Source organism: Neodiprion virginianus, chromosome 5 (genome assembly GCF_021901495.1).
Source record: "Neodiprion virginianus isolate iyNeoVirg1 chromosome 5, iyNeoVirg1.1, whole genome shotgun sequence".
Lineage (NCBI taxonomy): Eukaryota > Metazoa > Arthropoda > Insecta > Hymenoptera > Diprionidae > Neodiprion > Neodiprion virginianus.
In genome coordinates this window covers 6,635,849-6,901,490 of record NC_060881.1, presented here as the reverse complement: position 1 = coordinate 6,901,490, position 265,642 = coordinate 6,635,849, and the positions used below count along the sequence as shown (strand labels likewise).

Sequence of the window (265,642 nt, the reverse complement as noted above, 5' to 3'; positions counted from 1 at the left end):
GGTTTCTTCCTTTTTCCTCTCTGTGTCCCTTTTTATCCCCTTGAACTTACGTTACACGTTCCGAACACGCGCTCGCACACACAGGCAGACACACACAGAACGCTTCTCTTTTGGTTTATTTATTCAATGTTTTTTTTTTCTTTTTCTTTCTCTCTTCTACCATTCGTTTTCGTTGTTTCGTACCTCCCTTTACTTCGCGTCTTCTGACGTATCTGAATCGTATTTTAGATTCGTGATTTCAATGGGCCCCATTGTCCTATGTGTAATGGCTACCGATTTCATAGTAATCTAATGTACAGATGTTATTTGCCCAAACAATGAAAATGGGACAGCAGAGCGTACACATAATGGCTTTGGGTACTTTATAGACATTATAATAACAACAGATTTTACTCCGAATTTGATATGGCCCCTGCTTTATTTCTATGTACCTACTTACACATAGACGTCATGCCATTTTGTTTTCTTTTTTGCCTCCTCTATTTTTTTTTTTTTCTTTTTTCCCTTTTAACCTCGTCATTCGTTATGCTGTATTGCTAATCCCACGATTTATTCGTCAATTCACTTATCCCTTTGTCTTTTTAACCAACGTTGCCGCAGCCCTTATTTAACGTTTCTTTCTTCTGTTTCGCTGCAGGATGGACTCCCAACGTAACGAGTCGATCGCGACTGCAAAGGATGATCCCTTCGAAATTTCATCCGAAAATCGAGTGAGTACCTTGAAACTTTATGTCAATGTTTGAAGCTATTTTTTCAGGTAATGCAACAGTCTTGTTTAAGCAACGTTTGGGTTTTACGCATTTTACTTTAGACCTGATAAGCTTGCGATTGATCCACGTGTTTAATTATTATTGCTGTAGTATTTATTTATTTATAACAATGATTCGATCAGACTAACGCGAAAAAAGACCAAGAAACGGAGGTGCATTTATGGTTTAGGGCGGGGGAATTTACCTGCAGGTATACCGATGAGTAGAAATCTTACATCTCGAACGATCGGTGACTGCGTGCTTGTAGGTATTATATAAAGACAGAAAGCATATAATAGATGATATCAAATTACGGTGTTTACTGCAACAACGGATTACGCCACTCGATGTGTAAGGTATAACAAATGGAAAGGTAAAGCCAAGCTCGGATTCATCGGAACCGTGCATTTTTTTTTTTTTCCATTCTTCTCCTTCTTTTTAACCTCGGTATGAAAAGTGGGGGATGAAAAGGAAAAAGGGAGAAAACGCGGGGGAGGATAACGGCAAAAAAATGAAAAATGAAAAATATAAAAAAACCGGGGAATTACGGGGCTCCATTGAAGTTGCAACAATCTATCTTTCCATACAATCTAGCCAGATCTCGACGAGTCTGAAATTCTGCCTGCATCCCGTACCCCCCGAACATGTACAGAATATATATCTCGAGCACTCGAGTGTCGAATATCTGGGAATCTCGGATCTCGACCGAAGAGCCGCCGGCCGATTCCTATCGCTGAAAAGTTTTCAAATCGCAACAAAGCGCGAACTGGCACATGACGGTGAACCCATGACTGCCTGACGGGCAGAGCCACTTGAAATAAAAAACCTACGATTTCTGATCCGCGATGACGATCTGCGGGCTACAGGTGACGTCACTTGCAGACGCGATGTACACGGCCACTTGTTTCGCTCGAATTCATGCCCTTCTTTGCACCGACACGGGGTGCTTTCCACATCCCACCCCCACACCCCAAACCCTGCACTGAGAGATATTTTCATTTCCTAGTAACTATTTTCATTTTTTACCACAATCGACAAAATACAGTTCTGGGTAGAAAATGAAAATCAGTGTTTTAGCCGTTACCGGAAAGTCTGGTATCCGTTACTATACTTTCTTGTTACGATCACTCGTGCTATATTTTCTTGTAAGTGTTGCGAAAATTTAACTGCTCGTGCAACGATAAATTGACGTTAAAGCCTCGTTTAACTAAAAAAGTAGAGTGAACCTCAGAAACTGATTTCGCGTTGCGATTACCAAAAAAGAATCGACGGTAACGCAAAATGGTTAAGCGTACCTCGTTTTTCGTAACTCCAACGATATTCAAACAGTTTTTTTTAACAAAACCTGTTTTGCCGAATTTTTCTAGTTATTACAAGGAATGAAATTTTTCTCAGTGTGTGTTTTCTAAAACTACACCCTCGCAGGCTATTCGAATCTAAAATCTTCGATTGTTTGACTCCGAATGATCTTTGCCCCCGATCTTGATCGAAACTTTTTCCCATGGTATATTTAACTCGCCCGCAGGATCTGTTTCTTTATCTTTCTCCCGGCCGTTTTCATCGCCCAGTGGCAAACAGCCCTTCACTTTGGCCTATGTATTACGTTGTATACGTGTCACGTACAATGAACACGGTTTATTTTGACAGGGTACCGCCGGTAACTCTTGATCGTTTCGTAAAAAGAACGACGTTTAGTCTTCGCCTCTGGACATTTTTTTCTTTTTTTTTTTATTAAGAATTCTAAAGTATACCCTACTTAAGACAGATAGACTTTTCTGTTACTAAAAATTTTTACTCCCACGATGTTATATTTTATAGTCGATACGTTACAGTAGGTTTGAAAAATTCACCGCAGACTTATGTGGGTGATAAATTTCGAGCGGCTGGTGAACCAGTTTATATACGGTCATGTTCGACTAAACGATATATGGAAGTAGTTGTATCATTTTATGCGTATTAAAATTACCGCAACAATTGAAATCAATCCTTCGAACAACTAGAAGCTATAACTTATCTTTGTAAAAAAAAAAAAAAATCAAATACTCGACGATTCATCGGTGCGCAATTATTCGCATTGCAAATTTGAGTTTCGTTGATTTTTCCGTTGGACTATCTTGAGATATGAGATTTAATTACCCGCTATCTATATGTATATATATATATATATATATATATATATAAAATTTAAAAAATATGGATACAAATTTTTGTCTGTTACCTCGAACAACAGATAATTATTTTCACGCAGTTTTACAAATCTTGCAAACCTTTTTTGGGATTAAATAAAAACTTGCAATACTTAACTTTTAGGTTGAATATATACTGCAAAAGAATTCAGCTTCATAAATTTTAATACTGGCTTTGGTGGACGATAGTTTTTTTCTTCTTCGCTGTACAATCGTTTGAAAAAAAAGATTTTTTTTCTTCTATATCGATATATTTTGCGGGAGGAGCTTATTATATATATATATGTATATGCGATGCTCGCTGAGGTCGCGCAGCGTCGAGTGAAATATATCGTGCGACTTTTTGACGTGCTTTTAACAAATTGAACTGAAAATGGCCGCCCTGAAAACGACGTCCGGTCATATCTACACCGTATCATCCCTCTCCTTCCCGGCTCTGTCTCTAATACCATCACGTTATACATGTATTCATACATGCCTGCGTATAGCTATGATAAAAAAAAATAAAAAAATATACCTACACACGTCCGAAAGCCGTCCGCGGCAAAGGGATGCGGACGGACATTGGGAAATATATGTATAATATATATTTTTACACTCCTCTTGTTCCTTTTTTCGTTTAGTTTTTTTCTTTTTTTTTTTTCCTTCTCTTATCTTTATTTATTTTTGTGGGTTTTTTTTTACTCGCAATTTTTTTACCTCTCATTTCAATATTCGCTGACGGAGCACATTTCTGCAGACCGTTCGTTCACGCGTTCTTTCCCACCCTGATGCCGCTTCTGCCCGCCCGCCGAGTGTCCTGGTCAGCTGAAATCGTTGAAAAGGGCCGCAAAAATAATGTTGAAATTCGTTTTTTACACCTCTCAACCTCTCTCTCTCTCTCTCTCTTTCGCTTTTTCCCCAAATCCCGTTATTCCTCCTCACTCACTCGAGTCGCGGAGCGTGAGCGAAACCGATTTGTTTCGGGGGTGGTGAGCGGAAAAGGGGCGCGGAAAATCGGACGAACGTTTACGACGCAATTGGTGTGCGTGAGTCGCGGGGCGTTATAGGGTTAGACGGGATTGCGGGGGAAAAAAAAATGTGATAGATATATAGAAACGACTGCCGTGCCTTACGTGTGTGCATCGTGCGTGTACGTAGACGTAGACGTACACATTCGGACACCGTTTATACGCCTGTATGCGTTTGTTTGTGTGTGTGGGTGTGGGCGAGTATAAACGAGTGTGGAATATTCGTGGACGTCGACGTGCCAGGGACAAAGCCTGGGACTCTACTACAGTGTGTGCAGCATGGTGGAGGCTGCAGGACGAAACGGTCAAAGCTAAAACCACTCGACGGCTATATATCTGCAACCCTTCAAACCCAGCACTGCACGTCGTCAGCATTGGCCCGGGGTCGGTGGTCATTTCTCTATCCATCCTTTCGCCTCTATCTCTCTCTTATACGGATTATAATAATCGCTGTGTCCACCCCCGTGGATATAGATCAGATATAGATATCGATGTATGCTCTGCATATTCTACGCTTATATTCTGCAGTTTGACGGGTATATCGGAATCCCGGTGATGCACTGAGAGATTATTCATTTGTTGCAGTAACTGGAAAAATTCGTTAAAACGGGTATCGTTAGAAAAAGTGTTTGAATATTTTTGAAATTGGGAAAAACGAGGTACGCGTAAACATTTTGCGCTATCGTCGATCCTTTTTTGGTTATTGCAACGCAAAATCAGTTTGCGAGGTTTACTCTACTTTTTTATTTAAACAAGGCTTTAACGTCAATTTATCGTTGCACGAGCGTTAAATTTTCGCAACGGTTGCGAGAAAATATAGCAAGAGTGATCGTAATGAGAAAGAATAGCAAGGGATACTAGACTTTCCGGTAACGGTTAGAAAACTAATTTTCATTTTCTACCCAGAACTCTATTTTTCGATTGTGGTAAAAATTGAAAATAGTCAAGGACTGAGCGGTAACCGGAAATAAAAATTTCTCTCAGCGTGCGGATTTTCACGGTTGACCCGATTTTTATACATCTTTTCGAAATTTTTGGGCATCTTCCAAAGGTTTCCAAAGCCAATGGGTATTGTAGCGTCGAGTTGAAATTTTTTTGACTTACAGGTATAATGCAAAATTATAATATTATATTGGTTAGGTATACATATAATATACTAATTATTTAGATTTTTTACAATAGCCGAAATATGTCCACGTTTCGAGTAAGAAATGATAATTAGTTTTATGCGTTTTCATTTTTTTTGACTATGCGGATCGCTCGTACTGTATTTTTTATTTGTTTCTCAACCATTGCGATCATTTGATGTTGGAGCAACAATAAATAACTTTATACCAGAATGAAACGACTCGTACTAAATAGGTTTATTAAACTAACGAAATTTAGTCAGCAATCATCGAATTTCTAAAGCAATCGAATATCAGTCGTGCATAGATTCACTGTAAAAATCGTTAATAATTGTTTTTTATTTAAATGCAGCCAATAATATCCATTCGAAAACACTTAAAAATATTGTATGGTATTGTGTGGAAAAGGGGCCCGTTTGAATTTGATTCAACGTAAATCGCAGCTACTCGAACGACATCGAATTTCCATAGTAACCTCGTACCAATAAAAATGTTACAAGTCAACTTTGGAAACTGGTTTTCAATCATCAGTATCGTTAACTTAAGCTCGCAGATTTAAAAAACCAAGACTACGAGTTAAATGCTCATGCGAAAATGGATTATCAAATGGACATAGCATGTATGGATTAGAATGCTCTGATTGTGAGTTTGCTTCTGGTTATACTTAAATCTCTGGTCCGATTTGGACCGATTCTCCTGGAATTAGGATTAACGACGCGATCAATTACACCGCTCAACAAGAATTTTGAGTCTGGGTTCTAGATGTAGAATTTGAAATTCCACCACGTAACTAACAAAAGTAAAAACAGTTTTATTGGATAAAGTTTGCTTTTGTAGAAACCAGAAAGATATATCGTATTATATAAGAAAAATTACTTATTTTCTCAGACATTTATTGTAAGTACAAATTAAACAAACTACAGTTTCACATTTAAATCACTTTTATTCAAAAATAATATTGTTTCGATTTTTTACTAACCGATCAATTGAAACCATAGATTTTTCTTCAATTTTCAAAATAGCACACTCCTGGCTGAAAAATCAAACTTTTTCAAAAAATAGTAATTCTCATCTCTTTAATATCACCAAACACATATAATAAACACGTATACAAATCCTGGGCACAAAATCTCTGTACAAGATTTATGCCAGCGAAATAATTAAATCGTTATTGTTTCTCCCAGGACTACAGAAGAAAACTTCAAAGGAGAGTGTATATATTTTTCCATTGTTTTTATACACGGAAAATAAATAAATAATTAAATCAATCCAGGTACAAGAACAAACGTTTTTCATAATTTTTTTTTTTCATTTTCTTTATCGCTGAGCGGTGTATTCGTCCAAATCACCATATAACCATGGTGTCGAGTTTCACGCCGTTGGATAAAACCTTTTCCGAGTTTAAAAAAATTGTTACAATCACAACTATAATCTACCTAATTGTAAGCTAATTTCTCGAGAGTGACTTTAACGCGTCGATTTCTCAGCGCAGTTTCAGCCACACGTTGAATCGGCTCGTTTTTCTCTTCGTCGTTCTATTCGCCAGGAATGGGCGTGGTTTCAGCCAGATATCAACCCCTGGCTCGTCGTACCCGTTAGCCAATAGGGGTCTCTGTCAAACTGGCAACAGTTGCAAACGCAAGCGCGTAGAAAGCGCCTCTGTTGCCCTCCCCGATCGTCCAATCAAAAAGCTTCTTTCTACTCCGAGCCTAACGTGCATTATCAAGGGGTGCGACCTGCCCCGCTTATTTAAATGCAATTAATTCCCGGTTTCATCGGCGCCCCCCCGGGCTACCCAATCAATCAAAACGACTCGACGTTTACCCCGATCATTATCCGGTAATTAACACCTCGTGCGACACACGGGAAAAGGCGGTGATCGTTTAATTATCACACCTGGGATATTTACAGGGCGCGTCGTAATTCGACACAATTTTTTAATAAGATTCCAGTAAGTCTGACGGACGACAAATTATCAGACATGTCAGCTTGTGGAAAGGTGAATGCTTAGACACGGTTTGTTGAACATTTGCGTGATAATTTTTATACGCTTATTAATTAGCAGAGAACGTATTTTTCATTCTACCGAACGATGAAAAATTTTTGGGTAACACAGCATGGTGAAAATTACGACGATATCACGTTATTTATACTAATTAAGGTATAATATTTTTGAAAAATCAGTGGCATTGAATGGATTGTAACATCCGCATTTATATTTTTTCACGATAAAGAAGACATACGAAGACCTAATTTTTACTACGCGAAAAAAATGTTTGTGTATAAAAAACAAACACGATCGCTAGGGATATAAGCCACGCATATTGTTCAAAATTTGATATGCAAACTCTTCCAATTTGGGTTTAACCAATTTCAGATTATTATTATATGCATAGCATATGTACGTTTGAATTCATTACATTAATAAATTACTGTAAGAGTTTAGAAATTTTGAGAATAAGTATGAAGAATTTGAAAATGTGCAATGTTTACACGGACCGAACAAAATTACAAAATTGAGTTCACTGAAATTTTTTGGAAGAAATGCTTAGTAATTTACTTTACTTATACCAAATTTAAAACAGTATTGAGATTTTATGTGGCAAAAGTATAACTATATTTCATAAAATTTTTCAGTCGTTACATGTGTATACCGAAGTGAAATCGTAATGTTATTAATAAACTGCATAATCGAATCCGGTGCAAGGTGATCGTCATTTTGAATTTCGTTGATTTTTATAAAAATATTTGAAAATTATAGATTTCTTTGCCTTTGATCAGGCTTTTCAGTATTCATCCGATGTTTCAGATCTCGATGGATTGATAAATAAATATGTATCAATTATCACGATTACTTGATTCTATAATTAAATTTTCGCAACAGTTGTAAGAAAATATAGCCACAGTGATCGTACTGTGAAAGAATAGTAACGGATACTAGATTTTCCGGTGACGGCTACGAAACTAATTTTCATTTTCTACCTAGAAGTATATTTTTCGATCGTGGTAAAAAATGAAAATAGTTAGGGACCGAGCGGTAACCGGAACTAAAAATTTCTCTCAGCGCACAAATAATTTCGAACGTTTCATCCGTATAACCCGCGCGCAGGTGGGAAATGTTTGAAATTTTCAATATAATACCTACAGCGGAACTTCCAATGACACGATTTACAAAAATTTCCGTCAAGTGTAATCGGTCGTGCATTACCGGCTTCGGGGGTAATAAGTGCAGGCAGCTGATTCAAGGTATTTTCAAGTTTCTCCTTTTCAAAATCCGTCAAATTTTCGTGACGGAATTATAACAGTCGCCTCTTTCATACCCCCCTTACAATTTTGTACTCGTATACATTATTCCTCGTCTCGTCCGTCGTACGGTTGGACATGAGAATGGATATGTAATAAATACACTCGCACACACGCGCGTATACAATCGTTGGCATGTCACAGCGAGGAATTGATATATCGAGTATCTACTGGCTGCCGAATGACTGCAGACTGCACGAAGGGAGTGGAGGAAGTAAGGTAGCAGGATATTCAATTTTTTGCTCAATTAGACGTATTAGGGATACCTGGGTAGATATACGGAGGTAGAAGGGAGAGAGAGAGAGAGAGAGTGAGAGCCGCTCGAGGACTGTTGACAGTCGCTCCTGTGACGCTGCAGGGGTGACAGGGAGCACGGACACCGATTTTCGCCCTTCGTCTTTTGCCCCTGATCGTGCATTTCGAACTCGATCCTTCGTATGTACGGATACTACCGATGGATGGATGTACCTGCGTTTCTATGTGTTTGTGCGCGACCGCCGACCCCTGTTTTCTAATTTGTCGTGAACAAGGACATCCCCTACTATCTTGTCCCCTAATTTTTACATTTCACGGGGTCGTCCCTGCCTAACCGCCCGACTGCCTGCCTGCCTGCTTCCATGCCTCTATCTGCTCAGCTAGTTTCTCTAGTTCGTCTATGCATGTGTGTATCGCGTTTTAAAATCTGGCAGGTCAAAATACCCATTGGCGTATGCATCCTGAGGTATGACAATTTTTACCCATTTTCTTTTTTTTTTTTTTTCTCTCATCTGTAATTCTAATTATTGAAACCCAATTTTTGTTTTCCTTCGTTGAATAAAAAAAAAAAAAAAAGATAAACAACGGGAAAGCTGATCTGGACCAGATTTAATCGAACCGTTATTAATATCCTTCCGTTTCCCAAAATCGAACAGTAATTATTCGTCACCATAACTTGTATTATTAGGTTTGAATATACCCGATTCTTGTGTTTTTAGTGCTGATTGTGTACACCGAAATCGGTGCATCGATATTGCGGAAACATTTGATAGCTCGGTTTCGGTAGTAATAATATATGAATATTTGTCCAATTTGAAGAAACATTCGTAACTTTGTCACAGTGAAGTTCAAGCGTTTCTTTTTTCTGTTGGTTTTATTTTTGTAATCACGTAGAAACGAATTCAGTGTGATTTGAACTTGGATTCAAACGTTACGATCTGTGAAAATACATTTGACAATTCGTGTAGTTTAATTGATCTAGAATAAAACATTTGCTACTGTTAATTTTTTACTTTCTGTCATCCGTTGAATTCACAAGTCACAATCGATACGCAACAGTGTTATAAATTCAAATAAATTTTAGTATCGTTGAAACTAATGCTACTTACTATTTCTGTAATTTTTTTTTTACTTCTCACGTTTTCGATTACATCCAATTTCACAAATATATGGAATCATCTCGAAAAAAGGACTCGATACCGTCGAAAAATGATTTATTTTCACAGAAGTCTCAGTATAGTATTACAGAAGTTCCTCACCTTCTTTGAAGATGATACCAAAATTCTCAAGTTTCATGTATTTCAAGGATTTCGTTTTCGAGTAAATCTAATCTAAATCTCATTGTGCCGCAGTCGAAGAAATTTCTCTCCCATAAGACGATACGTAGAATTTAAAAGTTTCATAACTTTGACGCATGTTCTCTGAATATTTGAAATTTTCCCAGTGTCTTTGTGATGCCTGTTTCAGTTTGCTGTCATTTTTTTGCAAGAATTTCAACCCTATTTTTAAGTAATTCATTTCTTTTTTCACAAGCTCAATTAATTGATTTTCTCTGTTAACAATAATAGACGTTGACACCTTGATTGAAGTTATCTTTACGCAGGCTCCGATTGAATTTTTCTTTTAAACCAACTTAATCGTAAGAGATAACGTATTTCACAGGCGATGAACTTCGTTAATAACAATAAATGAGTTTTAGCGATACCGGGCTGAAAAGCGAACCGTGGAAATGCACGTAACAAAAACGATATTCTTTTTGTACAATTTATACCATCATTTGGTAATGTACCTGCAAGATACGGCACTCATTTTTATCGACCGAGGCCTTATTTCACGATGGTAAGCTGACTTTTTACGGTTGTTGATCAGCGACTCTTTGACAAGCAGCCAAAGCTACAGGCTCATTTCTCCATCTTCATAGATTTTTTCCCCAGTTGTTTTTCACTCTTTTGTTTCTATTCGGATTTCTCCTTTCTTTTTTTTTTTTTTTAACTACCAATTTGATTTGGGGTTTAAGAGATCTGTAACTCTGATGGTAGGAAAGAAAAAAGCGGTCTCTGCCTTAACTTACGATATGGAAATGTTTTCGAGTTTGAATTTAATTTTATTCCAGATTACGGTGAATTTGAAAAATTCTGGTGGTTTTGCCGCATCGAAATTGCTTTCATCGCTTCATTCTCGAAGTGAAAAAATTCATTCGTGAACAGGGAGATATTGCTAGAAGGTTTCCCTTTCTTATCATAAGTTGTTGAGGCGATTCCTTTCGAAGATCCCTACTCTCTTTGGTCTTTTGTTTAATCCTTCTACGATAATTTACTCACTGTGGGTTTTTTTCACATTACCATACAAAGTAAAAATATATTTTACATTAGACGTATGAATGATAATTATCAATTTGTTTTCCGTAATTGTTTTTCGGTATTCGTTAGTCAACTCGTTATTACCGTACATTTATCGCGACTGAGACGATCAATCGTAAAATCTCCTCTACGTCTTTGGAAACTTTTCAATTTCAATATACGCAATCAAAAGATTAACGCTAGTTACTTTTGTTATTCTGTCAATGAATACAAATACATCAATTCGAAGAAAACTCAGCCTCAAGTGGAAAATTGTGTCATTAAAAAACGTACAAATTACATTACATCAATATATATATTTGATTATTCGTATAAATATTTTAGGAAAGACACAGTAATTGTTCGAATGCTGCGGTACAAACGGCATTCATTCGTGCATAATTTCTTTCCGCACGGCTCGAATCGAAGCAACGATCGTTACTCAATTACAGTGAAGCCACCGCTGCATTTACATTATTTTTATTGTTTATTCGTTGCTCGATTTAGACATCAAGCACAATTGTGAGATTCTTGAAAATTCGTACACACTAGGCATTAATTATTAGGCATGTAACAGATATTTATAATTATAGTATACGCGCGTATATCTATAGAGACTTTTATCATCAATAACAATTAAAGACAATTATAATATAATTATTTTTCACGTACGCCTATTAAAATCTAAAATCCTCACTATATGTATACATACCGATTTTTTAACAATAATATTCGAATTTCTACATTTTTGCAATACACCTGCTGAACGACGAAAACTATACTATAGCTTACATTTCTACGGTACAAAATATTTCATATCATACGCTACTTCATCACGATTTAAGCCTAGATTAATATATGGTTTTGGTAGTTTGTTAGACACATATTACACGTAAAATATTTTCTGGCTATGACAAAACGTTCGGTTACTCCTTGTTGGTATTATTGTTATTATTATTGTTGTTGTTGTTGTTATTGTTGTTGTTGTTGTTGTTGTTCTTTTTGGTATTATTACGATTATTATTATTCTTACGATTATTCTTATTCTCGTTCGAAAGTTCTTCTTTCGATCAAACAAGCGTGTCTGCCTTGCGATTAATTTTCTTTCTTTTCCGCTTTTTTCTTTATACCGCGATAAGTAGGTGAGAGCCGGTAGTTGCTCGTTTATTATGAAAGAAAAATGAATGAAATATGAGAAAGAAGCAAGATAAATACAGACGTTGATAATGTTAGTTGAAAATGTGGTCTTTCATATCAGTTACGACAGATTAACCCGATTGCAATGAATGTTGCAAACATTATTGGTTAGTTATTTTTATATTCAAGTTAGTACACGAGTGTCGCATGCAAGCTGATGTAAAGTTATGTTAATTATTCTATATTCGATTAAAATTATCATGTGACATTAGTCGAGATCCCTCGCGAATATTATATTTGTAACTCGTTAATATAATATTATGATAATATCACTGTTATCGAGAACGTCATGAATTTCCGTCAATTTTGAACAATTTGGCGGAGCACAACGCGAATGTTGATAAAATTACAAATACGGTAAATGGCTAAATCGAGAATTGTTATACATATATTACAAATGTATTTTATATGGCATCAAGTATTATTTCGTGTGAACAATCAACGGCTCCTTTTTTTTTTTTTTTGTTTACGATGTTCTATTTTATTTTTTATCGTACCTAGTTGGAAGGTTTAACGAATAATTCGTATTAAACAGCTAAGAGTGGACGGGATTTATTAATTTCTCAAACGATTGCAAATGCATTTGATTTTCTCCCGAGCTCCACTTTCCATCGCACTTTTTGTTTTTTAAATGCCTGCGTCGTAGTATCGCTACGTGTATCCTTCGAAATATGTCACACTCGTTGTCTCGTTCTCCAACTGGATTCGATCGGTTTTTCAAAATATATATCATTCTATGAAGTATAAATATAGAATACGTAAATATTGTGACATTGACAAAACTTTTATAGCGAGTACTAAATGTTGGTAAATTTTTGCACTAAGTTTGTTTTTTATATACACGCTAATAATGTTGTATAGTAATAACAGCGCAGCGTGACGTTTAGCAATACAGTGCAAACAATTTTTGCCCAATTTTTTTACTTTACATTTGTTCGTTGAGCGTTGATTGATCGTTTATCGTAAATTCGTTACTAAGGTCCACTGCAGTTGTTGGGAAAATTTAATAACACGCATAAGAACGAATAAATAACAATTAAACGATAGTTACGCAAATCACGTTGATAATAATGATAATAATATAAATGCAAAGCGTGGAAAAATTCTATTTCAACTTTCGACCCACTGATTGATTTATATCTCTTGCGTTTAAAGATCGATGCTACGTTTTCATTATATTATCGTTTCGTACTTGGATCGCATAGAAAATTTACGAAGAATAAAAGTTATTGTAGGGAAAAACGAAAGATAATGCGATAATACTAAAATGAGTACAATTGGTATGTACGTACATACATAAATGGCATGCGCGGGTAGTCCGATCGTTATTAAAATATTAATCATGCCTATATGCTCACATACATACGTTAAACATATACATATAGTTATATAGACATGTGTAGTGGACACAATTTTATCGAGACATTGATATATGTGTATGTGTATATAATTTAGGGTGGTCCTTAAAAAGGTAATATTTGAATTTCGACCGGCTCCAGATACTTCAAAAATAGTTCCCTGATTTTTTCAGATTTTTATATCAAAGAGGGTGGATTTCATTTCATTCAACGCTTTCAGGGACACGTTAAATCTACCCTACGGATTTAGATAAAATTTTGAATAGGAGTGTTTCTTGGGTCGCTGATTACGAACGTGAACTCAGAATTAGAAAATTTAAAATGGCAGATCCAATATGGTGGATTGAAATCCAAAAATTCATTTGACTTCGATAATATTCGGTAGTCGGGGGTTTTCGACGGCATTAATTACGAATCTGAACTTGAAATTACAATATAATTCAAAATCCTGGATCGAATATGACAATATCAAGTTAATTTTGGGGTTTTGGTCCATCGCATTGGATCCGACACTTTGAATTTTGAAATTTTGAGTTTAGGTTCGCAATCAGCGATCCAAAAAACCCCCACGTACCAGATTTCATGAAAATCCGTTCGGTAGAATCGATATGCCCCTGAATGGCTTGAATGGGGAAATCCACCCATTTTCTGATACCGATTAGAGTTGAGATAAAAATCTGAAAAAATTAAGGATTTATTCTTAAATTATGCGGAGCCAATTTTTAACCTTTTTAAGAACCACCCTATTATATATATGTAAAACAATATCATTTCATATGCATATAAAATATTTTCCTAACGTACGTAATATCTATATTGTATAGAATATAGATACTATACAACAAATCTTAACAACCTAATGATTTATATAGTATATTAATATGCTGAGATACACTGGGATGTAGATGTGACGCCGCGAGCCCGCTCAATCGGCCAAAATACTGCGTTGGTGCTCTGCGAAGTAAAAAAATATCGGTTTTTCCGTTCTGGTTTAATTAAGAACAAATAATGGTTATGATTAAGAAATATCCCGATTCCTCGATACGATAATGTCGTTAGAAATGACTGTATATACATGGATTCAGACATTTCAATCTATAATCGAAAGAGAATAATATTTCGAAGCTTGATATTTTAACTTTTAACACGTTTATTGATATCTGGTCTAACTCGAGATTTTTCAGTGTTCGTGAATAGTTCTTAAATGGTCGGTAATTCTTACAGACGATAATTGACGCGTACCGGGTACAATTACAAAGTGGATATGAAGAGTCTCGAAACCACTTCGAAACAATTTAACGAAGAATGAAATTTATTTCGCACGGTTTCGAGGTCGACGAATGACGATATAATCATTCAGATCGTAAGGAACATGTTCGAATAACACCTTAAATAAATAATTACAACATCGTTAAAATCGCTCACCATTTACGCGTATTGACATGAAGCAGTGACTAGTAAATTGTCTGGCGAAGCACTATGCCCTCTGTGCTTCAAATTCGAACATACAATGAACGCAGCTTCAGTGAAGCATCGTCAGCGACTGCCGGCGCGAATGGTGAAGATTTCGCGGGGCGATTTCCCTCCCTCTGGCATTAAGTCCGGCCGTTGTCCAAGCGTTTGGACACTTCATAGGGCCCCGCCAGTGGGGCAACTGGACCCCCAACCTCTGACACTCGTGGGCATAGGCTGTGAACGACTCGCAGTAGCATCGCCCCGTCGGGCACTCGCACATGTCCGTCAAACACGACTTGTAGTACATCGTCGGGTTCACCTTCTTATGGCACTGGTAAAACACCTCCGATCGCAACCGGTTGCAGAATCTGGCCCGAAAAGGAGGATTCAAAGTTACGGCACCGGAAGCACGATTCGTCAAATTAATCTCACTCAGGAAAGTATCCCAGGTACACCTCATCGATTTTTATCATTCTATAAAATGTTGTCGCGAGCCGAGAAAGCCGACGAATGTCTATTCTTAAAGTAAAGGAGTAAAAGTCACCGCTGAAGTTCAATTCAATTTACAGTTTTATCAAAAATCTATATAGATATCCTGGTAAAAAAAAAAATTTTATATCGATCATTAGGGGTGAACTGCAGGGGTGGTTTTTATCACTTAACCGACCGAATTGGCAGATGAAACAAATGAAGAAAATCGGTGAGGTACACTTCGGACACTTTCCTTATCAGTCGGATATCAAGATGGACAGAATCCCCATGAACATATTCAGAAACGGTTAGAAACGATGCATTCTCCGGGGTTCATGTGAATTCGGTACAATTGGAAGACGGCATCGGTTTCGCTTTTCTGTATTTCAATATGAGAAAATGGCAGCGGCTGTTACCTGTGGTCTTTTCTTCCCCGGCACCTTCTCTCGGTGAACGGATAATTCTGTCGTGTCCGGGCGCAGAGTTTCTTGGATCCGACCATCCACGACTTACCGAATTGGTTCGCATCTTGGAGAAGTTTACCGCGTCTAGTGGTAAGGTCATCTTTTGGTACATGGTTGAAGTTACCGCATAGACCGCAGAGACGGCCTCTGTATGTGGTCGGTGCCGATACCTCGATGAAGCTGATACCATCCCACAACACTTTTATACCGATATGAGTCGTCACCAGTACGCTGTCAGATGTCCTGTTTATGTCCAGCCTGTTATCCAGCCGGTATGGCACTTCGATCCTTTTACCGTTCACCTTTACTCGCATCTTTTGACCCAGATTCACCTTCAGATCGGCAACCTGTTGGATCGGAGAACAATGAGTCAATAGTTTTGAAAGACGGGATGTTTCCGCGGTATAACGCTAATAACGAATCGTCTGGTTCGAACATGGCTTGGTTTGTCAGGATGAAGTTGACGAGTCGTTGATTAACTATCTTCTTGGCAATCGAAAATTTTACTCAAGACGTTGATCGCGTCACTCCTCTAGTCGGGATATTTGGAAAAATACGATAAAAAGTGTCCCAATTCAGTCCAGCAGCCCTGCAGTTGAATCATGGAATAGTGGTAGCATTTTTTTCATTTCTTTATCTTTCGTCCCATTCCTTTCGAATTTTCTGTTTCTCTTCCATTCTCGGTTCTTCTTTATATTTTTTATTTTCCCAAAGGAATGTCTTGACAAAAGAATGTAGAAGAGAGACACGTTGTTGCTACACCATCCGTTACCCTCCAAATATAGATCCCGATCTAAAGATCGTATCTTGAGATGAAAAACTCCAAACAAAGGTTTGGAATAAAATACTACCACTACGTGCCGGTAGCGGTGTGTAGAGACGGATACGAAGTGCGGTGTTTGGAAGGACTACAGACTGCGGCGGGATCGGGAGAAAAGGATGAGGAGCAGGAGGTGAAAAGATTGATAGGCAAGACCGTGACGGTAAGGTGACACTCGTTTGTTTTATGCGACTGGTAGTAGGTTAAGGCAAATTAAGTTACCAGTCCCGGTCTCCGTTATAATATGTAGGTAGCCGGGCATACCTTGATCGCTATCGCCTTCGTCCAGGCAGAAGATCTCGTCGATCTACCGTCGTTTGTTACTCGAATGCTGAAGGTGTGGTTGGTGCAATCAGCGGTCAGCTGATACTTGCACGTACCTTGGAAGCTGAAAAACCTTCCGTCGAAAGTTCGGTAGTGCGGGTCGCCGAACACCGTGCAAACACCGTCACCTGGGTTCAAAGTTAGGAATTGTCAATGAAGGTCGTCGTGCCGTTTACGCGGTACTTGCGAACCATCCGACACTTCATACTCACTTTCCACACACCGCGGACAGCACTGGTCCTTGGGGTGTTCCAATTTCGAATTTGGTGGACAAGGTATCGTCAGCGAGGGACACATGTGCATCGCGCAGCGTACCTTCCCTTGCATGCATACGCACGACTTGCAGACATCCAATTTCCAAGTCTCGCCATCCTGCCTAGGAGAAATCAGACAGGTTAAACCAGCGTCTGAATCGAAAGGATGGATACCTACGGCTGGCAAGCCTCGTAAACGAGTAGGTATAAAACAATGACGAGAAACCGAAACAGGGTAGCTCATCATCTCTTTGTACTCGCCTCGTAAGTTCGACCACCGTAACTGCAAGAGCTGTGGAAGTCCTCGAATATCGGACACTGCGGACAGCAACGTCCTTGCTGAGTTTTTTGTTGCTCCGGCGCGCAATCCAGAACGGGACACGTTTCTTTGGTGCACATCACCGTGCCGTTCATGCATGAACATCTCGTGCAATGGTCAGGGCTGATTGGAGTTCCCGATGGATAGACACGGGTACCCAACATGCAGGCACCTCGAGGTGGTTCCAGAAACCCTCTTTTACCTGGAAGCATGATCGGTCGATGATAAAGAAAGAAATGAAAAGGAAAAAGAAAAAAATAAAAACCTTCGAATCATTTTCATTGATATGATAACAACAGTGAAACTTGTGTGCAAAAATCTGAGCCGATCGTAAAGTATTGAAATAAAACCCTTTTTGGTCAGTTCTCATCATCAGCGCATCGTAATATGCAGCGAAGTGTTGTACGCGAGTGTAAGATAAATAAGAAGAGGAGAGAAATACGGGTAAGAAAGAAAGAGAGAGAGAGAGAGAGAGAGAGAGAGAGAGTAAAAAATCGAAAAGAAAATTACACAAAAAGAAAAAAAAAAACGTTTCAGAGACCCGTTGTTAACGCTCAAATGTTTACGGGGGTTCGTTTGAACAGGAATTGTTTGGTAGCTGAGTGGTTTGAGAAATGTTTTTATTAAACTTAGCGTGTGGTTGGCAGTGAGCCAGTTAACACCTCGGGCCGCAACACTTTGTTGGATATACTGGCGTATACTGGGGCTATAGAGAGACCATTCGTACATACAAGTTATCTTTGGTGCTAACTCGCCCACAACCATCTTCTAGCCTCCTCCTCTTCCTCCTCCTCGGAGAAGCCTGACCACCGTTTACCATTGAGGTGTGCGTTAAAGGTTATCGATCTGCCCGGCGATAAATAGCTCTTTTCCTCGTGGAGGATTGGATTACCCCAACTGTTTGTTTTTTTTTTTTTTTTGTTTTTTTCTTTCATTTTCTTTACGCCGATCCTACGGTTGTGCGAAGAGTACGAAGAAGAATAATCAAAGGAACGACGAACCTTTCCCGCCAAAGATGAGGAAAAGAAATTTAGAAAAAAAAAAGAAAAAAAAAACCAACATCACACACGCGTGCGAAGATTCGTACGATTGATCGGGAGCCAGCGAATACGTAGTAGATATATACGTGTGTAATATAGTATAACGTATGTATAAATGTAACGGAGATTGGTTATTTTTGGCTGGTGGTAAATATACGCAAATACCTGGTTATTTTTTGTCATTCAGGAAACGGTGATATCAATTGTGAAACGCTTTCTGAACGATGACAAATCGCGGTGGCGGGGCGCGCGGCTGTCTCTCTGACAACTGTAACTGATCGAACCGCGAAGGACAGAGGTATCGGAATTTCGAAGTGAAGTATTAATTGCCTCCATATCTAGAAGTGGTTCCGACGTATTTTACAATTCTCGATATCTCCATTTGTCGCGAGGCTTACTTAGTTGGTAACGTAACTTTATCGAAACGTTTAAAGAAAAATCACTATTTTGCACCTTGCGAGTTTGTTCCAAGGTTCTTTTAACAGTTTCCGAAATTTCAGATCATCCTCAAAATTGCAAAATAACGAGTTTTTCTTAACACGCATTATTACAATAACGTTGCAAGCTTACAAGCAACGATCGTTTATTGTTTGAATATTGTTTCTTTCGTTGAATTCTTTTCGACCCCTCTTGAATTTTTCCCCGAGGTATACGGTATCACGTTGTGTAACTAACAAATGAGAAATAAATACAGGCGCTTAACCCCGACGCACGAAAGCCTCGAAACCTCCATCGTAGTTAACGCGTGCTTAAGCAAATAGGTTATCACCGACGTACATTAACAATGGAACAAGCGTTCTCTGTATTCCGGTTGGAATAATATAGTTAACTCGTTAATTAGACCGACGGTACAGTGCGGTTGTCAAATCTTGACACTTGTGGCGTGAAATACTCGGATCAGTTTAAGGAGATAAATCACTTAATTAAAACGCGACCGGTCAGCCGTAATGTCTGCCTTAATTGTACGTACCTACACATATAACTGGTTTATTCATATATATACATTATACATTATGCATTATACATTCGGTATCGCGAATTCACGCACTGAGCTCTTACAATGTCTGAATTCGAATTACATTATACGTAATGCAATTTATATCTTTGCCAATATGTATAATATGTAATAATTGAACTGCAGTTTCTCGACATTGTATCGCACACATATGCATCGATTGTTTGAACTCTGCCCTCGACCCTGTAACGGTATGTTTAAGGTATAAATATATAACGCGAGAGTCCGGACGAGACTCTAAATATTCGAGCAAATATTTCTAATTTTTGTTAATAATTTTACCGATTACGAGACGCATTAACACGTTCATAAAATTACTACGTAGGTACACACTTGTTACCTACCGGGAGGATCTCAGCAGCGCCCAGAATTCGGTTGACTTTGACTATAGTGGATAGAAATCAAGGTACAGACGCTCAGTCACGTTTTATAATTATAATGTATTTTCTGAGAAGCAGCGTTTTTTAGACCAAGGGAAGACCTCGTCGGTAACAAACCCAGAGCCTGGTTCAAAAAATTCTACGAGGAAACTCGTCGTTCTTCATTGATCCTTGCGGGGATAACGATATTTAGGTGGAAATTAGCAAATTATCATATGGTTTTTTTTTTTTTTTTTTTAATTTATTTTGCGAATCGAACTAGGTAACACGTTGAGAAACAGTTGGTCAGATTCTAATTACTAGGAATTCTAGCTTTTGACGAGAGAAGCCCGAGTTCTGAATTCATTATAGATCGAAGTTTAAATAGAGGAATGGAAGAATTTATTACACGCGGAGTTTCCGATCGGTCTGACATTTTGACGTTGAGTATACATTTTATTGCAATCTCGACGAGAAACCGTGAGAAACGTGAATTTCTGAAAATCTTTCGTATTCACGCGTCGAAAATTTTAGTCTCACGCACATATATGTGTACATATATATATATATATATATATGCGTGTAAGTATTTATGGGAGTGTAAAAGTTTAAAATAAATTGGTAGTGTTTAACTTGTGCATGATCGTTACAGCGGTGAAGATAATAAACATGTGCGAAGTGAAAAAAGAACGAAACGAAGACATTAGAAAGAGAGAGAAAAAAAATAGACACGAAGAGAGAGAGAGAGAGAGAGAGAGAGAGAGAGACGAGAAAAAAAGTAAAAAAAAATTGCGCACCAACTTGATTTATGACCGTGTATACCGTAAAAATATTTTCGTATAGACCGAGTTATTTCTACCCGTCAAAATTAGACCTGGTTTTATTATTTATCAGCGATCACAGCTGGAATGTAAAGCGCGAAGAGAGAGAGAGAGATGAAGAAAAAAAAGACGAAACGGAGAAGGAGAAGATTAAGAAGTGGATGAGAAGCAAAGATTACGCTCTTCGGGCACGTTAAACTTGCATTTTCACGTACAAAGACGCAACGTGCGCGTGTATATAATACATGTACGTACTATACATACATATACACACATATATATATGTAATATTTGACGATAATATCGTCGGTTATGTTGGATGGGATACTAATTTGTTATAGCCGATAGTCAAATCGTCAACTTCTATACGCGCAACGGCAGTTCGACTCGCACGTGCCGCTACGTGATCCGGGAACAAATTCGCTCCTGTTCTGCCATTAATTTTTGCGCACGCTTCAAATTCGGTACACAACCAATACCTGCGATATAGCTATAAAAATATGCGTTTCACAAGTGCCGTGTCGTGTGTACAATATGTACGATAGATAGAGATGGAATTTCATCAGAGCTCTCGATTCCCCCCCACCTCGCCCATCCCTCTCTTTCTCTCCTTCTCTCTTTCGGTTATTGCACGAACGGTCATTTGACACAACAGTTTGATATCTCGTAGCGTACGTATGTACCCATAGATAATATCGTGCAGAAATGAAAAATTTCCATTGTGCACGCAGTCGGCGAGGCACACGCGTCGAATTTATCTCCTGTTCGGCGACGGCCTTCTTTGAACGAGAAACTCTCGGTCCTTGCCACTGTAATAATAGTGCAATAAACAATAATCTTCGCCTCTACGTGTTAGTCGATTGACGTGAAAAAATACTCGCATAGGATATTTGCAAATATATACGAGGCGTTATTCAGACGCGGAGATTTGTTTTACTGACGTTAAAATCAGATCAGCGTATAATGGTTATAACCTGTACAGATTGTATAATAATGTTACATATTTACACACACGCGCACATATATATATATATATACCCACGCGATGCATAGCGTATAACCGTATAATTACTTATATCGTTTGACATTTTACTACCCGATGGCAAATAATTGTTCGATTAACAATCGAAACGGCGCGATGTCGTCAGTTTGAAACAACGAGCGTATAGCTACATTATAAGACGCTCCTTCACATACCCGGCTTACCAGTTTAGAATTCAAATGAGAACACCTACATTGTATACCTACTCGCCTTCCGCATGCATAGACGCAACTCAACTTGCACACATGTGTAAATATATACACATACGTATATCTGTCAAGATATAACACTTGTTGGCAGGTGTACACATATACATATATATGTATGTACCCATCAGACCAGAGAGACCACAATGCGGAAGTGATTCGATTCGCTCTAGGTATATAATGTTTGTCATATTACAAAAACGAACCTCGAAACCCGTTAAATTTCATCTCTTTTCTCGTCTCCTGTTAGTTTCCACATCGTTAGAGATTTCGTGTAAACGCAGCACGTCAATTTTGCCACAATAATTATTTTATGGTAAACTTGAAATCCGTTGATATTTACGTTTACTTATCACGACGCGGCGAGTCGTAGATCCGTTATCGTTGCAGTTTAGTTACAGCTTTGTACAAACTTTCAAACGCGAACGTTGGGACCTTGTGGGAAGAGGAAAAAAAATTTCACCGTCGAGCTTACCTCGGCACTGGGGACAACAATTTCCTGGTTCGGTGTACATTCGCGACGGAGGACAATGCAGCACCGGACAAGCTTGCTTAGCGCAATTAAGCCGGCCCTTTTCGCATCGGCAAGTCAGGCACGGATCTTCGGTCGTTGTCACGGCTCTTCCTGGCGGTACTTTTTGACCGTTTACCAAACACCCTGCGGACATTATTACAGAATTACTCGTGGAGCGATGGTATTCGAAAAACGAGGTAAGGGTACATTGACGAATTAATTTTAAGTAGTTCCGATAGTTCCGAGACGACTCGCATCGAGAAGTAAAGGTTCGAAGTAGTACTGACCCGTACATATCGGGCAACATTGCCCTGGTGCAGGAGGCATCGGATTAGGACACTGCGTGTGGCATCGCAGCTTCGATTCCGTAACGACTCCGGCTCGGCAAGTTAAAATTTTACACGGATCGTTTGGATCCTTCCATTCGGTACCTGACGAGTGATGAATCCCGTTGTGGACGCATCCTGAAAGCAGATTGTAAAATCCGGTAGGCCCAAGTATTTTTCCATATGTTGAAAGATTTATTGTTTATTTCGCATTCGCCAAGGTTATTACTTGGTGTTTTATGATGATTGGACGCGGGAATTGTTAGTTCTAGATTATCCGGAAAATTAAGCTCCCGGCAATTGTATGTACTAACTAGTTATAATTTTTATCGTGTTAAATGTTTTGACTAAAAGGGCGAAACCTCTGTTTCATTTAAATATTTCTTTTTTCGTACGAAGGTTTCACCGTCACACTAGCCTAAGTGGTGCTTGTACGATCTAGCCGGTCAAGACAGTTGATTTGGCTAATTAGCTGAAAGCTAACTGGTTAAAGTAATTAGCCGGCCAAAATATTCAATCGATTAACCGGCTAGGCCGGCCAAAAATGGCTAATCAGCTAATTTTAACCGGCCAAACCTAAAGATACAGAAAATCAACACGGAAATGAATTTTTCACATTTCGGATTCGAACTTCTAACTAAAATACCACATAAGCCTCGTAAAATCGGAACTCGGTAGCAAAATTCTAAAAGGTGGCACATTGGGGTTTGAAATTTTCAAACCCTCTAACCGAAATATCTCGAAAAATGTACAAGTTGGGAAGCTGTTTTTGGTTTCATTTTGAGGATAATAAAATGTCGTATAAAAAAGGTTGAGACTACTATACGCCTAAATGTTCATCTTGTATTCGATACGAACGTTTAAAGTTGAGTGCATTGAATAAACGAACGAACATGCTTATCACCTTATAAATTTTTATCTCACTCGTGTTCTAGGCTGATAAAAATAACGTCACGTAGTAATCGCCGCTTTTGTTTTAAACAAAATATGATCATCTACAAAATGAAACCAAAAACAGCTTCCCAACTTGTACAGTTTTCGAGATATTTCGGTCAGAGTGTTTAAAAAATTCAAACCGGACGAGGCACCTTTAAGAATCATACTACCGAGTTCCAGTTTCACGAGGCTACGTTTGAGGCTAAAAACTAAATTTTCGAAGGGTACGTAAGAAGAATAATTAAAAAAAAAGTTAAAAAAACACCCTATGTAACCGAGATGAAGGACAATAATTATTATAATCGCGAAGTACCATTCTTGCGAAATCTTTGCAATTTGGCTCGGCGAAGTGTCGTGTTTACGTTGTACGCTTGCGTATGTGCAACATGTCCGTGCATAATCTTGTATAATTATAACGCACACCGGCGAGTAAATAGATTGTAGGCACAGGAGTCTCGAGATACGATTGGCGAGCATAGAAGCGTTTATCGGTTGGACGTACGAGGCTTGTGCCATGCTTGTTTTTCTCATGCCGAAGTCATGAGAAGTGAAAACCTCAAAGATGATCGTGTTTAACAGTATAGGTATAAGGTAGGCACACACAGGCTGCGCCTAGAGTTACGAAAGTGACGAGTTTAAGTGCGCCGAATGTTTCGGGATGAGACCTAAGTATACACGGACTTTTACCGTCAACGAGTTTGATATTTGCACTGGGTACGTCCCTCGGGCTCGATGATGACCACGAGATCGGACGATCAAACGAAAGGCAAGTTTGTTTCCTAATTTTTTATTTTTTTATTTCATTTTTTATTTTTTTTTTTCGAGGCATCATCGTCTCGTCAAGGGATTTTTCACCGTAGGATAAATTGAAACCCATTTAATCACGCGTTTCGCGATTACTTGCATTTTACAAAGCGGCTGCGAGATATTAGTTTGCAAATACATTTTAATTTGATTAAGTGATTTCTCATTATTTCTAAAATTTCGAAAGTGATCTGTTCAGATTAGAAAGAGATTCATGTACCAGACGATAAATGAATACTCACGATTACCAATGATCACCTTGGTGATTGCTAATGCAGAATTTTATTTAAAACTTGCAGTGGCAATATAATCCCAATTGTGGATACAGATACCTGCACCGACATCTTACCGACATTGGGGAGTGTCGGTAAAAGGTCGGTGCAGGAATCTGTATCCACAATTGGGATTATATTGCTACTAATATTACCGAGTTCAGTGCGATCGCCGATATTACGAAACGATTTCGAACGATATTGAAACCTAAATTTCTTCGGTGAAACACAGCTCGCGTTTCGGAGCGTCTTCCACCGTAAGCGGAGCTCTCGCATAGGCAACTAATCACGATACCAGATCGAGGCATGCGACTACGATAATAAATCAGTTAATTGCGAAGCAGTGACGAAAATAAATTTGCGAGAGAAGTAAAAAGTCCTAGTTCCGATCGTCGAGGTGGGCGACTCGAGTGAAGTAAATCGAAGGAGCGTAGTAAAGTCCTGTGACATGTGAGATAAGCGGAGGGGAAACAATGGTTAATTTATCTCGCGATTCAGCGGGGTCCGGGTCGTTGTACACCTGGTTGAGGTGCACGCCGAGATGAAAGCAGGTGTGCTGCTGGTGATGGTGATGTTGCTGCTCTCTGCTGCTGGTCCTGCACCAGCAGCAGCAGTCCCAAGAATGTCGAACGAGCCTGCGGTGTATGTGCCGAGGTACGAGGAATATTTACCTTTACAACGGCGACAGCAGTCGTCATCTCGTGCCTCCAGTAGCATGTAACAGCCCTCAACGATCGGGCATTCTGGCTGGGGGCATTCCACGAACCCATTCTACAAAAACACACGAGAGAACGGAGAAAAAGATTAATATGACTAATGGGGGCTCATCGCTTACGTTTATCTGTATATACACACATCTATCCTGTACATACGGATGGATGGATGGATGGATGGACGGACGGACGGACGGACGGACGGATGGACGGATGGATGGATGTGGACTGCATCTATGCTCGTCTATGTGTGTAGGTATATATGTAAATGCGTTATGTAATATTATGTGCTCAGCGATCCATCGTCGTTCGTGCTTGTGCTTCGTGAGTGTCGGCAACTTTTTGCCGGCTTTACGGTGCGCGCAAGTCGACCTTCCGAGCTTCGAAGACGCGTACGCGGTTTCACTTCGCGTTTATCATTTTCGCCCGAATTTATGACGCCGAGGGTTTTTTTTTTCTTATTCTCGAATCGATCATTCTGCGGCAATTCAAGCACATTAAGCAATGGTGTTTATTGTTAGGCGAAGAATTGAACGGAACGTTTTCGAACCTCGGAGCGCGGTTGGGCCCGATATTATAATTTCCGATTTGGCGGTGGTCGTGATACGACGTATTTTCAAACGGTACTAAATATCGTCAAATATTATGGTAAAATATCGTCCTACGAATTAAACTGAATATGCGGTGAGTCACTCGACGTCACTTCAATGACTCAACGGGACGAGTACTTCTTGTGCAGCTGCAGCGAACGGTAAAAAAAAAGTTACTTGAAAAGGCATTAATTATCGTTCAAGTGAAGGAATCAACATTCACAATTCCAAGTTGTCAGGGAAACAAAAAAAAAAAGAAGAATCACATACCGTAAAGAATTTAAAAAGTATTTCCGTCCAGTGATTTTTCTTTTTTTTTTTTAACGAGATTCATCGAAGGCAAACTTGACATCATGTGCCAATTCTAATCTTTCAACTTCCTCGAAGCAAAGCGATAGGAATCAAGTGCGAGGAAACGGAAGATCGAATAATTACTCTCTGTGGAGGTGATAGAATACGAATTAAAATGTATAAAAATTTTAAGCACATGTCGATAACCGGCAAACGTGACGGAGACATTTTTTAACCTCGTCAAGTCCATGAGGTGTTTTTTTTTTTTTTTTTTTTTTTCACACGCAGTCTTTTTCAATAAACAGTCATCAGAGACAAGTTTGGTAAGATGACAAATTTAACGGTTTCTATTGAACTAGCGGCGGATTCGACAGTTGTAATAAATTGAACGAGCCATTTTGCAACAACGTGACTAATTCGTCGGAGTGGACGAATTTGAAGAGAACTAAAGCGAGACGTTTTGTCCGTTATGATTCGCTCTCTCAAATCAACCGCGTAATTTCCGTGTACGACAAATGTGACTCTGCAAGGAACCCCTGACGATGATACGATGGTCGAAACTCGAAGCTCAGCGTGACTATCGAGTCATTCGTTGCGTTTCAAACGCGTATAACGGACAGAAGCGCGAAGAAGTCTATTTCGTCTAATGCCAGCACAAGAGAATCGCGTTCGATGATATCTGAAATGGGTTTTCAGTTTCATTTAACGCAGCGCGCCGACGAGAAAAAGAAGGAAAAATAAAATGGAATACAAGACAAGGGAACAAGAGGATCGGCCGTTGGGTGACACATTTCTTCCGGGATATTTCACGCCCCGTGTTGTACCTACAACACCACTCGTCATACAGTCCAATTTTATGCGCTATATACCACAGAGTCACGCTATAATTAAGTCAGTTTTATCTGGGTCAAAGTATCTAATATATATTGTCGAGTGTATAGCAACGCTCTGCAACAAAGCCAACGAACGCATCGCTGCTACTGCTGATACTTATTTATATATACATACATACATATTTATTTATATATAGTTATATACGCATGTATGTATGCGTGTATATGTATATATATATATATGTGCAAAGAATGTCAACGACTCGATTTTCGATTAATCTTCCTGCATGGATTCTCCAACGCTTCCCTTCCTCTTCTCATTCTTATTCTCGTTCTTGTTCTCATCAAAGTTTCGTTAAGGTCGACCTGACAATCAGCCATACGCGCACAGCTCGATCACCACATCGCATTGTGTCTCCTCTACTTTGTCCCGCCAGACGTCATGGCTAGGCTGCGGCTTTAACTCGGCATCGATATCTCTCTTTGATAATATAGGTAATGGAAGTCTTATTTATTATACATGTGACACACGTATACACGTGTGCATACGCTTGGGATGCAAAGCACGGAAAATCGTGCGCACGTGTATACTATTTTATATATATATAAAACTACACCACATCCTCCGCCATATTATACATATATATATATATATATATATATATATGCTATATGCTATATATATATGGCGGAGGATGTGGTGCAGCTTTATCTATGGAACCGTGTATTGTCACCGCATGTTTGTGTATTCCGTATACAATATGCATAATTCACACACATATATGTATATAGATCGTTTAAGTTCTCTCTTGCCGCAGCATCAATATTGCGTGTCCGCCGACTCGTTAAGATAAGCAGAAGTCTGCACTTGATCGTCGTCCCGAACAATGAGAAAAATTTCATTCGTTACAGTAACTAGAAAAATTCGGTAACACAGGTATCTTTAGAAAAACTGTGTTGTTGGAATTGTGAAAAACGAGATACGCCTAACGATTTTACGCTGTCGTCGATCCTTTTTTGGTAATCGTAAGGCAAAATTAGTTTGTGAGGTTTACTCTACTTTTTTAGTTAAACAAGGCTTTAACGTCAATTTATCGTTGCACGAGCGTTAAATTTTCGCAACAGTGATCGTAATGAGAAAGAATAGTAACGGATAATAGACTTTCCGGTAACGGCTAGATAACTAATTTTCATTTTCTACCCAGAACTATATTTTTCGATTGTGGTAAAAAATAAAAGTAAGGGCCGAGCGGTAATCGGATCTAAAAACTTCTCACAGTGCAGGGTGCAATTGCACACCGTACCGGGTTCCCCGTGGGACCAAGTCGTTTGGTACTACTTACGGGGAAGAAAATTCCTACTAAAATACAGCTGTATTACGGGGGTAGGGGGAGCTCTTTATACACCGTTTAGAACGCAAAATCTTCTCTTTCTCTCCGTCTTTATACGCATATTGGAATAACGGGTATAATAAATCGATTTACACAACTTTGTTTTACCCAATTGGGTATACATATAAATTGTCCTATTAATTGTGGTTCAACGATATCCTTTTTAATCAATAAGCATTGAAGATTAAGACAATTCCATTCCGGATATATTATATATTCTCTTATTCATCGCTAGTCTATACATTTGCAAAGGATGTTGTCTGATGGTGTTTTTTTTTTTTTTTTTTTTTTTTTTTTTTTATTCTGCTTCTTTCCAACACTACTTTTCACTACGAATACGTGTATGTGTGTACGACTAAATTTATTTGACCGCAATTTATTCGGTATAGCTTTTAGCGGGTCGATGATTTTTACAAGAATTATGAATGTAACTTACCAATCTTGATTAGCATGTAATTAGCGACTCATCGTTTTCACGTTTTAGAATGTGCAGTGTGTTTGATAGTTTTTTTTTTTCTTCTTTACTCGTACACATACGCTAATATTTATATATATATATATATAAATATTATACGTATATGTAGCTTTGGGTGAATAATATTATACAATTTAAGATGATAATATCGAGTTTCATTCTCGGTTTCATTAGATACACGACGCGAATCTCTTTCAAGCCTTTCATTCCTGTTTTATTAGTAATTTTTTCTTTTCTTTCTTTTCAACTCCGTTATAGGCTAATTTCGTACTTGTACCACTCGATACCATCGTCATCCGCATCATCTTTCCGCGATAAACCGTGTAACAACAAATTGACGACGATAGCTTGGTAATTTTAATGAATGAAACTCGGTCGCGGATTTCCTTAGGAAAATATTGTAAGTTAAATATTAAATAAATCGTCAGCGTCAAGAGCGAATAATATTTAGAAACGTAATTATCGCGCACGTCGCTGGCGGAGTGAGTTTGAATGTAATCGTTGGTTCGTTAGAGTTTGGTACATAAGTTAGACGTTTAAAGTTGTACACTTTAATGTGGAGAGGTTGTGCAAATTCTGTTGGAGAGAACGTTAGGCAAATATTATAATAACTTGCAGCGCTACCGTAGAATCCCGAGAAACCAACTTGCGAGTGGAATGTAAATTACTCTATTTAGTTACCTCTCAACTCCGAGAACCCGGCTAACATCGTCGTATACTTATTATCGCTCCATTGTTACCCGGTATTTTAATGAAACATTACCACCGACTCTTTTCAACCTAATCGCTTCTCGAAATTACACGTTAGCGCTATTGTGGTATTTTATACACGTTCGGCGGTTCGCAGTCATTGGCAACAATCCGCGGGGTACCGTTGATGCAATTTAGATCGTAATTGTAGACAAGTGTCGGAAATTCGCAAGTACACCTACCTGCCTACACACGAATTTATCCATACCTACAACTATATTTTTCGATTCTGGTAAAAAATGAAAATAGTTAAGGACCGAGCGTTAAACGGAAATAAAAATTTCTCTCGGCGTACGTGTGTTTCACCTGCGCATTAATTTCCAAAGAAATGGCGATAAAATCAGTTGAAATAAAAAAAAAAAAAAAAAACACGAAACATTCTAGGGACTTTTTTTTTCTATCGTCCGATACCCGATAATACATCGATTGCTCGCCCACCGCGATCGATTGTCCTCGTCACGATTCTCGGCGGTAAAAAAATCACACCGATAATTACAATCTTATACGTATATAGTATGGGAAAAAATTCTTTCACGTAATTACGCAATGATTCCTCAGGTAACGTTAATCATGCGCGCGTCGAGAGTTATAATAATATTGTTTATACGACCCTCGTTCGACCCGGCGATTATTCCCCCTCCCCATAAATATATATGAATGTATATATATATATATATATATATATATGTATATGAGCTTACAGGCGTCTGTTATAAAGCACGCGTTGAAATAAATTTTTGACTGCCTTTTATGCTGCTGCGATGATCGCCGCTCGCACGCTGAATCAATGCTTTGCAATGCGCGTTGGGGGGATATGACAATACAGCTGTAATGCTTGTGTGCGTCTGTGTGAGTATAAACTTACGCTTGTATATACGAAACAGGCATGTGTGCACGTGTATATATATATTTTCGCGTGGGCGGATGACATTTTTGTCACGTTCCTATAATGTAACCTTTGAGGTCAGTTTTAAGGTCAGCGAATAATACCGTTTGCAAATTTATACGCGAAATTAATAACCGGTGGTAGTGTAGTGTAGGTAATGTACGAGGATTAGAAATTATCCGAAATGATTGGAGGAGGAGAGAGAGAGAGAGAGAAAAAATCGGGGCACGTCGATGATGACGATGATGATCGTTAAACGAAAGCGAATCATGGTTTTTCGGTCGAATTGAATTACCCAGAAGACAACGCGATCAGCGTCACTTTCTAAATTTGAACGGCTCTCGCGCGAGTTCACACATGTTTATAATACACACGTATCACGCATACGTACACGTACAATACCAATTCTCCCTACGTTCTCTCTTGTTGATACGTATTTTCGAATCCTGTTCGACGTCCAAGCGCCGCTTTGCCTGCACTACCGACAACGGCTCGTTTAACGTGGTCAAATTTTTTACGGCATGTACTCGGTGTGTGTGTGTGTGTGTATGTGTACACAGACTCGTGTGTAATTATACATATGTATATGTATCGATTTACATACATCGCTAAGTTTTAACGGAGGAAACTCACGACGAGGACGAAGAAACGAATGCGCCTTAAATCGTCATTAGTTCCAGGAACATCTCTCTGCTGTATGTTACATACGTATACCGTGAGAAGATATGTGTTTATATATATGTATGTATGCATATATGTACGATTTCTCTCGCAATTTACAGCTCCAGCGGAATGAAATATTGAATAGCTTATGGGTGAGACGGGGTTGAAGTTCCGAATTTTAAGAGTTCCGAATGCGCTTAATTCCGAATTATTTGCTGGCAAAACTTGATGTAAAGAAGTCAAACTTTGAAGAAACAACGAAGGTTCGGATGGTCGGAAATCGGACGGATCAAAATTCCGAAATATAAGAAAACGAAAATTCAAGTTGCGATACAGCAAAGCTACGAAAAATAAAGTTTCGGTAGAGTAAAATATCGGAAATTAAAATATACTCGCATAGCGTGGTTTACTCGACGAGTGGGTGGAAAAAATGAGATAAAACCGGTAATCAGAAAATTACTAGGATTCCGAACGTACAGAAATATGGAGAATCTAAAGCGAAGAAAGATCAACGTGGTGAAATTTCACCAAGCCAGAAATTCACGGAACTGTAAATCTTGGATCAGATTTTAAAATTTTCTAATTCTTGCACGTTCAGATTTTTGACTTGTCAGAGTTACGCCTTTTCGGCATTTTGTGCTTTGGAAAATTTGAGCGTCCGATTTTGGACCATTCGAAATTATGATGTTTCGTCAAAGTTTGATTTTTTTACTTCAAGTTTCGTCACCAAAAAATTCTGAATTTGGTGCTTTCAGACCTTTCCGATCTGGAGTTTCAACCCCGCTTCCGCTGGCCTTGTCAGGAAGTTTTGCAAATTCGAGAAATTCACTTGTGCGGCAGCATCTACTGGCTGGCAGGCACCTGAGCGTTCTTTTTTGTAATGCTTATTAACTTCAAAAACAAAAGAAAAATTGAAAAACGTCGAATATCTCACTGTATTTTACCATTAAAGTTTCAGTCGTCTGCTGGCACGTGTTAATATTACCTGAAAATTGTTATACTTACAGGGAATTGTATTTTCTACAATATCAACATATTTTTGGGAGATAATTGATAAAGTTCCAAAATTATCGTAATAACGTACGACTTAGTATACGGGGCATTCCGCGTCAACTCGACCGATGATTTTCTTTCACCATTTTTGATTTGTTCCAGGATTTTTCACACGATTCTCCGATCGCAAAAAAACACTCCTGAATTTGTTCAAATTCTTTCTCACAACCGTTAATTTTTTACGATTATTCAAACGTGTCTAAGAATCGGCATTTTTTCAAAATCGTAAAAAAATTTTGGAAAAATCTTTTTTTATTTCATTCGTCATCGGTCCACGATGGGTCGATATTTTCTCGACTTTTTTTCAACACTTAAAACACCTTGAAGAAACAAAACAGAATGTTTCAACGTTCGGGAAATGCACAAAAAAATTACCAAAAAATCTGTGTTCAACTCTGAATCTTTTGACGCAAGAACGTCAAATGATAAATGGTAATATATGCGTGCATTTGTGTGGAAACGTAAAAATGAACTGAATGGTCGAAAAAAGAAGAAGAAGAAGGATAAGAAGTACTTTTTATATATATTTATCTTGATGAATGAATATATTCCGTGGCAAGATTCGCGTCGGTTAAGTTGCGTGTGTATATCGTTTCATATTTTCTTACCTTGCAGATGCACGCAAAACATTTTGAATTTGGTATCTTGTCGACCGTGAATTCTTCGCCCTCGACGTCGCACGTTTGTCGAGTTCCTGTAACCGTACGGAAAAAGTAACAGGAATTAAACAAATTAGAGATGGTAATTATAAGAGAAGTGTCTAAAAAAAAAAAAAAATGAAAATTCCACGTACAGAAGAGAAAAAAAAAATGAAAATAAATAAAAACCGAATAAAATCGCAAGAGAGGAAGGAGAGAAAAAATTGCCACGAATTTAAATTTTGCAAAATTCTAACATGCGTATAATATGCGTTATATGTACGGTGAGAAAAATTTCATTTATTACAGTAATTAGAAAAATTGAGTAAAACAGATATCCTTAATAAAACTGTTTAAATATTGTTGGAATTAGGAAAAACGAGGTACGCCTAACCATTTTCCGCTATCGTCGATCCTTTTTTGGTAATCGCAACGCAAAATCACTTTGTGAGGCTTACTATACTTTTTTAGTTAAACGAGGCTTTAACGTCAATTTATCGTTGCACGAGCGTTAAATTTTCGCAACAGTTGCGAGAAAATATAGCAACAGTGATCGTAATGAGAAAGACTAGTAACGGATACTAGACTTTCCGCTAACGGCTAGAAAACTAATTTTCATTTTCTACCTAGAACTATATTTTTCGATTGTGATAAAAAATGAAAATACTCAAGAACCGAGAGGTAACTGGAAATAAAAATTTCCCTCAGTATATAAACCATAAAAGAGTGAATGAAAACGTGGTAAACATCCATGATTATCCATGTAAACGCGGCTCGGACATTTCGTCAGTTTCTCTCTCTCTCTCTCTCTCTCTCTCTCTCGCACACACTCCCTCTCTATATTCCCATCCTTGCTCAATTAAGTTACAGTGAAACAAGAGCTATTAGTAGGTATTACAAGGATGCACCCCGGTGATAACCTTTAATTTCATCTAACATCAAACGCGCCAGCGTTTTATTACACACACACGTGTATGTCGCGTACGTTCGTATACAGAAAAGATTCTCGCGTAAAAAAAAAAAGTTGGAAAAAAACACCGATAAAATCTACAACGGTAAAAAAAAAAAAAAAAAAAGCAAAAGAAAAAACAAAACTTACGCTTAACGAGATTATAGCTATCTAATGGCCCATTGACCAATAAAACATGATGAGAAAATCTCCGAATGACAAACTCTGAACTTTACTCGTGACGAACGTCTTTGGAATGAAAACACGTTTGCGAATAATTACGTGTACGAAGAATACCGGATCCAAAAAAGAAAAAAACCAAATAATTGGGGAAAAAGAAGAAGAAAAAAAAAAAAAACATTCACACTTTTACGTAAGTAAAAAAAATGAATAAAAAAAATCCGAAGGAAGAGACACGCGAAGCCTTTATATATATATATTTTTATATGTATATATACCTTTTATACTCTCGGAAACGGCAACCGAGAGTTGGACAGTGGTCAAAACGGCCAACGCCAGAGGTAGCAGCTCCATGCCGCCGATGCAAGGTGGGCCCTTTTTCCTTTTAATCCTGGTCCTTCACCCTGGAACAAATTTTACAACTCATTAGCAGTTTTACGACAACCTCCACTATTCGAGTTACACCGTGTCGGGTTTGAAACTCGGCCGTTTCTTTGCCGCGCGTCGCGTTTCAACATCGCTTCTGTAATAAGTGTAATATATGCAATCGTCGGAATGGGAGAAAATGGCCTCATAACGCAATTGGAAATTCGATACTTGTATTACGAATCGGTAATGTTTTTAAAGAACAATTTAACCGAAATTTTCTATTCTTTTGTAATAGTCTTTTCAAAAGATGTGGGAAAAAAATTGCAAAAATGACAAAAAATAACTGTGATTTTAGCATAATACTCGTTTCATTATCTTGGTGATGTGTAGATATATTGATATATATATATATATATATATATATATATATATATATATATATATTATGTATTGGAATTCTTGTTGTGTGGGTGAAATGGAATCTGTACCTGCAGACATTATTCTATCGGTTTGAGAATATGTATATAAATATACATATATATGTAAGTATATGAATACATGCCCAGCGGTTGTAATAATTATTTTGACAAACAATTCGCACGGCGATTTAATAACAAGCTGTATATTATATAGGTATTGAAGTATAAATTCGATGTTCGTTTATAATATACATGTATGTAATATTGTATATTATGCATCTACGTATAGTATAATAAAAAATACTCTCGCGGTAGCGCCGACCATAATTTATCTCCGCAAATAGTAAATGGTGATATTAATTATGAAACCGGATGCGTATCTCTCTCTCTCTCTCTCTCTCTCTCTCTCTTTCTCTCTCTCTCTGCATTCTCCGTCTCCCTCGTTTTGTCGTTGAATATTCAATCCTGTCTTCGTCATCTCGCGTATAAAACGAGCCTCTCTACGATATATCTCGAATGGCAAAACTTTGTTACAATAAACTGTCAATATGTATGTGCATAAATATCTATACATGTATCTGCATTATGCACATATGCATTAAAATTATTATTTACAATGTAATTTAAACATCCGTACCGCAGAGCAAGATCATATTGAACCAGAGAATGAAAAAATATAAATCCAGCGAGCCATCGGAAGAGCTGAAAATCGTTAATTGAGAGGGATGAAAATTTGGCGAAGTCCACTTTTGGCCAATTTTCAAAATAAATTTAACCATTCTTTACTCTCCTGATCTCAGAATGATATTCAAGCTGAATAAATATGTGCCAATGATTGTTTGATTATGTAATTTATTAGTAAGGATGTCGCCTTACAGAGCTTACAAGTTTTTAATCATAAATAACCATTTTCTAAATATCTGAGCTATACACGAGCAATAAATCAATTAATTTTTACCACTAGATATAATGAAATGAATTTATTCTGCACATATTTACACATTTTATTGATACTGACTCACAAGCATTTGGGAAAGAGTGCAAATAGACGTACAAAGTGAATTTGTTTCTATTAACGCGTATTCAGAATAATCGAACCAAATTGACGAAAAATTAATCAACCGACTCGGTTGTTCATTTTCCCGAATTTATTACAGGGGATTGATAAATTATTTCGAAGACTCGCTTTTTCGAACAAAGATACGTTGAAAAAAAGAAAAAAACATCAATTTGCAACTTCACAATAACTTTGAAGGTGTTATGTTTAATTTTTTTTTTTTCAACTCAAACGTCAGAAAATAAGAACGATTAGAAACGAAAATAAAAAATAGTAAAAATTGATATCTGCACCCAGGATCAAGGGACTAGGTCTTTTTTCAAGCAAAAAATCGCGGAGGGGATAATCAGCCTTATTTTAATCTATTCAAGGCCATGTTTTTAATACATTATTAAGTGCCGACCTCGGAGGTCGTTATACCGTCTACACGTATGTGTGTTCGCCCGACTGGCTGCCACGGTTGAAATTGGCAGCTCCCAGATGTTGCAGATAATATATGTAGGATGTATAGGATACAAGGGATTTGTATTTATTTCGAATCAACTATCGGCGATTGGTAACCGAGCGTCGCGGGGAAAGGAATAAAAATAAAAAAATAATAAACAAAGGTTCGCGTTTTTACGGTAGCCCTGCACGTTGCAGACGCCGATTAATTATCATCGATGTCAAAACCAGCTCGAACCGCACGACGAGTATTATACAGATCCGGCGTTTTCATTCCCAAGCTAGCAAACCTCTCGCCCCGATTTATATCTTACAACGGTTAAGTAATTGAGCCGATTTTGCTGCATCTGCAGACGACGAGCGGAGGGGATGAAAAAAAGAGAATTATATACGTGTCGTCATGCGGATGTATGCGGAAGACAACGACGTGTTGCGAACAACCCTTTGAATCGAAATTGAAACGTTTTCATCTGACCCAGAATTCGCAATAGTAAATTTATAAAATACACGCCATTTCGTTACTTTTGCGTCGAATGAAAATCTGGCCGAGTGTTTTTGTTCCGAATTGTACACGGAATCGCGCTGTTCAGCCCTTTTTTGCGTTTGCGATACGTGGAGTTGCATATTTAGAAATATATATACGTCGACGTCGAAATCGATCGTTGCATTCCCCCAATCCTATGGGTCAGGTACACGTTATCGACCATGGTCAACTTTTACAACAAGATGGTATTCTATGGTTTTCGGGCTCGTTTATTACGAATCTGAAATCAAATTTTGTAAATTCAAGGTGCCGCATCCATTACGGTGGATAAAAATTTCAAACTCGATCGAATACGGTGGAAAAACTCTGTGCAAGAGTTTTTGGGGTCACTGATTTGATTCGCCGTGCTGGATTTGCTACTGATTTCAGATACGTAATCACCGACTCCAAAAACCCATGGGCAGAGTTTTTTTCTCCGGATTCGATGGTATGTGAAATTTTCCGCCACCTTGAATTTTTCAAATCCGATGTCAAATTCTTAATCGGCAACCCTGAAGAAACTTATATCGAACTGAATATTCGATTTGTATCGTTAAAAATTAAGAAAAATAAGAAAAAAAAAATAAACACCTCTCCCCGTCAAGTTCACACGCGTATTTCTACCCACGCGAATACATCTATCCCTCGGATATTTAACATTGAATTCGTGGAAAATGTTGGATTTATTCGTTGTCGCGAGGCGTTGTCGTCATTTTACTGCCTGACCGCGATCGGAGGCGCGACCGATTTACTGAACCAGTGGGCGAAGCTGTAAAAATGTCTGTAAACATCGCGCCGCTTAAAGGTCACGATCCGTACAATGTGTATTTCTGTATACGTATACACGTATAATGATAATTATACACGTGTGTGGGTGTGTATGTATGTATGTATATATAGATGCATACGGACGTACGTAAACACGTACAAACTGTTCAGAAATTTTTCGGTGACAATAAAACGCACATTCCGTGCCGATTTAATTACGACCAGTTAGGTTTGCCGAATAAGATTCGTTGAATTCGGACAGAAATGAAAAGAACAAAATCTTGATCGTGTGAAAATAATCGTTAGATAGACACAGAATCTTTTTATACCATTGCGTAAAAATGTTACGAGAGAATTATTGTACGTATTTCGAAAGCTCGTAAGAACAAATCTCTTGTTGCAGTTAACGAGCAAACTTGAAAATCTTGAAAATCTTCACTATCCAAGCTTTTAAAAAAGCCCTTGGAAATTTCCAATCGTGCAGAGAAATCTAATCGTAAAACTTAAAGACGCGCCAACTGGTCGTTACTTGGACTAATTATAACGCAAGTGTCACATTTTTATGATAGATTTGACGTTATCTGTAATAGACTTGTAATGCCTCCAAAGTTATTAGCGCCTGATTCGCATCGTTAACTATAAAATAAGTTCAATTACATAATCCTAAGTTTCAGAGATAAAATTCTTTCTGTTATTTATTTTTTTCTCATACATTTTTGTCGACGTATCGCGTATTTTTTTCTCATCCCTTTACTCCGAATCATTTTTGTACGCGATCGGCACGAATCTTCACCATTTTTGCATACAAAATTGACCGTGGCCGATTCTCTGATTCTTTTCGACTTCGAATCTAATAATTATACATTTGATATTTCAGACATGTATACGTGAAGGTAAATTGTGAATACGGTATTTTCCTACAATACATATGTATATATATATATATATATACATATATATTTGTTGTTCACTCAAATCTCGAATAAATGGAATTTCGCACGCTAACGCGAAACATTTTTTGTCATGCGAATGAGGCTGTTTTTTTTCTTTTCTTTTTTTTTTTTTTCTCTTTTTGACCAGTATATTTTTCTAACAAACTGATGTATTTGTTGGGTATAAAAAATGGAAAGAAAAAAAAGAACCACTCGTCTCGCCATATACGGCGTAGCCGAGTAAATATAATATATTGAACGTCTCGAAGGAATCTCTTGGGATTTCTCACGACGGACGTATCAATGAAGATGCTGCTATATTTACATACTTAAATTATACATTACACACTATATTATACCAATACTTTCGCTTGCTGAAAATTTGATACATTATATACTTTACACGTAGGTTGTATACCTATATTTTCTATACGATAGTCAGGATGAGACTCGTGAATTAATTCGCGGGATGGAGTCAGGTTCGGATCATCAGCCTTTTCGTTAAGTTGAAGTGAGCAACAATCGAGGAGAAAATAAGAAAAAAAAAATAAAAATTAAAGTAGAGAAGACAGACAGATAGATAGATAGATAGAGAAATACAGAAAAAAATAAAAAGAAAAATAAAAAAAAAACTCAAATGAAATGGAGTAAAAAATGTGCCTACGTGTCCGGTTCAGAATTGCTACTTCGCGTGTGCGAATCGGTAAACGATGAAGGTCTCTAAAAGATTAAACGGAGAGAATATTACTGGTAAATCAATGAGACCCAGTTCACTAAATCTACATATTAGGTACTGCGGGAATAAGCTAATGTTAGGTTTATTTTTATGAAAATTTAGAAAATAATCAGATATCTTACTTCAAAGATACTGAATCGATTTTTTTTTTTTTTTTTTTTACTTCGCGCACCGCCTGATTTAATACAATATCGAAACAGATAACGCAATAAAAATTTATGGCGTTACAATTCACGCGTCGTCCCGAAATCGACTTATGGTAAAATTATTACCGTTCATGCGTGCCGATAAACATACGCTGTACATACTTGTGCGTATAATACCGGATTACACGTGTGTATATACACATACGTAGACACAAACACACACATACACACGCGTATGTATGTACATAGGTATACGGCAAGCAGCGATGCACCGTAATTATAATATTCCGCTCAATGAAGAGGTCAAATTTCTTAATTAATCCATGCGTCGACACACTGGTTGGGTTACGGTTAATATACGGTGGCTGGCTAATTTACCGGGTAGAAAATTTCACCACGACTCTCGTAGGTATTACGTGCGTACATGTAAATTATATATATGTAGATAAATATGCGTTATAAATAAGCGTGCATCGATGATCCTCGAATCTGTGCAAAGTTGTTATTATCTGGACATCGAAAGCATCATTAGTGAAAATTTCCCATTTGAATTCGTCTGGATCGTTTCAATTTTCGATGCGGGATATCCTGTATACAGGGATCCGACAAATCCATGGAAATTTCAAGCGAATTTGAATGGATGTTATAGAAGTTTTTAATAGGAATGCTGAGGCACGTGCTGAATAACGAGATATATCCACGTACGTATAAGTTGGTGAAATTTTTTCTTCGGCACTTGTACAGATCGTTTCAATACTTGACGATAAGGAGAAACCGACGCGGAGTAAATCTGATGCATGTTACCTTGTACCGCGGTGATTCATAGCATATAATTGTAGGTGTATATATATATGCTCGATAAAACAGAAATGGTGCAGATAGCGAATAAATAAAGAAATTAAGAAGAGGATGCAGACAAAAAAAAATCAGGAAATAAAACGAGATAAAAGCAAACGTTGCGGTGTTTAAGGATGCATGCAGGCGTGTAAGTAGAAGCCGTGCCAGATCGATGAAAATTACACGAATTCTTTTCACTTTTATTCCGAACACGTGTGTAAAGTTTCGAACCTTACGGGAAATATTTTGCTTCTGATTTTTAGATTTATTCTTATGGTAAACTGTGAAAAATCAAGAAAAATTAAAAGTAACATAATTCCGGTACGATCCGAACAATCGTTTTGAAATTTTACAGAGGTGTTCGGAATGAATTTGAAAAAAAAAAAAAAAAACAAAATGTATAATTTTTATCGACCCGGCACGATTTTTATCACTATCCTTAAGACGTCAAGGTCTGAGGAAAAAAACTCTGCAAGGATGTGTTTCTTTTTTATACATACCTGCAGCGTTTGAAGGAAATTACGAGTAAAGTGCGGTTTGCGAGATAGAATGTACTTGTATGTGTGTGTGTGTGTGCGTGTGCGTGTGTGTAAGCATCGCATGCACACATACATAATATCGCACGAAAGGCAGCGCGGGGAGGGAAAGAAACGACGATTATTATCCTCTTCTACCCGAAGCTACGGCAATTACGAATGTTACACGAGGAGCACATCCTTGCTGCGGATTGAATTTCATCTCGGGTCACAGTTGCGGCCGACATGCCGAGCCGTGGAATTATTATACCGTAATATATATGTGTATATATACGTGTATAATGACAATGTAGGTGGACCGAGTTCGAGGATATTAACCGTACCCCGAACGATTATCCCGGTAGAAGGAGGAAGCGAGGGAAGAGAGGAGAGCGGAAAGGCGAGGAGAGAGCTTGTTTCGGTTGAATCTCAACGTTCCGAGAGAGCTTCGCGAGATCGGCATTCTGGCAAGAAGCCGATTCTCTATCCTGATATCCTCTTCGTACGTTGTATCGCAATAATTGTTTGCCGCGACAACTGGGAATAATTTATACTATTTATTTACATTTGGCGAGTGTTGCTGCATCTTGAATTTTTCATTTTGCCTCTTGAACCGTGCAATACTTTTTTCTTTTGCATAGCTGCGACGTATCGCGTGTCTGATGGCATGAACGCGTAATCGCCAAAAATGAGATTTTAGTGACAGAAGAGCGAGTAATTATTTATTTTTTATTTCACCACTCGCTCTGAAAATTATGAAAACGTATGATTCGATTTTGATCGAGCGTTTGAAAATGTAAAGGTAGAAGGTCGTATGTTAGACAGATATAACCTTTTTCTATTAATAAGTATACATGAGAAAAAAAAGATCGAAGCGGAAGGTCGAAACTGCCGTTTTTTTTCTTTTTTTTTATTCTGCAAATGCTCTGCAAACTATTTACACGCGTAGATATTCCGAAATCTTAAAACATTCTCTTAGACAAAAACAAAAGATCATAACCGTAAATTTTTTTTTTTATTGCAAACGCTTCAAGGACTACTAAAATGCGTAAAAAAATGAAACGACTGATATTTAATTTCAACGTCGTAAGATGGCGCTTTGAAAGAATTTTACGTTGAAATCAAATTTTCTTTTCACATTCCCTGATTTTTTCTGTGCATCGAATTCTTTTCCATGTTTTATACTAACGAAGCTTCTTCTGGTCTGATGTGATTAATTATACTTAAACATTTCTGGAACTTTTTCATTGTTAAACACGGCAAAATTCGATGAATAACATTTTAGATGATGGTACGTTTTCTGTCCGGATTGACACGACCCTTTGATCAGTAATTCATGGTTTCACTGACTCCAGAGACTTGTCACCATCCCTTATAGATTTTATTTGTCTCAAGCTATGCTTGAACAAAATTTTAATGAATTTTGAGATTCAGATTTACTACCAAAAATAATTTTAATCGGGAATCCTACGTGATATAAGATCTTTCACGCTTCGAGTAAAAACCATTAGAAAATCCATCTCTTATTAATTGCAGATACGTGAACTGCACATCAAAGTTGACTCTGAGCGCATTCGAAATATCGTCGATTTAATTTCTTGGGTAATTTTTGTTTACACTCACTGAGGCTTAAATAAATCTTAGGATTCAAGCCGATGATAAGAGAAAAACGAAGAAAAAGTAGAAGAGAGTCGGTACGGGGGGCCGTCTTTGGTTTCGATCTTCGACTTCCAGATGTTGACGTGGAAAAAACCTCAACAAGAAGTAAAACTATTCGTCATACGTGTACCGAACCCCAGAACATTGTCGAGAGAAAAAGTTACGAAGATGCCGAAGCAGCCAGAGTTTTTTTTTTTTTTTTTTATTTTTCGCCTATACCGTGATATTTCGAAAGATTTGAAAAAAAATTTCCATACCGTGTTCTATGAGAAATTTTCCCCAGGAATAATCGTGAATAGAAATTGAATCGGACGAATATCTTCAAACCCGGAAGAAGAATTCCTGTTTCTTGGAACCTGTGAAACTTGTAACCTATTCCGAAAGTTCAACGTCGATAATATCTTTCGTTTTTCAAAATAATTCAACGATTTCACTTCGTTAAGATTCTCGGTTCTTTATTCAACGTCAGTCTACGTAAAGTAAGTGTACCAGTCATCGACCCTTTTATTTTCAAAAATTATAAGTCGATGACACAAATTGTGTGAAGGCTAGAAATTTCCTTTTTGGTAGTTTTAGAACTAAGGACACTCACCTTAGGTGCATACATTGAGAGAGATTTTTATTTCCGGTTACCGCTCAGTCCTTGACTATTTTCAGTTTTTACCACAATCGAAAAATATAGTTCTGGGTAGAAAATGAAAATTAGTTTTCTAGCTGTTACCGGAAAGTCTAGTATCTGTTACTATTCTTTCTCATTACGATCACTGTTGCTATATTTTCTTGCAAGAATAAATTGACGTTGAAGCCTTGTCCAACTAAAAAAGTAGAGTAAACCTCACGAACTAATTTTGCGTTGCAATTAGAAAAAAAGCCGATACCTGTTTTACTCAATTTTTCTAGTTACTATATGAAATGAAACTTTTCTCAGTGTATGTCGTCTAGTTGAAAGATCCTTACGAGCGAAACGAGAGATAGAATAATTATTCGAGTCATTTGAAAGAAGAAGAGGGGAAAAGAGAAAAATCAGCTTTGCAAAGCACTTACATGTACGCGTACATCCATCCATTCGTCCACTATCGCAGATGTAAACGGCGCGTGACGCGCGCACGGACTTTCAAGTCTTCGACTCCCATGTATTTGACATACTAATTAATGATATTCATTGCGGGATTTTTTCGCCGCCTTAGGAGTAATAATATTATTATACTGATATACGAATCTACACACGTACGTATGTATAATATTAATATACCTAAATCCGTAGAGGGCGAACAAATTAGTCGGATAAACCGCGCGATCATTGAAATTCAAACCGTTCCGCGCGTTTCTCTCTGATTCTCTTCTCATCGCAGCTATCGGACGATGCTTTAAATTCAAGTAATTAAGTAATTAGTCGGTTCCTCGACGACGTCGCGGGCTTCCGAATTTATATTACCGTTGTTATATACATCAGCGGTAATTAGCTGAATTTTTTTTACCTCCACTTTTCACAAATTCTCTACCTTCTTCTTTTTATTCTTCCTCTTCGTTATTTTATTATTATTTTTTTATTTATTTTTTTCTCATCTTCTTCCTTTCAGCTCTATATACCGGTTGATCCACTCGATGATAAAATTTGTTTCAATGATTTTCAAGAATCGTTTTACCATCGTATTCGTATCCTTTACCTTTTGGCTCTTGCACTCTGCAAGAGACGCAAATTTTTTCTTCTCGCTCATTATTTTACGTACGGAGATATTGATTAGAATATCCACAATTCTCGGAAGCACGTGTTTGCCGATTTCTTCCACGTATTCTTCTCTGTGTGTACAACATCGTATTCGTAGAGAATATAAACGTCGTTATAGGTACCCAGAAATAACGATTTGCGCACGGTTGGTTCTTGAAACCCTTTGCAAAGCCGCTACCCGCGCACTACTTCCGGTCTGATTTATTGTCCGTCATCCATGCATGTTTATACATGTATGGCGTAGGTATATGTATACATACGCATCAGAATTGGGCTATAATTACACCCGGTGTGTATATATATACATATACATGGTACATTAATCGCGTCTTCATCACCACCGGGATTTCTCATTGTCAAGATTTAGAATCGTTCGAAGGATGAAAGAATGGAATGGCCAACGAAGAATTGGGATAGTTTTAAAACAGTATTGCAATGACTATTCTTCCCGTTTGTAACTCGGCGAGAAAAAGGAGAACGAAATGATGCAGAATATAATTGTTTCGTTTTAATTTTTAATTTTTTTTATTTTACATTAACACAAACAAACCGTCATCGTGTGTCGAACAGAGAAAGAGACGAGAGACGGAAGTGACGCGACCCTGAGGTGATATCAGGACAGAGTCGCTGCATAAAAGCAACACCAGCGGCAACTGATGTCTGGAGATATTTTTTAAACAGGTTTATCTGACGATAAACTTTATCAAAACGCGAAATATACGTTTGCGCTTGGGATTTGGTCAGTTGGAAAGAAAAATTCGATACGAGATGTCGACAATCGAGTAGTCGGCATTTTTTTTTTTTTTAAGTAGAGTTAAATCAATTCAATCAATGGACTGATGAAAAAGAGAAAAATACAATTACTGAACAAAATGATCACGAAGTTTTTGATAGCATTTGTGAAATTTTCGAAATACCCCGTGTATTGTTATTTTTGTTATGGGAGTGGAGCTTCTTTGCTGCACAATGAGTTTTGGATTGGATTTTTGGAAACTTTAACATCCCTGTGTTCTTGTTGAATGAACCAAGAAACGGGAAATGGTTTTTTGAGAATTTTGGTATCATCTTCACCAAAGATTTGGAAACTTGTTAAATGCTTGATTTCAAGAGATACACTAACCAGCCTTTTTGGAGCACGGGTTTCATTATTGCTGGCCCCAAAAACGCGAATAACCAATTTTCCAATGAGTAGCCCCAATCGATCGGTTTCTAATTTCTTCTCATGAACTCTTCGTTAATAAAAGAAAATACTTAGACTAAGACGGAAGTGGGCTAGATTTCGGTTTAGAAGCTACAGACGAAACAAGTAATTGAAGAGTGAGAAAGTTCGAATTCAATATAAATTCAAGAAAAAAAAGCTTATGATTAATTCGATTTTTATTAATTTTGCATTTTTAATTTAAAAGCTTTCAAAACGAGTGATTGAAAAGTGAGGAAAAACGAATAAAATACAAATTTGTATTTTCTTGATTTGCATTTAATTCGATTTTTGTCACTTTTTAATCACTTGTTTCGCCTGCAGCTTCTAAACGAAACTCATGCCCACTTCCGTCTGGGTCTCAAAATTTTTCTTCTTCAACAAAGAATTCACGAGAAAAATTTGAAGCTAATCGATCGAAGCTGTTCACCCGAAAACTGGGTTTTCCTGTCTTTCAGAGTAATAAAAATCAAACCCGTATTCCAAAAAATCTGAAACTCGGTGAAAGATGTATTTCTTTATACAATTTTCACCATAGTTCAAAAAAAAAAAAAAGATTTAACACCTCGTGAAAATTCATATTACATTTAATTATTGCTACAAAGTGACGCGTGTAACGTCGTTTCAAAGTTTAAATTATACGCGTGCGTTCGCGTCGTGATTCTAGACGACAATTTCGGTCAGAATTGAGAGAAAGTGGAATGGTTGAAACGGAGAAGACATAAATTATAAAAAAACAAATAAAAAATTTCGAAGAAACCGACCGTCGACGACACGTGAGTCATTTTCGGCACCTTCTACTCATCGCGTAATATGCGTACCGGAAATGCCTCGGTGCGTAATTCGGTTTTTATTTAGAATCTTGTAATATTGAGAGCTGTACGTGATCCATTCACGTGTTACAAATACTCGGCACGCCTGCGCGCGCGTGTCAAATAAAGACATTTTATACCGGTGCGATGAGCCAATTTATTTTTCTTACTTTTCGTTTTTTTCACTTTTTCATTTTTCGCCGTGACTGGCACGCAGCTGTCTTTTACTAATATGGGGAAGTACAGAATTCCGCGATAATCTTCAAATTACAGTTAAACGCGAGTCGAATGTCGTATTACATTAATGAAAAAAAATCTCTTTCTGTTCATCAATCGATTGTCGATTGTTGAGCAGTTTTTTTTTTTTCTCTCTCTTTAAATAATTTTTTGCCGATTACATTTTTTTTGGGCAACTACAGAGAGATGGAGTTTGATCGATCGGCCGAAATTAAGAAACGGATCGCTGATTCGTTCAATTCTGTATAACCAGTCGGTATAATATCAATCGCTGATCTCCGATACACCGAAACGAGTTTAGCAAGGCTGCAACGGAAGCTTCGTTCACCTCACTCTGACAATTTATTCTCAAATCCCACATAAATTGACTGAGCAGTATAATTAATTATTAAATAAATAAATGAATAGAAAAATAAACTACAACTCGAACGTATCAGCGTTAATCCAATTTTTTTTTTTTTTCTTTCTTTACTCAAGAGTTTATTTTAAAGAAACATTGCTCGGGTGAATTTGTTGTTCAGTATAACGAGAATCAACTTGTTATAATATGTATTCGAAATTTTTTTTTATTATCATTTATAAGAGCAGCTTAAAAAATTGAAACAGAAATCTGATAATTATCTTAACGTATATGAAAAATGTTGACTTGAAGTAATAGCTGTTACATAAAATTTCATAAACATTCATCCAATTATTCACTCACATTGAAATGTCATTCATCTGTTCAAAAAAAAATGTATGTAAAATTAAAATTGTATATGTAAATCATTTTTCGTTAGTTATTGTTTTATAAATAAATAGTCTTTCCTTAGTTTAATTTATCTATATAAATTTCCTTTCTTTAATTTAAATTTTATCTCTACAATTTTTCACTCATTTGCAAAAATTCTCTCGTTAATTTTATATTCAACGTTCGTTGAAATTTGTTCCGATTATGGTAACTCAACTTACGCTCAATTTTGCGATGCTCTTTTATCGAAAATCTTCAACGGCGACACGTTCGTTGAAAATTTTATCACGTTTTTACCTTTCCGAAGGAATATAATAATTTTTAAGTTATCACTTCACCTTTTATTTTACGATCTTGAAGATACGTCGTAAAGAAATTTTATATTAGAAAAATTGTTATACTTATCATTAGAATTATAATTTATTAAGACATTGAGAAATGATTCGGCATGTCATGCTTCAAAGAGAGTTTAGGAGACATCGATGATCACTGATAGTCAATTCCAACTGAGTTCTGGTTTTGATTTGAGGCGGGCTTGTTTAAATTGTTACAATATACACACACATATATATATACATACATGTATAGTAGGGTGGGTCAAAAAAATCAAGTATTTTTTTTTTTGGATTCGACACACGAAAACTAGTTCCTAGCTACCTCTAGAAAGTACTTACCAAATCTAAGCTCTTAATATTAACGGGAAGATTATGCTCATCATAGTTTTCCATTTTCAATTTAGTCTTATATAAAAATGGCCATATCTTATCACCAATAGATTGTTAAATTAGTTGCATCGTCAATATTTATAGGAAATTGAACGCTCTACAAAAATGGTCTCTTATACTTTTTTCATTAATCTAACCATTTAAAAGATATTCAAGGTGAAAGGCTGAAGTATTTTAAGGAAAATAACTTTTTGTTTTGAATTTTGTAACTTACTAAAAAATAATTATTGTCAAATGAGTTTCAGATATTTTCATAGGAAATTGAACGCTCTACAAAAAAGGTTTCTTGTGGTTAATCGATTACTGTAACCATTTAGAAGATATTCGCAGTAGAATCCCAATGCCTGTTGATTTTAATAGTTTTTAAATAATTATTTCCAATTTATCCATTTATTTGATGGATTTTGAGATAATTTATGATCTATTCCAGAAAGAGAAGGTTTTTATTTAAGAAATATCATCAAATATATCAGCAGAAAAAAAAAATTCTATTTTACCATATGAAATTTTATAAATTTAATAATTTAATAAATATATTTTTGTATCAATACTGTATTGAATTATAAAATTTCATATGGTAAAATAGAATTTTTTTTTTCTGCTGATATATTTGATGATATTTCTTAAATAAAAACCTTCTCTTTCTGGAATAGATCATAAATTATCTCAAAATCCATCAAATAAATGGATAAATTGGAAATAATTATTTAAAAACTATTAAAATCAACAGGCATTGGGATTCTACTGCGAATATCTTCTAAATGGTTACAGTAATCGATTAACCACAAGAAACCTTTTTTGTAGAGCGTTCAATTTCCTATGAAAATATCTGAAACTCATTTGACAATAATTATTTTTTAGTAAGTTACAAAATTCAAAACAAAAAGTTATTTTCCTTAAAATACTTCAGCCTTTCACCTTGAATATCTTTTAAATGGTTAGATTAATGAAAAAAGTATAAGAGACCATTTTTGTAGAGCGTTCAATTTCCTATAAATATTGACGATGCAACTAATTTAACAATCTATTGGTGATAAGATATGGCCATTTTTATATAAGACTAAATTGAAAATGGAAAACTATGATGAGCATAATCTTCCCGTTAATATTAAGAGCTTAGATTTGGTAAGTACTTTCTAGAGGTAGCTAGGAACTAGTTTTCGTGTGTCGAATCCAAAAAAAAAAATACTTGATTTTTTTGACCCACCCTAATGTATAGCCATGGAATAGTTTCAACAATAAGCTACAAAATTATTAACTGCATAGAAATTTGATTATAATAAACTTGCAGAGCTGCTTCACAATTTGCAGCAAAAGTTGAGTGAAATCGTTCAATTTGAATTGCGATTTCTCGCAACGAATATCAAGTCAATCTTATTTGTCAATTTTCACCGAAGGTTTAGTTATTTCGAGGCGCTTATAGCCCGCGTGAAAACGGAACGCGGCTACGTTTCGTTCTCGGTGGATTTATTGCATAGGTATAACGCGTGTATGCGTATAATACAGGGAGGTGAACGAATCGGGCATAAAGACGAAAAAAGCATCGGAAGAAATAGAGAAGGAGAAAAAAATAGCTGATTAACGATCTCGATTCTTGATCTAGGTGTATACAAGTCGGGAATTATTTCAGGTTCACGTGGGTGGCTTGACAGGCGTATCTGCGCAACGTTCGCGTTTTGTATAGGCCATTCCACGCCAAATCGGCAAGGGTCCGACCCTCGACCTCTTGGATTTTCATCCGAGATTTGTTTTTTACTGTTTTTCCAGCTAGGAAAAGCAGCCAAATTTTTTTAAACATTGTTTCGTGTAAATTTCCTTTACTTACGACTTTCGCAACACCATGGTGTTTTGCTCCTAATTTTTTTCAATCTTCTTTTTCTCTCAAAAGCTCAAAAAAGATTAGAAGCAAAATGCCGGTCCGTTCTAGGTGTGGGATTGAAACTTGTGATATCTGACGCAAGATTTTCAAGAATTTTTTCCCGCATACAAATTACTCCCAAAGACACGTTGGTGTTTCAAAATCCATAAGTAAAACGTGTTCAATCGAAGGAATGTGAAATAATTCAGGGTACTCTTTTGGATTTGGGTCAATTGCGTAATAAATTTTGTACGAAATGAAAAACTGCGACGTTGAGTTGGCGCGGTATGCCCCATGTATATTAACATCGACATTCTGCAGCTAGATCTTGCGTCGATCGGTGATAATTACACATCTCATATTATGTTACGTATACCTACGCGTGCGATTTAATGCAGCAGCAGCAGCAGCAGCAGCCGTCTTTGCAAATTCAATCCGAATCTTCGATCGATTACACTTGACGTAGTAGAAATATGTGCGGCATTTACATCACACGGAGGTACATAAAATAATACAGGTACCTATACCCGATCCGTGGACGTATAATAGACGCGTCACAAACCGGATCCCTGCGATATTTCACACTCCTCCAGAGTCGTAATCTGTACACCGCCAAGTTGTAAAAAAAGGGGGGAGGTAAAAATTTACCGAGCGACGATCAGGCGTTGTTCGAAGAAATCGTTATTCAGTGAAAGGATAAAAAAAAAAAAATTCCTCAAGTAAATAAATAAAGATACGTACCGCGATCGATGGTTTGACGGGATTTGGAAGGAAATTTAACCGCGTGATACAAAAATTACGTCAATACTCAAGACAAATAATTCAAGTGTCGATTTGATTCAATGACAAAATAATACGTTATTGTTAAAATTGTATCACTCAGTTTTAGGAAGTTTCGTAACTTAGAATAATCAAGCTTGATAATTTTTTTTTTCTTCTCACCGCAGTATCAATTCAAGTTTTTTTTTTCTTCCTTTGTACAATCAACTAATTATTATCGATCAATTCGCTGAGTTGATTTTTTCGAGTACAAAGAGTGAATTCACTTTTTGTACTTTACTCATCCACAATTTCTGTCTGAGATCGGATTTGAGGTTTCTTAACGTAATTCGTTAGGCAGATGTAATTAAAGGTCGAAGAGAAATTTAAACTTTTAGCCAGGCATATATTTATGACATGGACAAAAAAATCAGGAATATAAAATATAAATTAATATTTACACAACGAATACCGCTGCCGTGTGCAGGAAACAAATTTACTTTATCGTGACTCTGTTGAGATTTTGAATAGTTGTTATTGTTATACATAATTCGTAGGTCAATTTCATTAAATACCTACACGCATGATTATCGTTTCTGTAAAGTTCTTTCTTCATTTTTGCAACGCACGTATAAAATAAATAACGATTCAAAATAAAAATCGTTGACACACGTAACGATGTACAAAAATGTACCTTTTTTATTGTACGTTGAATTTTTGTTCATTTCAATTAAAAACGATATCTTCAAAAAGTCATTGCAACACTTTATTAATGTGTAAAAATATGTTGAAATTTTTTTTCCTGATTTTCACGTTATCGACATTACTAAAACAAAATACAATTCAAATCTATGAGAGTGCATCAAGACGGGCATTGTACGAAAAGAAAATTTTCAATCATAATTCCAAAAGATTTGATAAATTTGAAAAAGGGATTTCGTATGCATAAAAAGTGCTTCTTCGTCGAAACAAAATTTTCGAGACTCGTTCCCTGAATTCTTCCAGTCGCTGATTTTAAAGCGAGGGAAATTTTCAAGAGTCGTAAGAGTTTCCTTCTCTACGGTCGAATTAAAACATCGCCCACCGGAAACACAAGCAGATTACACGCAGTTCGGATGAGTCAAAAGAGAGAATTAAGCCAACAGCAAGACGATGAAAAAAAGGTGGGCGGAAAGGGGGGGGGGGGGGGAGGTCAATTCTTGGCACGGTGATCTCTCGCTCTCTCGGACTCGTGGAACAAACGGTTTCAATCGGAAGGAAGTAGGTACTAACTGACTTTGTCAGAGGCAAGATCCGTGACTCACCGAGCCGCAGAAGTGGAAGATCTTAAAACCTTTGTCTCGGAATAGTCCGTGGGAGTATAAATATTCGCGTCTACACCTAATCCTAAGTGTTGCTTGTCTGTAATCCGTGAAATTTACGTTTGCTCTCGTGATTCGTTCGATAAAACAATCGTAAAAAAACTAAAAAAAAAAAAAAGGAAAGAAAAAGAAAATCAATCCAAAAACGTAAACGGACAATTTTTTAATCGAGGAAAATTAATTCGTTTTATCGGATATATAAAAAAAGAACATTGAAAACAAAAAAAAAAAAATTTGAATAAAACTTGTGTCGATGTTGCGAAAACTTGAGAAATTACAGGGCGTGATAGTATCTTGTCATTGTCACAAATTGGAATATGACTTTTGGAATCGAATTTACTCGTAAGGGGATGAAAACTTGAGACTACGAACACGTTTTTGTTAAAACTGCTGAATGCGAGTTGTTTCTTGTTTTTTTTTTTTTTTTTTTCTTCCTCACGGTTTTCTAATCTTGTAATCGTCGTCGGCGAAGGTGCGGTGGACCTCTTTTTAAGATTCGTCGTGGTGTCACACGTCGTGAAAATTATCGCATTCAATACGATATATTCGTCCGCCGCCGCGTTATTCATCGGTAAAAATTAATGATATACACGTGCATAAATTGCGCGTAATAATCACTTGCGGATATATTTCTCATACACCTGTAATATTATAATGTAAAACGGTCCTCCTTCACAGAGTTCTTTTCTTCTTCTTCTTCTTCTTCTTCTTCTTATATTTTTTTTTTTTTTTCACAATATCGCGAGACGTCAAAGCCTATATAATAATATATCCGTTTATCCGTTTGTTCCAATCAACGTTTCGCGTTTAAACCTCGTAATGAGCATATTCATGTATCCCCGCGTGTATACGGCACGAGATATCTGTACTTATGCCCCATTATGGGATGTCGGTCGATGTTGGCGATACGCGAACCGAACGCTTCTCATCTCTGCTTTATAATATACGCGTGTAACGTGGATAGATAACGATGACTTTTGTAACACCAGGCGGGACGGGACTCATTCAAGTATCTTCCATTGATATCCCCCGTCTTTGACTGTATATTCACGTATATAAATATATACGCGTGTGCTTGGGCGCGTGCGTATGTCCATACGTCTGTATCTCTGTCTCTGTATCCACGTTACTATCGCTATGCAGGGCTGGATGTGTACATGCGTAACATTGTCAATATGAGATGAAATAATTTAATAACTATTAATAATCTCCTATCAGCTTTAATGTTATTTTTAATCGTTGTTGATATGTTATGAATTTTTATACCCGCATAAACGTTTCAATTTAATATTCTCACGATTCGATTACAATTTATACCAAAATCTTTGGACGAATAGACATCTTTTTAATCAAACTCGAAGATCTTAGGATATATCGAATGCCTAGACTCTGTCTCTTCCTTTTTCTAGCAAGAAAAAAAAAAAATAAGCAAATAAATAAATGAATAAATAATGTATTTCTGTATTAACGACATTTCGCGAAAGGAATTGGAAAGACCGGATGTGTTCATAATTTCACGTTTTAGATTTCTGTAAGTTATTGGTCGTAAATGTTCGTTGACTATTGAAAAAAACAAAAAGAAAAAAAAAACGTCACAAAAATTCAAGTCATTTTATTTACGCCAAACTTTTATCACGTCGAAACGTTAATGTAATATATATATATATATATATATATATATATTATATATATTATATTAACACACTCACACACATCCGTTCCAGCCCTGCACTATTCACACGTCACGTCGAGCCGCGTATTTGGAGGGGAATCGAAGGTTTTGCGTAACTACGAAAGGCTCTGGCTGTAAAAAAGGTAAAAGAAAACGAACGAAAAAAAAATATATATATATATATATATATATATATAATAAATAATAATAATAATAATAATGAAAATAAAAATAACGGAATAAGGAAAAAACATTCGTCGCCGACGTCGAGAGTTGATACATCGTACTAATCGCGGTTGAAATTTCATTGTGGGAAGGGGAAATGATACATCCATACAGACACGATCTCGGTAATAAGTGACATCACAAACATCTCGCAAGATGTGGCGGTTGTGTGTGGTATTATATAATCTGTAATACAAGCATTAAATATACCGTGCAGAGTACGTACAACGTCTCAGTAATATATATATATATATATATAATTTACAATATTCCTAGATTGATCATTCGCTGTGAAATTGACAGTGTTGAAATATTCTTTTCCACTCCGTTACTACGTACAGTATTATATACTACGTAGGATTATAGAGGTTCGTGATTCCTCGCTTTATCAGGATATACAACGAGTTTTCCAGATAACTACGTCACGATGTGAGGCAGGATGGTAGTGTCGAATCAACGTCAACTCCAGACTTTCGTTTTAACGACAATTTCAATTATAACAATAATTTATGATTTTCGAAGGATATATAAATCGTCATGTTATCATTATTAACGTCACTTTCGAAAAAGATCGAAGACTTATGCATTATTTTAACAATTTTTCTGCGTTTTTTTTTTTCAACATTCGCTACGCTTATAGTAAAATCGACGAAAGAACGAGAGTTGAAAAATGAAATAGAAATTTTTCTTTTCTTACAAGTAGATAGGTTGTATAGCGATAGTTCAACAGTGTAGTCAGAGTACGTTTAATAAGAGTAAGAGAAGAGAAAACAAAGAATAGAAATTGGAACAATCCAAACACATGTTTTGATTACAAAAAAAAAAAAAAAAAAAAAATCACACATCTTCTTCGCTCTATCGAGGATTACTTCTGCCTAAATTTGGTAAAGAAATTCAATAATAGCACGATCCTGCAGCTGTAAAAATCTACATAAATATAGAAGTAATATTTCTCAAGCTTGGCGTGCATTTTTGACTTCTCAATCTCCACGTCCATGCATGCATATATACGTATATACGTTTATCAAATAAGTATAAGAGAATATTTAATCGTTTCAACGGACCGGCGCGAGTGTCGTCCGTCGTCTGTACAGGCGAATATAATTTTTTTTTTTCCACCAAGACTTCATTTATATCCACACACCGAGTCCCTTGATGGTGAAGACGAAGAAAGGGGGGGAGGACAACGACGCCCTGGGCGTCAAAAACTGCCCAGAATTTTGCCCCAAGGGATTTCTAATTCTATGCTGTTTTCTCTCCGAGTCTGTGCAGCGGCTCTAACAGCTTCTACTCGGGAATAAATTAACTCTGGGCGATGTGTGTGCGAGGTGCGATCATTGCGCGAGGAAAATATCTAACACGCTTCTTGTGTAAAAGTGGTGGTAAATTTGCCTAGGCAAATTAAGCATGTATATTTAGAATACGAGGAATAAAATTTGAAAAATATATATATAAGCGAATCATTTACCAATGGCATATATATCTATTTTAAACTAACGAATTCTAACATCGATCATTTTTATCGAAAAATTATCTAATAACGATGAAAATACTTTTCATGCCCATCACGGAATGAAAAATAATGTAGATTTTACGTACCCTGTGGCGAATATACAGGGTGTCCCGATTTAAAGGACGCATTACGTTTTCAGCCGATCTAATGGTTCAATTGGAAAATCTGTCCTACAATGGACCAGTTTTTTTTTTTTTTTTAAATGGAATCGTACATTTTTGTTTCGATTCAAATATTCTTTATTCAAAAATGGACAACTTTGTCAGGAAATTTTTTTTTTTTACAAAGTTGGAATAGTTCGCGAGATGCAAGAAAAAATCGAATTATGGACAGCGTTTCCTCTTTTTTTTTTTGGAGTTAAATCTACAGCAATTGTGGCAAGATATACAAAAACAATAGTAAGAGTTGCAATATGCTTGGGTATGTCTACCAAGATTGATGTGGATTTGGGTCCAAAAAAGTGCTGTCCATATATTCACCACAAAAGATGTAAAAATCTACATTACATGTTTTTTTTTTTTTTCGTGCATACTTTTTTCCACCCCTAATTGATTTTACACGAATTTTTAAGAATTTTGAAGCATTTCATCTTCGAGTATAGGTTCAAGTCCGTTTGTAAGAAGAAAATTTTCCAAACGCTCCACGAAGCGATATCGATTTCGTATTAATGCAACCCTTGAATTGAAAGACGAAAAAAATCGTGTTCCAATCAACATTTATTCCGTCGACAATAATCAATTTTCTATTTAACTCAGGTTCGTTATGCGAGTATGGAAGGTTACTTACAATTCCGGAGAACTATAATCTAGACCTGTTTCATTGAACTCAAACAAGTATACAAGGGGGGAAATAATGCGCACTGGAACGACCAGCGTGCGGTTTATAATCGGCCCTGGGATGCAGTGCGTGCTGTTCTGGGCGTAATAAGTATCGAGAATTTTCTTTACGCGTAGGAACAAGAACTCCGAGTTCCTGGTACATATCTTTTAACCTGAGGAAAAATACGCTTTTCCACAATTACGTTCAAACCGATTACGTTGCTTCAATCAAACGATCAACCACGCGTTATTCAATCTTACACGTGGAATCCAATTTCGATATAATACATGGATTCGGTCGCGTTGCGATAAAAAAAAAAAAGAGACACCAATAAAAAATATTTAAACAATAATAAACTTGGAAAAAATCAATTTTATCAAAATGCTGTCGTTTTTTTTTTATTTCTTAGTTTTCTTTTTTTTACTCACAATTGGAAACAAGCATTACGAATCGCTGTCGATCGATGAACTGAAACAAGTTTTTTTGTAATCCGAACCATAATCGATGTTGATGCTGATTTTATTTTATTTATTTATTTGGTTATTTTTTTTTTTTTTTATCAGAAAGTTCCGTAAACTTTTTGACGAAAGAATAACGCGATTTTTTCTACTCCTCTTTGATATCGGAAAGAAAAAAAAAAAAAATTAAAAAAAAAAAAAAAAATCATACGCGAAGTATTCTACAAATTCATTGCGAGTTTCTTTCCTAACGGAAAAAAAAGCACAAATAACAAATACTTGGGACTGTAAGAAAGTTTCTTATTTGGAGGAAAAAAAAAAAAAAAAAACAAACAAAACCAACAAATTGTTGCTCTCGTTTAAAAGCTGATGAATTTGTACTCTCGACAATTATTCTTGAAACCCTCGAAATCCGACTCTCGTAAAATAGACGCCCGTTGTTAACAGGTGCATATAAGACGAGGAGCATGCTTCGAGGGTGATCGTAATACGCAAGGCATGTGTAGTAATGGCTTAGAGAGTCGGGACGAGTTCTTTCTTACGCTTGGTTCTTTTACTCGATGACCGCGAGAGAGGCTTCGTTACGATTGTGAGATACGTTGTACGTGCCCCGGTGCGTTGTATCTTGTGCCTAGAGAACAAGTGGGTATATCGCATGTACACAAACACACACGCACACGCGCGCACGCAAACCTGGCACAGGTATACCATAACGTAATATATTTTGTTAGAGAGCATACGGATGATTGTGAGCTGGCTTCGAAGTTCTCCGGGTAGCTCAAGGCCATTCGCGCGGTGTCTGCTTTACAATTGAAAAACCCGAAGAGTCGGGATATCTACTCGGGAATTGAGCAATGTCAGCCTTAACAAGGCGCCCGTTGCGTGATAAAAGACAAGAAAAAAAAAAAAGAGAAGAATTTAAAAAAAAAAAAACGACCCACAACCAATCGGAAAAAAGGTGTAACGCTAATTATAACTCTTCGAATGCAGCGTCACTCCTCGATTACGTGTATAATATAAATATATATATATATATATATGTGTGTGTGTCGTCTATCGTCTATCGATTGTTGAAAATATAACCTCCGTAACAATTCAACCGAACAAACATCGCGGTAATATAATTTCTCCAGTTGTACCTACATTATGTTGCTGGACTTGTATCTCCGGAAGAAAAAATCTGATTAGACGCCGTTTTTTAAAATTCTGTAACGTAATTCACGGTCCATCGTTTAATTACACCGTTGGAAAAATTTAACTAAACTAACAATTAATGTCCCGGCAGGTCCACCATATATTTGTGTTATTTGTTACATTTCGGTTGGTGAATATGACAACGAATTTTTTGTAATTTTGAAATTTAATTATCACATCAACATTTAATATGTAAGTTTTCTTTTTTTTCAGTTAGTAATACGTTAAAAAATTGTTAAATCAAGCCAAAAATTTTAGTGAACCCGTTGGGACATTTTTTTTCTAACCGTGCACATTACGACGATGACAAAGAAGAAAATTCACTCAAAACTTATCTTGCAGTCACAATTATTTGTAATTATCTCCTGTCAGTGGTATTATTTTCTCGGTAAGAGACTCCGATTTGATTCACGGATATCATTCGTGTACATGGTACTTTTTCATCTGTCGCGTATGAATAATTATGGTGAAATTTTTACCCATGAAATCGTTTATAGCTGTAACAATTAAGCTTGCACGCGTTAATTTATACATTTATTTACAGCTATCGCAATAATTATAATAACGTTATTAATGATAATGGATATTCGTTAGAAACATGATTTTAATTAGTCAAGCTTCCATGTAATTGTCCACTAATTACATTCCTTCTTACACGTGTTACATATTTTTCTCTCGGACATTTTAGTCTCATCTTTTGTTTCTTTTTTTCTTTTATCTTGCAACGCACTACCTGCCGAGATTTAACTTCATCATTATACCCCTCGGGGCATTTAGCTGACAATGAAAGACTTTTAATCGCTCGTGACAATTGGAAATACTGCAATTCAATTAATTGCGGTGTATAAAAATATCGAACGTAGGTATTTAACGATATCGCGGCGCCACGTCGATTATTACACGATATCTTCAGACAAGACTCAGGACCGATAATTTTGTCTTACAGAGATTCATCATTGTCAATTAATCCGATCATTGTATATTCATGTTCTTTTGTTTTTCAAGTTACCGCAATTTTTCTAATCCAATTTAACGATCATCGATGCAATCCTATTCTCTTACACGTGCCAAATTAGATATGTATTTTCTCAAAAGTGATTAACCACCTTAAATCAAAAGTGAACAGAAAAAGAAAAATATCAGAAAAAATAAAAAAAAAGAAAAATAACCGAAAGAGAGAGAATATCAACGGACCGCGTTGGTGAAATATTTAACAAATATTTACATTATGTTGCAACGATTATAGTTTCAAATGGCAAACTTTTGGCAAGCCAACCAGCCAGCCAGTGCAGTCTTAGCCTGCAGCCTGCAGCCGCGCTAAAATCTGGTTTAGATGTAAGGCGTGTGTACATATATATATATATATATACACACACACACACACGCACACACACACACACGGTTAAAAATATTTGAATCTCGTTTCAGATCTGCGTACACAAGTATACCTAATAACAACGCGTGCGTGAAGATAATATCTCTTAGACGAGAAAACCAATTCTCTCTGTATGCCCACTCAAGTAAGAGATATTATACATACATGTATACACATATATATATATATATATATATATATATATACCTATACGACATCCGGACGAATAACACAAGTGTGTAAATTTATATAGATGTAAAAGGTGTACCGGACAAGTACGTATGCAAGTGGATGTGCACATATCGCGATAAATTGTTCAACAAGTTAAACCAGGTGTGCGTTGTATGTATAAAGGAGAGGGCTTGACGTTGCAATTTCTCTCTCTCCCTCTCTCTCTCTCTCTCTCTCAACCCTCAGCTTAAGAGGCACTTACTGAATCGTACATGTTTTCTTTTTTTAATGTTTTTATTTTCTTTTATTTCACTTTAGTTTTTTTTACTCCTTTTAAAAATCTCCTCTCACGTGAGTATCCTTTGTCTCTTTTTCACATACGCGCGTACATGTCGCGTATACGCCACTGTGTATGCTGTATATTTATCTGTTACACCGGGAGGATTGCCTCCCAAGTCACTACCGCGTGGCAGGTCGTTAACTAAACGACTGTGGTATCCATGTTACACTTACCGAAGGGAGTGAGAGACTTTGAGCCGTTTTAATGACAGTTTGCACTTCGGCTTGCCACCGGTCAACCTTTTTCCAAGTGTAATAAGCAATAACGCGTACAGCATCGTAATTAGAGTAGGTACACCTATATCACTCTTGATGCCCACGCGCGCTAAGGTGTTTCAATCACACTGAGAGATATTTTTATTTCCGGTTACCGCTCGGTCATTAACTATTTTCATCTTTTACCGCGATCGAAAAATATAGTCCTAGGTAGAAAATGAAAATTACTTATCTAGCTGTTACCGGAAAGTCTGGTATCCGTTGCTATTCTTTCTCATTACGATCACTGTTGCGAAAATTTAACGCTCGTGCAACGATAAATTGACGTTAAAGCCTTGATTAACTAAAAAAGTAGAGTAAACCTCGCGAACTGATTTTGCGTTGCAATTAGCAAAAAAGGATCGACGATAGAGCAAAATGGTTAGGCGCACCTCATTTTTCCAAATTCCAACAATGTTCAAAGAGTTTTTTTAACGATACTTGTATTACTGAATTTTTCTAGTTACCGTAACAAATGACATTTTTCTCACTGCAATGTTTCGGGGCGAGGGACATTTTTGCACGTCTATTAGATCCGACGACTGACTAACATTCTTTTTTTTTTGTCTTTCCATCTTAGGTGTGTATCAGGTGCAATCTTAAGATGGAGCTTATCTTAATTAGCCTGTGAGACTTTTCCTCGAAATGGGGGAACGCCGTTCTCGCAAACATCCGACATCTATCCAGAGCCAAAATAGGTATGTAAAGATATCTATATATATATATATTATATATACGTCTTCGGATACCTGACTGTGAGTCAGTGATTTTATTTTCTGCTGCACCCTCGCCGCGGAGAACTATCAACGATATATCGACGTGAGAATAACAATAACAACAATAATAATTGTATATCGCGTAGAGCAAAAGTAAATGAAAAAAAACTCGGCTCTGAATAATAACAGTTTTTTTATCACCTGCATACCGAGGTGATTCAATTTTTATTGACGATCAAACATACACGCATAATAAACATTTGATTGTTAGTACATGTATATATATGCAAAGTAATTGGCGTGGCGTGCAGAAATAAGAGATTATACAGGGCGATGCTGATACCGCTGATGTTGCGCACGTGTAGTCGAACAAGGATGTTAACTCTTTATCAATATTTATAATGCGAATTAGAGGATATGCGAAAAGAAGAAGAAGAAGGAGGGAGAAGGATACAGATTATACGGGGAGTTTAATATAAATAATCCTCGTCGAAAGCGCGGCTGCGGTTTTATCCGTGCACGACTTGCCGAGCGCAATATCAATTCAGCTGAGCTTCGCTGCACTTGGTTGTACGTGTAATCGTTATTGTTATCGTTAATTTTATTATTGCAATAACGCGTCGTCTATCGCCCTCCGATGTCGCGCAAAATTCCATCACAGCCTCGACTATACATAGGTATACATAATGAATTCGATGATTCGTCACGCGGCGTGTGGATGCTGCGCTCCGAAGCTCGATCGGAGGATTTTTCAACGCCGCGATATCAGAGTATACGGATGGATTGCTAAGGAGGAGCGTTGGCCGTCAGGAACGAAGATTGGACCCTCTTCGCGTGTGGGTATGGAGAAATGGTCGTATCGACGTTGTACCGAATGTATGGTAATAATGAAAGAATGTAAATTCGAAAATTTGGCCATTTCGAAAAAGACGGCTTTGCCAGTCTTGTGTGGCTTCTCTCGTCGGAAGCAACCATTCAAAAGGGTAAACACAAAAGGTGAAAACACGGAAGGAGATATCCTGTTCCGGTCCAGGAGATCCCGAGTACCTTTCAGAAACACCTTTTTTACTCATGAGAATAACATACGTGCACTGAGAGAAATTTTCATTTCCTGTTACCGTAACAAATGACGTTTTTCTCAGTGTGGAAATGTTCAAATATTAACCCTTACGCTCTAGATCTCCACGGTTTTCTTTTTAAATACATGTGTCTGTCCGCCAGAACTTGACCATTGTACAGGTTAAGGGTTAAGGGAGGAATAGTCGTAGAATGACGTTGCTGAAATATTGTCTTTCGAACATTACCGTCCCCAACTTTCGTCAGTCACTGATTACGACAGTGATAGGCAAGTGAAAACGAGCTTTGATAAGCCTGAGGGTAAATCGCATTACGGTGTTTCGTTTTCGTTGCAATTCCACGGAACAATTATTCCGTTTAACGAGGTTGAAGTTGTTAACGTCACTGTAACGATGTAATACGTTTAGAAGAAATCGTTGCTTCGCTACTTTGGGATTGTCGGTAATTGTTCGACAACGCCTTGAAAGTCATTCTAAAATTGGAGAACAATCAATTTTTCCATCGCATTTTCAGCCTCGTAATTCCGAAAAGTCAAACTAATCGTAAGAGTCCCCCATCAACCCTGACCAACAGTAAGTAGTGAGTCCTGTGACTATTCGAGTAACGGTTTCCAATGAAGTGTGCGATACGATAATGCTTAAATATGTTTTCAGGAAGGAAATTTATTTTCGAACCGATTAGACGATTGCTAAATTACACGCCATACGCGACTATCACGATTACGAGCTTCACGAGCTCCGTCGCTAAGTATTAATCTCCATTCTATTTGCCCAACTCGAGTCAAGCTTCGTAGTTTACAACTAGGTGGGCAAGTACCATATGCCTCTCTGCACATACGTATACTATACACGCTTTTCCCTGAATCATTATGCTGTACGCGTTGTTTACTCTTTGATAACTGTATCAGAAATGAAAGTAAATTGCGGTATGTCTGAGTGTGCCTGTTCCACTGGAACGCTTTCGCGAGTTAGTGTTGGGCATGGATTTCGCACTCCGCACATTATCACATTATCAGAGACGTACAAAAATTCATGTATCCAACGGAGGAGTTTAACGTTATACAACGTTATACGCAAAGTTATACGATATCGTATCGTCATCATCCCCCACTCAAATACGATTATTCAAATTTATCGTCCAGCTCTATTATACGTATATACTTGATAATGTAAAAAATTGTGTAATATATTTCACGTCGTGTCTAGTCGATGAGTATCATCGGGACGATCCGACGTCCTTCGTCTTGGGTAAAATCACTGTCCCGCACAAGTACGTACATGTGTACCTTTAACAGCTGTCACAGGTCTGTATCCTATAAATAAGTGTCGCTGTATCTTCTCTCTCTCTCCCTTTCTCTTTCTCCTTCTCTTTCCTTCTTTCTTCCTCGGTGGCAGCCCGAGGTTGACAGTTTATACGCGTATGTAATAAGAGGCCTCGGCAACGACTGACCAACATTAAACAACAATGAGTAACAAATAGCGACTCCATGCCGTCTGACCGTCTCTCGGTCTCTGTGTCAGCGACCTGCGACGTTGTCCGCTTGTAAAGCTCTTCGTTATGTCTATATTATAATCGACGCGAAGTTTAATTGCTAACGTTGCGAGGTATATAAATTATACGACTTGTTATGAAAATACCGTTTTCTTTTCGTTTTTTTTTCTTTCCTCGTTATCCTATCTCTTTCAAAAATTATATCGTCCGCGCTAATTTTGAATCGACATTTTTATTTTTGTTTCTCTCGGCTCACATTTGACAAATTACCGAGGTCTCTGATCCGATGCATTTTGCCCGGTTGATACCGAGTTTGAAAAAATTTTTACTCGAAACTGTAAGAACTTGTGGAACCAAAGACTTTTTTCTTGTCTGCAAAACCATCGACTTTTCTGTTGAGACCAAATCTTTGTGCTGATTCGATACTTAATTGTTTTATATAAAATTTTTTCATCGATTATCAGGACTGATCAAATTGAATGCCAAATGTCTCTTCGTCACGCTTCGTCGTAACACGGTACTTTACGATACGCGACTATTAACGAAAGAAAATTAATCTTCCTCGAGTGTCAACGTGTTTAAAAATTTCCACACGCAACGAGTAAATTCTCACTCATCGTATAACGAAAATGTATTTTTATTGTGAAAAAATGTTGTTCGATCGAATGTCAACTTATATACTACGTAATTCGTGTAACGACAAAGAAAAATTTACTCATCACAGTAGGTACAGTTTTCTCGATGTGTTACGTAAAAAATGCAGATTCATACTCGGCTGTAAATCACTTTTTCATATTTTCAAACCGAATCATGCGTGTAACACGAACTTGAATTTCAAAGGATTCAGCTTTCCGACACGAAGTGAAAAACGCGCGATTAACCGCGAGTTGAATTAGTTGACACAATTGAAATCAAAAAAAAAAAAAAAGAACAACTTCCCAACAATCAATGCTTGATAACAACAGCAATAGAGGTTCGCAAAGTATCACGAGAGTTTGTTACACCCTCTGTAAACTCGCCAGAAATTAAAAGCAATCCCGAACTTCGACCCTTCCAAATTTCCACCGTCCCTCACCGACGACTGTTCGTCAATTTGATTTCAAACACTTTTTTTTTCCCGCTCTTTTTTTTGCACGCCTGCCGGCAGTGATACAACTCGGTTCAACCTGTCAGTTAGTTACGTACCCGTGCGCACGTCCAGATGTATAAGCGCGACTGGCGGCTGCAGCAGCAACATCAGCATCAACAGCAGCAGCAGCAGCACCGCGTTCTCTCACCTGTTGTTCCACGAGGACGAGGGCAGATCGTTCGCTCAGTTTCTCGCTCATCCGAGGTTCCCGCAGCGCAGATACTCGGTCGCGTCAGTTTCCTCCTCGAGTCCACGGCGCACTTTCGTTATTGTCAAAACAACAATTTTCACGTATAATCTTTCATTCCCTTTTCTTTCGTCGTTACATATCCTCTTTTTCAATTTCTTCGACGACGACGACGACGGCGACTACGACGATTACTCGGATCGTCTATCTTTCTGCGGGTTATATTTTATACGTCAGTTTTTTTACTTTACAGTTATATATACAACAGGTATTATTATTACTCGATTCGCAGGGGAAATATTATATTCTAGTATACATCTATATATATATATATGTATGTATATATATGTATATACATACATATGTATGTATGTATATACATATATATATATGTACGTATATAGCGATGCAGGACGAGGAAAGAGAAAAAGGAACAGCTGCGGAGGAAGATTATTGCAGAAAACAAGGAATTTAGACAGAGGTTTCTTTCGTTTTACGTCGTCGTTCGAATTGTTTCTTTCTTTCTATCACACGGAAATCTGCTCCGAACAAACTGTTTAGGGTATATTGGTAACAATCTCTCTGGCGGTGCACGAAACGTCAAATGAGATCTCGATTGGCGCGTGCTGATATTATTATTACTATTATTATTATTATTATTATTGTTATTATGTACCGGTACTACCACACACGTCACTGTATATTAATACGTTATTTCTTTTTTCTTCTTTATTAGATAATTGCAAATCATTGCAAAGAAGTTTCCTTTCGTTGTTTTATTTTTCTTCTTTCTTTTTTTTTTTTTTTTCTTTTATTCTTCTCTCTTTGGGTTCTTTCGTATTTCAACCGGTCCTACCGTATATCTGTCAATGGACACAGTGTATTTATTAACGATCGTCCCTTTAAGTCCACCATTAAAACACCCGAACTGTAGTGAAACTAGTGTCAACGTGATAAGGTGCCGTCGTCCGTTCGGCGGTCGCACATCGAAGATGTAATTTTCAACTGTAGGGGCAGAGTGACATTTGCGATAAGAATGTAATATTATGTAGATGTGCGTGTATTTTTAATTTAATTATTTTTTTTTCTTTTTTTTTTTTTTTTTTTTACATTTATTATTTTCTCGGTCTCGTTGTTAATCGAACATATCGTCTGTTGGCCGGTGAAAACAAACGGATATTATTTACACACACGGTGGTAGTGATTGGAAATGAAACGAGATGAAGAATAAAAAAAAATAAAAATAAAAAAATCAAATATTATAAAATAACAAATGAGTAAAAAACAAGAATTTAAAACCGCGGGGTTATCCCGAACGCGCCATCATGGGTATATAAAACAATTATACAATATCGTCTCTGAGGTGATAAAATTTATTATATTATCGAGAGGATCGATCGGGCCATAGAGAGAGCGGGAAACCGTGAAAGCCAGAAAGGGAATAGCTGGAGGAACGCGGACGAGAGAGACGGAGATAGGTGGACAGATAGATAGATAGAGAGAGAGAGAGAGAGAGAGAGAAACGGAGAGACAGATATATATATAGAGAGAGAGAGAGAGAGAGATATGACTCCCTCACCGCGTTTGCCGCTTGCTCCGGCTGTACTGAGTTCCGTTGCCGCGACTACTAGCCTCAAGGAGTATAGAGAGTAGGAGAGGAAGAGACGAAGCAGGAGTTGCCGGAGTAGGAGAACGCTCTCTGCTCTCCGGCTCTCTGACCGTGCCTGCGGAGTCAGCGCGCTACTCGCTACTCGCTCTACTCGCTCTACTCGCTGCTCGCCGCGCAAAGTCGGGCGAGTCTCCGTGACGGTGGTGGGGGGAGAGAGAGACGCCGAAGACGCGAACTCGCCGAAGAGAGCGAAAGAGATCGAGAGGAGGGGAGGGCGGGAGGGGGAAACGCGTCGCGTCGCGTTGCGTTGCGTTGCGTTACGTAGCAGCTACGCTGTACATTCACATGTACGCGTACGTACGTACGTACGACGCTACGCGTTACGCGCGCGCAACTATCTGCATGTAATGAAGTAAAATACCGGTGATGAGGAGACGCGCGGAGCTTGCGAGCTGATTGCGAGCTCACTGAGCTCCGGGGAAATCAACGATGCCGATGCTGAAGCTGTCGCCTCGTGCCTCTCTCGGGATAAGTACGCGAGGTGTAGGTATAAGGTACTCTACGGGAATCCAAGAACGCTGCCGAGACGTATTATACACCATTACCCAGAGTTCCTTGCGTTCTTCGTAGAGATCCCGCAGGTACGTACGCACGGAACGATCTCGCGCAAAGCAACAACTCTGTCTGTTTTGCGAGCTCGACGAACCGCGTTCGGAATCTTGAATGACATACTTGATTTCTACGTTTCTCGGGGTGCCGGACGGACGGGATCGGGAACCGGGAACTCTGCTGCTTTTTGTTCTCACGGATTTTACTAATACGCATCTTCGGCTCGGGGCGTACAAGTCCGCTATCTTTCTCAGCGTCTGTATTCGGGTTTTCTCGTTCCGTCGGATCAATCCTTCGACGATATTCATTCACCCTCGATTCTGGACTTGGGACGTCTCGAAACGCATGTTAGTACACTGAGAAACATTTCATTTGTTGCGGTAACTAGAGAAGATCGGTAAAACAGGTATCGTTGAAAAAACTGTTTGAATATTCTTGGAATTAGGAAAAACGAGGGACGCGCAACCATTCTGCGCTATCGTCGATCCTTTTTTGCTAATTGCAACGCGAAATCAGTTTCCGAGGTTTACTCCACTTTTTTAGTTACACAAGGCTTTAACGTCGATTTATCGTTGCACGAGCGTTAAATTTTTGCAACAGTTGCAAGAAAATATAGAAACAGTGATCGTAATGAGAAGGAAAAACTAATTTTCATTTTGTACCTAGAACTATATTTTTCGACTGTGGTAAAAAATGAAAATAGTTGAGGACTGAGCGGTAAACGGAACTAAAAATTTCGCTCAGTGCGACTGAAAATCTGACTGGCTCACAGAAACAGGATGTTAACGATAAGTTATATAGCCTCGCGTTATGAGGCCGATCAAAGGGCTGCGGGGGAAATAGCTTAACTTTAATCGATCTCTTCACTCGTAAGCTTTCAAACTCAGGCTGAGAAAATTCAAGTGTATAACGAGGAGTGTATACATACCGAGAACAAACTTAACATGTAACATACTTGTGAAAAGTTAAAAGTCAGAGACTTGTGCAAAGCTGAAACGAAGCTTATACGATTAATCTTTCTTTCCAAGAATCAGTCGACTGGTCCTTACAGTACATATAATTTGGATTGATGGATGTAATTACGTATATTAGATTTAATTCGCAAGCGTAGATTCGAATTTTCCTCGTCCAAGGTGGCACTGATAACTTTTTGGAAACCCCCGACAGCTAAGTAGATATTTTCGGAATAAAACGATTCGCGTTACCAAATATGGCGTAATATTACAGTATTCAATTAAGTAAAATGCGGAAATCAGAACAGTTCTATTGGAGAAAATTAACGATTTTTAAATCACCTGTCATTCCGAACCGGGCGCGTAATCTTCTATACTCCAGGTATTCTGTGAAACCAACTAGACGTACTACCGTGAATAATCGAAAAACAAACAAATAAAAAACAATTTGAAGACTGCGGAAATGTGTGAGCAAACAAAAAAGAAAAAAAAAAACAAAAAAAAAAGAACAACAAATATTTGTACCTAATACTCTTTAGAATTTTTCCACCTCGGATCAATACCCGAACCTCGAACAAATTGTCACCCTCTGCATTCGTGCTTGTCTGATTTTTCGGCTTCGACTCAAGCGCGTAATGTACACAGCCTTGTGTCATCTACGTACAGCAAGACGTAAAATTAATAGAGATTGAATAAATTGTTGGAAAATTAAAATGTACGAATCGAGGCTTGGGTTCATCTCAAGTCGTAATTGTAAATAAAGACACGGGTATCTGAGGCGTGGAAGGAGAAGGAATTGTTCTGTAAGAGAAAATGTAGGATGCTCGGTATCTCCTGAACCGGAAGTTGAGGGTAATTTTTGATAACGGGTTAAATTCTATTCTACCGTGACGCATTCGTCTTAGATAACAGGCTTCACGACGCAGCTATCAGCTACGACACAATAAACAAACGTGTTCTTCAAAACACTTTGTACACATATATGTGTAACGCCCACGATCGGTATAATCGGTGCTAAAGAAGCTAGAATTTTTCGTATCTTTTCACGTACACGCATAGACATTTACATAGATTGATACACACACACACACACACACACATATATATATATATATATTCATATTTTGCCTAAATTAAAAATTAATTAAACGACATGATTTTACAACGGTTGAAATGATTAACGCAAAAAATAAAACCCACAATATTTTCTGATAAGTCTAGTATTTTTGGTTATTAATTTCGAAAAAAAGTGAATTTTTACATGATTTAACTTTAGTTATCGAATAATTTTAAGTGACTTTTCTTCTAGCTCACTAAATTCCCGACAAAAATATATGTCGGAAATATATAGACATCGCCTTGTTGCCGAGCTACAACATTCAGAAATAACCAAAGTTATTTTCTCGTGTTAATTAAATGGAAAATTAAATACTAATATTAAGGGCTCAAATTATAAAAAGCGTTTTTTCCCCGCTTCCTACTAAACTGTTAAACGTGTGCCTTTTGAAGAAAAGAAAAATTCGATTTTTTTGGATATTGTACATAGGTACGTATGAATATGTATATGTTACATACTCTTATCGTCAGTTCTCGCGGAGACGTTCTTATAACAGAGAGCGTCATACATTATTATTTTGCCTTTTTGTAAACCTCGTATCTTGCGTTTTCTATATATAACCGAGCGCCAGTGCTTGAGCGACATAAAAATGATTAAAAATAGAAATGGACGGAGCTTATTTTCGATCGAAAACGAATTAACGATTAGTCTACTTCAATGTTGCGGGTTCGACTTAAAAATCAGTACAGAATGAAATAGATATCGCTCGATTGTGCAATAAAATTGACTACATACCGAGGTGGTTAGTACGTTGAGAAATGAAGAAATATAAAAATACGAATGAAATCGACGAGAAACAATTGTTTCGATTTACCTAATGGAAAATCTCTGCAGACGATCAAAGTGTAATCGGATTCGTTTTAGCGTATATTGCAGATACAACAGACGTTGAGCTCGATTATTATAACATTGGCAAAAGATCGTTTCTTTTCTTCTCTTATCTTGCGCAAATGTGTTTGCATGTATATAAATATACATATATATATATAACATATATACATACGGAGGCCGATTGCCTCCGGACAAGATATTGAAAAATGCGGCGATGCTTTCTTTTTGTTCAGTTTTTTTCCTATTACATTTATTTTGTAATTTGTGACGCATTTTTGTTTCTATTCTTTCTTTCTTCGTTTTGTTTCTTTTTGGAGTTTTTCGTATGCAGATATACATATATATTATATATTCTAGCTTATTTTATCTATATTTCTCTATCTCTCTCTCTCTCTCTCTCTCTCTCTCTCTCTCTCCCTCGTCTCGCCGCTGCCAGCTAATTGAGTTTGCGCGATGTAACGCGAGCGAAAACAAAATTATAATAATTCACGTAGGCTTAATACGTTTCTTTGCGTGTGTAAGAGTGCGACACATCCGTGCATTTTCCAACGCGATTGTGTCGGTGCGCACATTGGAATGTTGCCCTCTTGTCCGGAGCCGTCTTCTGTATCTTTGCAGGCTCGTCTGTTCAAACAGTTAAAAAGGCACCGCTCTCGAACGAATTTCGCCTCTAATTCGCCATCCGTTTGTTAGCTTATTTCTCCGTCATTTATACGTGATACGTTACATCGCCTATCTATCGTACCTACTCTACCTAGATGAGTATACGTGTAATATGACGTGGAATTTCCGGTCGCTGTTTACTCCTTCGCTGATGCGGCAGCATCTGCTCACGATCGGCTCGACATACTTAAAATGCGACCGCCTGTACGCTCCTGCCGCGGATTTTCATTCCGGTGAATTTACACATCCGCATAATGTGTAATATCGCAGAGTCTGAGTATCGTGTCGCCTGAGATACGACGAAACTCATTGACGTCTTTTCTGTGAAAATTTTAATTTTGCTCATATTTTCCTGTATACGATTTGTTAATTAGAAATTGCGCCAAGTTGTCTGAATTTTAGATTTTATCATTCTGAAATATTTCACTCGTACGGGTTTCTCGAACCATTCGACAAGTCCGGGGAATTTTTTGAATAATGATTTTACCATCATTCCAGTTTAATGCGACAAATTTATTACTCAAAATTTGATACTCAATCCGTTGATTGAGTCAGGACAATTATGGCGGAATTCGGAACCGTATAAAATTTATCTCGACCGTACCGTAATAAAATTTTAATCCATTAAAATTCGTTTACAATTATCCACGTGATTGGAAGATGCATGAGTCGATTCGAAGAAATTGCAAATTGTCAAAGAAACAAATTCCCTGAACCTAGGTGATCCGGAGATGAACTTGTTCGATTCAACTTCACCTCGATAAATCTCGCATAGACACGGAGTGTATAGGAAAGTAAAAAAAAAAAAAAAAAAACTGCAAACGAAAAAGTGGAACGAGCCGAATCGATTCCCGTATCGGTGTATGTGTAAAATAGTATAAGCATACCTGTAATATGCCGGCACATGCTTGTAGCGGCGTTAATATCTTAAAAGTATGTATAATACAGGCACAAACACAACGACGCTTATAATGAGAATCAGTTAGTATGGTTTATCTGGCCCCTGAATGTCGTGTGGAAGAGCCAGGCATGACCCAATTCCGATTTCCTTTTCGTCCTTCAGACGGCCCCGGTAGTTTATAAAACGTTGAGAGTACCGGTCGCCTAGACTTCTCCGTCATAGATTAACGCGTATACGCAATACCCGTGTATTTGTACATTTATATATACATGTATGTAATCAGCGGTTTATATTATCACGCCTGTATACACGGTATCCGTACGACTTGTTGGCGGCAATCAAAGCAACCGCAACGATACGTACGACCGGGAGCTATAAATCGATTATGTAATGATATACAAGGCTCTCTTTTCTGTCGCGACGTATGCTTTGAAAAAGATAAAAAAAAAAAAAGAAGAAGAAGAAGAAGAAGAACGAGAAGAAGAAGGGTAAAAAGGAGTCAAAAACCCAGCTGATCGACTCCGTCTACTTATATCATACAGAGTGATCGTCTAACGAGCGAATAACCCGTCGTCTGTTAAAATCTAATGCGCATGCGCCACTGTTCGAGAAAAGTTCTTTGCCAGGGCTACCAACGGTCACGAACGTAACGTCGAAAATTTTTTAAACTTGTTCCTGGCAGTCAATGTTTCTGAGGTTACCAACACGGCGGTGAACTGTAATCTAAACTTATGACGGGCTGGTCACCCTGACAAATAACTGCTCTAGAATTTTAGCGCATGCGCGTTACACCGTAACCAACGACGGACTATTCGACTGTTGGACAATCGCTCCGTATATGTATAATCCATGCACGGTGCAACGTTAACACATATTCACTGATCCCTGAACTAATTTCACTTGCTTACAACGACGACGACGTCTACGAGCTGCAGGGATTTAGTAGAAGGATGAGTAAAGGGAAAGAAAATGAAGTTGTTAACGACGAGGGTGGAAGGGGAGAGGGGGGGGGGGGGGAGGGGAGCAGAGAAAACTTGAAGAATTTCTTTTATGAAAAAACAACGTGACCGTCCGACGAACCGCTGCAAGTATGTATGTGAAACGTATATTTATACGTCCGGGAATATGTGTGAAATAAGAAATGGAAGAGAAAAAAAAAGAAAAAAAAAAAATTAAAACAAAAGAAAATAAAACATCGCGACGGAGGGATCAGCCCCGGCTATACGAGTGATCGTAAAAGCTTAATAACTATCATCGAACTTCTGTCAAACATCGACAAGGGTCCGCGCGCCTTTTTCTTCAGCCTCAAACATCGTGGATCCTCGGCGTTCATCCCTGGAGAGATTTTTCGGAGTTTAAAATGCGTCGCGAGCTGCGATCTGAAAACGCGTAAAAAAATTTTTGGGATTTTGTTTTCATTTTGGATTTCTTTCTTTTTTTTTTTTTGGAATTTTTTCTATCTTATTGTAACTGTTTTCCACGGATCTTATTTCTTCGTTCTTATTTTCCCGATGTTTGAATTTCGATTGTGAAGAACCGTCGTTTGTTTCTAAATAAAGATAACAAAGATTTACAGTTCAATATGAATGTTCAATCTTGATTTTTACTACTCGCTGTAACGACGAGAAGTTTTCCCTTTTCAAGTACACGTCATTTTTTTACCTTCCGTTATTGTTTTACCGAAACATCTAATCTTTGACGAAAAACGTTAGTTTTGTATGGAATTAATGAGTATCCGTAGTACTTTCAAGAGGCAAAAAAAAAAAAAAAGAAAACGTATTGGCCGTACTGAGACATTTTTATCCTGCTTATTTAAATATTTTTCTTTGTTTGATTTGAATATGTCAGGAAAGAAGCAAGATATCAATCGTATCCGGCATTTATTACGTATTCAGGTTATCTAGAAATATATAATATGAAGAATTATAGGTTCTAACGAAGTCATCAAAGAGGTATTTAGGTAACAATCGTCCGCTTTTAATTTAAAATAAAGAAAAATATTCAAACAAGCAGAATAAAAATGCCTTTACTTGTGTTTCCCCTTTAAAAGTACTATCGATACCCGTCAGTCCGTATAAATTTCTTCTTTTTTTTTTCTTATTTAAAAATAAATGAAGGGGCGGAACATTTCAAATTCGAACGTCGTTCGAATAAGAATCACCCTAATAATATGTATACCTACACGCATATATAATATATCGTATACCTATAACGACGTACGTAAGATCGGTTTCTTTTTTCTTTTACCCAGAGACTGTTGAAATTGCACAATATTGGGTAAATCACGGGCCGCATCAGTTATGAAATTAACGCTGATTTAGGCCGACATCGACAGTCTGATTAGAGGGAAAAATTATCACGCGACATGCGAAGCGCGTCGTTTGATTCGGCATGAAGGAATTTTGTTTTTTCACCGTTTCTCATACGCGAGGGAATCCCGAGTCGTAACAATGTTTACGAGGCCCACACGCGAATTATCCGCGTTGCTATAGATACGGCTTATAGACTTGAAATTGCTCGACGAGAAATAAGAAATCACCGCTCAATTGCCGCTCATTATAATTCACGGGCTTGGAATGCACGGTATAGATATACCATGGTAGTATATACGTACAAGTACGTATATCGCTACGATGATAGCTTATATATTCGCGAATAAATTAAGTTTCGCGAACTCGTCCGAAATTTATTACACGTATCTGCCTTGGCTGCTGCATCGATAAATGTGGTTTATTGAACGTGATCAAATTGAATAAAAATAATTTAATTAATTATTTTCGAGCGATTCAATATGGGGTGGTAGGGGGGGGGGAGATAAATAAATAAACAAACAAATAAATAAATAAATAAATAAAAAAGAAATCACGTCAGATTGAATTATTTCGCAGAAATCTTTGGGATCTCGACTCGCAGTCGCGGTAATCGATTTCTTCCGTCTCCTCTCGTCTCTTTTCAATGCCCGTATATTTGTTGAAATTTTTAATTTCGTACAGAGCCGCAACTCGGCGGACGGAACGAGCTTTATAAATAACTATACTGCACGGGGTCTTGATTACGCCACGCGTCACTGCCAAAGGAGCATTATAGGTCAACGTCCGGGTATGGAAAGGCAATTACAACCATGGATAGTTTTTGTATGGAACCAAACTCGCCGCTGCTGCGTCCTCCCGGACATCTTCCGTTATCGGCAAGGTCGTCTTGGCTCTAGGCGAGGAATGTTGAACGATATCTAGATGTATACACCGTGGTACGAACGATTCGATTACGCTGACTGCGTCTATCGACGGTAACTTGTATATTCCCAGCTTCGACTTGTTGCCTTATTTGCTTTTTTATTATTATACATATTGGATGTATCGGAGAACGAAACAGGCAAGCGTAAAAATATATGAGCAAACGGCGAAGGAGCGGGATTCGAAAATCAACTGATCGAACTTCTCGCGCATTCGTGAAGGAATAATCCAAGCCGGGATGAAAAAACTCGTCTTCGTTTCTTTCCAATATTTACAAGTCCGCGAATTTGTATTACCTATACGTATAGACGATTTTTTTTTTTTTTTTGTTTACACGTAAATTATACGTACATATATATATATATATATATATATATATGCATATGTAGATGTTCGTAACAAGGTGCATAAGTAAACGAGGGTATTACATCGTATATCTGTATGAGGAGAATTTGCGACTGCGATGAAATTCAAGCAAATACCATCAATTTGTCGTGTTTTATTCCGCGTATTAAACGTTCCAGACCGGTATGAGTCAACTTTGACAAATTGTGACAACATACGGATTCGGTCGCGTCGTAATTATTTTAGCTGACGGACTTATGGTTTTCAGGCTATGCAAACGGAGAAATCTTTCCTGTTTATTAACTGTCAGGTCTTCCGATTAAAACACTTGTTTTAGTTTATTTATCGACGGTTGGTAATTACGATTTCAATGAAATAAACGAGTGCAATTTTTAACCTTATTCGTAAGCTTCCAGCTTGAAAGAAAGTTCTCACGCTTCGGTTAAAACAAAGCCTATGTCGTATCAGCGCGAAAAAAACTTTCATGAGAACTTTGGCGGGTAAGGTATTTTTAATTTGGTGGAAAAAAAATCGAAGGCTTTTGTTCCGTTAGCAATTTCTCAGGCATTGATCCATTGGAATAACACTGTCGATATTTCTCCGTTTATTCGCTTCTGAGAAATTATAAACTTTGAAACAATGCAATAGATTTATATTAATTAATTGATAATAGATTCAAGAAAATCGACCAACCAGTAATTAGTAAGTTTTATTAATTTTATTACGATGCAGCCACACATTGAGTATTTATCAAATTATTGTATCTGTACGCTAAGATTTCTGCTGCGAGAATACAGGAATGAAATATACTGGAATTATTAAATGGAATTGAACTGTTGATTAATTTGATGAAACATTTATTAAATTCATTCGATTTCATCCTGCGATAGTTCATTTTATTGAGATCATCATATAGTCCACAATTGGATGGAAATACTTTTTTTTTATAACGACAAATTTATAAAAAATAGTCTTCTCAAGAAAATAAAAAGACTCTTGGCTGAAAAATCTAACGAATTCCGTAACCGGCAACATTTTTCCCATCGCTTTGATGCGAATTATAATAAAACGTCCGATATCTCAGCTTTTCTTCGTAATTTTAGTATTTTTTTTTTTCTATTTTTGAAACAAGTTATCGTAGCTTAAGAATACAATAGCGTGATAAATACCGAATGTTCGACAATCTAGGAGAAAAATTATTAAAAAGCATGAATTTTTGGTTGAACAACCTCATAAAACTTAAGAATTTACTGTCAGTATGTAAATACAAATTGAGAAATTTCTCCGCGGCAGGAAAAATTCGGCAAATGAAATCGTACCGTTAGGTTAGTTAAACGATAATCGGAAAAGAAATCGGTTTTTACATTCCGAGTGAAAAAAAAAAATTCCAAATTCTTCGAAAAAACCTGCGTCAATCGTACGAAATTAAGAATGACCAAAAATAAGCGATTTTCGTTTATATCGTTTTTTTTTTTTTTTTTTCTTCACAATATCAATTTCTGTGATTAAAGTATCAATTATCATCGTTGTCACACTTACTAATACTGCAACGAGTGAAATATAAATTAATATTTTCACCTGCTGATTCTAAAACATTTGAAATAAAACTGTAAATTATGAAAAAAACTTTTTCGCCATCAAGACTGCAAACTAAAATTAATGATGAAATTTTATTTCAATTGTACCGTTAAAAAAAAAAAAAAAAAAAAAAACAACTACGAAACAATCAATTGATCGATCAATCTCGACCGATTCTTATCTCAGCAGCATAATCGCTAGTACCTACCACGAAAAGTTTGCTGCATCAGCAGCCAGCGGTTGAGACGAAGGAGCCGCAAATTGAGAATCGTCGTTTCGGGTTCTCCGAGACATCCGGGGAAAGACCGGGACGCCGGGGTTCCTCCGGGTCGCCACCTGGGGACCACCGACCAGAGCTCCTCGGACTCCTCGAGAGCGGTTAACATGCACAAAGTGGACCCCACGCGGAGATCGGAGGATTCTCCCCCTTCCCCCTTCCCCCTTCCCATCCTCCTCCTCCTCCTTCTTCTTTTTCTTGTTCTTCTTCTTCTTCTTCTTCTTCTTCTTCCGAGACCCGAAGAGCATCCGCCGAGCCAATTGGACCACGCAGCCCGATCTCTGCACCTGTCCGACGGTCGGCCGGCTCGCGAAGAATCTTTTCGGGAGGTTTCAATTGACTTATCTTCTTTTCCCTCACAGAGGCGTATCCAGTCGTCGTCGTCGTCGTCGTGCAACCGCTGACCTCATCTTCCCTTCCTCCCCCTCCCCCCATCCCGTGCCATCTTCGCCGCGCTATTCTTCTTCGGTGTATGTTTTTTCTTTTTTTTTTTTTCATATTTTTTCTCTTCTTCTTCTTCTTCTTTTCCCGTTCTTGTTTCTTTTCTTTTCATTGTTTGTAATTTTTTGTAATTTTTTTTTTTTTCTTTCTTCTTCTTCTTCTTCTTCTTCTTCTCCTTCTTCCAGGTCTTCCTTTTTGCCTCTTCCCTCATCCCACTAGAGCCAGCCGGGAGGTCCGAGGAATTGGGACGTTGAAACGCACGAATACCGCCGGCTTCATCCCTGTGTGTTCGCCTCCCGCCGACCTGCGGTCCATGTTTTAATCTGTATCGAGAAGAACCCCCCCTCCCCCCCCCCCAACGGCTCATTAGCTCTCGGGGCGACGTGAAACGCGCGAGACTCTTCGACGTCGTCACCCTTATTCTCGGAATAATGAATTTTTCGCTTTCTATATAATACCTTTATATATATATATATCCTGCATGTATTTCGCTCCTTTTTCCATTTTTTTTCCCTACTTTACTCTCCTCCTCCTCCTCCTCCTCCTCCTCCTCCTCCTTCTTCTTGTCACGTTTTTCTCTTTCGATATTATTCACTTTAGGTGGATCGCTTTTTTTTTTTCTGTTCCTTTTAATCACACATATTTAGACCTATACCGTAATACATCGTTTTACGGAACACCGCGATGATAAGGACAGCTTTATAACAGACCGTTCGACGATTTGCGGGAGGTGAAAAAAAAAAAAGAAACAAGACAAAATTTATCGAGTCATTTTCTATCTTACTTCTTTTTTCACCCCCGATTACTTCTTTTATCTCTTCCCGTGCATATTATTTCGATGCGCGTAAGGAAGTTCGCGCAAAAATATTTAACAAACTTGCGACTGTACTTGATTTGCGGTATGAAAATTTTATCACTACACCGATGTATAATGTTTGCGTTATATATTTTTTTCCGTTTTTTTTTTCGGCCTCACTTACACACCAAACTCGATGGACGGTTGGACGGATAATTGTTTTTCTTTATCGAACGATAGACATTCAGCCGGTTGTTTCCAATGCTCGATCTGAAAACGGGGCAAAGACATTTTATCTTGTTATACTTACCGATCGACAAACTTTCCTTGCGTGATTTACAACTGAGTTGTCGGAACGTTAAAACGCGGCACTTTTTCTGACGATTCTACGAACCTTTTCGAGCCTGCAACCGTGTATAAGTTATTTATTGAAAAGACGACTGACGCGAGTGGTGCAATTAGTACTTGGGATAGGGAAGAGATAGTCGTGAGATACGTGTGTGCGTGTGTGTGTGTATATATATATCTAACATACCGAAAATAAATTCGGTAAGTAGTTTGGAAGTGGTAAGGTACACAATAAATTTTACCTAAACGAAACACCGAGGGTCTTCTTGCCTTGATCCTTTACAGTTCACACGGTCTAATCACCCTGTGTGCCAATTAGTTATCTCCTGGTAACAAGCAGCCGTGGGTATCGCCTTCCACCTTAACGACAATCGTTGACGCGAAAATTGGAATTGCGATTGTTACGGAAAGCGGCTTTAATAGCTGATGGTTTGCACGATTACGGTATAACAGCTCGCGCGGTACGGGGAAGTAATTTTAGAAATCTATGTATACAGGGTGGAGGTATATCGGTAGAAGGTACCAACGTCATACGATAAACGGAACACGCCGGAGGCTTTAGTTGGAATATTTTTTCCCATAATCGCGCTCCTTTTTTCCCAATGCGGATATAATCGTACGGATCCGATGTTTCGTATCTCTAATTAAAGGCGTTTCGCTATACGGTCGAAGTATACTGCGATTGGATGATAATGTGCAATGGAAATACAGCGGAAAAATTAATCTCGAAAAGTGGCTTCGTTTGCTCTTGAAACGCGCGAATCTTCTTTCCGAGCATAGTAATTTTGCGAGAGGCGCAATTTTTTTTTTTTTGGGGGGGATTTTGAAATTAAGAAGAGAAAAAAAATAATTATGATTGTGCACATTAGAAATCATTGAGAATTAATCGAAATCTGGATATGATAGAGTTGGTTAAATCGCGTGACAAGCGTTGCGAATCATGTAAATCGTTATTCAAGTCTTGCTTTCGTTCACTTCCAGTTCAGTGATTTACGGATTGATTTTTCCGGCGTTCTTGATGATTTTTAGCGATTTGATGTAATTTTCGGCAATTCCATCCAATCCGTAGATCACTGAAAGTTGCCTGGAAGGCTCGAAAGTGATTGGAAATCACTGGAAGTTACTCGGTGTGCGATGGAAATCAATGAAAACCACAAGTCAGGGTATGGATCAATAGAAATAACTCGGAATCAACGTGAATGAATAGGAATCATTCACTTGATTTCCAAATGAATGAGCCCGCGTTCTTTCATCTCCATTCTACGCAGAGAGGAGGCAGTTTCGGTCGATTTACCCTGAGAGACGAACCGAATTGACATACAGTGGTTCTCTTGGCGGATTGGAAAACGCCCTGCGGAACTCACAGATTCCTGACATCAAGTGCCGTAATGGCTTCCGGCGATATCTTACCGGGGAATTTAACGATTACCGATCCGTTTCGGACTGGAAACGCGTCGCAACGGTTTAGAAAATCAGCACATTTAGATACAATCATCGCTAATCGCTGCGTACCAAGAGCTCCGGTAACTGTAACTCCGTAACCTTCGATAAATCGAAGCCTCCTCATCCTCCACCATCTTCGAGGAATTGCTCCACGGACACTGCACAAAGAGACCGAACTGCATTGGAAAAATTGACAAAACTTCGCACATTGGGTTCACTTTTCGCTGGTGTTCCTTTTTCACCGAAGTGTCATTGGTTGCAGGGATGCCAAGGATCGAACGATCGATGATCTTCCAATGAGATCGGCGGAAAGTGTTCGATTCAAACTGCCGCCTTGTACTCCTTCCACTGTCTTCGGTGCACAAGGAACGCTGTAAGTGGCGTCTTACGTTAGGCAGATATTTGTTTACGTGGAGTTTGGTCTCCTTGCGTAGTATCCATGAATTGCTCTTGGCAGGACCGGATATGGCGTAAATCGAGAAATTCGAGGATCGGTGAGACACGGAGCGGCGGTTGGAAGAATGTTTATACCTGTGACAACAGTGCGCTTCTTGAGATGCTACCCACTTACCGTTTGTCATGGAGGAGGAAGAAGAGCCGGACCTTAGGGGGAAAAATCGTGTCTTCGTTCTCTTTGTTCTTTTGATTACGTTTAAGTATCGGTCACGATGGGACTCGGCAGACCTGCGAGAAACCCACTTCTCAAAACCTCGCTTGTTTTCGGCCCCTTCCTTCTTCATCTCTTCACCCGCCCCCTGCACGCCCTTCTTCCTTCCAACGGCAAAGAACTTACCGCAAAATACTTCCCGCGGCACTTAAAACCTGGAAGGATAGGATAGGATGGGATACCCGCCGAGGTATTTTCACGTGTTGTATACATGTGTGCGTCGGTCTCTTCGTTTTTTATTTTCAAAAAGATCGAGGAACTTTGGATACAAACAAAGTCAATCTTTTCAATCTCTTTATCGTTCCGATCGTGTAATCTGAAATTTATTTGAGTCTTTAAAATCTCCGTAGGCGCTGTATTGAATTTATTAAAATTGAAGTAGTATAGTACACTGGTATTGTTACACGTTTCCGTCTGTTTTTAATTTCAATAACGGTATTGTAATTTCATCGCACTACATGGAATGCGTACTAAAATGTTTATACACTTGTCCGTGCGTTGGTTCCATTTACTTCGTTTGCGAATGGAAATTAAAAATTAACTTACATCTAACTTGTCTTATACCTAACTTATAATCTATATTATGCGATAAATTTTTTTGATAATTTGATTCGTCGTTTCAATCCGATGGAAAGCCACGAACTGTCAGTTCTGCGCAATTCGAAGATTAGACTAGTTCGGGTCTTTACGAATCACGCAGTCCTGAACGCCTTTCACATTCTGCTTCGTCTGCGACTGGTTCCCGCGGGTAAATCCGGGAAGGGCTCGCATCAAGGGTGCCCATCTTTCGAGCACTCGATTAGCTTATCGTGGGTGCGGTTTGTGGATAACGAAATAGCTGAGCCTCGTCCGAATGCTCAGGGAAAGCGTCAAACGCCCGGGGGGTGAGGTCTGAACCTCCGGGAACGAGGCATATCTCTTATATATATATATATATATACATATATACATATATATATACCTGTTCCCTAATATATATCCTCGCGCAAGAAACAAAAGGAAGAAATAAGCCGGAGAATGAGGATAAAAAGGAATGAGACTAAAAGAAAAGGGAAAAAAATCCGACGGTGCAGGTCAGGATGATGCCCGACTACCTCCTTAGGAACCGATTGTCTTCTTCTTCTGCTTTAACTAATACTCGCTGCGAAGAGTGGTAATACAGACGCCGATGCCGATGCTTCATGGTGTTTCAGCCTCAACCTCATCGCCGGCTGCCGGGGCAGCAGTTTATACACTCGGTGGAGTTTTGCCTTCGCGTTTGTTCCTCGAGGCTTAAAGTTAGGCGTGCGGTGGGCCTGGAATGCTCTTAAACTCCTTGTGATCCTTCCAGTTCGGGATAACCTCTCCCTTGTGTCTCTATCCGTTTGTCATTTCCTGAAGATCATTCATCAAGCCACCTCCTCCACGTCTTCCAGTCTCCCTGAAATAATGGTTCGATTTTCCTTGGTGCAGTCATGGAAATTCCGTCAAGCGGATAAGGAACTTTGACCAAGAATCGACAGTTTTAGCCAATTTGGTTGCGAGATTTTTTCTTTCCAGCAGTCGATGCGATATCGTAATTCGTTGATTATTATCGATATAGGGGCACAGATGGAAAATTAAATATTTAACGGTATTAACTTGGTAGAGGAAAAAGTGTTTCAATAAATTTGTATACCTAAAATAGTCTTCTATTTGAATAAAATGAGGCAACGTAGAGTGAAGTAGAACAAGTCTATTAGGCTTCGAACAAAGCATCGGTATCTAAAGCTTCTTGTCATAATAACTTGTTTAATACTCAATGCAGTACGTTGATCTCGTAATAAAGTTAATCAGAAGTATGAATTTTTGGCCAACCAACCTCCCTAATCTTTGAGCAAACATTGCGAGACGAAAAAGAAAACGAATCAGCGTAGCAAACAATTAATCCTTAAAAATTGTGTTTAAACAAAAAAGAACCAGATTGAAATATGCTTTCTCTTTCCATACTTATATTTCTTTGCAATAGCTATCGAGAATGTTTCATTTTTCTTGAATGTATCTTGTCTTTTTCGGTAACGTTAAAACCAGTTTAACCATATAGTGCACGATGCAGCGACGTGGAGAAATAGTACATTGTCTAACAAGGAGGCAAACTCGGTCTTTTCGGGCTGAGCGTAAGTTTGCAATATCAGTCGTAGGTGAAGTCGAAGACGAATATTGAAAATACGCGAAGCGAAAATACCGTTGCCTTCTTGTTACGCACGATTCCTAATACAACAAGAGTATGTTGCGCGTTTTTTCACGAAACACGAAATTGAGGTTAGGGTCGCGTAACGCCAGATCTGTCCGCGACAGCGCATGCGCGCAGTGCAGAAAGGACCACTTTTACCTCTGAGTACTTGAAAGCGGTCTTTTCCGCATGCGCATTTGCAGACTCACTCTACCATCATAAAAACGAGTTCTTTGTGTACGGAAAAAACGTGTAAGTGGTATCAAGAATTTTACTCCAAGTCAAATTGGTAGAAAAAGAGGAGAGTGGAAAAAAAAAAAAAAGATGGAAATAAAATTTGTGCCGGATAATTCGAACTCTGCAACATTCTTGGAAAGTTTTTTAGTTTTTTTTTTCTTTTTCCTTTTTTTCCGTTTCTTTTTCTATGTATCCCTGGGAATTGGTAAAAATACTGGAAATAAAAATCCATCGTTAAGTACCGTGAAAACAGAACCGCTGTTAAATTTCCATTCAAATTGTATTAAGATAACCGAATTTCACAAATCTTGTCTCTACTTTAAATAATCTAACAGTTATACAATCATACACATTATTTTCACACACATGTAGATGGTGCGCGTAAGATGTAAGCAAGTTCGCTCGACTAGCGGAATCGTATTACTCGCGATACTCAAACTTGAGCTACGGGCTCAACATCTGTGCAACATTACGTGCGGATAGGTATAATATTATTGATATAAGAAATAAGATGGAGAATATTGAAAGAGAAAAAACAAAAAAAAGAAAGAAACGAAATCGCGTTGCCTCTCTTGTTGTACAATGGTAATAAAATACGTATAATCGTAACGGGATTCGGTAAGAATTTGTAATAACACGTAATGTAAAGAAGCATATCGAACGACCGTTGGAAGTCTTTGAAACTGTTTGAAACGATCGCGGTTATAATAAATATTCGCCCCGCTTATGTGCTTTAGGCAGGCATTCACCATCAAACCGATATACGTAATACATATATATATATATATATATATATATATATATATATATATATATATATATATATACCGTGTGTTGTACAGGTACGATATTATAGGTATAATATATACGCGTGTTGCGCGCGTGTCTGATCGTTACGAGTGTTTATAGATGGTTTTTTTTTTTTCTTCTTCTTCTTATTTCTTCAACTCCTACTTCTTTTAATATCAAAAGCTCCCGACTCTGTTTCCGATTCACTTAATAAATTCTCGACAATTAATGTAATACTATCACACAGACTAAACCGCTCCCAATTATACGTATGTCGCGTGTCGTATATTATACGGCGAAGGGCTGCGGCGGAAATAAATTGAGCGAAAAGTGCGTCGTCAAAACATTTTGTGTTTTTAACACAATTTAAAGTACTAAAATACTGCCTCCTTAATTATCATCATCTGCATCGTTTATAGGAGGGAGAAAAAAATTATCCCCTTTCTTTTTTGCTCCGTAATTATGATCTGCAATTGTACGGATTGATCGTTTGATGTTCGCGCAAAAAAGAAAAATGACAGACAAAGAGAGAGAGAGAGAGAGAGTGCAGAAAGAAAAGTGAAAATTTCAATATATGAGCGAAGTTTTCAAACCGTACAATTTTCACATATTCAAAATTACCTGATGCACTCGAGCCGACGGAGTCGTCGGTATCTTTCGTTAATCTTTCGACGAGGTGAGCGATGCGTTTTTTCAGTTTCGTCACGTCCTTTATCGGCTCCAATTCACCGACCGTTCGCAACATTTCGTTGTCAGATTTTCTCATTTTTGAACGCAAGGCGCTGGAAACCGCTGCGTCGGCGATTTCTTCCCAATCCTGCGAAATTTTTCGGCCTCGTTATATAAATTTTTTATTCCTTCTCCCCGGCTTGAGCGGACGATTTTTCTTCAAACTTCGTTGGCAATTAGTTATCCACGTTATAGATCGTTGGTCGTAAAAGATGAAACGAAGAATGAAGGACTGCAGAGTTTGAGTACATACATACATACATATATATATACATATATCTGATTATAAACGTATATAAACGACTCCGTGGATGCGTGGATTCGCAATTTGGCGGGATAGTTTGTTTAATGGTATTTCGAAAGTATACACTTCTTACAAGTTCCAGTTTACGACGAAACGTTAGGCATGTGTGTATAACTTTTTGAACGCTTTAGCATAAAGGTGCGTGTAAACGAAAAATGATTTCGTAGAGCCGATCTTTGTATAACAGTGTTTGGTCTATTAAATGGGTAGTTTACGACTTCTTAGAGAATATCGTTGGCTTTTTTTCAAGTGGGCAAAAAATTACGATACTACAATAATCAAAACGCCCGTTTAGATAAATAAATTTATCCAGCCGCTTAACGTAGCCCAGATATACCTACGTAAGTATGTTAAGTATATACCTGCCGATGATGAAGAGATAAAAAAAAAAAAAATAAAAAAACAGATAGAGCGAGAAAAATTGAGGAAGGTACGAAACACCTGGCGAACTATTTTCCAAAGATTTGGATAACTCCGGGCGCTTCGAACTTCATCGCGTAGGTACATTCGGATTCTATAATTGCAATATCGTTGTTATTACACGAGGCCAGCTGCGCAGCATGGAATTATCTTTATCATGTCTGTTTGCAAGAAGGATGACGGAAAGAAAAATAATCACGAAACTTGCTTCCCGTGGTTATATCTTTAAACCAACTTTCTTCGGTGAGATAAATAATCAATAAATACTCGGTACCTACTCGCCAGTTGTACGCTGTACAGACTCACACATTATACATTGCAGGATATACGTAATGAATTACACTGGCTCTAAGATCTGCGATTTGCAATTCTTTCTCATTTTCTCTTTTTTTATTCCAGCGAACACTGGGTTTGATTCTACGTTCAGATTTTTGTTTGAATTTACACTGAGAAAAATTTCATTTGTTACAGTAACTGGAAAAATTGAGTAAAACAGGTATCGTTATAAAAACTGTTTGAATATTGTTGGAATTAGTAAAAACGAGGTACGCGAAACCATTTTGCGCTATCGTCGATCCTTTTTTGGTTATTGCAACGCAAAATCAGTTTCTGAGGTTTACTTTACTTTTTTAGTTAAGCGAGGCTTTAACGTCAATTTATCGTTGCACGAGCGTTAAATTTTCGCAACGGTTGCAAGAAAATATAGCAACAGTGATCGTAATGAGAAGGAAAAACTAATTTTCATTTTGTACCTAGAAGTATATTTTTCGATTGTTGTAAAAAATGAAAATAGTTAAGGACCGAGCGCTAACCGGAACTAAAAATTTCTCTGAGTGTACGGAATCTTTCGTGATTCATTTCTCGCGCTAACCTATCGTCTGATTTTCTTTCTCCTCTTGAATAAACAATATTTGTACGAATATTGAAGGATCGCGAGGGTCTCAAGGAGAGGATGCGAGGTACCTTAAGGCGAAGAAAATGTATCGGAAGGAGGGAAGAGCAGGGTAAAGCTAGAGGGAAAGAGAGAGAGAGAGAGAGAGAGGGAAAAGGCGGCTGCACTAGAATTAGATCCTACGAGATTAAATCGGAGGAGCAATTTGCATCGAACGGTGTCGGCTTCTTCAAACGAATCTACAACTTGAATGATTCCAAAGATAAGAATTACGCCTCCGTACTTATTCTACGCTGTGCCGATGATAACGCCTTTATCGCTCACCGGCTTGAAACAATTTTTAATAACACCGCGGTTCACGTACAGTCATTCAAAGATCACTGATTTTTATAACCAATTATTAAATCGCGTGTACGAGCTATTCGTGTTTGAAAATTTTATTTCAAATGGCAAGGGATGAAGTTCTGGCGAATTATTAATAAATGTTCGCTCGTAAATAACAGATGTAGCGAAGCAAACGAAAAGGCTTCTATTCAAATATTTTTAAAAAAGCTTGCATTATTAAAAATTATCCCAACTTCAATCACCCTGCATATTAAATATTTTCCAAAGTATGTCGGAATAATTTCCAAAATCCTGTTATTTCCCAAACATTATTTTCATTTCAATTGTTTCTACTTCGTATAATATGAAATCGAAAAGCCTGTAAAACAAGTGAATTTATTTTCTCGTCAATAGTAAGTAACACGCGATCCAAGAGTATGAAAAGTGATTTGACGTTTAAAAATTAGAAACAATCCCGCGCCGAGACTTTTGCCTGTTACCGTGTTTCTGTTACAAGTAAAACGCGTCTAATCGTAATGCGAATAGACGACGATCCGCAGAAGCGTGCAACAGCAGCTGCCGCGGCATTAAACGCGTATTTATCGTTAGTCAAAGAGTGCATCGCAGTCGACTGGCTTGGTGATAAATTCAAGAGTACAACTGCGATCTTTGAGAATGTTTAGGTGTATGCAATAGGTGTGTACGTGTATGCAACAACAGTCGGGATTCGCCAGCGCCTGCCTTGACAAAGGACACGCGAGTTTAATGCACGTAATCTCCAAGTTTATACACGTGTATTTGCCTCTGCGTGTACGATAAAAATAAAGAAAATTTAATGATAAAGCGGTAATTAGACTGTAAATTTTACGTACGCATACATACGTACAATATCGCTGTGCAGCTGCGGCGTGAATCCGATCGCTGACTCAACTAACGCGTATTTATCATCGCTTACATTTGTTTGCAATAATAACAGCAAGGAGGAAATCGCTCGCTCCAGATTTTTCTCACTTCGAAATTGTTTCTGAAATGAGAATAAAATTGGGAACGGTATTTCGGTAGATGTCAGCTGTGAATGAAACATATAATAAAAACAACAAAGTTTATCAACGTGTAAAAATCTTCACCATATATAAATATGTATGTATCAGGTTGTTTCGGATAAAGATTATTTGCGACTTTTCATTTATAATTTCACATTTTTTTCTATCGCTTGGATCAATCGTAATATCAATATATGTCGGGAAAAAAAGCCACGCTTGTAATATCAAGTCTCCGGTTGATGTTTGAGAAGTGTAATCGACAACTTTTTCGTTATTAATTCAATCTCATAAAATAGTTATTATTCAATATGAACTTTTAACTTATTGTTAGGGGAATAAGATTCACGGTTGATATATTCTTGTGTTACGGATCGTGATCTTTGGGATGAATACAAATGTCGGGAAAAAAATAATTATTGAAATGCTACAACGTTTTTCTTCACAAATTGGAAGAAAATTTTTAAAAAAGTGAAAAATCAAATGAGCGCGGTTTCGCACGTAACTTAGAACGCTCATCTTTTCACAGAATTCTTCTTTGAACCCAAACAAACTTTTTAGGGGGTACCACGGTGTAAAATCGTAAATCATTTTTTTTCTGAAACACCCTAATACACATACAATCACTGAAAACATTCCACAAGAAGAGTCACGACGTACGCGTTACATTTGTGTTCAAATTTGACTCGGGTGATCGTTTTTTATTAAACTATACTTATCTCGCTGGAATAACACTGATTAAACTTTGAGTACACACGATAAATTGCTTACGTAAAATCCTGTGTATATTCTTGTACACACGCTTTAATAGTTACAATACCCGATTCTACCTTTGAAAAACCCGTGCGTGTCTCGAGAGAATCTTTTGACATTGAATTTTTGAACTATTCACATTTTTCCGTCATTTCGAAACGCAATCCGATTACAATGGGGTTGCGAAAGAAACTTTTAAGCACGTACCTACAGTGCCACAGTGAAACGGCGATTTCAATTTATCGCAATCGTTAATGTTATACGATAGAAATAAATTTTATTATACAGTGAAGTAAGGTCTGTGGTTCACGAATGTTACGCGGACACCTGGATAAGATTTTTTTACCTTGTTCATGCATATTTTTTTCTTTTTCTCCATATTTTCTCTTACTTCTCTTTGCATACTCACCAGCTGGGCATCCTTAAGATCATCCAGAAGCGTAAACATCATATCGAACGTGTCGTCCAATAAAAACGTCAACGATTTTAACGATCTGGTCGATCTTTCCTTAAAGTTGTAAACCATTTTTTTCTCGATATTTCTCAGCTGCGTTGCCAGCAGATCGAGGGCCTCCTGTGTACTTATTAATAATTCATCAGGTGCATATTACCGCGAAGCAAAAAATCCTTATGCTCTGATCAAAACTGTTATTGATTTCACCGTAACCGGTATTGGGTGGAATTTTGATTCTCCGCCATGCAATCAAAATGAACAGGATTCGTGTATAACGTGGAACGGGAAGAAGATTAAAAAAAAAAAAAAATTAAAATAAAAATAAAAATCACAGCGCTAAATTGCGAATGAGAATTATTAATGCATGCGCATCGCGTATTACAGACAGATAAGATTCGATCGAGGAGGAGGGGGAGGAGACTAGGCTATGCGGTTGGAATTGTCTACGAAACGATGACGAAGAGACGGGGGAGAGAAAATGAAATATTTTCGTTCAACGATAAGATAAACAAATGATCCGTGGAAATAGGCTTCTTCGGAGTTGATTGAACTGAACGAAAAAATCTCGGTAATTATAATCGCAAGTAACACGTGTCTCTTGGTGTCAGTCAGTAAGTCACTGACTTAGCCGTCGATCTCACAATATGCCACCAAAGAAGATGTCACTCGGTTCATAACATATCCCCGAGTAATTTACTGCCGTTCTCATCCGTACGTATAACATATACGATGAGTGCATCGTAAACAGCATCGATTATTACCGACGAGACGTAGATCCGCTCTCTCTCTCTCTCTCTCTCTCTCTCTCTCTCTGTCTTCCTCCCCCTTTTCCACGTTCTAATTGCATTATGCGTTCCCAGATGCGTGCTCGTGTGGGTGTTTCGTACGAATGCATATATATGTTTATACATATATGTGTGCGTGTCAAAAGGTTCGATAACACCGGACTGGCTTCGATGTTAATAACACGATTGTTGTATAATATAACACGAAACCTGCAAAGAGTTGTAACAAATTACACGCGGATGACGCGTTCGATCTAAAAAGTAAAAGACGCGAATTCTCATTAACGACTTCTCGTTGGCGTGTATTGTGAATTTTAATTTTGAAAATTCGAAAGTAATGGTTGAGATAAAAAAAAAAAAAAAAAAAAAAAAAATAGAAAAAAATAGAAAATGAAAAAATATCCGGGAGATACAATAACGAGAAAAAGAATCATTCAGGCGTGCAACAATCAACAACGTCTCGTTTATCGGGACACAATGAAGTTCGCCGTTTAAAGAAAACTTCTCGAAGACTCGAACCGACCGAATCGCTTACATCCAATCTATAAATCAGATTCCTTTTGTACTCTCGACTACGCGTTGTTGTACAGCTGAGGCTAGTTAGACCGGCAATGAAAGCAGGGACTTATCGCGTGAGTCTCATGTAATTACGCGATTTGTATAGATCTATATTTAAATTGCAGCATTGCCGGCAGAGCCAAGACGACGCTCACTATATTACGCACCTTGATTCTTCTCACTTCCTGCCGGGACGCAAAGTGAACGTCTATGTGAGCATTCAGAATTTGCAGCTGCACTTGGCTCGTTACACAGTTACATTGTTTCCTCGAATAATAACCATTCAAACGGGCTATTAACTGCCTGCCAACCGGTCCCACAGCCAGACTGTCCTCCGATTGAAGACGGTATCTGTTCGACGACGTTCCCGACGCTATAGACACCACGGTTCCCGTGTACAAGTATTGCAATCCTATTGCGTTGTTGTTACGACCGAGAGTCGCCTCCTCGCCGATGAACTCTGTCGGGCAATCATTAACGTCAATGAGAAGAGCTTGCGAGTCGTTGCGGGACGAGTCCGGTGGAAATTCTTCGACGAGATACCGCGAAGCCGGATAGCGGATGAATTTAAATTTGGAAATAACGAAGATATACGCGCACACTGAGAAAACAATTTCATTTCTTACGGTGAATAGAAAAATTGAGTAAAACAGGTGTCGTTAACAAAAACTGTTTGCGCTATCGTCGATCCTTTTTTGCTAATCGCAACGCAAAATCAGTATCTGAGGTTTAGGTACTCTACTTTTTTAGTTAAACAAGGCTTTAACCTCAATTTATCGTTGCACGAGCATTGAATTTTATTTTAAATAATCGTAATGAGGAAGAATAGCAACGGATACTAGACTTTCCGGTAACGGCTAGAAAACTAATTTTCATTTTCTATCCGGAACTACATTTTTCGATTGTGGTAAAAAATGAAAATAGTTAAGGACCGAGCGGTAACCGGAAATGAAAATTTCTCTCAGTGTATATCGGTGAAACTTACCGGGAAACAGTTGACTCAGACTGACGATCGGCTCGTCCGATTTCACGGTTATCGAGAACGAGGAACCGCTCTCAGGAGGACAGAGTTTCGCCACCAGTCTTACGGGCACCTGAGCTTTTCTCTGCAGTACTCTTATCGCCCCAAAACTATTCTCGTACGTTACCGTAACCACGGTTTCCAACGACGCCGGAACGGCTTTGTCGCCCATGTGAATTACCGACTGTGCCAGATGTCGATCACCTTGGAACCGGAGTTTAAAAGCATTCGTTACTCAAGCGTTCGGTCGGGTTTTTGCCTTCCTATATCGTTCGTAACGCAACGTGAAACTCTCGCTCACACAGATTAGCGATCTCGTGATAATCCGCCCTGACGATCAGAGGATCGTGAACTTCGAAGCTGACTTGAACTTGCCGCAACGGTGCGTAAGGTATCAATTCCACCGACACTCGGCACATCGAGTGTTTCTCCGTTTCGACGGCGAGTTCCTCGTTGAACGGACAAGGCTCCAGATGAGGTGATATCCATACGGATATGCCTATCTCCGATTCGGCAGTGGCGTTGGTCAGGGAACTGTCTGCGACAAGCAGGTGTCGTAGGTATGAGAAATGAGAAGGGTAGCCGATTGGAAATGTCTGTTGGTGACGATGAATTCGATGCTGTCTCGACTTGGTGAATTTTTCCAAATAACCATTCACCGTTTAGTGGTAACCTTGCGTATCGCAGATCGAAACGGTTCCACAGATCAGAAAGTTACTTTCACTTTAAAGATTTCTATCAGTTACCTGAAGCCGCTGATTTCTGGAGCATTTTTCTGTACTTTGCAACGTCACTCTCAGCCGTTTCGTAGTTGAAATCTTTTGTGCAGGATACCGGGGGAGCTACGAACAGGGAAGGTTCGGTACCCAGGAAACATCCTTCCAGCGAACCTTCGTCGGAAAGTAAGACTATCACGCCTTCCAGATGCTGCAGGGAGTATCAAAAGTTTCCATTTAATATGTCTTTACGCGTCAAGGTTTTTTTTTTTTTTTTCTTTTTTTTTCGTCGCGTACGCGAATAATTACGCAAATGAATTAATTGCGACACATTGTGGCTGCTGGCATGGCAGATGGCCGCATCAATTAGAATAGCAACAGGCTGATACCGACTCGTGTCAGTATATATACATATAACCCGACTCGACGTCTGTGCACTTTGTTGTCCTAGTCCGTTTGTCGTTCGTTATCTGTTCTAGGTATAGTTTATCTCGCTTTTCCGTTGTCGTTAATTATGTACGTTTATCGTTGCGGTACTTTTCTACTCATTTTTTTTTTTCATCGCTAGCGTTTTTATTCACCAGCCACTATCACTTTTTATCCGGTATAATTGTCGTCGGTATACCCCGTGAGCTTCTCGTGTTTTGTAATTGTAAAAATTATTCGTCGAACAAAATGAAATCACCTGAAAATTTCCCCTGTTCACTGCTACAGGAGCGAAGGGCAATTGCGCTGTCCATCTCAGCGTCGTGCCTTCGTACACCATCAAAGTGTTAGTTTCGGTGACTGTCATTACCATCAGAACGCCGTCGGGTTCTGGAAAATCAAAGTTTCCGTTTACAAGATTGGGAATTTAGCAGCGCTTTAAGGATCTCTTTCCTCACCTACGACGTAGACGTGGAAACACAAAGCCGCGTAATCGAACCGCTTCGTGTACTTCAGCGAACAATCGTCTTTCAAACAATAAAGACTTCTTTCGCCCAGCACTACTATCGCTAATTCAACGCTGCTCAGAGTTGCGATTTTAACGTCCATCACGGCCTCGCCAAGGTTGTATTTCCAATCGGGGTAAAGACTTTTACCGAGCTCGGATGGCTGCTTCTCTTTGTTCTTGTCGAACTCTGCTATGTGCTGGTACCTGTAGAGGCGTGAAAAAAAAACCCGGGTTTGTGCTTTTAGTAATTAAGGCTTCGACGATCTTTGTTTGCCGAAATGCCGACGGCTCCAAGCCGAAAATCGCGTGGGCCGATCGGTTTAAGTTTGCGGATAACATACTCGAGGGACAAACCTGTAGCATTCAAAGACCCAGCCAGAGTTGAGGGTTACGAACGCGTCGTTTTTGGCAACGTATATCAAAGGAGTTGGCAACAAATAGTTTGTCAAATTATAACTGAACGTAAACGTTTCCTGCTCGTAGAACAGCAGCGTTCCGTCAAGGCATTGTACACAGAGGAAATCCCTCCCCTGGACACCGCCGAATGGTCCGACCGTCAAAGTAGCTCCAAGACGTTTCAGATTGTGTTCATAGGCAATGTTTAAAACGCACCGATCTTCTGCAACGGTTAAAAATTATGCAACCGACGAATGAGAAACGCGGAGAAATATATATATATAGAGAGAGAGAGAGGGAGAGAGAGAGAGAAAGAGAGAGAGACAGAGAGAGGTGGACCGAACGAAGGTGCCGGTTCAATATCAGTGGCGAATAGACGCGGTTATTACCCTCAAAATTTTAACGGATTCTATTCTTTGTTGGCTCAAGGTAAAACACGATGATTTACGAGTGACTCTATGGATTATTCAACAAATGTCAAGTCATGCCATAATAAATATCGTATACGTAGGTATATGTATAAATGTATATGTATATCTACGGCTTTTAAAAGCCCTCGGCTGCGCAGCCGCGCTCAGCTCACGATCAGCTCAGCTCAGCTCAGCTCAGCTCGGAGTGCTTAAATATTGTTGACCCTAAAAGATGTCACGGACGGTGAAAGCGCTGTGTAAACTGCAAGTGAGGCCAAATCCTTTGCCACATTAAACAATCTCCGATGGCTGATTGTTCAGGCTGACTTCTGTACGCGTTCTTCTTCATACATCCTAAATTCTTTTTCTTTCGTTTTCTTTTTTCCAACTTGACGTGAAGTTATTCCCTCAAACTCTACATTTGTCACAGAGTTTTCAATGCCTCTCCCTTGTACGTTTCTACTTTACTTTAAATTTTTCTAATTTCAATTTCAACAAACCCTCATCGGCCGCGTTGCCAATCATCGATACATTGTAGACGATCAAATTTGACGGAGACAGTACCGCCAAGTGTAGATTTTGCGATCCGCTGAAATTATCGAATAATATGAATTTCCAAATGCATGAACCTTTCTTTTCGTAACTAATGTGTATTTTTTCTTTTTTTTTTCTTTGCTCAGAAAATAATTACATCGTGCAATATTTCGAATTAATGCTTTTGTTTTCACTCACGATACAAATTTACCGACGTTTAGATCAATGATTGGTTTTTCTAGCGACGATTCGAGAATTAGATCCGTCGGTTTGTATCCAGTCAAAGTTTTTCCCTCTTCAATCCACTTTGACGACGGTTTATAAATTCTGAGGTATCCGTTGTGGCTGCCGACGATAATCACGTTGTGAATGTCAGGTCCGAACAACGGGGTTACCAACAAACTGTGATTGTCGAACGCCTCGTTTTCGCCGCAATGCGTTCTCCACCACTCCCTTGTTTTAAATAGCGACATTTTTTGCAGTTGAACACTCGGTGATCCACGTCACGTTACCGGCTTCTGCACTCTTTTTGTCGGAATAATCCTATCGATATGTCTGCCACAACTTGTACCTGGACACCTCTTACCTGTACACCACAATGCCCTCGTTGTCATAGTTACAGGCGGCAAAACATCCAGTAAGGGATTCCTTTTTGCACGCCACTCGATATTGAGACCGGAGTAGATTTGTCGCTTGTATTTTGTAAAAATGGAAAAAATTCAGCTCTCAACCAATTTTATTTTCGAACTATAAGCCGCATCTGAATTATGGTACAAAGCTTCTTTTTGTTGAAACCACGACGTGTATGAATTGGTCTATTTAGATGATAAACTGCGAAAGCTAGTGCCAAATATTAATTTGGCTCAGGCTTTTCTCGGTAATTTGATTATGATTGAATCGATTCTCTGTAATGTTGCACAAAAGTTGAAACAAGTCCAAAAATTCTTGTGTTATCCCTCTCTGTTTAATCAACGCGACTTTGACGGAGTTGCTATTGGTGGAATTCATTATTTCAGTGTTATATAATTTATTGCATAAGTAAGATAAGTAGATTGTTTTCATCTTTTTACTGTAAACCTGAGTCTACTTTTAACCCTAATTTCTACTTTCGAAAAGTTCCATAGATCATCCAGTGGTGAAGGGAGGAAAATCGGAGTAAGCCTAAATAGATAAAAAAGAAATATACTCGAATTTTGTAAGAATACAAAATGTATTTGTCTTCGTAGCTAAATCTATCGGAATGCTACAGAAGACCAAGAAATTTCGTATATTGATACTACATTGACAAAAAATACGATCTGCTATAAGTTCCGATTGAGACATAAATAAACTAAGTAATATCATTTGTTCTTTGGATATCCTTGCGTAATACCGACTTCGATGATTGATAATAACGCCTTACATATCGCGCTTAGCGTTACTTCCGTGTACAACGTATTACGCATTTTCAGGCGCTGTAATGTCGTGTGTATTCGTATGGATTCGTCGATGGCAGCGACGTCTGGCGTTCTTTAATCGAACTATCGCGCGTCAGAATTGTCAGAAAATCACGCCTAGCTCCTGACGTTTCCGGGTGTTTCCAGGCCAGGAACTTGTGTCATCGTTAGAATTCGGTAACGGGGTTGTTGTAATTGTGAATAGTTGATACTCGGCCAAAACAACAGCTGAAAGAAAAACCATCGATATGGAGCCTCAAGATATTTATTACAACAAGGCGGAATACGTCGAGACGGTTCGTATATTTGACAGCTGAAGCCTTGAGACATAACCTAACATAACCTAACTTTTAACCTCAATCTGAAATTCCGAATGTTGATGAATTCTCTAAACAGGCTTCGGGTAACAAAGTGAGCAGGCAAACAGTGCTCTGTGGATCACAGAACATAGTTCTTCATGGTAAAGTTATCGTTCAATCTGACGCTATTATCAGAGGTGACCTGGCGAATGTTAGAACCGGCCGTTACTGCATCATCAGCAAGAACGTCGTTATTCGTCCTCCGTTCAAAAAATTCAGCAAGGGGTAAGCGGTACCATTTTCAAAACTGATCTCTAACAATTGCGACACGTTTGTCGAGCAGCGATTCTTTAGTATCAAATTTTAGGCCTACAGGTTACTGTGTACATTTTAAATTAAGGCATCTGTTCATGAACTGAAAATTGTTATTAGAATTTCCGCATTTTTATAGTATAATAGTTGCTTTAGAGGGAAGGTGGAATCAGTTGCGTTGTTACCACGTCTCGCAGCTAGATGCAGTTGAAATATGAGCCGTCGACCAAAAATATAAATTATATTGTCGATCATGGATCTTTTAAACGTTGTCATAGAATTTAATCAACTCTGTTTGTTTTGGAAGTGATAAGTTGTGGTTATATTCATGAAGTTAAAGCTAACAGTAACAGTTAACACCCAAAATTCCTGTTTTCATTAAAATAAGTCAAGCAAACGACATTTTATCAAACCTTATGGAAAGCTAGTAATATTTTCAGAGTATCCTGCGTATTACCTTACTGAATTATCATATTCATAACAAGTTTACTGCACGTGACCGTCAACTTTGATCGCTAGCATCAACTTCATATTGTATTTCCAATTAGAATGACTTCCAAACGGTATATACTTTAGCAAATTTCTTATGATTTACTAATATATTTTTAAGTAAATTGACATTGCTTAATTTGAATCATTCGTTGACAATCTTTTCAAATTAACAGAAGTTTATAGAATATAAGAATCATCGTTGCAAAGACGGATATTCGATTTTATGTCATACCAACTTTGCATTAGTACTTCAACGCAATGCATTTCACTATCGATATCTGTAACCAGATGTGGAGAGCAAATTATTGGAAAATGGTAGGCTGTTGACCTCTGACAAAATCTAGTAAATTACTCATTTGAATAGCGACCGCTACTTCTGATGAACACCACTCCTCCTGCTTTGGTTTAATTTTCAATTCAATTGGTTTAATGTTTAATAATTCATCTAAAGCGATGCAATACTTTTGAATACAAACAGCTCATGGCTGCAAGTTCCCCAGTTTAATTTCTCTTCCTCATGATTGCGTACGAACAAAGTTTAATTTTTCGTACACGATATCCACAGCGTAGCCTTCTTCCCTCTTCAAATGGGAGATCACGTGTTCGTTGGTGAGCGAGCAGTTGTTAATGCAGCAGTCGTTGGTTCTTACGTTCACATAGGAAAGGATGCTCTGATTGTACGTATATTTTTATAATGCAACGAGAAGAGGAAAGGCGTGCTTAGACAATTACATTTATAATTCGCGATTTCAAATCACTCGATGTATTCATTTCGACGCGATCTACATTCATGTTTCTTTAAGCTAAAACCGTGAATAAATTCCAGGGAAGGAGATGCATTTTGAAAGACTGCTGCTTCATCGAGGATGGCGCTGTGGTGCCTCCGGAAACTGTCGTGCCTTCGTTCACACGATTTGCTGGCAATCCCGCTACCTGCGTAGAGGATTTGCCTGAGTGTACCTTAGATTTGATGCTCGATTACACTAAGAATTATTATCAGCATTTTCTACCAGCCAGAGTTTAAAATCAAATCTTACATCACTTGACAGCTGGTTTGAAACTTGATTGTATCGGTAATCTAACGAGTGTTTTGCTCTCGATCCATCGATCTCTGCGATCTGCTCGTTCACACTTACGTGAGTGGACACAGTTGTAACTCATTCCCGTACCCTTTGTGTTGCGAGACACTTGATATGCTTTTTGAATTGAGCTGGGGCAAAATCTTTCAATAAAATCGCATCAGCGCATCGCGCGAAGCTAATTTTACGTGTTTAGCACAATCCGACAAAGGTGACTAATCCAGTGACTAATTGAAATGGGCTAGGCAGAATTGTTTCCTTATGCGTTAAAATAACGTGTGTCAATGCGATATTAACTACTGTACGTGTATAGTTTCCACTAATTTATTATTTATAACGAAAGAATATATTATTCGAATGGTATTGTGATATGAAATACATGCGACTGCAGTTTCGTTCGTAATTGAAACCAACCAACAATGTTACTTCTGGTTTTTAAATGTGCACCCAAAACATATATTTTTACTTCCTACATAGACAAGAGAGAGCGTACTGCATTCAATCGTTATCTTTCTTTATCAAGATTTTATTAAGCAGATACTTGAGCATACTTTGTGACCTTTCTCAATTGTGTCAATTTATGTTCGAATAACTGGGCAATGACTAGCGACAACTGGAGTAAATTCTACAACTTATATTAGTCGTTTCATGGACCCGGTATTTCTAAGTCCATTAAAACGTGCTTACTAAAATCTACTTTCAGAAACGTGAAAAAACGATTCAAAAAAACGTACAATATACTTCTGACAACGTGCGCGAGGCTCAGTATACGGGTGCTAGTAGGCTTCTAGAAACGTTCCGTCAACGTCAATTTGTCCGCACATAGTTGCAATTCTTAATCTTGGGCAAATATGGTGACACGCTATCGCCCGCTAAGAACTTTTACCAGTAAAATTAAAAGTCTTATGTATATTGGTACACTTGTGCAAGTCAATTTGTGCACAAATCTTGTTTCATTTTTCTTCAATAATCCATCTCCCCGTGAATTTCAATGCCAGTTATATTACGTTAATAAATTCGATTTTGATTCGAGTTCATCGTTCAAATTTGGACCCATTTTAAGTAGCTTTCTCAAAATATCTCGACCGATGACATTTGAAGAAGACAGTTTTGCTGAAAATGTAGAATACTGTCACAAAAATGTAGGTTATTCCAATATAGAAAATAATCCAAAATCAAAAAGGCAAATACAATTCGTTCTTAGCTGCAGAATTTGCGTGTAATTTGCAATATTAATTAAGTATTCAGCGACTGATTGTATATATACTTGTTCATCTTTTACTGTCGATCAATGTTCCCTTGGGTAAAAAATACCTCCAAAATTCGCGTTTGATCACACCATTTGATCGAACCTGTACACAGTCGAAAAAGAAAACGGAGTTTGTAGTAATTGATAGATACAGATGTACCAAGAAAGTTTTTTCTACGTTCATAGTACGACAATTTAATTTACGAGTGTGTAGATAGATAACCGCGCCAAGTACGTCTCGAGATTTTACAAAGTTAATCGTAGATAAGAGGAGTTCTGATGATGAGGCTGTCTAGTATGCGATAGTCTTACATGGCTACCTTTGGCGATACAAGTTTTAATTAATCGTTGTTGATATATGACTCTGATATTATAAGTCTGTGTAGTATTCGAGTTTCAAATAATTAGGAAAAAAGACAAATCTGAGACCTATTATGCGAATAACTTTGTACTACTTTATTACTTTACTACTTTGCGACCACTCAGAAGAATCTTCGAAGGAATGTCTGCTGCGTTTATTGGATGATTTCTTCCCCGCAGCATCGCGTTGCACTTTTCGTCGATACCAGATGAACTCGAATAAGAGAACAATCGGCGACAATAATACGCCACCAACAATTATTGCGAAGGGTGCGTAAACGTCGATCAAGCCAACGCTCACGAAGCTGGTGTGACCGTTGCATGTCGGCTTTTTTGAGTATAATCGTGTTATGTAACGGGTCTGTAATCCGCTTTCGCGTAACTTCAGCGCCCTGCGAGTGAGAATGATTTTCTCATTAGTTATACCGTCAATTTGAAGAATAGTAATTCGCGATAGGCGGCATTAAAAAACGCCCAAGCAACGTATCTCATTGAAGCTGAGCGATGATAAGGCTGTCGAAAACTGTATTACATCCGCCTGATACGTACGTTTCAATTTCTACAACGTGATCTTACCCAACTTTTATTATCTCCAGATACGGTGAGCGCTTTTGGATAGCTAAAAGAGGATCGAGGATGTTCATATAGTCGATTTCTTGAATACCGCACTTCTCGTCCTCGTGGAATGTCTCCTGCACCAATTTGTAGGCCGAACCTAATTCAGCGTGAAACGCGAATTGCCCGTTCCTCAGCCTTCGCACTCCCTCTTCCATGCTCATCCACGCTGGCTTTTGACCTTTTGGTACAACTTTTTGCTCGTATATAGCCTTGCGAACTGGGTCTTGAAACGTCTGGACGAATAGAGAAATTCGTTATTGTGATATAAGGATTACAGTGTACAACTCCGTGAAATGAAAAATCCTTGGGTCATTTAGTCGTTGCAGGAAAAGATTCTACGATATGATAACGTGAGTCTTTTCCAAAACCCGGATTAACTCGATAACCGGGTGTTGTGCGCAATTTTAACAAAGCGTCGTAAAATTTATATGTTCATTTCTCGGATTTTTCGTTTCGTATCTTATACGTGTATCGATCGATTAACGTTGCCTATACGATCAATCATTTATCAAAACTCCCTCAAATCCACCTGGATTACCGAAACGTAGAATTATTTCGCTTATACATGTAACGAGATGTTGTTATAGGTACCACATTGTTTTCTAATTACTTTTATACTATCGCGAAGAGTCTCATGTATTGCGTACAAAATTCTTACCGGTAAAAAGTAACGATTGTAGACGATATCGGCGACCCCAATCTTCAAAGAACTGCGTAAAAGCTTGTCCAAGGTATTGATAGAACCAGTTGAGGATTGGAGTAAAGCGACTATGTTTGCGGTGTACGAAGTATACAGGCTCAAAAGCGCGATGAACATCATCAGTACGATAATCCGTGTGGAAACCCGGCGCGGCTCGAACGTAGATCCTGAATCGTTATGTTGGCTACAAAATTAAAATCGACGAAACGAGAAAAAAAAAATCAGAAAAATACTAACACATAGATTATACACTGAGGGAAACGATTTTTAATTTTTACCACAGTCGAAAAATATAGATCTAGGTAGAAAATGAAAATTAGTTTTCTAGCTGTTACCGGAAAGTCTGGTATCCGTTGCTATTCTTTCTCAATACGATCACCGTTACTATATTTTATTGCAACTGTTGCGAAAATTTAATGCTCGTGCAACAATAAATTGACGTTAAAGCCTTGTTTAACTAAAAAAGTCGAGTAAACCGTGTACCTTGCTGAGAAACTGCCCCGATCATAATGAGCATATTGTCACTGAACGAAATGCGAGCTGTATTTCCGGACAAGAGGAGCTTTTTCCTCACTTCATTCGGGGTAGTGTGCCATTCCCATTTCCAGGCGACGTACAGGAGAACGGATACCAGTATGATGAACACCATGCTCGCTATCCATACGGTCGGTCGAAATGGTAAAACAAACACGTTGCTAACGTAAGACAAGGACGGACGTCGAAAGATGAACTTTGCCCTGTTCGTTAAATGATGGAGAAAAAACAGAAATTGATTCTTGTTGTAGAATTGTTGTTGTACGTGAATAAGATGCCGCGTGATAATCGGTGTAGTTGAAAGTACTCGAAAACTGACATGTCGACGGCTGAGCAGAACAACGGTCGCTGATGGATGGGTACATGATTCTCGAAGAAAGAATAAAGGTCCTCGTCAACGTATAAACGGAGGCCTACACAGGACAAAGCCTTGAAGTAGTTGGTGGGTTGTTATAATAAATGAACCAAAGCTTTCAAATTTGGTTGTAACTGTAATAATTAATCTCAAAGATCTAACGAAATTTAAAATGCCTGCCTGTGTGAAAGTTCAGAAGTAAATCAGTTCAAAGCATGTGTCTGTAAAAATCGGGAAATCTCAGGACATTCGGGCATGTGTTTTGGAATTTTTGTATATTCTTCCTCACTAGTGTACGATTTTTTCAAATGTAGAAAATTACTCTCCGTGAGACAAGTAAGGTGGTTAGTGTGAAAGAAGGTACAAGTGGCGAAGATATGATTTTTGCAGGAATTTTGAAAATCGATGAATTGATGTTGAGCGGTATGTAAAATTTATGAAAAATATAAACAAGTACTTAAAAACAGTTAATACTCTCAAGATTGACGTTTCTACCTTCATGTTGAGAAAGAATGGCTGATCCTCATCTTCCATTAGTTTCTTAAAATTGGAGTGTTTATTGATGTATTTGGTAATTGAGTTTACGCAAAATTGAACTGAATGGTTAATTTTTAACTAATTCGCATGAATCAAGCATGAACCCTAGAAAAATGTTTATTTTTGTCTGGAAAACCGGGAAATGTCAGGTAATTTGTTATGCTATTGACACTAGACACCCAGATAAACTTAATAAAAGTGATTAAAACCGAATGAAAAAAATTTTTTAAATAAAGTAACGAAATAAAAAAAAAATAATAATAATAAACACAAGGGAAGATGTTGTTCCGCTTATTGTCAACTGTCGACTTGTTAGTACAGTGGATATCTTTATCATCTCTTTCGTACAGTACAATGTATCAGAACCAAAAGTCACTATGTCTACCGAGGTGTACACTCTGACTATAAATTCATAATTCTTCCATATACTTGTCGGATAATCATCACCTTGTGGGCGTGTAGAGCGAAATGTACTGAATCACGTCGATTCTCTCTTTAGTGAAGAACAAAGCCGTGCCTCCCAAATCGATCTCCTTTCGATCCAGCATACCGATCATCCCGCTCCACGTATTGTTCGAGGCTCGGTAGCCCCAGCTTTCGACGGTCTCGAAGCTCACTCTGAATTTGCGACAGCAAAAAAAAAAAAAAACAAAGAACAAAATGTGTCCTCAATCAATTAATTGACAGTAGTTAATGGCAGTTTGCAATCTTGCAGTCTTTTTTGAATCTTGAGAAGACCCTCAAATAAATATCCTCAGGATATTTTTGAAATGAGACATTTCTCAGCTCTGTACGTGAATCAGAAGCTTTTATTCTCCAATCACACAGTATTAGAGCCTGGAAGACGAACTGACTTGTGAGAGTACAACGTATATGCATTATATAACACGAAATGTCATTCGGAACCAGACGGTGATGTTTTTTTTTTTTTTCTGCGCTTCGTACATCGTGTCAGCGTTACACCGACGGCGTTTCGTCGAGTAATGAAGATGGAACGCGGGTTGGATTACAGCTGCTCGTTGTTGGTTCCAACGTACGAGCTGTTTGATATTATAGTTGAATGAAAATGTTTCTTCATCGTGCGTATCGGTTGTGCAGTACATAACACTATGCAGAATATTTTACGTGTATCCCGAGAGGCGAGGCGTAATTTAAACCCTATAAGACTGAAATAATCACTTACGTTGCGTTCATTATTTCCACCAAGGAAAGTATCCACGGATAATTCACCTTGGCTATCGTGTCTATATGCCGGTCCTCGAAATCAGTCAAATGGTTGATCGAATCGGGATCTGTAATCTAATGATAAAGATCTTTGAAACGGTATCGAGAGTCATTCTCTTTCTCAGAATGAATGCAAGTATGTACTAGTAATAATGTAATATACATCCCTTAATACTAAATACTCGATAATGAAATGAAAAGCATTTTTACATATCCTCGAAACTTGAGAGATGCTTTTTGGAATCTAAAATATACAGTGTAAAGTAAAATATCAGGGTAATTAAGCGGATGATTCGTTAAGTGTTTTACGCCGCATAGCACACATTAAAATGATGGTCAAAAACCAACATGGCTGCGGTCCACTCTCGTTTGCGATCATATTTTCGTTATAATATCGTATCCGTCACTCACAGTTTACCGAAGGCTTCTTCACACCCCGAAAAATGATGGCAAGAACAGTTTAACACATGGTTTTACTAGCACCGGAAGCTTAAATTGCTGAGATTTTACTTACGACTAAACATGACTTGAGCGGTGTTCCTTGCAAGTTCTTTCTTCGAACGGAGGAAATCCGCGTTGAGGTTAAGGTTATGCCTAATCCGTCTTTCCAGTATCCTCGATCCTCGATGACAAGATTGCGCGCATTACTTGGTCTGTAGATCGAAATCAATTTGATGAAGTCCGACTTTACTCTCTGCCCGATAACCACGTCGCTGTCGGGAAATATCGACATGTTCGCAAATAGCTCAAAAATCTCTCGGTCCATAATTCGTGACGGTTTATCGGACACATTCCCGCCACTCCTTGAATCTTGGAGCAGAAGCCACTTTGTTGGTGCTATAAACATGCCAGCTGAGTTTGCCTGAAACAAGAGTGCTGTACAGCCATTTAAGGTTGATAACACGACACACGAACAAATATTGTTATTTCAGTTACAGAAGTCGAACGTCGAATTTATCTATATAGTTAGAAAAACGTGAGTACGCATAATTTAAAATTAAGTACTATAGTAATTCTTTTACATTCATGACTAAAAATTTTTCTCAAAAAATAACGAAGGAAAAGCTTCTAAACTAAATCCCGCTGTACAGTGAAATTTACGCATGATTATTCACACTATCACAGAAGTATTATATCGAATTTTGAACGAAAGAAAGTATAGTTCCGATAAATTTAAAAAATTATACATTTTTTTTTGATTTTATACCAACTTTAAGGGGCCTCAAATTTTTTTTGCACATTGCACCTTTAAAGTTCACTCAAAACTGAAACTCCATTGTGCCCAACTATTTTTTCTAGGATCAACAGTTTCCAAGTCGTACTTATTTGTAACTCGCGAATAGAAATGTACAAAAAATCTCTTATTAACTAACAAAAATATTTCACACAGTTTCAACCGGATTTGGAAGGGGTAGTTGTGTGGCCACGTTGATTACACGTAGAATCGATCCGTTATTATGATTTGCCATAGATCATCCGCGGCTGACAAAAAATCGGGACTCGTTTGATACCGTCATGTTTCGGAATCCAAGATTTAGATAAAACAGTACATTTAATTGACGGATGGATTATCAACTGACACGGAATAGGTCATTTGACGTCGCATACGTCGAAATAACAAAGCCGCGTTATTAGCGATTGAAATTGATGTCATGATAGCGACACACGGCTCACACACCGCCTAAGTACAAGTTATTAAATTACGTAATTTGAGGATCGGCCCATCGGCTGGATTTTGATTTATGTTTGACGTTTTAATCCAGTATATACCGCGCGTTTGGACTAGATACGAATTGGCGTACGGAAGTCAGTATTTTCATTGCTAACGATACTTCGATATATTCAAGATATCATCAAATTCTCGTTTTGAGAAATTCTCGTTCTGTTGCTAGAATAAAACTACCACAGCCAATTCCATGACGTTAACTTCATTTCGTTGGTTTCAAGTGTCGTGTAATTTGTATCGCGAGTTCAATAATCGATGTGCAAAAATAATAAAGAAAAAAATTGTTGGCACTCGAGCCACCAATCGAAAAAGGTGTGAAAAATCTCTCACCTCTATCAAAATATCAAAAGCACCTGGACAATCGACGTCAATTATGTAATAGTTACGATGACGATCCAGATCTGGTCAAGATATGTCATTATCAAAGTCTGCGCGTGGTGTTTTGGCAGCAATTAAAACGTTTCGTTCTGAGGCCTGGTGAACCAGTTGAACAAGCTCGTCTGAAACGTGTTGCCAACTTCTTGTAAATATGTTTATTTCTTATTTTCATTTTTTTTTTTTCAATCTTTTAACCACGTTAATTACGCAACGAAGATGCGTGTATCAAAGCAATGTTATTCATACGTGTACCGACCTTTTTCCAAGCAGAGAAACGCAGTAACCGCTGACGGGTTTGTCCCGATTCCGTCCGCCTTTGTTGCGTCAATAGCAAAACGAGACATGACTGATACGTCGTCAGGATTAATTGCCCCATAGCATAGGCAGCCCCGAGTTATTACAATCAGAACGAAACAGCGAGACGTTGTTGTTTCCCACATTTCGGTTCTTTCGACCGTTGCGACAAAAGCTTCGGGCGATTATTCATCGCAGGTAATGTCCGAGGTCCTTTATAACCAGAACCTCGGCTCTCGATCGAATATTCATGAAAGAACGCGTGTCGTTGCACGAATCCACGAGGAAGAGGCAAATCCATGGCATCCCGTAATCACTGCTTTGCCGAATCATGCGGAATCGAATTGAAAAACATTATGAGCGTAAGCATTACGTGCTCCCTGTCTCTCTCTACCGCATCATTAAAGTAAATCGCTTCGATCCTGGCCTAATTGTATGCGATTACAACAATTCCTGCGCACGCGAATTATAGCTTGCTAGATTTTGGCCGAGTATCAAATGGCAAACATTAAGTTACGATGGTCAGAAACCGGCAACCCAATTTCGTACGTATACGTTACCTTGTATTTTAATAATGAATCGTCTCGATTTTGATTATCCACTTGAGATAGCGTTTCCTTTTATCTAATTTCTCGTCAGCCTCGTGAAAATGCATATTTCTGTATTCGGTGCCGAGTGGAGGTCGGTCTCTATTGTAATTCTTTCTCAAGTACAGCTGAGTCTCGATGATCCAATGTTTATTTTTCATCAATAAGTACTTTCTGAAGTGCAATCAGATAACATTTCCGCGGTTCCTTTACCGGAAACATTTCTCACTTCTGCTGCTATCGTTAGTCTGTAACGAATTATGTGCCGATTATTCAAAACAGTATCAAATAAGTACGAATAAAAATGTTACACGTTTGCGATAAACTTGAAGAGCGCAGCTGATGCTCGTAGATAAATTATGTTTCGCACAATGAAATTCGTTGGAAAGAAGTCGACACGCGAATTCAAAATGCATCTATACTGTAGTATCCTCCGTGGTAGATGAAATTTGCAATTAAAAGAAAGCAGCTCCCGCGATATTTCTCTTCTAGTTCCTTATATTTCATATATTTCTAGACAAATCGTAATTCCGTAAAAAGCAAAACCATTGTATGTCTACTTCCCCTAAACTTGTCTATACTCCATGTTGTGCGATTCGAAATTGGGAATTGAGCAACGCAAAAGGAACCAGCAAATCGTAATCGACGCTTTGGCGCCGCCCATTTCTACTGCAGTTTTGATCCAACTTAATCTCAACGAAATCACCTGCTCGTGAGGGGATCGTGACCGCGTTTATGTTGGTATATTGTTACAAGATTCTGACTTACTGACCACGTTTTTCCCCGGCTTTAATTAATACGAGACGGCTGAATGTGTGTCAATATGTGTTAGATTGCGACAAGTATTCAAAGCGAAGGATAAAGACGCTATAAAGGTATTTTCAGTGAAATCATTCCACGGTTTATCGCATATACGACTTACCTACAGCTACGGCAAAGGTCGCTCGCGTTCATGGTACATAAATCAAGATAGTCGTTAACGTTCGCGTACATAAGTATACGTATACAAATAATACAATTCACATACGTGTATCACCTTCAGTGCAGATTTCCTACATCGTCTAGTCGAATACTGCACCTTTTCACAGATTCTTCGTCCCATAACTAATAGATTGTCACAATGCACCGTGATTTTTAACTCAAGAGAATGATGTAGTCGGTCTTTACCGACTGACTAAAATTCCACTTATTTTTACTATTATAAATATCAAATTACCGATGCGAAAATGTCACAGTAAGCGCAATTCTACGTACAATGCCGCGAACAAAACTATACCAAGACTTCTTCTTCGTGCGAAAATAACGCCAAGATAGTCTGTGAAAAGCTGAGTCTTGTAAAAGCGGTAAAAATTTCATTCGAGACGACTTAGTTCGGTGTTAAATCTGCACTATCATGATAAGCATTAAGTCTGATCTTGAATTGAGATAAAAATTTTATCCGAACACAAATTGACGTTACGATTACGTAAGATTTTTGACAAACTGGGGTTCAACTTCGCACGTAAATTCACGTAGTCTTTTGAACATGAAGGACGGTATTATCAGATAATGAATTTTCGTTAATATTTTCAAAACATAAAAATTTTATCCTTAAACTTAAAACTGGTAAAAAAAAAAAAAAATGTCGGCACGAGCCTCCTTCGGCAAATTTACAAATAAAATGTAATAAATTAACCCACCGCTTTAATATATACCCACAGTTACGTATACCTAGGTATATGAATTCTATTATTATATATCTGCAAAGACTCCAAAGTCGTCAGACTCTCGTTATAAATTATTGTTAGCCGTTAATATCCCGTATATGTATAGGTATAATTATCGTGACGACGATAAGACGAGGGGCCCGTCTCGAAACAGACCTGCAATCTAACGAAAGCACACGTGACAGTCACTGTGCCAACACGAGATCCAAGTGTGTATATAACGTGCCGAGAATGATCCGAGCTTTGAAATTTCTCGGCTTATCGATTATAAACAACTATTCAAGTTGGACATAGTAATGATACTCCGGTCGAATTATTTCCATCGATCAACACCGTTTAATCGCGATTTATAACCGTGGGCAATTATTAAACGAAATCGCAAATTTGACGTAGAATAACATGCAGCCAAGGATTTCGAAAAGTCTTTTATATCGTCTCGCGTTACGTGATCGCGTTAATTAATTTTTCGTACAATATAGCGGACAAAAGTACGCTGCCATTGTCTTGTGTTTTTTCAAGCACAGCGGTAATAAATGAAATAAAAAGAAAAGAATCTTAATAAATGAAGGGAAAATTTCTCTGTTGTCAATGTTTTTCAGCTGAAGCGTGACGCGTCTTATCTGTGTAATTCATATACAGCGAATCAAACGATTATCCGATCATTTGTAACATTTGTTATATCGACAAATATCGTCGCCGATCGTTTCCACATTTTTCAACCACACAGCCGCGACTTTCTTATTGACATTGAATATTGTTTTCACACCGTTCGTGCAAATTTCTTTACGTGCAAATATCGAGGAGTGACATCGTTATTAACGCGTCAACGTCGAAACTTGTCAGAGTCAATCACGTGCGAGTAGCTTCGACGCATTTCAACTTCCATGCACATACGGTTATAGTACAAGCATTCGCAGACTTCTACAAGTATTTGTCCGATTTAGTTTTATTTGTTTAGAAAATACGCTAAATTCCTCTTCTCTTGAAAGTTTATTGGCGTAGATAATGGTAATAATAATATCGAAGCGTGCGTTGCTTGTGCGTGTTATTCTACCAGAAAATTTAAATCAAACCACAAAATCTCTGTGGCATATTCCTGCATATTTAACGAAGCCACTTGCTAAACAATTCGTGTGGAATAAGAATAGGTGATTCGAAAATATCAGCCAGCTAAGAATGTGTGATTTTATAGCAGTAACCGGAAATTACGTAATGTACCCCGAGGAAGAGTGATTCAATTTTGCTTCGCAATATCGAAGTAGAAATCTTGAACACGAGTTCGCCCACTTCCACACTAAAAGTATACCTGTTACAAAGCAAAAAAGTATTCGTTGTTATGAAAATATTCGCTTGTTATCTCGCGAAACGATTTATGCATTGATACTAGTTTAATTGAATTACTACACGAGACGTTTTTCCTCTTATTCATCACGAATTCACTGATTCGTGGAAATGCACGCTTGTAGATCGACAATGTTATGCAGATTGCAGGATTAGATTTAACGCCAATTTGTATTCGCAAGGTTAGACTTTCCGAATCCCATTAAAATCTGTTTCCCAATTATCAGCATTTGTTGAAATTTCCGTATTTACCAGAGAACGGAATAAAGTCCTATGGATCCCTTCCTCGATTTTCAAGTATCACATAACACATTTTTTGCAAATTTTATGATACCGATTGGTAACATTTGCTTGTTTTTCCCACTACCGTATTTTAACGATAGCTAACCCTTTTTGAAAACTTTATTGGCAAACGGATTCAGTACCTAGGAATGGCAGAAATGCCATTTATAGTCACATCCTGATCAATTTATTCCTACTTGATTAAATATTATTAATTATTAGTTCACGTTAGCATGTTCAGTAAAACGTGAATTCATCATTCATTGTGTACTTAAATACATTATATTATATTTCCTCTCTTTTTAAACGCATGCAATAAACATCATATTTGTCAAGATGTTAACATTGAGCGACGCGTGCATTATTCTTCTTCTTGAAATCCACCATAAAGTTTGGATGTAAACTCGCGTGCGCTCGTTGCGCGACAACATTGTGCAAGATTAGATGCGCATTAGACGAAAAACCACGAAAGACCCTCAATCGTAGCGCTTTTTTACGTTTCATCTGCATCCGACTCGACGTCTCGAGTCCACGTGTTAAACACACCGGCAATCAGTTGTAAAATAATATCTGCGTCACCCTGCGATGTTAGCAACTTTGATCCGACGTCTTACGTAGTCACGTGCCGGGGTCTCGGGTATACATTTGAAATTCCGACGATATCACGTGCCTCCCGTGCCTCGAATAATGCCTGTAATAACGGCATCACGCTCTCGCTCGTGTATTGACAAAATTAACACTTGCGCGTCCAATCAATTCGAGTACATTGTTTTTAATTCACGATTCGTAAATCCGAGCGATCCCTGCGACGTTTTCTCCTATAACGTACCTGTGTACTTATACATTAGGCCTATTATACATGTAGCGAACCGTCGCGTTAATATTTTCAAATGCTTCTTGCGGGAAAACTATTAGACGTGGACTTATTTGCAGAGCTCATCGAGACCTTGAAAACTCTTCAACGTATCTTTTCTCAATCGGTAAGAGTTTAGACAGCTTTGGCACAAGTGTGCGATCCTCTTCCGACTTGGCTTACAAGTATCGTTTTATCACCAAAACTATTTACATAGTTATAACAAAATACAGTCTAAAATTTGGCCAGACGTTGTAGCTACTTACAGAAAAAAAAAGGAATAAAAATCTGTTTGGCAGTTCTAGAGTTATAAATGAACGACGTTGGATTTTATATATGTAGAGAAGAAGAGATAGACTTGTCAGCACTGGGTAAAAAATAAAGATCTTACCGCCACAAAGTTCACGATACAGCTGAGGTGTTAAAAATTTACATTCCAAAACTGTGAGAGTATCTAGATATAAATTTTATTGGTTCTAAAGTAAGCTTGTAATTAAAGAGTTGATGATTACACCGTTCGATTGATAACTTCGATAAATTTCAAGGTTCAAGTTCGAATGAATGTGAACACGTTCGGTGTGCTACAATGTTCCGGTACAGTTCGTGTTGTAAGATTAAATGATTCGAAGTACCGAGTTGTCAGAGATTGATAATGATTTTAACTTGCGTGACCAACTGAAGAGTATTCTGAAAGAAAAACGTCCTTTGCCAAATCTAAAGGGGAAGCAACTTTCTCCCTTTTCTTGAAACTGTCCGTGTTCATGTCTTACTTGCACACGAGGTGCAGGTCCAGCAAAACAATTAAGACCACCGATCCTTAAATCGTTAACACCCTAAATTTCATTAATAATTCTTTTCTCGTTATTGTCCTGAACTCGAAACTTTATGAAATTAATCAATGCCTCGTATTGCGAGCCGTTCGCAAACCTAATCCTTCTATTATATGTACACGTCGAATTCTTATTGTTAAACAAACAAGAAAAAATTCTACGTGCGACGTGGTCAACTTACGAGAAAATAAGAACGAAGACACAAGGATTAAACATTTTCCTTGCGACGACGCGACGATTGGAAAATTCATTCGCGGTGATACTGAAGTGACCGGGACTCGTCTCGTTTATTGTTGAATATTCATTTTTACAACTGATAATTTCCTCTTGTTTTTTTTTTCGGTACAGGAAAACAGCTTTCGCTTGACACAGATTGTGCAACTCGGTAAATACAGGCGGCCTGCGGAGCTGCAGCTGTTTCTTGCGTCTGGCGTACGACTGCCGTTTCTACTGCATGGAATGTGGATTTTATGCGCAGGCGAAAAGGCACTACGGTCCAAACGACATCCGCCATACACTCTGGTAAACCTTGAAATTCCTCGTAGATAGTCGAAGTAGGTACGTTACGTGCTGGTGCCGCAGCAGACAAGTCCGAGAATATGGCTTTTCGTGAAGTGCGAATTGGTCGGTGAAATTTGACAACTTCAGCTCGGTAGGAACTCGGTTCTCGTTCGCATATTATCAATTGCGTATCGGTGTAAGATCTGGAGATGAAGTGAACGTTGCGATATAGAAACACGCTTGCGTTTTATTACGCAGAAACGGTTCGATCGGTTACATATTTCAGTTGTAGAGTTTGAAATTTTGAAACCAGTGAAATTTCATCCGGAAATCAAATTAATATCCGATTACTGAGAAAAAAAACAAAAAGCATTATAATCAATGCGGACTAACGGGCAATAATATTCACTGATCTGAAACGGAGAGCTTGAACCGATTCTCCGAGATCCAGGTCGTAGCAATTGTCGTAGTGATCGTACTGTCTCAGTACGTAACTAGTAAATTGAAACATCCCCGAGAATGTGAGCATCAAAGGTACTTGGCGACCAATTCGGTCGCCGTATATATACATGAGTGTGATTATCACGATGGCAGATTGTTGTGCGGATTGAGACGGATCGATCGATCCATCAAAATACTCGAAGATTGTATATTACATTTTTCTTTTTTTTTTTTTTTTTAACTGACGCGTAGATCGCTTCAACGCCAATTGTCATTTTAAGCGCCTAATCCATGATCGCAATCTACGAGACGTATATATATATATACATATACATATATATATATATATATATATAGACATATTAAGCGGCAATGCAGATCGATAATCAATAACTCGCACTGATTCAAATACGGTTCATACGTCAGTGTCACGTGCTCATTTTTAAGATGATTCTGCACTCCGTAATGCAGCTGTAACAGTGCCGAAGAGTCATCGACTCGTCCGAATCACGCATGTCTAATAACAACGATTGGCTATTCTGCTAACAAGGATGTTTCGAAAAATGACAACGATCAATATCGCGTTCACGGCACACGACAAGGGGTAAAAACGCGGTCGAAAGTTGTAACGAATTGGTGAGAATGAACCTGATATGATATTCTGCGAAACGGACGTCGCGTCGATACAAACAGCGAGTTCTATTCTTATGTAATTGTTGCACAATATCATATCTCAGATAGCATATGAACAATTCATTTTCCTCGTACGTTTATAAAATAATTGCTATTCCGGAGATAATTTGAATTTTAATAATGCGTTATGCTCACTTGACAGTTACCCGGAAAGCTAAGGTAATACACGTAGGAGTACCTTATGCTTAATTAACGAAAACTTGTACTTTGTCGCACGCGCTTATAATAGACATTCTAATGGCTACAGGTAATGCCAATGCGATGTTAATAATTTTTTTCAATTATTAATTATCACTCGTGCGAATATTATAAATAGAATTGTAACACTGGGACTTTTTTAGAATTTTTTAGAGGTTCTTGACGACGAATCCGTGAAAATTCTAGCCCTGACGGTAGGACGATAGACATAAAAATTGTATACGTCCGGAACAACGTAACGTAAAATTCATGCAACACGATTATTTGTATAGATTTTCAAGAAACATGAAGGAAAACAAATTCTGTTATTTTCCGCGTCGTGTTCACTCACCTGCATAAATCACCATCTAATATTAAGTATTCCTTGCCGATCCTGGCCTTGATGGTAAAAAGACGAAATGGGTTACTTACTCATCGTTACCGGCATGATAAAACGACTAGCACATTTCGACGTAGCAAAAGTATTGACCGTGACTTTACGGTGAGCAAGAATTCGAGGAATTCTTTTAAGATTCAGAATACGTGTCGTCGGACAAGTTTAATACCTCAACCCTTCCAGCCAGCATCTCGTGTTCGAAATTTCTATTAGGAGGAAAGAAACTGTGATAAATCGTAATGAATCGAGTGCGCAATAAAAATATTTGCAGATCTGCGCCGAGACGGCACATGGAGCGAAAAACGACGTTAGACAAACTTACGTCAGCACCAAGTGTTTCAATCTCAGGGTTCGTACGTACAGGGAAAACCCTGGGAATTTCTTACAGCAGGATAAAAGTCAGAGAATTTTTAAAATAAGACTGGAATTTCAAGTCGGTCGAAGAAATAAACTCGAATTAGTACGAGAAGTACGAATTCTTATCGATCTTAAAGAAAAAAAAAAAGATCGGTCTCAAAACTGTGTTTCAACTTGCGAAAAGTCGCAGACTATTGTTTGTAAATTGATAGACAGACAGTGAGATAGTTTCTAGGTAATAATCAAGGTACTGGTATTAATAAGTAAAAAAAATGGTCATCAGTCAGCTTTATATCTCTTGCAAGGTTACTGGAAAAATTCTATTTTCGGATTGAATTGCCTTGAAAAGTCAGGGATTTTCGGATTTCAAAAAACGTATGAACCCCGAATCTCCTCCTCGACGGTTGAATCGCAAATTCAACTCTTGAGCCGATTCAAGTATACTATACTATATATATATATAAAGCAAAATCTACATATCTTAATTGTAAGATATCGATCGTCACAGATCTACTTTGTCAAAGAACATGTTCATTTTATTGCACTTTTTTCGGATCATTGCCCATTTTGACGGTATAATCTTCAAGCGATTATTTTACGCAATGTATAAGCAGTGCAAGCCGAGCGATGCAGTACTGCCATAATCATCGAGCACATGTTCATCTTGACGAGTAACCAACACAGGCACCGAAAAAAAGAAGCGTCTTATCCAGTAAGAATAATAAAAAATAATGGATGTTCGACTCGATTATTTTTCCTCAGAATCGTTTCTTGTTTTTTTACTCCCACGAACGACGCAATATAATATCAATTTATGTGATGAGAGTATCAATTATTATCATTGCCTTACCTACTAAGTACCTATTTGATATAAATAGTGAAAGGTAAATGAATATTTTCACCTGAAATAGAAAAATATTTTGAATGAAACTGTAAATTATCAAAAAATTTCACCGCTACTTCTGTACGCATGACTACATACTGAAGTTTACGAAATTTTGATTTCATATGCACCGTTTCAAAAAATTACGAAATAACCGATCAATCGATTATTTTTTACTGATTCAATCGAGTCGTGTTCGATAATTTTTTTGGACCCGATTAATCGATCCATCGATTATTTTAGCTATTGTCCAGCGAACTGAACCATCATACCTACATATTTTTGGTGATGCTGAATATGTAGGTATGATGGTTCGGTTCGCTGGACAATAGCTAAAAATAATCGATGGATTATATATATATATAACGGTATATATATATATATATATTAGGGGTGCTTCGCCAACCCCAGTTTTCGGGTTTGAATGGGAGGGAGGAAAGAAGGCGATGCGAGTCAGGCTTTTCAACGTACAAGAATATATATATACGGCTTAGTGTCGAATTCCTGATCCCTAGACGGACGTATATACAGAGGGTGAAAGTTTAACGGTATATATGTAGGGTAAAGGGTTGAATATGCCTAGGTTCCTGGGCATATACGTAGTAGGTTCGAGGGTCAAACCTTTACTTGCGCATAGAAAAATCGTGCAATGGATCGAGATCGACGAACGAATGTGTTTCAGCCAAAAGTACTCAAAATCTGGTGGTGATGAAACGATTTTGACACCGGATCCGGATTCCGGATGTTCAAGGATCCGTAGCTATGGTGGTCTCGTTTTTTTTTTTTTTTTTTTTTTGTACGATCGTGCGATCGGTAGTCGTAAGGAGCCCGGAGTAGAACCTTGCAGACTCATCCGTCATCGTTACCGACGGAGCGGCGGCAAGGCGCGACCCCGTGTTTTATCATCACGGGATCGAATCGGTCAATCGTTCCGGGTATTTGTGCGCTTGACCTACTCTCCGGCACGTGCTTTATATACGTCGCGTCGCGCCGACACGCCTCAAACGATCAATCTCTTAACAGAGAGCACAGTACGAAGTTATACCGAGGAGAAAATTTATCCTACGTAGCATCTGATGCCGCACACTGTAACGTGCTGATAAGGTTAACGATCACTCGGCTAAATGATCCGGATTCGAGGGAAGAAAGAGTTCACCTGTAGCCTGTGATTATAGTTGTCGATATTACATTTTGCAAATGTCGCAGCATTGAATCTCATGGTTGATTAGTTTAATGATTTTCTATTTTTTTTTTTTTTTTTTTTTTTTCCGTCAAACAAGGCCTTAAAGACAATTTATTCCTTACACCGACATCAGAGTATTGCAACAGTTGGAAGAAAATAGGTATAGCACGAATGATCGCGATAAAAAAGAACAGCAACAGATGCTGGATTTTATGGTTGCAGCAATAAAACTTATTTTCATTTTTTTTTTTACGAAACTGTATACTTCGGTTATGGTACAAATTGCGAATAGTTAGAGGACTGTGTACAGTGATTTAAACTAGACATTTCTTTCATAACAGTGTGCACGTATTGAGAAACTTGATCGTCTGAATATAATCAGCTACGAAGATGTTGACGAGAAAAATTATTTGACGTGAAAAATCATCGATTCCTCGACCGTTGCAGCAGAAAAAGGAGCAAACCTGGAAAAATATAATAAATTTATAGTCAGAGGTATTCCGCAACTTCGCGGAAGGCCTGCAGGAAAGCCCGAGTTGAAAACTCCGGGGAATTTACAGTGTGAAAAATATAACCTCTCACTGTGTTTACCTAGCGGTATCTCTTCTATGGTCAGGTATACCTGCGTACACAATGCATACCTGTGTATATACAGCAGCCAGCTCTAAAACTTGCGATCTTGACCTCGTATAAACGTGACGAATTACGGAGCCCAAGAATTCCTTGAAAGGAACGTCAAGTGCGAAGTAGTCTCATCGCGTATTTATAAAGCCCAATGTTAACTGGTCGAAGTCAGGTTTATACGTAGGCACATGTAAATACACGTATGTGATATTTGAGACGCTGCGGCGATCGTTGAAGCGGTGTATAAACCTGAATTTAGTTCCTTGAAAGTAAGAGCGTTTTTCCTTTTACGTCGTAGTTTTAAATGCTTCTTATCCCTTCCGTCTCTTTATCTCTCTCTCTCTCCTTCTCTCTTTGACCTGCCGTCCTGCATCGCAGAGTTTAATGGTTTAACGATAAGAAAAACTAGCGGACAACGTTGTAACTTAAAGAACCGTACAACAGGTGTGCAAAATCTATAACCATATAACCTTATACGGGCGTAACTGACAAAGCTGCAATAAACCGCGAAAAAGAGTCATCAGCTTATAGGTTTAAGGTTGGATTACGTTTTATTATTACTTACTTACTTATTTATTTTTTTCAAAAACTTTCATTCCGACACGTTGACTTGGCATGTTGCGAAAAACGCCGTCAAATTATATTTCGTTTTATTAAAACTGGTCAGTTGTCAATGTAGATTTATAACTAGCAATTATTTTCTCCATTCTTGACATCACGTCTTCGAATTGATTGATCGCTCCCGAATTTTTAGATAGCGCAATTTTCTTTCCAACACTTCACAACTTTGAACCAAATTTTCGTATCCGTATTAGGGAAATTTGAATTCAACAGTGATAAATTTTCGACGCTTGGTGCGAGTATCCGTCGGTTACGAGTGAGAAAAACACTTGTCGTAAGAAAAATAAAACACACTGTGTCTTTGTAATTTTTCCAGTTCACGCGCAAACTATACAATAAATATAATAAATTAGAATAACGCCACGTAATCGTAGCACTAAAAATATTGATAAGAAAAATTCTCTATTACACGCATATACGCATTATACATAATTAGCAAAAGTGGATAATTAACGGAATGAAAATGAAAATAATCTTAGGCCTTTTACGATATATATATATATATATATATATATATATTTATTTATAACGCACAGCAGAGCTATAAAATCTCATTGCAATACCGTATTTTTCCCGTGCGTCAAAGTCACGTTATGTCCTGTCACATATATACCGTCATTCTTCAAGCAATTATGCATAATAACAATAATAATAACAAGAAATTGATAAATATCCGCGAATCGCTGATTGCAGGCGCAACCCTATCAATATTGGATAAAAATAATTCCTGCCTTCGAATTCCGGTTTCGATCGAAGAAAACTGATACGTCGTTTATTTTCAATGCCATACAAACCGTGGCTAGAAAGGCTAAAGGTTGCGGAAGAGACTTGAAAACAAAGGTGTAAACGAAATTTCTAATTCTCCCCTTCAATATCCGTTTTATAGCAACAGACGATACCGCGTTTAGGTATAAACAAAATCGCATTTCTCACTCTGGGAGCCGAAAAACGGAGGGTGCCGAACGGTCTTTACCGCAATTTGAACGGTCAACCGAGACTCGCGCTATCACGGATTAGGTTTAATCCCTCGCAGCGAGAGTTGCCGATAAGCCGGCTCGGCGAGGGCGGAAGGGAGGGGGATGAAGACTAGCGGGAGGTAAACAGAGGGTGGGGCGAACGGGCAAGCCGGTGATTGGCTGATCGGCGACGGACGCGAGGTTCTTAGCGGCGCGGTGCTCGCCGAGTTTTCGTTAGTGAGCATTGCCTAGGTGAGCGACACGGAGCCTTTGGCGCTAGGCTGACGAGCTGTGTCTGACGGAAACCGAGAAAATCGAGAAAATCGAGAAAAGCGAGAAAATCGAGAAAACCCACTCGCGACGAGGAGTAACCGAGTCGAAATCTATCGCCGGATAAAGTTGCCGAAATCCCGCGCTCTCCGTTCGAAATGGGTACCGGAAACGGAACTGGACAGGGCACCGAGATGGAGGCGAAGAACGGTGTCAAATCCCCGATGCCGACAGGGGAGGAACCGAGCAGGCCGCATGGTGAGTCTCTGTTCTTTTTTATCCAACGAAACCGCACAACGTTCGAATATTTCAAACGATATATACGATAAGTCTGTCAATTATTGACCCTGTTATTTTACGAAATTATAAATTGACGACAAAAAATTTTGACTTTCTCGATTACTAAAGCAATTGCTCTAGGATCAGAGGCTGCAAGTTTATATTTTTGGTTATTTTAGAACTTTGTATCAAACAGATGCAACCGAAAAAGGTCAATAATTGGTAGACACTTACCTTATCGTCAGGATTCCTTGAGAGTTAACAACGCGAACTACTTCCCGCCGGCATATAGGCAACCGGAGTTACCCATTGAACGCAGTAAGCGCGTGCGAAATGTAACTCCGGTTGTCTATGTAACGGCGGAAGAATCGTTTGCGTCGTTAACTATCAAGGAATCCTCCAGGTACGTCAAATGATACGCAGCTGCAAAAACCTTTCGCACAACCGCTGTAATCTATACACATATATAGATATACTGATTTTTAAATTAGTCATTTTATCGTTGCCTTTTTTCAACGCGTTCGAAAGATTTCATCCCCCCCCCCCAAAAAAAATATTTCTGAAACGAAAGTTTCGTTGTCTCAGACCACTGTGCAGCGATCTTAACGCGCTTTAAGTTGTCTTCGGGACACGTCGTCGACGGCACGTGGTTATTTCTAAATCCTCGATCTGCCATGAGATAACCCTAGCCACTTGGCGAAATGCCAGAGGATGCCATTGCAGACTGTGTCTAACTGCTACGTGTTATCTACCTACCGAAGAATCTTTTCGCTCGACGAAAATTTTTATTCCCCCCTCCCCCACCTCGACTCCTTCTTTTCATGAACTTTTGTAAATCTCGTACGAATTTATACGTGTATACCCGCCTACCTGCTGCCGGGTTTAACACGAGGTTGTTACGTCTTGGTACAATATATCTGCAGGTGGATTCCATGTTCCTTGTGAATTGGAATATTTTTCTCTTTCGTTTTTTCATTTGTAATCAGTCGTTTGTCGAAGCTGATAATTATATGCCATATACAGATATTTTTAAGAAAATTTAGTACATGTAAGACTTTGCGAAACGTCGTTTTAAGGCAACTCGACAGTTATTTTTTAAAATTAATTTTCTTCGTGGAATAAACGATAGAATGCGTTGATCTTGAAACGTATAAATTTGGACTCGTTCATTCGAAAGTTAATCCTCGATCTTCCGAAAGGACCTTGATTTATATGAAACGTAAACACATGGTAGTATGGGAAAATTTCTTTGCTATTTTTCAATTATTATGTTGATTTCTCTCCCGTTTCTACGCTGTGAATCTTATTGATTCTTTAATTTTTTTCAATTTTTTTTTTTCTGCATAACAATGAAAATTGACCCGCATACATACGTGTGTAACAACAAAATCATATAGTACTCATCATCCTTATTAGCCTGCTAAAACTGTTACGCATGGAATATTTTTATAAAATTGACGTTGAATGGTCATAAAAGTAAAGTTCACCGGACGGTAAATAAAAACTAATAACCGACAAGTTTAGCAGGGACCTTCTCATTTAATTATACAACTGAATAATTACGCCCTTTTCACATGTCTCATAATTTCTATTCAACCAATAATTAAATTGTTCAATTTATTTTATTTCACCTCGTCGGAATCAACACCGTAATCGTAAAACTCTACTGTTGAAAAATAATAAATTTCCTTTACTGTTCGTCGTTTAATAAATTGCAAGCGTTGATTACACGAAGCACAATAATCACCTTGGTTTTAGGCGAATGTCGTCTCGTGGAGACAGAAAAATGTGGTACAACAGAATTGATACAGCTGGCATAATTATCAGCTTATACGTTGTATCTACATACACGTATATTATACAAGAGTAAAAATAAAAAAAAAACAAAAACACTTGTCTATAATTTCGCACGTATAATTATGCTATTTTTCAATTTCTAATAGTTATTTTTCGTTTTTATCAACGTCGAACAGTTGCGCAATACTGCCGTTAGTGCGCGGGTTATGTTTCACCGTACAACACTGCATAGATCAGCAGCTGCAACTCGGGAACTACTGCAATATGTATTGCATAGAATCGTCTGTTAATTTCCATCTAGGTGTGTATATATATATATATATATATATATATATATATATATATATATATATATACATACATACATACATGTATGTACATATATATTGTGTATCTAGATATATCTAATACCGCACATAAATATGCAGCTCGTCCAATGAAAGAGGCCATAAGAGATATATCTATGCAGTCGTAGTCCAGTAGCCAGCTCAAGGTCCCGATAAGACTGCTATTTTAACCTGCTTGCGTTACGATGATCGGAGCGTGCATTAAGGAGAAAATTAAGGAGAAAAGCACTTTCGTTGCGTGTTTACATTCTAAGTTTACGGGAGGATATCCCAAAGCGAAGTGCAAGTATTGCGTAGAAAATATGATCGTTGCATCGCGCGGTTCTCTCGAGAAATTTATTGGTTCGTGTAACGCGTTAGATCTCGATCGATTATACGACAAAGGTATATAAATGTGCGCTTGTACTTTCAGTAACTTGAAAGAGAAGATATGGAAAATATTGACCTTTGCCTTCGAGATAACTTGAAATTGAGGTGGACAAAATTGGGATAGTTGTGAAATCGCTGTATTGAAAATTGTTGAATACATTTTTTAATTATATTACAGAAAATTGAAAAATTCAAAGAAGCATAACGCTTTGACTTCTTGTACCCTTAGTTCGCAAATATCGCCGAGTTCATCTGTAAATTCGATCAATTGACCCAGTCAAATATAAGACGATTGATTCGATGAATGTTGAGAAGTCTTACTGTGCGATGAACATGTGAAATTTCTTTGCCATCAAAAATTGCGACCGGATTTTCATCGGAATTTGCAGTTGGATCGTAGAAGGCAATCTGGATGAAACTTCGAGGTCTAAATACGAGCGTGTTTTTTTAAAGTAAAGATCCAATCTTGATTATATGTATGATTGATTTTCATTTCTTCGACGTGGGCATTGAATTTCCAAAAAGTCTACTAGAGACCGCGTGCAGTTAAATTTATTTTTCCAATCAATCAAACGTGTCCAAGTTTGTTCCAATTTCTTATTTTTCACCATTTATTCCCCCATCGCCAATCGGAAAATTGGTTATTCGGCCTGGTTTCCAGAGCGAACGGTTTGTGCGCATTTTTCGGTAATTATATCAGAACGTCATTGAACCACAGTTCCGATTTCGAGGGAGAAATTAATTACATTTGATCCTTTTATTCGAGTACGTAAGAATATGCGTATCACCTGCGCACAGAATCGAGAAAGTTAGTGTTCAAGACGAACGGTTATTTTATCTTAGCCAATTAATTGTGACGTAATAAAATTTGACACCATTGTAGGTAATCAAATGCGTTTACACGCACGTGTGTTGTAAGTATATTGTACATGTAATTACGATACAACACGTCAGTCATTGTAAAAAAAATAAATAAATAAATAATAGGACGTGAAAGTTTTCCTCGTACAGTGCGATTATATTTGTTTTATGAATTTTGTAATGATTGTCATATTATTTTACCGTTATTATAATAAAATTCATCAATTTTTAATGTGATTCCGGATATGTGGTCGAAAGTAATATTTTTCACAGTTTTGTACCGATCTTCGGGAATCTATTTCTAAAAAATAAATTTACCCGGGGACGAGGTGTTATTCAGTTGCAGATCAAGTGACAAACGATTATCAATTGTTTTAAAGTAATTTCAAACTGTTTAAAACAATGTCGCAGCGGTTTCAAATAATTATAAGCGGTTTCGCCTATGGTTACACTCTGTTTCAAAACTGATTTCTAAACGATTTCACAATTATTACAAACGCCTTTAAAGTGATACCAAATTATTTCAAACTAATCGTAGCGATTTCACGCAATTTCTGAGTTATTTTAATAAAAAGAGGTTTGCAATTTCCACGACTAAATAGCCTCTTTTGCCCGTATAAAATTACCATTGTCATTCTCAATTTTCGCCGTCGTATAAAAAAAGAAATCATCATCGAAAGTGAAAATTATCAGAAGAACGGCTGCGTGCTTCCAAATACGCCATCGAAAGTGACTACGTTTCGTTCCGCTTGAATTCAGAGAGGTCAGATCGGCTTACTTTTCAATAAAGCCGGTTAAACCATGTCAACAATTCGAACGAATTTCGCTCCACGTACGCTGTACAATAATATTACATCTGCGTCATCGTAGAGAACGGCGCAGATTCATTCGGTCGTACGAATATGGATCGATGGCGGTTGTAAAATAGGCTGCCAGGCATCATCGGATGAATTTTACCTCTCGGTATCATACCTACGCAACTTTCTATCGTAGTTCTACTACCGATCGCACAGTATGAGAATAAGAAAAAAACGCAGTGGAAAAAAAGAGAGATTGTTTAAAATCCGTGTTGAACTTCGACGCTTTCACATACGATTCAACCATCGTCGTTCGATTGGGTAACGCAATCGACAGTAACGAACAGCCTTACCTGAATTGCCTTTGTGTAATTTCATTCCTTTGTACTATTGAGCATAAAATGAGACTTGCGTGGTTATTCTTTACTCGTAGTAAACATATTTGTCTCGCGCCATCATCTTGTATGCAACGATGTTGACCCAACGCAGTTTTATCCCCTTGGCAAAAGCGCAACTTCTCACCTGGCCTCGTTCGCCAACCGTAGACGCGCAACCTCCAAGGTTATTAAAGCTCGCCATTAGCCCAGTTCGATATCCGAAGCTGTGGATTTTTTCATTCCCTTAATTTTGCACCGACTTCGCGGATTTCCCAGAGGAATTTTAAGTAACGAGTTTTTTCCGTTTCTAAAGATTTTCGCAGCCGTTACGACGTTACGTTACATCACCTTTTTCTTCGCACTGTTTTTTTTTTTTTTAACTGTACGACCTCTAATTCTTTTGCACAGGTTACAATGCGGCATACCTGTCTCGAATCAGCGCGCGACTCCAGCAAAATGCTAATTTAACCAGTGCCTGTGATAACGTATAATTTGGTGAACGAGCATGCAAAAACATTGTTCGAAGGAGTTGAAAAGAAACAAGTTTCACCTCCATTTTTTGTGTATTAACTTTGTTTTGTCTGTAACGTACCTGCGTGCAGGATTGAGTCCAGCATTATCACTATTCACGTATGCAACAACACCTCGCTATATATATATATATATATATATATATATATATATATATATATATATATTGGAAGATTTTTAAGTTGAACCGGCAAATTTTTGTGGCTTCGATCAATCTACATGCCTGAATTTCGGACAATAATTCGACACCAACAATCGTGTGATTGAAATTAGCCAATATTTGCCGAATTGAAGATTTATAATGTTAATCCGTAGAATGAACGGGTAAACAAAGTATAGAAAACAAATTTCCAAAACATGCAGTTCTCAATTTGCATTTCAACTCACATTGTCTCATTATTTTGCAAATTATTTTGACACAGCGTCTTGAAAAGATTGCGAAACGTGACGAAATAACCAAATTTGCGTATCTCTCAGTAATACTCGTAGTCTTTTTCGTTTCGTTGGGTTTTTATCAGACAGAAATTACGTTCCTACATTATCTCGAAAGGTATGTTCTAACCGAAAACTCGTGTAACCTATAATCTATTTCACCAGCGTATTTAATCACGCGGTAAACAGCGGTTGCGTCCTGACGTAAAAACAGCTCGTAATGAATTTCCGCATCATAACTTCGGTTTAGATGATTAGGATTCACGCGTGTGTAAAAGAAACACTAGCGGTCTTTTCGCACTTCCGCGTTGCTTAAGGGCTTGGGCAATATCATTATACGTCCAATGAAATGTAAATAGCAATCAATGTAATCTTCAATGTTATATTATACCAATGTTCACGTATATTATAACGATTGTGCGTATATTAAAATACCTATACCGAAAAACTCACGAAGAAAAAGAATGTACAACAAAACAGACGATTTTTGATACCTAATTAAAAGAAGAAAAAAAAAGATGATGTTCATCCTATAATAAATCAGCTGAATCTTGAATATAGAATAATGAGAAACTGGATTCTTGGTGCGAGTTTTTATCCTAGTCGAATTCGGCGGGATTACCGAATTTAAATTATGAATGATTAAAAAAAAAAAAAAAAAAAACTGGATTGGAATAAATGATTGTGAATCGTGGACGGAAACTCCCGTCGCAACGAGTTATTGCGTCTGAATGTCGTTGACCTTTTCAGGTCGACGAAGTGCTGATCAATTATACTCGGCGGTCGCAATTCTACAACGTAAAAGGTGGCTTAGAATTTTTTTTTTCGTCCTCAATGGACCCGCGCAAAGAGTTGAAACAAAAAAATCACAGAGTAGCGGTTAATCTTGTAAGCCAAATCGGTGGGACCGGAAAAGAAAGAAAAAAAAACAGAAGACACAATCAACTCGTACCTTGACGCGATAGCTGTTCTACGAAGTTCGCGCTTTTTGCCGTCAGCTCATCGAACGCCTACAGCTCATAAAATACCAGAACCCAACCGCGCGTCTTACTCCAAAGAGCAAAGCCCTATTACACGAAATGTCACGGAGGGAAAGGAATACTTAAAATAAGAAAATAGATTTCGTTGGATTCCATTCGCTTCAATCTAGTATCCGTTATTTGGTCCAAATACGATGACTTTACTTATTGCCCATTGAATAACGGCTAAATCCCACTAAATGTTGAGTCAACAGAATTATCAATGATTATGATTCGAAAAGTACGTTTTCTGCGCTTGAATAACTCTAACGTGTTCAGTCAATGCAAAAGATTTTTGTAACAACAAATTTCATTGCGTGTTCAAACCGTTGAACACTCGACTCAACAAAATATAAATTAGGAGAAGTTCAATTTGTATTGATACAACAATTTCGTATTTTTAAAACAAGACGACTTTCTTTTCCTCGTCTCTCTTTCCCTTTATTTTTTTTTTTTTTTTCTCTTTGTGTTATTGATTGGAACCGATTGCAGTACGTTACTCTTATCATAAGTATACGCCTGCAATGTGAATCATGAACGTCAGTGCAGGGGAGGCTTTCTAATTCGTAATAAGAGAATGGTTCTATTCCGTTAGAACCAATCCCATTAATCATGATCTGAATAGCGTATCATTTATTCTGATAAGCGAATGGATTTGAAGGTACGCAAAAAATAAAGTTCAATTTCTTGTGTACAATCAAGAGACGTAAATTTATATTCTCAGCAGTTTTCCGTAACAAATCGCGAAATCTTAATCTCAGTACGTATATGAAAAAAAAAAACTCTCGCGGATTCTGTTCTTCTATTCTTGTAAATTGTTGTGCTATAAAATTGAATAGAAAATTCTTGCGTTTTCACCTTCAGGTAAAAATGATCAAACTTTCTGACGTTTGAACGTAATATGTGTGCATTCAAATCTACGTAAATATTGGCGAAGTGAATAAATTTTGTAGGTACATACCTAGATTTCGAAGTGTCTAATGCTACAGTATATTTCGTTATACTAATATTCGTGAATTTTTCTTCCTTATTATTTACTTTCCGTAAGTTTACAATATCCTTAAGATATAATATAATAAAAGAGTGATACTCTTGTCGCAATAAAACAACGGAATGTACGAATGTTATTGGGTAAAAATTTATTCTTAAAGACGCAGCGCAGAGTCGCGTATACAGGAGTTATTATAAGTGTACCTTTTATGTGTACGCAACTGTCGATAATCAAATATTTGGGTGAAGACCGTGCTTGGTCGTGTAAAGCAAACTTAAGACGCGGACAAAAGTTTTACTTCTTTCTTCCCTTTTTTCATATTTTTCTTTTCTACACACTGCAGCCTCATCGGTAACCAAGTCAAGATTCGTTGCACGTTTTATCTTGTGCGAAAGAAGTCGCGGTGACCTCCTCTTAATATCTGTTGCAATTATTTACGCTCGTAGTCAGTTAAAAAGATGCTAATGCAGACAGCGGGACTTTCTTTCACCGATCGAATAATTCCACTGTCATATTTCATTTTTGCGAATTGTATATGCATACCTTTTTTATGCCAAAGAACTTTGCTTTGTAAAACAAAAACGATTAGAATAATTTATCGTCACTCATCAGACGAACGATGAGAAAATAATTATCTGACGAACAAGCTAGAGTTCCGCATACTCGTCGTATAATTTAATTTATATATATTTAGTTAGATGAGGAACCCAAATTTAACAACCGTCATTATTGAGCAATAATTTTAAGTTATAGACCTACCTTTGAATAATCATGTTTACTATCATTTACTGCGCCTCAAATCGCGCAGCCCGAATAAAACTAAAAAGAAAAAAACCATGTAGGTAGTTGAAATATATTTTGAGCAGTGTTTTGCTGTTTTATTTTCATATTTTATTTTACAGCTATCGGTATACTTGTGTAATCATCCGTTTTGAACACATTTGAAGCGTGTCTTTCTTCTAAATTCTGCATTCACGATTTCCCTCGATGAAAATGCACATCGTACATTTATCGAAAAAATGCTGCAAGCAGCAGCACAATGAATATTTGACAAAGGCAAAGAAAAAAAAGATGAGATGAAATGAGGTTGAAAAAAATCACCCATCCCGAATTGACCCCGGGGCAATTTGTGCACAAGGGTGAATTGAAAGCGGAAACGTCGAATGAATGGGAACGAGTGCGAATTGTGAGGAACTTTGGTACGGGTACGTGGATGTAAGGTGTATACCCATGCATGTAACCTTATTCTACACGTACAGACAACTCATACACAGAAGCGAGAAAGCGAAGGACGGAAACCGAAGAACCGTGGGTTTAAAATTGCGGATTAGAATCACGCGTTGGGACCGAACGCTGTAGTTTTATGGCGTGCACGGAATGTACGGAAGTTTACTTGCCGTTTAAAGAGCAAACCCAACGGCCTGGATTAACTTTGCAGGGAGTTCGACTCGCTTCGTGTTTCCGAGCCTTATTGTCAGACACCGAAGGTTAAGGCTGATGACCGTCATTCCGTGTATCCTCTACCTGTCCGCCTTACGAACAATGCAAAGCTTACGTCACACTGTCCCTCAAAGCATGGATCAATAGCCTCGACGATGGAACGAAAAATTTTGCTTCGTGCAGAGCTTGGCGAACGCACTCTGAAGCATTATGGGCCGCCTGAGAATCAGCTTTCGCATGCCTGTCACGCGACGTTCTGAAAAGAGCCTCGAGCTTCTCGATGTTCAACCCAATCCTCGTCGGTCGTGGCAATAATGATGTCAAAATTGGGAAGAACGTTATGTCGATAAAGACGAATCAGCGGATTGCGTTACAGTGAGTTACGTCGAGTTTCGGGAAATTCCAAGGTTCGATGGTGCTTTCGAAAGTTTAGTTATTCTAGAACAGCTTTTTTTATGACTTTCTTTTTTTACCTCTTATCTGCACGTCCTGAAGGTTGGCCTTCGATGTATTCAGCAATTTCATAACAGATAAATTCCCTGCGATTTGCGTAATGAAAATCTTTATTATGACGGTATTAATCCTGAATTTCTACCTTGTCAAAATGAAAAGTTACATACGAAAGTTATAATCGCAATAATGGCGGAAGGATGGAACAAAAGTTCGTATTCATATTCTCTGGAAATACTGTAACGTGACCGTAGTCGCATCAACTGCGCATGTTTCTCTCATTGTCAGTCAAGTATGCATAAAAAATCACGCGAGTAAAGAAGAATAGAAATATACATTAAAAAGAACACAGCTGCATAACATACCTATATGTATATGTGCTGTATACGCGTGATGAATCGTTAAATAACGTCGATCGATTACGGAGTGTATTAAATTTAATAACAGAAGCTCTTACTCGACAAACGACACGTCAAATGCTTTGATCATTTATTATTATCATTTATTAAGATAGCGAACTACCGAAATCATTTTCATGAATAACAAGTAGGTACAGATAAATGGTAAATTTCGCACGTATCATCAATAAGTTATAAATAACTTGTCTTTAAAATCTCGGTGATTACATAGTTGAAAGATCTTATCTCAAGATAAATCGTTCAGCTGGTTGACAGGATATAATATCATTGAAACATATCACGAACTTACACCGCCGTCTGTCATTATTAAACAGCCAATTATCCATTCATGACTAATTAAGCTCGTTGGTTTTAATTGTTTTATCTGTAAAAACGTCTCCGCATCGGCATGGCGCGCATATTAGGCTCGTGATTCTTTATTTTCAACTTAAACTTGCTGTTAAAGACCTTCTCATATTTGGATCATCGCAGAGAATCTTCGGCAGACTCGATTCTTGCAAATTTTCCAATCAATATTTGTTAACGAAATTTTCTTGTAAAAAATATTATTGCTTACCTCCGAAACCATTTATTTATTTACCATTCTGTTTTCATTTCTCGTTTTCCGAATCGTGCACAAATATTTCCACTTTTTTTTATTATTTTTCCTCACAAAATAGTAACGGCGTATCGTGACCTACTTCAAATACGTGTGCAATAAACAAATGTATGCACATAATATACATACGGCGAAACGTTAATTAATCAACAATTATTGACGCGAGATAGTTTATGGACCGAACCGCTTTGCGCAATGGTGATAAAAGCAATTAGCGAGGCTCATGTTTTCGGGTTTTTCGAAAACCGGTCGCATGCAGCTGCAGCCATATCGCGATTCGCGAAACTGCAATATGTTACGTACGGCAAGCATGTGATTATCGTGTATACCTATAAACGCATTTTCGCACCGAAATATAGCGAAGACGTTAATTAAAGGAAATCTGGACCCGTCTCTCGGATTGAAGAAAAATATTTTCACAGTCTAATACATCCGCAATTTAGCATTTCGCTCAACGTCATGTCCTGCCTCACAATTGCCCCAACTTGTAATATTCGATATTTGCAAGTGTAAATTTTAAAAATATCCAAACAACAAGAGTGAAATGTTCTCAATTCGGTGTAGGTATCTACGTATAATTTTATTTTCTTTTTTTCTTTTTTTCCAAAGACCTAACGTTACGAAATTCATTCAGTTCTTTTTGTTTTTTTTCTCTCTCTCTTCTTCGTTTTATGCGAAGTCAAAGTTGTACGCGTAAATTTTTTCGCACACAATTTATACCTCAGCATAGAAACGTGAATTGTTTTATACGTCAAGTAATTATCACTTCATATCACGATTATTATACTAGCTAATAAAATAGTCCCGCAGAAATTAGCGCGGTGATGTTTGCTTTTCGTGCAAGGTGTTCTCGCTTATATATACATATATACACCTTGTATCGCACTGCGACGCATGTGTGCATATATATACATACATTAAATCCACTTGGTGTCTTATCTCGTGCACGTATGTAAATTAACTTTATAAAAAATTCTGCCTACTTTCGCCTGATCCAGCGAAATCATCGCGTCGTCGTCTCACCTACATATTACAGGTGTATCAGATTTTGCCTCCGCGTCGCGGCTGCAGCTCGGCGGCTATACGGATAAAGAAAAACTTTATTATTCGATAAATATTTTTGCAACGTTGCTGAAATTCTTATCAACTGCGTGAAATTATTGTTATTATTTTTTTGTGTCAACGGATTACCGCGTGATCATCGAATATGCGACTCTCGTCATTATTTTTTGCTTTTTTCGAATGTGTCTCGGTTGCCGCGATTGAATTTTCCACTACCCATTTTAGGGTGATAATATATATATGCATAGTCACTTGCACGCCGATAATACGACGGAACAAGTTTAAAGGCGCAAAGCAAACAAAAAACAATCCGGGAATACTTGATTTTTTTTTTTTTTAATACTTTAAACGTATTCGCGTGAAAATAAATCTAATAATTTAATAATTTCTTGTCATTTAAACCACGAAGCTTTGATTCACTACACCGCAAATTTGCATTGTCGAAAAAAGGAACGAATCGTAATTTCTATGCGAACGTAAAACGTAACAAAAGCTGTTTGTGTTGTGAGATCGTATGAGGAGGAAATAATTTGCATTCTTCTGTTCTCTCGTTAAAATTTATTTCCACCTTTATTATTAACCTCTACGAATATAAGACGTTTTTAAACGACATTTGCAATCTATTCGTGGCCATTACGCATATCTACTATGTATACCTGTATATGTATTATGTATCTATATGTTTTTTTTCTAAACGAAGTTCGTAGTAACCGTAGCGCATTTTATTATACACACCTTTACGATTTGTCCTTCGGTTATAACGTAAACTGTGCTGCAATTTCCGCTTGAAAAATCGCTAATGTCGGTTTGTGTTTTTGTCCCCGGGTTTTTAGCATTGGATTATGCGTCCGGCATAATACAAACTATTCGAGCACATCGTTTGGCCGGTCTATTATGGCCGAATCATTGTTGTCTCAACAACATGTCCAAAGGATTAACTTTACACGATGCTATATCACCTTCGTCTAGGAATTTAAAAATGTTTTTTCGAAATATATTACTCCTTTGGCATTCTCGTTGTTATGTCATGTTGTGTTATGTTATAAATAGGTGCTGACTATAGGCGCGGTTCAACTTGTACACACCTTTTGAATAACTTTGTCCGTAGCGAGGAAAGGAACGCGCTTATGCAAGCATTTTCTACCCTCGTGCTTGTGTGATACAGATTCGACACGCGATTTGCAACGGCGTTTGCAAATTGTTCCCCCTCCCTACCCTATCTTTCTCTCTCTCTCTCTTCATTTCATTATTGTATAGCATAATTCACACGTGATAAACTCTATCTATCTATCCATCTATCTATCTTTATTTGCCTGCGTCTACCTTCGTCAATCAATTCCATCCCATTACGCGAAATGGAATGGCACGTGAGTTCGTAATGATATTTGAACAATTTGCGCGACGATTGATGGAGAAGAAAACACGTCTGTCAGCATATGTTCTAACCATCTGCCACGCGGTGTTTCTTATTGCCAAGAGATTAAAATCTACGCGTAGGTATAATAGTTTATCATTCTATAGAAGATTGATGCGTGACCGGTATTGTTGTTTGGAAATCCAGTTGCACTTGTCACCTTTCAAATTCAACAGCTTATCTGTTTTCTACTTATAGGCTTTCTAACTATCTAGCTCGTTATGGAGAACAAATTTCTCGGCTATTTCACAAGGCTGTAAAAACCCTTTTCCAATTGTATTCCATATCTAATCGGTGAACTAATTTTTTTTTTTTCTTCGTTGCCGACACGTTTCATAGACTCTTTCGCTACTTGATCTACTCTTCCCGCTCGAAATAACCGCCGGTTCTCTTCAATGAAGTTTATTAATAGCACAGATAGCGGGATTTCATTACCTACGAATAATCGCGTACCCTTCGTGAACTGGATATCGTTGGTAGTTAGTTTTTTTTTTTTTTTTTTCTTTCACCCTATCCCTATAGTATTTAGTTCAGATTCAAATTATCTGGACAGAATTTGACTTTTACATAATCTGCGAAAAACGTACTCAAAGATCTTCCACATCTTATGATAATTGTAAAATATTTACACATCTTAAGATATTTTATACTCTTGCATCTAACGGAGAATTGATCGAGCTGTAAGTAAATTGCAAAGGATTTTGAAATTTCAAAGTTACTTTCGACAATATTATTTTAAATTCAACAATTTTTATCACTTGACAGGGAGAGTAAAAATTATTCGTAAATGCGTTCTTTCTTGTACGATTTGGTAGCTCACACTGTTTTGTCATTCGCGTGACACACATCCTCATACAACGTGCGGCGTGTAGGGTTAATTTTTGTATGAAAACTGCAGTGTTAATCTTGACGTGAATCAGACTCTACTCCTGAAATAAAGTCGCGACAGAAGCAATTATTGTAATTACATAGTCGACTGCAATGCATCATCCCATAAACCACGTGAATTTTCTAGTTACGTCATTGCACAAATTGCCCACATCCTTCTTTGAAGAATCGCCAACTCGAAGGAAGTATCAAAAAACATATCGTCCACGTAAGCTGCAACAACGTGAAACACTCAATTATGCGGTAAATAATATTCATTGCAATCTAGCCTACGGAAATTAAAATCTACATATTCTCAACACCTTTCTTTCTGTCAACGTGAAAATTTTTTTCATAAATTTACATTTTCACCATAATTTGTACGAGCTTACTGAAAAACGATTTTGAATCAACGTCGTCGTGAGTGTCGTGAGGTAATCGATCGTCTAGCTAGAGTTACCACCATCGCACGTAGCAGGTAATTAAAAATAATCTGTGTACACCGAGACCTATTGTTATCTCGGGAGTATAAACAATTTAAGATCGTTCATTTCTACTCCTACGACGGGTTATTAGACAAGATCCAGGCTCCACTACGGACCTCAGATTACATAGAATTATTAATAAAATTACGTCTCCTATCTTGTTCGGATAAATAATCGGGTATTTAAAACGCATTAGATATTCGAGAAAATAGGTAAATATAATATAAATTGAATTGCACCGATGAATAAATCGTAACGACGCTCTTGGCCGAGGTGATCGGAATTTTAAACGATGCTAACTGAGTGTGAATATTGGATTAGTTAGTTATCAGCTCTCGAGGAATTTTACTAATCGTAAATATAAATATAACGAGGTGCGTGTCACGTTCCTGGCGAGCATACCGGTATCATTTCAAACATTTGATTGTAAGACTGATGTCTCTATTACCGACAGAGTTATTTATTCAGCTTACCCAACATCGCCTGGTAACGTCAATGGCTTATCGGTCGTCGGTACGAATGGTGAATCCCAATTATCGGTAAAATCGATATCGATTGTTCGTTATACCGACCGGCACCGGTATGTTTCAGTTTTTAAAATCAGTCATAGATGACTTCGTCGCTACGGTCAAATTCGAATCATCATTTTAATTCAATAATAGGTCTCGGAGATAAAATTAAGATCATATCGGGTATTGCGTACATCTGATTCGTCTGGTTGATTTTGATCGTGACGAAAATGCAATTAAGATAACCCCAATAAGCTTTGTTGCATTTGTTATATTTTTTATTTTCCACCTTCAAGATTATCACTGCGAAGAAATACTCGACGCATAAAGCATGTTTGTGCCTTACATATCTGCGAAAATTGTAATTAAAAACACAGATATTTCCGCGAATATCCACTTGTTGTTTGTTCAAGATTAATCAAACTCACCATGATATCGAAAAAAATATAATTTGCTCTCTTTTTCTCCATTAATCGTACGTATCGAGGGAAAACCCGGACTTGAAACGCGTCAGCGGTCATTTTATTTTACTTTCTTTCTATCTATCATTAACTTACATTTATTTGAGTCTCCTATATTTATCCGCGACGAGTAAATTTACAGATATTTCGAATCTTCTGACAATTTGATTTCAACAACTGCCACACAAATTTCGGTTACAAAAATACCTCTGTAAATTATCTTTATCGTCAACTAGTAAAAAAAATGTCATGTCACGCATACTGCGATCGACCTTCGATTACACGAAACAATGATTAATTTATCCCTGAGAATGACTCCGATTATTCCAATTATTATTACTATTATTACTATCATTATTATCGTGATCACAATTGTCTTAATGACATTACTCCGTTACGATAGGTTAGTGACACCGAGACTTGTGAGATTGTGAACGAGCGAACGAACGATGCCGATATTTTCGCGATAAGAGAGTTTAGTTAATATAAATGCAGAAAACAAACTATGCGTACCCGCTCTAAAATAAATATAAAATTATACACGATGAGACAGTCAGCACGGTAACGAGCGATTATGAAGTACGTGGATATTGATCAGAAATTCTTTACAAATGTTAACTTTTTTTTTACAATTGACCTCGGTTAAAAATAAGGCTAAAAGAAATTAATAAAAAGAGGCGCAGTTAAAAATCGTGATATTTTTTTTCATTTTTTCAATTGATTTTTGATTGAATTTACAATTTATTACAGGCCGAGTGGAGGATCGTTATCCGTCACGTTTTGGAAATATCTTATAATCGCCAGTACTTACTTGAGATTCTGTAGCAAGACAACGGATATTGTTTCCCATTTTTTTTCTTCTATTCTTCCCATTGTAAGAGACTGATTACACGGCAGACTTTAAACGAGATCGTGAATCAGGCTACGTGCTCCTGCTAACGACCCTAGGAACGTGCAGAATCGACGTAAAAGAGCAAATAAAATTGAATTCGCCATTGTCCTAGCGGCGTTATGCTAACTTGTCACAAATAGAATTTGCGCAGGCTAATAAGCTAATACGCGATTGTTTATTACCCGTTTACACCTGTGTATAATACGGGGTAAAGCCTCGTTGAATGACATTTATGACATTGTCGACTCGCTGATCGTAATCTCAAAAGCTAGGCTTCTTCAATTTCGAAGCAATTCTGTCACCGCCAGCGGATTCTACGCACATCATTTTCTACACGTATCATGTTTTAATCATACGCATACAATCGATTATTTATAATTATTATATATTGTCCAAATTATCACACTTCACTGTCCAAAATTAGTCGTACGAAAATTTGAGATTCATCCTCGATGTATATCATTCGATCACTCACGCATGCTTATTCAATTCTCGCGTATGACCTCGTAATATACGATCCCGTCCCAATAAATTCATCATGTTAATTGTTGTATTAAAAAGTCTAGTAGTAAAAAGAAAAAAAAATATAACTTATAAAAATATAGATTTTGCAGAAAATCCGTATCTGATCGTTTAGTAACGTACGGAATTTCAATTGCTGACGGTTATCACGGTATTTTACATTTTTTAATATCATTTCCCATAGTTTGCAACGATTTGATTATTACGTGAAATGGAAAATACGAATTGGCTCCTCTCTCGGTACTCGGGTATACCTTCAAAGATAAATATATTTGCCAACCAATGTAATTTCGGCATGTTTTTCTTTCTAATCTTACGGTGCTCTTTACTCTGTACACAAAATCGTGAAATCGTGCAATCAAATGAGTATGACCTGCACGCGTACGTAATTGTTGAAAAATGTCATGATACCTGTACTAGCACGTGGCTGTGTCACTTATCTATAAGATGGTTGTATTTATTGTTTACGGTCGTGACACAGGTTATCCATGAATTCAAAACGTAGATGAGACGATAATTTCATGGTAATGTGTCAATATCAATAATATAGTATATCGGTATATCAGTATATTAGTAATACCGAATTCCGTATTGTCAGACAAAGGCTATAATCTGTCGTGTGCAGATAGTTGCAGATTGTTATCTCTTTGATAGCCAAAACCGAATCTCCCGACACATATCTATAACGTATTCGAGAAACCCTCTCGTTCTTTCAACCCGTCCTTACTTATTTAGATAAAATCTATTTGACGCAAACGATTTGACAAGTAAGCTCCAGGCTTCGGTAAAATGATTTATAAGCCGAGTATGAGGCGTTCACGCTTTTGAAAGCTTAAGAGATATCACCGTGCTCGTCGGCAGATATAATAACATACCTGCTTATGAAAATTTGCCAAAATAATCTACAGCTCTAAATATATCTCATATTGAATCAATTTTCTCACGTAGATGTATGGAGAATTTTATAATACATACGTGGCATGTATGTACGAAATACGTTTCAAGAAATTGACGGAAATTAATTTGGTATAATTTTTTTTTACTTTGGTATAAAACTTTTGAAAATTGATGCAGATGTTTCTTTGTTATTTTCATACGCTATAACTCATTGATTTATATCGTAAAAGTCGTTACTTCGTGTCCTGTAATTAATAGCAGACAATAGAATTGAAAATTAACAACTTACGGTCAACGGTAATACCAAAATTGAATATACTTAATATCACGGTGCAAACTCCAGTTTATAAGAAACACGGCAAAAATTTTCTATTCTTGTGACTGTATTTTTCAATCAATAATAGATTAAGATTTTATACATTGACGACTGTTTTAACATGCCTTCGGAGTTTCACATGATCTGAATTGAATGAAAAAAAATTTGCAAAAGATTCTAGCATAAATGACGACCATTGATCGATACAAAGATCGTCGCAAATTATATCTAAATAAATGTGTCTGATACCTAGCTATTCATAACCGCCCATCAGCTGATCGAATACTGACTCTGGTAAATTTAAATTTAGCAACTGTTAGGTACGCGAGCCTTAGTTGCGTGAAAAAATATTTTTAATTCATTTTCTTTTTTTTTTTTCACCATTCACTCGAGTCCGAAACTTTTGCAAATAGTCGTAGTTTCGCGTAGGTGCGAACAAAACTGAGAGGCGTGAATGACGCGTGAAACGAAAAAAGAAAAAGAAAAGGAAGAAAAATATTAACGACTGTTAAAGAACATTTCCACGATTCATATGTGTCGTGTCACGTGCGTTGTAACTGTAAGCGCATTTTCATACACGTGTTTTCTCGGTGACGCTCGTCGACTGATAATGATGATCGTTATGATGATGATGATGATGATCGCTCGGTTACACCCGCAGTGGTTAGTGGAAATTTTTGGCAGACACTGTATGATCTGAAAATAGCTACCGCTTCTCTCTGCGACGTATGCATATCTGGCCAGTACATTTATTTCAGTCGGTTACAGAGAGCCGTTGAACAGGTATAACAACAAATGTTACGCATTAGGATTTTTGCAAATATATGTCGAGTTATAGCCAGACGGACAATTTTAAAGACAATGCTACATACTCGACGTAACGTACGTCATTCGGAAACCAGAGATCACGGATTTTTGTGTCGAATAGGTACGATCGGGTAGGAAAACGGCAGAAAAAAAAGGAGAAATTACTTTCATCAAATGCTGACAATTATTTACATACCTCCCCCTCCCGATTTTATCGTTTCTTCGGAATGAATTGGTATTTAAATGAATACTTACCATTTCGTAGAGTACACTTGCGGCTGTTTTCTGTTTGATGGATGGTAACTTCGTTGTAATTAAAAAGCTTGATATGCGTATTAACAGCTGCACATGAGCAACCATGTTTACTTGTAAAACCGTATCGATGAATCTGTATGAAAAGAGCTGTTTTTTCCTTGACTAAACTGTAGGTAAATATACGATGCATACTTTGAAATTACGCAATTTTAATCCTTACGCATAGCATAGTACTGCATAGATATTTTGCTTATACGTATTTAGAGTATAACGGAAGACAATATCGAAGTTGCATAATTCGTCTGCGATATGTATGCTATTGTAAGGGTTGAGTAATACTATTACTATACGTCTATACAAGGGGCCGACAATTCTTTGGAAAATTACCAAATTTTCAAGAAGCGCAAGAGTAGGCAATTTTTTTCATGTGACAAAACAATCGCGGCAATGATGTATTGTCAGCAAAATTGCTAACGGGATATAAGTATACGTTTGTAGATAGCGAGTTTTGCGCTTTAACGCAACTATTTGGCTACGCAGTGATATAATATTATAAAAATTAGAACATTTTAATATGTAATAAATAAAACCATTAATTGATTTGATTAATTTCAAAAACTAAAGGTCGAGAACAGAGAAGATCTACTTGTTTCGACGAGCGTGTCTTTGTAATCCTTCTTCATCAAATTTCTTACTTACAATTATCGTGCAGATGACTGTTGGAAAATTTTTATCGAATCATTCGATAATTACCACTCTTATTATAATACGATGTATTCGACGGATCGTTAACAACAATGAGGCAACATTTCCACGTATGCATGGTTCACGGTGCTTCGGTATCGTGCTTGTTATATGCCATGAATAGAATTCACTGCAAGATGAATGACGCAATGAAGTGGAATATGCGACAATTATAATCCACACAACTTCAACACCAATACCCACGTGCACGACAGTCTGAAGGTGTTAAGTAGTATATTTATTGCGCAATGGATTTCATTCGATGGTATCTTATCGAGTCTTCTGTAAGCTCTTTCTCTCTCTCTCTCTCTCTCTCTTTGTCTTCTAATATCAGTCAAAAACAGGATATTGAGATTAGTTGATCCCGACTGTTTAACTTTAACGGCTAATCTCATACCTGCAGTGAGATTTGGAGTTTTTACTTCTGTTTCATGATATTAAAAAAAAAAAAAAAAAAAATGGCAACTTCTCGAAAGTTGTGAAATACTCCTTTTTGGCATCGTGTAGTAAAAAGAAACATGTATATGTAGTCTGCTATTTGAGTGGCATGATGTTATGTGCAGTTATAGGTATGTACACGAGTGCTCCCATCTCTGCAGGTAATTTATGTACGTATTTAAATTTTTTTCTTCCCCCTCCGAATCTTTCACTTCGAATTCGAGTTGTATAAATAGTTTTAAAAACTTTGCCCACGTGGCAAAATCGAGCATAGAGTATTATAATTTAAGCACTTTCTCTTTATTACATATGTATTAAAAAATATTCCTGTGCAGAAAGAAACCTTTTACGCTTATGTCAAATGTTAGCTTGTCATTGATATGTTATAAACGAAGAATGTCATAAATATAATGAAAAATATGAGTTATCGAGGGAAATGAGAATGAGGTAAAGCCGACTTTGCGAAGACCTTGTAAATTTTTCAAAATAAACTTAACTTGAAGCGAGGTCTCAGTCTGGCCTACATTTACAACGAAACGACGTGACACGCAACGGGCAAAGTTATTTGAAAGAAAAATGTATCCAAGTTTGCCTGCATCAGCGGACATGTCGACTCGATACTTTTGCAACGACGTTCGTTAACCCCGCCATATTCGAAAAATCTATTGCGCAACATTGTTTAAGGCGTGTTGCAAGAACTTAACGTATATCACATACGATCACGCACGATGTCTGAAGTCTGATGTTCGTACATGTATTACATAGATGCGAACTAGTTTTGCTCGTCGTCAGTGTCCGCTAACTCGAGCGATCAACGGAATTGATAATTGCGGTGTACGTTCCATGCACGTGAACCTCGAGCCAGAAAAGATGATTTGGTTTGCTCGCACGGTGTTCTTATTGGCATATCGTTCGTTATATACACGCAAAATCTGCTATGGATTGATAATTGCGTAATGCGATTATGACTGGATAGGTATGTACGTGTACCTACAAGGATGTACGGATAACTGATACACGTGTGAAAAAAAACGAAATAAAGAGATTTAACCAACTTCTTCACGTGCGCATGTCGAATTTGTCGATTTAACAAGTTGCGTATGATTATACTTCCAGTTTAGCTTGCTAGTTTATACACCTTTTAAGCGGTCTATAAGTCTATCCAAGCCTGTGAAGATACATGTAAAATCGTAATACTCCAAATTCATGTAACAAAATATTCCTCCAGGTATATATATATACATACACATATATGTGCGTGTATATGTGTCAGTTTAGATTTCTTTTTAACTTGCAAAATGTTACAAGAACACACTGGAATTATTGCGAGATGAATAAAAATTTTACATCGGAATGATTTACCCTGTTTCAATGTTCCGTTTTCCCAATGACGCTGAAAGTACGAAAATCTGCGAAAATGTGGAATGGAAATTAGGTGGTCGAAACCTCCCGCTCGTTTTACGTGACACGATTGAGATGCACTTAGGCCTCTGCATGACCGACCGTGCTACGCGCCTCGTACTCCTTTTATCGGTTAACAAGATCGGGTCACGGCCTGGGCAATCTTGGACACGCAAACAGTATAGATGTAGGAGTCGGAGCTAGGAGGGTCTTATTAGCTTGTCAATGGGTCATTTTAATTCATCTTCGCATCCACCAAGGAGCACAGAATTCCTACCAATCTATTGAAAGTATATACCTATGTGTTATACGATCAGTACTGAAGGGGGTCTTCTTTTTATAGCCCCTTATTGCAACTAGAGCAATTGCTGCAACGGCGCTAGTTGTCATTGGGATAATTTGATAATCGTGATGAATTGCGTAAAACGGGTACCTGGGGCGATATTTATGAAGATTTTACAAATTGTTCACCTTGGATATGTTTTTTTTTTTTTTTTTCTCGATCTTCGTGTATGTGTATTTACGCGTGTGGAGGGAGGCATCAGATTTTGAAATTTTCGTTTTAACAATCTTCAATTTCTTCAATGAAATATTATTCTTTTCCGCGCGGTTTGATTTGCAGTAAGTGATATTTGCAAAAAAACGGATGTTCAACTATACTATTATACTCGTTGCGATTGTCGATCTCGGTTTGATTATAATAATAAAAAACACCAAAGAATACTTATAAGAAACAATGGGGGCCAATTGAGAAAATTACACGTTATTACAACAGCAGCCTTCAGCGGCGGCAGTGACTCTTCGATTAGGTACACCATTTCATACACGCGGCTTGTACTTAGCGCGAACTTTTCGCGGGGAAAAAAATGGAAGAAACTATACGTACGTGCCAAGTACGCATGCGCGCATACGCCTATTTTCCCCGCTTCGATGGTTCTTTCGCACGTTCGTCATGCTGACGACGACGATGACGACGATGAACGGTTTTACATAATCGTCACGATACCATGTCCGTGGCTTTCAGCCTTTTTACCACTGATCTGCAGGCAAATCCTTATAACTATAAGCACGGATAATCAGTGAGCGATCAATCCACTCGGGTCTCGGTTATTTATTACACCTGTGTCGCCTGATCGAAAATCATTGACCTTGACAACGAATAAATTATCATGCTACCGACAGAGATCGACTCATGTTACTCGTACATATATACTTATAAGTTCGATTGCCGCTTCTTTATTTCCGTCATTTCGTTTGCCACTTGCAGAGATATTGTAATATATAGCAGAGCGATTTCTTTCTGAGCCGCCAACCTTGACCGATGCTCGATTAAGTCGATTAAGCCGAATCATGTTATACCGGATCACCGAGAGATTTGCGCGGTTTTCGAATGATTATCGATTACACCTTTTACGGAAAACCGGTAATCTCTTCATCTTACGCGATACATATCTTACCAGACTAAATCTTCGATTCTCGTTTTCTCGAACGTTGACCATATAATTTTTGCACCGTGGCGGTATTTCGATCGTATGTAACGGCCAATGTTTAAAATTCGTGCATGCGAGTGCCATCGAGTTGCTACTATATTGCCATTCTCTTCGTATAACCCGAACCACGTCCACGTCCGGAGAATTGTGCAGTATATCTATATTATATCTATATATCGTATAATACACGTGCTCCTTTCGCCGAGTCACACGAAAATCACGTGACGCTACAGCAGAGTTTGTCCGGTATTAATTAAACCCGCCACGTGCTTATACTGCGCCAGTTGTAAAAAAAAATATCGCGCAACAGATATTCGAACACGTTTGAATTAGCGGTTAATTGTTGTTGTGAACGTTTTCTGAGTACATCTGCGAGTGTGTGAGTTTATACCTTTTCAAATCAAGATATGCCCTCAGGGCGTCGGGCGAATGTTATAACCATAATTTAACGGGTAGCGTATAACGTAATTCCCCGACGATTGATCCTCAACGTGCAATGATGGAAATTAATTAAAATCCTACGGCGGCGTTTTCCTTTCATTTGATTGGAAAGTCATGAAATTTTATTCATTTTATTAGCGTAACGAATAAAAGAGAAAAAATGATGTGTACTCCCGCATTTCGTGAACGATCGGATAGATCGTTTTTATCTGAAAGCTGATACGATGTATACATTTTTTTAAATTTTATAGAGATAAAACAGCACTTATGATACATGCACATAACATTTAACGACGTCATATAGTTTTATTGCACACCATAGTGTGTGAGCATGTAACGAGTTCGTTGCTGTGGAGAATGGAAATGGAAAAAAAAACAAAAAACTGTGTTAGAGGAGACAAACAATTTAATATTCTGTACCCTTATTTAATAATGCACGCAATTTACAATCGCTGGAAACGCTTGCAACGCTTAAGAGAATGACGAATGTATTCTCGATGATTTACGGCGTGTAAATATTTGATCTATAACCGTGCGACGACGTCTCATATCCCCAAATCCCCGCCGTGACGCGACTACTCCACTGTCAGAGTACACGTCCGGCGTTTTATCATTATCAGTATCAATTTCTCTGATATGCTAGTATGTACGTAATATCGTGCAATTATTCGCGTTTCGCAATAAAGTATGTATATACATAATCTTGTAAGAAGAAAATAAATGGTCAATGTTTAATCGTCTGTATCAGTTCGAACGAGAGGTAATAAGCGTGAAAAAGTTTCCACCCGCATAGTCATCTATCAATTCGTGTGATTCATGACACAAGCGAGAATGCATCGCGCTAAAAATATGTATTACACACATGTAAGTGAAAAGGTCCGATTAAAGCCAGGAAAAAAAAATTTTCATCGTCACGAAATGATGCAAGTTAGTCTATCAACTACGTACTCTGGTAGCGTGTCTAGCTTCATACTCGAGGGGCGTGTCATGCGTGTGATAGCCACACTTGTGTGCATGCGCACGTATGCTTTTCACATACATGCGAGATGCCGACGATCGATGCGAGACCTAGTCGCGAGATGGTAATTTCGCAGAAATCAGCTGTCGTATAAAAAAGGGGAGCGGCAGTGCCCCACCTCCAAAATTTTCTATAATCAGCTCGGCGTAATGTATATCTGTCGAATGCTCCCCTCTTTTCCGTGATTCTAGCGAATCCCCCCCCCCCCCCCCCCCGCCCCCCCCGCCCCGCCGTCGACCCGTGGACGACAAACTTTTGCCGTGAGCACATTTATAAAGAGCGCGGTCTCGTCTGGGGGTAAACGGCGATCAAAGTTAAAGCGGCAATAGTGCGAGTTAGTCGAAGAGTATAAGACGGGAGTTGGACCGAGGTTCATACGACGCTATTAGACCGGGTTCTCGCTATCGATTATCGTGCCAGCAAATCTCGCCGACAGGTGTCGCCCGGTGCTGTGAGAACTGCAAGTCGATCCGAACTGACTTATATATTAACGATATTCGTCGCGACCGCAGGGCAGAGCAACATCTTCGCTGATGTATCCTTGCACTCCGGACAGAAATTCGCTATCAAGAAGATACAACACGTAGTATTGAAGAGGTTCGGAAGGATTGGTCGTTCGATTTTTCTTTCGTTTATCCACCTCGCGGCGAGACTCGCAACCTAGTTCAAAAAAGCGCGCGCCGTTTTACCGTCTAGTCTCTTACGCGTTTCGTGACCGTTCGGGTAAAAAAAAATTCAGTGCAAGCTCAGAAGCCGGCGGTGACTGGTATCCGTTACAGCTCCGTGTGTTTATAGTCAGGGACTGTACACCTGCTGCGTGACTTCCTTCGACAAACGTCTTGTTTGGGGTGCCATGAGTAGTGCGACAGCCAACGGCGGGAACAGAGACCGAAATGGCCACGTGCTGGTTTGGGAACAGCCGGGTCTTGATGAGCCGGACAACAGACCTCCGCAAAAGCAAGCAGGTAGGAAACACTCGGGATTCGCCCGTTATACCCGTTTGCTTTTCTCCGTCGCCACACGACGCAACAATGTCTGTGTCCCGTTTCATTATAAAAACGATATTGTTTTCTGCTCTCGATGTTCACGTGTCGTATACGCCGTCGCGGCGATTAATCTTGCATTAGGAAGATACGCAAAAACCGGCTGCGTGCATGGTCAAGGGTTTAACTGCATCTTATCGCATACCAATCCATTCTTAAATGAACAACCAATGAAACGAGTTTATCTACTGGAATCCGATACCTTTTATATATATGTATATATCCACGCTCAATAATCCGTACGAACTTGGCGGCCGACTAACCAAGACACGTGGTTCGAGCTATCGCGAACTTGATCTCTCTTCGAGCGACGGGCATCGGCGCCCATGGTACACATAATGGCTCATTCGTCGCGCGAAAAATTCTTGCGGAATTAGAATTTGATAACCTGTTTGAACGACGCCGCCGAGTCGGCCGCGGCTCCCTCAGCCACCCTTATTGAAAGCCAGGCCTTTTCCCGGAATTATACCTAAACTGTCGGTTGTCACAAAGCGTTTAAAGCCAGGTACGCGCGAAGGCAACCGGCGAAGTACATGATCGGTTTTGTAACGGGTTGGCAACAATATTACGTATATACTGCAGTCGGTCGTCGTTCCGTTTCTCGGGACTCAAGGTGCTATTTCCACAGCGCACCGGCACGCCACGTGCTATCCGGGTGGCGGTCAACCCGATCTTTGACGGAGACACCCGACGCTCTCCGAGTCCCATTGCGTAGGTTGTTTCTCATTTAGCGAAGTCTGACGTGAATCATCGTTAAACACTTTACGAATTTTTTCTTTTTTCATTATTCCTATACATGGCACAATTTTAAAAAATCGATGGAGCAAATGATTAATTGTAAAATTGAAACGATTTAAATGTTACAACTTTCTAACCGTACCAAGCCCCCCTCCCTTCTTTCCAGTTCTCATTGATTCCTCAGCTTTGGATCACTCTGGACATAATCACGTGTCGATCGATTTGAATCTCGAATTTTTAAAGACAGGGCAGCGCACGTGAGTGAGTCGATCTGTCTCGTGCTGATATGACAAACGGCGAACTTTGTATTGCGTTGCGCTTCGTTGTTGCAAAGTGGTGTAATTACCTACGTATCATTTGGAAATGAAATTCAATATAGGTGTATGGAAAGACAGAGAAAAAGAGAGAAAAGAGCCAATCATTATCGCACGTGCCAAGGCTACAGATTTCGCGTGTATTTACATGATTCATGTTTTTTTTTTTACCGAAATGGCTTCCAGCCTACGTCATATCCTGTATTATAGTTTAGCGTCACGTTTCCACGCGTTTTTTCAACTTTTACCTCATTATTCATCTCTCCTTTCGACGAATCTGTCGTGCGGAAATTTCCTGCTTTGTTAATTATTTCCGGTTCATTGCAGTAATTGCTGTTTGGACGGAAATTTTTTGCTTGCACGGGTAATTATTTTTGAAGGGATACGTTTAAAAATCCTCGTTTTTAGATTTGCACTGAAACGGGAGAACGAAATGAAATTAATAAAACTTGAGGAGAGTCTACAGGTGATACACACGCCTTCAAATCGTCGTCGACGAGACCGTCTAAATTAGCGGCATGTTGTAGGTGTATTTCAACGAGGTCTCGTTCTATTTCTGTAATTTTTTTTTTTTATTTTATTTATTTTTACATTCCCGAAAATTTCGTCAGAATTGCACGTTTGTAAAAATTCTGAGGAATTTCGTGGCATTAACGGAGCGAAAATTCACAGATTTATATGCTCACTTACCCGATTTCAATTTTTACACATGAACGCACCTTCGGTAACTTTGATTTATTTTTCAATTTCAATGAAACACAATATGCGGTATTGATTCATCGCATCTGCCTGACCATACCCATATCTCATATTCGTTTGGAAAATTTACTATTCAGAGTTTCAATATTCACGGTGTCGCAATGTTTCTTTTCGTGTTCTTTGATAATGCCTTCTTTCGTTTTATACACATGCATGTGAAGCAAGATGGTGCCTGATCGACCGAAAACTTAAAGAAAAAACTTAATTAATAGCCGCAACAAAAATAAGCCAACCGTTGCCGGGTTTTCCTTGACTCAGTTTTTAATAACGAGTATAAGTTATCCGCGAATAAGCGCGCAAGGAGACGATTCTGCTATTAAACGCTCAGGGTTCGATGGGCGGAAATCCAAAAATAAATCATCAGCTACGTTCGATAATGCCTCGATGATTACCCTCGCTGTTGTCACCAACTACGTATTTACGAAATTATTAATGAGGATGAAGTTACTAACGTTACCGTAACGATCCATGTTTAAAAAAAAAATCGTTACATCGCGCCTTTAGAAATGTCTGAAATTTGATAAACCATGATAAATAAAATATACTAATATTTTCCAAAGCGAGCTCCTTGAAAGTTATTCTAAAATTACGCAATAACGAATTTTTCCATGTTATTATTTCCTTACGTTAACGTTACTGACATCGGCCTCATCATTATTATCAATGTTTGCGTCTTCTTATTTTTTTCTCCTTTGGACGTTCAATTATGGTTGTTGTTAATGACCGGAGATGGCGGCAATACACTGCAAACATCATCGTTATCAATTGTAAAACAGTAAAAATACCTTCGATACGACTCAGCTGCTTTCGGCATTGGCGACTCTGCAACAGTTGCGCAAATGAAATATATATATATATATATATACATATAGATATAGTTATGTACGTTTGACGTCAGTATAGTGTAATACTGTAGTGTCTACGTTATAACCTTATTGCCGACAAATTTTACTCCTAATTGTTTCACTAACGATAGATGATAATACTTCTCGCATGTGTTCCATTTGTGTAATCTAATCGTACCTCAATTCTGTCCAAATTGTCGCCTCGTTTTGTAACCTTAAGACGAAATGCATATTTCCTGCTACAACAGTCTACCTCTGCAGTGTTTTTTTTAAATAAAAAACTGAAAAACGTACAATATTTATTGCTACATCTGCGGCGCGATTTAAAGACAAAATTGTTAATATTTTCTATCTATTATGCGACCATGTACGAATATTGTACACTTTACTCATGGCTATGTATTTGTATCATTTAGTATATATCGGTACATCGGCATATAAGATCCAATATCGACGATTCAATGGCCTCTGGCCAATAAATGTACCGAATGACCTTCGCTTCCGTTAAATGTTCAATTATTCTGACTATAACGATAGTAGTTGTTAATATTATTACTAATATTGTCGTTGTTATTATTACTGATATTTATTCATTTTATACGTTGAGAACTGTTTCTTCTTAAAACCTAATATTAGTACCTAGTTAATGTATAAAACTCGTCTATTTTTATATTTCGTCCTGCCTTCAAGTCTGGGAATAGATTTGACGTTTGAAAAGTCTTTTTTAATTTCCTTTTCGTTCGTTAATTATTCTCATTCATCCCCCGTCCCTCCCCCCTAATTTATTTGACCACGAGACGTTCATTCTGTTCCTGGTTAGTCACAAGATTCGCCTGCAGCAATTGACAGCCACTGTTACTTGTACCAATGTCATGTTTGGTCGGTTGGCTCGCGGTAATTACTTGTTACATAATCTCGGTTTGTACCCAGCGTTTATACATAGATATACATTATACATATACCATATACCTATGAATACCACGGTATGGTGGATATAACGGTGTTATATGTATTATGTTGTCAAGGCGTGTGGTTAGGTAGAATCATTACACTTTTACAGCTTGATTTACCGAGTGTGTAAAAGAAACAATAATAATAATAATAATAATTTGTAAATAATGAAGAAAAAAACGAGAAAAAAGGAAATCGAAATAGGACATTTATTTAGTACAAAAGTATTCGAAGAAGACTTATAATATGCATACATTTCTGCGTAACAACTCTATTTCGAACAGATATTTCCTTCATCTTTCACTGCACTTTTAAATTTGTATTCTATATATTTTTTCGATTTTGGAACAAAAAACAAAAAATGAAAAAATATAAAAATTCCATCGAACTCTCGTTCGCGCATCCTCGGTATACGTATAATTAATTATTATTAAAGCCTGGACTTTGTTCGATTGATTTAATTTGACTTCAACTTTGTACTTCTTGCGACGCTCATCATTGCGTTACGTAGTGTAAGTGACTCGTATATGTAATTTTCTTTGGGTATCAGAGTTAAAAAAAAAAATAATAAAAATGAAAACAAGAATCAAAATGATATTGGAAAATGGGACTGATGCATGATTATTGTTGGTACGGAGATTCGCAGCTATATTAGTCGCGTAAAATTATAACGTGCAAAGAAAAAAAAAATAAATAACGCATTGTTTTTATTCGGTGTAATTGGCTAATTGTCAGCTTTTTTCCTCGTATTGATTAGTGGTAGTTGCAACAGCCACTTTACAGACGTTACGAAGTTACGGGCCGCCTGAAAAGTCTGTCTAAATATAATAAAATATGTTTAATTAACTGGAATGATCGGTTGTTTGTATCTAATAAGTATTATTATCTTTCAGAAGCACTCTCTATTATTATACCGTATTTGAATAATAATGTCAAATAGCAAAGATAAATTATGGATGCATAAGAACAGTTTACAATTGTGAGGTAATTAAGTTCATTGCACATTGTCACTGATAGTGAGAATTTAAACGTTTCGAAATCCGTTTAGAGATTTGTTCAATAATTTAGGCACGAGGTTCATTTTTTTTCCCCCGAAATTTATTTCGTAATCAACGTTCGGAAATCGAATATATATGTACGTTATATATATCGGGCAGAAAATCGTTTTAGTTTTCATAATTCACAAATTGGCAAAAATACATGCTTTATTAAACAATAAATTATAATTTAACTGAATATGAGTATTTTTCCCATTTATCAAAGCTGATTAAAATACTCGTTCGCTGATCATTATTGAAATGAAAAATACTCCACATTATTTTTTAACTGGGAAACAACTTGAAAAGAATTTTAGTTTCTGAAATATTACAGTATACGTTTTACTTCATTAGGTTTACCGAATTTCAGACGATCCTAAAGTTGCCAAATGTGCAAACGCCTTGTTACTGTTATTAATAACATTATCGAACTTCACCTCACGATGCGAAAGCTTGATATTTTTATCCTCATACTGGCATTAAGACATTGCAATCTTCTTTACCGTATATCAATATGCGTTCGATCCGAGTGAACCGAGTAGACGAATCGTAAATTATGAATTCCGGGACGATTTTAACGCATGCAAATATATTTATACACATTGCGTATTGGTGTAAGGTACAAGGTATTCAGCTCTACATGCAAACGTGTGCGTGAATTTTCCAAAAATACAATAATTCTTACGTGCATGTTTGTGCAACCGTTGCCAAATACCTCGCAAGGCCAGCGTTGTGCAAATTACAACTTTTTTTTCATACTCGTAATTTTTTTCATATCAATCGATGCCTTCGTATTATAGTTTTTTTGTGTTTTAGTGTTTTTTCTTTTTTTTTCTTTCAACTAAACGAATATCCTTTAATTTTACGTTGAAAAGAAATTGAAACACTTATCGTAAATGTGATAAATTGTTTCCATATTCTTTATCAACTATGTTTGTAAGAACATTATTTATCACAATTTAATGTACAACTTATCGCGGAATGCAACAGAGTATTGCAATAATACAATATCGCGTTATTTGCATTAATGATAGATCGAAGAGCGTAAATAACACATAGACACAACTTTCCGTCGTTAATGTATAAACTTCTTATCATTCCTCGTGCAATTCAGATACAATGAACAGGTGGAAAAGGTATTTTTATACCATTTACTGTTTGGCATGCAGGCGTTATTATATCGCATAATTGCAGAGCAACTCCTTGATTCAACAAGCCTGCACAGTGGAAAGATCATGATTAGCATCGATATATTGCTTTCCATCTTGTATATTTCAAAATTAGTGGATCTAATATTACTTGCAAGTTTGCTTACAAGTGCATGCACCACTCGACAGAGATGAAAAGTGGTTCAATTTATTTCAGAGGTGTAATAACTAAAACTATTCTTGGCCAAGTTTCCGTTCTTGGTCTCAACCGAAATTGCTTCAGTCCAGATTATAACAGTTGAATAGATATTTGAAAAACCCGAGAAATTTAGGCAAGAAATTTGAAGAGCGTTTAAAAATCTTATTAGCAATCAAGTCGGCTATTGTCACCGATTTTCTTTTTGGGGAGAAAGTTTCGTTGAGGGTTGTAATACGATAGATTTTTAGATTTTATCTTCGCAACCACTCACCTAGAACTCTTGAAAAGTTTACGTCTTGTTGGACCTACGATTGTAAAGTCATTGAGTTCTATTGTTGAGTCTTACCAGCGGAGTACATCAGATCAGCAGTACAGAATGATTTACTTAATTATGCAATTGCCTTTTTGTTTCAGCTATGGTGGGGTCACGTCACGTAGTGGCGTTTATGCTTTTCTTGGGAATGGCTAATGCGTATGTCATGAGAACAAACATGTCTGTGGCCATTGTTGCTATGGTAAATCACACGGCGCTTCCACAGGACAATGATACCGAAACTGACGAGTGTGATGGGACGTACAACAGTTCTTCTTCCGTAAGTCGTACAGTTTTACTGAACTTTTAATCTACAGAAGCACCAAGTCTTTCGAACAAAATCACATCTTGAACACCTCGATACACAATCCACTACTTTCTATGTGCAGCTAATAAACATGCAATAATGTACTTGTACAATTATTATCGGTTCGTACAAAACGCAAATTCATGATTCGAATATATGTATACATCGTTACATTGGTACAATGGCTGCTTAATTAATTTTTTCATTACTTATTCGTTGCAGACTTCATCCGACGGAGAATTTGTATGGAGTACAAGCTTACAAGGATATATCCTCAGTTCATTCTTCTATGGATACGTACTAACACAAATTCCTTTTGGTATTCTTGCCAAAAGATACGGAGCAAAGTACTTCCTCGGTATTGGTATGCTGATCAACTCTGTCTTTGGCCTGCTGGTACCAGTTGCCGCGCAGCAAAGTTATTGGTTACTGATTCTTGTGCGCTTCATTCAAGGCCTTGGAGAGGTAAGTACACATGGAAAAACTCTTATTGTCTCGATGCAAGTGGAAGGAATGCATGGGTTAAATTTTTTTCTTAACAATTTTTAAAGTCTTGAAAAGTTTTAATTGATATTTTTTTAGTACTGATTCAGGTTATCATTTTCGAATTTATAATTTAACCATACATCAGTGCCCTCACCTTTCTAATTATACCTACTCTAAAACAGTTTCGCAAGGATGTTCGCAATTCTCTGGTCAATTCTTTGCCATGTATCTGACGTGCGGTATGTTATTAACCAACTGCAGAGCCGGATCACGACGTACAGCAGCAATGGTGATCGCATAAATACAGAACATCAAAGTATCGGGGTTTAATATAAATAATTACAAGTGCGAGCCTTGTTCTTTTCATTGAAGAATCTAAAATAATTATTGACAATAACGCACACGTTAGCAAGTTTGCTGATACTTGCTAGTCTTCAGTCAGAATAACAATTTCATATCATATAAAGTACAAAACTGTTTAGATAACAATTGCTCGGCTAGCAATAACAATTATTATTATTATTATTAGTTTTATTTTTATTATGAATTTGTTGAATTACTTGAAATCTTTTGAATTTTCGTCCACCTGCCAACTTTTATTCTCATTCTAATTATTGTTACATTACGGAGTAGTAAGCCTTGTTAGATATGATTAATAAAGTTGATAAAGCCACTGGCTGTGTGTACTATTACACTACACCAATTAGAATTGGTAAAAGGCTTCCAAGTGATAAAATCAATCAAATGAAACATCTATTCAAACCTCTCAGATGTCCTATTCATCCGTTCATTCGTTCATTCATTCATTCATTCATTCAGTCATTGGGTAAGCTTAGAGCTGCTCACTACTTTGTCAGTTGGGTCCCGATTACGGAGATTAATGAAGTAATCAAAATTAATTAATTGATTAATACCATTAGCGATAGACTAAAGGATAAATACTTGTTGAGTGTGAACGCATTTTGACACTTCGGGTATATTTCCTCCCCCTAGGAATGGATTATCCCTATTACAGGGTCCTATCGTGCCTTGTACGCACGCATTGCTGGCCAAGTGGATTCCACCTAACGAAAGGAGCAGGATGGGAGCGTTCGTCTATGCCGGTAAGCTCGTTCGGATCATTTTGCACTAATGTACCAGAGGTTCTTCTCAGAGACAGGCTGTGTGTCCCCACAACGGTGTATTTTTTTCTCTTCCCTGTGATCCGGACAGTACCAAACTTGTTTACATCACTTTCATACCTCATTTTCGCTTCTTAGATAATGTTTTATTTATTTTATTAATATTAGAATGATTTAACTATCGCTCATTATCATCCCATCTCTAATTACTTCGTTATATGAAATAATCTTTATTCTTCTTCAATTAATTAGGCGCTCAGTTTGGAACTGTTGTCTCTATGCCCCTGAGTGGTCTACTTTCTGAATACGGATTTAGCGGAGGATGGCCGTCGATATTCTACGTTTTTGGACTAGTTGGTACCATCTGGAGTATCGCTTTCATTTTCACCGTCTATGAAGATCCTGAGTGTCATCCGAGTATTGCAGAAGATGAAAAGAAGTACATCCTCAGTTCAGTGTGGGGAAGTGCTGGTGTATCTGTTAGTGTCATTGAAAATTACTTATATATTTGTTCACAATTCAATCAATGCATGATAAACATTGCAATTAAATTGTCATACAATATCGTTCTTATTTTACAGTCACCGCCTGTTCCTTGGAAATCTATCTTGACGTCGCTGCCATTCTGGGCTATTTTGATAGCTCACATGGGTCAAAATTACGGTTACGAAACACTGATGACTGAATTACCGACTTTCATGAAGCAAATTCTTCATTTCGACATCAAGTCGGTACGTAATATTGTTTTTGGGTTTTCTTGAAATTTTTCAATAATGGATCTATTGCCAAGTCTCTGAAATATATTGATTTTCATCTATCAATTACAAACCATGATGAATTCTTGTTTTAGAATGGTACGGTATCCGCACTCCCATACTTGGCAATGTGGATCTTCTCCATGCTGATCTCGCACGTTGCCGACTGGATGATTTCTAACAATATCTGCTCTCACCAAGTGACGCGTAAAATTTTGAACACGATTGGTCAATTTGGGCCTGCGATTGCTTTAGTAGCCGCCTCCTACACTGGATGCAATCCTACGCTTACTGTTGCAATTTTAACCATCGGTGTAGGACTCAATGGTGGTATATACTCTGGCTTTAAGGTCAACCACCTCGACATATCGCCAAGATTTGCAGGAATCCTCATGTCATTCACCAATTGTCTTGCCAATCTTGCTGGGCTCCTAGCCCCCATGACTGCAGGATACATAATTGAATCGAAGGTAAATTACATTTCTTTCATTATACAATTGTATCTATGTTACATTTAAATGGGAAAAAATATAGCAAACTTGCTGTGGATACTACCTAATCGCTAACTTTTAACGTTTGACAGTAAAATTCCGCATATTTATCCAAAATCTACAGATAACAAAATAAGAATTTCTTAACCGATTTTCAAATACAGAAAATGAGTTGTTTTAATTTTGTTTTCTATTCCACCATTCAAATTGTATCTTGTGATAAGAGTCTACCCATTAATATCGTAATATAACAATGAGAAGTTTTATAACTGTCTTATGAACATTGGTGAGTCAATAATTAGACTGAATTAAAAATCTCTTTGCTAAACTTTTTTTCTCAGCCAACGCAAGCGCAATGGAGGATTGTGTTTGTGATATCTGCAGTTGTGTACATTGCTTGCGGAACGTTCTACCTTCTATTCGCGTCAGGAGTGAGACAACCGTGGGATAATCCCGAGAAAGATAAGCCAAAGAGAGTCAAGAAAGATATCGAAGGAGCACAAGCTTTAAACGAAACTCGGCACTGACCCATTGCTATTGAATTTAACGTCGGTCATAAGAGCCATGCTCTCCTTAAATGAGTTTTTAAATTACCCTGGCTTCAACAATTCATTCCCTCCAGACTGTTACGGAAAATTCGAAGGAATACAAGCGACGATTGTGCATCTAAGTTCAATTTACAGATGGATATATGTTGTTCTAGAACATGTGACGTAACCATGAGTGGAGCTTAGTCTTCCCTGTATTTATAAAGCCAGAAGTGTTTGTGCCGATTATACATCGATTTGGCGCAGTTTGTCCGGTAGGCAACGTATGTATTAATGATTATCGACTTGTGTGTTAAAAGTGATGAGAATGATAAACGTATAATACATATGATGAATGGAAAAAAATTTAAATAGAGAGATAAAGTGAGAGAGAGTGAAAGAGATAGAGAGAGAGAGAGGAAGACAGTGTGACAATGACAGAGAGAGCGTGAGAGAAAGCATGTCTCCTAGGTGGACACATACATGTACGCATACTTTACGAAGCTACATCATATAGCTTACATACGTATTTTATCGTATAATGGTTTATAAATTGTTCATACACACTTCACCGCGTTATTATACGATTTGTAAATTATATTTCTAAAAGATTATTAGGATTACTATTTGAAGTACTCAGTGCCATAATATTTATTATCTCTATTCAGTTGTATATTTTGCTGTTCATACGAATAATAATAATTTGCTTCTACAGTGATACTGATTAAAATGACAGTTGGTTTCATATCATGGAAATTGTAACGGTTATTGTTATATATTTTTCATCACACAAATATTTCCGTTATCTTATCTTATTCTATGAATAAATTTTTTATTCGACTTGAAGTTTTTTTTTTCTTTTTACTCCATAGAACACGAATTATAATAATATGTGAAAGAAGTCTTATTACAGAATTTACCAACTTGATTTGTAGTATCGGGCGACAACTTTTAGAGTGCTCATAATCACGACGTCACTCAAAACTCTTAATATACCGATGGTATTATACTTGGTTTTAGTATTCGTTCTTCATTCGACCGTGTTTACTAATTCTTAATTATTGCATTGAGCACTTCATTCAAAACGTACAGTACGTATATAACCATAATAATATTGTCAGATTAATGTTTGAGATTGTCAAGAGCATAAAGTTACGAATTAGGTTTATCACAAGAATGTCAATTCTAAAACACGATTCATTTACGTATGATAATACTCTTACAACAGAATGTCATATTCACGAAAATTATTGTGACTGGTTCTTCATACTAATTTATTTGATGAAATTATTCTTTTAAATGAATCTTGTTCTAGAAAAACCATCGCTGAGATGTGAAAGCCATTTGGCAGAAATATATTTTTCTATTCATATCGAAAGTTGAAGCCTACCACTATTTTTAAATCTTGGCACAAAGCTTACACTTCAGTCTGATGAAAAATTGGCTTGATAAACAGGGTGAAACAAAATGGTTAAAACGTCTTTTGAATTATCATGCAAACCTCGTTTTAGTTATATGACGAAAAAATGTGTACTATGGTTTGCTTCAATCTAAGATAAATATTTTATTCAGAATTACTGACTATACTAGTTGAGAAATTGTGAAAAAATCATGTTCATTTCTATCTGTTGGATATTATACGAAGTACAAGTAGAAATATTTTTTCAGATTTATACAAGGTAAATTATTATGATTTTTGTATTGTATATGTACATCTAAATTCTGTAATAATTCAATCTCAACAAGTATTAGTTAATGTATTTTTCGGCCGTTACATAGAATGTCCAAAACATCGTACAAGTTTACAGATACCAGTTGTAAAGTATAAGAACGCTTAGAAGTATCCTAACAATTTATTAATTGACATAAATTTTATAGTTAAATATTTTTTGAGTTAAATCTGAAATTTTGGATAAACCAATTTCATCCGACGTCTAGGCACCAGTATTAGGGTAGAACGCCGCATGTTCGCCACTCTTTATTATTTTATTCTTATTGCCAATCACTATAATATCTAAGAGAATCATTTCACAAGGATGGTTCGGTCGATTTATGTTGACGAACTATTGAAAATTATCTAATTTATTTACTCACTTCAAAGCCACCATTAGCTTGTATCGTTCTGTAACTATATTATTAGTTTTGATTCAAACATATTTATTATTTTTCATTCAACGCTTGAATTCAAAATTGATTTTGAACTTGATGAATTTTTATCAAGATGTCGCATATTTAGACCACAAACGAAGCTTGCAAAGAAATAAACATATTTCGAATACCACAGCTTCGTAAAAGCAAAGAATTGGTCCAACGGCGCCAATATTTAAATTTTCCATGCACAATAAGCGACAAAAATTGGTTTATATACATAAATCGATATATGTATACATATAAGTATTGTGGATACTTATGTGTAGGTTTGTGATAAGTTAGGTATTAGGATAACACTACTTTTAACTAGTTATTTATACTTATGAAAGATAATTACCTCTGTTATACTAAAGAGAATTTTTATAGAAAAACAAAAACGATTGATTGATGCATAGATTTTTTTTTTTTTCTATTTGTAACGAAAGTTTTTCGACTCGCACCAACTCTGCGACAGATAATCGAGAAAAAATGTGATTATTTTTATACCTACGATTTCAGCATCGACTTATATCGAAAGATGTATGTGACTATACTGTTTCGTACTTGATAGTTAAAGGGTTTGTAAATAAAAATCTTGGGGTGATGAAAGAAAATATTTTATAAATATTTAAATATATTTCATAATTTATGTATGTCCTAGATACAGCAGTGTGTGCCTTGATCAATCACTATTTATCTGAGTTACCCACAATCTACATAGCAAGATTTTCACATACATTATTGCATATATTGCAGATCATGCTACCTGTCAAATATGGCTTTACAGAAACAAACTTCGTTACAATGTAGCAGTACATTCACGTAGATATGTAAATGTAATTTCGCTCACATTTTTACATATTCAGGAATTGTAACAATATCTAATTTAAAATTATGATGTTAATGATTAACTTTACTACTTTGGCCTTAATGGTACTACGTCCTTCAAACATAATTGAAAACCATGCAGCTGGTAATGCACTTGGAGCAGATTGATTCTTAGCTGTTAAATAATAAATAGAGTCCGGTTAGTTTACTAGTCTTCGCCAAAATACAATATGGCCGTAAATATTAATTATAATTTGACGATGGATACATACAATGAATTTTTTTTTTCAACTCAGATTTTATACTCAAATACAGTGTTATTTATTCATTACTGGACGCGAGAGCCAGGTGGAAGAGAGTGCCACTTATGTGGGCACCAGGTAAAACTGTTGCGTCAGTCGTACTCGGTGTTTAGCAATAAATAAATAACCGTGTATGTATATCTTTGCGAACCGAACAAAAAGTTACTACGCATTTCCAATACTTTTTCTGTTTTTCGCATTTTGATGATTTTGTTTGATTTTTGATGTATGCGGAAATATTCGAATTCACTGAATTCGATTTTCTTGCATAATCTGTTACTGGAATCCGGACCTTCTCACATGAGAATCTTGAGTATAGTTATAACTGCTCAGTGTATTGTTCAGAATCTTGCTACGGGACTTTAAACAAGTGCACTTCTTTTGATAATAATTTATATGTACGTATTGCATACCTTAATAAATAGCTGAAGGCAATGTAAATTTTTTTTAAATCAATCAAAGCGAAGCTTTGAATAAATATCCTGGATTAAAAATCATTACAATTGTAAACATGATACATATGATTTTTAATCCGTTGACATTTGCTAGGAAAACGAACGTGATGACAAAATTACAGTACTAAATAAAATTTCATTTGTTACAGTCAGTTCTACATTTATTTATCCTCAATATCTCTGCAATAATCGCTACAGCCAATATTTGTATCAACTATACATATAGATAGATACATCAATATACAACAATATAGATACATCCGTTTAATTCTTCATTTCCATGAACCTCTGGGAATTAGTTTATTCTGCAAAAGATAGAAACTCATCTTTTTTATTGTAGCTCGGTAATTTTACAAAATTATTTGAATTGTGTGTTTGTAAAACCATGAATTATACAATATTTCACTCGTTATTGAACATTTTTCGTGTTATGAGTATTTAAAAAAAACGTTAAAATTTATTGATTCCGCGGATTGATAAATGTGCAGTTTATGTTGGTCTTATCAAAACTTACGTACAATTCTCACAAGTAGCAGTTTTTGAGTGACAGCAGATCAAACCTCTCATTTTATTTATATTCAAGTATATTTATTTTATTTTCTTATTTACTCTTTCGTGCGAAATTAGTTTTACATTCACATTACCATAGACATTATACTAGATCAATAATTTAAGTATAAATATAAACTCAAAATTATTGAGGAAGCAGTATATTCATTCGATACTAACGGTCGGCACTATGTACTAATGGTTAAATTTATATCGTTAAAAATGGGATACTGTCTATTTATGGCAATAATTATGCTATCACTGTAGACCCAGATTCGTTCTATTTCGTTCCTCCTGCTCATTCCGGTCATTCCTCCATATCTTGGGCCTTGTTGGCCTTTAGCCACTCATCAACGCCAGGTGGTTTGTAATTACCGCTTATTGGCTGATTGTTAATACCCTCCTGACGAAGATACTGAGCTATTCTAGCTTCAGGACTAAAAGAGGTCGGTGCAGAATCGTAGGCTAAAGTTTGATAATACACAGAGTTTTGCAATTAATATTTTACCCCGTAATAATTTCGCCCCCGGAAAGTTTTCCTGTGGCGACTCCATTTTTTAATACTATTAAAAAAACTTACTGGATACGATCAACGCGTGCACCCACAGTGAGATTGAGATGAAGAACAGAGACCAACCAATAATTCCCCCTAATTCTCCGTCCGGTGCGTTCATTTCTGCGAATGTCTGACAAAAACTTATTCTGTATAAACTTTTCTTCTCTTCTATAGATAATTTTCGCCAATCACCGCGCTCTTTTTCTCTTAACGCCTTGAACAAAACATAGATATGCACAATAGAGTCCTAAATAAATCAGTGTAATGCCTTATTAGGTCAACTTCACGTACGAAAGATTGCCGATGCAGTTAACGAAATTATAAATTCACGAATCTACCTACGAAAGGTGTGTTATTAAAATAAGAGGGAGAAAAAAAATTATTTTCTAACAGACGATTGTTTATGTAACGGTTCGATTCAAAATCTGCGAAAATGGAGTTCATGAATCCGAATACCCATCCGTCGTCAGAGTACGATACTGTATTTAGATTTAGTACAAAATTGTACAGTTTTACCGCAAAGTGAAACAGTTACCAAAACATCGGGAGTTGATTTTTTGAAACGTATTGCAGGAAATGGAAAGTCTGTACGATCAATGTACGAATAATCGCCGTTAAATCCGAATCCAACCACTTCTCGGTTGCCAATTCTAGATTTGTTGTATATTGTGGCTTTCGGTACATGTGCTTGTAAGATTTCACTTCGGCGGCCTAACAGAAGAAAACCATTAGACACAGGATTCAGTAGTCGGCACCTCATTGTCAGCATTGCTTCATCAGGCTCCGTTCTATCTGTGTCAATTGAATTGTCATCATAGGTAAAAATAACGAATTTCATAAGTAATTTCAAGGGGTTTGGTATTGGCGACACAAGATCTGGAAGAATACTCACAGAAACTGCAGTCTTGTCATAACATAAGGTCGATATCAATTGGAAATTGACAGCGGAATAATAACGTCAAACAACAAAGTGTACTGAAGTTGTATGAATTTCAAAACAAATAAATAGGGAGGAAGAGACACTTCACGTAATTCGGATAATCCGGAACATACACATGTATTGAGGTCTGGGGATTGAAAGTGCATTTTGGGTAATTTAAGAAACGGTGATTGTATGGAAAACTTCGTACAGGAAGTTCGGTTTTTATTTTATCATGTTAATGACATACAGCGTGAAGAATACGGTAGAGAGAATAACTATTTTGAATACACACATGCATTCAACAGTCAAATACACCTGCGTATTTTGGTCATGTAACACTTCAGTCGCCGAAATGTATCAACTATACTTATTTGTATCTAAAACAATAAAATCATTATCTGAACCAAACGCAGTGCAAACTTTTGTTCAACCTTTCGATAGTGTACTCGTGACTTGAAGAAGTAAAGAGTAGAAATGAAAGAATGTGAAGTGAACTCCGTGCCGTTGACTGAGGAATATAACGACAGTTCCCCTAATCGGCTTTGGTGTGACAACCGAAAATCGTCGTGCGCTTTCACCCCCTGAGATGTTTCAACGGTAGAGTTGAGAACTTATTGAAGAACATCAGAGAGTTACCGATTTCGACATGATGCTGGCTGCATTCATCTTCCGAGTAACACAGTCTTCGCATTCGTAAGCCCAGGCCGGCGATACAATAAATTAATAAGAATAAATTACTTCCGAAATTTGTAGCAAAACAGTGATTTAATTGAAGTATAGGTACTCGAAAGAAGAATGTATACATAGTTCGGAAAATAATAAGAGATCAGTTGTAATAATGATGCAGACACCAAAAAGTATACATGTACATGCGGTCCATGTACTATATTAATACGTATGATCCATTTACGATTCATACGTGATACATACTGTGAATTTTATAATTTTTCGGGAGACAAACTAGATTATCTACAATAATACGTCTATAATATGAAAATAGATGGATTATTCGTTTCAAAATGGGATTCTATTCGACACGCGCTCGATGTACTCCATAAGATTAATATTCATAATTATTGCGAGGACTTATCGTTTACTCTCTCAATCTTGAATTTTCGTAGGCATAGAATGGAAACGCTGTTTTAGATAAAAACACAGGTTCACGTTTTTAACTGTAACTTTTGATGCGTTGATCGCAGCGTATTGGAACTGTGCCCAATCGATTTCTCTCGCAAAATTACGTCCGAATAGTGCCACAATTAATTTATTCCAGCACTTTTCGAAATCGCGAAAATTTTCGCAAAGAATGCAAAGGGGTTAACCTTCCTTTTTTTTTGACCGAAAAATCTTCCGTCTCGGAATTGATTTGCATGACCCTTTCCCGACCAATTGAACCTCCAGGAACTTAGAAAACGCAGCGAAAAGAGCGTGGGACCAACAGGAGAGAAATGGCGAGCGAAAAAGCACCTGCTGAAAAATGTCGAAAACGCCGGTTCTCGTTTTTTGCCTGTAACTTATAATGCGTTGATCGCAGCGTATTGGGACTGCGCCCAATCGATTCCTCTCGCAAAATTACGTCGACATAGTGCATGCAAGAATCTGTTCAGTCAACGGCTGACCATCGAAGGGCCTGGCTGCTTGAGTCTGGAATCGGCAGGAGAGATGAAGTGTGTATTTCTTGTATGAAACGTGAAAACTAAAAGCATTATACATCATATCATATCATCATACATCATACATCGTACATCATACATCATACAACATCATACCTAGTATTACAGTTCGAAACCAAAGTTTGAATTTTCGGATGTTCGGAAAGTGACGTCACCAATCTAAAATCGGCTAGCCGAGTTCCTCAGTCTGGTAACAACCGCGCAGTAGAGCGGACGGTTGAGAGTCGCGCTCCGCAAATTTCGAGTACCGGGTTCTCAACCTCCCGGATCACGCGCTTCGGGTCCGCTACGTATTTCGAGTACCGGGTTCTCAACCTCCCGGATCCCGCGCTTCGGGTCCGCTACGCGGTGAAACCTGACTTCCAGGATAAGCGCTCCGTGGTTCCTCGTTCATGTTTACAATAAATTATTTCAATTCGTTTTTCGCGCAACCCCAAATTCGGTAGCTGTCGGTCCGCTAATAAAATTTCTCGACTTCCAGGATAAGCGCTCCGTGGTTCCTGGTTCATGTTTACAATAAATTATTTCAATTCGTTTTTCGCGCAACCCCAAATTCGGTAGCTGTCGGTCCGCTAATAAAATTTCTCGACTTCCAGGATAAGCGCTCCGTGGTTCCTGGTTCATGTTTACAATAAATTATTTCAATTCGTTTTTCGCGCAACCCCAAATTCGGTAGCTGTCGGTCCGCTAATGAAATTTCTCGACTTCCAGGATAAGCGCTCCGTGGTTCCTGGTTCATGTTTACAATAAATTATTTCAATTCGTTTTTCGCGCAACCCCAAATTCGGTAGCTGTCGGTCCGCTAATAAAATCTCTCGACTTCCAGGATAAGCGCTCCGTGGTTCCTGGTTCATGTTTACAATAAATTATTTCAATTCGTTTTTCGCGCAACCCCAAATTCGGTAGCTGTCGGTCCGCTAATAAAATTTCTCGACTTCCAGGATAAGCGCTCCGTGGTTCCTGGTTCATGTTTACGATAAATTATTTCAATTCGTTTTTCGCGCAACCCCAAATTCGGTAGCTGTCGGTCCGCTAATAAAATTTCTCGACTTCCAGGATAAGCGCTCCGTGGTTCCTGGTTCATGTTTACAATAAATTATTTCAATTCGTTTTTCGCGCAACCCCAAATTCGGTAGCTGTCGGTCCGCTAATAAAATTTCTCGACTTCCAGGATAAGCGCTCCGTGGTTCCTGGTTCATGTTTACAATAAATTATTTCAATTCGTTTTTCGCGCAACCCCAAATTCGGTAGCTGTCGGTCCGCTAATAAAATTTCTCGACTTCCAGGATAAGCGCTCCGTGGTTCCTGGTTCATGTTTACAATAAATTATTTCAATTCGTTTTTCGCGCAACCCCAAATTCGGTAGCTGTCGGTCCGCTAATAAAATTTCTCGACTTCCAGGATAAGCGCTCCGTGGTTCCTGGTTCATGTTTACAATAAATTATTTCAATTCGTTTTTCGCGCAACCCCAAATTCGGTAGCTGTCGGTCCGCTAATAAAATTTCTCGACTTCCAGGATAAGCGCTCCGTGGTTCCTGGTTCATGTTTACAATAAATTATTTCAATTCGTTTTTCGCGCAACCCCAAATTCGGTAGCTGTCGGTCCGCTAATAAAATTTCTCGACTTCCAGGATAAGCGCTCCGTGGTTCCTGGTTCATGTTTACAATAAATTATTTCAATTCGTTTTTCGCGCAACCCCAAATTCGGTAGCTGTCGGTCCGCTAATAAAATTTCTCGACTTCCAGGATAAGCGCTCCGTGGTTCCTGGTTCATGTTTACAATAAATTATTTCAATTCGTTTTTCGCGCAACCCCAAATTCGGTAGCTGTCGGTCCGCTAATAAAATTTCTCGACTTCCAGGATAAGCGCTCCGTGGTTCCTGGTTCATGTTTACAATAAATTATTTCAATTCGTTTTTCGCGCAACCCCAAATTCGGTAGCTGTCGCTCCGCTAATAAAATTTCTCGACTTCCAGGATAAGCGCTCCGTGGTTCCTGGTTCATGTTTACAATAAATTATTTCAATTCGTTTTTCGCGCAACCCCAAATTCGGTAGCTGTCGGTCCGCTAATAAAATTTCTATAACTTTACAATCTTCTCATAATCTTTTTGGTAAAATATGTCGATAAAAAAATTATATCAAACCTTACACATTATTTTTGATTTGTTCTCACGCTGAAAATATTTATTAGTATTCGAGGTATAACTCGAGGTGGTTGGCGGTTTTCGTTGGAGGTAGTTAGGGGTGGTTGCGGGTAATCTCGGTGATTCAGGAGGAGGGGGACGAGGATTTGTGCTCGGTGAGTAAAACACTTTTATAATATTTCATGGCAATTGTAATTATATTTTATTTAAAATATTTCAAACTTGTCATGTTTACATTAAATTATTTCAATTCATTTTTCGTGCAAGCACATATTCAGTAGCTATGAATAATCTTATACAATTTATTATATTATTAATTAATTAATTAATATTCTTATAATATTTGATGGCAATTGTAATCATATTTCATCTGAAATATTACAAACTTGTCACGTTTACAATAAATTATTTCAATTCATTTCTCGTGCAAGCACATATTCAGTAGCTATGAATAATCTTGTACAGTTCATTGTATCATTAATTAATTGTTTAATTACATTAATCCTTACACAATATTTTTGATGTGTTCCTATACTAAAAATATTCATTACTATTCCAGGTATTACCCGAGGTGGTCGGAGGTGGACGAGGAGGAGGACGAGCTGGACGAGGAGGAGGACCAGGTGGACGAGGAGGAGGCGGGGTGGGTCGTGGGAGAGGACCTCTCCTCTCCTCAGAGGAGAGGAGGAGGCGGGGTGGGTCGTGGGAGAGGACCTCTCCTCTCCTCAGAGGAGAGGAGGAGGCGGGGTGGGTCGTGGGAGAGGACCTCTCCTCTCCTCAGAGGAGGGGAGGGGGAGGGGCAGGGAAGGGGGAGAGGTGGGCGGGGAGGGGGAGGGGGAGGGGGAGGGAAGGGAAGGGAAGGGAAGGGGCGGGGAGGAGGGAGGGAGGGAGGGAGGGAGGGAGGGAGGGAGGGAGGGAGGGCGGGCGGGAGGGAGGGAGGGAGGGAGGGTAGGCGGGCGGGCGGGCGGGGGGTGTTTTGCTCTATTAACTTTAATGGGCTCGCATCGACATCCGTCCTCCACTCTCTCCCTCCCGCCCTCCCGCCCGCCCTCCCTCCCTCCCTCCCTCCCTCCTCCCCGCCCCGTCCCTTCCCTTCCCTCCCCCTCCCCCTCCCCGCCCACCTCTCCCCCTTCCCTGCCCCTCCCCCTCCCCTCCTCTGAGGAGAGGAGAGGTCCTCTCCCACGACCCACCCCGCCTCCTCCTCTCCTCTGAGGAGAGGAGAGGTCCTCTCCCACGACCCACCCCGCCTCCTCCTCGTCCACCTGGTCCTCCTCCTCGTCCAGCTCGTCCTCCTCCTCGTCCACCTCCGACCACCTCGGGTAATACCTGGAATAGTAATGAATATTTTTAGTATAGGAACACATCAAAAATATTGTGTAAGGATTAATGTAATTAATCAATTAATTATTTATACAATGAACTGTACAAGATTATTCATAGCTACTGAATATGTGCTTGCACGAGAAATGAATTGAAATAATTTATTGTAAACGTGACAAGTTTGTAATATTTCAGATGAAATATAATTACAATTGCCATCAAATATTATAAGAATAATAATTAATTAATTAATAATATAATAAATTGTATAAGATTATTCATAGCTACTGAATATGTGCTTGCACGAAAAATGAATTGAAATAATTTAATGTAAACATGACAAGTTTGAAATATTTCAGATAAAATATAATTACAATTGCCATGAAATATTATAAAAGTGTTTTACTCACCGAGCACAAATCCTCGTCCTCCTCGTCCTCCTCCTCGTCCACCTCCGACCACCTCAGGTTATACCTTGAATAGTAATAAATATTTTCAGTATAAGAACACATCGAAAATATTGTGTAAGGATTAATATAATTGAGTAATTGATTAAATAATTAATTAATAATATAATAAATTGTATAAGCTTATTCGTAGCTACTGAATTTGTGCTTGCACGAAAAATTAATTGAAATAATTTATTGTAAACATGAACCAGGAACCACGGAGCGCTTATCCTGGAAGTCGAGAAATTTTATTAGCGGACCGACAGCTACCGAATTTGGGGTTGCGCGAAAAACGAATTGAAATAATTTATTGTAAACATGAACCAGGAACCACGGAGCGCTTATCCTGGAAGTCGAGAAATTTTATTAGCGGACCGACAGCTACCGAATTTGGGGTTGCGCGAAAAACGAATTGAAATAATTTATTGTAAACATGAACCAGGAACCACGGAGCGCTTATCCTGGAAGTCGAGAAATTTTATTAGCGGACCGACAGCTACCGAATTTGGGGTTGCGCGAAAAACGAATTGAAATAATTTATTGTAAACATGAACCAGGAACCACGGAGCGCTTATCCTGGAAGTCGAGAAATTTTATTAGCGGACCGACAGCTACCGAATTTGGGGTTGCGCGAAAAACGAATTGAAATAATTTATTGTAAACATGAACCAGGAACCACGGAGCGCTTATCCTGGAAGTCGAGAGATTTTATTAGCGGACCGACAGCTACCGAATTTGGGGTTGCGCGAAAAACGAATTGAAATAATTTATTGTAAACATGAACCAGGAACCACGGAGCGCTTATCCTGGAAGTCGAGAAATTTTATTAGCGGACCGACAGCTACCGAATTTGGGGTTGCGCGAAAAACGAATTGAAATAATTTATTGTAAACATGAACCAGGAACCACGGAGCGCTTATCCTGGAAGTCGAGAAATTTTATTAGCGGACCGACAGCTACCGAATTTGGGGTTGCGCGAAAAACGAATTGAAATAATTTATTGTAAACATGAACCAGGAACCACGGAGCGCTTATCCTGGAAGTCGAGAAATTTTATTAGCGGACCGACAGCTACCGAATTTGGGGTTGCGCGAAAAACGAATTGAAATAATTTATTGTAAACATGAACGAGGAACCACGGAGCGCTTATCCTGGAAGTCAGGTTTCACCGCGTAGCGGACCCGAAGCGCGGGATCCGGGAGGTTGAGAACCCGGTACTCGAAATACGTAGCGGACCCGAAGCGCGTGATCCGGGAGGTTGAGAACCCGGTACTCGAAATTTGCGGAGCGCGACTCTCAACCGTCCGCTCTACTGCGCGGTTGTTACCAGACTGAGGAACTCGGCTAGCCGATTTTAGATTGGTGACGTCACTTTCCGAACATCCGAAAATTCAAACTTTGGTTTCGAACTGTAATACTAGGTATGATGTTGTATGATGTATGATGTACGATGTACGATGTACGATGTATGATGATATGATATGATGTATAATGCTTATAGTTTTCACGTTTCATACAAGAAATACACACCTCATCTCTCCTGCCGATTCCAGACTCAAGCGGCCAGGCCCTTCGATGGTCAGCCGTTGATTGAGGATATATTCTTCAGTGAACGGCTCGGCTAATAACGCTGCCGTTCTGCGACAGTTGGATGATGAAAAATTTCGCTCGTATCTTTCAAATGTGTGTTAAAATACACTCGAAATGTTAAGAAGCGTCGTTCTCTCTCTCCCTATCACCTTTCTAGGTCTTTAAATCACTACGCAGCGTTAAATACTGTCTCATATACGAAGCATCCGTTTCATCTCGTTCAAAATTAACGCATCCGTGATGTATTACAGTTACTCTGAATTTTTTTCCATCCGAATACTTTTCGAAAAACAATTCTGCTTCTCCACCCAACGCAGATACTTCACTTGCGACCAGCTAAAACAACGTTTCGATTCTATGCCTATGAAAATTCAAGATCGAGAGAGCAAATGAAAAGTTGTTGGAATAATTATGAATACTAATGTTATGGAATATATCGAGCGCGCGTCGAATAGAATCCCATTTCGAAATGAATAATTCTTCTCTTTTCATATCATAGCTAATCTGGTAATATAGGTAAATAGGATGGTTGGAGGTGTTCGGAAATGGTAGGAGGTGGTCGGCGCTGGCAGAAGGTGATAGGGGGTGCTCGAAAGTGGCCGTTGATGGTCGGAGGTGGCAGGGGGAGGTAGGAGGCGTTCGAAAATGGTAGGACGTTTCAAAAGTTAAAGTCGACGATGATCCGGTGCATCAAGTTTGTCGTTACAGATTTTCTTTTCCCATGAGGCATAGAGTATTCAACAACGATAATGCAGTCCTTAAAATTCATCATTCATCTCTGACTGGAAAGCCAATTCGCAAGGCGTGGTATTCTATTCTATTTGCATTATTAGAAAAATACCCGTACTCTACATACACTGTTTCTAATCTTTTGCTACATTTGGTTTAATCCCTATGCTTCCACAGCACGATTAGTCGGAAATGTTTTCGATTATCCATAATAAAATAAAAGAAGTAACAAAGCTTAAATTTATTGTTAAAGCTCTAATGAATACATCAAACTGCGGTCGAATCAATTCATTTATTATTTGCACATGACCTCTGTATATTTGATAAATTATTCCTAAATACATTGAAACATATGTATTTATAATGAAATATCATGCAATGGGCTGTGTAAACTATAAACTATAATTTCTATCGAATAGCTGCTTTCATGTCAACAGGGCTTTGAGACTCAGTTCAGTTCGTCCTCCTCCTCGTCCACCTCCGACCACCTCCAACAATCGCCAACCACCTCGAACAACCATCGATAACCACCTCGGGTTGTACCTGGAATAGCAATAAATATTTTCAGTATCAGAACACATCAAAAATATTACGTGAGGATTAATATTTGAAAAGTGCTGGAATAAATTTTTCTGGCACTATTCGGACGCAATTTTGCGAGACAAATCGATTAAGCGCAGTCCCGATACGCTGCGAGCAGCGGATAAAAAGTTACAGCCAAAAAATCAGAACCTCAGATTTCGACATTTTTCAGCAGGTGCATTTTCCTTCGTAACTTCTTTCCTGTTGATCCCACGCTCTTTTCGCTGCGTTCTCTGAGTTCCTGGGGATCCAATTAGTCAGGGAGGGTCATACAAGTCGAATCTGAGACCACAAATTTTTGGCTCCAAAAATGAAAAAAAAGTAAGGCTAACCCCTTTGCATTTTTGGCAAAAATTTTCGCGATTTTCAAAAGTGCTGGAATAAATTAATTGTGGCACTATTCCGACGTAATTTTGCGAGAGGAATCGATTGGGCGCAGTCCCAATACGCTGCGATCGACGCATCGAAAGTTACAGCCAAAAAACGATAACCTGTGTTTTCGACATTTTTCAGCAGGTGCTTTTTTCCTCGTATCTTCTCTCCCGTTGATCTCTCCCGTATAAGAACACATCAAAAACATTACGTAAGGATTCATATAATCACAGGTTTTGTTTTTTGGCTGTAACTTTTGATTCGCTGCTCGCAGCGTATCGGGACTGCGCTTAATCGATTTGTCTCGCAAAATTACGTCTGATTGGTGCCAGAAAGAATTCATTCCAGCACTTTTCAAAATCGCGAAAACTTTCGCCAAAAATGGAAAGGGGTTAGCCTTACTTCTTTCTTCATTTTTGGAGCCAAAAATTTTTGGTCTCAGATTCGACTTGTATGACCCTTTCCTGACTAATTGGATCCCCAGGAACTCAGAGAATGCAGCGAAAAGAGCGTGGGATCAACAGGAAAGAAGTTACGGAGGAAAAAGCACCTGCTGAAAAATGTCGAAAACACAGGTTCTGGTTTTTTGGCTGTAATTTCTGATCCGCTGCTCGCAGCGTATCGGAACTGCGCTTAAATGATTTGTCTCGCAAAATTACGTCGGAATAATGCCAGAACGAATTTATTCCAGCTTTTTTCAAAATCGCGAAAAATGTCACCAAAAATGCAAATCACCCCACTACCTCATGACCCCATCACCCCACTACCCCACCACCCCATCACCACACCATGCGACTACCTTCCATCACCTCCGACTACCTCCAACCACCGCCAACCACCTCCAACAACCACCCATAACCACCTCAAGTTATACCTTGAATAGTTATTAATATTTTCAGCATAAGAACACATAAAAAATATTGTGTAAGGATTGGTATAATCAATTAATTAATTAATAATATAACAAATTTTATCAGCGCATTTATAGCTACTGAATTTGTGCTTGCGCGAAAAATGAATTGAAATAATTTATTGTAAACAGGACAAGTTTGATAAATTTTAGATGAAATATAATTACAATTGCCATTGAATAATATAAAAATGTTTAACTCATTGAGCACAAATCCTCGTCCTCCTCGTCCTCTCCTTGAAGTCGAGTTTCGCTAGGTAGCGGACCTGGAGTGCAGGAACGATGGAGCGCTTGTCCCGGAAGTCGAGTTTCTCCAGGTAGTGAACCTTGAGCGTAGAAACTACGGAGCGCTTGGTCAAAAGTCACCAGTTCAAAAACCTGGACAGCCATAACTACGGAGCGCTTGTCCTGGAACTCGAGCTTCACGAGGTAGTGGACCTGGAGCGCAGGAACCACGGAGCGCTTGTCCTGGAAGTCGAGTTCCTGCAGGTAGTGGAACTTGACCGCAGAAACTGCGGAGCGCTTGTCCTGGAAGTCGAATTTCACCAGGTAGCAGACCTGGAGCTTAGAAACTACGGAGCGCTTGTCCTGGAAGTCTAATTTCATCAGGTAGCGGACCTGGAGCTTAGAAACTACGGAGCGCTTCTTCCTGAAGTCGAGTTTCACCAGGTACCGACCTGGAGCGCAGAAACTACGGAGCGCTTGTCCTGGAATTCGAGTTGCTCCAGGAAGTGAACCCGGAACGCAGGATCCAGGAGGAAGAGAACCCGGTACACGAAATTTGCGGAGCGCGATTCTTATCCGTCCGCGCTACGGCGCGGTTGTTTCCAGACTGAGGAATTTGGCTAGCTCATTACTGTAGATCGATGACGTCAAGAGAAAAAAAATTTTGAGTGACGTCACTTTCCGAACAGCCAAACATCCGACATCCAAACTTTAGTTTCGCACTTTAATACTATGCATGATGTATGACGTATGATGATGTATCATGTATGATGTACGATAATATGATATGATGTATGATGATTTCAGTTTTCACATTTCAGACAAGAAATACGCACTTTATCTTTCCTGCCGATTTCAGACTCAAGCGGCTTGGCCCTTCGATGGTCAGCCGTTGACTTAAGATATATTCTTTAGTTAACGGGTCAGCTAATAAACGCTGCCGTTCTGCGACACTAGGATGATAAAAATTTTTGCTCGTACCTTTCAAATGGGTGTTAAAATACACTCGAAGTTTTAAGAAGCTTCGTTCTTTCTGTCCCTATCAAAAAAAAAAAAAAAAATCGCCGACAATCATCTTTTTAGGTCTTTAAATCAGGACACTGCGTTTAATACTGTCTCATATACGGAGCATCCATTTCGTCTCGATCAAAATTAGCGCATCCGTGATGTATTACAGTTACTCTGAATTTTTTTCAATACACTTTACGAAAAACAAATCTCCTTCTCTACCCAACGTGAAGTATTTCACTTGCGACTAGCTAAAACAGCGTTTCGATTCTATGCCTCCGAAAATTCAAGATCGAGAGAGAAAATGAAAAGTCGTTGGAATAATTATGAATATTAATGTGATGGAATACATCGAGCGCGTGTCGAATAGAATCCCATTTCGAAATGAATAATTCTTCTATTTTCATATTATAGCCGTATTATTGTAGATAATCTAGTTTGTCTCCTGGAAAATTATAAAATTTATAGTATGCATCACGTTTTAATCGTAAATGGATCATGTATATTAATGTCCTACATGGACCGCATATACATATACATATACTTTTTGGTCTCCGCATCATTATTACATCTGATCTGTTATTATTCATGATCTATGTATACATTCTTTCCTCGGGTACCTAAACTTTATTTTGGAAGTAATTTATTCTTATTAATTTATTGTATCGCCGGCCTGGGCTTACCATTGCGAAGACTGTGTTACTCGGAAGGTGAATGCAGCCAGCATCATGTCGAAATCGGTAACTCTCTGATGTTCTGCAATGAGTTCTCAACTCTACCATTGGAACATCTCAGGGGGCGAAAGCGCACGACGATTTTCGGTTGTCACACCAAAGCCCATTAAGGCAACTGTCGTTATATTATTCAGGCAACGCTCGATTTCAGGTCGACTACCTGGTGAAACTCAACTTCCAGGACAAGCGTTACGTGGTTCCTGCGCTCCCGGTCCGCTAACTGGAGAAACTCGACTTAGATAGCGGAGGAAGTGAAGGACGAGGTGGACTAGGAGGACGGTGGTAGTCGAAGGTGATTGATGGTAGTCGGCGGTGGTAGGTGGTGGTACCGGGTGGTAGTAGGTGTTAGGGGAGCTGGGGGGTGGTAGGGGGTGGCTAGAGGTGTTCGGTGGCGATAAGAGGTGTTTGGAGATGGTCGGAGGTGATCGGTGATAGTCGATGAGGACGAAGACGACGAGGGGCGGAGGGGGTCGTAGGAGGTAAAAGAGGCTGAGGGGGACGTGGTGGGTTCGGAGGTGGTTGGGGGTGGTTGGTGGTGGACGCGGTTACGTGTCTTCTCACGGGCTGGTCAAGCTGATCGACATTTCTAAGTCACAGTCGACAAGTAGTCTTATATACTTACTTTGTACCGACTCAATCTCAAGCTTCCATACCGACACTACTTTGGCTGCTACGAATGTCGGTGCGAGCCCGTTAGGTAGATTCGACAGAGCAAAACCCTCCCACGCTTCCAGGCCCAGCTGGGCCCGATGGCCCGCCGAAAACTGGTCACAAAAATTTACCCAGGGGTATCCGTCTTTATTTTCTTTAGTCAACGTCAATGGCTTTAACCTTTGAATAGGCGCCATTTTTCCATTTTCGCAGACGATTTTTCCGCCATCTGTCGGTTGTACAATTGTATTAGATGTTCAGGGCTGTTCAGGGTCTATCGTTCGGCATCGTTTTTTATGGACGGTTCTTTTCTTCTCTCTGTACTCCGTTTGACATGACCTAAAAGTTGTCTGTGGATATGACGAATGATTACCGCGATGCCGAATTCCATCCGCAATTTTTAGTAACGTAATAGAAAATAAATATACAATAAACAATGTCAAAAATGACTTCGAAGGATAAGGATAACAAAAATTTTCACGATAAACTCAAGCAGTTTTTCGGTTTAAACAAAGGTAACAATTATCATTTATTTTTTAGTTACGGGACTCGTATCACTTTAATTTCACAACATTAGTTTGCGCACTAATTTTTTAACATGTCAACATATCTATACGTGTATAGAAAAATAGATATACAATTGAGAATTCCATCCTCTAGTTATTCGGAATCACGTCCAACTTTCACGACTCGCATACTAAATAGACGAGTAGTGATTATAACCTAAAACGACGCTGTGTTCTCTATTTACGTTCTTTAAACAGATACCACACATCTATAAAAACACTTAAAAACAGTTAAGCCAGTCGATTTGCAATGATTTCGGTAATTTTTTTTCCATATTTCATTCCTGCTTTACATTCTTACGCCTGAACAGGAAATTTCAAAAGTCGAGCGGATTTCACAATTACCACAGAGATTGAGAAGGAAATCGGCCCAGATGCTCCCTTACAACATCGAGCCAAAGGACTCAAGGACCTGTGTGATTCGGTCCTGAATCATCAATGGGAAGAGGTACATGAAAATTTGTTCCTCTTTCTCGTTACAAATAGTTTTTTTTTTCATACTTGTAACAAGACAGAAAACAATTAAAAGCAACTTACATATTCAAATAAAAAAATTAACTGAATTGACTACCAATTCATTCTTACTTTAGACGGCAGCGGAGCGCTTGTGGCTCTTGGTCCAAGATTTGCTAGTTAAGGACAAGGATGTACCACGAGAATGCAGACATTTGACACTTCAGTTTCTCCGGTGTCTTGTGCAAGGGCAATATACCAAATTGTCTTCCTTAATGCGAGTGAAATTTTTCATGGTAGTTAAAAACCACGATATACCTGAGGACATTGGACCAAGGTACTGCTTGATTGATAAGATTAATTGTTGAAATTAAGTTCCAGAAATTAAGTTGTAAAATGGTGACTGTTGGAATATGATTTAGAAATCAGTTCGGTAACTACAATTGTTTCTATTCCTTGCAGATTGGAGCTGCTCCAAAGTTTAACAGAGAATGGAAAAGATATATTACATCTAGAAGAAAGGATAGGACCACTTTTACTGGATTGGATGCCGACTGTGACTGGAATTGATGGCAAAAGAGGAGCTGAATTTCTGTCATTGCTTGTCAATGTTATTAAATTCAATTCTGCTTGCATAGATGCTGATATTATATCGAATCTAGTGCAGTAGGTATTTTGTACGATTTTCTAAATACAGGGTGAATTTCTACATTTATAGAAGACAACCATTACCATAACCTTTTATTTGTAGTAAAATGTCACGAATAATCCTTATCAGTCGTTTCCGTCAAGTATTAAGATAATTGCTCCTTTAAAGTGATTTGACGACTGTTATATATCAGAGAAACTGAATTATTTCAAGTTAATTTCACATTGCAAATATATTTCTCATGTTTTTGCAGATACATTTGCCATTTGTGCTATTGCAGTAATAGTGCTGAGGTAGTTTCTGGATGCTTAGAAGCCCTTGACGCTGTTGTTTGCTATGGTAATTTACAGCCGGATTCACTGCCCACATTCATTACTGCCCTGTGCCGCAGCGTCAATGTAGAAACTTATTGTCAGATAAGCTGGAAGGTAATTTCGATTTGTAATCTATAATTTCCTTACAAATTAAAGCATAATGTATGATTTAAATGAAAGTGAATGTAAACTGATTCTTCGATAACTTTCTTTCATTTTAGATAATGCGAAACTTATTAGGTACGCACAAGGGGCATTCAGCTCTCTATACAATGTGCAGATTACTGCAGGATCCAAACGTTCAGAGAGATGTCGGTTTACTGCGCGGAGCTGTCTTTTACATTAACATGGGTCTTTGGGGGACTCACAGAGTGCCGAAGCTGAAATGTACACCCACATCTGTTTTGCCTTCATTTCTCCAGGTATAATACAAATACTCCACTTGAAAAATCAAACTTGCCAATTTGTGAAATTCTTGGTCACTATATGATATGAATGTGTATGTATTTTGCAGTAAGATTTGTGCACGCATTAAATTTTCTCAAGCGGTTTAATACGTCTTGAAATGATTTGCAGCTGGTCTGCCTGTATCCTTATGCAGAGAAATACCTAAGTAACTTTTCCTCAATCGAAAAAATGTCAAAGTAACTATCTGTGAATGCAAAGATCAATCTATAAAATTAATTGAAATTTATAATCTACTCATTTTTTTTAAGGCGTTGCAATGCAATCATCCAATAGTTATGTACGAAGTCACTCTCAGCATCCAAAGATTGGTCAATAAATATGGAGAAGAGCTGCATGATCCTACTTGGAGTATCATATTAGACATAATAGAGGCAGTAATCATACATATAGGTGTGTGTTACATATCACAATTAATTAGCGTATAACTAAGGTACACAAATTTTTCATTACTTTTTTTTTCAGAAACTAGCAGTCAACCAGCTTCTGAACAGGTATCAGTAAGTCTACACGAAACAATCAATAGCATTGAAAATCTCCTGGATAATGGATATTACAATGGTTGTGTGCAGCGTTTCTATGAGCTAATTGAACGCTGCTCAAACTCCCGTCCAGTAAGTATTTACCACCATGTACAGCAATGCCAGAGGTCTATACTACTATAAAAACTTTTCCCTGCTATGTGAATTGTAGAAAGGACAGTTTCATCATTTTCATTTAGACGAAATTAGAGATGTTTGATTCTCATTTCAGTTGCATTGAATTCAAAGATTTTATTTCCTCTAAACTTTCAGAACTACTTATTTGAAATTGTTCTGTAGTTGGTTGAGCAAGTTTCATAGTCATATGAAAAGCTTGAAGTTCCGTTTTTCAATTTATTGATTGAAGCAATTTAATTTGATGTGTACTACCATAGACGTTTTCAAATAATTTTTCAGTTTAATTACAATATTTTTCAGGAAATATCTGTACTCAGATTGATTGGCTATTTGTCTCACTATATAGACCCAACTCGTCATTTGTGGTTATCAAAGCTGAGCACTTTAATGGAACGCTATTTTAAAAATGAAACCAGAACCAATATCAGAATAAAAACTCTAGACGTATTGACAAAGGTTATAAAAATCAACAGGTATGAAAATTTCCTACCATAAAATGACTCATTAATCTGAAATATTACTTATCAAACTGTTTTTCCAGATCCAAGTACGAGGATGAGCTAATCGAAAGGATTGTTGTCCCATATCTACAACACCTTGATATGGATCCTGATATTACTATACGTAACGTTGCTACTCATTTACTGATTGATCTATGTATTGAGTGTGAAACAAAGCGATGCTTAGAGCTCTTGGATATATTGGAAAAAGTGAGTGCCAGTTAACAGCATCATTATTAGGATTTCAGGCGATATTCTGCAGTGCAATTAAAATATTTGATATATACGAACGGGCTTACGTTCGTTGTGTGATTATATTTTGTAAACTGAAGATCATTTATCCTCTTGTCTAGATAGTGAACAAACCGTTTACATTAGAAACTCCAATAACCGTTGATACTGATGTAAAAGACGTAAAAACTGCTGTGGTTGGGGTGATAAATTTACTGAGCATAAAGATGTATCATTTACCCTCAAGCCATGTAATACGAGCCTACAAATTATTGGTCAATCATCTTGAACAGCATTACAAGGAACCCATGATTTTCCACAATGTATCAACCATCAGGTATTTAGTAAGTAACTATATTTTATTTTACCTGAAATCTAAGATTCTACTTCACCCAATGGCCTTCGATACTATATCTGCTACCAAGCAAAATTTATAGTTCATAATTTTATCTCAACTACTGGAAAGAAAATATAAACAAATATTTCGTATTTCAGATATTTGAGGCCTTTTTAAGAATTAGAGCCAATACCTGCTATCACCTTGGCTATCCTGATGCTGTTACTGGTGTTGTAACACGATTTAGCCCTTACCTGGTATTGGAACATGCACCGGCTGATAGACTTGGAAATAATGTAAACAGCGGAGGTGGGAACAGTCCACCACCAGCTAGTCCTGCACCATCACAGCACATTTCATGCCAGGTTACTCATATGTCTCTCGCCCATGCCTGTAAATGTGTGGTAATGTGTCTCAAGCAGGAAAAAGGTACTTGTCCTTGTCTGTTTTAGAGAAAAAATCAGATAATGTAAAGTGCACGTTTTAGTGACCACTATCTGAAGCTTCTTACCTTCAAAATCTTGTATTGTTTTACTTCGATTTACCAGATTGGCGAGTTCTTCACTTGTTGCTAAGAGAAATGCCTCAAGTTATGCAAAACAAAGCACTCATCCTCTCAAGACATAGCAATGATATTGATTGTCTAGCTGCAGCTCTGTGCTCCATGGTAACGGTGAGTATTCTCAGGCATTACATTTTATCCTTTTATCTGTATCAGTTATACAGTGAATCTTATTGTGAATATGATCTTGGTAGGTGAGTGACAAATCTGTACGCTTACCAGAGACCCTATACAACACGCCTCCAAAGTTCACAGTGTCTGAATTCCGGGGATTTGTATTTCCGGTATTGGCATCTTTGGCATCATATCACGCACACCTTGAGCCAAATTTGCAGCAGCGTCTGATAAAGTGTTTGGAGGTAATAATATGATTTCAAACTTGTTAAACCTATTCATAAAGCCAAGTACTCAGCGGATTCACTTATTTATAGCCATATATGCTTTAAGTGTAATCATTTCCTTACATTCTTAGCTTGGCCTCACCACAAGATGTGCCAGTCAATGTGTAACCAGCCTTACAACTTGTACATTAGAAATGCGTGATGCAATGAACAAGCTTCTATCCGAGGTTCTTCTGAACCTATCAAAAATCTCAGCAACAGTTTACATTGCTATCCCAATACTCGAATTTTTGTCAAGTAAGTGCTTTTACGATTTTACGAAATATGTGAGATTTAGGTTGAAAGACACCGATATTAGTTAACTATAGGTCCGCCCGTTTTACATTGATCATCCTTCATGTATCTATACCAATAATATTATTTATAAATAAAAAACTATTTTATAAAAGTTAATTTTGCATACTAGTTACCAGTTTTATTTTTTTTATGGGATATTCACGTATATCATGATTATTACAGCTCTTACAAGACTGCCCAAAGTGTTTGCAAGCTTTATCGGCGACCAGTATATGTCTGTATTTGCAATATCGTTACCATACACCAATCCCTTCAAGTACAATCATTACACGGTATCTCTGGCACACCACGTAATAGCAGTGTGGTTCTTGAAATGTCGCCTTCCCTTCCGAAGGGATTTTGTAAAATTCATTACTACAGTGAGTATTTCACAGTAGTCTATCTGTGATATAATTATATCTGAGCTGGAAATTACAATAATACATTATTTATAGGGACTCAAAGCAAATGTGTTGGTTCCTTTCGAAGAGGGTCACTTGATGAAATCAGATTTAAATTTAATAAACGAAGATTCATCCAGCAGAAAACGAAGTTCTAGTTTGACTGAACAGGTAACTAGTTTATACCTGTACATGCAAGCGAAAGATAATTATGAAGCATTGCTGTAAATATCGGTACAAAGTAATAAGACTTGATTCTATACTATAGGGCAGCAGGGGTCGCAGAGAACGGCCTATAATTGCTAATCGTATGATCGGAGAAGGACGAGCACTAGATCTTAAACCACCAATTGATGAAGCTTTAATGACGTTTCACGTTGAACTCACAGAAACTTGTATAGACCTAATGGCTCGGTATACTTTTTCTACCTGTTCTGCCTTGCCAAAGAGGTACACGATATTTTTGTGGTTCACTGAAATAGTGGGACAGAATTGATCAAACCACTTTCTGTAATAAAATTCATTGCAGACTTCCAACAGCAGAATTTCTACTCAAAGAAGGTCAGTCTATGACTTGGTTATTGGGAAACCGTTTAATCACCATAACGACAAGTGGATGTAGTAGTAAAGCGACGCGTGGCGGACTATGCGATAACTGTTGGACTGCTTGTAAGTCCGAATCTCTTTCCCCAGAATACACTCTAAGGTATACACAATCTTCGTTGCAACGAGCGTCTAGTGGAGAAGTGAGTTTAATGGAAAAGTTATCTTTGGAAACAGTAAACAACATTACTGGTTTCTTACTTAGTTTTAAATGTATTTTATTTTATACAGGGTTCGAAGGAGGAAAATAAATTGATGCGACAATCATCCATTGGGTATGGTGGTTCCAACACTAACACGACCTCGAATTCTCCAATTGAAGAATCAAAGAAATTGCCTGAAGAACCAGAGACTCTGAAATTAGAATTCCCCAGCGAAAAGTCTGAGCAAGACGTGACTGAACCTTCAAAGCTTGAACAGATACTTTCTAGTGAAAAACAAGAGGAACATATTCCTTGTGCATGTTGGTGCCAGGGCTGGGCTGAGATTTATGTCAGGAGACCAACCGGCGACATGTCCTGGGTAATGCGGATACAGAATTCAATGCAATTTGAAACATCCCCTTTGGACTTTCCTGTCAATGATATCACAACACTTTATATGCCTACACCGCAATCGACAGAAAACAAAAATCTAGAACAACCGACCTATACCTACAATCATAATCAAGATCTTCAAGCTGAAGATATTCAGGTATGTTAATCCATTTACATTATATTTATTCACTGAAAACGGTTTTAAGTTTCGAGGCAATGTAAGTATAATCTATGGATATCGGTTCTTGACTTCGTAAACTGTTGCAGGATATGTTGGAAAACAATTTTAACCACCTGAATATGGAGCCTGAAATTGGCTTGCTGAAATCAGTCGCTTCGTCATCAATATCATCAGGTCCGATCGCTATCCCAGGATCTCCAGCACGTCGCAGTCCATCTCGCCAGAGTTCCCGCGACAGTCTTGAAGGCCTAGAAGAAGGTGACGAAGGTAATTGTTGTTTTAAATATGCCTATCTAATTTGCTTGAAAATTTTACTATTAAAAAGTATAAATATACCACATCCAGATTTAAGAAGATCCCGAAATCCTGTGCGGAGGTCTAATTCTAGTCCTGAAATGAGTGCAAATTGGAAAAATCCATTCCTCAATAAAGACAAATTGAGTCTTCAAAATGATCGGGACCTTGTTGCGGTTGATTCGGAAGGAAAAGTTGACTCCGAAATTAAAAAACATACAAAGACCACGTATGCAAAAGATATGAGGTAAGGTACCCACCTTGTTGTATGGTCCGGATAATAATTTTTCAGAATATCAGGTAAATTCTGCGATTAAGAATGTTTGCATCTTAAGGGTCAGCTGCGAAGCAATACCAGAAGAAATTTCTGGAACTGGAACCACCCCGCCGTCTGCGGAGAATTCTATACATCATCCATCAGGACTTCGTTCGCAACACTCGTACCCTGGAGCAACACAAACAACTCAGACACCAAGCGTTTCTACTAGTAACACTGTCCCACCTTCTCCCACAGCCACACAAGTATGAAATTTATCACGTTAAATGAAAGAATTCAACTACAATATTCTGCTCACGACTAAAATGTGATATATGACTGGTGAACGAGTTAATTCTACTGCGAATCTAAACATTTACTATCATTTTTTGTTCTCTTGCCCCAAACGCAGGCGCCAGGAAACTTCTTGTCTCTTCAAAATAGAGGTGTTAGTCTAATGTCTGGTATCCATTCGCAAATACAAGTGTCTACTGGAAAACCGCCACAATCTCCAACGCAACTTTACCCCCGTTTGAGCAACATCCACGATTCTGGATTGAAGCAGTCCCCACTAGCTATTGATACAAAACCTCCAATTGGTAGAAATCATCTTGCAGACAAAGTGAGTACACAAATTCTACGATTGAATAATATTTCAGAAACATAAATCGCTCTTAATTCTACAGAAAGATGATAAACCCGACCCATCCAATTTACCACCATTACATTTCCGAGATCGAGGTCATACCATATCTGTGATGAGCCCTGCTAAAAAAACCCGTGGTGAATGGGATAATATCAGACGTGGAAATTCACCACGTAACAAAGATCCTCCGAGAACTGGCATAAATCCTAGGTAAATGGTAACGCAGCTTCCTAGCATAAATAATATCGTTACTATCGTGATTTGTGATTAGAATCTACTACTGTACAATTATTCTTACTGATCATTCCTTCTTTTTTACAGTTTTGTATTCTTGCAATTATATCACACTGCTCATTTTGGCACTACTACGGAAAAACCGTTATTAGTTTCTCAAACAGCAGCTGTACAAAGAGCTGTTAAGGTTCTGGACGCAATTCCTCCGTACGAAACTCATAAAATTGGTGTAATATATATTGGAATTGGCCAGGTATCGAACGAAGTTGAAATACTTGCAAATCAACACGGGTCTTTAAGGTATGCGGAATTCTTACAGCGTTTGGGAACGCTGATAAAGTTAAAAGATGTCGATTCACAAAGTATATTTCTTGGAGGCCTTGACCGGAATGGTGAAAATGGAAACTTTGCCTACATATGGCAGGATGATGTTATGCAGGTTTGTCCCAAAACTCTCGTCAGAGAATATCGGATGGTTCGAGTATTGAATTAATCTTCAAATGCCTCGAAAGTTTTGTATTCCGTTAACACGAATTTAACGTAAACAGGTCGTATTTCACGTCGCTACGTTGATGCCAACCAAGGAAAGTGATCCACAGTGTACTGGAAAAAAATTACACATCGGGAACAATTATGTCAACATTGTGTACAACGAAAGTGGGGAAAATTATAACATACAAACTGTGAAAGTGAGTTTATTCATTTAATTCTCGCAGATTTCCAATTTTGTTTCACTAGAATTTTTGATTTCACGACTGTTGGTTAATACACATTTTAAAAGTATCAGTTATATTTTGATCAGAGGAACTTCAAATTGCACCACCAAATACCAATCATTTTTTTTCATAGGGACAATTCAACTATGCCTGTGTAGTCATTCAGCCTCTTGATCATGGCACGAACAGAGTTACAGTGCAAGCACGCGAGGAACTTGCAAAGCACATAGGTCACAGTGAACCCAAAATTATTTCTGACCAAAATCTCGCTATACTTGCTCGACAGCTAGCTCTTCATGCCAATGTAAGTGCCTTTTTGGTTGCATACATCAACAGGACAACTTTGGTAAATACAAGCTACTTATATGTTTTCCATTCATTTATAGCTTGCCTCAATGGTTTCTTCGTCTCTGAAAACTAAAGGACATAATCCATACGCCTCAAATTGGCTCGAAAGACTGCGTCGTATTAAGCAATTAAGAAGCAAAGTCCTACAAGAGTGTGCAGCCAGTAATCCTGACGGACCATCTGACGATTTGTCTCCCAGATCAAACAGAAGGGTCCACATGGATGACTTTACAGAGTATACAACATAATAGTTACTGCTGTAATTTACATTGAATATGAATATGTATGTAACTGCTATTGGAATATAATGTTGAATAAAATATTATTTGGCTAGGTACTCCATATTCAGTTATCCATATTATTACAGAATTCCTCTCCTGATTTAAACCGTTTAGGTAACCTTCAGAAACATCTCTGAACATTGCCGAGCGACTCTGTTCTAAAACTAAATGTAATTTTTGTATCGCAGAAGAGAAAATTACTTTCGCAACTTTCTAATTTCCCATGTTCGTGACTGTCCGTAGAAATATGGCATCTTTATTAAGTGATACTAGACAGAAGCTTTATAGCGTTATATAGATGTAATTTTATGTAAAGAATCTTGAAAAATGAATGAACGATTCAGAAATTGCGATTGGAGATCACAACATTCTCGTCATATCTTTACAGTCATTCGGACGACAATGTTGTATTTTTTTGACACCGCTAAGACACCCAATGACCAGGACAAGGGACCTTCAATTTAATTTATTGTATTTAATGAGCATAATTCGCAACATTAAAATTTGGAATCTCTGAATCTCTCCAATATAATTTTGTCCGATCTCGAAAAGAGCTAGCATCGATTCACTCAGACATTGTTCGGACGTGATTTCGGAGAGAATTTGTCGATCGCGCATCGTTTCAAATCGCGGCGACTAGCGAAACAAGAAATACAGTCAAACCGGCTATCATAAATCGGCAAACGTTTTCTTATTTTGCACGGATTCTCTCAGCAGCTTGTTCCACAATTTTCTTATTGTGCCTCCTCATTTTGATCATACTGGTCACAAGATAGTGCTTAGGCTAAATTAGTGGTTTACAGAAGAATAAAAATCGCATTTTCGAAGCCAACATATTTCTTCGTTCTTGTCGTAACACCAACAGTGACTTGCAACGTTTCGTACGTTCATTTTCGTGAGAGACCTCGTTCTTATGTTTATTACCGTCACGGAAATTCAGTCCGAAACGCGCAAGATGATACGCGTCACTTATACAACCTATATGTTTACCCTCTTATTTCTGTATTTCTCCACGAGCAAGGTTGACCGAGCTCTGTGCACCATTGACATCAATCTTTCCGAGCTCGAATATCTAGCTGGACATCTTGACCCCTCGGAATGTCGACGTCTGGTAGCGGCACTTCATTACAATTCTTTCGAACTTCCAGAAAGTATATCAGGTGCCGGTATGTCTACAGTTTTCCCCAGTATAATTTATTGGCACAGTTTCTAAACTACTATACCTAATCGCTCCCTTACCTAGAAAGAAAAGTGAACGATGATATCCCCTGCCTTCGGCAACTTCTTCATTGGAATAGTTCTCCAGGCGAGGGTCGTGGGCAAACTCATGAAGACGTCGAACACCGTCTGCGTCAGTTGAAACACAATGACCTTGCCGATTGGTTAGGAAAAACAACGTTCAAGCAGCTTCGGAATGATCTGGATAGAGCATTGCGCAATCCGTTCAGTGACCAGGAGTCAGAAGATACCGTCGACATAAGAGTTGGAAGCAACGATTCTACGTACATTCCATTCTTCCATCTCTTTCCTAATTAATACCGCGATCACATTTGTGCGGTAAAGTTTCTATGCACGCTTGGTTCCTATCTTTCATAGGTATACCCGATTGTTGAGTCGCGTGGAATTTCGTTTTCATCTGAATAGAAGTCTAAATTTTCAATCAATATCTCAATTACTTCACGTTACTCAAACCCTGCACGTATTTTACAAGTTGAGTCCGGTGCCTTGTAGACCGTGAAGTACCCAGTACCGAAGCAAGTGCCTTTTCCGCCTCACGAGTCGTAAGGACAATGCTAATTAGTCAAGCACTTTTCATTACCTCAGATCTGGTGAAACGACGGAGTCAACGGATCAGCCCCCTGAAGAAGATCCTTGGCTTCCTGTGGACACTCTCATGTTGGCCACGTTAAGTTTATCGCTTACTGCCTTGGCGGTGATCTGCGTTTTGTTGGTATTCCACCATGTCAGGCTTTCGCTTGAACAGCGGAATAATAATAGGTAATTACCCTGTGGAGTACAGTCAACTGGAAGTGCCGGTACATTGGTTGAAAGGGTAAAATTAATTCGTGATATCCAGTGACTGCTCGATTGGTTCGGATAATGCATGTGCATGTAAACTTCTCATTCAAGCGCCATCGACCAGGAAAAGGGTGGGAGGAGCGGGTCAATCGTGAGAGGCGAAAAACAGAAAAAGAAAAAAAGGATTAAAAAACGAAAGAAGCAAAATACCTCAATTACCCTCAGTGACAGTAAGAAAAACTTACTACCAAGCACGGATTCACTTCCGCCATCGCAGAAGAAGAAACGTTGCTGCGGTGTTTCGTGTAACATACTGTGATTATATCATATCATCAATATATTTATGCTTGGCAGTCTGAAATAAAAACCTGATATCAGTCTGACAAGAGAATTCAATTTGCTTACCTGTATACATCTGACTCAAAAACCTCGGGCTATAATTTATCGTTAATAATATAATTAGTCCAAAATGATTTGCCGATTATTGTACATATTTGTCAGCCAAGTTTACTAACTCAATTTTTTGAATTCTGAGGCTGAAGTATGAGGTATAAGTCTGGTAGCATAATTGATGTTCAGTATACATTTTTTACCCTAGGTCCAGATTGATTTTTATTCTGAAAAGTCAACATCACGCGAATTGTACTATTATATGTGACCTGAACTATCAACTGACGATACTCAGACATTCAATCAAGAATCAAATCAGACTGAAAACGTAATCAAATAGAGTGCAGGGAGAGTCTCCAGATTAGAAGTTTGGCTGTATCAATCAATTAGCTTAAATTAATTCACTACCGAGGTGAATTGGCCAAGGAAGGCACGGTACGTACGTGCAGTTTCCGCAAGATGTAATAATTATTCCTGAATAGGGAAAGCTGGAGAATACCAATGTGATCCATTACGCGATATTGATCCACTGCTTCGTACTCGGCCTAAGTAGAATCAAATTTTGTAGATTAATTCACACGAATTTTCCAACTCGATTAATTAATGAGATCTTCAAAACCTGGAGCGGTGTTAAGGTTGTTTATCTGCTTTCTAATAAAAGGGTTGGATAACCCCTCGACTTGACTTCTCGCACAGATATTCATCATCACATCGCATTATCTTTTATTGCTTGAACGTTTGCGTTTTAATGCCGCTTTGTTAGTTCAGTACCGGTCACCAAGTGATTACGTTATTTAATGATGTCGAAAGAGCCCAGGAAAAGGAGATGAAGAAAGGAAACGGAAGCCGTTCCGTTGTACTCATTTATTTTTATTTACAGTGAACGAGCCAAGTTGCATGAATAATAATTAATTTATAACAGTAAGTGTAAAAATCAAACTCCATGGTGATGCGAATGCAAAGATTTAGTGAGATCGAATTTCATTTATTAAACGCCCTCGAAGATTCTTAAATTCAATAGAATATTGATGCGCAGCTAAGCAATTTTGTTAGGCACATGTATATTTGTAGAGAATTCCAGGCAAGAAGAAAACATGTATATTCTTATTGATTCTGTAGCAATCAGTTCGTGAACTGGTTTGAATTTCGCGAAGCTCCGGTCAAGGGGATAAATTTAATGTGTTAAAATCCACCTGCAGGAAGAACCACGATGGTATAATAATCTGGTGATTCCTTAATATTACCGAGTACAAACCGAATGATTAATGCGGGAGAAATTCAGTAACGGGCGTTTGAAAAACTTTGATTGTTTATATTATTATTACAAGAAAATAAAATAAAAAATGTGCAGACATACATTTAATATAAATAAAAAAGAAACGTGTAAATTCCTTCAGATTGCATATCCATCGTATCATAATTAACCCTCAGTCACATTCGTTTGGTACGATTCTCAACTCAGCAACGTGCCAACTCGATATCGTCATGTGTTTACGATATAAGTGGGATCGTTCTTCAGGCCGCCGTAGTTACATCGAGGTGTAGCAGTATTATAAACAATTGTTGCGATAACATTGCTATGTAAAAAAGAACGTCATTCCTTCTACGCCGGTAAACTCCGTGAACGTCGGTTATGGTTAACAACAACATATTGCGCCCGAAGAACGAGGCCTTCAGCCTTGTTTATTCGGGTTAATCACTACGCGTACACCTTAAAGATGATGCTGTACACGAAGTCGAGAGCTTTGCTCCAGGCATTATTCACTTCTGGCGTCCACCTCGAGCCCAGAAATTCTTTGAAGACGACCAACAGTACCAGTTTTAGATTCTGAAATTATCACAAAGCATTGGCACTGGCAGTAAATGAATCGCTAATACCTTGATCTCATTTCTCAAGCATACTGTATAATATTTTTTTAAATAATACTTGGGAAGCAAGTTGCTTGATTCGATAACTGTAATACTGACGACGTAGGTATGAAAGGTGGCTTTTCATGCTTCGCTCTTTTCTATTAACGAAGGATCGAACAAGATGTAATACGTGTCCATTGTAATTATTCGCATACTAACAAGGCACGCTTATCTCTATGGAGCATCGTGATTGAAGCACGTTGCTCTTCACCTTGGCAATAGGGAATTTCTAATCAGACGCGAACTGAATATTAAATCAATACGACCATTGTTACAGTCAACCGGCGAGGACAGTTCGTGAGCGGGTAATAGAGGACAATTTAAATTTCCAACAAAGAAGCCGCGTGTAGTGATCAGCAATGGACACAGAATCGAATTTTTGTAAATATTTTCAATAGCTAGAATGGATAGCTTAGAGTCCTGGACTATTCTCGATTCCGATAAAACCAACGTACCTGTCAAGATAATAAGTCAAAGCTCAAACTCACGTTAAATTGTTCTACCGTCTGTCCACGCTTATGGTGTTTCTCCCCAAGGGATATTAGAATAGCTTCCAGCAAGCCTGGATCCTTCAGGGAATCAATGATGGTACTTAACGCGTTTGCGATGGCTGATGCGTGAGCCTGAAACCTTTTGTTTTTCGGTAGATCTTCGTGGGGTGTATCTTTGAAGGCGTGAAACTGGCTCCGGTAATCGGGATGTTTGGTGAATAATCTGTTGAAAATATGTCAGAGGTAAGTTGTTTGAACAACCTCACGTAATCAGTCACATCTTATGGGTTATATAGACCGGATGTAGACGTTATTCAGGGACAACTTGTATCGGGGTTTTGTCAGAGAAGAAAGAAAAAGCAACAAGATCCCACCATCAAGTAGCAAAGCACAATTCATCTGAGTCGAAATACCGCGAAATTACTCGTCTGCTTCCGTCACATTTGTGCTAATCAGTCAAGTAAAAAATGATCTGACTAGGATTGGATCCAACGATTACCCTGTTCACGTATCTATTGATTCTCATGGAGGCTGAAATTCAGAATGATTTCTATCTGCATAACGAATAGGAAAATTCGTATCTAAGTTCAAGTTAGCTTGATTACATATCGTAAAAAGTCATAGTTTATTGGTAATAATGAGATAAGAATATTTCCGCAAGATTAAATTGCGCATCGAAATCAGTGCTTGCTACCGATTTGCTGATTAGCCATTGAAATCAGACTTACATTGTAAGCATACTGTGATCGTAAGTCTACACTTCTAATCCAGATCTGGTGAAAATACAAATTTTAGCAAATTTTATTTAAATTATAACGAAATCATTGTGCGAGTAAATTCTCATGCTCGATAATGAAATATAGGCTACTAGAATCGTACATCAGGTAATAAATTCGAGGGCGATATAATAAAAATCACTCACCTCATCATAACAGCTATTCCTAGTTTCATAGGATCCTGTCGCATGATCCCCCACGTTTCTGTGACCAATCTTTTTTGCTTTCCTGTCAGACCGCTGGCCGGATCTAATTCGTCATCACCGGAATATCCCCAATATGAAGACAACAAACCTCCCATATCGCTGCGGGAGTAAAAATACGATAGTGATAAGCAAGGCATCGACTTACGATAAGGTTTTGGAGTACACTTCAAAAAAGCCGGGGAGCAACACGTGCAACTTTTAATGGGAATGCGAGAATAGCCGGGATGAATGAATCGACTGAAAATTTCACGGAAGACTCAAACTCTACAAGGGTAAAAGCTATTTTGTAATTACGATATTTCATAGCGCTAAAAATTTCACCGGTAGATCGAACGCCCCACGTGATTTTAATTAATCCTCTCCGAATTAATTTACAGCATGCAGAAAGGAAGCGGTGAACATTAATACGCAGGAAATGATTACTATCCGAGTTTCCGGATCGTCTAATTCTCAAATAAATACAGATTCTAGTTTCCATATAAACGAATCAACTGAACCAAAGGAATTCCTCTATCAGAAAATTCCATCGCATTCCAGGATTGAACGGAACACGTCCTTTGAAGGGAAACGAATAGTTTTCAGTCTAAAATTTAACGGACCAGAAATTGCTGAATCAGTTTTCTTGTTTTCTCGCTGCAGAAATACTCACGTAGAAAAACGGGATGCAGGGATGGATAGAATTAACTTTTTCCCAGACTGCTTGTCGAACAACACGTGTCAGCTGATTGCGATTATTTTGTCACAGCGCACAACGTACTGTTTAAATTACGTACGTCTAAACTAGTTATTTAACAGGGTCACTGCACTATAGTATAATATATTATTCGCGTAGTGTCGAAACAGTTTATTAGAATATTCTAGCTACTGTCTGCTCGGTTGTAAATTTGCTAGATACATAAAATTAAAAAGTCATATCAGTGCACCGCACTCTTGGTACTCGGGTTATCGCTTCTGCTGCTGCTGCTGCTGCTGCGGATCCCTGCGATGCTTTCACTGAATTGTATTTGGAAGCAGCCCGCCAGGACGGTCACATAAATATACCGACACTACTGCTCCTCCCTGCCCTGCGCCGCCGAGCAAACCGACGACGACGACGCTCATGACTCTTGGGACGCCCTCGACGTCCCTCGCCGCCTCGCAGCATTGATTGCATCACTTAAATTGCGCTGCAACTCTAATTAACACGATGATACGCACGCAAGTACGGCACATGCACCGGCTGATCGATGATCCTTGCCACGCTTCGACGTCGGCGTAGATTATAAGCTCAATTAATTCAACCCTCCCACCGAACCTCGAAAACTTACACTTCGATCACCGAAGATCAAGGATCTCTTCGAAACGTCCCATAGATGAGGAGTGCCTTCCGAAACACGGACAGTTATGGTTTTCCGTAGCAAGTGATACGGGCAAATTTCGCATCACGCTGAGATCTTTTTTCATGGACAATTGTCATCAGGGATGATTTCCCGAAGTCCACGATTCTTGCCGTCGATTTTTCTGGGATGAGATATCGAAATAGAATCTTAACCCTGTTAACGGCGGCCGTATTGATTTTGTGATACCGTGGTTTCGATTCATTTGCAAAATTTTATGTATCAACAATTTCATCCTAGTTTACACAAGTTTCATACAAAGATTTGAATTCGCCCAGTCGTTTTCTGCATTGCAGGTGCTGCTCTGTCATATTTGTGAATTGCACGGTTTGACCTACAAAAATGAACGGTCGATGAGAGGAATCATTGCTCTATTTGCGTTGTATCCGAATGTACTGGATTATAAATCTTAACACGCACGATAAATGTTTCTTATATTTTTGACGTCATACCGGCGCATGGCGCGCACATCCTACAGCAGACAAATTGCAGTATCTGGTTAAGTAGTTACATGCAAGACGGAGGAGAATAGGATATTTACGAAGGCATTTCACGTACCTGCCTACCTGCGAGACAAGACCTTCGGGCATACATCAGGGATTCGTTTTGCGTCCCATAAATTTTACAATATAGGAACGTGTACATGAAACGAAAAGAGTACGATTGTACAACGCGAAAAACCACATAGAAGCACCACGCCTCTCAATTCGATTCCTGTTTCTTCATAAATTACTAAAATATTAACACTCACGATTTTGTTTTGCCAGTATTCAAGACGTTACAATAAAAATAGCTAGACATGATCAAACGCTATTATTCAAGCTTTAATTAAACCAGTGGTGAGCGGTTATTCAGACCTATGTGGTTGTTTTTTTATTCGTTAATCGCTCGTAAATGTTTACTATGGTACGAGTATTAGTAATTCGTCGTGCGTGGCTGGGATAACCGTTTATAGATACCTTCGATACTCACAATCGGCATTGTTAATCATGATAAAGAAAATAACGTGCAATAATTAAATAATATAGACCGTCAATTGCGTTGAAATTAATAGACAAGAATTGTGTGAATCATTAATTTTGCGTTTATTTCTGTTGATTATTCAAATATTTTAAAAATAGTCAGTAAACAAAGTTTGTTAGATCTTGCTTGTGGTTTAACGAAAAACTTGTTCCATCTGCAGCTTTTAAAAAATTTCAATTAGTACCTTTATTGACTGTTGCAGTTTAACGAAAATCTAACGACCAAACGCGCTGGTCCCGAATAAAATCGTAAATTAAAATAATCCATCCGTAAATAATCACTTGCGGTTGTCAAGCGGAATTAAAGCAGAACAAACATTACCTGTGCGGTGCAGGTTTAACCTGATATTCGCGGGGTTTCGTTTCCACGCAAGGTGTATTGGAATTGGGTACCTTGCAAAAGTGGGTAAGCGGTCTATAAATAGCATTCGTGTGCTGCCAATTGCGGCTTAGAAATGGTGTGTACAGTAATTGAGTAAATATGTATACTGTATAGACCTGAAAATTATGTTTGAACAATAATTCCGTACAGACTTTCATTAAATAATTCATTCAGTTTGCTCCGTATAGCATCACGTATTATACTTATTTAGATACGTGTGCCGCATCATACCCAGTATTTTTTTTTTTTTTTTGTTTTTTGAGATTTCCAAGACGGAATCGATCGTATTACTCAGATGTGGTGTGCAAAGATACATCGTACAACACGCGAACGACGAGAGCGACCACTTGAGTGAGAATGGCACTTTGGTTTAATCTGCATCAATACGGGCTATAGAGTAAGTGACCAACGGGAATTAGCGAATGAGGAGACCATTAGCCAATCTGCTTGATTGAAATTGACACTAGTCATGGGCGAGTTAATATTTTTTTGTGATTTTAGATATTCTTGCGAACAGTGTACATTGACTGAGCCGTAAGAGAATTTCGGAAATGGATTACAGGTTACGACCAAAAGTTGAAAGTGTGAAAATTTAACAAGGTCTGCGTTTCGTTGGTCGTAATTGCATGTTGCAAGCTGGCGGAAAAAAATAATAGTATACAATTCGAATTTTGAAGTACATATTCAGATTCCTGATTAGCGATTTAAAAGCCTTCAGATACCATATTAAATGAAAAGACGATGATTTTTTTTTCTGTGTTTTGAACCACTGTAAGGGATCCACCATTACAAGTTTTGGAAGTCTGACTTTGGATTCGTTATCGGTAAGCCAAAAAACCTCTGCCTACTAATTTCTGCTGAAATCCGAATAATATTACCCAGATTTTTTTACCACCGTATTGGCTTCGCTATTTTGGATTTCGTAAATCTGACCTCAGATTTGTGATCAGCCACCCAACGAACCTTCGAGTAACAATTTTCATAAAAATCCAGATGTTTTTAGTTTTTTTCAGCATATTGAATACGCCAAATTTAAATTTAAAAAAACCGCTTTGATTCACCCCAATGTCATGAAAATCCGGTAACTCGATCTCGAGATATTGTCGAACAAAAACATTAATCACATACACACACTCACTCATAAATTCTTCTTTTCTGAAAACAGAAAACGGAAAGTTAAATGTGAACGGCGTACTTGGTAGAGTCTTCGCTACAAGCTGATCAAAAATTGATTGATTAACTTGTATGATTGCATGACAAATCCACGATTAAAGTATTAAGATAAAATAATAACGAAAACACCTGTATTCTTCAAATTTCTGTCACTTCCTAAATATATGCCATTCCTAGCGATGCTACGGCGTTTACTGGCTGTCATGTGATAGAAAGTCTAAGAAAATCATAAACAGAACAATTCTAAAATCGACGAATGCAATGAAAATTGTCGTCGCAATACCAACAGAGCTTCTTATAACCATTCCTTTCAAGAGCTTGAGAAATTTTTTTACGCATGTCGAAATGTTACTACAAAATTTTTGGAAGATTGAATTTGCGGTTAAGACCCGAATCAATTGCCTTCGAAAAAACCCATAAATTATCACGAAGCAATTTCTATAGGGATTTTGATATTCTACCTTACCTCACTGATCAATTGCACATCCGAAATCGTGGAAGCCGCACGCATTGCATGCGGGAAATAATTGTGCTTGTACGGACGCGATTTGGATCATGGACAATTAAATTTTAGGAGCAGTGAAAGTCCACTTAGAATTCTCGAATTGGCAATCAAGATCGTCGGTGCACAATTTACATCCTAATCTCACTTTGTCTTCGATACACAAGCATACGTACAACGATTTTGAAAGTAAAATTCTGACGGATACCACTAACCGATGAGGTCACATTTTCCAACTTTACACTTCCAATGAATCGGGTCAGGGTTCAAGAGAATGTTGTCGCCTGCAGAGTCAGTTTCAGTCGAGGATCAGTCTAGTGTGAGCAGAGCTTCAAGGAACAAAGTGGTAAAGCTGGATCTTGGCTATGGTCTGGGATTAGTTGTCGATCGATTAGAGCTATCGTTATCAGTACTTCTGATCGATCTTCATCCTTAACCACCTATGTGATAAAAGGGATTGGTGAATTTTTAAGGGGTTTAATCCGCTATGCTCGGTTAGATATTTCAACGATAACAATTGCTTCGCCGCGTTTAGTGATCTTTGGCTCGTGTTCAAGTCCACCGCTCGTGTTCGTGTCCATAAAAAAATATGGAAAAGTCAAAGGTAATGACGCAATCAGTTGCCGGGTTCGCAGGTGAGAGCCAATGTCTATCCTGGAATTGATGTATGCTTTTCTGCAAAAGTAACGTAAAATTGTCAAATAATGTCACGCAATCTTTGGAGGGTGTTGATGTATGCATTGCTTGGGAACATCGCTCTCGATCAATAGATGGTAGTCAGTAAGTGCGATTTTTAAAAACCAAGAGATCGCGTGTACGACGATACTTTGTTTTTGAAAAAGAACAAGACGCTATTCGAGCATCTATCTTTCATGTAAGTTCATCACGCCGGAATTTACCATGTGCGTTTTCCAGCAACCATGTCCGTGGCATGCGCCGGTTTTCATTTCGGATGGTCCGCTCCTTCGCTGCCAAAGCTTTTGGACGAGGATTCCAACGTTACCGTGACATCGGATGAAAGTTCATGGATCGTGAGTTTCTTTACATTTGGATGTGTATTCGGTCCACTCATCGGAGCTGCAGTGGTGGACAAATGGGGCAGAAAGTGGTCCCTACTTTTCACGGTTCTGCCTTACCTCAGTTCTTGCATCCTGATTGGATTCGCGCCGAGTTTTTGGTGGTTTGCCATAGCAAGGTGCTGTAGTTCTTCTGCATCTCCATTTAACCCGCAATCACCAGGTTTTCAAACAACTCACGAGCCGGAAATTTTCTGTTCACATCTTTGCCGCGCCTTTCTCTCCTCCTAAAGGTTCATCGCCGGTCTTGGTTCTGGCATCACCTACACCGTGGCACCGATGTACTTGGGAGAGATTGCGGACGACAGGATTCGGGGCGCGCTGGGTGCCATGATAAACCATATGCTGAACGCCGGTATTTTGTTGACCTACTGTGTCGGGCCGTGGGTCAGCCCCGTGGCTCTAGCTGGCATGGGAGCAGCGTTTCCACTCCTGTTTGGTCTGATGTTCTTCTGGATGCCAGAGTCACCGTACTTCTTGGTAATGAAGGGAAAGATGGATCGCGCTGAGAAAAGTTTGCTCTGGTTCAGAGGGACGAGTAACGTGATCGAGGAGCTCAAGCAGGTTCAAGAGAATGTAGAGTTCGATCAAAAAAATGCTGGTACAGTTAAGGAGCTGGTTATGATACCTGGAAATCGCAAGGTTCGTACTATGCGCCGTTTTATTGTTGCGCCAACCTCTCAATTTCCAACTTCTAGTTTGAAAAACGTGAATACACTTTACAAATCCACTTGGCCAGGCTTTGATCATCGTCATCGGGTTGATGATAGCCCAACAGTTCAGCGGTATTGGGGCTGTGCTCGCCTACAGTGGCCTCATATTCGAAGCATCGGGATCCAGCCTGGATTCAAGTATTTCCGTAATCATTATTGGCGTGGTTCAAGTCCTCAGTGGAGTGCTCACCATATTCACTGTTGACCTGGCAGGACGAAAGCCATTGTTGTTGATTTCCGCCTGTGGTTCGATCCTGTTTCTCGGAGGTAGGATATCAACTTTCATCACAAACTTTGCCAAAAAATTATCGCGATATTTTGACCCATTCAGTTATTCGCTCTTAGCTGGCCTCACGTCAGCTTATCTTTATGATATATGGTTACTTCGATATCTCAACCGATAGATTATCGATACGGTAGTGTTGATTACACTAATCTGTTACGCACATTCGTCCTTCGGTATATGCACATTTCATAATACGATCAAACGACACGATAGCACGACACTCACCACCAGTGATAAGAACAATAAGACCAACCCAATAGCGATTCTGAATATAATTATAGTATGTTTGATCTTGTCAATGAAATTGAGATAATGAAAAATCGTTCTTAATCCACAGGAGAAGCATTGTACTTCCAGCTCCAAGCGGTCGATGTCGATGTCAGTTCGATCTCTTGGCTTCCGGTTACCGCTATCGTTGGTTACATAATCGTGTACACGATAGGACTAGGATGTCTTCCTTACGTCGTACTTTCGGAAATATTTCCATGCAACGTTAAAGCGTTGGCGACTATGGTTACCTCGATATTCGGGGCTCTTGGTGGAATGGCCGTTGCCAAGCTCTACCAAGTCGTCGCTGACGAGTACGGAATCCACGCTTCGTTCTGGGGATTCGCTGCGATAACCGTATTTTCGATGATATTCATTTACTTCGTCATCCCCGAGACCAAGCAGAGGTCTCTGCGCGATATACAAGAGGAGTTCCACAAGACTACGGAGTTTAAAACGGTGTCAGACAAGTCGCTGGATCCTTGATCACTATCTTGAACCTGCGACGATACTTAATAAGCATGGTAAAATTATCAGAGGTGTACTTACGAAAAGGATAGTCACGATGAGGTGACAATGTTCAATTCCTGATGTACAGTTCTGATCGTAGAGCCACCGTAAGAGGCTCTCCACCACTATTAATTGATCGCTTCGGCTAATATTTTCCAAGGATCTTCTTACATTTACTTGTTTATTATTAATCCATTAGGCAATTTACTCAATGCAATAGAGAAATGATTTTCTTGAAAACTGAACGAGGTTGTTTACACAGAACCTTTTTCTTCTCACAAAGATAACGTGCAATAAGCCATTGGGACGAATTTGGGTATCGAACAAATCGGTATATCTCAGGATCGATAACCATATTTCTGTGTAGTTGTAAGTTTCTCCTAAAACTCAATTATACGAGCATAAGTTAATATGCAGATGTAATTAAACAAACATTATTTATAGTCCCAGGTTTCCCTTTTCGATTATAAAATTCCACTCTTCAATCGCCGAATATCATTAATTTTTAAACTACAAAAATTTTACAAATATGTACAGTAATGTTCATTAATGCCTAATTAGGCATCCGGGCTAACTTGTTTTCCGAAGTGAGAGATTGGGAGTCATTATTACATAATTAGCATAGAATCGAACTCGCGTTTCGTGTCGGACTGAAAACAAGTCAGCTCAAAGCCCAAGGCATTAATGAACATTACTGTATCTAGTATAATTAGTAATACAGTTGCGATCATACTAGGATCGATGTGCGAGTATCGCATATTTTTTTCACGTGGCTGAGAGACATTTTCACTGTACGGTCATAGTAATACAGACTATAAGTTTGTTAGTTTTGATAGTAAATCTCCTTCTATGTACCGTTCATCTTCCGGCATTCAACACCATAGTATTTTGACCGATGAATTAAATTGTATTGCGGATCATCTGCGGTATTCGTGTCAGAAAACAAAATACCGCTTTTTTTACGTTCAAATCCAAATAATTCAAATGCAAGTATCCCCGCATACCGTAAAAATCGAAAAGTAACTAGTGATCGGAATAATTGCTTTACCCAAGCTACAGCGTTCCACTCAGATCTTCCGTGAAAGGTATACGTCTCAAACAAGTCTCGTCGGACAGTTTACCTGAACCGTACAAAGAGAAGAAGAAGGAGTGAGTCATTGCTCTTCTGTTTCCCAGATCAATTTCCTATTTTATTCTACGATGCGGCAAGTACACTTTTGGGACTGATTTAAGTACTCGAGAAAAATTGTTATTACGCTACTTGGCATAATTCTGGCTTAGGGGAAGGTGAGGTAAGACGGGACAGACGTCACAGCACGCAAGACAATGCACTAATCACGAAAGCGTAAGTGACATTTAGTGTCTTTCACGGACCGCAACCAATGACCGCAACCAAAAGCTTTCACTGCTGCAGAAAAAACCGATAATTCGTCGTTTTTCTTATAATGATCCCTCTAAATAGTTTATGTGACATTGATATAACATTTTAACATAATAATTTGAAAACAGGTGTTATTTTCAGCAGAAATTAGTGCACCAGTAGATGAGAGCATGGGTTTTAAATTTCACTGCTTGTATTTCTGTCACAATTTTGGTTTTTATTTTTAAGTAACTACCGGGGCAAGAGGGGGCAATGCTATAAACGGTATCCCATCTTGCTCCATACCATATTTTTCTATGTTCTAAATTTTTATACTGATCTTTATAATGGCTTTACCTTGCCCATCCACTTCTGAAAAATGTATTCTGATATACGTTCTACCCGCTGTCTTTTAGATATCATCTTAGAAATTTGCATCCAAAATGAATTCCAGTATTTCAGTTATTACCATTGGATTAGTCCAGTTTCTCAGTAATGGGTCGAACATCTTTATCGGCGACTTGCAATAGGACGAAGACCATCACTGTCGGTTACCGTCTGTGGCTCAGTCATATTTTTTTAGATAAGGTACAATTTATTTTATCAACGTGTAACAATATCAACGTATAACATGATGCCGATAACACACCCACAAATTTGACTTCGGAACCGATAAAATTGTTTTTTTAATTACATAAGTGGTTCTCTACCTCCAGCTGCTGGCAATGGGAATGGTCATAAAACTTTATCAAGTTTTTGCAAATACTTACAACATTCACCACCTGGTCCATATTTTTGGAAATAATCATGAAATTCATTCTACCACAGATTGCAATGCAGTGATTCTTGTGTAATACGTAAAATGAAGTCAAGGGTGGCATGGCAAAACAGTGTCAGTGCCATCGTTATGATTTTTCAAAATTCCACAAGAACTGCCCCAAATTTGATGGATTAATTTGTTAAAAAAATCGAAAAGTATTTCTTAGAGCCAGTGTTATAAGCCCGCGGTTCGGGCCAACTTTTTTTTAGCTTTGGATACTGATTGAAAACACAACTGCGATATTAAATTTACAAAACAGATATGAATTAAAAGCTTGAACATTAACGAATAAGATCTAGTTATAGATTTTCAAAGTCTTAGAAATTTTTGAATATTACGGGGCAAAATGGTGGGCTGTAGAGGGGTTGAAAACGGTGTAAGTGCCAAAACGAACGTAATTTTGTAACGAAATCGTGAAATTTTAGTGAGAAACAGTGGAACAGTACAGTAACTCAATTTTGTTGAAGTAGATCTTGATAGAACCCTCTGACTTACGGAGGCATGAAGGGAAGCATATCGGCGAGGTCGCTTTTTTTCAGTCGTAAGGTCAAGTGATTTTGCGAACTTTGAACTAAGACCTACAGCAGTTCAAGACTGATCGCCGAGAAAGACCAATACGTATTCTTAATCAGCATCCAAAGTAAAAAAAAAAAGTTAACACGAACTGCGAACTTACACTGGCACTGTGTGAGGTATCGGAATATGAAGAGGAGAAAGAGAGAGAGAGAGAGAGAGAGAGACGATGAAACCCAGGTTACAAATAAAATTAGCTAACTACGGTAAAGTCAGCGATGATCAAGGCAGTCGCTCTGGATCCTCCGGTCAGGAAGATTCAAGGTTTGCATCGCCTCATCAAATCCAGTTGCTCGCAAAAATTTTACACGAGGTCAGAGTCTTTTATTTCACCAATTAGGCTGGAGGCTGCAACTGTGCTCATGATGTCGGACCTGGAGAGATTCGCGATTCAGTTTCAACCCCGGCCTGCTGAACCACGAGAGGATAAGTCACCGAAGAAGTTCCACCCCTCTGTCTCTCTCCACGGGACCTGGTCATAATCATCGGTGGTTTAACCCAAGGCAAGCTGGTGTCTCGCAATAATCCTCGTAGACTAACGCACGTGACTGTAAATAACTAATTTGGATCTCCTAAACAAACAATTTGAACGAATGCACAACGTGCAAAAGTGTCGGCTGCCACTCGATGTAAAACGTTGGACCAATGCATAGTATGTATATATGGATAAATGTGTTCTCTGTTTTTTTACGCGGTCATTTTGACCCCAAATTTTTCTTTGTACTGAAATAACGCTGGGCGGTACGGTCAACTTGAAGCACGTTTTCCTACGGTTACATTTTTTGTTTTTGCAAATCTGACTGCACAGGCTTAAAGTTTAATCAATTCATCACAAAACCGTATCTCTAGCTTTTTTTCGAAACTTTCACAGCTGCTCATATATTCATAACTGAATATCACCTATATATGCAATCAACGGATGTGCAGACGAAGGGTTAATAGTATGTGTAATAACTCCGTCACGAAGGCATTAGTATCAACAGCTAATAACCTCCGAAATTTCGGTCTCTATCCCGATCAGTAAAACAAAGTAAGCATAAAGTAAATCTTACAGCACGGAAAAAATCGATTTTCGCGAATCATTCTCCCGAAAATAGCTTGCTATATTACCTCGGGGTTTGGCCATTTGAAAGAGCTTGAAAAAATCCAAGGAGTACTTTTTGATTATCATTTTAAAGTAACCAATGAAATTTCGGGACAGTTTCTTGCTCTGTTGGTAAATGATAATGATGGCACTTACACCGTTATGCCGTATCAACTATTTGTAACTTGCCGAAAAAATATTTTACATATATGTGAATTTTCGTTAATTTTTCAAAAAAAACAAAGGAGTTTTTGATACTTGGGCACTTGGATCGTTTTACCGTGCCACCCTTCAAGTGTGGGCGACAACGAAATTCAAAAGGGAGCTCTGGCTTCTTCTCTACTTCCACGACGTTTCTTTGTCACAAAGTTCTCCACTTAATATATCTTATACTCAACATAACATAAGAATGCTTTATCAAAATATTTTAATATGTAAAAAATTAGTTGTTGTCTTCGGCATTAATGACCTTATTAAATACATAAACACGCCGTTAAACCGAAATACGTACAAGCTATTCGTCGGAACGATGTGTGTTGAATTGATCGATCACGGTGCCATTCTCGCCTTTCAATCTCATCTCAAAGTGTTTACTCAAAGTCTTGGAATTTCTAATTCTATCGATGTTGCCAATGAATATAGACAAAATTACTCCCATTTCGACACAACCTATAAACACGACATCTGAATAAAAAAGGTTGCATACCTATACATACAAAGTCTGAGTGACTATCGCCTGGTTCCCGATTGTGACGATCGTTGGATAAATCGTGACATATTCAATCGACTGGGATCATATATCATTCGTTGTACTGTCTGGGTTCTGTAAAGGCAGTCGCTACAATAATCGTTTCTTACAGAGGTCGAATTTTATAACAATCTCAAGATGTAAGAGCTTTGTTACGGTTGATTGTCGATCGAGACACAATACAGTTGTAATACAGTATTTGACCTGTTGAAGAATCACTGCCTTTGATTATGTATCTAATCATTGGAACTCTTGATCGTAAATATAATTTAGTCTCAGGTTTAAGACTATACTTAGGTACGTACATTGTCGTAATAATTGTCTCTGATCAATCCTGAGATAAAACCGTAATCGTACGAAATGATAAAAAATTAAATAATGCCAATTGGAAAAAAAATAATGAAGTCGCCCACACGCACGATAAATCTGGAAGTCTGAAAAAGTCATTAAGCCTAACTGCAACAAGAGTCAAGTCAGGTTGTTGTCGGACAATGACTGACTACCAAGCTGTCTAAAAATGATAATACCCCGCTTATTCCGGGGAGTTTTGAAAATTGTCCAAGAGTTGCTTTGACATACCGACGAAAGTCACAAAATAAGATTTGCGAAATATAGAAATTTAACAACAATATATTCAAAACGGAGATAATAATTTTTGCGAAAGAACATCGCGAATCGCAAAGTTGTTATGTGTCATGACAATTACAATAAAAATTCACGAACAGATAAAATCTTTTCATCACCTATTGATTCAATCAAATCAGTCAATTTGATCCAAAAAAAAAAAAAATTCAATTCTTGCAGACGGCCAGAAGAGTGAAGAAAACCTGAAAAGTAAGTACGACCAACTTGTTTTCTGTCTGAAATAAAAATGCGACTTCGATTCTATGCGGATTGTGCTACCATAGTCATTGTCACATAATTTGTATAGAATTGAACTCGTAGCTTGTTTCGGACCTAAAAAAAATTAGCTGAAAGATTGAGGTATTTATGCATTTCACTGTACCTGCTACTTGATTTTAACTCCAACCATCTGGCAATTGAATAACGTATCAAGCCAATCCTTCATCGGATAGACGAGCAGATTAAAGTGCGATTATCGTCGTCAATATGTGCAATAAGCTCGATAGTATTTTTTTCAGATGTAATACCAGTATTCAATACTAGCTTGAAATGAAATCTTACATAACATAGGAAAATGGAATCAATGTACGAGATTTATGTGCCACAAGATTCATTCCCACGGTTTGAAATTCTTCAGCACATTCAACAAACAGCCTAGTTTGTCTAGCTAATTACGCGTGCTTGAAAAATTTCTACCATTATTGGTCAACTGCATTTCCAAACTTGGAATTTCCCGATGCATCATAGATATGAATTTTATAATGATATTAGCGTCAGACTTGCGGCTATAATATTAATCAGACAGCTTTCGTTGATGTCTGTATATAAAAAATAATCTTCGATCAGATTCTCAACATGGTACATCCATTTTTTTATATCATTTTTTACGTTCGCCGTGTTATCAGTCATCTCAACGATACCGAAACACGCGATCCCAGTCATAAACAACGATATTACTGACTGCAATTTGATCTTTTCTTTGTCTGATACGATTGTCTCCTCTTTGGTTGTTAAAAGATTTATAATCATCTTCTCGATCTTGTTCTTTAGGTTTTTCGTAAACGTTTCGATGTATAACGGTACGTATTATCTCGATGCGTTCAGTGCGCATACATGCTTGGATCGACGATTATAACCCGTCTGTGAATCTTAAATCTGTATTTCGAATGTTTAACATCACGACCGATCCCCTGAACTTTCCACAATTATAAATTACATTCGGATTCTTCTCGGCGCCTATCGTCCGAATATTTTCGCAATTCATCTTTTACCTTTCGTCTTGTACTGGTCAAGTTTTCAATTCCAAAATTTCAAACTGCCTAAATATCCACTAAACATATGGAATTAATATTTTAAACAGAAAAAAATACAGGGCGATCCATTCGATGAAGTTTATCGATATACGCTAGGATTCGACGTTTTGAGCTCGGTCACTTTCATGACCCCCTGCAAGATCGTGGATAAGAGGGTGAGAGTTATTCACTTTGGATTTATGCTTATAGAGTAGGATCAAGATCGGCAGTCGCCGATCGTACCAAGTTCATTAAAAATAAAATGAACGTCTTCCGTTCTTCTGAGTGTTCTTGACTGGTACGATAGGGAAGTGTAATAATTGGAAGCAATTGTAAGGCTTGTTAAATTACGATTATCCTAAGGTAATCATCGATTGGCTAACTCGATAAAACGTCACTACCTATTTTAGGTCAGATGATCTACATTTATCGGCAAGCACGTGTTGCACGAACGCTCTGATCTTGAAGTTGTACTTCGGCCATTGATCAAAGGCATACGTAGTACTTCATGGCATTAGTCTCTCTTTATGACACTTTTTCTTTTTACAGCTGAGGCTCTTTACTTCTGATTAAGTGGCGATATATTTGACGTCAATAAAACTGCAGCTGTACGATGGGTCTGCAAAAACCATGTTATCAATTTAAGCGGTTGTACCGTAATGTAGACTTAGGTTGTATAACACTTCATCCTAACAGAACCGGAGGTCAGTTGCCAAGCGAACTAAGGTAAGTGTATCAATTATTGACACGCTTAGACCCAATGATTGACACTTTTAATTTCCAAGATTATAAATTGACGACACAAATTGTGAATTTCTCGATGGCTAAAACCAATTGCTGGTGGGTTAGACACTGCAAATTTATTTTTTTAGTAATTTTAGAACTCAGGATCGAACAGATAAAACCAGAAAGGTCAATAACTGGTACGCCTGCCTTACAGCATGATTTACAGGCATCATCGAAGATGAAATCTGAAATCGAAGTCTCTGACCGTTCGTGGAAACTGACTTTTGTTACGATAATTATGATTTTTTTCTCAGTGTGCGAATAGGATACAGCATTCGCAATCTGATCACTCCAATTATTTGACAGGCTTCTATAAATAGTACCGTACTTGTGTCATTGTGATGAAAAATGACACTTTGAATTACGACACTCAAAAGAGAGAATCGCGTTACACGACAGCGAGGGTTACGTTAATCGCAAAACTAGCGATTAAATACACTTTTCGTATCAGGATGTTGCGCAACTCGACGCAACCCTTCGTTCGATATCACTTTTTGTCAAGTGGATTAATTCCATTTCTCGATTTGTAGTAAGATACGTACACTATATTCTAGCTCTGTGTAATACCCAATGGCTGATGAGCGTATTGAGTTAGGTAACCGTTTTAAGCTAGACGTGGAACTAAAACTTGAAGTGTCTGATCGTCAAGATTTGCTTGCAGTACAGACTGCAATGAATCCATATCTTATCGGTAAAAAAGTACAAATCCACCCAGAAAAGGCGACCATCGCAGATTGCGCATTCATTCGACTGCGTGAACTCGGGATGTTCAGACCGTCGAGATTTTCTCATATCCGCATGTGAATGTCGTTCCAAATTCACCTAAACACAGTAAAAATCGGAAATATGTTTTGTTCTACGACCGGGAGTTGCTTAGTGAAATTAAGTTGTCACCATTAAAATGACTACCAGGTATAAAATACGCTTTCAAAAGTAAAATTCAACGATATCTGAATAGCGTTCAATATTAACATTTTTTTATTTGAGACACATCAATGAAACTCTACAATTTTTCAATTTACACAATAAATCTTCCTAATACAAATAGTTTTCACCTAATTTGAATCAACTGTTTTTCACAATGTGTCCAGATGTTATTCAAAATCATGTCAAAAGTGATGTTATTCAAAGAGCTCCTTGTCCCTTGTACAATTCTTGTCACGCCATTTTTTTTTTTTTTCAATTTCACGGTTATCGGAGGAGGGCAGAGAACACAACTTGATATAGCAATTGCTATCCGATACGTTATCACTGAATTGTGCCAATAATTCGCAATCGACAATTAATTTAAATTCACAAAGTTTGCGCGAAAATTGTCAATTGCCAATTACCGGCACAATTAGGTAGTAAATTGTCGGATCGTGATTTCCGTGGATATTTTTAAGACTACAATTGCATTGCAAAAATCTCTTTGAAAAACGCGACTATTTGAAGTTTTTTAAATGATTTCTGTAGACGTGTCAAACATAATTGATTGAAACTGGGTGAAAACCATTCTTTGGTAATGAGGTTGACTTTCAGGCAAATCAAAATATTATAGAGTTTCATCGATATGTCCCCTTAATCAGAGACTATTACTTCGTTCATCCAAAAAGCTCTTGTTTTCTTTCTACCTTAGAATCAACCTTTGAAATCAAGGTGAACTACGATCTTCAGTTGCCATATCAGCAGTCTCCGGCCAACCCTCGTATACCGGTGATCTTAATTGCGCAATAGTTTTCGTTGAACAAACAGTAACCATGAAGAGCACCAAGACCTCTCCACAAATATTGGCTGCCATAACAAGTGAGATAAAAATAATTTATTTTATACGTTCTATAAAATACCTATATCCTTAAATTTTTTACTCCGAGGATTGCCGTCCTCTATATTAGTTCACACACGCAAAGAATTCCCATTGAAATATTCAACCGCCTCGTCGCAATTATTGTCGCATACGAAATCTTTCGTTTCGTAAGCCGATTAGTTCCAGCTTCCAACCGTTCGCTCGTTTCAGACACAATTATTCATATACTAATCAACGTCTACCTTATCTCTTTGCGATTACAGGCTCACTGATCCTGGTATCGGTCGGGTTTCACACCGGATGGTCATCACCATCTTTGGCCAAATTGCAAGCCGAGGACTCGGACATCGAGATCACATCTGACCAAGGATCATGGATCGCTAGTTTTATGTACGTCGGTAGCATCTTTGGATCGGTCGTTGGCGTTCCAATAGTGGACAGGTGGGGTAGGAAAATGTCGCTTCTGGTAACCTCGGCGCCCTTGTTCATCGCGTGTCTGCTGATTGCTTTCGCAACGAATTACTTGTGGCTGTACGTCGCTCGGTAAGTATTCTGAAAGTAAAAAAAAATACAAATTGTTCTCGATCGGTTAAACCGCACGTACCTACTCACGTCTGATTCTTCTACGTAGGTCCATCGCCGGTTTCGGCGTCGGGATAATCTTCACAGCTATTCCTATGTACATGGGTGAGATCGCCGAGGACAGGGTGCGCGGGGGTTTCGGAATTCTGATAACCGTAATGCAGAATACCGGCTCCCTCGTGGCGTACGCGATTGGTCCCTGGGTCAACAGAACCACCCTCGCAGCAGCTGGAGCTGTTATACCGATTCTTTACGTCGTGACTTTTGTCTGGATACCCGAGTCTCCGTATTACTATGCCATAAAAAATAGCCCCTTCAGAACCGAAAAGAGTCTGATTTGGCTCAGAGGAACCCCCGACATTCTCGAGGAAGCTAGAAGTATTGAAAAAAACGTATCGATCGAGAGTAACAGCGTGAGGACCATGCTGGAACTGTTCACCGTCAGGAGCAATCGAAAGGTCGGTTATTCTCGCACAAATCTGTGCGCGCGTTTGACGGCTTGGTGTTGCAAAGCGACTAACATTAAGTGTCTGGGAAAAAATTTTGACAATTAATTTCACATTTTTTTAACACGCAGGCGATGGGTATCGTCATTGGGTTGCTGACTTTTCAACAGTTTTCTGGTATAACAGCAATATTGGCTTACTCAACCATCATCTTCGATGAAGTTGATTCCGGGATCAGTTCCAGCGTCTCCGTCATCATAACGGGGGTCGTTCAACTTGTGTTTGGCGTTTTGGCATTATTTTTAACGGATAAAACAGGGAGAAAACCTTTGCTCATCACCTCCATGTCACTCTGCTCAGTTTTTTTATTGGGTGAGTCAATATAAGTGAAGGTATCTTCTTATCTGTAGACGGAGGTTCTATCGATTTCAAAGAGTTTCCACAGTATTTCTTCAGTACTAGTAATACCAGTCGTTCTTTCGAATTCTCGATGGGCTTTATTCGAATGTGCGAAGCCCAAGCACAGCTTGCGGAGAGTAAAAATTATTGGTGAAACTCGAAGTTATCCTCTCATTCATTCATCAATAGGATTTTTCTCCATTACATTCGTTACATAAATTTCACTCCATTCAACACATTATTACACCAGTGCGATGCGCATTATTTTGAAATGTTTTTGAATCGCGATAAGTGTCAGCCCTCGAGTCCTTTATCACCTATTAAGATCTTAATCAGCATGCCGGAATTGATACGTCCATTCCATATTCGATATCTGCACGTCTTAGTGATATTCCATACTCACTGACCTTCCTTTCCTTGCAGCTGAGGCCTTGTACTTTCAACTTCAAGCTGCCGGTTCTGACCTCACGGGAGTTTCATGGCTTCCGGTCGTAGCAATGGTTGGCTATTTAATCGGCTACGCGATTGGATTAGGAACCGTTCCAATGGCAGTGAGCACAGAATTTTTTCCGTGCGAGGTGAAAGCTTTCGCAATCACCATCGGTGCCATCTACCTCTGTGTGGCGGGAATTTGCGTTACGAAATTCTACCAAGTCATAATGGATTCTTATGGTATACACATAGCGTTTTACGTTTTCGCAGCTTGCTCCGCTGTAGCTGTAATTTTCACGGTGCTAATGATTCCTGAAACAAAAGGACGTTCGCTCAGCGAAATTCAAGATGAACTTCGACGATAATCTAAATTAGTCCCTCTTTAAATCGTATTTCCGACCCTCTCCCTCTTTCCATCTGGTACGAACAGTTAATAGGAGTGCTGTTTACACCGATGGCCTTCACGTCACTATATTAATTCCACTTTGTCTAAGGTATTGTACTTGTATTAATATCTTTCAATTTGGAGGGAAAGATAAAGGTGATATTGTGTCATATCGTGGTTTTAAGAATGTCCGATTCTTGCGATACCGTGATTTTATAAATTCTCGCGGTATTTCTAGTAGATTTTATGTTTTACCCACCTTTATGATACTGAAACGAATTTTCGATGTATGGTATCCGGCGTTATGAGAAACGCACTGTGCCACATATGAAAACTATCTCATTACCCTTAAATTTATGAAATACGAAAGACTTTCTATAAATTAAATTAAGTACCTTGCAATGGTTCTATAACTAACGGTAATTGTTTAAGGAGCCGTACGTGTATCGAATAAAATTTTAAGCAAACAAATTTCGCATTAAAGCTAGCACCAAACCAAGCGATCTACACAAACTGATTTTTCACCTGTTCCAAAAATTTTCAGATAACAACGTGCGCGCAAACCTTGTAGCAATATAAAATCGTTACAAATTGATCCCGATTTTTATTTTATCGTTGTATAAGGAATCTCATCAATCTAAATTATGTAAGTTTTCCAAGTGTTGAAATTACGAAGGTTTCGAGATTGCAGCTGCGAAGTTCTTGAACATAAATAGACCTGAAGTTACACGGCCGCACAGATTAAAAATGAATTTATCTATGACCCACTGTCATGTGACTATGAAATCTAGTTTTCAACTCTGGTGTCAGGAAGTCGAAAAAATCTGATAGGACGTCACGACGCGCGACGACTCGAAACAACGCGGCGAACAAACTGGAATTTGTTACGTCCCGACGTCAATTTATAAAAACTCTTATTTTAATTAAAACAATCGAGCGTTATTCTCTAGCCACTTAAGTGACATTTATCGCACCATACATTATTTCATTCTTATATTCCCATACCAAAGATTTCCACCCCTAGCCTTCTAGAAAAAGTCGCGTACGGTCCAAGGCATTAGGTTTTATAAAATATCAGATTAACCGGTATCAAGATCTGATTGTGAGCTAAGAAACGCTGAACTGAACGTAAGGAAACTCAACATAAGAAATTTCTCTCTTTTTAAGCTGAATATCTCATCAACAATTAGGATGAATCGCTCACATTATATACATAAAATTAAAATAGGTTACTTACAATTAGTAAACAGTAATATACGAAATGTGTGAAAATTACATTAAGATAAGACGTGCTAATATTTTTACACTTGAGTCGCACTCCAGAGTAACGCTGACCATCTAAAGCGGCACCAGGAGATACATCTTAGTTGCAGCTGCAGACTCTCGGACTCTCAGGCCCAAGAAGCCACGTCTCTCACATTTGTTAATTAAGTCGCGAGGTGCGTGAACGTAAGCCCGAGTTTAGCCCTTCCGAGCAAAAGTAGTTCTGGAAAGTATTATATATAAAACTACGTTAATCTACAAAAAGAGACACCATGTTATAATAACCGACCAAGTGTAGAATTAATAATCGTTCAGCTTAGATGTTTCTTGATAACGATTATATATCCACTAAATATCAGTAAGATAAATACAACACTTGCCGAAGAGCTGGCTGTATTTCAATATTAATTCGCTGTCGACGTTATCTTCATTTATATTCTCACGGAGAACCATTGTAGTCCTTTTATTTGATTAAAATTCGTTTGTTATCATTCATTTTTCATAACCAACTCGTTTGAAGAATGTATATTAACTCTTGCCAGATTAATGCATTTTTAACCATTTATTTTAAACGATCGCCTATCCTACATCATTATTATAATTTAGCCTCAATCGTTTAAACAACTATCACCGTCTCACCCCCACGTAACAAATTATTCGCCGCAAAGTCTGATGAAAATTATCTCGACACTTTCGTGTTCGATTTAGTAAAGCATTTTTTGTTACATATCTTGGAACGTTGCGTCATCGAGATTTTTCCTAAATGTCAGCATTTCTCTCTTATTCGACCATCATCTTTGACAATGTTGATTTCGGTATTAGGGCCAGTATTGCCATTACGCAGGTCTGCTAGAAAAAAACTGCACAGATTTTTTTATACTGTTTTTTATAGATTTTTGCGCACTGAAACCGGAAGTAATGGTCAAAAAATTTCATCACGTCAGGTATTTTCTTGAACTCGTGTTTGTAGTTTCATTTAGAGTGAAACTCTCGTTTAACTCAAAGTTTGGTATCCTATTCTTGCTTCTAAAAATTCTATGTAAAACTGATTTCTTACTTTCATTTAATATGTATCAGAGTGAGACTCGAGAATAAATACGCTCAGGCACAAGATTGACGATAATAGTAGATTTTAATTATTCAAAATTAATCTTGACTGATCCAGCTTGACATTTGTTTATAAAATGATTAAGTTTAATCATTCGGGGTGAAAGTCCAGGTTCAGGTACATCAACATCTACCGTGGTAATAGGAGGAGGGGGATCTCTTGATCTATGCAATCTTTCGTCTGCTGATACTATTTGCCTATCCTTTGACAAAACTTTGCCGAAATATCACGCGGCGTCAGTAATAGCCTGAAATATACTGTAAGGCCGGGAATAAGACAAGCGTAAAGGTGTGATAGAATTGAATTAAGATTAATTTTTATTCACAACTGCCGCGAGCTTTTTACCATAACTTGATTTTCGTACCGCCACACTCGGCCGTTCCCACGGTTATCAGATTTGCGACAAGGACACGTATTAGCACAACAACCGAGGACATTCGTTCGTCCTTCTATATTCGCAAATCAGACTCTTAGACGCTTCGTTGCTTGTCATTGCCGTGTTCGACTCGTAGCTGAGGCATCTCATGGCTTCCACATGCAGCGGTGATTGGATGATTTTATCGACTAGACTATTGGATTAGAAATCGTTCCAATGGCGATGTTCGTCGAAATATTTCCACGAAAAAAACATAATTTTTAACCTAACCTGTAGGAATCGAACAGATCGCGTAATGATCATTCGAACAGTTTTCTGATCACTCTTTTGTCAGGTACAATATGCATGTGTCTTGTGGTGTTACGGAGTTACGCAACTTTTCTTGATCAATGGAATTCATCGGTGCTCGTTAAAACGAAAACGTAGGTACGTCCGATTTTAAAAATGATTTGGAACAATGTTCAACGACCATGAACAATCTGACGGAACTTTTGCTGTTCTCTAATTACCTATAACCAAAAAAACTTGCGAAACGAATCGTGTAATACCTATTTTTTTTGTACTTGCGCGTGAGTGAAATCGCAAACCTACATGCTGACTTGTTCGTTGTGCAAAACGTAATACTGTTGGAATAATAACCTATGAGCTGGAATAAATTACATTGTTATATGTAGCTTGCAAAATGTGAGATGCAAATCGATAAACGATTATAAAACAATTATCGAGCTATTGTTCACGCTGATTTCTAACCTTACGTAGCTACGATGTAGGTACCGCATTTTCATTGCCAACATTTCTTGATGTTCGATCTTTGAGATACATCGATATGATCTTCGAATTTAAGCCCATAAGTAGGTATTGCCTCATTTCCCAAACAGATATGTGACGTTAGAATAATTATAATATTAATGAATACGAATCACTTTTCGACAAGTCATTGTGATTCTGTAAGTTGAACGACCTCGTTAGACTTCTGACGACTATTCTACTTGGGAAATCCAAGTGTATCAGAGAATGGAATACTTATCAAACGTGGTTTTACACTGATTCTTTAAATAGGTTGCGATAACGCGTGCAATAGCTGCAAATTTTATTACATCGATGCTGTGAGTTTAAATCGTTTCATGTTTTTTTTTCTCGCTCATCTTGCTGTTATGCCATTTTCGTTCCGCACAACGGCTTGCCGGGTTACCGAATATCACATTAGCAACGAATCAAGAAAGACAAGCGTTATCTCCACTTCCCATAGTCGGCAGTTACCTTGCATCAGATCTTGCAATATTTCCAGCTTCACCTTCGAAAGACTAGAAGATCCACAGTGTTGATAGAAATATCATAAACAGGTTAACGGAATTTCATCGACATTGAAACCTAATTCTAAATGTCAGCAATAAAATGAATTCATGCAAGATCTATCTCTGTGTATAAAATATAACCCCATATATTGTTTATTAAAATAATTTAAAAGATGGTCTTACCTTAAAATGAAAGTTTATGACAAACTGAGATCTTTCGCAGACAAATCGAAAACACTTTCACACTGATTGTGAGCGATCAGATGCTTCAAGATTGACCAATTTTAAACGGCTATATTTCGCAGACGACGAATTTCCTGCAAAGAATTTAAAAAAAAACGTGAATAAAAATCACATTATTAGTCTACAAGCTGGTTAGTCTAGGGTCCACTGTACGTTTCTTGGCTGTGAAAAGCAGGTTTCTTGATGGAGTATTTTTCTACAATCCAAGGACCCAATACAGACTATATAATGTCATTCAACTAAACTTTAACGCTTTCAAATTATGTAGAATACAAGACAGCTTCGGTCTTCTACAGTTTCGCTAGAGCGGTACGATGATAATGATCACTGTGTTCTTTATTGCCGCCTAGATCGAGAGTGCGGTAAATTTACTTCCAAACATATGGTGCGCCATCACTTGAGAAAGTTTAAAACGGATTGCAATCGGGCATTACTGTGAGATATTACAGCCCCCGAGTAGCTCACGTGAGTATGATTTAAAATCTGTGCAAAAATAGATTACGACTAAAAATTCACGCGCGTGAAAGTTTGATCGGCATGGAAAATATCGGAGGGCTGTAACTGAAATAAAAACCTTTCATTTGTTAACCGTGGTTTTGAAATCTAGACGTACAAACCGTCCTTGCAGGAATTCTCGAATTTAATGGAACGATGAAAGTGCACGAATACCAAAATTCACCTTCGACTGAATATTGCAGCTAATCGTTTCGTTCCTATGTTTTTTGAGTGTGCAACTTTTGTGAATGACATTTGAAACTTGTTGACATTGCTCGAGCATTAATTGCTGCAGCTGGAGATTTACAAGGAAGTAAGTTGATTCCTCCGTCTTTCAACTTTTCCTGGTTCTCACGGTAAACGACTCGTACGAAATAGAGAACATCAATTTTTCTCACTTCTGCATAAAATGTATCTGTAAGAGCATTCGTATAATTGGCAGAGTATAATCAGTAGGCGATAGAATAATTTAAACTCAACCTGCCGGACTGAAGTTTCGTCGATAAAATTTGATATTCATGGAACTGGGATTCAATTGTTGACAGTAAAGCCCACCGTACAGCCAATACAAAGCTCACTCACTATTGCATATTCACTGTTACATATTTCGTCTATGTACAGATGTTCGTTTCAATCAGTGCAGGGTGAAGATAATGAGATTCTTCAAAGGCCTGAAACGAGTTTTTCTAGCTTGCACGCATAGTGCAGTTGGGCTGTAGAGGCTTCGATTAATTACAATGTTTGTTATGCGAATGTTTCAGTTACGCGCTTCGTTGTTTGCATGCGGTATAAGAGCCGGTTTTTCAAACTGCTAATCATTGAAGTGAAAATTACAGTCGTATAACATCACAGTGATTTCTCGCATAAAACGATTTAGCATTCGGTAGATTTTTACACACTTTTACATGTGTAATTTGAATTGAGCAGATTTCCGGGAGGACATCTCTCACAAGAGGTCTATCTGATTGAGCTCAGAGCTACGGTATAAAGAGCCGGTTCTTCAATTTGCCGATCATTCGAGTAACTTACCAAAACCTTTATAGCTTACCGGTAATCCCTTGTAAACGACACAAGGCTACACGGATTTTGTGTCTGAAATTTGTGTACGTGATTATTATAAGGTTTAGGTGTACTAAACAAAGGTAAATTAGTATTTGTAGAAAAAGTTTGCTCTTACAGCGAAGAGAATGTTATTTGAAAACTTTTGAAAAACCTACAATTTCAAGCTCTCAAGATTTTCATTGACGATTCGTAAGCGGTTTTGTGAATAATTTTCTCGATGATCCAACAGGTAGTCCAGCCTTGACCTTAGAGTCTGATAATTTTGCAAAGAATTCTCTCAAATGGTTATCGAAACTATAAATCGTTATTATGTCTTCCAAGACTACAAAGGCAAATTTTAACGGAAGTGTATTTATTTTTTCATTGTTTTGAAATCATGACAAATAAAAATATGATGAACTAAACCCAGACCCACGAATTAAACTTCTTTTTGTTGACCGGTACAATTTAGCAAAGCTGGAAACATCCGCAATCTCTATTTTTACAACTCTAGTTAAGACGATTACCCTCCTGATTAGAACTTCGTCCGATCGCCCCATTACCGCATTATATCAGATACATACATTGGGTACAGAAGGCAAGAGACATTAAAATCAATAAATCAGACAACGAACAAAGAATTACGGGGCCTTATCAATGGGTCCGAAATTCCCTTAGTTACGTGTAACAAGTACCACAGAGATCAAAAGCACGAATGTAGACTTTCGTGAATTATTACATTTACGTTGAATACATTTATTTTTTCTTCAGCTCTCCGCGTATTTTCTGCAATCGATTTCCGGCACCAAATGGATTCATCAAGATCTCAAGACAATGGATTTCTGAAACCAAAAATTATACAGAAATCGAAAAGTGCCCGTCAAATCTTCGCAGCCGTATCTGGTGAGATGAAGATCCTCGCGTGATCCATTACGTAACATAAAAATGACAAGTAAATCTTATCGGCCGAGTTTACCCGACAGTCGTTCAAACGTTATCGTAACATATCCAACTATCGTTTCACATACCTAGCACCTTAATATCAAAGATAGTTAACTGATTACCGCGCACAACGAAGAGAAGAAAAAAAAAAGCCTTGATGGTATTCATGATCGTGATACAATGATATCATAGGTTTTATAGTACGCACCTGGTAATCTCAGCGCGTTGAAAATTATTAGGGTTTTGCCAAGTGAATCAGGCAATATGTTTACACTCCAGCTTACAACTTTCTATGATCTTCTGTAATTAACAGCACACCATATCTTTTTTGTACCCAGCTACTCTGATCTTGATTTCAAGTGGATTTCACATAGGATGGGCGTCTCCGTCTTTGGCAAAGCTGCAAGCTAAAGACTCTGACATCTTCGTCACGTCGACCCAAGGTTCTTGGATCGCTAGTTTTCTTCTAATGGGTAGTATCTTCGGTACGATACTTGCTCTCTTGGTGGTCGACAGATGGGGCAGAAAAACGCTACTGCTTTTGATGTCAATCCCTTTATTCGTTTCGTGCGTACTGATCGCTCTCGCACAAACCTACTGGTGGTTTTACCTGGCACGGTAAGATTTACAAGTTTTTTCATTCCCTATTCCCACTGTCTTCATTTGGTGCATCTAGATCCATTTCAATTTAACGCTTCGAAGAACCGTGTGAATCAACGTACATGATCTGCTTATCTACGTTCAGGTTCACCGCTGGCATTGGCAATGGTGCTATTTTCACTGGCATGCCAATTTACGTAAGTGAAATTGCTGAAGACAGGATGCGCGGAGCGTTTGGGATCCTGGCTACAGTTATGATGAATTTAGGAACCCTCGTGTCATACGGAATTGGTCCTTGGGTGAGCCGAGCTACTCTTGCAATGGTTGGAGCTATCGTTCCCGTTGTCTACGCCTTGACGTTTATCTGGATGCCCGAAACGCCGTACTACTTCGCGATGAAGAGTGTTCACAAAAAGAGCGTTAAGAGTCTAAGATGGCTGAGAGAGATATCCGACGTTACCGAAGAGGTGAAAAAAATTCGTATTAACGTGACGTTGAAGCGAAAGGATGTCAGATCGATAACGGAGCTGTGCACAGTCAAGGGTAATCAAAAAGTAGGTAGTCTGAATTATATCCGCTCATCTTATCAGTAACAACTCTACAGCTGATCCCAAGGCTTATTGGCATGTCCATTACGTACCGAATCTCAACGCTGGTACAGAGCTATTCGTTGATATTTACAGGCATTAGTCATCATGATTGGGCTGCCAACAGGCTTCCGGAATCACAGCAATTTCAGCTTACTCGACGATCATCTTCAACCAGGTGGACTCTGGGCTAAGTACCGGCGTTTTCATAATCATATTGGGAATCGTTAAGCTGACAATTGCCGCCATGGTGATCTTCTTGGCTGACGTGGCAGGAAGAAGACGTTTGCTTCTTGCGTCCATATCGCTGAGCACACTCTTCTTATTCGGTAAGGAAATTTAGCTGTCCAGCGATGCTGTATGTTGTACTCTTTACGTGACAGAGCCGTCCTTGACCGTGTGTTGTATTATCTGCCGAACAGCCGAAGCTGTCTACTTTCATCTGCAAGCCAACGGTACCGATTTGACATCAGTCTCGTGGCTTCCACTGGTGGCAATGATTGCATTTCTGATCAGCTACACATCGGGCATGGGAACTATACCGATGGTCACAGCCGCCGAAATATTTCCCTGCGAAGTCAAAGCCTTAGCCATGACTGCCGCTGTTACCTACATGTGTGCGGCTGGAATTTGCGTCACTAAATTGTACCAAATCGTTTCGGACGCTTACGGCATTCACGTGGCATTGTATATCTTCACAGTCTGTAGCACGGCGTCAACGGCTTTCATATTCCTTGTCGTTCCCGAGACGAAAAGGCGTTCGCTAAATGAGATTCAAGACGAACTTCACGGCGTCACGAAACCAATGTTGTGAATTATAATATTATTCACACGTATAATTTCGACTGAAACTTGTTAAGAAAACGAGCGATGGTGTTGAATCTAATTGCGGAAGAACGTGAGAAAAGTGGACGAAACTTTACCTCAGTGGTCATGGCCGGTAGCTTTTACGTTGTTGGTATTAAGACCGTCACAAAAACCATTTCTTGTACCGGTAAAGAAAATGAAGCTTTTTGAACTCGATTCTCGCGTACTACGTGTATTATTATTTGTTATGTATTGTATGAGCTGATGCCAAATAATTTTATTTCAATATGTGATATGTATACTTATACAATGTACTGTATATATTATGCACATATAAAGAGAAACGGATCTGACCCGATTTCACTATTAACCTACATTTCTAAGAATATTATCAATACGATTTACTGGATTGAAATTATTCAAAATATTTTTACGTCGTGCAGTTAACTCGTAACTTATCAAGACTGTCATACTTATTGATATGAATGAAATGGATGATGTTCCAAATCGACAGTCAATGCAAATTAGACCTCACCACAACCCATAAATTCATTCGTTCGTAACCGATGACCAGCCACTTACGATCGGTAAGGACGAATGAAAGGTGGTTAGCTTACGTTATCTAGAAAGGTCCTGCAATCGGTAATTCATAAGACATTGAGAGATACCTCAGTAATTGGAACCACGAATTTTTGAATCTGAATTTGAATCTAAAAATAAATAGATCATAAGTAAATCATAATAATAGAGATCGAATTTCTATGCGTCTATAATATCTAACAAACGTATGTACCCTTAAATTATTTCACTTTTCACTCCCGTTACCGTATCCTAGATGCAAATCGGTGTTGAATTCAACATTGCGACTATCAAATGTATAAGAAGTACGCATCTGTAATAATAAGTACATACATAGGAACAGCTTTGGGGTATTTCAAATGCCAATCATGTATGTTATGGACAAATGAGAACCACAAATATTCCAAATTTATGAGGTAGATGAGAACCTGTGAAATAAGAAATAAAAGTGAATTGTTCTGATTTTGGTGACTCACCTATTCAGCATCTTATAATTAAATTCGTTTTTTCGACTTGCAAAAATTCTCCAATAATGTTATTGCGTCATAGCTTATAGAATTCGATAATATATTGACATATCAAGCGTATCATCTTGCTACTCACTTACAGACTTCTTGTCGCGAATCATTTCGATCGTTAACATTTCGCGACCAGGATTTCAGGGTTTTTACTGCGAAAAATTTGAAATTTTCAACATTCTATCTCTGCTGTTCTCTTCTGAAACGGCATGGATCATACAGCTTTGTGAACCAATTATCCGGAAAATATCTAAAATTAAATAACAAGTCTTCTGTTTCCCACATTAGTAGGGAAGACCGAGGAGAGTTGTGACAGAGGTGATTCGTGACAAAGCCGATTTATCTGAATTCTCGACAGTTAGCGGGAATTCGGAGAGAATCCCCGAATTATTTGATGAACTGCAAATTGCCTGAACTAGTTAGGGTGAAAAAATCTTGAAGTTTTGAAAAGAAAAAACATGAAGAAGTTGAAACCTACTCCCCAAATTTTCGCAGCTTTAGCAGGTACTGTTATTGAGTTTGTTTTCCAATTCAACCCAGCTCACTGATTCAGTGCAAGTTTTCAAATTGAAACGTAAGCAAGAAAACTCGTATTTTTCGTGTGCACCAACTTCTGATGGCTTACTGATTCGATTTCCGAAAGAAGTCTCTATTTCATGCTGACATGTGGTAACTGAATACGCACAAACTTTCAATTAGCCATTGATGACGAAAGTATACAAGAAATGAATCACGACATCGTCGTACACCTTTCAATATCTCGTGTGTTTATCGTAGCCTCAGATAAGTGCGAATAAGAAATTTTCGAACCTTCTCCTCATCAGGCACAATGTTAATGATAGCAATTGGATTCTATTGTGGATGGGCATCACCAACATTACCCAAATTACTGAAAGATACTTCGGTCCCGTACTTCCATTTGCGAGCCGACGGAACTGACGTCTCTGGAATTTCGTGGCTACCCGTGACGGCAATAATCAGCTTCACATGCAGTTACTCAATAGGCTTGGATGTGGTGCCCATGGCGATCGCTTCCGAAATTTTTCCATGCAACTTCAAGGCTTACGGTATAATATTGGTCGTCGTGTATACTGGCCTTATTTCAGCTGGGGTCTTGGAATTATATTCAGCTTTGGCGTACACATTCGGTATGCATGTCGCATTTTACTTCTACGTGATGTGCACTTCATTTTTCGTGATGTTCATACTCTTCTACGTGTTCGAAACCAAGTGAAAATCGTTTCGTGAAATTCGGCACATTCTGAAAAAAGGATCCGAATAAAATCAAACGTTGCAATCGAGTTCTACATCCGGAGGCAGCAGAAAAAGAAATGCCGATGTTCTATAATGCAAGGAAGAAATCAATTCATTGGTTGTAAAATTGACGAACTTCTGACAATTTGAATGAAAATACAAAGCCCTTTCTCGCATATCTGTATTCTGCTGCCGAACCTCATATTTATAACTTCCACGTTGTCATGCACTCGTCCATGTACTCCGACATTGACAGTGACAGACGATGCTTAGAAATGAGGACTTTCAAGTGCGGACATTCAACGAAACGGTATCCTCAGTATCTCATATATATTATGCAGTCATATGACGTTCAATGTAACATATATGTATAATAAACGACCTTCAAATGCATTCGCCATATTAGGAAATTTTATCTTTAACCCGACACTATAGGCGATCCTGTTACATTAGTACAAGTCAAGAAATCTGAACCGAATAACTTGTGTTATTCGACACTTCCGACACTTCCAACTTCCACTGGCACTAGCTTCACAAACACATCGAATGGTTCTCGCAGTCCCGAGCTGGCAGAAATTATGATGACAGTTTTTTAACTCAATGCAAATGAATAATCTACCATACACTTACCCGAATCCTTCCAAGCTGCCAATATTCGCATTCCACCAGGAATAATAGTCCGTAATCTTACAACAATATGAAGTTCTTATGCATCGCACATTTCACGAAGTAATATGGTATGCCTGATTCAATTCAATTTTGGATGACTGACGTCACCCGTTAATACAGCATTACACTTTGTTCGGGTTACGTTTAAATTACTTTTCACATTGAATTGTTAGTCAATAACAGTGGTCCAATTAAAAGGTTCCATTTTTATATAATATCCACTATTACATTGCCGATTGTTCCTTGAAAATGTCTTCTACCGTCTAAGTCTTGAAACCCCCGAGATTAGCCCTGTAACACAGGACTTGAAACTATTGGCACAAAGATTCTTATGAAAAATTTGTGTTAAAGATTAAAGGAAATTGAAGATCAAAACTCTATTCTATTTTTCATGCAGCATTACTCAGTCGAAAAGACAAATAACTTAACACAGAGGGCTTGGCTCTTATCTGACATTCCTGTTTTTTAACAAATGTGTGAAGTTTAGAAGTGAATGCGAAGCATTCGGCACGAAATATTTCCGAAACAACTGAAAACTTTTGAATCGAGACACAAAATACAATTGCTAAGATATCGATGCGTCACCTCATCAGAATCTGAAAAGATACATGCTTACGTGTCAAAAGAATCCCCACTTCCATTGATGTTCGAGAAGAAATTTTCATTTGTCCAATACCTGTTGGATTAAATGTACGTTACATTTGGAAATATAAAGATTCATCAAGTCGAAGATGCACCACATTTTTCTGTTTATGCTCGTATAATTTCCGAACCGTGATTCCGGAATAGTCAATATTAAAAAAACTAGCGACTAATACAAATTGTCAGTGTCTTTGCATTTGAGTGGCTAACGGTTTGATTGATCAACTTTTTAAAAATCAGCAAAACTTTCGGCTGGATTTCACGCATGCAACCAAAAAATCAACATCTGGATCGCATCGTTCGCAGGATTTGAGGATCTCAACTTTATTAAAGCGTGAACTATGAAAAAAATAAAACTAATTGGCCCGCAAGTTTTGGCGACTTTGTCAGGTAACTTTGTCGAACTTGTTACGCATTATAATTTGAGTACAAATGAGCTTCTTAAGTGAAATTTCTCTAACATAATTAGGATCATAGTTAACTAACACAAATATCTCAAAGTCTGATCGACGCTTCAGGTTATTGTGTAATTATAAAATTAACAAAACTCACGCCAGATTATGACCTACTTAAAAAAAAAAGCTTTGAAAACGTTTCCTTGATTAGGCACAATCCTGTCGTTTGCCGCTGGATTCCACATTGGATGGGCATCGCCATCGTTGCCTAAACTACTGGAAGATACGTCCTTTCCAATAAATTCGAAAGAAGTCCCCTGCATCGTTAGCACTTTGGCATTCGGTGGGGCCATCGGAGGACCGTGCAGTTTCCTGATGGTCGATAGATGAGGGAGAAAGACGTTACTGTTACTTCTATCGATTCCATGTCTAGCCTCAGGCGTCCTTACAACTTTTGCTCGAAACTGCTGGTGATACTACGTGGCAAGGTACAGGTACAAGCTGCGATGTAATCGATCTTTGCAACAGGCATACTGGCTCCAAGGTTTGATAAGCCACTAAATTTGGAATTCGTATAATGAGGATCTACATTACTTGTTACAAGGTTCGTTATCGGGGCTTCGGGGTCAGTCGCCTTCGTCGTCATCCCTATGTATATAGGAGAAATTGCAGAAGACAAAATTCGCGGGGGTCTTGGTGTGCTGGTCATAGTTATGTACAACTCGGGGCTGGTGTTGGTCTACAGCGTTGGTCCATGGGTCAGCTTACTTTCGCTCGCAACGATAGGAATAGCGATTCCAGCCGTATCCCTTGCTACCTTCGTCTGGATACCGGAATCCCCATATTTTTACATCATGAAAAATAGACCAGAACTCGCCAGGAAGAGTCTTCAATGGCTGAGGGGAACGACGCACGTCGACGAGGAGATCGAGGTTGTGAAGAAAAACGTAGAGTTCGATTTACAGAACGCGGGGACATTCAAGGAGTTGTTAATTGACCCAGGAAATGGAAAGGTTTGATACCAAGTTCTGTGCAATTTTTTACCTCATTCGCCTTGACCTTTCCATTGATTCGCAGGGGCTCCTTATTGTCCTCTTCACCTGTCAACAATTATCCGGTGTACTCGCTGTCTTGTCGTACAGTACAATCATTCTCAACGAAACTGGATCCGGTGCAACTTCCAGCATTTCCGTCATCGTAATCGGACTCATTCAATTCGTTGCCTCGTTTGCGCCTTTGTTTATAGCCGACAGAATAGGCAGAAGACCATTACTGCTTGGATCCATGTTTTTCAGCATCATATTTCTAATAAGTATGTATGTTCTGGCGGTTTCGCCGTGAATGTAATATCCGATACCTCGTCATTGAAAAGTGTGATTTTCGTAACGTAGGTATGGCGTCGTACTTCCAATTGAAAACCAACGGAGCTGATGAACGTCATTTTTTACGGCAAATATTTCGCCTATGTGACAACATTCCTGTTGAACGATCACGGAATCTTTATGAAGCATTTTCAAGCTGCAACATTGTATATTTTGACTATACATATAATATGACAAGAATATTATATGTTAAAATATCAATATATAAAACGCAATGTTTCAATTTCAAGATTCGCAATGAAGCAAAGCAGTCAAAACTCAATTCAATGCTGTATTTTCTATGAAGTATAATTAATAATTAGCAATTCAGAACTGATCGAATAATCTCCAATTTGAAATCAGGCGATGCCAATTCATTTTGTTTCGTCAACAAGTAATAGCAGCTACAGTTAACGCAATTTAATTGTTTTTAGAGTAATTGAGAACCTCTAAATTAAGTCAATGATTGAGATGCTTATGCGTCGATAATTTATTATTTTTCGGAACAACTTGCACTTGTGTCATCAATACACGCTTTTACAGGTCACCAATAGTATGAAACCGATGGAGTTAAATAGGCCCTTATGTTATTCACTTATAAAGCTCTCTTCGGATATTCGTTTAACCGATAACAACTCCTGTCAGATAATACAAATCAAATTCTTTGCTGGGATACTAAAAAATTATTTTCTAGACTCAGCCTTTTAAACTTACATCGTAAATCTTTGAAAGACAATTTTCTAGATGTTGCAAGTTTATTCAATACTCAATATTTAGTTTTGAAAAATATTTTCGTTTTAAATTACTAGGCGTCGAATAATGCGATCATCGAATTAAACGTTGATCGCAGTTTTGTCCGAGAAGTGTAAATGCTATTACAATTACTGCAAAAGAAAAAAGTAATTTACTTTTCACTTGATCTCGCGTTGTGTGCGTGTATGTGATCAACACTATGTTCGACGATATTTCTTTTCGACATCAAAAAAACGCGTTAGTCGCAACCCAACAAACGGATAAGAATTGAAAGGAATTGACCATCATACTTGTCAAACCTGTTTCTTCAAATATCTGACAACCCCTCTACGTCCTTCATACGAAAATAGCTAATTTGTATTTTTTTCTATACTCTGATCGCCGTTTTTCGATTCGTTCTTATAAGAATTACCGCATAAAGAAACCCGATTGAATCGAATGGAAAAATCTCAATCTATTTCAAGTCTCTTCCGTTTATTGGGAACCGTCGTTGTGAGAAATTATGCGCTCGTTGAAAAAAGTTGTGGTATTCACGTTGCGTCTTATCCACTCATAATCAACACTGTTTTCACGGTTCCCACATACTTCTACTCACCCGAAACAAAGTGGAAATCATTAGGTGAAATTCAGTGAATATTACACAAAGGATCCGAATTGAAGGCGGCCGTTGCAATAAGACAACAAATTCAAATGCAATATCGCAAGTTCGAGAACATTACCGGCCACAACGCGCATCGAAGAAACTTGTTAACCCGCCACTATATATATATATATATGTGTGTATATATATATATATATATATATATATAACGTAACAGTAGTTGCAGTTTGTGTAATAGACTGTATATATATATATATATATATACAGTCTATTACACAAACTGCAACTACTGTTACGTTTATTATTATCGATGAAATATGGTCCAGATAAAAAATTAAAATATTCTTTGAAATCATCACCAAACCATGTGGTACGTGTGACTCGAGCTTTTACGTATTCGGCCAACTGTTGCAATGATTCGTCGTAGATGTAACAATCAAGTGATGTTGAAGCCTTTGATTGATGTGAATAAATATGATAGGTGTTATGGACGGATCAATATTGCAGTTATCATTAGATTTATCAGCGGCAAAGTTGTTCAAGTATGTCAACAAAACCGGTGGGTTCAGAGGAGTGTAGAAATCGGTCTCTTTGTTTATAAGAACCTCGAATACACAAAGTTGATAAAGTATTTGAGAACCTCTGGATATAAAAAATAAGTCAATCATTGCAATGCCTCCGTATCATGAACTTCTAGTGTATGCAAAAATGCTCACCTGTAACAATAAATTCTTTGACTGATCCCCTACAGGTAGCCTGGAATCGATACGGAATTGAACTGACTTTCCGCCATTCAGTCAGTCTTCATACGGCGCATTCTTTCGGTCGTTAACGGCTCTCGGTAATCAATATAATTTGAATCTCCTTTGCGTCAGCTTAAAAATTTTTTTAGCAATTCAATGTTTTTTGTTTTCTTTTCCAACCAAATACGTCGAAATAGCTTTGTAAAGACAGTTGCGACAATGAATATTCAATTTATATTGAATGCATTGAGTTGGCGTTAAATTTCACGCACATCACTAAACATTCGCATTAGCACTCCTCTCATGAAGTGTAAGCCATCGCGACAATTAATTTTTCGAATATCAGACGAAATTCTCGAACGTGGAATCGAGTCGGCTAGTTTTATAAATACTAACAGTAAATCGTACAGCCCCAGATTTAAATAACACTTGCATTTAAAGTGAATCAGTTCTTTGTGCAATTGAAAAAGTGCGTTATTCTTTTTGTTACGAAAATTGCTAATTCTTGGAGTTTGTGGAAGAATACAGTGCAACATAAAAGATCTGCTGCGATTCAATATCAGCCGCGAATTGAAAATAAGATGTTACTCTTGCTGTAGTCTTGATCTTGCTCTTCCTGTAGTCTGCAGTTTAAATGAAGGTTCGGGGTAATAATTATGGAACTAATAATGGATACAGAGTTACAATAGTTTCTCAGAGGGTTTACGAAGCTTCAATCTGAATCCTCCTGCTTCGTAAAAATCATTTAAAAAAAAACTTGAAACTGATTTTCAATTACCGCGATCAACAGCGATCAATAATCTGAATATCAACGTCAGGACGCACCGCACACAGAACCTACATATCGATGTCCTCTATTGAAGGAAGAAACATGAAGCAGACAAGCATTAGACCACAAATTTTTGCAGTCGTAACGGGTGAGAATCTCAAACTTCTTGTCGTCAGAGTTTGACTACCGATTACATGTTAGCTTCAAACAGCTGAACTGAATGGAAAATGTTCATATGTTTCACTCCTATTAGATTCAATGTTCGCTCACTGCAGTCCCGAGAAAAAAATTCGTTTCGCGGTAGTAATGAGTCCGTAGTAAATTAACAAGGCAAGCATAGTGGCATCGACCTCCCGATCTTACATCGCACATGCATCCATTCCGCTCTTAGATGTGAATAAGAACTTTTCAAACATTTACCTCGATTAGCCTCGCTGCTATTTACCGCGACTGGATTTCACTTGGGATGGTCATCGCCAACGTTGCCCAAATTACTGGAAGACACTTCTATCCCAGTGACACAGAACCAAGCCTCTTTGATCATTAGTCTCTCATCATTCGGAAGTACGGTTGGTCCGCTCCTCAGTATCGTTACCGTCGACAGATGGGGAAGGAAGACGACGATGTTGCTCCTGTCAATCCCATTCATTGTGTCGAGCATCCTCATCGCCATGGCTCAAAACTACTGGTGGTACTACGTGGCAAGGTCAGTTTGTGAATTCGATTTCTGTAGAAGGTACAACGTAACGTGTTTAGAAATTGATAGACAGCCAGCCTCGGTACTTGTCGTGACTTTTTACGTTGCTACTTTCAAGGGTTACTTGCGGACTTGCGAGCGGGATTACTTGGACAATTATACCCATGTACCTTGGCGAAATCGCCGAGGATAGAATACGCGGAGGCCTTGGCGTGACGACGTCGGTTATGTTAAACCTGGGACTCTTGATGGCTTACACCATCGGTCCGTGGGTTAGCAAACCATTGCTCGCTGCTCTGGGTACAGCGATTCCCGTCATGTTCCTCTTAATATTCTCACGGATGCCAGAAACACCCTACTTTTACATGATGAAGGATAAGCCGAACCTCGCCAGAAAGAGTCTCGAATGGTTGAGGGGCACAACGGACGTTGACCAGGAGATTGAGGTGGTGAGAAAGAATGTAGAATTTGATCTACAGAACTCGTGGGCACTGAAAGAGCTGTTCACGGACAAGGGAAATCGAAAGGTTCGTCTCTGCCGTAAGTTCTCTGAAATGATGTTTAAAACGTTCTTCCTCTTTCGACAATTTTCAGGCATTGCTTGTCGTCCTCGGACTGATGACAGCCCAAGAATTATCGGGCATTGCGGTTATCACGTCTTACAGTACCAGCATCCTCAGTGAAGTTGGATCCGGCATAACTTCCAGCGTTTCCGTCATCATAATTGGCGTCATTCAATTGACCGTCTCGGTACTGGTTGTATTTTTCACCGACAGGGTAGGGAGAAGACCCTTGCTGTTTGGGTCCCTTTTTTCCATCATTGTATTTCTCGCAGGTATGTGCCACCGTTGATCTTACCCATATTGATATGTGTCCGCTATGGATAATATAATCGATCGTACCTGACAATTCAGACACATTTAACGATACGACATCAATATCGAAGAATATGATTTTTTTTCACGTAGCCCTGGCAGTGTACTTTCAATTACTCGCCAACGAGGACGATGTCTCAGTAATTTCGTGGCTACCCGTGACGGCAATAATCGGCTACGTCTGCAGCTTCTCGATGGGCTTGGGCACGATACCGACGTCCATAGCCTCCGAAATCTTCCCGTGTAACGTCAAGGCTTACGCCTCGATTATAATGAACGTATACGTCTTCTTCATCGAAGGCGTCATTTTACAATTGTATCCATTACTGGTGAATGCCTACGGTATTCACGTCACGTTGTACATTTTTGCGGGTTGCACGACTGTTTCCATAATTTTCACATTTTTCTACGTACCTGAGACCAGAATGAAGTCATTGGGTGAAATTCAGCTGATGTTGCGTAAGTGCTCCGAATCAAACCAGACGTTGCAACCAGTCACCACGCCCGATTGCAGCCAAAATAACTCAATATATTTTATCTCCACTAACGACGTAATTAAGTAACCAATTGTCCGAAGGATGTTATTCAGTTATGGAAACTAATAATCGCGAACATTTTCACTTCAACGGCACCAAGCGATTGTACCAGACTGCTGTAATAAAATTCAAACGAATAATTTGTGTTTATTCGTACTTATGGTGGGTATAAACTGCCACACTTTTCATTTCTTGGCCTCAGATTACAAGACCCATACGTATTATATATACCGTAGGTGTAATATTTCTGCTTAAAAGAATGCGTCAATAAAACTGCAAGCTGTTTTTTTCTCACAGTATAAAATTTCATTCAATAATAATGCATACTGCGAAAACAATTATTTTCTATCCTCTTTGAATTGATAGAACTAAATATGTTCTGAGGTATTAATTCTGCAAATAATATTACAGATACGGTTTTTATAAACTTTCCTACGTCACAATTTTATGAAAATACCATAGCTATCATAAGGATATAATAACGAAATAATATTGCTGTAAAAATTGTCATCTGATCAATAACTCCTTTATCAGCAACGACGTGTTGATCGCCTTAAGCATGTACAGATCTTTATTACAAAATAAAAATAATAAATAAATGATCAAATGAACTCACCTCCAATGAAATCACGTTCACCGTTCTGTAGACTGTTCCCGGAAGAGCAAGCTCACAACTACGGGGTGTTCGAATATTGGTGAAATCCAATCGAATCGAATGGTGAAATTCAATTTTGGAATCGGATATTCATGTATTCGACTTTCGAATAATTCGAATCGTTCGAATTATTCAAATCATTCGGTTGTTCGACGACGGAATAGCCCGAGTAGGTTGAAATGATTTCATTATGTGTGAACTGAAAATCGAATTATTCGAAACATTACAATTATTTAAAGAGTCAAATTGAATCTAATCGTGTAGATTTATTTATAATTTCGCATTATTCGCACACTCCTACTTACAAATGTCTCTCCGTGTTCCATTTTTCCGGAAGTGATGTTCAGGGGCGAGAAACAGATTCCGCTCTTCTTTAGATTGAAAACTTCCGTCTTCTCGAAGGTGCGATGATAGGAATCATTCGGGTCTTTTATCCTGTGAAAGTTATAGAGGATTTTGTGCAAACGCGGGTATTTCTATTGAACATCTTAAAAGACAGTTGCAGACGCATATCGATGGTCACCAACCCATCTCTCTCTGGGTACGACGGGACTGAAATTATTAATATTATTATTATTATGATTATTATTACGATGGCATCATTTCATCGTGCTAAGGCCGGATAAAATAGTATAAAAAGGACTACAATAAGCAGAGGAGTGGCTGTCATCTGCATTTCAGAGGCACATCATCTGATACCCGTAAGTGGTACAGGATCGTAGCATTGTAAGAGTCGTATCGAATGAATCACGACTGTTCATTGTATGTTTCATGATGTAAAATTGAAGGTACAGCCCAGGTATCCAGAAAATGCGTAGCTTCAACGTAACCTAATTCTGTTATGTGTTCTAATAATACACATGCTATTTAATATAACGGAAGACAATACATTCGTACAATGCGTACTATACGACTGACGTTAATATCGCTGTGCCTGAAAGGCTTCGCTGTATCACAATTTAGAAAAGCTTCGTTGTATTACAATTCATCGTCAGCGGCGTTAATGCCGGTCCTGCAGTATGCATTGTATGAACGTATTGTCCTCCGTTATGTTAAATTGAATGTGTATTATTCGTTTACATAACAGAATTAGGTTACGCTGAAGCTACGCATTTTCTGAATACCTGCAGGGCTGTGCTTTCAATTTTATAACATGAAACGTATGATGAACAGTCGTGATTCATTCGATACATGTTTATTTATTTTCTGTATGGTGATTGACATTGTATCAATTACAATATCTCATTTTTCCTCGTTTTATTCCATTTGTGCTGTATATAAATAAGTATTAACTGTGTCTCGATATTTGAAACATTTTCCAAAATTCAATATCAGATTACGCATGCGAACTGACCCGAAAAACCATCGTTCGATTTACATTTGTGACGGTGATTCTATGGACCATACTTTTTTGAAGGAGAATTTTCCGGATTGCGGAAAGAATTAATTGTTCATTAGTATGTTGAAGTTATATTGGCAAATATTTTTTTAACTTGTAAAAAATACGGTAATCAAAGTACTATTTACTTGAAAAAAGTGGTTCTTGTAATAACTGTCACGCATGTAGGTCCAACAGGTTTTTTTTTCGGTGTGAACGATTCATTTTGCGAGCAGATGAGAACCACGAATAAACTATTGGCGGAACGGATGAGAATCTCTGAAATAAATTAACAATCTTCTATTGAGATTTTAATGAATCAGTGATCAGGAATTTGTTAAACGCCCCACCAGTCAGATTCTAAAATGATTATTAGTTGTTTGGTATCCACGCAATTAAAAGTAGGCGGTCGCCACTGACATTTACAGTTTTCCTATCACGACAGATTTTGACTGTTGCCTGGCCATAGCTGAAGTTACAAGTTGAATTTCTTCGAAGTGGAGTCAGAGACTTTCGGTATTTGTTTTATATTCCATCCATCCGTTTTTTATACAAGTATATAGATTCGACTGTCTTGCGAAGAAAAAATATAAGAAAAGGTTTGTTTCGTAATAATAAGGTTCGGCTAGAATGTTAGTTTGAAAAATTATGAAAACTACACAATAACCAGTGATCCACCTTGTAGTAACACTGGACCATTCGCCATTTGAGCGGGTGCATCTGTTTTTTTTTTTTTTTAGAATGTAATTTGTGTTGCGCGAAACAAAAAAATCTCCAGATATTTATATTCAATACTGCATTTGGATTTCTTACATCAGCGACGCGCAAGGCTTTCATACTAGAGAAAATGAGGCACATAGATATCACACGATACGTAAACACTGACTACAGATGCACCCTCTTAACCGATCATTTCCCAGATACGAATAGTGAATAAAAACATCTGTAGCAATGGAAAAGGCTTGTAATCATATTTTCAGAACCTTTAAGAGTGTGCAATCTGAAGCTTCCGTCACGGCAAGAATCAGCAACGTTTCACGTCCTGTGGTTCAGCGCGTGAAACCTGCAGTTGTCTCTACAACCCTCGAAGTAACGCCACTTCCTGAGGATCCTAGGCCCTTGCCATTTCGGAAAAGAAAAAAAATGAAGAAAACGGCGCTGGTACCGGTGATTTTCGCGGCTATCACAAGTAAAATGACTCAATTTCTTATCAAGGTAGCTCGTACATTATGTTGATATTGTGTTAATTTCGCAAGAAATACATGAACGTGGGAAATTTTTTAATTATAATATATACTTGAATTAAAATAACTAACCCAAAATGATGCTAGAATGTTTTCACTCGCAGGACACGAATTATTAGGAAAGGGTACAGCTTGGACGGTCTAAAATCATATCTATTTTTAAAAAAATAAAGACCTCAAACTGAAATTGCTCAGAATGTATTCATTTTGTGAAAAAAAAAACTTTTAAAAATAGGTATGATTTTAGACCCCCCTGCCTTCAAGTTCCTTTATCCAATGCTACGTCGTTACAAAGTATAGACGTGAATAAAAACTTGGCATAAATTTTTTATTAGGTACGATACTTGATATTGTTGCCGGATTCCACACCGGATGGTCGTCGCCTATATTGTCCAAGCTTCTGGAAGACACTTCCGTCCCGGTGACGGAAGATCAGGCCTCCTTGATCGTTAGTTGCTTTTCGATAGCGGCGGTTGTAGGGCCAATCTCAATGATGCTAACGGTTGACAGATGGGGGAGAAAAGTTACGATGATACTTGTAGCGGTTGCATTTTTGATCGCAGGCGTCATGCTCACCTTTCCTCAAAACTACTGGTGGTACTATATCGGAAGGTGAGTTGTGTAACTGTATAACGGTTATACACGTAGGTACAACATTTTGGTAATTTAAGATAAGAACTGTTGCACTCGGCACTTGTTACAATGAATTTCGTGTTTGTTTGTAAGGCTTACTTGCGGATTCGCTACAGGAAATGTCGTATCGGTACTTCCCATGTACTTGGCAGAAATCGCAGAGGACAGAATACGCGGAGGCTTGAGTATCTTGATAACTGTTATGTATAACTCGGGAACTGTAGTAGCCTACAGTGTCGGACCTTGGGTTAGCGTGTCTAATCTCGGAGCGATTGGATTAGTGATGCCACTAGTGTTCCTTTTGCTCGTTCCGTGGATGCCGGAAACACCTTACTTTTACGTGATGAAAGGTAAGCCAGACCTCGCCAGGAGGAGTCTCGAATTTTTGAGAGGCACAACTGACGTCGACGAGGAGATCGAGAGGCTGAAGAAAAGCGTGGAGATCGATCTCCAAAATACTGGGACGTTTAAAGAGCTCTTAATGGACAGAGCAAATCGTAAGGTCCGTGTCTAGGTTCTGTGAAATTTTGTTTGAACTACTATCCTCTTTTCGATTATTTTCAGGCTCTACTGGTTATCCTTGGAATTCTAGCAGCTCAACAGTTGTCCGGGATTTCAATTATCTTATATTACAATACCAGCATCTTCAATCAAGTCATTTCCAACATATCTTCCAGTACTTCCGTCATCATAACTGGAGTCGTTCAGCTGATCGCATCGCTTCCAGTGGTCTATTTTGCTAACAGAATAGGTAGAAGGCCTTTAGTCCTTGGATCGATGTTTTTCAGCGTAGTTTTTCTAGCAGGTATGTGTGATCTGCTGCAGGACTTACCAGCACGTAAATTTTTTTTGCATGTGATAACTAGCCGTACGTACAAATGAAAGAAATCGTAATTGGTAATACACCATATTGAAAGATGTGAATTTTGCTATACAGCCCTGTCAGCTTACTTTCACTTGCAAGCAATTGGAAATGACGTCTCTACAATTTCGTGGCTACCGGTCACTGCAATGGTTGGCTACTTATCGGCTTACGCGGTAGGATTAGGCAGCATGGGCTTACCTATTCTCACCGAACTACTTCCGGGCAACGTCAAGGCCTACGGCATACTAGTTGCTACTACCTGGTCTACGATTATTGGAACTGTGGTTTCGCTAGTCTATCCGACTGCAAAAATTATGTATGGTAACCATACTGCGTTCTACTCGTTCACGATCTGTGTTGCAGTTCTTATAATCCCCACATTCTTCTATCTACCCGAAACCAAAAACAAATCATTGAGTGAAATCCAGCAGATGCTACGTGTGCGATCCACATCGGAACAGAAACTGGAACCAGTTCCTACACCCGAATGCAGCCGAAGTAATTCGATATATTGTATTGCGATCGGAAAGAACTGAATTTTACGTAATCAACTAATTCAAGGACCAGGTCCAATTATGAAAACGAAATAAATATTCACTTATTTCGAGGAAATTTAACCATACTTAGTCTGAATTGTTAATTACCCTAATTCACAACCTCATTCGCTTAATGCAAAGTCGCTGAACGCGGTTCAATGGGCCTTTGATGTTACAGAAACGTGCTTCTGAATTCGATATTCATATCCTAGTATTGACCGGGAAACTACCTGAATTTTCAATCATTTTTGTTACCATTAAAAGGTGAAAATTATCGCAAAGATTTTTATAAGCTGTATAAACAACCAACCTACGTTTTTTCATCATCGAAGTACTCGCGCTGGTGATAATGCTGGATAATGCTGGCTTTTGGCCAGAAATTTATACGCTAATTAATACGTTAAAAGAGTGTTTTGGTAAACAGGAATTATTTCACTCTTATGTCACTTTCTAAATTCACAATGTCTTCTATCATTGGGCTGAATCATTTTCATAATTGCCATAAATACAATTAAACGAATGGCTGGTAATGAATATTCAAAGAATTTAGACGTATTCGTTCGAAAGGAATGGGCAAACTGTTGTTACAAGCTGTTATACCAAACATGTTGAAGAGCTTGTTAATAAGCCTCATCAAGTCCTCCAATTGTAAGTGACCTATACGGCAAATTGGCTGTTATTTGAGCGGCAGCTTGCTTCCTGAATTATGCATATGGCATCGCGAATGACGCAGACTCTCGAATATCCTACGAAATCGTATCACGACATATGACGATGCTTGGACATATCATCACTTCAACGAATCCTTTTGATGTCAAACTGAGGGTGCTATTCGAGAAAACTATGTTCACGTGGCACTTTGAAAATCAACGACGACCTGCGATCCTTGTTAACATGAAAGACGAAAGCCTACATACATTTGTTCGACATTGTAATGCTACTCGTCAAACTGTATTTCTTACAGTGCATACTGGCTTGTACCCTTCGCGTTTAATCAAGTTTAATTTCGAATTACTGTCAAGATCGATTTACGTATAAACGCAGTTTTATTATATTATTCATCCACCTATTTTCCAATACCTAGTTATCTACTAGGACAATATTTAGAACACGAAAAATTTCAATATCCAATAACGCTTCCCTTCTTCTGTTCAGTAACTGCGTCATTCAGTACTCCTAACATCTTGAAACCACAGAAATAAAAAGACCAATGAAGGCGCTGTAACATATGAAATAAATAATTGGTATACTTTTAATAATATATATACTACGTTGCCTATACAACTAACAAATCAAAAATGCAGTGTCACGTCATTTTCATATTCATAATATTCCAGAATAGGCGGGTATCTGGAATGATCATTATATTCAACTTAAAACCGGTGTCGGTCTATAGTAATGAACCCTGGATAAGCATACTTTTACTAACGGAACCGAGAACGACCATTCCGGTCGTATTCCTTGCAATATTCACACCATTGCCGATTCTCCAATTCTCAAGATCTTACTTTTACACGATATAAGCCATAACTGGCAAGGTGAAATCTCAGATGATTCAGGTGCACAACGAACGTCGACAAGGTGGAGATGAAAAGGAACGTACAATTCGATCTACAGAATGTGGTTTCATTGAAGTGACTGTTCACAGACAAAGGAAATCGAAGTGTTTGTGACCAAGTTTTGTGAAATTTCACCAGAATAGTTTCAAATGTCGTCTTGATTTGCAGGCGGTCGTCGTATAATTATTGCGGGTTCGTTTGATTGACAGAGCAATATTAAGTGCATTATGCCTTGTTAGATTGTTTTTCGCTCCATAAAATTCAACAAACATCCCGGGAATCCAGAGAATGCGTAATGTTGGCGTTACGTAAACCTTGTGGAAACAAATGACGACGCAAATTCAATGTCACGATGTAATACGTCCAAGTAATAAATGTTACGCGCCTTAAGAGGAGAGACGTTGCATATCAACATATTACAATGGAAGTATCACTTTTGCATTGCTACCTCGATATAACGGTGCTACATTGCTATATGTCACGTTGGGCCGTGTAGACACTTTCGAACGCTCTGTGCTTTCAAACGTAAACTTTTACGAATATCGATTTAATATGACACATTTAAATCAGATCATATTGAACTGCAACTAAGTAATCAATAAGCTTAGTGCAGACTACACCATAAGAATTAAATTATAGGTGTTGGATTCAACACCCCATTTTTCATCGCGCTTCTACTTCTATGTTACACATAACAAATTTGGTATTTCAGTTTTCAATTAGTATAAGATACCATGGCTATATGTATCCAAAATCTCAATTCTGAATGGTGCATTGATGCATTGAAAGAGTCATTTTATGATCAGATGAGAACCATGTATAAATTCTTATTCACCGGACATATGAGAACCTCTGGAATCCAACACAAAAACCATTCATCAGAACTCGACGAATCAGTGATCTGAAATCCACTTGGATCTTCTCGATCCGTTAAACGCCACACCTGTAACTGAGTTCTAAAATGATTAATTAATAGTACTGAGCTGTCCATGGAATCAAACGTACCTGGTTGTGACACCTTCTTAGTCTTTTTCGATTGCCACTTTTTTTAGTCATTACCAGGTTTTAACTGACATCACAATTGATAATCCTCAGCGTAGGCTTTGAGTGTACCGGTAATTGTATACTGTCAATACTGTTTCTTATACATAGATACTTTCTTTAACTTTGCGAAGAAGAAGTGCGAATAAAGGTTTACTTGACACTGAGCTATGAGTACAATGTTAGCTTCCAAAATTATGCGAATCACACAACGGACATATTGATCCGTTAAACTTGAAATCCGGATCATCTGTTACGTTACGTTTTTAGGAGCCACCAATGGATACAGATTATCAGTGTCTTTTTACAACATTTACAAGAGACAAATCTCAATATTCTGACGTGGTAAGACTCGAATACATTTCAGGTGCTGTATTTCAAAACCTGAAACCTGTAGTGGACTCTACAATTCTAAAAGTAACATTCAATTCGGGTCATTTCGTAAGGATTCAGACTCTTTTGCTCTTCGGAAGGAAGAAGCGTGGAAATGCTTGCCCCGCAGATTTTCGCCGCCGTCACAAGTAATGTTATAAAAAATTTCATCAACGTCGTTCAAATATACTGCTTTTGTGTTAGCTTCCCATTTAAAAGTACGCCAGTCAAGTTGTATTACAATAATCGACTCAACATTCCAAATACTTCTCCATCTCATTTTATATATATGATGGTAAAACGTATTTATAATAAGCTACAATGAATAAAAAAACAAGTACCTTACTGTTATCCCTATATTTTTTATTAGGTACTGTACTAGAGGCGATTACCGGATTCCATATCGGTTGGCCATCGTCGACGTTGCCTAAGCTATTGGAAGACACTTCTGTCCCAGTGACACAGGATCAGGCATCCCTGATTGTTAGCCTGATGGGGTTGGGCGGGATGATAGGCCCAATTTGTGTAGCTCTGACGGTTGACAAATGGGGACGAAAGACTTCAATGATACTTGGAGCGATTATATCGTTAATCGCAGGTATCATGACCACCTTTGCTCGAAGCTATTGGTGGTACTATGTCGCTAGGTAAACTGTTGAATTATCATTGTTATACACCTACAACAGTTTTTTTAATTAAGATAAGAGACCTGGCGTTGAAGACTTGTTAAGACTCATTACACGACTGTTTCCAAGGTTTGCTAGCGGACTTGGGATGGGATTTACCTCTGTAGTGATTCCAATGTACCTCGGAGAAATTGCACAGGACACAAGACGCGGAGGCTTGAGTATCTTGATGGCGGTTTTGTCTAACTCGGGAACTGTATTAGTCTACTGTGTTGGACCTTGGATTAGCGTGTCTATTCTCAGTGCGTTTGGAATACTAATGCCACTCGTGTTTCTCTTGCTCGTTCCGTGGATACCGGAAACACCTTACTTTTACACAATGAAAGGTAAGCCAGAACTCGCCAGGAAGAGTCTAGAATTCTTGAGGAGCACAACGGACATCGGTGAGGAGATTGAAAAAATCGAGAAAAACGTGGAATTTGATCTCCAACATGTCGGGACATTAAAGACGCTCTTAACGGACAGGGGAAATCGAAAGGTCGGTGTCTGGCTTCTGTAAAATACCACCGGAAACACTTAATTCCATTTCAACGATTCGTAGGCACTACTGCTCACCCTCGTACTCATCTCCGCTCAACAATTGTCCGGCATTACAGTCATCGCGTCTTACGGTACAACCATCTTGAACGAAGTTGACTCCGACATCTCTTCCAGCACTGCAATCATCATAACTGGTGTCGTCCAACTCGTCGTATCCATCCTGGTTACTTTTTTTGCCGACAAGATCGGCAGGAGACCTCTGCTACTTGGGTCTATGTTTTTCAGCATGGTATTTCTGACAGGTGTGTATAAACTGCCGTAAACCTTATCTGCCGTCAGTTTTTTTGCACTAAATGCACGTGCTAACTAAAGAAATAATGTATGATTGATTAAAAGATACGATTTATGCAATGCAGCCCTGGCAGTGTACTTTCACTTGCAAGCTAATGGAAACGATGTCTCTGGAATTTCGTGGCTACCGGCGACAGCACTAGTCAGTTTCTTATGTGCCTTCTCCGCAGGCTTGGGAGGCGTGACTAGGTCTGTTATCTCTGAAATATTCTCGTGTAACATCAAGGCCTACGGAACGATAATTACTGTCGTATGGACCTCGGTTCTTTTCGCCGTAATTTTACAACTCTACCCGACCGTAGTGAACAATTATGGTATCCACATCGCATTTTACGGGTTCACGATATGCCTTGCAATTTTTAGTATCATCACGTTTTTCTACCTGCCCGAAACGAATCGAAAATCATTTGGTGAAATTCAACTGATGCTGCACAAGCGATCCGAATCGAAACAGATAATGCAACCAGATCCTACATCCGAATGCACCGGAAGTAATTCTGTATATTGTATTGACATCAAGAATTGAATTAACTAACCGTCTAACTCAAAGATTACGTTTAACTTTGAATACAAATAACAAAATGAACCAAATAAAATTTCATTTTCGTTTCGCAGAAACATTTTTGTTAGTTTTTATAATTATGTTCTGGAAATTACCCGGAATCTATTGGCAGTCATTCATTTTTGGGACCGTTAGGCAGTTAAATTTATTGAGAACTGCTTGAGAGGAAAATAAAAAAATGGCATTTATTCACTCACTGCCGAGGCGCTGAACCATCCGAGCCGAGGAGACTGCTGAAGGTGTTCTCTTGGCCAAAAATGTAATATGGAACCTTCGACACTGCTAGGCTGCCGAGAATGGATTTCAAATTCTCATGCCGATATGATGGTGACGCAAAACTTGAACCAGTAACGACATGAATGCACTACCTGCTTTCGTTGAAACAGTCACATCTAATCTGTTACAAGGACTTCGCAAGTTGCTGGTACGTAGAAGACAGAACAAACCCAAGCGAGGAATTACCTCGTCCAGCATTTAGACAGTTGGTGGAAGACTTACCTTGTAGGTGTTCGATGATGGCGTCATTGAAAGAATTGGTTACAGATGTGTTTTGCGACTTTTGGCAAACAGGAATTGTGTCGATTTTAGTCTCTTTCTGAATTGACAATGTACAAGTTATCAGGTTTTCAAAAATTACTAGACTGTTGTTGGAAAAACCATTACACAAGACACATTGAAGAGATTGTTAATAACCCTAATTCATTCCTGCAATTATCAGTCTTTTACGTGGCGAGTTGGCTGTCGTATCAACGGCATATGATGGGCCATGCCGACTTTGAACTATGCTCTTGAGAATATATTTTAATATATGGTGGTGTGTTAATTTGACAATGTACGACTCGTTCAACAACTACATCTGGTGTATATTATGGAGATGGTGTTGTTTGAGAAAACCATGTTCACATTATACATCCAAAAATAATAACTATCTCTGGCTCTCGTAAACACCCTAGAAAAAAACCTGTATCTTCCACGCTGTGCTGTTAAAAATGAAATTATATTTTTTAATCGTGTACCAGCTGAAATCATTCGATTTACATAAGACTAAACTCTTCTAAAAGACTTATCACATGGCCTCACACATAACGAAGCAATAGTTATTATACTTTTCATGACATGTGACAATGCCTACTGGGTGCACAACTATCAATAAAACAGTGTTAGATCAGTTCAAATTCGTGATACCATATTTATCATCGATTATTCGCAGTATTTCAGAAAACGATATATTCCATTAAGTTTCCAAATCGAAAAATAGAATAATAGCGTAATTATTCACGTCATGAGTCGACGAAAATTCTCAGTAATAATAATTACATGAAAATCCAGATTGACTGTTGCAATTTAACAGATGAGATATCCGTATAAGTACTTTTTGAAGGGTAATACGAAGGTTTGAGAGTTCAATTTCCAGTTATTGAACAATCAACGAAAATTATTCGGAGCAATTCAACGGATGCTTCACGAACGATTGGAAACGAAGCCCATACTGCAAAGAGATTGTATGCACGATTCTAACAAAAATAACTCGTTATATTTCATTGCCATGAACAACAAAATTAATTAATCAAATAACCGAAAGATAACAAGCAATGATGAAAATTCATACGCAATTCTCTGATTTGCGATTTTTCATCAAAGTGTAAATTGCGGTAGGGGTATTCATCAAACAATGTTGTAATCTGCAGTCATGTTAAGTATATCAAATGCATGTGCTAAAGGTTTTTCTGTGCCAAGGAATAATCTGTTTACGGGGTCACATTAACGTGTACAAATAACTTTAAGCACATAATTTGAGTGGATTTAATCATACATACATAGTCCAAGTACCGAATCGACGACCACCTTATTCTGAATCTCTTCCACTAGTCAGATTCTTTGGACGAAGTCCAGTGAGCATTTGATATAGACACGCGTTTGGGAATCTTGTTAGCTCTGCCCTGCGAGTGACATAACGTATATATGCATGTCAAATAAATTTCGGAATTGGCAGACAGAGGAAACAATTGACATGATTTTCGCAAACCATTTACAATCGTACTATCGCTCACCACGTAACTGGAGTATCAATCGATGAAGCTTCGTTGAAACGAGTCCCAATAATAAAGGAATAGATCGATAATAATATTTAGTTATAATACCATTATTTCGTATTCTTAGATAGTCAACCTCATTTCATTACTTCCTCAGAAATTCATCGTCGCAAGTCAGCGTTAATGACAATTTGAGTTTTCGATCAAGATTGATCGATTGAAATTTAAGATACATTACTTACCCCAGAACCAGCTGTGCTGATAATACTAGTGCGGGGCTTATTTCTGGGTGAGAATGAAGTACGAAATCTTTGGCCGTCGTAGTACTGTTGGAAAACATGAGTTGCTAATAAACTTCATGCCCGTATGATACCATGATAAATACAAACTTGATATATTTAAATGTATATTAACCGTTACTGATCCCGTCCGATCAATTCCGCCCAACATTCCAGAAGTACTGGACACGTTACTGAAATACATAAGATCAAATAGAATGATCCAAGATCTTTTAAAGCACTCGAAATCCTTATGGAAAGGCAACCTTATGGATGTTCCTCGGTCGTTCATCTCATTGGTAGCAACGCTCAAAGACCTCAGTAGATCCGAACGAAAATTTCTACCTTCTACGTCGGTCTCAGAAGAATTATGGTGATTTCTCGGATCGCTCTGAATTGTCAATCTTCGTGTCCTCGGGTATTTCAACTCTTCGATGTTATGCTGCTGACAAAACAACGCAGAATATATTTTCATTGTTTATGTAAAACTGATCGTAGAGCCACTTTCTGCAGCTTTAAATCATTTGTTTAGAATTTGTTGTGGTAGCAAAACAGTTTTTGAGTTTTTTCAAATGTATCAACGCACTGAATGGCTTTCCAAACTGGGATCTTTTTGTAGGCTCTGTCGTCTTCTTTCTCTGGGTGTGGAATTAGCAATAGAGACCCGCCGTAAATTTCTACGATTAGACTGTTTCGTTTGACGATCAGCTGTAGATGCATTTTTCTCTTCGTTATTACAATCCTGTTGCAGAGCGTATAATGACGGCATTTCTACTAAGCATTAAGAACAATTCTAACCTTTGAAATCGGTATCTTTGCCACTATTCGTAGTCTTCATGGAAGTCTTCAAAGCTTGTATCACAGTTTCTCCAGGTTCCACGACATCCCTATTATTCCCTTCGGATTGCAACTGGAGCGAAAAACTTGATTAGATTCCAATACGAAAAACTCTGCAGTAATATCTGCACTAGTTCATAATTATTAAACTAAATAAAATATATTGGTAAATTAATCACATGATAATAAAGTGGTTTGAAAAATGGTCAGCATTACGTTGTTTCGTGTCGAAGCGATCCTCTTTTCTGTGTCAGCCGTATCATCTTTTGACAACATAAATGGTTGACGTTCCTTCCGAACTTGTCTATTCAATTTTGTTATCTTTTCACTCATCTCCTGATCGCTTGTCCACCATTCATGGCTCATGCTATTGGGCTCTTTGATCACTCGAACGCAGCTTTCGTCACCTGTATTTACACAGAAACTAATTTCACACGGTATTAGGGACTGGTAGAAACCATCTCAGAAGTCGAGTAAATTGATTTTCTACCAGCCTCGTAAGTGTATCAGAAATTTGCACATCTTTTAACGCCTTCACAGCGGAACTGACTAGGTGAGCTGTCTCCGCTGAATGAGCTCACAGAACTGTTGACAATGTTTCTTTTTTTGGTCGTATCTTTCTGTGGCTTCTGAGAGGGTCCCTCTCCATCTGTCGTCGCCCATACAGTACGTTGCATGATCCAATGCCGCCTCTTTGCTTCCCAGTATTCTGGAGTATGGCCATAAATAAGATGGCGCTGGCTGAAAGATGACCACGTGCAATTCGACAGGCGGCAGCATCCGAATGTTGGACATCTCTACATTCATTATAAGAGTTCTCAGTTGAGTTTCTCACATCATTTCTTCAGGTTGGTATTTACACACTTTTTTAGCTTGGTTATTTCCTCTGCTCATCCTCCCAATCTCTCGATGCCTTTTCATAAGGACATTTATACGTGATACCAGAGATGCTGTGTATCTCATGTAAGCCAAACAACACTCGCCTGTCATTTGCTTAGGAAACTGTAGGGTCAACATCTGCATGAAGTCCATCATGAAGTTCTGCAAATATTTGAGGCTGAAGCATGACGCCTTTCTATGCGCATCACGATATTACGTACAGTTACATCAAAAAACTAGACATTTTGGTCTCAATTTTGTGAAGAAATACGAACTTCCATATCCTTCTGATCCAAATCCATATCCCTGTGCACCATTGCGATGTATCCCAATAAGTGCTCACGGGGTTGAGGTTTGTGCGTGTAGTCTAAAAACAGCGCTGCGACAGTACTACAAGTCAGGCTGAATTTCGACCGTAATAGCGTATAGTACTCCTGAAACTCGTGTGGGCTACTTTGCTGAAAGTACTTCAAGTACTTGGGATGATTCTGGAAGAGCCTGAGAAATATGGTTGGTATATTTTAGTCTAGCGATGAAGAGAACCTTGAGTTCAAATTTTAGATTGTTACAAGTGTGAGAGAAACTTTCTCAAATCAGACAGAAATTTCGATAATTTCGAATAATAATAGGACACAGCCAAAGTCCCACCCAAAAGTAGACATTCAATTTTAACTTTTCAACGTACAGGAGTTTTAATACGGAAAAAAGTAAAGAGAATGAATACCGAATGTATAGAAACATTATTTGAATAATTACAAAGTGTAGAATTCAGTTCCATAGTGAGATAAATCAGCTTCGAGAGATTTACTAATTTCGGCGAAAACACGGATGTCTTGTTGCCTCAAACAGTAAAATTCCTGATTCCCTGGTGCTTTACTCCCACGATTGCCCATTTCTTCCTTCAATTCAACTTCCTCGTGAAATTACTATATACTTTTTTTTAAACTACAATTAATTGACTATTTATTCAGCCATATTAATCGAAAATGCAATTTAATTGAATGTAAAATTCAACCAAATTTGTCATAATTTGAAATGTCAATCAACTTCTAATATTGATTGTCAAAGAAAATTTGTGCTGAGAAAAAGACAAAACAATATCAATGTAATAAACATGCCTGCTTGTGTGAAACAAACCTGTATCACTAGAATAAAAACACCTTTTATAGATGTAAATGCATGTATGTACAGAATAAAATACACTATCTAAATAGATAAATGTAATATAATTTCTTTTATATTGATGTAGGGGGAATTCACGAAGAGATCTTAGTGAGCGTGTCCGCATACTGAAATTCAGGGCTGTTTTGATACTCGCACATATCTAATGCAATAATACAGCTCTCATGAACGACGCGTTTAGTGTCCCCAAGGTATTTGTTCAATGCTTTGAAACATTCGGGAGTGGCAATGGAGCCCAGAGCCTCGGCACACTCGTGTCGGACCATTTCGTTTTCTTCGCAATCCTCTAATGCGGCGCAAAGATGAGGAACGGAAATTTCTTCCTGCAGTTGCCCCAACACGAATGCTATCTCATGTTTAAATAACGCACTGCCATATTTAAGTGCTGAAAAAAAATTAAAATCCTAATATAGATCGTATTTCCAAATTGTCGATCAAACAAAAATTGAATGATGTTTTTCATTTGTAATATACCGGATACCCAGGTAAAGAATCAAAAGTGAATTAGACATTTCGGCTTTTAAATTGCACTCACAAGAATAATGCAGGTGAACAGGATTTGATGAAAATCAGGTAGAAGTAATATTATTTAAATTATAATATAAAGAGTTCGGAATCCTACAAAACTGTGATTGCTTCATGTTTCACAATTTTTTAAATTTTATACTTATGACTACAGTCTTATTTCCTTTATTTATAAGATGCTCTGCACTTAACGCGTGTTATCTGACTCTGTCGAGATAAAAGTTATTTTTTCTTATCACGATTATATCAACTGAAATACATTTCTCAATCAGTGAATTTCCCTTCAAAATATACAACCAGATGAACAACCAATTATATTCAATCTCTTACCTTCAGCCAATGCAAGCACGCTTTCATCCGTCCTCAAATTTCGAAGTGAAAACATGGCTCGATACCGATCGAATAGTGAAGCCTTTTCATCCAATAGTATATGTTTCAATTCAGCGACATCTTTTATAGCAGCTGGTGGTGCAGGATCGACAGATGCGAACGGGTTGGCAGAAAGATTCTGGGATGTGTTCTTTGAGTTTGAAATCCATTTCAATCGGTCTAGAGCAAGCTGGCAGGTCTCTGCTACTTCGACAACTGGATCCTTGCTGTACTCTTCAAGGATCGGTATGACTGAAATATCACCGATCGCTCCTAGCGCCTCACCTAACAAAAAAGCAATGATTTCAATAAGAGTTCCTAGTAAGATTTGATAAATAAAGGATGGCGCTACATAGTTGAAAAGGTCTTTTTACTGGTGCTGCAATTTCCTTCACTGTCTACGCCAATTCGAAAGTGACCGAGTATAAGAGCAAGTTGCAGACCTCGATACATACCAGCCTCATGACGGACCATTGGTTCCTGGGACATGTCGCGTAAAACGTTTATGAGAAAAGGTAAAGCTCTGACGTCCTGCATTTGTCCAAGGCAGTAGGCCAGTTCGTGTTTCAAGAGTGCCGATGGATCTTTGAAGCAGTCATTAATTTGACTGATCGAGGTATAACCTCCAATACTTTTCAACGTGAATAGAGCTCGAAATCTCTCTTTCAACGGTCTCGTCTCATCGTTCAAAACATTCCCAATACTGATTATTTTATCTTCCTCGATGTTCACCATGTTTAAAACTTGTGTTTTGTAAATAATGTGTTCTAAAACGAAAACAGTTTCACAGAACAGATGTTACCACCAAACTCAGCTGCAGCGCGGATTTGAGGTTATGTGAACAACTGAGTGCTACAGGGCCTATACTGGCCTATACTACTACCCCTACTACTGCTGATACTACTCACCGAACTGGAGATAACTTCACGTGTACAGCAGAAAGCAGAATGTGTAGCGTCGAATGAGAGAGAGAGGTATATGTTGGCTATAATCTATCTCTCTTGCTCTACACCTGATTGGTCGAAAGTTTTCCTTTCAGTGAGAGAGATGGGGTAACCCTAGAGAATTTAAAAATCTAGGATTGTTAATTGAAAGTGTGAAGAAATGGAGAAAATTAAGAAGCGAGATGAAGTAGCTGATGGCGTATCCGGACTGGGCGCAATCGATTCTTCTCGCAAAATCATTGATATAGTGCATCAAAGAATGGGCCAAATTTTGACCAAAGACATCCGAAGGGGTTAACCTTCCTTTGTTTCCGATTTTCATGGATCAGAAACTTTTCGTCTCAGAATCGTTTTTGCAATGTATCTTCGATAAACGTTATTTGGCTATAAATTGCAAGAAAATTTCAATTGACGCTTGACGCTGCGTGCAACAGCAATTTTTCGAAGATCTGATCACGTTTCCAACCGGTCCAGACTTGCTTCCGAGCGCAGTGTGGCATCAGTCGCTTCCGAGCAGCCGTAGACTCAAATGATCACAGTGAGTTTTCTCCGCGTGCGTACAACGATAACTGTTACCGGGTGTATCGGCTGCTCCGAGTCCCGCTTAGCGACTTGTCGCGCTGGGCGATAATTGTGAAATGCTCTCACGCGCCGAGCGCTCCGATTTTTAGTTTGATCGCTTCGATTGCCGGTGGTGCCCTCTACCCGCTGGACAGATTTTTCGCGCATTTACCATATTTCGGTAGTGTACGTACATAGGTAGTGTTATTCTTCCGAAATATTCATCAAGACAACCCCGAACTTTGAATGCGAGTAATTGAGTGACACAGGCATCTTTGCGTTCTCTCTTTCAGAACAGCCCGTTGCACATTGCGTTCACTTCTTGTACCGTGTCTTGGGGTTCAGTGACCCCTCGGAGCACTACCCTCACTGTCTCGGGGGTAAACTTTTCATTTTCCGAGTTGCCTGGATTTATAATTGACTCGTTGCTATAATAGTTACGTCCCACGGCCCGGTTCACGATACAATCGATAACAATAACCAATGAAAATTTTGTAGTCAATTCTTTTTGTTTCAATCATTCGTGCTTCAATAACATCATTTGTTAATATATTTATGATTTATTTCGTTACTTCCAATCAACTATCCTAGATTTTTTATTCTTACGAAAAAAACGCAACTGCGACTCACTAACTCAACACATATCATACAGTACGTAAATTCAGCCTTAATGATCAATAGTCGCAAGATATAATAGATCAACGCACTACCGACCGATGCCCGCAAATTACTAGAATATTACCACACTCGTGCGTTCACATCTGACGCTGTTGTCATATTTTTTAATGCAGCCTGACCTAACCTAGCAACTACTGAGGCTAAATAAAATTTGGAAACAATGGCACGTAGCAGATTAGCAAAAATTGGCACGATTCATTCGAGGTAAAGTGCGAACGCATAATCCGCTAAATAATACTAAAATATGTAGGGTTTATTAACAAATCCTGAACTACTAATTCAATTTTTCCCTGCGAAAAAACACGAAAGAAGGTTATGAACTACCGTAGTACCGGAGTTACTTACTCCTTTAAAAAACAATTTTGATGGTTCACATAATTGAGCATCAACTTGAATGTTACTGTTTTCCGTTTGCAATTTGGTCAACTCCTTAATAATTGCTCATCATGATTTCTCTCAGTCTATGTTATCATTGAAGAACCGATTGATGTATTTCTAGAACAAGCGGTCTTCTCAGATCTGGGGCTATGAAAGAAGAGGATAAACCATTATGGTTCGACATTTATGAAGCTTTCCAACCAAAGGATGAACCTCGTTTCGATCGTCCTATAAGCACGGGAAATATCAGAGAAATTTTCTATGAGGAGGACGTCATTCGAGCGTAATTCAATACACCCAATATTTATAACAATCCCAAATTACACAAAGCCAAATAAGATTTACTGTATGGCAAGATGATGGGCTAGAGAATGTGTCGTAATCCATGTTTTTTTCGCTTGTAATGTATTACAGAAAGTTCCACAAGGATCATCCTTCTCTACCATTCGTTCACCTGAACGATACATCACGTTTGTCTCAAACACAAAAATTTATAGCTACATATCAAGAGTTATCAAAAGAGGTTTGTACAGATTGGCATATACACTTTGAGATGCTTCAATTGAATGAGTCGATTTAAAATTATTTCAGCTTGATCAGTAGCAGCGACTGTTAATTTCCTGAAAACTTATGAAGCTATTTGATTTATAACTCATATCCAACTAATTACGTATGTCCTTCAACACCTTGAAATATTTTCACCATACAATATCATTTCTTATAACAGGGTGGTGCCCAAAAATCAGAACTATACAAAGCTGCTGTTTCTCAAGTAATTGGCCAGGCGGTTAGATCACGAATCGACAAGCCTCAACCATCTGAAGAAACGACTTCAGTAGCTGATACAGAGAAAGGCAAAACTACAAACCTGAATGTTAACATTAATAACATATTTAAGGAACAGTAACATTTAATTTAATTCAACGAAACACTGTATTATAAGGAACACTAGAAAATGAATTAAACCAGTACTATATAGTAATCACTTTCTTCGTTACTCACCACATTTTTTAATCGCAATTGCTTGCAGATTTTAGTCTTCGCTAATCGGTTCGTACATGAAATCAATTGTACCAATGAAGTATCAAGATCGATTTATTGATCTAATGATACAATAAAAAAAAACAGTTACTTAGTACCTATTGCTAGTTTCTACACTGAACTCTCTAGCGATACTGCAACTTCATGAACATTTTCCATACAAAATAGTATCATATTTATAAAAATGCCTTCGCCATTCCACGTACCACTAACCATTACGAGTGCAAAATTTTAAAAACTGCAGTGGATGTGTATATTTTTCTAGAAACTTCAATTTACGTGAAGCTTGGAATGATATTTGTTGTTATTACTCAATACTTATAGTGTCAGTATCATTGGGTCTATTGCTTGAATATCACAAAATTGAAACGGTGTGTTACATAATGTTATCATTGATAATGTCTGCAACAATGTTTCCCATTTCCGTATCGCTTTCAAGAACAAATGAATGCAAAATTCCTCTTTTGCACAGTACAGCATTGAGATTTGGATATCTAGTTCTGATTTCTTCATAATATTTTACAGGAGTCCAACCGTCCTTAGAGCCATAATATAACCAAAGTTTGTCTAAATTTTTTGACACCAATTCATGATCCAACTCTCGCACAATTTCCAGTTCTTGTTTTGCCAATGAAAACACCCGTCTTAGAACAGCGGGATTGACCAGCTGCAAAACAGATTTCCTGCACTTGCGAGGAATCCCAATAAAGAAACCGGCTACTTCGATCAGAAGAATTTGAATAATCAAAGGCAAAAACGTGAATATCCAGGAAAGGAACACCAGTATCGAAATCAAAGGTGTGGCCTGAAATAAAATAAAGTAAGAATTGAGTCAACCGCAATGTATGTATGAAAATTCTAACAGGTCACTTTCAAGTTTTGTAAAAGTTCTTACGAATCGTGTAAAAAATTTTCCATTCGGGCTTTCTGCCATGCGTTCGATAGTTGGAAATAATAGGTAGCATTTTACAACCTGATTTCTAATCTCTTCATCCTTAAGCAGGTTTAAAACAAACCAACTGCCAATCGAGTGGGCAACAAGATGTAATCGAGCGTCTTTAGGCACGTATTTCTTGATGAACTCAGCCTGAAAGACAAAAAAATTAGTCAACATCAAGGAATGAAAATGTGAAAATATCACTTGGGACCTGCGTACCTTATGCTTAAGCTGGCCATCCAGATTGTATAAGTGCCTATTGTGCTCGTATTTAGGCAAGCTTCGGAGGCTTGTTTTGCTGGGTTGAACATGCCCCGCGTGCCCGACCATCCAGATCGGCGTTTCCGTTGGGAGTTTTGAATTCAGGGTCTTGATAAACCCATTGTAGAAGCTCGGGAGTCCAGGGTTGCCTGGAATGACAACTACCACATCTCTGTGACCGTCAGCTGCAAGGCCAGCCTCGACCCACCGACCCTCCGACGTAACGTGAGTCGGAACACCGTTCAGGTCTAAAAACGCTTCCTGCATTTTCTGAAAAAGAATTCAAACCGATTTCGAATTTGAAAGTCTGATATGTTTAAATTCCTTTGTCACTCTGGGTTATTTGCCAATCGGATGCAACGATCAACGACGCTTCAGCTTTATCCAATTAGTTAGAAGTTTAGATGATCGATTAATTCCCAATGTCTGTCTTCAAGATAATGTTTACACCGTCAGTAGTCGGAGAAATCAGGTCATGCGAATACACAATATATGCGGGATGAAAAAAATTCTTGCCTCTTGACGCCTAAGGCAACCCTGGAATGATGTGCATAATTATGACTCGACGTATAACTGTACTTTGTAACCTAACCTAACGTACTCTAACCGGCTCAAATCGCGAATTTATGCAGGGTCAATGAAACTAGTCGCCATATACTTACGGACGATTGGAACTGTGGTGAACGATTATGAATAATTCGCAGGAGCGGGCAGCTTTTGGCTTCCGCACGAAGAATTCTATATTTCTGTTCGTCAAGTCAGCTGGAACAGCTGATTCTCGTCTGCTGGATGGACGAGGTTATGTTTGTCACATCGAATGTCACCCAGTTCGATATTGCCCGTTATTGAAAATGATGTCAATGCACCACTCATGCTTCCCGGAATAAAAATTAACAAAACGAAGGAAGGATCACATTTCGATATGTGCTTTTTTTGCATTATCTAAAGATTTCAACATAGAATTGATATCCGCCGAAATAGCTCAGTTGGGAGAGCGTTAGACTGAAGATCTAAATGTCCCCGGTTCAATCCCGGGTTTCGGCAGTGGGAATACTTTTTGCAGTATTTTTTCTCTTAAGCTTTGATGATTACTGTATTGTAAACAAATTATGACGTGATAATAAAATCCTGTTGATATCTTTTTGATGTGTTCAAAATTATGGGAAGAAACGAGAATTTGGTTTTTATGGACGCTCGAAGTTCCACTCCAAGAAGTTTTATTTCTTTTAAAATCGTTATAATAACTGTAGTATCAATTATAGTAAAATCTCTCCCAAGTGACTAAATTTACTGTGATTGCAGTTGGCTGTGGAACTTGTACAACAAAAATCTATAGTAATTATCGCGCTAATCTGTTCGATTAGTTTACCATACATTATTCAGTTAAATTAGACCTCAACATTACTTTATCATTGCATCGACATCATATAATAGGAGTAATAAGGATAAAATATTACGGTACAAGTGATTCTATCCATCAAGGCTATTACAAACAGAAAGCACATGCTAGATTTTCTGGCTAGAGTTACAGAATTACTCATTTCAATTTTTATGTAGAACTGCGAGTTTTCTCCGTTACGGAAAAGAATGAAAATTTCAGATATACCCGAGTATAGACATACTGCAGGTATTTCCGGTAGCATAAGGCTACGAAGAAACAGAATTCTATTAGTATGTGTACGATCAAAAGTGTGCCACATATTGTAATTGTCACTCTGCAACGCGTCTCATCTGGTGGAAAAAAATCAAACTAATGCAACCAGGCTGACAGGTGACCGTTGACCGTGTTTTTTCGCGTGTGGGTCACAGAACAGGTATATTATTGATTTCATTTCAGTAATGTGTGCGACACGAGTAATTTTAAACCCCCTAAATTACGTTTTACTTCCATTGAAATTAAAAACATAGGTTATGTGGTGATAAAATGGCGCCGACAACCAGACTCTGACGTCATGAGAATATTTTCCAATACAAGACTTGACGTGATGAAATGTTGCAGAGTAGGATACATAATGTCGTGGCAACGATTCCATGCATGCACTCCGATCGTTTCGTGCATTACAATAATGTATAATATTTAAACGTGCGTGTTCCCTACGGTATACGCCAAATATATATCAAGCACGCGATCCGCAAGGGTGACGTATACACCTGTACATCATGCAGCCTGTGCAGGAGCTAAAGAGAAACGACTAGAGGTGTATCACACACGTAGAGGATGCACGCCGCGGCGGCACATGACGTACTCATTAGCATTCTTTATACATACGCAACGAGCTTGAAGCCTCTTAATTCATGCGGGAATAAGTCCAATATGGCCGCGCGCACCGGCTGCACTGCATGGCTGCAGGGGATAAATCGCGATGTATAATCATATAACGTATAACAAGACTCGCAGACATTGTTGCAGCCGGCTCGATGACGAGATAAGATTTCTCTTTTTCCATTCCGATCCGAATTCTCGAAAATCTGTGTATACAGGTATTTTACGTCTAATGTTATAACGGATAACCGAATCGCGCTCTTTTGTTCCAAAAGCGCGACGAGTGCAGCTACGTTCAGAGGGTTCGCACGTACGTATCGCGCACTATTTGTGCCTACGTTCACACGAAGGCAATTTCGAACGGCAAGAAGTATGCGATTCATTTCGAATCTACGGCGCGCCCTGTGCGACCGCCATCGAAAATATGACGCGTATATAATAATATATGACACGGATAATGCGATGTATAATCGCGCGGCGCCATTTTGGTGCCTGATCGCGTCTGTCACCTGGGCTTTTAGGCGCGGCGCCGGTGGAATAAATTTCTCTACGAGTGAGAGGCGGTCAGCAGCCGCCGTGAGTCTCGTCTCGCCGATGAGAGTTTCGGCGCTTCCGTGCGGATAATGACTGTCGTGTACGATGACGGCGGTCAGATTGTTGAAACACCCGCCCATCGGTCGGTCGGCGAGAACCTGGGCGGAGCGAAAGTCGCTTCGGAAGACGGAGAATGGTCTCTCGATCGTCGGCTGCTGCCACGGCGCCTTGTCGCGCTCTACCCACGACCTACGGGCGTTCGTTCCTTCCATTCGCGCGCTTTCGGATCATCGCCTATTTGCCTCGCTGACCGCGCGGGTGAAAATGAGACGTTCGAAACGAGTTGAGAAAAACACCGGCGCACCGGCTTCAACGACTCGGAACGACAAGAAACGCCACGACTCGAACGCGTGGCTCCGAAACGCTTCGTTAATTTTCTAATACCGACTCCGATGCGCGACGATCGCCGACATCCTGTCGTGTTACCTGTTCGCCGTGCGAGTTTATAGTCTTCTCTCTCTCTCTCTCTCTCTCTCTCTGTTTGCTGATGCGTCGCTTCTTTCGATAAAAATTGATATACTAATACCTATATATATATATATATATATGTTATTGATTATTAATGACACCTCAGCTCCTGACTATACTGCACTCGGGTGGTTCCCAATTTATTGAAGGAGATGGGAAAAATCATAATATTATTCAAACGTCTCGATATAATGATAATATTCTTCTCCTATCAACGATATCCGATTTCCTCCCCTGCACGACATTCGGAATTTTATAAGCGGTCGAATTATTTCCTACGCATGGTTTTTACACCCAGACTGCAGACACACTGTCAATGAGGAAACAACTTGAAATTGAATGCACGCGTTTACAAAGATCTATATTGTATATATACATATATTGCTACATATGGCGCCATCGGGAGTACATATAATATATGCAGTCCTTGCAGCATGATACTTTAGCGAGATGTTACGAATCGGGTGTATATTTTGCGTCGACGCATATGGCGTGAGTTATAGCCAGTTAAAATCGAGTGTAATGTTATATACATTTCGTGCTCGGCAGGGAACGATCCAATCAGCAAGCGCGTAAAAATAAGCCATAAAATATCTATACATGTGCTTTATTTTATAGAATTGCTCGGTATTTTTGTACTATCGCGATTATCGTCCACGCATAAAAGATGATACTTATAACGTAGGTATATTTGTGTTACGCATAACGATTTTCCAGATTGCTCCAACCATTTGCATATGGCGCTACAGATGATTCCAATCATTCTGTACAGGATTAAAAGTTTTGATGTTCGAAAAAAAAAAAATACAGAATACTTTATACCTAATATGGTTCTAATCAATCACGTAGAAAAATCATCACGTGTCTAGTGTATGTTATTATTAAATATGTTTTCTTCTCGAATGAATGAACGACCTACTTATGTTTTCTAAGTTTTAAGTAATGACACTGTCAACCAATGTTATAGGACGACATTATTTGTATACAAACATGATTTATATATAATTATATGTATACATAACGTATGGCTTGAGCATTTTTAAGTTCAATTTTATATTACACACATATTATATGAATATGTATATATATATATATTATATATATTGTATATATATATATATATATATATATATGTACAAAAAACTTTTAGTATCGGCTTCTATCGGTTGCGTGACTAAATTATTCGAAACAAACAGAATTCTTTGTTTAACATTTTTATTCAATTTATCAGGCAATCGAAACCGATACTAAAAATTTTTGTAAACGACTAATCATTACAAATTGGTCAAGTAAACACCGGCAACGGTCGAGCGTACGGCAACAAAGCTGCAATATGCGTAAGAGTCGATGAAGTATAATAAGATAATAACTTGGGATTGTTCATTATATAAAATTATACCTATCGGGATATTTTTCTAGACCACCCTCCCCGCCGCCCATGTAAAGGTTCGTTACATTTAGAAATACCCCAGCTCCCGCCAATCCTTACACAGGACACGAAAAATCGTTTATCTTTCTCCTAGACACGCGCGTGTGAGGTTCCATGAAAATTTTTACCCCCATGGGTGAAAAAAAAAAAAAAATTAAAAAATGAGAAAAACCATACGCTGTTTATAAACAGTCCGGTTTCCTCAGTACGGTGCGAAGTTTGGTGCGTAAGAGCGGTGCGTGTGTGAGAGAGTGTACTTTTTTTACAATGCATAATCCGATGCCGGAAGCGGCGTGAAAAATCTATCACGAGCAGCAGCGTCCGCTTCGCCTACCGAGGAAGGAGCGTGGGCCGAGATTCAGGGAATAGATGGTGCGACGGAGTATGGGCGTGGTCTGATGACGTTGCCGCCCCCAGGGGGCGGGCCGCATCGACGGGCGCGGCGGGGCGGCGGGGGGGAGGGGGGGGGGCGAGCGGCGGAGGCAGGAGTCGCGGGCGCATCAACCTGCAGTCATAAGCGAGCCGTCGGGAAGCGTAGACGCTGCTTTGCCGGGTCGTGAACAATGCGGCGTTGTTTTAACCGGAAATAAAAGCGACACCGAGCCGATGTTGAAGACGAAATTGTTACGGTGGTAAAAAACAAGGCGGATACTCGAAGTCACGAAACGCGAAACTAACGGACGACGAGGATCTTCCTTCGTTTCTTTCTTTCTTTCGTCCTTCCGCCTTATTGCCGATCGAAGTGTGCGGTGCCCGCGATCTGTTTTATCCGCCGGGGAAGAAAAAAAAGCAGGTTTGTGTACTCGTACGGATATTTAAACTGAACGCTGAACAGTAAACGATCGGTCGAAACGTGCGTCTGGTTTGTTTTTTTCATTCTTACTGAGGAATATTAAGCGAGACGCCGGGCGTAAATGATCGTGGAGAGTCGAACTAGAGAGATGCGGGAACTGATTTCTCCGACGCTTCGAGAATCCCTTTAAGCGGGTTTCGACCGCTCCGAGCTCACCGGGTGCCGAGTTAAAGGGAATATATCCAAAGACCGCGAACCGCTGAATAAAACTATTGGATTTCCTTGTCGAGAGGTATTTCGTCGCGAATCGATCGCACCTCGCTACCTTTCGCAAAACTGATACTTTTACCAAAAAGGACTCTTGGAAATCGCTCGGAAGATTATGGGCGCCGTTTTTATAAACGAGGAAATACGAACAGTACTCCGATCGATACGAAGTATTTCCGGGGAAATTTTCAACTTGTGAATAAGATTCGCCGGTAAATTCTTCTTTAAACTCTTGTCAAGTTTCTTCTGCCTCTACGTTTGTCACTTCGCATTTTATATTCCTAAGGAAAGTGACGACGATTCTCGACGTCTGAAATCAGACAAAAGTCTCGCGAGTGTTTTTTTTTTCTTGCGACGACGAGCATAAACATTCATGAACAAGGTGAATCAGTGCGACGTTTATTTCTTTTAATATCGTCAAATCGACTGTACGAGGATATTAATTTTAAGAAGGAAGCGCATGCAGTGTCGGAATTAAGTGTTGGGTGATTTATTTTTCGTTTTTTTTTTTTTTTTTCAATCTTACTATTCAACTTTCATCTTTTCATTTTATCGCGATGCTGCAGAGACACGCCTGTTAATATCGATCGATAATATGACCGAGTAACTCACATGGATATTTTTCTTCGATACGCAACCTGCTGCGCCTGTTCCGGGGATGAAAACTACTCGCTGCCCTGAGAATTCATCCGCGGCGTAATCGTCGCCAACCTGGAGTTTTGCTTCATAGCAGGTGAGAGAATTTATTTAGAATTCATTACTAATCAACGGTCAAATTGCGAACGCGGTTGAAGTTGAAGTTGAAGCACAGTTTTACTTAATTAACTTCAACCCTGTAATAAAGAGTGCGAGAAAATTGGAGCAGGCAATTATTTTATCCACTCTCGTCGTCAAACTCGATTCTTCATTTTATCCTCCGGCTGTAACAATTCAAACCGTTGTACAGTAATGTTCATTAACGTGCCTTCCCTTTACCGTCTAACTTGTTTGCGGTCCGAAACAAAATTCGAGTCTCGATTCTATACGAATTATGCGACAATGACTTCCGATCTGTCTCACGTCGGCTGCGTCGCCGATCACTGTCGAAAAATTCGCATATAGAATCGAGACTCGCATTTTGTTTCAAACCGCAAACAAGTTAGACGGAAAGGGAAGGCATTGATCAACATTACCGGAGCGTATATCAACCTTAAACTGTAAATCCATCTCGTGTAATACATTATAGATTATACCTACATCAAGTACGATATCTACTTTTTTTTTCCTAGTTTTTTATTCTTGTTTCACTTCCGGCGCGGATTAAAACGCAATAGGCAAAAAACGCACGAATTCGTTGAATAGATAAAACTTTTAAAGATTTGTCCGTACAATGTTAGTTGTAAGATGTGAAAATTGAAAGTTTGGATATCGTAGCGAAAAATTTCCTGTTCTTTCCCGATGTTACAAGTTTACTAGAGTTCGCAATTCACAATCATCGTAATACGAAATGTGTCATAACGATATTTCTTTTTCTTGGCTTTCGTGATTCCCATCGTGAATGAGCGTAAATCACGTAATAATATTACAATTACAGTATAAATACAGAGGAATAACTGTTCCAACTTTTTTACACACCGTTCGAAATCGATGTGAGTAAACAATGTTTGGAACAGAGCCTGCATGCCGGATGAAAACACGGAAAAAGCGTCGCAACGAATTGCAATTCTCCAAGTCGAAACACGAATCACCTCTCGCTTTTCGGTTTCGAACCAAAACTAGTTCTACGAAGTTACAATCGGGAGATTAGGATTTGGGTTGGCCAAAAACACAGGCGGACAACCGCGACTCTTTTATTTCTCTTTTTCTTTCACTCTCCGTTATGCTTTACGATACGGACATGCCGGGACTGTGTTTCGTAATAGTAATCTTCGTCGAATCGAACAAATTCTCGGCAAATTAAAGCCGAAAAATCGACGATGCTTAAGTCAGTAACATTTGTCGTAATGAAATATTAGGAAAAAATTACTATTTATATGAGTATATTTTGTTTCATTGTGGTTTGCTGGATTCCAAACTGTTACAATATTGCAAAATAACGGTTTTTTCACAGCACGAATCGTTACCGTAACGTTACTAACTTCAACATGATAAAAATCGAACACGAGTAGACCGAGAGAAAAGTTTTCATTGTAACGGCGTAATTGTTGTGTTATGTAATTACTGTATAATTCGTAATCACAATATCTACTTGTAACTCATCTTGCGTAGTGTATGACTAATTGTAAGACGACTATAAACGTTTCGTATCGTATCAATATATCGATAATACGATAGTACGAATGAATGAAAATCACGTTCCGTGAAATTTTCATTGAATGGGATTGCCGATGGTTCGTTTCAAGTTTTCTAAAAATTCTCAAGAGCCGACGCAACGATCGTTGCTGCATCCAATCGGCAACGAAACTTGGGTGTAGTTTTAACGTTGCGCCGATGCTGCCGCGACGTTTGTTGGTATAATTCCCGTGTAGAGAGAAAAAAGAGACGCCTTGTATATGTAAAGTGTTCGCTGGTTAGAGCGGTCATAGAAGCTGCCCTCAACCTTGAGACAGACCAGCAGCACCGTTCTAGGAATAAGACTGTACGACATTTTACGACGTAGTAAGTAAGTAAGTATGAAAGGAAGAAAGGAAGTAAGGAGGGAAAAGGAGGTAAAAGTTTCACCTCGTTCGCGATAAGAGTGAAAAACAAAAACAAAAAAACACGTGGGTGGTATAACATTATGCACGCGGTGTCCTTAATAATTAATATTACAAAATTGGGTTAAATGAACTGTACGAAGTTCATCACACCTCGATGAATATTAATTGTTATTTTATACTTTGAATGAAAAAACAGAGTAGCAAATATCCGCCACAGACGAAAAATTGAGAGACAGTGTTGTAAGTATAATCGAAAACTTTGGGTCAAAATATTTGATAACTTCGTTGAATAAGAAATTATAAAACAAATCATGTGTGAAACGCTGTAAAGAGAAGAGTTACAGTATTGAAGAATCAACGACACGGAGACCTATTTTAAAGAATTTGAAAATTTTCACAGTTGTAATTTGCGATTTTCCACTTCGGCATATCCTAAAAAGTTTTTTTTAGACCGAGAGAAAGGTTCTGGAAAAATATGAGCGTTCTACGTTATGTGGAAGATATCGCTTGGTTGATTTTTCACTTTTTTATTTTACACTGTTTTGAATTTATCAAGTATTTTGAGTAAATTTTTTGTCCACCGCTTACACAAATCATAACATCAATTTACCTCACAAAGAAGACTCGTACTTGTAATATTAAGTTTCCAGTTGATGATTAAGAAGTGTATCTGACGATATTTTCGTTATTAATTCAATATTACGAAAGAGTTACAATTTTGTATGAATCTTTAATTTAGGAGAATAAGATTCCCGGATGATATATCGTTGTGTTATTGATCGTGATCTTTGGGTTGAATATAAATGTCAGGAGAGAAATAATAACTGAAGTGCTACAACGTGTTTCTTCGCAAATTCAAAAGAATGTGAAAAAGAAATTGAAAAATCAAATGAGCGTGATCTTCCACGTAACGTAGAACGCTCATATTTTGACAACATCTTTCTTTAGACCTAAACAAACTTTTTATGGGGTGCCATGGTGGAAAATCGAAAATAATTTTTTTCCGATAGATATATATATATACTTTGATCCTGGCTTCTACGTATCAACTTTTCCCTACAAACAAATATGTAGGAAACAATAACGCAACGCATCTTTCCCATACACTTGGAAATTCAATAAAACCGATTTTCTATACGTTCCCGTAGGTTTCACAGGTATAACAATCGTGATCCTTGTACATTCTAATCTTTCTATATATTTATCTTTATTCCCTCCACCCCCCATTTAAATAACTCGACGTGAAGTTTTTCCTGACTATCCGTTTTTGTTTTTCTTCCTTCTTCATATATTCTCATTAGAATCGCGTTAGCGCAGCCAGCATGTGTTGCAATTGCTGAGCCGTTGTCTCGCTCAACTCGTTCTGCACGATTCGCATGCAGGTATAATTCATTTTTCCTATATTCACTGCCTAGTTATAACACTCCCATTGTACCTACCGCATTCATGCACGCGTGTATGTAACATACGTGTTTTCTCACACCGATCACGTAGCAACGTACATTAAAAACAGTCGCGGTGTTCGATGTATTAGAATGCGTTGAGATTTAATTGATCCTCGGATCTTCTCACGTTGAAATTTTCCTCGCCGCTATTCTCTGCGCCTCTCCCTTCCGTTTTTCATTGCAAGCGGAAATTTCACGAATGAACGTGCCCAATACGCGAGGCACAATTAATTCAGGGTGCGCACAAATACGTCTTTGTAATAATTCCTACATCGGTATTGTATAGTATATATTATATACATTGTATAATATATATAATATATACACCATATTATTGTACACATATACATAATTCCACCGTGGATTTTCTCGAAACGGAAAAATTTCAATGTAAATGAAATATCGTATGTGCAGTGGTACAAAAATTTTATATGGCATTTAGGCGCCGTGATGCTGCTGTAATTATTGCAGTTTTTGTTTGTTTTTTTTTACGTAAAAACATGGACCACGGGCAACAGTGAGAAAATCTATGTAATAAATATCGCTATGTATTATTGATAAAGAAGCACGTAAGAAACGAATTGATATAGTTTTAATACGAATATTTGATAGCAGGTTAGTCGTAGTATGTATAACGTTGAGTAATTAATATACGTATTATATATATATATGTATATATATAATATATATATAATACACTGCGGGTAAAAATTTGAAAATCACCTTGTATATATTTATATTCTACAACTCTCTTCTTTAATTTTCACATCCACGTTCTCTCTTAATTCAAAGTTTATGTTTTTCAATCTCGGTGATTCCAGACATTGCAAATTTATTACACCTATCGTAATACACGCCGTGATCGGTATGTGTGCACATGCATGATCCAGAAAATGGAGAATTTACTACGGTGTAGCTTGAATATACACGTTACATGCGTGTGTAATACACAATACATGTTCATGCATACAAAATATCCCGTGTATAGTTGTATAATTAATTTCGTCCCCCACGCATGCGTGCATGTATATGTACACACATTTATTGCTATATATGTATACATACATATGTAGTTACGGTAAAGTTCGCTGAGGTCCTTCCGCCTCCGGCTAGGCTGCGCTCATAATATGACCGCGATTCAGGATTTTACATACATATACATATGTATACGGGATGGTTACACACATGGAAAACATGGAAATTTTTAATTTGGTGATAGAACAAACTGAAAACATCAGTTTACTATCACGGGAATTAGAAATCATTTTTTGAGGTAACGAGTTTACTTTTTATCGTCGAGAATACAAATTTGCTTAAAATGACTTTCTTTTTTACCTACATTATATTTTTCTTCAATTCGTATTGAATTTGAAACGATTAAACAGAGTCGATAAGCTGAACGATTTAGGTTTTATTGTTAGTAATTTACTGGAATTGGGAAATTGTCGGGGAGAGGCTAGGTTTTAGATGTCTTGAAAAGTTGGAAATGTCGTGGAATTTTATTCCTCCACGTATCAAATCCTTCGGCGTTCGAGAGCCGCTGTTGGGCCCTCTGGTATATGTGTAACATGTTACACCGTGTAACAAGTAAGTTGCGTGCCGATTATACTCACAATTAGTTATTATATCTACCGTGCTACATACGTACGTACATATTACAGGTTTGCACTTTCCTCGGAACGATTTTCGCGAACGAATAAAAGGTATGTTTTACGCGTGGATGTCGTTATGTATTTGTATCGTGATCACGATATTGTACCAAGTCGAGTACACAATATCTACAAGGGTGTTAAATCGATAGCTCAGATACCTGTTGAATATTTCGCCGCGGCAGCAATTCTCTCTCTCTCTCATCTACCTATCGGCATTTTCTTTGCATACGTATTATGCACGATTACAACATTACAATAACAATTGTAACGCGTTAATTAATCTCGGGTCAATTGTTGCTTGTCGCTATACGGCCAAGATTTTCTTTCATCGTCTGTGGAATATTTTTTGAAACTTTTGAGAGGCAATATCTGGGGATGATCGTCTTTGAACGTTTGTTTTACGCAGTTATTCTTAGTAGTACATACCTGGAGTATGTGTATATATACATATTTTTATTTATTTACTTATACACTAATAGTATATTAGAATAACGGAAGTTTGGTATCAACTGGTTATCATTCACCTTTCGTGATTTTTGCCACGGTCAAAATACGTTTAAGGATAAATGATAAAAATGCGGTAAATTGCTGCATTGTGTGCATTTATATTGTATATATATATATATATATATGTACATACACACGCATACATACATACGTACATATATATATACACACCGGAAATTTTATCTCGATCCATTTTTCTATTTTGCGGGTGGCGAATGATAATTTGAAGTGTTACAAATATATGTATTCGCGCAGAATTCATCGGAGTTTCTTCTTTTTTTAATTCATGAATGTTACGTATTATGTAAATTATAATTATGCGCATATGCATGTAATACGTTATTTACAACGAATATAAAAATTTCTAACAGGTGTCGTTGTTTTTCTTCATCAATTGCTTCGCGTTATCGATGGACGCGGTACATTATTATTAATCAAACATCTATTGAACAACGTTAACGATCTCACAAATCGCTCGCAATAGTAAAATATCACCACATGCGCGCATTGAAATGATCCGTCAAATATATTATAAATACAAACAGATACACATCCGTTGCACCATCTTAATTATCTAATTTCGAATCGCATACGGAACATGATATTATAATATCGATCAGTGAGATGTACGTAAATTCCGAAACGTTTGCCAAAGAAAATACGAGATATTTTCGCTCTTTTCCCTTCTTTCCAATTAACATAGACCAGTTGTTTTTTTCAATCATCCGCAGGAACTACGTAATTCAATATACGTATATTACAATTATATATACATTTTCGTTCGGGTCTTGCGCGTCTGATGTTTGTAAACTATTTTTAGTTCTTTCGTGTGTTTATTTATTTTTTTCTCACGAGCGGTTTTTTTACTTCGGTTTTATACGTACTATTGCATATATTATGTAATATCGTCATATAATACTTTAAACTTGGAAATTAGACTCTGAATCTTGACAAAGCAGACAAACAAAAATAAAAAAAAAAAAAAAAAACTAAACGAAAGTTGGAATATCAATATTATGAATGTAACGCATTATAAAACATGCAGCTTATTTGCAAACATAATAACTTGCTTTGCTTTACACTTGCATAATATGTGTACTTATAAATGTATGTAACCCTTTGAACTCGGGATTGTTTGCAAAAATCAATCGAAGAACGAAAATAGCTCATATGGCTATATATTACATATTATTAAAATTGTTGTTGTTGTTGTTATACCATTTATCGGCAATTCCGTTTCGCATCATATGTTTTTGTATACGTATAGGTAACGAATAACGTATCGTCGGCGGGTGAAAATTACAAAGTTCTCTTCACGTTACACGGCGAGGAGGGCAATTGTTTGCGGTAGTATTTTCGTTAGGTATTTCGTTGTTGAAATTGTACGAAAAAGGCGTCAGACTTGGTCCCGGAACGTTTGCCTCGCTCCTTTCTCCCCGCAAATTCCCAGAAGCATTTTTCATTTCGCAATATGCATTATATTATACACTCGCGTTTGCGTGCCGTTTGCCGTATCGTACGTATGTGTATATATGTATATATATATATATTCATCGCGTATATATGATATATACGTATACACGTGAATACGTACACATTATACAACGGATGCTGTTCGGCGCTACCTGCTTAGGCGCTTACGAAGACGACGTCCCCCGATTTTTATTTATTTTTTTTATTTTACTTTTTTGTTCTTCTTCTTCTTTTTCCTATTATTATTATTATTATTATTATCGCTGTCGTTGTTGTCGTAAAGTAAGACGAAAATCAACCCGCGAATCGGTGAGAGGGACGAGACGACGCAGGCTTGGCTTCGAGCATAGAACCAATCGAGCGTTCGTGTTGCGGCTGTTGTGTTGTTCATCTCACTCTTACGATGCTTCACGGATCCGCGAGACTCGCGGGGCAAGTGATCCGGTGGTCTTCTTTAGCCTCGAGATGATGCCGATGCTGACCGAGCTCGCTATGTAGTAAGCCTGTCGGCAAAATGATTTATTTATTTACCCGCGCCACTTCGGAGTTAATGACAATTTTTTTTTAGAAGAAGCTTGTGTATTATTACGTACATAGGAACGCAACTTATATACATACACATACATATATATATATATATATATATATATATTATTATATAGAGCTGGAGAAGATGTATCGTTATGGTTTGTTTTATCGTATCATTGTATGACGTATACTGAATTTTGGACCATTATAAAATAACAACGAAATAAGTTTAATGATTTTTTTTTCTTTTTTTTGTCTGGAAAATGGATCGATTTTGCACTACGCAAACGGTACGACGTTCAATGCTTATGTATAGGTAATATATGCGTATATCTTAGGGTTGGTTTTACTTGAACAAGGTATATTATGCTCGTTTATTTTTATCCTTCTTTAATTTATCACCTCCACAACCCTGATCGTATATTATACGTAATATAATATCACGAGGATATAAGCGTATGTAATTGTTGTACGGATCGCAGGTTGAAGCGTGTATTCTTTGCGCGATTGACAAGGGAAAAATGTCTTTTAAACAGTCGCGAAAGCTTTATTGATATAACATGAGAAAGTTTTAATTTTGTTACATTAGCTGTTTTTACGTAATCGTTATCAAACTTGTTAACATTTCGCGTTATAGAAATTGAATTTTAGAAATGAACAGATTAAAAAAAAAAAAAAAAATGATTGTACAAATAGTGTGCGATGCGATATAGGGTCCTGTAAATATCCGTTTGAAATTTGGTAAAACAAAAACGCGATTATTTACTTGTTTACTTGTGTAAAGAGTGGTCGTATATTTTATAGTATACAGCGTGTTCGTAGTGACGAAGCAACGAAGATCAAATTTCTGCAAATTGATTATACAACCACGGAAGGAATCAATGTGAAAAATGATCGCATGTGCAAATCGTGACCGGCAACGGAAGAAAAGTGAAAAAATCGCGAATCGCTTTCATAATTTATTAACGTACAAGGTGAGATATAACGTAAACGCGTATTGCGAATTTTTTCATCGTCAACGTCATTTTCTACTTACTTATTGTTTGTTTTATTACCGATTACGTAATTCTTCGTATTTTCATGTTCCGTCGTTGAATATGAAAATTTATTCTTTAAACTTACATGTACTCGCGAATCTGTAACAAAAAGATTCGACGAAACAGTCCCGATTATGAAATGCATAACGAACAGATTTCTGGTATATGTAAACTTGTGCAACTATGTTGTGTATCGTATAACACATTTGTTGTAAATTTGTGCAATTTATCGAGTCCCTTTGTATAATCCATTCAACTTCTCGAGACAACTGATCTTTGAGACTCGAAATTTTGACTGTATGTAACTTTGCTCCGCTGCTACACTTCTGTCCAACTATTCAAACTATCGTAACGGATGTTGTAATTATATGTATATCTTTTTTCGATAAATTCTATTCCATTCTGATCCGCTCTTTTCTGAAATTGGCGAATCTAGAAACACTTGATTTGAAAAAAACAAAAAACGTTTCTGCGATGCGGGAAGAAATTAGAAAATACCGAATGATAAAACGAATTTATTTTTTATATACGTATCGGTCGACAAACTATATGAATTTTTTTTTTCACCGCGAAATTGTAAATGAATTGTTCTCCCAATTTGCACGATTGTTTTTCAATCAATTTATTTTGAACAACAATAATTTACATTATATCGCAAAATGGTTAGGCGTACCTCGTTTTTCGTAATCCCAACAATATTCGAACAGTTTTTTTAACGATACTTGTTTTACTGAAACTTTCTAGTTAATGTAACAAATTAAATTCTCCTCGGTGCATGTATTACAAATCTTCGACCCAACATGCAGGCACGAATTGAACACCTGCCATTCGATTTCTGTATAAAATTGAAAAACTGATCTATGCATTTGTCGCGAGTAATCCTCCCGTCGAGAACCACTGTCCGACGTTTATACGTACACGCATATATATATATCGACGGGTCCTATGGAAACAGACGTCGTATTTCGTCGGGTGGCTAAAACGGACGTATGTATCTCCAAAAGAACGCTGTACACGTTGAGTTTAAACAATGCTCTGTACACGTCTTGCAGGGTCGACTGACAAGATACCTCCGTTTCAGCCGCCCGACGAAATACGTCTGTTTCCATAGGACACACGCACGTGTGTATGAGAAAGAGAAACAAAAAGCGAGAGAGCGAGAGAGAGAGGGGAGGAGGGGCGAAGTTGCCGTGCGTCAATCATTCAAGAAGGGATGCTGGCATTCGGCTCCGACATTGGACGCAGGGAAAGAGGAATTTTCTCTCTCTCTCTCTCTCTCTCTCTCTCTCTCTCTCCCGGATGGGGGGTGCCTCGAGGGCAAACACCCGTTTCGGAGGGAGAGCGACCCTTCCACCCTCGCCGGAACAATGCTCGTTGACCTAGGCCCGGTCGCTTCGGTATCTCGGTCTCTTCCATCCGCCGGTTCTGCGACGTTACGTGACGTAGGTCCGTGTTTATGTTGGCTGCAATGTATCTCTGCGAACGTGTATGCGTATGCGTAAAGGGCTGCAGCCTCGACATCGAACGGACGGGGAGGTCGGCTGCTGCACGCCGCGATACGTTGCATATTATACATATGTATACATATATATATGTATATATATATATATATATATATATATCTGTGTATAAGTCTGCAGATGCAGATATGTGCAGGGTTCGGCGCATATGTCCTGCTAAATTTCGCGCAAAATTATAGGGTGTTTCGGGAAAAAAAAAAAAATACCCGATATGAGATTTTTCAACTTGGTGAGCTTCTGAAGAAGAGCTTTTGTCTAGGTTGAAAGAAAAATGATGGGATATTATGAGGGTAGTTTACGTTATTTGGAAGATCGTTCTCATCTTTTTTTTCTTCAATTCAATATACGAGAAATTGTGAACAAAATTATTTTTTCTATTGCTTACATCGTTCACAATGTCAATTACATTGCACAAAAGACCGACAAGAAATGTGATATTTCGTATCGTATATGTGTAACGAATTTTTGATTATTAATCTCATAAGATAGTGATAAAATATTAATTTAGAAAAGTTGGAATCTCGTTAGATACGTACATTGTTATATTACGTATCGTGATCTTTGCGTTGAATATAAATTTCAGAAAAGAAATAATAATTGATGTTCTACAACGTGTTTCTTTTTGAATTCATAAGAAACGTATAGAAACAAAGTGAACAATCAATTTAGGACGATCTTCCGTGTAACGTAGAACGCTCGGTTTTTTCGAAAAAATTTGCAAATTATTTATCGTCTGTCTACATTGTTGTGTTATCAGAAAAGCGGTTCGGTATTTTTTCCACATTTTACCTCTCCACCCGGTCATTGGCTGAATGGTTTGCATCTATTTTTATTCGGTGATATAATAAATATCTGTGTTAAGTATTTTCGTTATATTATTAAATTCGTTATTTATTAGGATTTGAAAAGCACCTGAATAATTGTTCAGAACGTTGCATCTACTAATATAATATGTGTGTATAATATGTATACATGCATATATGGATAGTAATGTGACATAAACACGGATCTATATATAACTGTGTTTCCAGTTCTGTGTTCATTCGCTTATTTTTTCAGCTGCAACTTGTCGCGGCGCAGCCAATTAGAAGTTTTTGAGAGTTTATCGAAGAGAATGAGGAGGAGGAGGAGGGGAAGCAAATTTATTCGATTCTAAATTTTATTGAAATACAGACATTTCATAGAGTTTAAATTTTACCAATCACCCTCCGCTCTCTTTGGCACATTTTCTTTTTTTTTCTACACACGTATACGGATAGTTTTTTGCTGCCACTCTTGCTTCGTTACAATTACACCGCGTGAGACGCGTGATACGAATTTCAAAGTTTATTATTCACTTTGTTACATGTATAAATCCGCAAAATGTTTCTCAGCTAACACAACTGACAAGAGAACAAAAGCAAATGATATTGTACAGATATTTACTTTCACTTTTTACTCGGAAGTGTACGATAATGTGAAAAAACAAGTGTGCACAATAGTAGTTTATAGAGAAAAAAAAACCATTTCAGTCGGTGGTTAAATCGTTTCGTACGAATTCGTATTGGCCCGTGACGTGATGACGTCACGTCTCACTGACCGATAAAAATTACTCCTCACAGCGGTTCTCATTTCCTCGTTTCGCTGGCTCTGCACGTGCGTAAATAACCGAGTGTTTCGAGTTTTAACGCACGCGTTGAAACTGATGACGAATAAACAAGGCTGTAAGGTATTCGCCTGGAATTATAATCCTGGTATAAATATATCGAAGAAAAAGGGGTATGAATAAATAAATAAAAAAAATAAAATAAAAATTGGACCGATCGAATCGCACGCTGACGAACTCTTGGTAATTCCTCTGACGATAAATCAAGGAAGGTTTGTAGCAAGAGGGAGAGGAAGAAGAACTTTCGGTGGAAAGAAACGTTGAGGTGGTTTCCGTATTGAACCGAGGAACGACGCGACACGAACCA

At 38.1% G+C, this 265,642-nt stretch overlaps 18 protein-coding genes, 4 long non-coding RNA genes and 1 other non-coding gene across 57 annotated transcripts; 12 read left to right on the top strand and 11 right to left on the bottom strand.

Annotated features, from left to right (window-relative positions):
* Positions 1-12,632: 12,632 nt before the first annotated feature.
* On the bottom strand, positions 12,633-65,120 carry LOC124305774 (BMP-binding endothelial regulator protein). Of its 3 annotated transcripts, XM_046765556.1 has the most exons (13): positions 64,683-65,120; positions 34,657-34,782; positions 33,220-33,305; positions 25,638-25,737; positions 22,916-23,092; positions 22,590-22,772; positions 17,574-17,833; positions 17,271-17,430; positions 16,999-17,186; positions 15,867-16,261; positions 14,950-15,347; positions 13,048-14,478; positions 12,633-12,663 (listed from the first exon to the last, which is right to left on the bottom strand). In XM_046765556.1, exons 2-11 carry the CDS (start codon positions 34,730-34,732, stop codon positions 15,047-15,049), a joined length of 1,926 nt encoding a protein of 641 aa, XP_046621512.1. In that variant the 5' UTR covers positions 34,733-34,782; positions 64,683-65,120; the 3' UTR covers positions 12,633-12,663; positions 13,048-14,478; positions 14,950-15,046. The 3 variants fall into 3 exon arrangements, with proteins under 3 accessions (XP_046621512.1, XP_046621510.1, XP_046621513.1); XM_046765554.1 differs by having other exon boundaries at positions 12,633-14,478; XM_046765557.1 differs by lacking the exon at positions 64,683-65,120 and adding an exon at positions 35,804-35,822 and having other exon boundaries at positions 12,633-14,478.
* Positions 65,121-80,849: 15,729 nt separating this feature from the next.
* LOC124305773 (protein PTHB1) lies at positions 80,850-94,856 on the bottom strand. 5 transcript variants are annotated; one of them, XM_046765550.1, is made up of 13 exons: positions 94,310-94,845; positions 94,078-94,166; positions 93,126-93,387; positions 92,722-92,975; positions 92,523-92,653; positions 91,868-92,048; positions 91,423-91,659; positions 91,086-91,325; positions 90,268-90,560; positions 88,713-88,877; positions 87,397-87,534; positions 84,463-84,658; positions 80,850-82,044 (listed from the first exon to the last, which is right to left on the bottom strand). In XM_046765550.1, exons 1-13 carry the CDS (start codon positions 94,582-94,584, stop codon positions 82,013-82,015), a joined length of 2,493 nt encoding a protein of 830 aa, XP_046621506.1. In that variant the 5' UTR covers positions 94,585-94,845; the 3' UTR covers positions 80,850-82,012. The 5 variants fall into 5 exon arrangements, with proteins under 5 accessions (XP_046621506.1, XP_046621505.1, XP_046621507.1 ...); XM_046765549.1 differs by having other exon boundaries at positions 93,126-93,390; positions 94,310-94,844; XM_046765551.1 differs by lacking the exon at positions 80,850-82,044 and having other exon boundaries at positions 84,469-84,658; positions 87,383-87,534; positions 93,126-93,390; positions 94,310-94,853.
* Positions 94,857-95,633: 777 nt separating this feature from the next.
* On the top strand, positions 95,634-98,449 carry LOC124305779 (dynactin subunit 5). The gene is made up of 4 exons (XM_046765574.1): positions 95,634-95,843; positions 95,944-96,131; positions 97,216-97,327; positions 97,477-98,449. Exons 1-4 carry the CDS (start codon positions 95,796-95,798, stop codon positions 97,672-97,674), a joined length of 546 nt encoding a protein of 181 aa, XP_046621530.1. The 5' UTR covers positions 95,634-95,795; the 3' UTR covers positions 97,675-98,449.
* LOC124305775 (glutamate receptor ionotropic, delta-2-like) lies at positions 97,864-137,677 on the bottom strand. Of its 12 annotated transcripts, XM_046765559.1 has the most exons (12): positions 117,129-118,312; positions 116,577-116,926; positions 106,265-106,539; positions 105,667-106,020; positions 105,363-105,532; positions 103,821-104,168; positions 103,266-103,381; positions 102,530-102,700; positions 101,140-101,393; positions 100,615-100,823; positions 99,915-100,189; positions 97,864-99,730 (listed from the first exon to the last, which is right to left on the bottom strand). In XM_046765559.1, exons 6-12 carry the CDS (start codon positions 104,151-104,153, stop codon positions 99,430-99,432), a joined length of 1,659 nt encoding a protein of 552 aa, XP_046621515.1. In that variant the 5' UTR covers positions 104,154-104,168; positions 105,363-105,532; positions 105,667-106,020; positions 106,265-106,539; positions 116,577-116,926; positions 117,129-118,312; the 3' UTR covers positions 97,864-99,429. The 12 variants fall into 12 exon arrangements, with proteins under 12 accessions (XP_046621515.1, XP_046621517.1, XP_046621516.1 ...); XM_046765561.1 differs by lacking the exon at positions 105,667-106,020; XM_046765560.1 differs by lacking the exons at positions 105,363-105,532; positions 105,667-106,020 and having other exon boundaries at positions 117,125-118,310.
* On the top strand, positions 118,477-158,029 carry LOC124305778 (putative inorganic phosphate cotransporter). Of its 2 annotated transcripts, none has more exons than XM_046765573.1 (8): positions 118,477-118,664; positions 150,581-150,759; positions 151,009-151,251; positions 152,288-152,375; positions 152,646-152,872; positions 152,975-153,124; positions 153,244-153,618; positions 153,981-158,029. In XM_046765573.1, the coding sequence occupies exons 1-8, from the start codon at positions 118,565-118,567 to the stop codon at positions 154,164-154,166; spliced, it is 1,548 nt and encodes a 515-aa protein (XP_046621529.1). In that variant the 5' UTR covers positions 118,477-118,564; the 3' UTR covers positions 154,167-158,029. The 2 variants fall into 2 exon arrangements, with proteins under 2 accessions (XP_046621529.1, XP_046621528.1); XM_046765572.1 differs by lacking the exon at positions 118,477-118,664 and adding an exon at positions 143,428-144,097.
* Positions 158,030-158,327: 298 nt separating this feature from the next.
* Positions 158,328-159,881, bottom strand: LOC124305781 (cytochrome c oxidase subunit 4 isoform 1, mitochondrial-like). The gene is made up of 3 exons (XM_046765575.1): positions 159,522-159,881; positions 159,011-159,200; positions 158,328-158,895 (listed from the first exon to the last, which is right to left on the bottom strand). The coding sequence occupies exons 1-3, from the start codon at positions 159,822-159,824 to the stop codon at positions 158,738-158,740; spliced, it is 651 nt and encodes a 216-aa protein (XP_046621531.1). The 5' UTR covers positions 159,825-159,881; the 3' UTR covers positions 158,328-158,737.
* A 12,701-nt stretch (positions 159,882-172,582) lies between these two features.
* Positions 172,583-182,261, top strand: LOC124306035 (tuberin). Of its 4 annotated transcripts, XM_046766142.1 has the most exons (29): positions 172,588-172,811; positions 173,174-173,310; positions 173,453-173,652; positions 173,778-173,981; positions 174,218-174,392; positions 174,500-174,700; positions 174,995-175,136; positions 175,209-175,357; positions 175,703-175,875; positions 175,944-176,112; positions 176,256-176,477; positions 176,629-176,899; positions 177,019-177,143; positions 177,227-177,391; positions 177,505-177,670; positions 177,893-178,089; positions 178,165-178,281; positions 178,379-178,560; positions 178,640-178,856; positions 178,945-179,406; positions 179,517-179,697; positions 179,776-179,971; positions 180,060-180,246; positions 180,393-180,602; positions 180,667-180,836; positions 180,948-181,299; positions 181,409-181,549; positions 181,710-181,880; positions 181,963-182,261. In XM_046766142.1, exons 1-29 carry the CDS (start codon positions 172,733-172,735, stop codon positions 182,170-182,172), a joined length of 5,571 nt encoding a protein of 1,856 aa, XP_046622098.1. In that variant the 5' UTR covers positions 172,588-172,732; the 3' UTR covers positions 182,173-182,261. The 4 variants fall into 4 exon arrangements, with proteins under 4 accessions (XP_046622100.1, XP_046622098.1, XP_046622101.1 ...); XM_046766144.1 differs by lacking the exons at positions 180,948-181,299; positions 181,409-181,549; positions 181,710-181,880; positions 181,963-182,261 and having other exon boundaries at positions 172,583-172,811; positions 180,393-180,606; positions 180,667-180,784; XM_046766143.1 differs by lacking the exons at positions 172,588-172,811; positions 173,174-173,310; positions 173,453-173,652; ... (1 more) ...; positions 174,218-174,392; positions 174,500-174,700 and adding an exon at positions 174,841-174,922.
* On the bottom strand, positions 174,178-180,115 carry LOC124306046 (uncharacterized). 3 transcript variants are annotated; one of them, XR_006908499.1, is made up of 6 exons: positions 179,985-180,115; positions 179,544-179,678; positions 177,252-178,134; positions 176,982-177,179; positions 176,725-176,913; positions 174,178-174,385 (listed from the first exon to the last, which is right to left on the bottom strand). It is a non-coding gene; the product is annotated as an uncharacterized LOC124306046 (long non-coding RNA). The 3 variants fall into 3 exon arrangements; XR_006908497.1 differs by having other exon boundaries at positions 177,252-177,373; XR_006908498.1 differs by having other exon boundaries at positions 176,725-176,861; positions 177,252-177,373.
* Positions 182,262-183,187: 926 nt separating the features above from the next.
* Positions 183,188-184,207, top strand: LOC124304766 (uncharacterized). The gene is made up of 3 exons (XM_046763382.1): positions 183,188-183,371; positions 183,449-183,707; positions 184,030-184,207. Exons 1-3 carry the CDS (start codon positions 183,188-183,190, stop codon positions 184,205-184,207), a joined length of 621 nt encoding a protein of 206 aa, XP_046619338.1.
* A 1,258-nt stretch (positions 184,208-185,465) lies between these two features.
* Positions 185,466-189,049, bottom strand: LOC124306044 (hemoglobin-2). Of its 3 annotated transcripts, XR_006908496.1 has the most exons (5): positions 188,648-189,046; positions 187,939-188,097; positions 187,014-187,239; positions 185,972-186,442; positions 185,466-185,807 (listed from the first exon to the last, which is right to left on the bottom strand). XR_006908496.1 is itself a non-coding variant. In XM_046766163.1 (4 exons), exons 2-4 carry the CDS (start codon positions 188,091-188,093, stop codon positions 186,314-186,316), a joined length of 510 nt encoding a protein of 169 aa, XP_046622119.1. In that variant the 5' UTR covers positions 188,094-188,097; positions 188,598-189,049; the 3' UTR covers positions 185,912-186,313. The 3 variants fall into 3 exon arrangements, 2 of the variants coding, with proteins under 2 accessions (XP_046622119.1, XP_046622118.1); XM_046766163.1 differs by lacking the exon at positions 185,466-185,807 and having other exon boundaries at positions 185,912-186,442; positions 188,598-189,049; XM_046766162.1 differs by lacking the exon at positions 185,466-185,807 and having other exon boundaries at positions 185,912-186,442.
* LOC124306047 (uncharacterized) lies at positions 188,092-188,885 on the top strand. The gene is made up of 2 exons (XR_006908500.1): positions 188,092-188,284; positions 188,376-188,885. It is a non-coding gene; the product is annotated as an uncharacterized LOC124306047 (long non-coding RNA).
* Positions 189,050-191,063: 2,014 nt separating the features above from the next.
* Positions 191,064-195,748, top strand: LOC124306041 (facilitated trehalose transporter Tret1-2 homolog). 4 transcript variants are annotated; one of them, XM_046766155.1, is made up of 5 exons: positions 191,064-191,602; positions 193,369-193,648; positions 193,763-194,171; positions 194,269-194,509; positions 194,866-195,748. In XM_046766155.1, exons 2-5 carry the CDS (start codon positions 193,374-193,376, stop codon positions 195,279-195,281), a joined length of 1,341 nt encoding a protein of 446 aa, XP_046622111.1. In that variant the 5' UTR covers positions 191,064-191,602; positions 193,369-193,373; the 3' UTR covers positions 195,282-195,748. The 4 variants fall into 4 exon arrangements, with proteins under 4 accessions (XP_046622111.1, XP_046622112.1, XP_046622109.1 ...); XM_046766156.1 differs by lacking the exon at positions 191,064-191,602 and adding an exon at positions 192,973-193,057; XM_046766153.1 differs by lacking the exon at positions 191,064-191,602 and adding an exon at positions 192,973-193,088.
* A 6,811-nt stretch (positions 195,749-202,559) lies between these two features.
* On the top strand, positions 202,560-215,565 carry LOC124304763 (uncharacterized). The gene is made up of 12 exons (XM_046763378.1): positions 202,560-203,504; positions 204,211-204,377; positions 204,642-204,921; positions 205,010-205,418; positions 205,538-205,778; positions 206,229-206,599; positions 208,153-208,243; positions 213,215-213,346; positions 213,724-214,003; positions 214,131-214,539; positions 214,700-214,901; positions 214,995-215,565. The coding sequence occupies exons 2-12, from the start codon at positions 204,332-204,334 to the stop codon at positions 215,384-215,386; spliced, it is 2,853 nt and encodes a 950-aa protein (XP_046619334.1). The 5' UTR covers positions 202,560-203,504; positions 204,211-204,331; the 3' UTR covers positions 215,387-215,565.
* Positions 215,566-218,229: 2,664 nt separating this feature from the next.
* LOC124306049 (uncharacterized) lies at positions 218,230-219,174 on the bottom strand. Its single transcript, XR_006908502.1, has 3 exons — positions 219,016-219,174; positions 218,361-218,690; positions 218,230-218,296 (listed from the first exon to the last, which is right to left on the bottom strand). It is a non-coding gene; the product is annotated as an uncharacterized LOC124306049 (long non-coding RNA).
* A 67-nt stretch (positions 219,175-219,241) lies between these two features.
* Positions 219,242-224,205, bottom strand: LOC124306048 (uncharacterized). The gene is made up of 3 exons (XR_006908501.1): positions 224,084-224,205; positions 220,481-220,954; positions 219,242-220,332 (listed from the first exon to the last, which is right to left on the bottom strand). It is a non-coding gene; the product is annotated as an uncharacterized LOC124306048 (long non-coding RNA).
* LOC124306038 (facilitated trehalose transporter Tret1-2 homolog) lies at positions 223,110-226,314 on the top strand. Its single transcript, XM_046766147.1, has 5 exons — positions 223,110-223,811; positions 224,093-224,369; positions 224,479-224,887; positions 224,955-225,195; positions 225,329-226,314. The coding sequence occupies exons 1-5, from the start codon at positions 223,742-223,744 to the stop codon at positions 225,796-225,798; spliced, it is 1,467 nt and encodes a 488-aa protein (XP_046622103.1). The 5' UTR covers positions 223,110-223,741; the 3' UTR covers positions 225,799-226,314.
* Positions 226,315-228,188: 1,874 nt separating this feature from the next.
* LOC124306039 (facilitated trehalose transporter Tret1-like) lies at positions 228,189-232,149 on the top strand. Of its 3 annotated transcripts, none has more exons than XM_046766150.1 (6): positions 228,189-228,320; positions 228,785-228,993; positions 229,384-229,660; positions 229,775-230,183; positions 230,246-230,486; positions 230,619-232,149. In XM_046766150.1, the coding sequence occupies exons 2-6, from the start codon at positions 228,948-228,950 to the stop codon at positions 231,080-231,082; spliced, it is 1,437 nt and encodes a 478-aa protein (XP_046622106.1). In that variant the 5' UTR covers positions 228,189-228,320; positions 228,785-228,947; the 3' UTR covers positions 231,083-232,149. The 3 variants fall into 3 exon arrangements, with proteins under 3 accessions (XP_046622106.1, XP_046622105.1, XP_046622107.1); XM_046766149.1 differs by having other exon boundaries at positions 228,246-228,403; XM_046766151.1 differs by lacking the exon at positions 228,189-228,320 and having other exon boundaries at positions 228,953-229,019.
* A 1,407-nt stretch (positions 232,150-233,556) lies between these two features.
* On the top strand, positions 233,557-236,182 carry LOC124306040 (facilitated trehalose transporter Tret1-like). The gene is made up of 6 exons (XM_046766152.1): positions 233,557-233,756; positions 234,050-234,203; positions 234,425-234,701; positions 234,810-235,218; positions 235,282-235,522; positions 235,637-236,182. Exons 2-6 carry the CDS (start codon positions 234,170-234,172, stop codon positions 236,095-236,097), a joined length of 1,422 nt encoding a protein of 473 aa, XP_046622108.1. The 5' UTR covers positions 233,557-233,756; positions 234,050-234,169; the 3' UTR covers positions 236,098-236,182.
* Positions 236,183-237,737: 1,555 nt separating this feature from the next.
* On the bottom strand, positions 237,738-241,199 carry LOC124306037 (uncharacterized). Its single transcript, XM_046766146.1, has 11 exons — positions 240,917-241,199; positions 240,436-240,658; positions 240,146-240,322; positions 239,832-240,078; positions 239,498-239,688; positions 239,243-239,354; positions 239,031-239,152; positions 238,711-238,886; positions 238,581-238,638; positions 238,409-238,492; positions 237,738-238,073 (listed from the first exon to the last, which is right to left on the bottom strand). Exons 1-11 carry the CDS (start codon positions 241,051-241,053, stop codon positions 237,999-238,001), a joined length of 1,602 nt encoding a protein of 533 aa, XP_046622102.1. The 5' UTR covers positions 241,054-241,199; the 3' UTR covers positions 237,738-237,998.
* Positions 241,200-241,326: 127 nt separating this feature from the next.
* Positions 241,327-250,424, bottom strand: LOC124306043 (deoxyhypusine hydroxylase). 2 transcript variants are annotated; one of them, XM_046766161.1, is made up of 4 exons: positions 250,414-250,424; positions 242,692-243,097; positions 242,198-242,521; positions 241,327-241,727 (listed from the first exon to the last, which is right to left on the bottom strand). In XM_046766161.1, exons 2-4 carry the CDS (start codon positions 242,969-242,971, stop codon positions 241,417-241,419), a joined length of 915 nt encoding a protein of 304 aa, XP_046622117.1. In that variant the 5' UTR covers positions 242,972-243,097; positions 250,414-250,424; the 3' UTR covers positions 241,327-241,416. The 2 variants fall into 2 exon arrangements, with proteins under 2 accessions (XP_046622117.1, XP_046622116.1); XM_046766160.1 differs by lacking the exon at positions 250,414-250,424 and having other exon boundaries at positions 242,692-243,142.
* Positions 243,936-245,779, top strand: LOC124306045 (probable 28S ribosomal protein S23, mitochondrial). Of its 3 annotated transcripts, none has more exons than XM_046766164.1 (5): positions 243,936-244,121; positions 244,533-244,623; positions 244,919-245,080; positions 245,212-245,320; positions 245,525-245,779. In XM_046766164.1, exons 2-5 carry the CDS (start codon positions 244,580-244,582, stop codon positions 245,702-245,704), a joined length of 495 nt encoding a protein of 164 aa, XP_046622120.1. In that variant the 5' UTR covers positions 243,936-244,121; positions 244,533-244,579; the 3' UTR covers positions 245,705-245,779. The 3 variants fall into 3 exon arrangements, with proteins under 3 accessions (XP_046622120.1, XP_046622123.1, XP_046622121.1); XM_046766165.1 differs by having other exon boundaries at positions 243,971-243,989; XM_046766167.1 differs by lacking the exon at positions 244,533-244,623.
* Positions 245,875-247,916, bottom strand: LOC124306042 (lipid droplet-associated hydrolase). 2 transcript variants are annotated; one of them, XM_046766158.1, is made up of 4 exons: positions 247,699-247,916; positions 246,995-247,573; positions 246,734-246,925; positions 245,875-246,643 (listed from the first exon to the last, which is right to left on the bottom strand). In XM_046766158.1, exons 2-4 carry the CDS (start codon positions 247,301-247,303, stop codon positions 246,215-246,217), a joined length of 930 nt encoding a protein of 309 aa, XP_046622114.1. In that variant the 5' UTR covers positions 247,304-247,573; positions 247,699-247,916; the 3' UTR covers positions 245,875-246,214. The 2 variants fall into 2 exon arrangements, with proteins under 2 accessions (XP_046622114.1, XP_046622115.1); XM_046766159.1 differs by having other exon boundaries at positions 246,995-247,306.
* Positions 248,008-248,080, top strand: Trnaf-gaa (transfer RNA phenylalanine (anticodon GAA)). The gene has a single exon. It is a non-coding gene; the product is annotated as a tRNA-Phe (tRNA).
* Positions 250,425-265,642: the final 15,218 nt, after the last annotated feature.

Excerpts from the sequence above, each read along its gene's own strand:
- LOC124306038 (XM_046766147.1), top strand. The coding sequence starts at position 223,742 with ATGTCCTCTATTGAAGGAAGAAACATGAAGCAGACAAGCATTAGACCA. Across the intron at positions 224,888-224,954 it reads CGGACAAGGGAAATCGAAAG|GCATTGCTTGTCGTCCTCGG; the intron begins GTTCGTCTCTGC and ends GACAATTTTCAG. Across the intron at positions 225,196-225,328 it reads CATCATTGTATTTCTCGCAG|CCCTGGCAGTGTACTTTCAA; the intron begins GTATGTGCCACC and ends TTTTTCACGTAG.
- LOC124306040 (XM_046766152.1), top strand. The coding sequence starts at position 234,170 with ATGCTTGCCCCGCAGATTTTCGCCGCCGTCACAA. Across the intron at positions 234,702-234,809 it reads TGGTGGTACTATGTCGCTAG|GTTTGCTAGCGGACTTGGGA; the intron begins GTAAACTGTTGA and ends ACTGTTTCCAAG. Across the intron at positions 235,219-235,281 it reads CGGACAGGGGAAATCGAAAG|GCACTACTGCTCACCCTCGT; the intron begins GTCGGTGTCTGG and ends AACGATTCGTAG.
- LOC124306042 (XM_046766158.1), bottom strand. The coding sequence starts at position 247,303 with ATGCAGGAAGCGTTTTTAGACCTGAACGGTGTTCCGACTCACGTTACG. Across the intron at positions 246,926-246,994 it reads ATGGCCAGCTTAAGCATAAG|GCTGAGTTCATCAAGAAATA; the intron begins GTACGCAGGTCC and ends TTTGTCTTTCAG. Across the intron at positions 246,644-246,733 it reads GAAAATTTTTTACACGATTC|GCCACACCTTTGATTTCGAT; the intron begins GTAAGAACTTTT and ends ATTTTATTTCAG.
- LOC124305773 (XM_046765549.1), bottom strand. The coding sequence starts at position 94,584 with ATGTCGCTATTTAAAACAAGGGAGTGGTGGAGAACGCATTGCGGCGAA. Across the intron at positions 92,654-92,721 it reads TTTCCACGTCTACGTCGTAG|AACCCGACGGCGTTCTGATG; the intron begins GTGAGGAAAGAG and ends TTGATTTTCCAG. Across the intron at positions 91,326-91,422 it reads TCACGAGATCGCTAATCTGT|GTGATCGACATCTGGCACAG; the intron begins GTGAGCGAGAGT and ends TCCGGTTCCAAG.
- LOC124306043 (XM_046766161.1), bottom strand. The coding sequence starts at position 242,971 with ATGGTGAACATCGAGGAAGATAAAATAATCAGTATTGGGAATGTTTTG. Across the intron at positions 242,522-242,691 it reads AATGGTCCGTCATGAGGCTG|GTGAGGCGCTAGGAGCGATC; the intron begins GTATGTATCGAG and ends CTTTTTTGTTAG. Across the intron at positions 241,728-242,197 it reads CGTGCTTGCATTGGCTGAAG|CACTTAAATATGGCAGTGCG; the intron begins GTAAGAGATTGA and ends ATTTTTTTTCAG.
- LOC124304766 (XM_046763382.1), top strand. The coding sequence starts at position 183,188 with ATGTTTACCCTCTTATTTCTGTATTTCTCCACGAGCAAGGTTGACCGA. Across the intron at positions 183,372-183,448 it reads AGAAAGTATATCAGGTGCCG|AAAGAAAAGTGAACGATGAT; the intron begins GTATGTCTACAG and ends TCCCTTACCTAG. Across the intron at positions 183,708-184,029 it reads GTTGGAAGCAACGATTCTAC|ATCTGGTGAAACGACGGAGT; the intron begins GTACATTCCATT and ends TCATTACCTCAG.
- LOC124306039 (XM_046766150.1), top strand. The coding sequence starts at position 228,948 with ATGAAGAAAACGGCGCTGGTACCGGTGATTTTCGCGGCTATCACAA. Across the intron at positions 228,994-229,383 it reads GATTTTCGCGGCTATCACAA|GTACGATACTTGATATTGTT; the intron begins GTAAAATGACTC and ends ATTTTTTATTAG. Across the intron at positions 230,184-230,245 it reads TGGACAGAGCAAATCGTAAG|GCTCTACTGGTTATCCTTGG; the intron begins GTCCGTGTCTAG and ends GATTATTTTCAG.
- LOC124305775 (XM_046765564.1), bottom strand. The coding sequence starts at position 104,153 with ATGTTTATAGCACCAACAAAGTGGCTTCTGCTCCAAGATTCAAGGAGT. Across the intron at positions 103,382-103,820 it reads CGCTCAAGTCATGTTTAGTC|ATTACAGATCCCGATTCGAT; the intron begins GTAAGTAAAATC and ends CTTTATCATTAG. Across the intron at positions 101,394-102,529 it reads TCGCTCTACACGCCCACAAG|GGCAAAGTTCATCTTTCGAC; the intron begins GTGATGATTATC and ends TTTAACGAACAG.
- LOC124305781 (XM_046765575.1), bottom strand. The coding sequence starts at position 159,824 with ATGAAATTCGTTATTTTTACCTATGATGACAATTCAATTGACACAGAT. Across the intron at positions 159,201-159,521 it reads AATCAACTCCCGATGTTTTG|GCGTTAAGAGAAAAAGAGCG; the intron begins GTAACTGTTTCA and ends GTTTTGTTCAAG. Across the intron at positions 158,896-159,010 it reads GCACGCGTTGATCGTATCCA|CCTACGATTCTGCACCGACC; the intron begins GTAAGTTTTTTT and ends ATCAAACTTTAG.
- LOC124306035 (XM_046766142.1), top strand. The coding sequence starts at position 172,733 with ATGTCAAAAATGACTTCGAAGGATAAGGATAACAAAAATTTTCACGAT. Across the intron at positions 175,137-175,208 it reads GGCAGTAATCATACATATAG|AAACTAGCAGTCAACCAGCT; the intron begins GTGTGTGTTACA and ends TTTTTTTTTCAG. Across the intron at positions 179,972-180,059 it reads ACGTATGCAAAAGATATGAG|GGTCAGCTGCGAAGCAATAC; the intron begins GTAAGGTACCCA and ends TTGCATCTTAAG.
- LOC124304763 (XM_046763378.1), top strand. The coding sequence starts at position 204,332 with ATGAAGAGCACCAAGACCTCTCCACAAATATTGGCTGCCATAACAA. Across the intron at positions 204,378-204,641 it reads AATATTGGCTGCCATAACAA|GCTCACTGATCCTGGTATCG; the intron begins GTGAGATAAAAA and ends TTGCGATTACAG. Across the intron at positions 214,902-214,994 it reads GAGCACACTCTTCTTATTCG|CCGAAGCTGTCTACTTTCAT; the intron begins GTAAGGAAATTT and ends TCTGCCGAACAG.
- LOC124306044 (XM_046766163.1), bottom strand. The coding sequence starts at position 188,093 with ATGGGAGGTTTGTTGTCTTCATATTGGGGATATTCCGGTGATGACGAA. Across the intron at positions 187,240-187,938 it reads GGAATAGCTGTTATGATGAG|ATTATTCACCAAACATCCCG; the intron begins GTGAGTGATTTT and ends TATTTTCAACAG. Across the intron at positions 186,443-187,013 it reads AGACGGTAGAACAATTTAAC|AATCTAAAACTGGTACTGTT; the intron begins GTGAGTTTGAGC and ends TGATAATTTCAG.
- LOC124306037 (XM_046766146.1), bottom strand. The coding sequence starts at position 241,053 with ATGGGCAATCGTGGGAGTAAAGCACCAGGGAATCAGGAATTTTACTGT. Across the intron at positions 238,639-238,710 it reads GACCGAGGAACATCCATAAG|TAACGTGTCCAGTACTTCTG; the intron begins GTTGCCTTTCCA and ends TATGTATTTCAG. Across the intron at positions 238,074-238,408 it reads TCAGCACAGCTGGTTCTGGG|GGCAGAGCTAACAAGATTCC; the intron begins GTAAGTAATGTA and ends TGTCACTCGCAG.
- LOC124305774 (XM_046765554.1), bottom strand. The coding sequence starts at position 34,732 with ATGGAGCTGCTACCTCTGGCGTTGGCCGTTTTGACCACTGTCCAACTC. Across the intron at positions 17,834-22,589 it reads TTGTTGTCCCCAGTGCCGAG|GTAAAAGAGGGTTTCTGGAA; the intron begins GTAAGCTCGACG and ends TCATGCTTCCAG. Across the intron at positions 15,348-15,866 it reads CGGGGAAGAAAAGACCACAG|ATTCTGCAACCGGTTGCGAT; the intron begins GTAACAGCCGCT and ends TTTTCGGGCCAG.
- LOC124305778 (XM_046765572.1), top strand. The coding sequence starts at position 143,986 with ATGAGTAGTGCGACAGCCAACGGCGGGAACAGAGACCGAAATGGCCAC. Across the intron at positions 151,252-152,287 it reads TCATTCAAGGCCTTGGAGAG|GGTCCTATCGTGCCTTGTAC; the intron begins GTAAGTACACAT and ends TCCCTATTACAG. Across the intron at positions 152,873-152,974 it reads GGGGAAGTGCTGGTGTATCT|TCACCGCCTGTTCCTTGGAA; the intron begins GTTAGTGTCATT and ends CTTATTTTACAG.
- LOC124305779 (XM_046765574.1), top strand. The coding sequence starts at position 95,796 with ATGGAGCCTCAAGATATTTATTACAACAAGGCGGAATACGTCGAGACG. Across the intron at positions 96,132-97,215 it reads TTCAAAAAATTCAGCAAGGG|CGTAGCCTTCTTCCCTCTTC; the intron begins GTAAGCGGTACC and ends CGATATCCACAG. Across the intron at positions 97,328-97,476 it reads TAGGAAAGGATGCTCTGATT|GGAAGGAGATGCATTTTGAA; the intron begins GTACGTATATTT and ends AATAAATTCCAG.
- LOC124306045 (XM_046766164.1), top strand. The coding sequence starts at position 244,580 with ATGGCACGTAGCAGATTAGCAAAAATTGGCACGATTCATTCGAG. Across the intron at positions 245,081-245,211 it reads GAGGAGGACGTCATTCGAGC|AAAGTTCCACAAGGATCATC; the intron begins GTAATTCAATAC and ends AATGTATTACAG. Across the intron at positions 245,321-245,524 it reads ATCAAGAGTTATCAAAAGAG|GGTGGTGCCCAAAAATCAGA; the intron begins GTTTGTACAGAT and ends TTCTTATAACAG.
- LOC124306041 (XM_046766153.1), top strand. The coding sequence starts at position 193,043 with ATGGAAAAGTCAAAGGTAATGACGCAATCAGTTGCCGGGTTCGCAG. Across the intron at positions 193,649-193,762 it reads TGGTGGTTTGCCATAGCAAG|GTTCATCGCCGGTCTTGGTT; the intron begins GTGCTGTAGTTC and ends CTCCTCCTAAAG. Across the intron at positions 194,172-194,268 it reads TGATACCTGGAAATCGCAAG|GCTTTGATCATCGTCATCGG; the intron begins GTTCGTACTATG and ends CCACTTGGCCAG.